This window comes from Manduca sexta, chromosome 25 (assembly GCF_014839805.1).
Source record: "Manduca sexta isolate Smith_Timp_Sample1 chromosome 25, JHU_Msex_v1.0, whole genome shotgun sequence".
Lineage (NCBI taxonomy): Eukaryota > Metazoa > Arthropoda > Insecta > Lepidoptera > Sphingidae > Manduca > Manduca sexta.
Genome location: NC_051139.1, coordinates 6,817,486 through 7,070,658, shown reverse-complemented (window position 1 = coordinate 7,070,658; position 253,173 = coordinate 6,817,486). Strand labels below are relative to the sequence as shown.

At 35.2% G+C, this 253,173-nt stretch overlaps 12 protein-coding genes, 3 long non-coding RNA genes and 2 other non-coding genes across 23 annotated transcripts; 7 read left to right on the top strand and 10 right to left on the bottom strand.

Annotated features, from left to right (window-relative positions):
* Nucleotides 1–7,140: 7,140 nt before the first annotated feature.
* On the bottom strand, nt 7,141–9,873 carry LOC115444976 (THAP domain-containing protein 1-like). Its single transcript, XM_037442771.1, has 4 exons — nt 9,704–9,873; nt 9,103–9,271; nt 8,585–8,798; nt 7,141–7,157 (listed from the first exon to the last, which is right to left on the bottom strand). The coding sequence occupies exons 1-4, from the start codon at nt 9,772–9,774 to the stop codon at nt 7,141–7,143; spliced, it is 471 nt and encodes a 156-aa protein (XP_037298668.1). The 5' UTR covers nt 9,775–9,873.
* Nucleotides 9,874–20,041: 10,168 nt separating this feature from the next.
* LOC115441698 (mid1-interacting protein 1-B) lies at nt 20,042–23,684 on the top strand. Its single transcript, XM_030166590.2, has 2 exons — nt 20,042–20,299; nt 23,051–23,684. The coding sequence occupies exons 1-2, from the start codon at nt 20,256–20,258 to the stop codon at nt 23,511–23,513; spliced, it is 507 nt and encodes a 168-aa protein (XP_030022450.1). The 5' UTR covers nt 20,042–20,255; the 3' UTR covers nt 23,514–23,684.
* A 28,855-nt stretch (nt 23,685–52,539) lies between these two features.
* LOC115441720 lies at nt 52,540–53,647 on the bottom strand. The gene is made up of 2 exons (XR_003938493.2): nt 53,489–53,647; nt 52,540–53,009 (listed from the first exon to the last, which is right to left on the bottom strand). It is a non-coding gene; the product is annotated as an uncharacterized LOC115441720 (long non-coding RNA).
* Nucleotides 53,648–96,715: 43,068 nt separating this feature from the next.
* On the top strand, nt 96,716–96,787 carry Trnaa-cgc. The gene has a single exon. It is a non-coding gene; the product is annotated as a tRNA-Ala (tRNA).
* A 643-nt stretch (nt 96,788–97,430) lies between these two features.
* Nucleotides 97,431–112,555, bottom strand: LOC115441713 (serine/arginine repetitive matrix protein 1). The gene is made up of 7 exons (XM_030166608.2): nt 112,228–112,555; nt 106,173–106,459; nt 102,905–103,146; nt 101,334–101,593; nt 100,808–101,016; nt 100,343–100,558; nt 97,431–99,641 (listed from the first exon to the last, which is right to left on the bottom strand). Exons 2-7 carry the CDS (start codon nt 106,446–106,448, stop codon nt 99,552–99,554), a joined length of 1,293 nt encoding a protein of 430 aa, XP_030022468.2. The 5' UTR covers nt 106,449–106,459; nt 112,228–112,555; the 3' UTR covers nt 97,431–99,551.
* LOC115441741 lies at nt 104,022–104,152 on the bottom strand. Its single transcript, XR_003938496.1, has one exon. It is a non-coding gene; the product is annotated as a U4atac minor spliceosomal RNA (small nuclear RNA).
* Nucleotides 112,556–114,531: 1,976 nt separating the features above from the next.
* LOC115441692 (SHC-transforming protein 1) lies at nt 114,532–124,427 on the top strand. Of its 2 annotated transcripts, none has more exons than XM_030166581.2 (8): nt 114,532–114,951; nt 116,119–116,189; nt 116,735–117,133; nt 118,591–118,767; nt 119,472–119,572; nt 120,209–120,411; nt 120,848–120,970; nt 121,696–124,427. In XM_030166581.2, exons 1-8 carry the CDS (start codon nt 114,856–114,858, stop codon nt 121,825–121,827), a joined length of 1,302 nt encoding a protein of 433 aa, XP_030022441.2. In that variant the 5' UTR covers nt 114,532–114,855; the 3' UTR covers nt 121,828–124,427. The 2 variants fall into 2 exon arrangements, with proteins under 2 accessions (XP_030022441.2, XP_037298717.1); XM_037442820.1 differs by lacking the exon at nt 114,532–114,951 and adding an exon at nt 115,904–115,955.
* Nucleotides 124,428–124,481: 54 nt separating this feature from the next.
* On the bottom strand, nt 124,482–156,095 carry LOC115441674 (lysine-specific demethylase 6A). The gene is given in 13 exon segments (XM_037442849.1): nt 124,482–127,084; nt 127,163–127,310; nt 128,803–128,923; nt 129,008–129,064; nt 130,015–130,143; nt 130,145–130,274; nt 130,673–130,930; nt 131,987–132,212; nt 133,010–133,317; nt 152,962–153,070; nt 153,770–153,878; nt 154,614–154,719; nt 155,872–156,095. Coding segments are annotated over 13 exon segments (3,267 nt in total). The 5' UTR covers nt 155,937–156,095; the 3' UTR covers nt 124,482–125,583.
* A 575-nt stretch (nt 156,096–156,670) lies between these two features.
* On the top strand, nt 156,671–164,066 carry LOC115441726 (dual specificity protein phosphatase 13). Of its 3 annotated transcripts, none has more exons than XM_030166621.2 (5): nt 156,681–156,863; nt 158,063–158,140; nt 159,740–159,870; nt 160,698–160,924; nt 161,443–164,066. In XM_030166621.2, exons 1-5 carry the CDS (start codon nt 156,846–156,848, stop codon nt 161,640–161,642), a joined length of 654 nt encoding a protein of 217 aa, XP_030022481.1. In that variant the 5' UTR covers nt 156,681–156,845; the 3' UTR covers nt 161,643–164,066. The 3 variants fall into 3 exon arrangements, with proteins under 3 accessions (XP_030022483.1, XP_030022481.1, XP_030022482.1); XM_030166622.2 differs by lacking the exon at nt 158,063–158,140 and adding an exon at nt 157,199–157,252; XM_030166623.2 differs by lacking the exon at nt 158,063–158,140 and having other exon boundaries at nt 156,671–156,863.
* Nucleotides 164,067–165,718: 1,652 nt separating this feature from the next.
* On the bottom strand, nt 165,719–166,515 carry LOC115441729 (39S ribosomal protein L42, mitochondrial). The gene has a single exon (XM_030166628.2). It carries the CDS (start codon nt 166,123–166,125, stop codon nt 165,781–165,783), a length of 345 nt encoding a protein of 114 aa, XP_030022488.1. The 5' UTR covers nt 166,126–166,515; the 3' UTR covers nt 165,719–165,780.
* Nucleotides 166,506–190,044, top strand: LOC115441728 (microspherule protein 1). 2 transcript variants are annotated; one of them, XM_030166626.2, is made up of 9 exons: nt 166,506–166,716; nt 166,783–167,113; nt 167,490–167,708; nt 169,344–169,500; nt 170,428–170,539; nt 170,818–170,971; nt 171,047–171,142; nt 188,308–188,523; nt 189,924–190,044. In XM_030166626.2, exons 1-9 carry the CDS (start codon nt 166,613–166,615, stop codon nt 190,011–190,013), a joined length of 1,479 nt encoding a protein of 492 aa, XP_030022486.2. In that variant the 5' UTR covers nt 166,506–166,612; the 3' UTR covers nt 190,014–190,044. The 2 variants fall into 2 exon arrangements, with proteins under 2 accessions (XP_030022486.2, XP_030022487.2); XM_030166627.2 differs by lacking the exon at nt 171,047–171,142 and having other exon boundaries at nt 166,507–166,716.
* Nucleotides 178,987–186,975, bottom strand: LOC115441731. 2 transcript variants are annotated; one of them, XR_005113020.1, is made up of 3 exons: nt 186,887–186,975; nt 186,566–186,696; nt 178,987–184,567 (listed from the first exon to the last, which is right to left on the bottom strand). It is a non-coding gene; the product is annotated as an uncharacterized LOC115441731 (long non-coding RNA). The 2 variants fall into 2 exon arrangements; XR_003938495.2 differs by lacking the exon at nt 178,987–184,567 and having other exon boundaries at nt 186,510–186,696.
* On the bottom strand, nt 190,043–200,020 carry LOC115441727. Its single transcript, XM_030166625.2, has 2 exons — nt 199,911–200,020; nt 190,043–199,781 (listed from the first exon to the last, which is right to left on the bottom strand). The coding sequence occupies exon 2, from the start codon at nt 199,663–199,665 to the stop codon at nt 193,192–193,194; it is 6,474 nt and encodes a 2,157-aa protein (XP_030022485.2). The 5' UTR covers nt 199,666–199,781; nt 199,911–200,020; the 3' UTR covers nt 190,043–193,191.
* Nucleotides 200,021–201,883: 1,863 nt separating this feature from the next.
* Nucleotides 201,884–207,737, top strand: LOC115441735 (cleft lip and palate transmembrane protein 1-like protein). Its single transcript, XM_030166636.2, has 8 exons — nt 201,884–202,427; nt 202,518–202,707; nt 203,164–203,300; nt 203,747–204,029; nt 204,179–204,367; nt 204,760–204,962; nt 205,765–206,016; nt 206,293–207,737. Exons 1-8 carry the CDS (start codon nt 202,159–202,161, stop codon nt 206,384–206,386), a joined length of 1,617 nt encoding a protein of 538 aa, XP_030022496.2. The 5' UTR covers nt 201,884–202,158; the 3' UTR covers nt 206,387–207,737.
* Nucleotides 204,729–208,568, bottom strand: LOC119190598. The gene is made up of 2 exons (XR_005113019.1): nt 208,225–208,568; nt 204,729–204,944 (listed from the first exon to the last, which is right to left on the bottom strand). It is a non-coding gene; the product is annotated as an uncharacterized LOC119190598 (long non-coding RNA).
* Nucleotides 208,569–210,573: 2,005 nt separating this feature from the next.
* Nucleotides 210,574–226,957, top strand: LOC115441734 (putative phosphoenolpyruvate synthase). Of its 2 annotated transcripts, none has more exons than XM_037442728.1 (23): nt 210,574–210,899; nt 212,439–212,699; nt 213,697–213,865; nt 214,305–214,412; nt 214,660–214,899; nt 216,742–216,869; nt 218,616–218,777; nt 219,408–219,586; nt 219,881–220,029; nt 220,111–220,247; nt 220,318–220,459; nt 221,063–221,210; nt 221,547–221,813; nt 222,407–222,538; nt 223,132–223,281; nt 223,759–223,923; nt 224,114–224,330; nt 224,602–224,843; nt 225,167–225,318; nt 225,431–225,658; nt 225,843–226,032; nt 226,302–226,419; nt 226,754–226,957. In XM_037442728.1, exons 1-23 carry the CDS (start codon nt 210,788–210,790, stop codon nt 226,915–226,917), a joined length of 3,960 nt encoding a protein of 1,319 aa, XP_037298625.1. In that variant the 5' UTR covers nt 210,574–210,787; the 3' UTR covers nt 226,918–226,957. The 2 variants fall into 2 exon arrangements, with proteins under 2 accessions (XP_037298625.1, XP_030022494.2); XM_030166634.2 differs by having other exon boundaries at nt 214,305–214,415.
* LOC115441732 lies at nt 226,793–251,104 on the bottom strand. Its single transcript, XM_037442770.1, has 58 exons — nt 249,761–251,104; nt 249,232–249,400; nt 248,520–248,694; nt 248,151–248,254; nt 247,867–248,010; nt 247,553–247,670; nt 246,695–246,770; nt 245,819–245,880; nt 244,813–244,831; nt 244,637–244,663; nt 244,342–244,453; nt 244,030–244,154; nt 243,907–243,957; nt 243,714–243,825; nt 243,283–243,407; nt 243,154–243,204; nt 242,448–242,559; nt 242,113–242,237; nt 241,916–241,966; nt 241,734–241,836; nt 241,237–241,361; nt 240,906–240,956; nt 240,700–240,820; nt 240,323–240,447; nt 240,152–240,202; nt 239,673–239,775; nt 239,407–239,531; nt 239,095–239,142; nt 238,481–238,589; nt 237,970–238,085; nt 237,615–237,665; nt 237,397–237,499; nt 237,175–237,299; nt 236,602–236,652; nt 236,448–236,484; nt 236,105–236,316; nt 235,947–236,066; nt 235,751–235,871; nt 235,205–235,347; nt 234,596–234,646; nt 234,361–234,472; nt 234,153–234,280; nt 234,030–234,080; nt 233,833–233,941; nt 233,298–233,431; nt 232,984–233,034; nt 232,678–232,789; nt 232,433–232,563; nt 232,297–232,347; nt 231,453–232,220; nt 231,145–231,291; nt 230,559–230,689; nt 230,178–230,291; nt 229,440–229,498; nt 229,124–229,233; nt 228,527–228,656; nt 228,038–228,128; nt 226,793–227,362 (listed from the first exon to the last, which is right to left on the bottom strand). The coding sequence occupies exons 1-58, from the start codon at nt 249,831–249,833 to the stop codon at nt 227,141–227,143; spliced, it is 6,573 nt and encodes a 2,190-aa protein (XP_037298667.1). The 5' UTR covers nt 249,834–251,104; the 3' UTR covers nt 226,793–227,140.
* Nucleotides 251,105–253,173: the final 2,069 nt, after the last annotated feature.

Below are 253,173 nucleotides of genomic sequence, written 5' to 3'. Positions count from 1 at the left end.
TGGGTGTCGCAGGTGGGGTTGCGGTCGTGCCCCCCTCTGATACTTCTCAACTTTTCCTTATTCTAGAGCTCTTCAAAGGAAAGGCTTTATTACATTTTGTTTTGTCTTCGCGATAGACGATCAGTGCGCCTCTTTTAACGGATGAACTGCGGTCGTCGCTCGCGATTCTACATTGTGATTTTTTCGGTTGAATTTGTGGTAGTAATAATTACAAACAATGACATAATTGCTTAAGATAGAAATTATAAGACTGGTGGTAGTTCTGTCATATGTAAGAGTCCGCCTGGGTAGGTACCACCGCAATTTTTTAGTTTTTATCGCCACGCAGCAGTGTAGTCACTGTTGTGCTCTGGTTTGAAGGATATTGTAGCCAGTGTAACTACTAGACATAATAAGACTTAAAATCCCATATGTTAGGATGGCGAGCTCAGTGGAATACCAAACAATAATTTGTAATTCAAGATATTCGATAGTGTTTCTACTGTTTACGGGCGGTCGTATCGCTTACCATCAAGCGAACGGCAAGCTCGTCTCGTCATTCAAAACAATACAAAAATATATTATATTCTTTATTTTTGAACCCCTTTCAACGCTAGACCTACTGAATGTCCTTTTTTGTGGACTTTTACATTATTGTGACTATATAGGTAGCGTAGTAATTGTATTCAGTAACAAACCGGAGTCGTAAATTTGTGGTCGACATAGCGATAAGCTCGCCTCCTATCACATCGTGAGATGTAACACCCTTGACGAAACGTGGATGCAAGGGGTTCACCTCTGCCTACCCCTTTGGTGACAAATGTGAGATGTGTGTTTAGTTAAATATGTAATACCTTTATTGAAGTTCATATTGTTTTAGAGTTTTGTTACTTAATATATTCATTGTGATATTGTCGGTATTCCAAGAAATCGTAAACTAAGTATTTCTAAATTATTTTGATGTGTTCTAAATTTGTCCAACACATATTATTAGCATTAGATATCACTACTTTTTGCTATTAACAAATTTTAATCTACTTCATATTATGGTAATTTCTAAAATAATATTTAGTATTCACTCACTTTAAAATAAACGCTTACCTTCGTCACACCGAAGTATAACAGTTCCACATTACCACAATAAAAACCATTTTAACTTATATCTTGCAACCACGTTTCGTAGAATTGCTAAGAGACTTCCTCTTTTTATAGTATATATACAGAGGGAGCTCATTCGTTGGATACGAGAGCTAGTGTAAGAGCTTGCAGTTTTGTCATTTTTCATTACGTGCTCAGATCAGGTTTGTCAACCGAACGCGCCGCTCCACCACTACGTATAACCTTTAGAATCGTTTCATAAAAATAATCCAATATGTTATTTACGTTTTAAGCCGATTTACACTCTGTAAAGCACGAATTAAGATCTATATTCGTCTGCGGAAGAGTCGAGTTAAGACTATTTGGCGTTAACAACACGTCTGAGTAAAGCTTCTCTTCGTAGTTGAAGAGTGGTGCTAGTGTAAGTCTTGAACTGTTACTATGAATACATAAACGTTGGATAAAACCCTCTACATACAAAGTACTTCCATTTTACATTATTTAACAACGCACCATCCTATGTACTGGCCTAGAGCTACAACGCTACGAATTAGTTTCATGAGATTTTCGTAGCATGTTCGTAGCAAAGTTTAATAAGTCTGAAATAAATGGATGTAAGATTTAAACAATGTTTACGGTAGATTAATGTTCATCGAACTGTTTAGTATAATTGTAAGAGATTCTAAGATAATAAAATTCTAGAAATGAAAGCCTTGGTGTGTTCACTACCCACATATATGATACCTGACTCATGTCTACAATATGGTGCAGGTTAAATCCGCTCAAGTGCATATAAAATAAAATCGAAGACAATTGAAGAAAAATAATAGCTATTAAGGAGCTTCAGCGTAGGTACTTATGTAACGGACGACTTAATTATATTGCTTGATCTTAGCGGGTGGACGCGCGGGCAGGGGGGGTCGTCTCATCTCAATCGCAAATCGGCCATCTTGCGCCCCCGAGATCGCCGCCCGCACCGCCCGCGAGCCGCGCACACCCCCTCGTCCATTATACTTTTTAAGCTCCAATCTCGTTCATTTAAACGGTTGGCTTTAGATGGCAATCGCATTTTTCCACTGCAGGTCACGTCTCGGCCCGTCTCTCGACTCGAGGGCTTAAATCAACAAAAGAAAATAATAAGATTCGTTCAAATTAAAAGTGTAATGTCGCGAAAGTGCGCGCCGCGGCACGAGGCGGCGCGGCGCGGGCGGTGGTTAATCCAGGCAGCGCTCTTCATTACGCGGGAGACGCTAAGGCCTCGGGAAACGTTTAAAAACGTCGCCGAGAATTTTTCTTTATTCATAACAGGGATTAAGAGAAATGCAAATGAAGCGAGGCGTCGCGGGAGACTACTTAGCTGTGTCAACAACGGTTCGCGAATTCGAACAAGATTCTGTATTTTTTTCGTTTCAATGGTCTCTGCTCGTGGCGCGTCTTATTGTTCTTTACATCAAACGTTTCAACGTATGATTTAATACGATGCTTATACAATTTCTACATTTTTATTAACATGTCAGGGCACCAAATTCCATGCTACTAATTTGATCTTATTTAATTATTATTAAATTATAGTAGACTACGCCAATTCTTGTGAGCTCGGTTTTCACTCTAAATGCACGCCCATGCATGCAGGACATTTGGACATTTACCGCGGCTGTAGGCACATAGTTCAGCGTGTATACCTGGCGGTTGCTAACACTTCCTGGCCTTCTCCCCTCCACCCGTCATAAGAAGGTTCCTTTTTCTTCCCCAGGTATCCCCTCCCAACTTACCTCCAAGGCCCTGCAGTCGCTAATCCGGGGGATTCCAGTATCATATTCATAGATTTCCACCGGTATTGACTGCGGAGTTCGATAATAAAAAAAAAACAACACATACCTATAGGAAACCGATCTAAACCGAATGCTATGTTGTTGCGTTTCATACCGTTAGAGGTTTGCCTTCTCGCAAGGACTAATAACTATGCTTCAAGTTCGAAAACGTCTCAAAATTCTTCACTCGGGCCTGAGAAAAACGCTAAGGTGATAAGCGACACGATCCATAAACAGCTTATGGACAATAGAAATTATTTACCACCACATAATCGATTTGCATTTTTTTTCGACCATAAACAATTTATGGACATAAGCAGTCATTTTCCACCACATAATCATTTTGCATTTTGTCTAAATATTATTAATCTAGTGGCAATATACTTGAGTTCGTGCTTCTGATGTTCCGGCTCGGATTTCGATCAATAAATTTGCGTCTTTCTAGTTATAAATACTCAAGTTGCTGTAGATTATAAAATGGGTACCTCAAACCCTATCACATCATGTAAAATAAGTTACGTCTGTACCTAACCATTCAGAGCAAAGGCTTAATCATATAAATATTTTTTGCCAACTGAAATATTTTCATAGAAATATAAGAAAGCCTATTTAATAATACTAGCAAACTAATTGTATAAAACAATAACAATTTATGGCAAACAGTACCGAAGATTTGAACATTAAAACTGTTTTATGAGTAGTAATGGAGGCAATGTAATACTAGGCGGGTATCTATCGATCGGTTCATTTATTTGTTCATCCGGCCTTAGTTTATACAGCTCGCAACTCTTTTGCGACGGCCCGTAATGATAGTGATGTATACATGAAGTTTTCAATTATCGATAAAAAATATTTTTGGGCTTACAATTAATGTCGAGACGAGCAACTTGATTGTTAGTGCTACGATCTCTGAATTTATATTATAACTATAAATTATCTAATTTTTATTTAGCTTTTATAATACCTAAAAGGAGGGTTAAATAGATATTTTATAATGTAGTACATACATCAAATTAAAAAAAAAAAACAACATAACTATCTTATCGGTCCTACAAAAATCATACACAAATACGGCAAAATATATATCATAGCAGCGATAGCCTAGTTGGGTATAGAACGGACTGCCAAGACGAATGTCCGCAGGTTCAAATCCCAAGGGCACACACCTACGACTTTTCTAAAAATCATGTGTGTATTCTTTGTGAATTTATCGTTCGCTTTAACGGTGAGGGAAAACATCGAGAGGAAACCTACACATCTGAGAAGTTCTCTATAGGAATTTCGAAAGTGTGTGAAGTCTACCAATCCGCACTAGGCCAGCGTGGTGGACTAAGGCCCAATCCCTCTCAGTAGTAGAGGAGGCCTGTGCTCAGCAGTGGGCAAGTATATAATACAGGGCTGATATTATTATTTATTATATATCATCATAACAGCATAGCATCGAACATAAAGCCGTCCCAACCCTAACTTGAACTCACCGCGCTCTTCGTATATTTTTATTCGGAATTTATATCTAGCAACGAATCCCACATTATTGTCTCCGGGCATTTATTTTGTGATGGGCATTAAAACAAACCCCTTTTTCTTGGAGAGGCGATTTCATTTTAGCTGGGTTTAGAAAATTTAAGGCCCGTCTTATTGAGCTCCGATATTGCGAGGCCCGATTTCAGTGGGCGGAATAATTAATTTAGTCTTATACCCTTTCTCGTTCAGATAACGCTGTTAAATAAAATGTTTACGGAATGAAATTTGTAGTGTGAAGGTTTTGTAAGTACTAAACTATTCTACAGTAATATGAAGAGGTGATGTTTGTGGGTAGGAGAATAATCTTTTAAACTACTCAATTCTAAAACTTCTTTCCCTGATAGGTTATTGTCCGCAGATGTTACTTACTGCGCACCGTACTATCTCAGTAACGTAATTCAAGAAAATGTCTTGAGAAATGTTATTTATATTAACATATAGATATTAGATATGTGTTATTAAGGATTATTACACTTTTGTGTTATACTTTAATACGTTATATTTGTTTTTATATTAACAACAGGGTACATACATTTAAGGGATAAAATAAAGAAATCTTCACACTTATCGGATCTAATTTTAAACGCTACACGGCTTTTTAATAGATCGTGTTAATTACGACTTCGAAAAATGCCAATAGCATAATTTAAATCACTACCGGCCTCCCACCCTCTCCTCTGACCTAATTTCTTAAAAAATTATATAATTCTTCCAGAAATGCTAATTTAAGTAATAACCAAATGTAGTAAAGATACATCCGTAAAGATATAACCGCTTGCTTGTAATTCCATTGATTTTTATACCCCAGGTAATCTATTTAATGAACATATTAATTAAATGGGCAGTGATTTTTGCGCACACCCGCAATCAAAGCGGTCAGTGGTCAAACTCGGAGGTTCCTCTTTTGTTTGCACACTCGTTGATATCCTGCCCGCTATGAAATCGCCCGAATATCCCAAGTGGTAGCTTTGAGGGGAAATGGCTTCTGGAAACGTTTGGTGAAATATTTGTAAATATACTGCGGTATAACCATTATTTTTTGTTACTGGTTGCACTGATAACAAAACTAGCAAAACGTATATTAACTTACTGTGTTTCGAAATTTTTTTTACGTATTTTGTATTGTTTATGGGTATTATTAACTGCATTGAGTGAAATTTTAAAATGATATTCACATCCATTTACTTAATCAGCACGCACCTATTAGCTTAAAATCCTGATAATGAATTTAGTAGAACTTGAGATACGCTGAAGAATTTTTGAATGCCCAAAAATATTATGGAATTGAAAAACAACGCTAAATAAATAATTTAAATCATTTTCAAATCTAGAATAACATGACATTTTAATTATAATAAGTACCACGTACTACCTATAAAATACAAGTCTATTCTATATTTAGTTATCCGTAGTATCCACAGCTTAATTTGATTAGCGACCGCAAACCATAGAGTGCTCACTCGACGGGCCGGACAGCAAACTTTGGCGGCATTCATATTAACTATTGGTTTAGTCCATTTATATCTCGGCTCAACGACTTAACTTGATTGAAGTTAACTTCGTATTGCGACACCCACACTAGTTTATTAGTTTTAATTATTATATGAATAATTTTAGCTTCTTTCTTTCGCCCACGAAACGTAATTTTTAAGATGTAAACATACTTTATTACTCTCAGAAAAACTTATACATGCCAATAAGTTTTTGATAAATTATGTCAAAACTGCCTATGAAGAGATAAACGTAAAAAAATGATAATAATCGAGTTACTCGTTAAAATAATGCTGTGATATGCATCACAAAAAAACTCAATGAAAAAAAAGTTATTATAATTATAATTCTTAATTAATATTATTATATAATTGCGTTTTAACGCCTACGGACTACTTAACATATCTCGGCATTGTCTTAACGAAGATTTAAATAGTAAGCAGGGAAATACTTTTTTATGTGATATCAAAACTCTACCTTATCAATCTAGGACTCAATATTATTACCTTATAAAAATATGAATTCCTTCAAAACTTAGTTTTTATTTGTTTAATAGCACAATATACCAAATTTTCAAGTTTCTAGTCATATTTGAACGAATGTTATAAATAATTATAATCATCTCTTTTGTGCTTAGTTAGAGCATTGCTCTATGCTTCTGTCGCATACACACAATGACATCTAATGAGGAAAATGCGTAAAGGTTGTATTTGAAACAACGCCATCTATACCAAAGCAAACATAATACAAAACCTCATAACGCTCCGTAATACTAAGCAACCTGGCTATGAAGTTGCAAACTTATCATTTATTCCGCTAGATGTCTCTTATCGAACATTCGTTATCTATGTTATGATGTATGTATTTTTATTTTTTAATATCTTACTTATATACGTGTTATTTCCTCTATGTATTATAACAATAATTATAATTTATTTATAAAAATTACAAAATGTGACCTTCATGAGAGTCAAATTATAATTATGTATATAGGAATAGGTAATTACCTATTATTTCTTTAAACCTAATTATAATTTGACTTTCAGAATTCTAATTTATAAATCTCTATTATTTCTTTAAATTATAATCATAGAAAAAAATGCAATTAAGAGAAAAATTTTGACACGTGACCCCTGTGATATCTGTGAGGGCAAATGTCGCTAACCCTTGACTCTCCTTGTAATAATGTCCTTAATTATATAATATGTATGTAACTTTTGAGCACAGAAGCATACCACTACGAGCAATTGTACCCTGAACATCATCCAAAATATTTTAAGCTATAATTTTAAAAGAAATATTTTTTTTATTTCTGGTTTTTTAGATCACTCTTTTCCGTAGTCGGGTTTAAGTTTTTATTTGCTGGTTATAGGGACAGTCATAGATCTCTATCTGAGGGATCGATCCTATTATCTGCTTTCCATGACTTGACTACGCAGTAATAAGGCAGGTATGCGTTCTATCGATTGAATGTTGAAATATTTACTGCCTCGGTGGCGTAAATTGTAAAGCAGCGCTCTAAGGTCCTGGGTTCGAATTTTGGGTCGAGCAAAGTGATATTTTGGTTTTTCTGCTCGGTATCAGCCCGGAGTCTGGAATTTGAACCCAATATGGCTATAGGCTCGCCCCCTATCACATCATGGGACGAAACACATTGGCGAAATTTAGTTGCCCTGGGTGCGCTTCTCCATACCCCTTCGGGGATAAATGCGTGGTGTGTATGATTTTTTTTGTAAAATTTTGTAACAGAATAATAAACTCACTCCTTATTGCACGTAACAATAAAATTATTAGCGACAGATATAATATAAATGAATCATTTTTAAAGGTAAGTATTATATAAAATAAATAGCTCCCTGTCTATAAATACTAATGTTGCGTCGAGGCTGGTTGTATGTTTGTAGGCAAGTATAAAGGAAGTAATTCTGCTAAGCATTTGAGGCAATTTTCAAAATAGACAACATTTTATTTTTTCAACATACCTACCGAAATGTTTATATTTTATGAAACTAGATCTAAAATTATGAGACCCATAATTTTTTCTTTTTTCAAAACTCTGATGTTTACATTCATGATTTTCACTTTGAATTTTGTTTTATTCTAAAACGACGTAAACACTAAATGACGTCACATATACGGCTCAAGACTCAGTGGCCCTTGCTTTGCAGTAAAAAAGAAGTGAAGTGACAGTCTTTTTTTATTTCTTTCTCTCTCTCTCTTGGAAAGTGACAGTTGTGACGTATCTATTGCATGGAGTTAATATGTACTACGTACACCTGGAGAGCTGACTGATGCCAGAAAAACGGTCTCGAAAGAGAATACTTTTTGGTAGCTGTGTCCTTGTCTAATATGGTGACAATGAAACATTAAAATATAGGACAAAATTATTTATTGTTATATAGATTAGACTTACCGTTTTAATTATAAATGCGATAAAATTTGCTTTTGAGTATTTCCGTAGGTAGAGGCCCAGGTATAACGTGTATATTAATAGTATTAACTTAGTGCAAAGAGTTACAGAGTAGCGCTCAATTTTGCGGCAGCGCAACATACACGACGGGTCGTCCACAGGACCGGTGAAACAAGACAAGTAGCAGTAGAAAATACGGAAGCTTTTTATCTATAAAAGATTTCTAAAGCTGTAACCAATATTTTAGGAAATAAAACACAATGGGTAACCAATATATAATATTTATTGCTTGATTCTTCTTTTTTGTTTTTTTTACTGGGCGGTTCACCAGAAATTTCTACATCATCCCGTTTACTAGAAGGTCCTCTTCGTTCATAAGAAGTTCCTACTACTGTGATATGACTAGAAGATGAAGTATGTAAAAAAGATACTCCTTTCAACTTTTGAATACGCAGAACTGTAATTTTGTTGCTTTGTGGAACTATCTGTAACATAACACTAACTTTAGATATGGAAAAATATTACGTACTATTTTCTTGAGAAGGTTGTACAAATTATGATATTATAAGGTTTGACAAATGGATATAACAAAATTATAAGCATTCGGTTATATGAATTTGACTAAGATTAACTTAAGATTCATAATATAAAATGCATAGAAACATGAGACATCCCTTGAGCTAAATTGTATGATGTACAGAATAGTAACTTGTGCATTCGCAACATATTAGATTTATAATATATGAAAGTTTTGGTTTATAATATATGTATGTTAACACAAAATACTACCTTAGGCAATACTGAAGGAACTGCTTGTGGCTTTAACTTATTCTTAGCTACTGTTAAATACGCATCATCAGTAAAATGTAAGCTACAAACACATGCAGTTTTTGTCACATTAGTGTCAAGGTTCATGGCATCAACCCACAAGGCCCTCCACTCTTTATTAACTGGAATCCTGAAAAAAGAACGCGCAATTTAGACTATAATATTATAACTAGTAATGATGCATGGTTTACGTGTTAAGACACACTTTGTGAGAAATTAATCCAGACAGCAAATGTTAATTTATTAATAAATATGGTGTTTACTGCATTCGCATCTTTAGATGGCATAGCAATGCTATATATTTGTCTATAGCATGAATGGGCCGATAAGGTGAAGTGACAGTTTGCTGTTAAGAAAATTAAGTACAAAAATCATTGAGCTGACATATTTTAGTGTAATAAATACATCACGTGACGATTCTTATAAAGACATTGCAAAATTTTAATTTTTTTACCCTTTACTTCTCATATCAAACATTATATAAGCAAAGATAATAGGATAATCTTATCCCACTATATAAAAAATATGGTTATACTATTCACAATTTATCAATAAAACTTACCTATGAAAGGATATTCCACAACCTGGATAGGATTCTTGCTTACATCCTCTTACAACACAAGTATTCACCATAATTACGCAGTAACTTCTACCATTTAAAAAAAAGCTAGCTTAAAAGTTATTCAATCCTTCTTTATCGTCAAACCACAAATGTAAACAAACACCATTTTGTTCAATAGAATTCATTCATTTTTTCAGTACACGGTGTTGCCGAAACGTAAACTACAATAACTTCTACTATACGACTGCTATAATAATTCCATTTATTAAATTTGTAACATAATAAAATATAGGATCTAAGGATTTAAGCAGACAATATTATTTTATTTTATTTTTATTACTGTAGCCTTATATAGATTTTTTATTTATGTACTAATACTGCCATTAATATTATTAATTTAGAAGGCAATGAACGTTGGCAACATGTGCGAGAGGGACACGGCTACCAAAAAGTGATTCTCTTTCGAGACCGTTTTTGCCTTACATCTATTGCTAATGCAAAATGAACTTTACGACATAAGCATAAAATATCTTTTCAGTATTAATGTCAAACGTAGTAAGCTCTCCAGGTACATATTAACTCCATGATCTATTGTAATATTGACATTTGACATAGACAAATGACGGTGTCTTAGTTTTTTAAAATAAATAGTAAAGTGGACCAAGGAACTATTCATTCAACCATATGTGGGACGTCATCAAGCATTTTTCGGTTTTAAATTTTTTTATTCGAAATGAAGTATAAAAAAATATTAAAAATTCATAATCGAACTCAGAGTAGAAAAATTAAGAAACGGTATTTTTGATTTAGGCACGTTTACATTTTTGAAATGTTGTCAATTCTTAAATAAAAAGCTACATTATGTTTGACTGCTCTAAATTATATTTTATCATACGAACAGACTATCCCTTGAAACAACACGAGCGGAACTGCGTGCAAATCTAATCAATATCAATGACATAAATTAAAGTTTTATAAGGACAATAAGAAACGCCTTTATCTTCGATAAGTACATACTTAATTATGAAACAAAAGATAATCATACTTTTCTGTATTACTCATATTAACTATGATTCATGAACAAAATTAGCTTTGGTAAAATAATTTCAACTTAGTAAAGCCTAATCAATGTAAAGGGATTAAAGATGTACTAAGTACCTAAACATTTGAATTTGGATAATAACATAGGTTCAATAGTGGACTTTATGTGACGGATGATAATGTTGATGATGATATTACGTATTTACATTACATTGTTATCTATATTTCTATACTATATAAAACTGAAGATTTAGTTTATTTGAAAACGCTTATCTCAGGATCTACTAAACCTGTATCGTCATCCCCAACGATTTCAACTTAATGTGTGCTGCATCGGAATACCGTTACTGAGTTCGTGTCCATCTATCATGAACCATCGCTAGAGGGCGCAACCAACCTCGAACTCCGCGACAAATCGGCCACCATCGGCTGAGCCGAAGAACCCGGACCAATGCGAAGCGCTCACGGATGGACAGGTTTTTTAAAAGGAAGTGGTAAAGAGACGGTGGGGGGCATTACGTTTTCTTTGGATGGTACAAGAAGAAACCGGGTATATTCCTCTGCTGTGGACCTGTAGCGTTTAATTGTTTAGTTATAGTGCCTTGGACGATCTTTAATTGTGTGTACGAGTGTTAGTGGCGAAGCAGCGTATTCTGGAGAGCTGGTGAAAGCCGGAAAGCATTGGTAAGTGGTAGTGGATAAGTTCGCGGTACCGGAATAACCGACTCTCTGCGGCACACATTTGTTGAATCTTTGTTGAGTAACCCTCCTCGGCAGCTGAAAGTTCAGCTGAACACATTGTCCAGCTTCCGTGCTGGTGCAAAACCCATTTAAAAAAGTTTTCCCTACTACGAAGTCACATTACTGCAGAGGTTACTCTTTATTACGGGAAAACATTTATCCGAGCGAGCGGAGCCGCAAGCAAAAGCTAGTTCTTAATAAATTAGATAAATATTCACGTGACAATTAGATGTGTGTAATCGAACAGCGAACTACCTTACAAAACAAATGATAACTTCAATTCATTTGTGATACTATAAACAAATTAATTAATGAAATACTAATAACAACACGGATCATCAACGTGATTAATGATAGATCATTGACCATCATGACAACCGCGATGACAACTATAAAATCTACCAATTCTAACCGGTTTTTGTCGCAATGTAAAAGTTCAGTCGGATTGTCAATTAAATACCGGTGTTTACCGGTAAAGTGTAGAATATTATCGTCGGACAAATATTTTTTAATCTTTGACCTAACATTCGAAACCATCATTCCTTAACGCATTAAACCGGTTGGAACTGGCAATGTTTGCTACATGGGCTACTTTGATAATACTATCTTGTCCCGATAAATTATTCAAGAAATGAAAAATAAAAAAAAAAATTATACATTTCATTCTCGTATGATGTAATAAATGCCGTTGTGACCTATACTAATTTAAAGTTTCTAAAGAGAAGAAGAGCGTAGAACAGAAATACTCATAAAAATGAAATAATTTAAAATAAAAAGCTATTAAATAAATTAAACATTGCTCAGACCGACGTAAAAGTCCATCTTTGGAAGTCCCTGTCTCATTATAGCATTTTTAAAAATCGAATAGCCAAAATTATGAACATGAAAAACATGGTTTATCTGTTTACCAGTGCTTAAGTTTGTAAAAATGTTATGGTGTTTGCCAAAAGTTAACACAAAAAATGCCGTATGAATTCGATTAAATATACATATAAAAAAAAAAACTCTATTTCTCTTCGTCACGCTATTACTTGTGAACGACAAGCGATTTCATTCATCTTTTATTTACATTTTTAGAAGGTTCTTACGGAAAGAAAAATTAAGAAAATTGCGCATAAAATTGGTATGGGGGTGGATGGTTTAAATTCAGTATGGATAGATGGCGCTGTACTGAGGTAATATCTGTTGGGATCGCTAGTAATTGGAATAAAAAACACGTTCACAAAAACAATAGCGTCGGTCGTAAACTTGATACTACGATCTAAAGAGTACCTAATTAGACAGATAGTAATTAAACAAACATATGAATAATTATATTTCTGACTAAAACTAAGGTGTATTGTGTCTACAACATAAGCTGGCAAACAAGCATGTAGGTCTGTTTATAAGTTGTCTCCACCACCCATAACTATCAATATTCCATGCCATGAATATCATGGATACGCTGCCGACCTCAGTTATGAAAGGAATAGGGATCAGGAAAAGGATGGGGATGTTTAGGCTTCGAGGAACCTCACCACTCGCAAATCAACTGCAAATTATGACCTCATAGTGATGTCCTGCGCGATAGCGGTCCCTCGGTTGAGCCTCATTCATGCTGTTTGCAAATTAAGTGTAGATTTAGTACTTTGAAACGTTATCAGCACACAGTCATCACGCCTTAGTCTCATAGCGGTAGACAAAAATGCTAGAGCACAATTTTTGCCTGTGCATTCCACCCCATGACATGGTAGCGGTAAGCATATCGCCATATCGGGCAAAAAATCCAACATCCAGTCTGATACTGAGGAGAAATACCCAATACCACTTTTTACAACACGTATTTATTTATTTAATGACGCGGTAAAGAGTAGTGGGTGTGTCAGCATGCGCACACGACGTGTTTTAGATAGCTGATGACCTGCCCCCAGCAGTGAATAACATGTTGACTTGACAACGAGAAACTATTACAGTATCCATAACAACCTTAGGATTTATTGACGCACTCAAGAACAAAACAGACAAATATAGAGACTAGTTTACGTCCACGATTTGATTCACGTGTTCTGGAATAGAAAACACTAAACTACTGTTATGATGTATTATGACGTTAGTAATAAGTAAGTGCCTCGTAGCATTACTTTCTATTTTGTTGTGAAGGGTACTTAATAAAAATAATTATATTTTTGACAAACTGTAAGCTTGTCTGAAAGCTACAATGTATCGCTGTATATTACACGTACCCTAAATAGTTTTCTGACTCAAAATTTAGCCTTAGACTATTTTTTTATACATGAAGGTCAACGATGTATCTATGCAAACAACATAGTTGCCTTCTACAATATTACGGTAGGAATATGCACGCTGTAAGAGCTCTATTCTAATTCCATAATCAGTGTCATTAATTTCCAAACGATAATAAAATACTTAAGTATATTTTATATTTATATAGACAAATTATAAAATGCTTTCAAGACAGAATATTTTGTGATCTATATCGACATCATTTACCAAATTCGAAAAACAATTTGTATGCGCATATATTTTACATTTAATAAAGATATTTAATTGTAAATAAATATTATCTTTCTGTGATGTGAAATTCAATTTCAAATACTATTGGCAATATAAAATATTATACTGTATCTACTAATAAAAATATATAGTAACTTTATTATGTAAATACGTGACTTCTTTCATCAGCGAACTTGTTAAGACGCAATGACACTGATCTATAATAAAAAGACTGATGAAATATTTTATTTATATTTTAATATTACTTGTGAAAAGCTTAACTTATCGAAATGGTCCAAAAAGTGTAAATACGGTGGTGTAATATAATAATATAACCTCATAAAATTATTTAACATTATTAATTTAAATAAATGTTCAGAAATGTATGTGTAACAAGAGGATTCCCAACCTGGCAAAAGTTTTGTTACGAAATCAAATCATTAAATGATGCTTTTTGTTATAAGTAATTTTAAAGTAATATTATTTTTTTCCGAAATATATAAAATGTAAGTAATAAAATAAAGTAAACAATGGTATTTTTTACACTAATAGTGTAAACAATATGAGGTATTTTAAAAGATGTTATTTTGGATAATTTTTTGTTTTCACAAATCATTTTCAACAAGGTATGTTTAAAGTAGATGGATCTGTACGAAATACTTCATCAAAATTTTTCACCCACACTACATTTTTGATAGAGCAATAGGTCATGCTTAGGTCCAACCAATGTAGTTTTCAACGCTTTTTGTATTTTGTTTTAATGACAACAACGAAAAAAATTCTAGCTCTATTATAGAATACCTAATTCCAGATTATTTATTCATATTATATATTGACACTTAAATAAAAACCAAAACCATGAATAATTGAGCTCCTAAACAAATAAAGGTGTCAAATGACGTCAATTACACCCTGATTGTAATAAATACCTAATATTTATTTTATTTTAATGTATTACTAAGTAGCTACATGCTGTATTAGTATTTAAATATGTTGTGATTAAAAGGTAAATCGTTTCGTGTTTCTATAAGATTCAATAAAACATTTCTTTGGCTAGATTTGCTCAAATGTGAGTGAGTCCTACCTAGCCGAATTTCGACCACGGTGGCCAATCTCAACGGAGATCGGCCAGGTACGCAGGAAATATTATAGTGCTCAAGTATGTGCGCAATACCTACTAATTTTCGCTCTGTTCCGTCACTTAGTCCGGTGACACTCCAATTTGACATGACCGGAGAGGAATTGCTAGGTTATAAATCCTACACATGGAACAAGTCCCCAGTAGGTACCCGTACTAAAAATAAGATGGAGATTTTTTCCAATATTTGTTTAGTTAATTGTTATATATACGTATATTTTAAAATATTCACTTCATAATATATAATTTAAATAGGTAAGGTTGCAAATAAAAATAATCATCGTGAACAAGGTCAATTCACGTTTAGTAACAATCAGTTATCAGTATTGAATTCAAATGATGTAACATCCATCTCACTAGCCTCACAAAGTTCGAACTTTAGGACAATGATAATTTTAAGTAAGTAACATAGATAATTAAATACACTGCCAAAGATCGGATACGCCTATGAGAAGTATTTTTAAATATGTATTTTGAAAATAATATTTTTACTTGTGTTTTTTTTAGATTTTTTGTTAGGTTTTTTTTAATTCATAGTCTAAACTTCTTCGTGTTCCAATCAGATTTGTTTTCTTGAGATATGCAAATTAAAAGTTTTCATCTCATTTAACCATCAAAAACGTTTCATTCAATGTTAAACATACAAAATAACATAATTACGATAGAATGAAATTCCAATATACATTCTAGAAATTGCCTAGTAGTATTTTCTAGGTCGGCAAACGCTTAACACATCAGCATTGTACCGAGATATCTGCAAGCACAATGGCCACTTCAATAGAAATTTCTAGATAAAGCCACAACGCATATTTCGCAGCATATGAAACGTAATATGCGAACTTTATTAATCTCATAAGTAATTAAAGAAACAAGATCACACAGAAGAATAAAATATGTCTCAACAACTAACCGCCTTATTCATAGACGTTATTTATCTAAGGACGGAGCATTGCTGTGATAACAAATCTGTTTTTCAGTGCTGACGGCATGGCAGCCTTCGCAGTGCGTACACATAGGGCCGTTGTGATTGGCTAATATTGAGATACAACTTTAATCTAGTTGGCTGTCAGAAAAACAAAGCTGAATAAACAGCAAGCTGTCAGATAAATGAAGCTGAGAAACAGACTTGTTATCACAGGAATGCTCCGACCTTAGATAAATAACGTTTATAAATAAGGGGGTAAGAATACTATTTTAATATAACGAAACAAAACTGCAACATAGAGTGACCAAATTATTATAAGCTAACCTTTATTCCCAGCTCCGTCTGCGTTAATACCCATTCCAGCCCGTTCCATATTTTAACCCTTCGTGGATGAATATTAAAAAAACATTCTTAATGCTTACTTACGTAATTTTAAGACAATTTCATGCTTCTAGACCCAGTGATTCCAGCTGCGCATTAACCAATCAGCCAGTTTCTTTTTCATATACATTGTGATTATAGTAGAGTATATATAAACACTATCACGAACACAGTACTTGAACCACATGTCCTAGATAACGCAGACTATATTGATCCACTGTAAGAATATAGCGGCCACACCTAAAGGTATAAGAAATTTTTTATAGTTTGTGTTTTTAATTATTACAAGCTTTACCGAACTACGTACGATGATGCATATCTTCTGCGTCATCTGGTAGCATTGACTCATAAGTTATACCATCGAGTATTGAGTGTGTTCTAATGTTTTAACACTAACTAACTAACTCCCATAAAAATATGCTACTCGCTGCGTGCTGTGGCGAATAGTATGTACGGCGTACTTGATGTATATATCAATGACTATAATAATTGTTTGAAATTAGTATAACTGTGTGTAACTGTAATTATATGTACAATGTGGCAGTATAAATAAATAAATAAATAAACTAACAAGGTATTTAAAGGCACACTGCAGATTCTAGCAAGTTCTTATTTATTATTTGAATGCATGTAAACCTAGATTCCTATTACACCAAAATATCAAAACATTTTCAAGTATCTAAGTCATAAAGGACGGCTTGTGACATGATCACACGAGCAGGAAGTAATGGGAGATAAGTCTTGAAGTAGGCTTGGTTAAATGGATCAAGCAGCAAATATTTTATCCCTTATTATATCTAAGCGTACGATTTGTATCTTTTATATTGAGTCATATTCACTTATTGGCTTATAGGCTAAATTTTATCGCAGGTAAAGATAACGGTTTTGAATATCCTCAAATAATTAACAATAAATATTTTCTACTTATCATTATTGTTAGAAATCTTGTGGCTTAATGTTATGTCCCTCGTCTTATAACTGCCGTCAGACACATTTTAAACTTAATTTCGTTTGCGATATGAGTTATAATAGAATAATTCTTGGCACTGCAATGTCTTTTATACAAGTTAACCATTTTACTTTTTAAATACATTCATGCTGAGAAAATATTCATATCATTATGTCGATCGTTAATCTAAACAATGCCATTATAATATCTTGTTACCTTTTTTACTGCAACGTGTTAATGTATTTTAAACTTCATAGAAGAATGTTGACTTATTATGATCATAACTTTCAGCAAAAGTTTAAAGTCACATTGAAACAATTTTAGTATGCTCCAAAAATGAAATTGAGGAACATAGTTCATAAACTCTTATATGCAACAATATCTACCTACGATGGTAAATAATGAAAGAAAGAAAGACATTTTGCAAGAAACACAATGTACATATAAACAAAACACAAAAAACATTTAAAATTCTGTTTGTTACAAAAAAGATTGAACTCGGCAATGTGCTGGTAGTGAAGCTAGCGCTGGTAGGCAATGCTATTTGATTGATATGAAAATTTTATTACTGTAATAGTAAGTTTTATACCCAGTGATTGTTACCTATTCAAATGTGAACTAACTCTCTCAAATATATGGTCTCAAAGTATCTACTTCTACTTTGAATATAATTGTAGTTCATTAAGTTCATTGCCCCATAAAACTTCATTGAACTTTAATTAAACTTTTGTCGTTACCCTTGTTACAATAGTCTCAGTCAATAGGTAATACAAACCAATGTTTACTACAGAAATTCTATTAGGCAGATATAAATTTTCTATCATAAATAAAAGAATAGCATAATATGTTAATTTAATTTATTCAAACAAGTAATTACGTAAATAGGTCTTGCTAAATAGGTACCTCATTGTAAAACGTAAAATTTAATTTGTTTTTACCGGCATTATACATTTGGTTAATCAATATGCTGGTAAATAGGGGCCATCGGTAATTTTACATACAATAAGGTAACGAATTCCGAGAACCTTTCACCTCAGAAAGAAAGCGTTTTACATAAAAGTACTTTGTAACTTAGCAAATGATTTATTTATTTTCGATAAGTAGATACACTTATCGATATAGGTACATACTTAAATAAATAACTCGAAATAGTTCCTATCATATGGTCATATTAATGAATTAAAGCCTCCAAGGTCTTATGACATAATACTTATAGGCTGTGAACTGGGAGATGCCTTCGATTTGTTTTTATATGGCGTACATACGTAAGACTAGGCAGTATGGTCGAAAGACTATGATAGCCTGTCCTCTGCACGAATAAAAAAAACGTCTTATGTGGTGCCAGACGACACTTTATATGTAGTTTTTTCAAAACCATTTGAAAGGGTATTTTAGGAATTACAAAGTACTTATATTTCGTAATTTAATTTTAAGTGTAGTAAGTTTACTAACAGTGTTAAGTATGGCTAAGTATAAAATGTCTCATATCATTTATGGTAGGTACCTACCTGCCTATTTTTGCAGAATAGTTATTGATTTACACAAATATAACAAAGATGACTCATAAGTACATGAAAATTTCATAGGTAGATATCTACTTCCTTATCTACTTATAATATTAATCACACGTGTTATAAGTAAGTATATACTTATATAAGTATATAAATCTAGACATCCTTACAATTAAGAAACTCCTTGAATATATAACCACTTTAGTTATAATTGATTTAATAAGGCTAATTAGAAGAATAATTGTATGTTCATTGCGTTAAATAACAAAAATGAAACAAACATACCTTCATGTAAGTACCTACGCTCTGGGTACTACAGTATACACTAAAAGTACCTTCAGGTAATAGGAGGCAAGCTCTCATTATCTTCGAGCCGAAAGGATAAAAAGTATGACAAAACTTCGACAGGCCGAACACCATGTCATTTGGTTAGACAGTCGGACAAAAGGTTAAGTAAGTCCAAATTTATTGAGCGAATCTTCGAGAACTAAGTACTTATTGCAATACAAACTGATTTGCATGGGTGTCCAAAATTGAACAATCCGCCAATTACAATAACTATTGACTATACGATCCAGGGAGCATACTCAGGTCAAAACTTCGCCGATTTCTCTGATTAGATTGCTCTGCAGTCTGCCACTAAACCAAAGAGCCATGGATGAACTAGATATACTTATTAGATTTAGATGCAATCGTCGATAAAGTTAATTTTGACATTATTATGCGTTTTTTAACAAATTGGTTCATCCAAATTTAGATACCAATGTAAAATTTACAATTATAATAATTAAAGCACAATTTTGTATAAAGGCATGCCTATAACTATCATAGAGTAAGTTATTAATGAATGTACAATGAAAATCAGATTTACAATATTTTTTCAAATCTAGCGCCCAATGTCCAATATCTAACGATCCAATAAAAAGACCAGGCCTGTAGACGGACCAATCATGAAGCCCGCATGTGGTGTGACTTCTGTGGGACGCGCCCGATCGTTAACGAAAAATTTGAAATTTATCCAATTTTATGACACAAACATACAGTATATTCTTGCGCAAATGTATGTAAACAATATATTAAACTAATAATATTCATTAACAATCGGTATCTTTATACCATTCCATAACATAATGATAAAATTCAAAGTTCGCTTCCCCCGCATCGTATGATCGCGACATATAAATACGCGGCGCTCCCCACCTCCGACAAAACATCAAATCTCTCCGTTGCGTGAGGTTGTTCGTGTGTCCGAGGCCATCCGTCAGTCGCGTCGTTTCGTAAGCCGCGCTTGCAAACGTCAATTTCACAGTGACATCAATAAGATTAGACTAGTGTGTTCAGTGATATTTAAAGCTGTTAAATAACACCAGAAAATGTCTTTCAACACCGACATTTCCACCAAATTGGAGAACAGCAGGTACGGATATTATCAGTTTACATTCTTATACATTTGTCGGTCAGGAACCTGTCCGTCCCTTGTGTAGCCCTGCGTTGCGTGTCAGTACTCGGCATGATGCGTGATGGCTTATGCATTCTCGAATGTGTGGTGAATCGTGTCGCAACGTGGTATTTGTGTTCTCATACATATGACAAACGAAGTAAAAAGTTGTCTACGTAAGCTTGATGACTCCTTTCACATTAATTTTCCTTATGAAAAGTGATTGCGACGATTACATGAATGGTACCTGGTGCTAATACTGAATCTAGGGTTTTCTGAGTAGTTGGAACAGTCACCAGTCTGCATTATCGACGTGGTTATCTGCTGACTGGGCGTGCGCGGGTCCTGTGAGTCAGACTAGGCCGGAGCCCATGCGGGCGTCTTAACGCCACATGCATTTTACCGATGATTTAAAATATCACCTCGATTATTAAATAGATGTTTAGCTCAAGGCCTATGACATGCCAAATTCTTGGGTAATCTCAGTAACTTTTAAAACTTCAATGTCCACCCGTTTGTCGGACAAGGCCAAGTCGAAGGCATGGTAGCGGTTATGTAAAGAAATGATTTTGATAGTAATTTCGTAACCTTCAATTTACCTACATAGAATGTGAAATTACACATTCTTTAAAATACCTACCACTTATAAATCTGTAATGGTAGCCATCATGGCCATAACCATACTCATACTCTCCATTCCTATAATTAAATACTTATTTATAAAATATTACTCGAAACTAGTGCACTGATATCTAAAGTAAAAAAACTAGATGTTACATCACATTACTTTAATTACTGGCAATTAGATGAAAAAAAATACTATAAATATTTCCTATTGAAATAACATAATGAATGAAGGGAACTAGAGGAATTGCATATCTAGGTAATTTAAAAATGAGAGCAACTATGTTTTTCCTTTCTACTCATATTTTATCATAATAGTTTTTTTATAAACTGCATAAATGTTGATTTGTAAATGCAATATGTATTATTTGGCAACTTACATTTAACTTATTAAGTGACAGTCACTTGTTCGCCTTTAATGGAAGTAATAAATCTTTTACTTTCACTTGTCTGGAGGTAAACTAAATGTACCTAACCACTAGATCATAAACTTTTATTGTATCAGAGTTTTATTTTAAAAATCTTACTTAAACTAACAATACAACGAAAATACAAATAATTTAAAATTCTATGCTATGTTTTTATTGTATGTGTTTTAAACAAAAACATTAAAAGTAATTTAAATAATGAATACCGGTAAATACCTATTTTGTTAAATATGAAGGTAGGTAATCTACCTGTTTTAATGTTACTTATTTTTAATCATTTAAGTTAAAATACTTGTTAATTGTACCCGTAATAGGTCACTTTAAATTTGTATTGTGCTTTATATATTACAACTATTAATTTCGATAGTTTTATGATTTTAATTTGTGTTTGGTCAATGACCTGTAGGTCAGAAAGATAATTTTATATATTTCTCTCATTTGCCCCTCACAAGTTCAATTATGATGTATGGTTTACTTAAACTATATACAACACATGGCATTAATAAGATGATAGTAGATTTAATGCAACATTGAAACAAGTTTTAATATAAATCCAGTTTAGCTAGTATAATTATGAAACAGCCTGATTGAGGAAATTTTATATGCATTAATTTGACCATGAGCTGTTTCAGTCTACATATTGTTTTCAAAACTAAGTCTATGTATTTGTTATAAGGTTATTTTTATTACTATTAGAAAATATTATTTATAAATTTGCAGCTGATTTTGTTACATGTGTAAACTTTTATACAAGTATTTTACTTAGAATCTACATAATGGAATAGTTTGTGTTGCAGCAATAATAAGCCAATCCTTTTTTTTTTTTGGAGAAACAAATTTAATAAGAAATCCTTTGGGCAATTGAGTTTACAAATTCCATTGGTTGCATCAATCCAATTATGATTTTTTGGCAGCCATCTGAAGCCATTACACTTGAACTCTCTGAAATTATTAGTTAGGTACTTCAAAGAACAGAAAAACATTATGATCTTTGATATATGTAGTTATTCATATGGCAGAATAAATTCGGAATGTTCTGTATGTAATGTAATATTATTTTATTACCACAAACAGCTTCTATAACATTGTTTTTAATTGATAAAGTGCCATGGGATTGGTCACTACATGAAATGAAAATCCCGAGCACATTAATAAGGATATCCATGAATGTGTTAGGTACTATTGCCATTTCGTAATTGTTAGTTTTGTAAAAACCAAATGTAAACTAGAATAGAATAGATACATAATTGAAACCTGCTACCTAGAGTTTTATTGTAACTGCTTGAACTGTTTTTTATCTATTTTAATGAGAACTTTTTTGATTATTATTTTCATATAAAAGATAACATCTAGTTAGGTATCTAAGTTATCTATAGTTTTTATTTTAGTTATGTGGAATAAACCTTAGTTCAGCAGTTATAAGAAGCCCTAGAACAACAAAACTCATTATGATTTGGAAAGCAAATTTTCGAAATATTCCCTATATTTTCTTATATTATGCTGTATCAGTGTATAGTGTATACTAATCCATGTTGCTAAAATTGTTTCCAAAGAACATAAATTTCGAATGAATTATCTTTTTATAAGCAGAATTTATTGTTTAATTGCATCCACTTGACAAGTTATTAATTTGTTTTGTCTTACGTTGTCAATATAAATATTTATCTCTTTGTTACAGAAACACCCTGCGTAAAATCGCCAGGCATGACGGCACCGATTTCTCAAAACAGAGCATACTCCATGACATGGATAAATTCGTCAAAATGGTGAACACCATGGATGAGACCGTGCTCGTGCCCAGCCGCCTTATGAACCTGCCGCAAGATGGAGAAGATGATCCATTCAACATGTTCGCCATGTTGAACGACTTGAAGACTGAACTCTTGTGGTCCAGTGGCGACACAGAGGAGATTGGGGAGAGGGGCAGACGGGTGTCTGACATCAGCGACACAGAGAGCGATGCTTCCAGTGCCGCTGGCGACTCTGGTATCGAGGGCGAGGACGAGAGGGAGTCGGCCGCGCGGGCCGCCGCTGCGTGCCGCCGTCACCTCCGAGGCTTGCGCCACTCGCTCCGTCAGCTCACAGCCGCCGCCGCGCAACTCACGAGGTCATATCAAGAAGAAGTAGGTGCACCCGTCTAGAAGAAATCTACTTTATTTTATTTTTCTGTGATTAAAGCCTGTACCCCGCACGCTGTATATATAGGATTATCAGCCCTCTCTGTACATATAGGTTATTATGGCTGACCGTGTTTGGGTTTTTTCTCAATAAGTTAGGAAATGAGGTTATTTAATTAAATTTGATTTTCATTATTTCTTGTTTCTGTTACCACACAAACCCTGAACTGAGAAGCACACACAAAACATAAATCACGCAAAGTACCTAATATTAAATTCCTAGAATCATTGACATAACCTAAAAATAATATGATAATGAAGTATTAATAATGTTTCCACTTTGCCTGCACTGGTATAATGAGTACTATTCAATAATAATTATTTAATATTTATACTTATTTATAAAGATGCGGACTTTTGGCCATGTCATAATATTTTTTGCCAGAAATACTAGTTGGGAAAGATAATAGCGACTTCCGGCTGCTTGTTGCCTTACAAATGAATGCTCCGACTTGACCGTCACTGGAGGTCAAGCAAGGCCAATAATTAAACAAAAAAAAATGCACGAAGGTCCGTAATCTTTTATCATAATTAAATACCGCATCATTTCAAATCTGAACAATTTATACAATAGCGAATTCATTAAACGCTATCGGGACTAGGTATTTTAGTTGGTTGAAATGGTATTTGGAGTCGGTAAACAATTCCATAAAAAATCTGAACATTACAAAAACTAAAACAAAATACAGGTCTGATAACTGGTTAAATTCCTCGGACAATACAGCAGGTAAAAACACTGGTTTGCCTTTTATCTATTTGTTTAAAGTCGAGAAAATAACTAGTTTTAGGGCTATAATGATCTTATTCTTTTTTTTATACGACGTGCATGCATAATAAGCTGTTCAGCCGTTGTTTACGTCAGAGCCGAAATTAACAGCCTACATACCACTAAAAATATTTTATAAATAAGAATACACAATAAAAATATCGATATTATTTATTATGATAGCTCATTACAAATTGAAGAAAATTATGCTGTAGGTTAGGTTAGGTTAGGTAGGTAGGCTTGGGTAGGCTTCAATATTCAAGTATAGGTCCGAAATCTGCAACTCGAACGAATCAGGAACTGGTCGAAAAATATCAATAAAACAAAATCACTACCTAAAATACTGGCCCGGTGCTAGACTACACCCCGCCCATTTATACATATATATAATAATATGTATTTATATGAATATGAAATTGTTATGTAAGCCAGTTTAGAATTCGCATGTACGCAACTCGCAAAACAGTAAAGGTTAAGTGCGTCCCTGAACTAAATGAAACGGCTTTGCTCTTCTAGAAATCGATGTCTACGAACGTAGACTAACGTTCAAAGCCGGCGTGTCCGGAGCCCATAAAAATACAGTTTTGTCGGGACGCGTGGAAATTGTACGGAGTCTCGAACTGAAAACCTAGTTACCTGATAAGTTTGATGCAACGTAGTCAAAACTCAAAAGATATTGTATAAATGATATATCTCATTAAATTAGTAATAAAATTATACTACCGTTCGACGCTTTACGAAAGATATTATTTATAATGATGATAATATTAAGATAGATCTAAACTAGAAGACTAGTAAATTTATGATCAGGTAAAGGAGAGGTGACCTACGTAATACGTTTAGCAGTGGACGGCGATGGGCTGATTGATTGAAAGGATAGCTCAATAATATTTTCTGATCTCATCAGGAAATCCATCGACAATACATAATATTTTTCAATAGCAGACGTGATGGCGTCACCCTAATCTCTCAAAACATGTCTGATTATAATAGGTGTTTTTTTTTTATATTAACTTAAATATAACGATAAAATTATTCACATGAATCCACAACAGAAATCTCATGAATCCAATTGACCTTATACATCTGGTCTGCATCTCTATTCGTCTAAATTGCTTCAATACATAACAACGATATAACTCAATATCCAGCAATAACGACATAGGTATAGTAGACTATACAATTTTAATTGGTGGTTATTCAGGATGCTGCATTGCGTTATAGCACAATTTCCGATCAGAAATACACATGTATTACAATGTTTCAACAACATAAATATAGTTACTATCTTGGCAAGATAACGTATGAGATAATAGTATGTGCTCAATCGACTATCTAGTGAGTTATTTTCATTATAGAAAGTTAATCTAGCTCGGAGGTGAAAATTCTCATTAAATTGATTGCGTCATTTAAAGATTACATTGAATGAACGTATATTCTAAGATAATGGCCGTGGTGAGACGGATAACGATGGAGATATCGTAGAGACCTATAGACAAAGGTTCTTTGTTAACCCTGACTAACACTTAGGTCTTTCTTCATTAATATGACGTGATGTGGCTTTTGGCACGTAAAGACGCCAGTTGTGATGTTTACGATAGTATCTAACGAACAGAATTCGTGGAATAAACTGAATGCTAAGTTTGAATTTACTGCAATAATCTGGGTAATAACACAATACAATAACACAGTCTTACTAATATAAATTTATTTGTTTTTACTAGCGCTATACTTACCTCCTATATAAAATAGTATTGTAAAATCAAATAGATGTATGCGTAGGTAATAAATATACTATAACAAACCTAAAACCCTAATTATTTGATCTATAACAGCACCAATATCGGACACTGCCCATACAAAGCCTATTGTAGTACTAGTGACAGCCAAGCGTCGTTATCTACGCAATCGACAGAACGATTTGAAACTAATAAACATTTCCATCACGTAGAAACTGTGTAGTTAAGAATCTCACTAAAATACGGTCAAGTGCAAACGAAGCAATCGCACACCTAACACACCCACTACTTATATAACACGATAAAAATAACGTTGACAAAATGTAGAACATTTTCATAATCGACCGGTAAAGTTACACAAATAGAAACTTAATTAAAATATACCAGTTCATTGTACCTTTGACAAATAAACAGATAATTGCAAAAAAATTTTCATTAGGAATTTGGAATTGTGATAACCTGTGGGAAGTATAGTGAAGGAAGATTACCACATACTTGAGCATCACATTATTCATAATTCACTCACACATGCATTGAGTACGAGGTCGAGATTTAGGCTGACATTGATATTTATCACTACCTATATCAAATCATAGTCTAGACTAGTAGTTTCAACTTCTCAGTGCCCCTTATAAAATGTATCTGTAGTATGATTAAGTTTACCAAACAATAAAATTCAATATTGTATTTCCCAATCAACAGTTATAAACTGGTGCAAATATATTATTGTATCTTACACGCCTATGTCAATAATATTTTCCTTTTGATCATACGTATATGCCCTAAATCATCAAAATAATCCGTGACGTAGGTCGATAGGAGACGAAACGATAACAGGCAATAACAGCAGATTGCAATAACAATAATCTCGCGCGACTCGGAAAGGGTATATGAAAAGGTCACGCACGAACTTGTGTTTATGTGGAAAAAGCGTTTATATCAAACACTACTCGTGTTGATCGAACGATGATGCAAATCAAACCCGTTCTAACAAAATCGGCACTTGCGTCACATCACTAACAAAAACGTAAACAAACTAACGTTCAAATTTACGTTTGTTAATCTCTATACATTACGTGTGTCTTTGGATTGTCTTATGCGGAATTTTATAAATTCTTTGTTTTAATATTGCCAATCGTACATTATCGGTCCAAAGTACAAATCGATTATGTACTTTTTGATAATAATTATTATTATAAGTCGTGTATAAAACATAAATTACAAGATTGTATATCTTGCTATGAAAACTGTTGTCATCTAAGATTTGTGGGATCGTGGCGGGAATCCCTGATTCGTGACAAACCTTAACCACAGACGTTATAATATTTCGTCGAAAACGTTTTATTGCAATACAACATAGTGTATGAGAACTGTTTACATTTGTTAAAAATCAATAACACTTGAAACATGGCCCTTAGACAGTGAAAGTAAAATGACGCCCGAAATCTTGGAATGCTCTGCGGCGGTAATTATTTATACAATATACTTACATCTGAATGTCGCGGTAATCTCAATGTTCAAACTATTTTGTGCTATTGTCTATTTAACTGAAAATTTCGATGATACCACCACATAATCTTGACTGCTTCCGTAATTCTGAGAATGAATCAGAATGAGAGTCTGAATGAGTCAATTTCCACCTTCAATAATGGACTCCTATTTTACAATCAAAGAATGTTAAAATACGTCGATTAGAAATAAAATCTAATAAAACTGTTTGGGTCAACTGAGTTTTTATCCCAGAATTGAGTATTGAGAAACGACTCATGCCCATAAGTAATACCGTATCTCTTATAATATAAAGCTATTGTTATAATTTTGTATTATCAGCTGCCTGCATTCCAAGATATCAGCATCTTACCTACCATGTTATACGTGTCAATGTTCATACAAATAATGTTTTTACTACATTTTTTAAAAACTCAGTTGACTGTTTAACTAATCTCGTCATCACTAACAACGTGCTAGTTTGAATCGTCTGACTCAACTATTTGGATGCAGTTCAAATTTCCTAATTCACTTTTGTTTTCATACGAACTATCACTATCTGTTATCTAATTTTTTGGGGTCAGCACTCAACACCTCGAATTGTTTCCGTGAAAAATTCGTATCGATTGAATGTGTTTGTAAACGTTTCTCATATAAACAATTTTATTCCTTGTAAACAATTATTTTATACTAATGATACCCAATCAAAGTTAAATATGCATTACGTAAAACAGTATCTTCCACACGAAGGTGTGCAAGTCTTATTATGTAATATTATGCAGGTAGCAATACGCGTGTACGAAGTAATGTATGCGTATTTTAACATAAAAACATGTATAAAATCGTATATTCATACATTGTAATTCTATAACGTTTCCATATGATTATTCGGGCATTACATAAATAAGTAACAAAGCGGTATCTCTTTATTAAGCCACACGAAAGAACTACTGAATAAAATATCATATATTATCTACAATAAATTTATTTAATTTTTTTCCGCAAAAAGACATAAATTTATTTTAAAAATATGCCACTCATAGTCGTGTTTCACGTTAAGCAAGGGCAAAGGGGTGATGGTCGCGAATCACGGAAGGGTGAAGAGAGTTCAAAATTACATGCGATGTTTTCGTACTGTTTAATATACTTAACGGCATAATTATATACCGCAATGAACACAAAAAACAGATAAAAAATTACTGCACTTCGAACCATAACTGATGTCCACATATCAAGTCTAAGTAACACAAAACCACTTTTTACAGCACAAAGTACCATTATCGATGTAATTACTAATTACTTTCCATAGAAATTAATCGACAATCGGTCCAGGTTTATTGCGTATCTCGCTGCACGTACTTGGGTACATATACTGGCTTGCATTTTAAATATAAGCAACACAATGCCACTGTATATACTGACTTTAATTGTAACGAGACAAATTAATTCAACCGCTGTAGTTTTATGAAATAGGTCGGCGGGTCGCGGCTTGCTCAATGTCAAGTATACTCGTGCGAGCGTATAAAAACGTCTAGCAACCTCTAGCAGCGAAACGGTGCGTAATTGAAAAACTTGCAGCATTTAATATGAGTTTTTATTACTAAGTTTTTATATGTAGCGCTTGGATAATACAGCTCTTGGATAATGCAGATCTTTGAACAAGCTAACAGTAATTGTATTTTTTATTCGGTCTACAACAGTTACTCAGCTCGTACTTTAGTTAATTAGGAATTAATATGCCCCTAATACGAAGTGTAACATATCTAAGACGAACAGTGGCTGATACATACCACATTTCTCTAATGGCATTTCCATTTTATGATGTAACAGGATTTATTATCGATATGACGATAGGCTTGTTTCCATCGCATCGTGGGAAGGAAAACACATATCCAAAAATGAAAGCCCTAGTTGCACATCTGCCTACCCCTTCTAGGATAAAAAGCGTGAGAGTGTGAGTACTACCACATAAGTACAAGATACATACTTGGCTAATATCATTCGAAGTAAATTCCAAGTAGATCATTATGGCCAAAACACTTAAACTCAATGTGAATTGCTGTACATTAAAACGAAAGAATGTTGAACGTATCTACGAAATTAGCGGCAATTTGCGTTTCGTGCGAAGTTTCCGTATAGCGGCCTTCGTCCACATCGGTTTGCGCAACTATTGCACGCTGCAAGCGATGCTCACCAACCGCTCCTTCAACCGTTAAGGCTCTTCTCGGATTGAACTACACACAACAACTCACCAAATCAACAATAACTACATTTAGGTCCGCATACAACTCTATAATATCATTATCTTAAGTTTTATCACAACGAAGTTCAAAATTATATGCGTTAGTAATTATTATGAACGATATCGTTCAACTTTTATTCGGTGCATCGGCTGGCAAGTGGCAACAGACCAACCTTGTCAAACCTGTTTTGACGGATTGTTCGAGTTTCAAAAAAAAGTTATAGGCCGCTCTCCGTCCAATAAAGAGTGATATATTTATTCCAAAAATACTATCAGATAAAAGAACGCCAAAACTTAAACAAAAAAATAATAGAAGCATGCAATGTCATATCTAATGTTGCGTTCTCATAATTAGGTTATTGTTATAGATATATTCTAATTGCGTGTAAAAATGAAGCATCGAGATACATTTTAACATAATTAAATGCATTATGATAGTTCTAGTAGTAATCGATTGGGTTCTGCCGGTCAGAGAATTAGCTTTGACGTACCGTGACGTCACTGCGGCTGATGGAACCTTCGAGAACGGCAAGCGAGCGTCAGCCGACGGTCATACGATCGTGTGGACATGCGCGCTCGTCGTCAACTCTACTGCGCAACTCTACACGTTAGCGTCTTTGATTTATACTCCGAATAAAAGAGGTTAGACCACGCGGCAACCTCAATTTATGGAGTAAGTATATTATTACTGTAATACATTTTGTCTAATATCTACATTGTATGGCACCTAGCTTAGTTATCTGGAATCTCCGCTAAGTATCTTTAAAATGAATTTTAATAGAGATTTACCTGATTTTAAACAATATTATATTATTTACTTAATATATTAACAAAAATAATTTTAAACAATGTCTAAAATTATAAAAACGAAGCGCTAATTAAGTAAATTTCGTTTTTTCTTTCCTGTAATTCTTCAAGAACACTGATATTGCCGTACTTAAAACTTTTTTGCAATAGATGAAATTATTTGGCAATAATATGAGGCAAAAAGCATTACAATACTACGGAAATATGAGGTTTGGCATTTTATTAAAGCAAAGAATTATTGTTGCTTAAATATCTTTGACTTACAAATAGGTCATGATTTCATTTATGTGTCTTCGTAAATTATAATAGTCCAAACTCTATAAATAACAACTATAAAAATATGTTTATGTAGGTACATATACGATGAATTTACACATAAACATACAATAAGTGGTCACCTACCTATTTTAACGGTTACACTGAGTTACAACGCCGGTTAAGCATCTTCGTTATTATTCATCACATAATAATTAATTTGATAAAGCTATAATAAATATAATAATTCATAAATAGACAATAAACGTAATACACACGTATTACGTGTAGGTACACTCTTTTTTCCATCAATCATTTAAATTCTTGTGTAAATTTTATCTTATTTTGATACAGTATCAAGTATACTGAATCTGAATTACTTAGTATCTAAAGAAACCATTCTAGTTTTTTTTTTTTTTTTATATTTATTAATATTACTTGATAACATATTATAGATATAAATTAAAACCTAGGAATTTACTTTACTTAACATTTTATATGTGCTAGAAAAAATCGAGTACAAGCGAGAAACCTTGCTGTGGCAGAAATTATTCTTGAACTCTTATTCATGTATTTACAAGAAAAACACATTAAAACTATATTTTTAAGCGAAAACTGCAACTATACAGACATTAAATAAACAAGCACTTAGATAAATTTAAAGCAACCATTTTTCAAAATATTTTAGCTGAGTTTTGGTAAAGTTAAAAAGAAGTTCGTCGTTCGTTATTTGCTATAAGTTTTTAACTGCACTGTACTGATTTGTATTTATCGTTATATTCGGTGTGTACTTTGACGAGTCAACACAATGAAGAACTTCAATATTTAGATAAAATGGTATTTTATATATTTTTAACCACTCATCGCTTGTTTATACTATAGATTATCGAATATTCCATAACAGTCCATAAACGTAATTTAATGTGGAACTTATCAAGGTTCCGTATCAGAAGTAGAATTTTTTAATATAGGGATTATTTTATTTTTATCATGCGTACTTAGGTTTGCTAGCGGCTCCGTCCGAATTAACGGGTTTATCCCCAAATTTAAATACTTCAATATCTTTCCTTTAAAAATTGGTAATTAAAAGGTCTTGATCTGTTTATGTGCTAAGTTGTACGAAATTCATTTAAGAATTTATTTCATTCTCATTAAGGTTGGTTTCCTTTTTTAGGAAACATTTTTTCCGGATTTTATCGCGTTTTTTTATATAATAATTATCTCCCCACGTTCCGAAGACTGCAACCTTTATGATCACAGGGGCAATGTCCCCAAGGAAAAATAGTTTTATTTCAATTCGTGTAAACATAATAAAACAATATTAGATACTTATAATTTTATTTTCATCCATTCATTACGGAACCTTCCAGTCATAATACTAAATACATCTTGACCGGTTTTTTGCTTAACCTTATTATTCATAAGGCAACCACAACACGCAATATATTTATATAAAACCGGCATCGCCACTTAAATTGCGTCTTATTCTAATTTCGGATACATTGTTTCTCTTGTACCTTATAACAAGATTTATTGTACATATATTTAAGGACTGTTGGTCAAGTACAAAATATGGAATCTTGCTAATCTTATTACATATCTTATTTTGTTAATATCATAAATGCGAAAGTTTGTCAAAATGTTAAATGTTTATCGATTAAAATATTTTAATTTTTATAAATTTTTATTACATATATATTATTCCACTACACTACTCTTTCTCTTTCTAGTTTTTATATTCATCCCATGGTTGTCTGGAAGACATTGCCTAGAGCGATAAGGCCGCCATTTAAACTTGTGCCTTTTGTCTCTCTTCTCTTTTGTTTGTTTTATTCTCTTTGTTTTGTACAATAAAGAGTATAAATAAATAAATGATCAGATATTTAAATTCAGTCCAGTACCCCCGTGACCATGAAGGCTGCAAAGTCTTCGAAACGTCGGGAGAAAAGTAAAATATTAAAACCGCGATAAAATTCGTAAAATAGTTTGAATTAAATGTCTAAACATTCGCGTAAACTTAAAAAATCATGAAATGATCAGATGTTCATTTATTTATTTATGTTTGTACCTTAAATGTTTGTTTAAAGTAAACAGCGAACCAACTGAACGTATTTGGATACATTTTTACACACGGCTAGACCATGTCCTTGATTAACACATAGACTACTTTTATTTAGTACAATAAAGAGTATAAATAATTAAAAGTCCAGATGTTTATTTATTTATGTTTGTACCTTATATGTATGTTTAAAGTAAACAGCGAACCGACTGTACGTCTTTGGATAAAACTTGACACACGGCTAGACCATGTCCGGGATTAACACATAGGCGACTTTTATCCTAATAATTAGTTTTCATGGGAATGGGACTTTCTGTAATCCGGTTTCTTAAACAAATGGCGCTGGCATTACGATGTTTTAGTTACTTTTGTAGCGGAAAAGGCTTGTACTCTAGAGAAGCGATCAATATCTAATATTTAAATATAATCAATTAACAATTTATGACATTTTAATTGTATTTGAGGTATAATCAGTGACTTTGCATTTTTTTCAATGCTATTTGCCATCACATGTTCTTATCGCTTGAAGAAAAGCTTTATCATTCGGTCATGTTAATTATACGTTTTGAGATAATGAATTTCATTAGTCTATTCTCATTGGATTAATAGCTTCAGTATTCACTTAGTTCAACATGAATCAATAATCGCGAATTGTTTTTAAAACATCTACACAAAATAAAATCTCTTTTTAGTGTATTTTACATTGCGTTATTAAATGAAACCACATATTCATCTTTCACTGTGTCAAAAATCGTCAATGAATAACAAATAATTTCGGCACAAATCCCGATTTTAGTGTGTTTTTTTATTGATTCATAGTTTAGTGCGAATATCGTGTGTAAGTGTCTTTTGACTGGAGATAACATGCTACCGTCAAATTATCTTCATGTATTAGTAGTGGTCTTAAAAAAAATAAAATTCAAGTTACTTATTATTAACGTTTATTTTCGATACTAACACTCTTTTATATTCATCTATGATTAGAATAACTAATGGTAGTGTTGTTTTCAATAAGACAAGTATATTATGGTTTCAATTAAAGCAATGTCAAAATCACCTTGTATATTTTTGCAGTGCAATTCAATAGCTAATATTGCCATTACTCCTCTATAATCATTGCTTGCAGCGTTGCGTGCGTCTAAACGTCTAACAATAGGTAATGGGTTTAAACAAAGATGATTGTACTGATCGTCTGATACGAAACGTCATCTGCATTCCACATTACCTAGCGGTATGACGTGTTGCGTAAATATAATCAACATTGTTAGATAAGCCTTTAGTGTTGATAAAAACTGGTCAGTTTAAAAATGTTGTTAGTACTCTGGTATTACTGTGTTAGTACTCTGGTATTATTATTATTCTGCTACGATGATGCTGCCGACAGGAATATGAATGTTCTGCGTGGGTGGTACCATTTTCGTACATTAATACGGATCGTGATAATTTCCTCTTACAATTTGTGCGTTGGGGTTACCTACATCCATAATATTTCAGCCTTTTTTAGCGATCGATAACGCAACCAATTTTCCTGGAACAGTCTAGACAAAGTTAACGATCGGAAACTCGTGTCGATGTATTTATCGAAATTAACCGTCTTTTAAATCGAATTGACAAGTAAAACTACATTCGTTAATGATGTCAAGAATAACGTCGCAGTACAGTTAATATTTATAGGCCTAGAATTCTAGACTCAGTCTTTTCCTCAACAATTGGCATAGCACTCACGGCTCTTAGAATTGTTGATGTTAATGAACGACTGTAATTACCGTCAGGTGACGCAATTGCTTGTCCTGACTTTACCACAATAAACGAGATTAATATATTAATCATCAATGACGATAAGCAGACAGTCGACTATCGATCGATACTTGGAGGACTCGTACTACCCATAGTACATTCACACGCAATCTTGACTTATAAAGTTATGATAATTATACTTGTACTTACCAATGTCGCTATAGGTACAGTCAGCCACAAATTTTGCTGTACAAGTTTGAAACTTCAAAACGCTTCTACACCTATAGTTTAATCGAAACATTAGTTTTTCTTTAATTATGAAAAGTAAACTCTTTGAAGTTCATTTTCATAAAGAAAAAATGATTGTTGATATCGACACGAAAGCCTAAGAGCGATTTGAAACTTTTTAATATGTTCAACTACTTTTGCGGTTGACTGTACTTACCTGAGACGTAATTTTAATACTCAGATAATGTTTGATGGTATTGCTAATAAATAAATAAGGACCAAGATGCTGAGATCGAAACTGCGACATGTCGCATATCGGCAGACTTGACTCAGCCATACATTGCGCCAAGAAAGAAATCTGTACGAAATAAATTGGCAAGGAATGTGTCCATTTCAGGAAAAACATCTGAGCAATGACCTACATACTCTTTATTCTTTTGATTCATTTATCTTTCGTTAGAATTACTCTTTTACGCGTTTAATGAGGGTTGCCCTTTCTTTTGAAAGCGTTACTGACTCATTTTCTTAGTTGTTGAATCATCCACAATATAAACATCTCATTGTTTGTTATAATTAGTGATTAGCGAGAAATAAAGAATATAACTTCTAGTCACAATGTACTGGATGTTATTGAAAGATTATGACAAACAATAGTATTACTAAGTTGGTTAGATCGATTATCTAATACATTCTATAACAAGCTAGTTATGTTAGCGGCTAGCGACTTAGTGCCTTGAATTATTCGGAAAACATGGAATTGAATAATTTGAGGATATTATTATAATCATAAAGAAATCATTTAAATCGATATGTATGCTATAGATTGATAATATTTTCTTGTATACTCCACATTGTGTAAACATAATTTTCAACATAAATATGTATTGAAAATCCTGTGATACAGGAATAGTCCTGTAGGATAGCTTTGTGTAATAATTTATTGCAATAAACTATGTTGTAAATACTATGGTGTAATAAGAAAATAACAAAGAAATATAAATATTTGTCCAATATTTAATAATCTCTGTTTTCATATGAATTAAGCGAAATACTAAAATTGCATGTGTATTAAGTTTTTAAAAACCATGTTAATTGCATGTTCATATTTTAAATGAACTACATTAATTCTATTGAGTAATTAGCATAAAAACTATTTTAATACCTATGGTTTAAAATTCGAACACATCCAGACTATTATACTTTATGGTTTGTAATTAATTTTATTTAATTGTCGTTTGTAATATCTTTAGAAGTTTTCCTTCACATAGCCAATGCGCAGGTGTATTGAAGCACACGCTCTTCTCGTGATCCTAATTGCCCGTTTCCCACTTGATTCTTAGACTAAGAAATACTAAGTAAAACTTGTGTAGACTCTAGAAATTATAAATGCATATATTATGAACTTTGTCCGCTATTACAGTTTTACAGCGTAATAAAACATTGACGCTTAACTCGTTTTAAAAAAACGTAAAACTTAGTAAAGGAATTACCTATTATCATCAATAACGGACAATGAATCGATCAATCAATAACAGAAAAAAACAATACAAAAATAAATCATGTTAAACTAGTGTGTGACTGCCTCAGTGGCATAGTTGTATTAGGTTATGACTGCAGTGCTAAGGTCTCGGGTTCTAAGTCGGGTCGGGCAAAGTGATATTGGTTTTTCTACTCAGAATATCATCATAGTGACACACACACATGTCAAAAAGTGGGTTACATCTTTGTCTATCTTTGGGGATGCAAGCATGTCATGTGTGGGTACTTTTTTCTGTAAAGATACTAAAGTTTCTTGAGCTAGACTCCCGAAGTGCCAAGTTTCATTGGATTATAATAAAATACTTCATATTATTTTCTTTTTATGAATTTTTCTTATTTTAGATATCTATGAAAGTGCTTTTATATACTGAAAATTAATAAAATAATATCATATTACGTACATGTCGGTATAAATTTACAGCAAAATATGTCTCTACTCAGACAAAAACAATCCACTGCTTATTGTTAGCGAAATGTTTACTTCATTACCTTTACCAGTTTATTTAAAATACTCATTGCTTAATAGTTAATACTTTCACGTTCCTAAATGTTTTTTTTCAGAACATTATGTTGTGATATACCTTTAAATGTTTTGAACAGAGCTAGTAAACCTTACATCAATAAACATTTTCTAATTTCTTTCGTTCGAGGAAGCAGGCGCGATGAAATAAATAAAAACCCACTGCCTCATAAACAGTTATTTACCTGTATCATTACTGGCATGACAGTGTGGCATGAGGAGTGTGCGTCATTGAGAGCATTCGCTGTATGACGACGTCAATTTGTCCCTGTACATTTCATGATTTTTTCCTATTAATGCAAACATCCGAAATAAAACCCTGAAACAATACGCCGTAGATTGGTTATTGCTTACTACACAAAAATACATCATTATTAAAAATAAACTGAAGTATTTAGAAATTTGATCCATATGTGTATTTGAATATGATAACTGGAGATAATGAAGTAATGTAATAGAGCCGTTGAATGCTGTAATGAAGTTATTTATACAAAAGCAAATGTATTAACTATGAAGAATCGAAATAACTTATAAGAATCAAAATAAATAACAGTGCTGACTTTTAGCCCGAAGTGAATAGACCACGTCACGAGCCACGGCAAGCATAGGATTATTTTAAATCATAAAAACTATAATATAAAAACAAATACAGATACTGTTGGTATTATTAAACACTGTTGTCAGCAACTTATCATTTAGATTTACGAGCCCCTGTAGAAATGCACATTGACAATAAATACGTAGAGATAGGTAGGTAGGTAGGTATATATGATTATTGATTGCCTACTATACGTAACTCATTAAGACAGGATACAATACAATCGGTATTATAGATATGGAATAACTGATATTTAATCAATTTATAAATCCGGTTTAAACTTAAGTTTTTTTGTAGTTTGGTTACAAAATGATAATTTCGAAATCTTATTACCTTATCCGTAGTAATTTTTGGTTGTCGTTCATTCGACCACAATCCATATTTGACATTATTTTGCAGCACTTAGATACAATTCTGTACATCAGTCAATACCAGCACACGTATTTTTAATTAAATTTGCAATCAAGGAAGAAGATAATTTAATGATAACTACGTGACTATCTCCCAAACGCCAGTCAAAATTCAAACCCATTGTGGAATAGCCAAGTATCCGAAGCACGCAGAATCATTATTGATGTTTAACAAAACTTATGGATATAGAGAAGGAGAGATACTATTAGGCATTAGGCAAAGCTGACCGTATAAAACGCAAAAGCATACATGAGATCATACTCACACCGTTTTTCGTAAAAAATACTCTTTATTGAACAAATCGAGACATTCCAGCTCTACTACAACGTTTATACCTAATAAATTTGCTATTTATTTTGTTAATAAGCAATAAGGTAGTACAACATAATGCATGCCCTACTCAGTCTTAAGGTATGTAGTAGAATAACAATTTAAAAATTCATATCTGTTAGCACATTCCTATATTAGAGTAATTTCCTAAAATTTATTTTCCCTTTTTATTTTAATAGGAATTTCGAAGGTGTGTGAAATCTACCATTCCGCACTAGACCAGCGTGGTGGACTAAGGCCTAATCCCTCTCAGTGGTAGAGGAGGCCCGTGCTCAGCAGTGGGCAAGTGTATGATACAGGGCTGATGTTATTATATATTGATATTTGAAATGTTGTAAGCAAAAATGGAAGTGTGGTGAGATTATCGAGCTATCTCTTTCTCACGCAGGCAGCGTTATGGCCTTTGCGACTCGGTGACGTGCCAGTTTGCTATTACTGCTATTTGACAGCTACCCATTGCACAAAATTTCTAAGCTTTATAACTTATTTATTATTGCGTGGATTCTGAAAGTTCTTTTTATGTTAAATTTTGCACGACATACATTTTCGTTAAATATATTACAAAGTGGTCAACTACCCTATTAACTTTAAAAATTATAATAAAATTCTATAATTTTTATTAGTATTGTTTTCATTTAATTAGTAATTATCTAATGAACGTTACAAAATTTCGTAACTGAATAATGAAAGTATTTTCTAAAATACTTGATTAATTATGCTATCATAAGTACCTACCAGACTAGACTACATTACAAATAAGAAAACATTCAAATATTTTGAGTTCAAAACGAGTACGTAAAAGGTACTGGATTTATTGAGTCGCCAAAACACCTACCGATACTTTAAGCTAATTGCACCATGATCGTAATCTACTGGATATGAGAACGTTGTAAACCATCAGGGTCATCAGACGCCTGACTGACACAGACTTTATTCTATTTTCAAACGCAACTTGTTATATTATACTCCTCTAAAGAGTATCATTAAAACGTTTACATACGCGTTAGCTCCATTGACCCTTATAGTCTTCCAAAAACCCCTCAAGCATCAACGTTTTTCAATGCATTCCCGCATACGTCATATCGCCAACACAACTAGGTCGGAAATCCTGATTCATTAATTGCTCAAAAAATACCCAGCATAAAATCCTTTCGTTTTAACATTACGTAAGCGAATGCAGCAAATTAATGAAAACTAGCTGTTGACCGTGACTTCGTTCGCGTGCACTATAGAAATAATGTAAAATGTTGTACTCAGTTTTACTCATCAAACTTGTGTCACAATTGGATTTAGGAACGAATAGAGGACATTTTTTTTGTGCTGGGGAACTTCACGGCTCTGGCCAGAGCAACTTAACAAAGCTTTAACACAATGGGGCGAAAGGTATAGGCAAATATGTACTTAAATACCTCACCAACAAGTTTATACAAAACCCTCGGTGCACGAATCCAACTCGCACTTGCCCAGTTTTTTATTTATATAGATAGTGTGACGTGGATAATTTGCATCCTACTAAGTGCAGCCTATTACATCAAGTATTGCACGTGTGTACGTCATGTGAGATACTACGGATACATTCACACATAATAGTAGTCATGTTATCTGAGTTTTATAATATCTCAAGTCACATTTCTTTACACGTGGTGTCTAGAAATCGTAAAAACGATGCTGATTATTCGATAATATGATTCCGATTTGACTGGCATTTGTATTGAAAATGTATAAATAGTTTTATTACCACGCATAAGGCAAAGGAAATTGGTTTCAAGTGCCAGACAACGATCGATTTTGATCGACTTTTGCTATTCTGTGTGTATTAGCGTTATTGTGTGTATTTTCATATATTATGTTTATTTTCAGATTAACTATTCGTCAGTTCCCGTATCTAATAGATAGAAGTATTATCGGACTAAGGGCCTGTTCAACAAGTATTAAGTAAATTTTCCTTGATATTTATCGCATTATACAGCTACTGTTGATATATAATACTTATTTTATTACCTTTTATTTGGATGCATAGATAAGAGTGGAGTAAGTAGATGGGGCTTTTATATATGTAAGTATATGTAACGAGTAGAATATACTCAGAAGTTGTTAAACATGTCCTTACATTGGTATTTCTAAATATTTTTTGTGACTTCCACGACATAAACAAAAGCGGACAGCTGCCACAGTACTAAATTCAGTTCAAATTGTAACACGTCACAGGTTTCACTATCACCAATTTTTATGACATCCTAAAAGAAACAAAACAAATTTTTAATCTCTTACTCGTATAAAGAGATTTTTACCGTAAAATGATGCCGACTAATACTATAAAATCGTTTTATGGATCCATTGTTACATCCTTTTTAATAAACTAAGGCAACTACCCTTCTATAGGGTTAACTCCCCTCATTATTCTTGATAAGACTTCGAGGTCATAGCCCTTGCTTTACAAAGCCAACCGCGCGTTATTTGTATCACGAGGGACTTTAAAGAATTCATTACTTTAGTCCGAATCGATATTATATTCAAAAGAGGATTTGAATTTTATCTTACTTTTGCATATTTGTTTTAAAATCTTGACCTTAGTCTTTTAATCTTATCTTTGTAAGCTAAAGTCACATAGTGATTGCGACTTGCTAATTATAATTAGTCTGGATGTCTGAGGAGAGGTTCTTTTTCCATGTTTTGTTCAATTATTACAAGATTTGTATGTTATAAAAATTACGATGAATGGAGTAATCTTTTGCTACAGTCGGTTAAAAACGATGAAAAACTCGTACATGCTCAGAGTCCTGACATACCATTAATGAACATCGTGTTTAAATACTATAAGTGTGAATGTGAAGATTATGGATATATTTAACGCATTACCTATGAACCGATCAGTAAGTTTGGATGAAATTGAACAAAGCTGTCATATATGATACTTTTATGCTAAGCATTTACATAGAAGAAATTGATTCCAGGAAAAGAAAGCATGTCGTCGAAGCTTCTAGCAAAAGCCAGAAAAAAAACTGTAAACATAAAACAGACAATATCAAATTGCACAATTATTATCTAATCAGTTATTAATCAGGTTTAACTTATGACTAATATATTTAAATACTATTATCAACTGAACAAATCATCCTATTTTTGCAATATGAAGTGATTATGCCTATTTATAAAATTTGAGTAAAGATATTATTGTTCTCAACAGGAAATCATGATGTGCCGCCGTGACTACTCACGAAATCAACTTAGTAACTTGCATATTACTATAAAAGATAACCGTTGTACATTTCATACATATTGACATAAATATGTATAATGTTGAAATAAGGTAAGGCAGCCCTATTCCGTCTATACGGGCGAATGCAATAATGGGCGTTTTATCGAAAAACAGGTTCGATAACCGTACAGGTAAAAAAATACTCCCCTGTTTACTATATTATACTACTATATTGCTATCAAAAGTACCCTTCGATTAGAACGCCCGTAATTGAAAAACGACGGATATACCCCCGCAGGCGATATAGAGCCCCCTGATCTTACTTACAAGATACAACTCCATGGCTAGTCCCATGTTGCTCATATAGGGATGTAGGTATGGTAAAAGGTACTAGGTAGGGATTTAGGTATTGCTGTGAGCTATATTTGTTTTCATATTGGCTGTGTATGTAGTTGATTATAACAGAAGATTCATTATTATTATCGTTTGAGTCATAAAAAATTATTATTACAAAATTATGGTAAAAAATGTGGCTAAAAAAATTGTTGTCATTTAACCATCAATTATTGCCCAGTATAAACTCTATTCTTAGTAAAAGAATTAATTAACATCAACCACGATTACAAATTACCTTAAAAAAAACATCTCAGCATCGAATTATAGTATAAAACAGAGATTCCCAAACTTTATTTTCTCATAAATTTTCCTGTGGAACTTTTTTACGTAGACTCCCGTCAAGTCTCCCGTGGACCCCCGGGAGTCCACTTGGACCACTATGGGAATCATTGTAATAAAAAAAGACTGGACTTAAATATCCCTATTTAAATGTTTTTAAATATATATTATAATAAAGAAATGTACAGAGAAATTGTTTTATTACATCAATGATAATATAAGATTAAAAAAAATACTTGACATCCATAACCTAAATGTCACAGAAAAAAAACTCTTAATACCATAGTCACACGTTAGTTAACTTCAAACGTGTTAACACGATAGTCGGCCATTGTCCTTGTAACCGTATGTAGTACATTACTTACATAATAGTCAGTTATCAATGACTCGTTCGCTTCTATTGATAACATGTGAGTCAGTAATTGTCGCAAAGTGTATCGGACGATTTCGTCGATAACAAATCTTGTCTATAGCGCCTATACTTTTTAAAACTTCGGAAATAATGTCATTTTTAATATTTTCGAACCCTCAAAAGTCAGTTCTCATTTTCTAAATCGAATTCAATGACCAGGATCAAAGCACCATCTCTACTTCCTTAATTATTTAATTTCTATCGTAAAAGATGTGGTAACACGTATCTATTAACCAACGCAGCAAACTCATAATATGTTGGCAACCTGTAAGAAACCAAGAACTATACAAATTCTACTCCTCGAACAGTAGACGTAAAGTCTCCGAGGGTCTTGAAAACTCCAATCGCGTGGCATACCTACAAAGTACCGTAAGAAGTTTATTTTAACAAGACACAAAAGAATAATAAGCGACCTTCTTGGATGGTCGTGCGCGATACATATGTTACTCATGAATAAAATCAATATACACATGCAAAAAACATATATATACACACTTACAATTTGGTTAGAAGCGGCCTCAATACGCCTAACTTACAATTAAACAAATCTTTTCTTAATCTACGCATCATCAATAAAGTTGACGTTTATAATGAAGTAGATCTGGTTATGATGTTTATTTATTCCGTGAAGGGATTGGAGCTATTTTCATATAATTAAAGTTAACTCCGGGTCCAAAATATTCATCATAATCTAAACACTTTGTTTCAACAACATGTACTAAAAGTATGAATGTCGTTTTTGATGCGGATTTATGAGTGAAGAAAAGTAACCTATTAAAATTAGTTTCTTAAGGCAAGTACCACTAAGTGCTCCATCCACCCGAGTTGTAACTAGTAGAATTAAACAATTTGTTTATCCTAAAAAATTCACCAAAAACATTCATAAATACAAATTTAATAGTCGCCTTTCTTGTTATCTTTATAAATCTCTGTAACACTGTACCTTGAGTTATCTTAACTAAAACCCACTCTAGGAAACAATGTTGAATTTATTACTTATCAAGAAGTAAACTCAATTTAGCACCAATTTATTTCTCGTACACACACAAATCACCTATCTTACGTCTCAATGCCGTTAAAATTTCACAATCGGTGAAATTGTGTATATCACCAGGATATCCTTCTTATTTTATTATTATAGTAAAACAAAACGAGTATTTTATAGTGTACTTGTCTCATCATTAACCTAATTAATTGACGGTTGTTCGAAGCATAATCCGACTGAGGTAGAATAGTCAAGTTTTTAAATCCAAATTTTTATTTTAAAAAATTAGGCAGTCATTTTAGTACCAATCATAAAAAATTATATGTTTTCTGATACCCAGAGATATTACAACTTTTCTTTTATTTCTCTACGGCCAGTAGCCTAATGCAAATCGGCTTTCCTGGCCAGACCGGTCTTTCGGATGAACGTTTTAGGCGCTCGAACCCTTTTAAGTTAAGCGACCGTGCTGAGGGCAGCCCCCTAAGGGGTTACGAACCTCGACTCAAGACGGCCACTAGAAGAGCATTCAGAAGTCAGCGATTAAGGGATGTAGTATGAAATCTGTCGGGTGACGTCATCATCGGCTCGCAGGAGTGATCTATTTGAAGGGTCGAGAGGACGTATGAGGAGGGCACACGCCGAGGTCCTCGACGGCGAGAACAGAATTATGGTTTTATGGAGTGTAAGTTTGAATAACTCGGTCTTCCGTTTGATAGCCAGAGTGATCTGGTCATCTGGATCAGTTAATACTGAACGCAGCCACTTCCATTTAACGCGGTCAAATGAAATATTACAACGTTTGTAATTATTTCGAATAAACATGGTCTACCTACAATCACAATATATAATCGATAAGAAGAATGTATTTGAAAATTTACATAATATGACGGTTGACAAAGCTACATCTGTAGGTAGGTCAACTAAATTACGAATTTATACATTAGTAATTCTAAGTACGTAAATAACGTAAGATAAAAATAGCACAAAGAACAAGTTAAATTCTTAGTTTTATGATGGTAATTGACGTAACAACTACATAATAAAACTGGACGTACAAGAATAGATATACAAATTAGATAAGTTGATCAACAAACATCGGAAATATTTTAATGGTTCCTACGCATTAGGTCGTAATTAAAAAAAGTATGATTTTAAGTGGTAACCATTTTAATTAATATTAGTATTTTATTTTTAATAATTTATATATTATATAAAAATTCAATTATTTTTTTTTCTACTTGATCCCCAATTCGTTTCGTACAAACCTGTATATTATACTGAAACATAAGGAAAATAGTGTAAAATTATGTAACCGGTTGAAACTGGACAATAAACGTAATTTTATCCTCCTAAAAACCCGAGATAGTCCACAAACTATGCATTCAGTAATTGTTGATGACAAACAAATTATATGGAATAAATACAAATGTAGTTAAATAAGTTCCGTAGATGTTCGTGTTTTGAGAGGTAACTCCATTGTCTGTCAGCGCCGCGTGTAGAATGGTTATTGCCCAACAATCATTTTGCATAATTTATTAAGAATGTGTTTATAATATTCGCTTTAGCTAAGTTTATATTTGTTTAGAACAATGATACCTTAAGACACTTTTATGCAGAGGGCTGCTATAAATTAACCTATTTTCTGCCGTAGATTAAACTAAAGTTAAAACAATTCTCCAAGTATATAATAATTAATTTATTTTCACTTTAATTAAGTAAATTGTGTCAGTTTTAATCCAAATAACATATCGCACTCTTAGTAAAATAATGATTCATTCCAAAATTGCCAATTTGTGGGAATCGTCAAACAACAAATTACTGTTTGCGACCTTTTAATTTTTTCCCTTTTTTTTATGTTATAGGTTTCATTTTTTACCTATCTTTGTTATGCTCAATTTTATAGCAACTTCAAAAAAAAGGTAGCAAACAAAAATTAGTTTTCCGACGACTGTCACAAATTAACGATTTTAAAATAGGTCATTATTTTATTAAGAGTGCGATACGTTATAATTTTTATATATTCACACCATGGTAATCAATACATGGTAGAAAAATATCGATAAACATTCTATAGATGTCTCGTTTTCCGCAATTTTAATATAAACAGGGATCTATCCTTGTTGCTGAAAACAAGGGGATAATATTGGTTTGCATAATAATGTCTAGCACACACTATCGCTGATCTGCACGTTCAGTTTGTCGCATTGCGTCTTACTTGAAAATAGGGCTGTCGAGCCACCATGTTCCACGCCTGATGCACGGACTAGACAAGGTCTCGTGTAAGTCTTTTTTAAAAAAACGAATAAATATAATAATCCGTTTTGGCCAGTTATATTTAAAACTAACAGCATATCGAGTTTTATTGAATTCACCAATTAACATTTTATCAGTTATCCGTTACTTTTTGGGGGGATCTTTTACGGATCATGTACCTTATTAATTTCCAATACATAGATGATATTCTATACAGGATTATTTTATCCGTATCCGTATTCGAGGTTCATGACATCAAACATCCTTGTCTGCGGATATATTTTGTTAACGATCCAACGCATCACTAGTATTAACTTTGATATCATCTGTAAAAAAGGAATAAAAACAAAACAAAACAAAAGTCTTAAGTCTATTTTCAGATTACCGGTTTACGGCTTAAACATAAAAATTTAATGGTAGCAGCCCTAGCCAATTAGCTTTAAAATATTCATATTTAGGTAGGTCAATACTACCAAACATGACATTTTAGGTGAACGACACTACTAAAGATCATCTTGTCAATATCATATTTTTTTTTTACTCCACCAATTCCAAAGAGATGGAAAACAATTATAAAATATGTAATTCGATTCATTGAACTGTTCATGTTCACGAATCCTCGACATACAGGTTTGCATCCTTTGTTATTGTTTCATTTAATTAAACAAAAGACTAGTGTCATGACCTTGGCATGGCACTTTTGTTTCGATTCTGTAAGTATTGATAATTAGCTTATGACTCTTTGCCACGATTTTACAATTGTTCATGTCAATTGCCTTTACCGTAAATTGTTTTAAATTAGCAGCCTGGATACGCGCGGCTCGTTTGAATGATTAACATTGACCCAGCCTTGTGCTAAAATAAGGTCTTTAAGCAAACGTTTTGGAGTTCATAATCCTGTGACAGTTTTTATTGACTTATACCAGCTCATTAATTTTATGTTAATTAGCATTAAAAACATTTTTATGGAACATAAAGCTATTGTTTTGATAATTCAATGTCATTATTGTTAGTCTTACTCTCTGGAACGCAATGGCTGATAAGACGACTGCGAAATTAAAGGCCATATCTTTGATCTCCACAAAAATAAGAATAATAATTATTGTATCGGTTTTGGATATACGTCTAAATATTCTAGAGATTTCGAAGTAGTTCCTTATACCCACTATATTATGGGTCCTGATGCTACGTAACAAATTGACAGTTGACTGTATTATCAAAGAATATATAAAATGGTGACCCAATTCTTGATATTCTAATGCATTGCGATAGATTAGAACAAGGCATAGTTATTTGGCATTAGATCCGCGTCCGTGTTTTCAAAATTAATCATAATACTGGCCCAAAATACCACCTATATTTTGTATGTTATGCTCTTTTCGAAATAGCACTGGCATTACAGTTCGGAATTTGATTTTGAGCCGACATGAACTCTATTGTTCCTCAGATAGCTGCATTGCCGATCCGCCGGGTTGCGATGCGCCTCTAAAGGACACGCTTTCTTATACTAAATATTGTATAGGAGACGGATATTGGTGTTTCGACCCGAACCGCATCAGCTGGTGGACGCGATCCGTTATCACATTAACTCAAGATTTATAATATTAACTCCTTTCATTGCAAAAATTAAACCTAAAAATATATAAAACTATTTGATAAAGGTGCTTTCAATTGAGGCGTTGGTCTACCATCATAGTGTTTAACCATGAACAACATTAAAGTACTTATGTACAATCAGCAAGAATATAGCTGAACAAAGTCAAAATTTCAAATCGCCTTTCACCTTTTATATTCTTATAAACAATCGTTTTCTTTGTAGTGAAATAAACTTCCAAGGGTCGACTTTACTTTAGATGAAGAAAAAAGTATATTATATCAATAAGGTTAATGTGTAGAAGCGTTTTAAAAATGTTTAGCTACTTTTGAGGCTTACTGTACTTTTTTTTAATTTATTATACCAGGCCTGTATTATAATTACCCCACTCTTGAACACGGGCCCCCTCTGGCCACCATATCATGACTAAATTTCTCTAAAGAGTTTTGCAATCGGTGTCCATTAAAATGTGAATACACTATCCCGCTTTGTAGCAGTCGAGTAGAGAAATACATCAACCACACTATCAAGTAGCCGGTAACTGTTATAAGATATATTTTTTTTATGGGGAAATACCAAATGCTCAATAAAAAGCTACAATCATGAACACTATTAGTAATAATCTTATAAACATGTTAGTTAACTGATTTATATCAATGACATCGCGGACAATGACCTAAATCAAGGGTAAGTATATCTAGACAAATATTTTTAGATACTTTATTTGATCTTTCAAGTTTTGATTACTTTAGTCGTGTTTTGCAAATGGAGATATTTTTAAGTCTGTATTAGTTTCGTAAATAATTCATCTCAAATTTCGTCTCACATTACAGAAGGGAAGTTAATTTACCACAGGTCCTGTGGGTGCAAATATCATTTGAAACCGTAGAAATTACTCCAAACTTGGAAACCTGTGCCTTACATTAAATCTATGGGAATAGTTAAACATTGAAATAAAATCAACATCTGTTCGCACTATCTATAACTATCAGTTATTACAGTGTAAATATTAATAAGCGACTGGCAAATAAGTAACAAGTCGATAAAAATGACGTGGCGGTAATTCCATCCAATGAAACGATGGCGATAGTAACACAAGCCATACCACACCCAAAATCATCCGACGCAACCGTCACAGCGCGAACACGCGATGACCACGGTTGTGGGCAGTGATAGCTAGGCACGCTCCGTATCGAGAAACAAATGTTAGTAAATTTAAATCGATGTAATTAAAACTGATCGCTACACCTATTGGGTGTGAAAGCGTTACTTATAACAAAACAATATGAGACCAATCTACAGGTATATTCTTTCGAATAAATAAAGAATTTTCTAAATCACTTCATAAATGACCGAGCTCTGAGGTAACACACACAAAAAATACACGTCGAAACGATAACCTCCTTTTTTGAAGTCGGTTAAAAAAAGAGTAGACCACTGGAATTGATTACCGAGTCGAAAAACATATTGTACTACTTTTTTCAAACACGATATTCCAGGAATTGTGTCTCTCAAAGGGTGTTTACGCCATGCAAACGATCCAACATAAAACTAAGGCAAATCAATTTTGCAATATAGGTAAAAATGGCGTCTTCTCCGACATAAAACTGGAGCGGTATAAAGGAACAAGCATGTATTCCTGGTAAAAGTGCTTCGTCGTAACACTCGATGATATTAGCAGAAATAACAAAGACTCGTATGGCTTAATTCACAGGTATTGCCTTACCTGTTTTTAATACAAGAACTTTTGGTTCAAACATGGATGACGCGCTAGTAACAGCTGCTGTTAATTAGTGCATACAATGGTGCGCACACTCGTATGAGTTAACCGTCTAGTGTGGTGATTTTCGGACATCGACTCCGGTTCGGATATAAAAATCCGACACGGAACGGATGTCACGCGAGGCGAAACAAAGCAACGCAAACTAGGCATTTACACTCTGTACATCCTCATGTAGGTTGCAGCATCATAATATTATTTGAAGCATTGTTAGTTGCAGTGCAATTGACTTTCGGCCCTTCTTAAAATTATTGCTACTACTCTACTACCCATATAGTGGAGTATGATAACAGCGTAAAGTAATACGCCATTGCCTAGCAACAACATTTTATATAAATTCATATAACGACCAGGGCCCTTATTCTGTATGATAGTGTAAACGCGTAACGCGGCCGTGTCATGTTATCTTCGAGAAATGTGCGTGGAATGGTATTCTGTAAGCCAAATTTCTATAGTCCTAAACATGATGCGTTGTGTTACGTGCTTGTTACGCACTGTCAAAATAACGTGCGGGATAGAGAATAAGGCCCCTGGGGCCTACGCGTTTACACTACCATACAGAATAAGGGCCCAGCACGGATGTTTTAATGGACAGAATCAGTTTTATACGGTGACATGTACGGTATATCAGGAATTCCTCGTTCGCCTCCGCAAATTATGGCGCATCTCAGATTACATCATCATAGTAGGCGATGATGGAAATTGAAAAAATAGCATAGCCAAGGAGATATATAAAGTTATCCATACTAACTTGAATAAGGAAACAAATATGATAAAAATAATAAAAACAAATTTAACTTTATTTCAAATTAATATTTTTTAAAGCTGTATAGTTTTACTAAAGGAATAGGCATATGATGGATTGTTATTTTTAATACACAGTGTTACCTTCTACAATTTTCATATACGCTTATTATGTACATTAATTGTAACCTATAGGTTTAAAAATTAATATTATTGATTATACATTGAACTAAATAATTTTATTATAATTTCACCATCTGTGTATACTTTAAATAATATACCATATGAATATCATAAGGATATTTTACGAGGTTGTACGAAGACCTTCCTTTGCCTCATGGATCATTAAAACCAAAGTCATTATTGTTAAAATGTTTTTGCCCGTTAATAAAGATTTGACCCGTCGTACACAAGTTCGGTCGATTTCATAAATCTAAATTGGGACAAATTTAAAAAACGGAGAATTTAACTAGATTAGTATTGAATTAGTCTTTTAGTGTATATTTCTAATTATTCAATTTGTCCCCCAAGCAATGTCGACCACGTCGAAGACTTAAAAGTTAATGGAGACCGTACTTTATAACCTATAACCATTGGTACTGACGGCGAATAAACGAGAATCAACCGTAACAGCAAGGAATTTTTTCATTGACCTGCCGTCAATGATTAATAATGTTATATTTACTAGCAATTAACCTGCTTACTTATCATGCACCATGTTTATTGTGTTATAATTACTCCAAAGACAATACACTCTTAGAAAATTTCCGCGCCTCGCCTCATTATCTGAGTTCAAATGTATAATAACGGTGACGCTATAATTTAAATAATTTATTTTATTTACGCAGTCGAGGTGATGTGTTGAATTTATTACATTTTTTCAGACGCACGTAATTTAATATTCAATTAGGTCCGTATGGACATGCTATTGTAGGTATACACCTCATTTTGTTAAAAAAAATGTACTATGAATTACTCGACTAGTAAGCCGCTTGCCAAATGTAGAAGTTATGCAGGGAATTCGTGTGTTTTCTAGCCAGCCTAACTCCAGTTATTTGTTACCATAACCATCAAGATAAGGACAACGGGGTAGCGAAGCACAAAAGCACCTTTACCATTTTCGATGAGGTTTCGAAAACGCAGCAAATGGTACTAGATGGACGACCTAAACCTGCCACAGTTAAGCAATTATACACATTGCTCTGAGTTAACAACAATTGAAATTGAGCATAATTCTTCAATAAGACACGAGCCATGAGCAATGTATATATTGCATCATACAGAGTACAGACGACCCGGTACTGCATGTATTGACTTAACATTTCTATGGCTTTCGCTGATTAGGTCAAAGAATGACTAACTTAGGTCATGGGCTTGTTCAGGCCGTCTAAATTATATTCTTGATATTACAGTGTCTGAACCACTCCAAGTACTGTCACTTCAGTTGATATTTTTAAGACGATTTAAAGCTTATGCGGGATCACGTCAAGGCATTTTCAAATGCTGATCCTTGCTACTGTTACCTGAGTTTTATCGTAATTACGTAAAATCACAATTCGAGTGTTAAATATGGATAAAAAATCTTACCCATTTTTTACAAAACTAAAGCGGATTTAGAACAATATTAAAAACAAAATAATGAGCAGAAACCAACGTGTTCGCCCAAAATAGTTATGAAATGCTTCGGTGAACAAATTATACTAACGCGGCTTCAGCATAGAATTTAATTAATTAAGTCTGCTTAATTTATGGATTGACACAAATTTACCAAACGCGCCGCACACGGGTGTATAAAATTGACTTACCACGTAGACATAATAATAATTGAATATATCTTAAAATATATAAACCCTGTATTATATAATGCCCCACTGCTTGGTACGAGCTTCTTCTACTACTGAGAAGGTTTAGGCCTTAGTCCACCAAACTGGCTTACTGCGTGTTCGCAGACTCTACACATTCGAAATTATGGAGAAGCTCCCAGGTTTAGGTTTCCTCACAATGTTTTCTTCATCGTTAAAGCTAGCGATCATTCACGACACGCTTCTTTTATCCCGAAAGGGTAGGTTATACCGCTACTGCTGCACCCACTCATGATGTAATAGAGGGCGAGCCTTTTGCCGTATCGGGCACAAATTCCTGACTTCGGGCTGATACTGAGTAGAAAAACCCAACATCGACTACAGTCGGACCGTCATACTACGTCATTGAGGCTATCAATGAACTGAACAGTAAATTAACAATGAATACACACGTAACATAATGAAGACGTATAAAAAGCGCTAAAAAATATCACTTGCATCTACAAAAAAACATTTTACCTTTTACAAGTGCAGTTTCTACGACCTTACTCAACATATACGAAATATATACTAATAAAAAAGAATGAATGCTAAGTCGGAGGAACTTAAATAATATAACTAATCTACATCCACTGACGTTGAAACAAATTTGTTACAGCTGGCTAGTGGTCACAATAAAGAAAAAGAGAAAGGGACATCACTTTCTCGATTCCCATCGAAATACGAATTCCTATTTCTTAGTTACAAACGTCTATTACTTATACTTTGGTCTGGTTATAAGAATAAAATTATTCCGACCGTAATTAAATATAAATTAAAATACATAGTTAATTGAATATTTAGATATATTTATGCTTAAAAATGCTTTGTTTTATATGTGGAAAAGTAGTAATGCCATAGCCTACTACAGATACAGTATAATATTCCATAAGAACCTTTTATAACACCTCACATTTATAACCCAAAATAATCAGGAATAATAATTGAGTGAGAACGTAATGCTATACAAAATGCATAACTTCCGAATAATCTTTGACCGAATTCACATTACGAGATAAAGTTATCTTGTAAACATCAGAGATAACTCACAGTTATCTGAATTCTAAACTGTTTACTGCACTTTGCATCTCGGTCCGACATTTCTCTCCCACTACGGCGCGGCAGCGAGCGCGCAACTCTCCAAGCCTGCCATTGGTTACTTCGATCGTATGACACCTCCATTTTTGCATGCCAGGTATCGTACGATTCTCTGGCGTCTGGCGTGGCTATTGTCTCGCCGCAGGGTTGCCATACTTTGCTGAAACAGTGGATTTTGATATCATTTTTACTGTTTAACTTTTTTTTCACATGAACGTAATAATTTCTGCTTTGCTACAGAACCCAATCGATGGTGTATGGTGACAGATCCTTACAACCAGTAGCGTAGCTTGCCTTAGAGGGGCCCTATACTAAAATTTGTTGAGGTTTTTCAGGGCATTGCGACCTTTTGAGCGCCCGCCGAGTTTAATGTATGTATAGGCCAAGTGGGGCCCCGAAAGCTTGGTGGCCCTGTATCATTGATACGGCTGATACGGCGGTACCTACGCCACCGATTACAACATTACAGACTACAGTAAAAATGTACCACATTATGTCAGTTATTTATGAAACAGGTTTTTATAAGTATCATAAACCGAACGGAATACAAAATCAAGCCGAATCATTTTTGCTGTCACACACTAGCGAAGTTACTTAAGAATTTGGTATTCGTTAGTAACTAGGCAAATGTTTCCTTACTTTGGTTGTTTCGAAAGAGTTAATTCTTAGACATGGTTTTCCTCCTTCGTACTGAGTAGTCTACAAAAATCTACCTTCCAAAATATTTCCGACGACACTTTATTGTTACTTAAAACTAAAACAGTCATTCATACCTAGAACTTTAATGACATATTTCATTTATATTGTTCGAAAGGTTTTTTTTCTTTTTTAAACACTAACTTGCGAGATCTCAAAAATAACAATAAAATGTAACCTTAAATTACCAAACTTACTACTTCGCGATTCTAGATCTCAAGAAGTTTTACTAAGTAACTTGTAAAACGTAATGTAAATTAATTCAAATTATTAAAAAAAAACCCGGGCCTACATTTTCATTGAACTTACTCTTCTGCGTCACAAGATATATCCACGTGTTACACCAATTACAACAACAAAAAACACGTGGAAGTTAAATACGTTCCTTTATTAGCAAAATTGTTATGCTTCTTGGTTTTAATTATAGCACATTAGGATTAAGATTTGCAGTAATTACACATACTTATACATAAACATAAAATTAATTGCGCATTATATAAACGAATCAAACCAAACCAAAAGGTCGGGAGAAAATTATAATTAATATAAAAAACCGCGATTAATTCGAAAATCATCATACCTATATTACAAGACTTCGTAATTCGTTTTAACAATGTTTTGGCCAACTATTACACTGATTTGACTCACTTAAACCATAAAACAAGTGGCCTATATCGGCATTAACTTACGGGAACAATCCTTAATACTTCATGAATAATTTTCCCTACATATTATAATCTTTTATGTATCAACAATCTTATTGATACATTAAATAATGATGACTAATATACTGATTTATTTAGAGATAGAAGATAAAATTAAAGAAATTTCTGACAACCCATAAATGACAAATGGCCTTCATGCTGTATGACATTGTCCATTGCCAAAATGGCCGCTATCATTAACTGTTTTTTCTAAAAGGGTCATTGATAACTAGTCGCAGTGGGCCGTTGTTTCATACCGTTCGGTACTAGATACCGTTGTGGTCTGATTTTTTTGCGCCAACGGTAATGTTTGTAGCTAATCTGATTATGACAAACGTTTTTCAATTTTGAAAATGACAGAACCAGAACGTCGAATACTTCAAAACGTCCTATTATTCACATGCCGTAAACTGACAGCGACTTTGTTCAAGTTGCAAAATAATGTTGCTAATAAATATCAAAATATACACAGATTTTCACATTGATTATAATTATAATAGGATAGATGAGTAATACAATTATAACAACTATGGAAAAGAATTTAAGTGAAATGATTGGTTAATTTACAGAAATGTAAGAAGTACATTTGTTTTAAGATATTATTTAAATTTTTTGGCAGTAAAATATTGCGTTTTGGGGAAAATAAATCTGAATTATCTGAAATGCTTATTTCTCCGCTTAATCCCTCCATATTTAACAGTAAAGACATCGACAGTCATCGATAAATCCGCCATAGCGAGCCGAGGTTATAAAGCTAAAACAAATCCGGCATTATTAATTAATAAAAATATTTTAACATTTAAATTATCATTCACAACATTAAAATTGGTGTTATTGATATTACTCGTAATATAACTATCGATAAGGCAAATTAATATTTATTATTGTTTGCCCTTGAGAAAAACTAGCTTCTTCCGTTTGAGAAGAACTTTTTGAGGTTTTTGAGTAAACTTTACAACTTTCTTTCTTACATAAATTAATGTTCGTGAGTAAGTTCGTAAATCTTCCAATCTCGGCTTAAATATACATCAAAAAACGACGCAATCTAGTGTTTCTGGTAAATTACATATTTTATCAATTTCATCTATTTTTTATATGGAAACTGTTTTTACCAGAAGTCAAATCAATGTTGTGGAACACTATTACTTATAATTCAAAAAGCATCGAATAATGGTCGTCCATTTGTATATTTATTTGCGGATTACGTAATGAACGACAAAGATCAAGTAAAGGTTGTGTTTTTGAACCTTAATTAAATGTATACGTAAAATAAAGGAAAAAAGAAAAGACCTGCTAATTAAAACAAATAACTAAATGGTTTTTCCCGCTGCTTTTTTGTTTTATTAATTTCACGTAAGTAATTAGTTACTAAAAAAATAAATTGGCAATCCTTGACTTCCTTCTTGTCACAGAGATTAAGCGTCCAAGGTCGTCAACATCTAGCTCGTATCAACACTGGTCGTCTTGTCACTGGTGGTAGGTCTCTTATATGTGAGAGTCCGCCTGGGTAGGTACCACCGCAATGTCTATTTCTGCCGCCAAGTAGCAGTGTGTAGTTACTGATGTGTTCCGGTTCGAAGGATATTGTAGCCAGTGTAACTACTGGACATAATGAGACTTAACATCAAACGTCTCAGGATGGCGAGCGCAGTGGTATACCAAACAATAATTTGTAATTCAAGGTGATGGATGATGTTTCTACTGTTTATGGTCGGTCGTATCGCTTACCAGCAGGTGAAAGGTAAATTCATCTCCCCATTCAAAGCAATAAAAAAAAATCAAGTGATGATCCTGATCGACATCATCTACTGTTGGGTTGGTTTTTTTTGGTTTGGTTGGATTGACTTTCAAGCTGGGGTTTTAAGTAATTATGTAGTAGAAACACATGGTATAATATTGTTACCAGTCTAATGGCCTACTTTGTAGAGCGCCAATATTCAACAGAAACCACAATGAATTATAGTTCATGAACCCAAAGATGAATGAACATTGTGGACCATACAATATTTGTCAGTGTGGAAATAAAATCGATTTGCCCCACTGTTCACTCGCCTACCCCACGGAAGTTATTTATTTTTACACTCGCGCTATCACAGTAACTAGAAACAATTTAGAAAAACGATGTTTACTGAACAGCCATTTACCTGTAATAATCGGAATTGTAAGGTAATTTACTTGCATAAACCAAGTTAAAAGGCCAGTTAAGATAATGTTCCTCCCATCAAGGAATGGTCATCGAGGTCCTCTATGAGGTAAATATATTAAATATCGCATCAATTTTATTAATATTTGCTGGTGGTAGGATATATTTTATATCCGCCCGAATAGTGGTACCATAGTGGCCCACGTGAGTGCGTCGCGTTCTGGGATCAACCTGTGTATATCCGGTTTCGACAGGCCGGCATAATCATGTCGACTGTCGAGGGGTAATCATCTCTCGTCAGTCGACATTCTATTGGATCCCACTCCACTTACCATCAGGTGTAGTGGGGACACTGGCGTGCCCGTATAAAAAAAATACAATATGAAAACAATTAACATCGTGTCGCAACTCTAGATGAGTTTTTCGAATCTGTAAGTCTCTTACCGTGCTGGAATCCTTTAACCGCCTCGGGAGTCGAAACCACTATATAGGAACCTGTTGCTGGTACAATCAGGGACCATTGGCAAGATGCATTTGAACAATCGATAACGCTAACGTTATGAATGGGCATGACATATTTTAGCGATATACTTATCAATAAGATTATGTTTAATCCATATTTTTTTGTTTCCTATTAGTGTTGCTACTCGAAGAATGCATCTTCTCTTCGATCCCAGACGGCAATGCATAACTACATGAAATCAATGAACGAAAGTCTTGTATTGCAAATAATTAATGTCTATAATATCACGGTTTACAACTATGTAAGAACATTTAATATACCTTAATTATATATTGAGGATAATGTAGGTAATAATTATGTTAATAATTATCATAACTCGATTTTTATTGAAGCGGCCATGACAGCTCACTTATAAAAAATAAAAACATATCATAGGAAACATCATTTATTATTCTTTGTTATGTAAACTCCAATTCTTTTTTCAAGCGCAGCTGCAGTCCACGTGACGATCACGCACCTCCGGTCGATAAGTTAAACGAACTTTGTAATGTTGATAAAAGTATAAACACCGTCTCTAACAATGTCTGGTGCCATACTATTGTCAATATAGTCGATAATACGTAATAGGCCATCACTAGGTCACACGAAGGGCCGATAACAACAACCGTCATATTTAAAAAAGGAACGTGTTCTATTACGCAGTTTCTTTCGAAAATGGCGGAAATTTTATTGTCTGTGGAAACTTATGTGAATGGTAAATGGAATTGTATCAGAATTTATATTACGCATTAATATTTTATATTTTAACTTTATTAATTTGTACTCAGTTATAAAGGACTAGCGGCATTTTGCGGGCGCTTTTAAATCTGTAAAAGCTTCAAACAAATTTAAATTCATCTTTTCATATTTTGTCGCATGTAATTTCACAGTTAAACAGTTAAACTAAACATCTATGCTCGATGTGTAAGCTATTTAACTAATGAACAATAATTTATCAATATAAGTAAAACTACTTACAGACAATTACAAATTACAGTATAGAACTCAGAGTGGATTTATGTTTCAAATAAATGCTGGCCAAGGCTATGAATTCAGATTCGCTATCATAGAATATCACATCAGCGATATACAGATATCACAGGCATATGACATTTAAATATATGGGGACTCTGTAAAGAGGTGAATTGGTGTTAAATGGCGGTACCATGGTATACCAGTAGCCCGTGGGAGGGGGGAGGAGATAGTTTTTTTGTTAAAATTCCCTTTTTTAAGTCTCGCCCGGCGCTCCGTGGCGGCAAAAACCCACAATACGCCTCGAGCCCGTTTCCTCATGTAGTAACAGTCAAATATAGGTAGTTACTATTTATTTTGCTTTATGCCTTTCACATTAGGTATTATGTTTACTTTTACAGGTCATAAAAATAATGTCTGTAAAGCCTGTAAGTGATTCAGGCCACGTACCACGCAAAAATATAATGAATACACAAGTCAATAAAGTTTAAAATAACATAAAACACGTTTTAGGAATTTTTAAAATGTTTCAAAATTTATTACACACCTCTTATTTAATATAATAATTCTCCCAGATTAAAAACAACTAAAATATAAGAAGTAGGTATACCGTTATTAAATACATAATTACATCTTAACAAAAAATACACAAAAAAATGTTCGTATCATTTTAAAACAAATTATTCATCATTCTTTTCCTCGAACTATATCAATTTAGCAAAACAATTTAGGAAAATAACATTTATGCAATATCAGTCGTGGTTTACATGATAATAACAAGTTTGTTTACAAGGCTTTTATCACGTTAGTAACTAGATTAATAAAGATTTATAATACTTAATGCTGTATTATCTACGGTTCGTGGTGGTCGAAATTTCTATCTAAAGGTCAATGAATGACAAATCTTTTAATTTCCACGTTATCTACAGTCGATGATATCCGCCTAAAGTATTACTCCTTGCTTATGCGTCTGTTCTTTTTGTTGGCTTGGATACTAAGCATTAAAATATCTCTTTTATTTTTTTGTTTCATTAACCCATTATTGAAACATGTAAAACCGGACTACAAAATAAAAACCTCGCGAAAGTGTGATAAATTATGGAACTAATTTCTTGTTGAAAAAGAAAAAGGCGACCTCAAAGCGTGTTTTTTATTTTCCTGGTCAGGCTATAGTTTAAATTTAAAATATGTATGCCGATATCTAGGTATTAGTATAAAACTTACGTTGCAAATTTTCAAGAACGAGCATCTTCATTATTCTCACCAACAAATACCGTCGTGGTATTTGAAGGAGTATCAATAATTTTTTTATTAAAGTTAAGTTTTTTTATTTTTATCTAAATACGTTATTAACGAAGAGTTAATAAAACATATCGACTTGTAAACAGAGAATATTCGAAGCTAATAATTAAAAAATATTTCAGATAAAAAAAATATAGGTTACTCAGATATAGTATATCCATTCAATACTTTGAAAAATGGAAGCTCTATCAAAATATGTTCTAAAAATCTTTATATTAGTAGGAATGGAGGTACTGTTAGTCACAGTCCGACACATAGCTCACAACCGTACTCGCGTGTATAAAAATACAATATAAATAATGTAAAAAATTAAAGCCGCTGTGGACGTTTATAAATAATAATAAAGTCAAGAGGTCAAAGAGCATTATTCGATTTAATAACAACATATAATGAATACATTAACTTATTTAAAAAAACCTTTATTTTAGCAAACTTTCAGTCTACAACGGTTCTACCAAGTTACTGCTCCTTCATAAGACATTTGGCCTTACACCACATCATTAATAGGTACAACTTATTGCATTGCATTCTTTATAGTTTTATTGATGTTCTTATGAATCAACGAACTAACAGGCCGAAGAACGCACGAGGTTTGTCTCACTTTCCCAAACAGCTCCTACGTTAGAATGTTGTTTTCCAGTCAAATACCTATCATATATAAGCACAGGAAAGCTACTGTTCTTCTTCATGTCAATTATAATTACAAAATACAGTTATACTAGAAAATACCCTGAAATCATCCAAATCATCTCTAGATATTTTTATACCGACACCAACGTGACTCCACTACGCATGATTGTGAGTTAAGCAGCATCCAGATAGTCGTAGAGACCTCAATATCGAATTATTAACAGAAACATCTGATAAACAAATCAATCAATTCCGAACCTTAACACCGGTCCAGCGAATACAATAGGTAGTGAAAGTCGAAGATAACAAGCGACGTGCACAACAGAACGTCGGGTCTGACCGCTAATGATACGAATTTATGAACGGAACAGTTACATAATTAAGATATACCACGTAGTACATTGAGAAATAGCTGTTGAGTAACCGACCTCGGAAAACATGCGTAGAACGACTACGCTGTGAATTCTTAACGTTTGTGACGTTTTCCAACATCTATGGCCTAATTCTGATGCAGGGATATAAATAGGTTTAATATTTGATACCCTATTTTCGATATATAACCGGAAAGAGTAAGTAATAACAAGGATAGAAAGAAGGTAATTCAAATGTCCGATTAGTTTTGACCAAAGTAGGGTTTCTCCGTAATCTACGAGTTATCGTTGTGATCTGTTTGTTTAGACGGTATTTTATTTATTAGTAACACTTATCGAAGTGTTAAAACAAACGTAAACAAACATTTTCTCACAAGTAATCGTAAATCTTAATCATAAGTCTCTACGTAAAACTTGATGTCATTCACCGCGTTTTTAAAACTGTACACTCAATTGCACAAGAACAGCGCTTTGGTCACTATGTTTCATGGATGCTTCTAGAATGTACGAAGGTTGATCACGTAGAATCGATCTTATTAGGATATTGCTTGCTTGAAATTGCGTCGTTGAACGCTACAAAACAAATGTAGATAAAAGAGTTTGTTAATTTGGATTATTCTTTTTTAAATAGAGAGGATCAAAAATGTTTTGGCATATTTAGTGCTTATTAATCTACTAATATTTATATTGTATTGTAACCACGTAATGTGTATCCAGAACATCAAAGTAAATGCGAGTGCTCTGAGAACCTTAGAAAAGTGAAAAGAAAAATGAGAGATCGGCTCCCATAGATTTATTTAAAAATACCAGCAGATACATTACATAGATAAGTACACAATAAAGCATTGTTTTAGTACACGTAAAGATTGCTTACACGACATTATCATGTATGTCAAATTTACACCAGCACGATGTGTGTTCTCCCACAATGTCGATTACTATCACGTGCTATAAATGCACGTGATGCTTTACCAAGAATATAGACAACCTTCTACTAATAGCGAAATTAGTGAGCGCTTACTCTTCGATGGAAATTGCAGTCGGATAAACATTTACCCCTCCCATCTCATGAGATCATTGTTGTCAATAATAAACCATAGATACCTATTGCCTTATTGACTTGATCTAAAATGCACTATCATCCTGACAGCACATATAATATCAACCCTGTATTATATACCTGCCCACTGCTGAGCACGGGCCTCCTCTACTACTGAGAGGGATTAGGCCTTAGTCCACCACGCTGGCCTAGTGCGGATTGGTAGACTTCACACCCCCTCAAAATTCCTATAGAGAACTTCTCAGGTATGCGGGTTTCCTCGCGATGTTTTCCTTCACCATTAAAGCAAGCGATAATTCACAAAGAATACACACATTTTTTTTTTTGAAAAATCAGAGGTGTGGACAGCACATAACCAAAATAAAAAAAGCACCGATCAGTTTGTTTTTTTGGGTGAAATTATTAAACCAAATGACCAGCAAGATGCTGATCTAATGGTAAGCGCTAATTCAACTCTTGCACAATATTAACGTCATCCACATTACACACCATTGCGTGGCACTGCACTCGGCTGTCTCTCATATTACTTGATACTAATATCAAACTAACATACACACATACTTTACATCTTTATCCCCGAAGAGGTAGGCAAAGGTGCAACGTTGGTTGTTGAACCAACTAACCTTAGTTCGCCAGTTTAGTTCATCCCATGATCAGAAAAGAGGCGAAACTATGGCTATATTGGACACAAACTCCTGCCTTCAGGCTGATATAACAGAAAAACCCAAATCACTGCCCGTGTAAGGATTCGAACCTGGGACCTCAGAACCGTGTCGTACCGCGCACGCAATACAACTACGCCACTAAGGCAGTCTTCAAACTAACATGACATATTTTCCTCTTAAACGTTGTTATTTGGAACTCCAATGACCGCGAGACTGCCCTGAGCCGGGCAACGTCCGACGTTCTTTTTACCGTGGACTTTGATCGAACTTACTGTTGACACAGCTCGATCAGACTTTGCCTTTACATTCCGATAATATTATGAATCAACATGTTCCAATACCTTTGTTACTCAATATGCGATGCTGACAATACAAGTATAAATATTATAGACTAGACAGTTATAATGGAAATTGATTACAGAAATAAAGAAGTAAGAGAAGATAATATGTAAATATAATATAATATGAAAGAATTTTATCCACCCTTACCTAATCCCACTTCCCTTTCTTTAAAGCTATTTATTTATGAGAACATAAATTGACCTATTAACTAATTTGTTACCTTAAGCAAGAAATACAACGTCAGATGTAGGAAAATTATGAACAAAAAGAATTTTATTTATCAAGTAATTGGCCAATCCTGTGGAATTCTTGTCCATGTTTATGAGTTCCCTTTAAGAACAGATTTCCTCTTGCCTTGAATAGTTGTGCAAACTTCAAATACTTCTTACTTTAATACATTACAGATATAATATACTATTGATATAATCTTATATTTTTGGCGTTAATTTATCTGAAGGAATAGATTTCTGAGGAGATGATGAGATAATCTGCATACCTTTTTATACGAAAATGAAAGCATCTAAATCTTAAAACATTAAAGGCCACAGTAGTGAAAGAAACTAGTAAAGCTCAACACCTTTCACTCCTACAAGAGGCCTGTACCCTTCAAACGCCATACTTGTACCTATGACAATCACCCGATGACCAGGTACTTTATGGAGAAGGCGATTTAATCTTACGAAGTTGTCATGTTGTGCTTCCGTTGCTTTGAACTTCAGTAATCTAAAATATAGGAAACAAATTTCTTTATCCTAATCTTGTATGTATGTACATCATCTATTAATAAATTATATAACCGAAGAACAAAGTGAATAAATTTTATTGCTAATTTTACTGCGATAAAAAATGTTACTCCACAGCACAATAGTTTTATAAACAAAGATAAATTTATATAATATAAAAAGTATGCTATTAATTCACAGTACAAAACGACATAGAGCATATGCAGCGCTAGTATTCGAAAAGAAATTCAGAAGTTGTAGCAAACCCACGGCCATTGGTCTAACCAATGACAGTCTTCTAAGACTGGCGACATTCATAAACATTCATGCCTGCCATAAATATATTTTTTCTAAAATGCCCGTGAGTTGAGAGACTAATCTTCATTTTGAATAAACGATCCCAATCTTTTTTTTATGTCAATTTTTTCGATTATTATAACAGAACAAAGTTTTTTGAAATTTTTAAAAATGAGGTGTTTTTTTACTCGTTATAAAATTAAAGATTACGATTGAGATCCTTCGTTGAAAACGGCTGTGAAGATAGATCCAAAATCCAAACTCAAGCACATTACACGTGCTTCTACGTACTCATTTTACGATCTGAATAATGAACCAACTTGTAATTGCGAATCTAGTTAATAATATGTATGTTATTGAACAAGTTCATAAATATTCAATACACAAAGTAATTTATTTTATTGATTTTAACTTAAACACTCCATCGAGAACAAACGTAAGTTTTTAATACATTATTGTAAAGTTATATATAATTATACATGCTTGTAATCCATATTCAAATGTTTTAATGTATAAAACAACTTAGAAACACTAGTCGTAGCGTAAGTGCTTATTCAATCTAAACTTATACCATAATAAAAGTAATTTAGACGCATTATCTTTAAGGTCATCAATTTGCTAATATTATTCATAAAATACATCAGTGATCCATGCGAACACCGTTTTGTCGTCAGCCAAAATAAATACGATATAAAAGTTGACCTTTGATCATTTTTGGACTCCGACCATAAACACGACTTAAATCTTACAACTTGTGTCACGTAGTAAATCATATTTCGTGGGAAGTGATTCTTCATAACCAAATATTAGTTCGACAATTATGCTTGTCATTATTGGCACCGCACGATCATCATAAATGACGTTTATCTTCCATAATCACTCTAATTTTTTGTATAAATTTGGGATAAAGGAAAGGAAATCTGGTTGTTATTGAACACACTTAGAATCGACGTAATATGTATTAACTTCCTTATTTCATCAGTTTCTTCGTATGAATTTATAAACATTGATAAGTTGTCTTAACTGCGAGTATTTTAGTAGTTTGTTTACTAATCGGCGTGCGATATCTAAATTTCTAGAAAAATAAAACTGTTATGTTACTTGTTTGATTTTTTGCTAACTTATATTATAGGAATAAAAATCAAACGTGTTTACTGTTTAGGTATGTGAAGCCTAGATTTGTCCGTAGTCGCCGTTGAGTCTAGAATGTATTGATTTTTGCTGGCATACGTACGTACCGACAACGCGGCTTTAACCATAGCCGTAATTACGTCATTCGAACGTTCCAGATTCTTCGAAGAACATTTATCTTTGGGGATTAAACCATCGCCAGTATAATCCCCTAAACTAAAAGTTTACAAATCAAAAACATTACCGAAATTATTATAATTAGCAGTATGAAGACAGTAAAATATATTAATCAACAAGTCTTTGATAACCTCAAATAATGCAATAAGACACGAAATTTCAAAACCCGACCAAATTCAGTATTTAATATTGACGTATATTCTATATAAACTATTTGTTCAAAATTTGAACTAAAATGGCAACCGAAACGTCACAGTTATAACCTATGTATTCACTCGAACAACAAATAATTTTACTTATTTGACTAATATTTTTTATTCACATCCAGGTTTACACTTATATTATGACATCATGCTGTCAATGTTGAAATCATTCTAAAGTCAGGTGTAGGGATTGCAGTACAATTGAGTCGAACACAATGAGTGTACGATATGCCAGATCTAGCACGTAATACATACATATCGATGGTATTTAATAATATCCAACAGTAACACCCAGCAGTTCTCCATGACATTGGCCACGTCATATGCATAGGAGATTCGCAAACACACCTCAGACCTTCAGTAATCAAAAACCGGCCGTTACTTATACACGGCCAACTTTATTCATAAATAAAACACTAAGTATGATATACAACATACTTGCACGCTACCGTGTAAAAATATCGCCTGAGGTTACCGACATAATGAGCGGCAACCAAAACAAATCAACTGTACGCGACATCAAGGCAATCTGCAATGTCTAGTATTGCGAACGAAAAACGGAAATTAAATTAAATATTCTCACACGAATATCGATAAAATTTACATTTTATCTTAACAAATGCGGGTTGCAAACGGATAACTAAGATAATTTAGTTTAGAATAGCTCGCATAGCTGAGATATTTTGTTATACTTACCGACGCCGCAAACGATGTAACCTGACTTATGTCCTTTGTCTAATTTTCTCAGTCATGCGAGCTAAACTAAATTAATAACGTAGTTCTCGGTTGACGTTGAGTTATATGTGATAGATCTATATGATAGTGCTATTTGTCCGTAAACCGTACGAACGGGCCGGCTCGACCAGGGTACTACCATCTCCCAGAAAATCATCATGAAGTAACCCTGTACTGTTGCGTTTCGTATCTATATTAGTATATTATAATCATATCTGCCTTTCTACCTGTCTAAACCATCACGGCCCGAACGGAAAGGTTCGCCAACTCTTTTTTTTGTCGCCCCATAACCTTTGGAATAGTTTGCCGGCGCGCGTGTTCCCTCTTTCCTATAATCCTGGGTCCTTCCAAGGTAACGTTAAAGAGTAGCTAAGCCAACATGAATGTGTCGAATGTAATACTCTTTTGTTGCCGATCGATACTTTATCAGGACGGCATTGCGCTTACAATCAGGTGTAGCGCAGTCACATTGTCGGGCCACAATAAAAATAAATCGAAAGCCTAATAATAAATCTGCACGGTTTCTTACAGCACAACTGTGGCAGAACGTATAAGCGAATACAAATTTTTAATACACTGAGTGATCATTATATTGTAGACAATATTTCTTCTGCCCACTGTATTCTAGCCAATATTTTGATATCCTGTAAGATACATTAGTTTTAGTGCGTATCTAATTTAATCAGAGAATGCGGATTCATCCATATATATTTTGCATATAATATACATGTATATTCCCATAATGGTATATCTAAATGTTACGTTACGTAATTTCTAACATTGCCATTCAACATAATATACTAAAAAATAACATAAAATAGATATATTTTATTTGATGTGCGTTTGAATATAATTTAATGACCACCAATCAACGGTTACTAACTTTTTTATTTTCAGTTAAAGTATATCTGCGCAGATCGCTATCCGGATCCAATTCCACTTACTATCAGGTGGAATGAGTCCCTTTGCCATGCCTCTATGAAAAGAAAAAATCACCTAGATTTATCAATTAAATTTTTCTTCAATCAGTTGTTACAAATTACAAAACCAATTTATTTTTCTATGTGTGTGATCTTCCTTTAGTTATGGCCATCCTATTATGTCCTACGTATACCGTTATAGCCATCGATATATATGTACGACGTACATTATAATATTTTGATTAAATACAATTTTTTACCTAAAATGGAACTCACAAAGCTGACAATGACATTGGCGAAATTCATGACACAAGACGAAGGTCAAGAAAATAAATATATTCCCACATACCACTTCTAGATGACCTCATGCGGAACGGGTTATATAATAGCTTATCAAAAACCATTTTCAATTTCATTTGTAAATCAAGGTCAACAAGAACACCTGACTTCAGCAATTGCATACAAAATCATCACGACACACGGAAATGTGTGAAGGCTGTAGTGCTAATTAAAAATGGCACTTCCATACACATAACTTAGAATATTAATAGAGAAAGACAATATGTGATAACCTCATAAATACGTTACAATAATAAAAATAATTTATGTGCGAAGAAATCATTTCGTGATGATTGATGCGATGGTTCGATCTTCTGTCTGTGGAAATTTTAGAGGCTAAGGGTTATGAGGTAGGAGGTCTTAAATTCGACGTTGAACGGACATTTCATGTCTTTTTTTTATAAACTTTGCCCAGGATTAACATCAGGCAAAAGACTCGCCTGGTTAACTCTACGCCTGTTTACAAATAGTAAAAACATCATACATATCTTCCCTTTACGAAGCGTGGTACTACCCAATATTGCGCTCGTTCCATTCGGGCATCTACTTATTTATATCTTGACAATGATTGACAGAGAACCCGTGACTATAAATACTAGAAGCGTCCAACTTTGGATACAAGGCCAGCACAATTGTGTCGACTGCCGAGAGATTATCATGTCGTCAGCCGACACTTTATTAGCACGCTACTTACCATCAGGTGCAGTGTACTTTGCCGTTTCTGGATAAATATTGCCATTGGTCTCACAGTAGTAAAATATGTTTTATAACTGCTAGTAAACGCTGTTATAAAATTCTCTTCTATTATACAATTTATAGTATAATTACACAGATTACAATGTCAAACCAGTAAGTCTTACTGGAACTTGGAAATATTTGCCGAAACATATAACATCAAATCCGTATATTGCAATTACGAGCGTTCTAATCAAAGGACAACTTTAATAGCCGTATCGATAAAAACACCGAAAGATCTCCTATTTATCTAAACCACCTATGAAAGCTTCCATTGGAACGCCCGTAATTTCGAACATACGGATTTGTCCCCGTAAACGGAATAGAGCCCTCTGACCTTAATTAAAAATGTACGTAAATTAATAAGGTCTAACCGATTACAATCAAAATAATTGTTCAACACTTCGTTAGGTGCAAATTTTAGTTTTAAATATTAAAAAATTAAGGTTGATTTTTTTAATCTGACATTGCGTTTATGACAAGAGTCGGCTTATACAAACACGATGGACTTTTGGATGAGCGCTTTAGCCGCGCGCAACCCTTGAAAATTAAGCGACCATGTTGAGGACAACCCTCTAACGGATTAGAAACCTCGGCTCAGGACGGTCACTGGAGGATGAGATATAAACGATTATGAATGAAGTTGAAGATAGTTTCGTTTGCTTGAACAGAAACAAAAACCATTGATACACGTATCCGGACGAACATTAGACAGATCGCCGAGTAATTTAAAATTTGACATGCGCAAATTGTTCTAGACATTGTATTCGAACGAGACATTTATTTATGCATCTACATAACTGTTACGGTATAAAAACTTGGATAAAAAATCTATGACATACTGCGTAGTATGCAGCAATTTATAGTAAAATGCGGGGAATAACTGATGTTAAGCCCAAACCGGTAAATAATAATAATAGTATATACTGTCCCACTGTTGGGCACGGGCCTTCTCGGTACCGGTAAATACTTAAGGTAAATAGGTAACGTTAATAGAATTGTAATGTTAATAATATTAATGTTTTGCATATGATAATTTCCAAACGCATTATCAACAATATCAAGTTCAAAGAAGTTACATAATATCTAATATTTATTTTTCTTAAACTATTTGACATTTAGAAAAATATTTTATTATTTATATTTGATTATTATTTTTGTAACGAAAACTGTATTTTATGTTTAATTAAGTAATAAGTATATCTGACAGAATTTGTTAATCGATAACCAAATTATCCCACGTATAATAATGTAACTGCAGATTCTGCGCAAGTTCAAACTTTTATGAAACTTTTCATTTAAAAATCAAACTTACTGTTTTTTTCCTATATTGTAAGCAATACTTTTATTATAGGTATCGTAACTCGTAAAAATAGAGAAAAAGTAATATTGATGTAAACGACCCGAGCTACGCTTAATTTCAAGTGCGCACTAAAGGTCACTGACACTAGACCCGCCTTATAGCTTAATAGGTTTCAGAGCTATTGAGTGAAGTTCATGACGTTCGCAAATCCAGTGGAGAACTTAACAGAATATTTCAGAGACATTAGGAATCTTAAATAAAATATTTTGACGTGAAGCCACTATTTGGCTATTAGAATTTTAAATCTGTCTATTATGTGTTAAACAAAAACAATAATCATAAATACTTACCCCCTTATTCATGGACGTTATTTATCTAAAGTAAGCAATGCTCCGCTGCTATGATAGCAAGTCTGTTTCTCAGTGCTGACGGCATAGCAGCCTTCGCATTGCGTAGACATAGGGCCGTTGGGATTGGCTAATATTGAGATACAACTTGAATCTAGTTGGCTGTCAAATATGTAAACAAAGCTGAACAAACTGCAAGCTGTCAGATAAACAAAGCTGAGAAAAGGACTTGTTATCACAGCAATGCTCCGTCCTTAGATAAATAACGTCTATGAATAAGGGGGTTAATGTTTTTAATGAATGTGGGATAAGTATAACACAAAAAATTATCCCTGCATGACTAAAATACAATAACATGTAACATTCCAGGTAAATAGATACTATAAAAACCTAATAAATCTAGTACATGCTTGTTACTTTTACAAAGAAGCAGATAGTTGTTAAGAGTTGAAGCAATGACGTCAGTTAATGCATACGTATTACTATTAAACACACAAGCTTCGAACATTCAGCAAATAAGAACAAATTTAGTACAGGCTTGTTTTGGAAAAGGATCTATCATCTGACCATCTCCACACAAGCACGTCAAACTTGAAATAGTTGTAAAAATATATTACCATCAAATTCACTCTAAAAAGTTTAAAAAAACCAAATTCATGTTCTGCCACAGAGTTGTCGCAGACGCCTCAATTGTTGCTTAAATGTAAAAATAACATCAACAAATCGTAAATATTTTGTTGTTAATGATTTTTGCTAATTTGCGTCATTTAGCCCATAATCTCCTATCGATACAATACCTCCTAAACGCAGTACAATCGATACGTGTAACAACATCGTTTTAATAAAAAATAAAACTGACTTCAAAAAACACTACTATATAAAAACAAAATTATATACGTATATGAACTTTATATATGAAGCTGGTGCATTATATAAAGTTAACATTGTTTTCGTATATTTGATAGTGTATTTGCTCAGGTTAGCTGGCAATTTTAATCAGGTACCGACACCAAATATCAAGTTCATATTCGAAACTTAAATTATTTATTGTTTTTTTTAAATTTAATTATGGAATAGCGAAAACAATACATAGAGTCATTTGTTGCTAGCTATTGAAGAATTTCATTGTCTATCTCTGAGGATCTTCATTAAATCCTAATTATATTATTTGCTATATTTTCCCTGAAAAAATTAATAAATAAGGAAGTAGTTTAAGAACATCGCAGACATAAAAAGTTACATGCATACGGGCCCAATACACAACCTACCTTTTTTTAAGTCTGTAAAAAAGGCATCAGCATCATAAAGCTCTCGCATATTCGCCTTGTCTACATAACTTGTATTTTTCCATAAAAACAACATGCGAGTCCAGTAAGTAAAATTCCATGTGTCGAGATTATCGCAATCAATGTGAATTCAATGTAATGAGTTGATCCTTGAACATCATGAAGTTAATTACTTTATTTCCCTAAGTACGTACGCGTTTAGTAACATTTAACTTGGATTTTATGATCGTTTACGACTTGAAGACAATTTTTTTTGAGATATGCCGTGCTAGGATCGAAAACGAATAATATTAGCGTCCCGCCCCAACTTTAAATGAGCAGCAAAGAATATATGCATACTTTTTTACTGTCGTCGATAGCATTTAGATGGACAGACAGACGCGGCGCAGGAACTGTTTTGTTATACATAGTGATATAGTAATAAAACCTATCATAGCTAAACATAATATTTTCATCGACAACACACTCTCGACTCCTAGCCAGGAAATATACAATAATAAGTTTCTTAAGGAACTAAAGTGCCTATTCAGACGCCACTTCATATTATATATATACAATTGGAACTTAACAATGCTTTTTACCGAGAATTTCAATAAGAGCATATAAGCAATTTGCTTAAAAATCAAAACATAATCATTGAATGGATAAAAATACGAATGCGTATTATTTGTTTGTGTTCTAGAACATTCCAAACGCCCAAATCGTGCCAAACCATATCATTGGGTTTATACAAACATACCATTGAAAAAATGTTAATTTTGTTGCTAATTAGGGTATAATTAATACTAATTTGTGGGCAGGTATTATGCATTGTTAATTATACGTGTTGTTGGTTTCCAACTGTACAATATATTGGCTCAAATATTGTCGAAACATAGAGGAATTTTCAAAAGATATTTGTCCAGGAGATACGGACATAAATTTACAAAAATCAAAAACTTAAAATCGTTGTAAAAGAACTACATGCTTCTGATATCTAAAATAACACTTTGCACCCAATATCAATCATATTTTTATTCTTCATTTCTATCATGACTTATCTTCTCCTACTGAATTCTGGTTTCCATCTACAAAAAAATATATAACCCTTCTACGAAATTACCAGAAACTCGTACAGTTCAAGGCTGACCAAAACTCCCCCAACGAGATATGAAGTAACAGTTAATCAAATCTAATTGCTCGTGGTGCGTTAACCAACAACTATCCGACATTAAATTCTCACACGTCCTAGAGTTAATAAGGAAGTGAAACTTCTTTGTATGACGGGACACACCTCTATATATTTTGACAAAGCGAGTCACTCCGGAAACAAAGGAGTATTGAGTTAATGGCTAGTAGTATAATAATAATATTAGGCCTGTATATACTGTCCCACTGTTGGGCATGGGCTTCCTCTACTATTGAGAGGGATTAGGCCCTAGTCCACCATGCTGGCCTAATGCAGATTGATAGACTTCACACGCCCTCGGAATTCCTATAGAGAACTTGTCAGGTACTTATGCAGGTTTCCTCACGATATTTTCCTTCACCGTTAGAGCAAGCGATAATTCACCAAGAATACACACATAATTTTTTTTTAGCTTAGTATTATTGGGTTAAAAAAGTGCTTAGTAGTATGATAATCGGTACAGTTTAATATTCCGAAAATAACTTGGCATGAGGTGGGAACTTTTATGTGCCTTTCAATCAGAGCGTTAAATTGACGTCATTGCGTAAAAACCAGTAAGAACATAATTTATTATAATACACTGTTTGAACTCATAGCACTTATGAAGATACCGGTTTTGTAGCGGATGCCTGAAATAGCACACTAGAAGATTCATTCTAAAAGTTAATTATTGCTAAAACTATGATCATGCCTTGGTAACCTTAGCGAAAATAATGAGTACTTTTATTTATTACACATTTAACAGCATACGGACATACAAAACTTTTAAGTACAAAAAAATAAGAGGGCTGTTTGGCAGCTGACAAAAAGTTAAGAAAGAAAAAAAAAGTTAAACGACTTATTTATTATATTTCCATACCTAACTCTGTTCAATGTAATGATTTTAGATGACATCAATATTTTGTTAAAGTGTTTGTGATTTTTAATCTTGTGAAGTGTTTTTCATCAACGCTTAAGTGTGTCTACTTGTTAGTTTTGAAGGGAATAGGTGAATGACTTAATAAACTTTTCGACATTAGTAAGTACCTATATACTAGCTTTTGCTTGCGACTTCGCCCGCGTGAATGAGTTTTCCGGGATAAAAGTATATATTTTCTCGCGATAGAATATAGCCTATAACATTCCCAGGGTCAACTATCTCCATACGAAACTTCATAAAAATTCGTTCGGTAGATTTTGAGAAAATCGATAACATACAGACAGAAATTACTCACCATTTTGGTCATAGTGGCTTCCACATAAAAGGTAGATATATGCTTGCGCGGACTTTCATTTAGAACTATTTAAGACAGACAATCCTATAGTACATCAACTTTGTCTAACTCCAACGGTTTAGACAGCGTACGCCATGATAGCAATTTTTTTCCGACTTACTTGATATACGTTATATTATGACCAAATTACAAAAATTATTATAAATTGTAGCCTATTTGTTATTCGGATGTATAACCAATATTTCTGTAAAGTTTCATCCACATCCATTCACTAGGTTTTTTCATGAAAGAGAATCAAACATACATACATACATCCATACAACCATCCTTACATACTTTCGCATTTATAATATTAGTAGGATGAAGTGGTAGCTTAATAATATCATGTCCTCATTCCTCATCAACAATTAATAATACAAAAATAATAGTAACCCTCGTGTAGTTACCAAGTCTGACACAATTTTAGCTGACGTTATAAGTCCCGTTACGTATTCATGATATCTTAATTTTGTCCAAGGTTAACCAGCTAATGAGCATATAATTATCTTTAGTCTCACTTTGGTTACAAATAATTTATATTATGTTACTAAGCGTCAAAAAATCGGCACTTATCTGACATCATAAAATGAAGAACCGGATTAATTTATTAGTAACCTAAACTTGGTCTTGGTATTTTAATAACTCGTTCTCGTTGGAGACAGTTCACGTGGCCAACAACCTGAGAATTATGAAAGAATTTACTCGAACATCTCCGAATGGGTCCTCAGAAAGCAACCTTCAATAGTTTATTGACTTCGATACGAAGGGTCATATTTGCGCAGTAAATCAGACACTTTTTAACTTTAAAGATGTTTATTCCAACCCGCAACACTAAAATAACACGATAGATGACGGTGCAATTTTGATGTACTACCTAAGTGGCAATGTAGATAATGAAACGACGTAAAATTGCAATTTCCCTGACCTCGCTAATTTGGTTTAGATATCTTAATGCTTTTAAACTGTGACTCCATTTTCGTTATCACGTTGCGATAACATAGTTTCTCTGTCGCCATCCAAAGTGTACCGGTGACGTGACGTCATAATATTTGCAATAAACCTGTGCACAAAGATTATAACTTGTGAAGAATAAGTACTTAATCTCTACCAACATTATAAGACCGCAGAATCTTTTTCAGAATATCCTAAGCTATACTTTGAATCTTAAAAGTTTTTTGGCAATAAAAAACTATTATATTTACTTGACAAATTACTGTACCTATCATTCCTCAGAACAATGACAAGCATTCGATAATATTGTCATTAATGTCAATTTTTTTAGTGAATAGCAAGAAATATTACGTTCTGCCGATGTCTGAACGAAGTTCATGAACGTATTATCCAATTTATCAAGAAGTCCAACGCTTCAGGGAAAGACAGTAAGGGCCTTTGCAGAACGCGTATTTTATACGCGCGGACGACGCACGATTTTATACGCACTTTCTACGTGTTTTAGTGTTCCCATAATATTTTAAATGCAATACTGTACAGTTTCAAACTATATACATAGCATATTATTTTGAAGCTCATTATCAGCTAGTATAATATATCCATGTGCACAAGCCCTTATATTTCCAAAATGTTCTATCAGTAGCACGTAGCGTGTGTATTCGCCAAATACGTTGATTGGCACGTGCGTTGGCGCCCCTCGTACGCTAACTACAAACGATCTCATTACTACAGGGTCAAGACGCACAACTTGATCACCTCTAGTACGAATATTTTCACCAAAAGTAGATGTATTTACTACAATATTTGTTTTAATTTGAGTAAACGCGTTTTCAAAATATGCGTGACCGTCATTTGAAATATTAATATTGTAAACAATTTGTCTATATTCCTATTGCTCGATCTGGAAATCTTTGGGGGAGCCCCATATTCAGAAGTAGACATCCTTCCGCTGATGATGATAAAGGTGATGAAGATGATGTTGTCCATATGAATAAAGGATAGAACAAACATTATTTCGTCAGAAATTTACAACCAATTTCAGTCTCATCAGTTTCTTTGCTATGTTTAATATTGCAAAATGTTGTAAGTATATGACTTACAACGAAATAGAGTTTTTATTGCACCTTTTTACTCTCTACTGCTACTACTTAGTCTTTTACTCTTTACACAGATCACAAAAATTAGTCTAAATATGGATATTGCATAATCCATTGTTCAAAATGAATTCTATGCCAACGAAATACATGCATATGAAAATTGTTCACATCAAATGACATAAAGAATTCACGAATAAGGGACATTGTCCATTTAACACCCGAGCACCAGATAACCACAGGCGCAACAAAGTCACTACACACACGCAGCAGCACCGGTTTCGGCAACCACGCACTGTTCACCCCGTCCGTAGTAATGTCAACTAGTAAATCTGTAATCAAAAACCATGTAGGGTGGACAGTATACTTACTATCTCAAATTGCTCTCTATTTTCACAACATTACCTATAATATGTGGCATATAAAAGTACGAATTGAGAAAATAATTGTAAGATGAGTTTATGCAATTCTTATTCTGAGCCGCAAAATGGACAGAGTTGAAAAACATAGCAGTATTATTAGATTTCTCTTTGACATTTCACACTTGCGTCATCACATTCATCATAAAATTACGCGGTAATGAATTTTTTCCATTTATTTTATTGTAAATTACTTTTACCTTTTAGCATTTCGAACAATGCACTTAGTAAATATATTTTTGTTTACATTAATTTACAATATTTATCATAATTAATTCATCATGAATCCTACTTGACCATCGTGAACTCGGTATACCTTTGTCATAGAATGCGGCGACGATATTTGTATGTTAATATAATATAATATCAGCTCTGTATAATATACTGTCCCGCTGCTGGGCACTGCTGGTGCGAATTGGTAGACTTCACGCACCCTCAAAATTCCTTAAGAGAACTTCTCATATATGCAGGTTTCTTCACGATGTTTTCCCTCACCGTTAGGGCAAGCAATAATTGATAAGGAATACGCACATAACTTTGGAAATGTCAGAGATTTGTGCCCTTGAGATTCGAACCTGCGGACATTCGTCTTGGCAGTCCGTTAAGTTAATATAATTTTATTAAATTGTATTATTTTTATTTTGTAAAGGGCCTGTTTATTGTTGCCTCTTAAGAAATAAAATGTATTTCTTTTATCATGTTTTATAGTTTTACTTTTTGTAACTTCTCAATTAAAGCGCTGAATTAATTCTGTTATTTGCCCACAAAATAGTTGCCAGATATTCTATTCTATCTCTGGGAAACCGTCATCATTATTTATGTCATCCACGTCTTAGCCAACGATACATAAAAATCTTTGCTTTAGGAAATAAATCAAAAATCTTTTCCCTATCGGAACTATACTGTAAATACCGCAAGATACTGTTTGCATCGAGTAAACAATACTCACAAGAGGTGTAAGTTTCTAACGCATTCGAAATTCAGACTTATAGCTCTTCTATTTCTACATATACTTACTTACCCAAACTTTCTAGTTTTAGAGTCAAAAGGGTCTTCCTCATCTATCGACCAAACTTTCATAGTAATAAATTTGATTTGGTAATCCATACGACTACCAAGTGAACATGCTTGCTTAGTACACTTTGACATCACATATATTTTGCCTAAACTCTCTCAGTACTAGAGGAAGCCTCAGCCAAGCAGTGAGACAGTATTGCTAGTAGTAAGATATTGTACATAAGGTGTTAAAATCCGCCATAGTGGCTCACATAGCTGTGTCGCGTTCCGAAATCCGCCTGTGTATACCTGATTCAAACAGGCCGGCATAATTGAGACTGCTGGCGATGGTTATCAATCGTCAGTCGACATTCTATCTGAATCCCATTTCATTTATCATCAGAAGCTATGTCGCTGCCTTGCCTGTTTAAAAAAAACAGTATGTAATACAGGGTTGGTATTATAAGTCATTAGTACTCCTACCTAAGACAATTGAAGTATCTAATGTTAAAAGAATTAACAAGCAATTCTCGCTTATTGAAACAACCGAGTTGTATTGAATGAAGGTTCGTTTACCTACCCAGAATATACATTTGTGTCAATAACATCAACAATCATTGTCAGGCTTTGTTTACAAACGCTAAAGAAACCACCAAGTATGTAATGTATTATGAGTAATACTAGCCTTGATATTTTTATATTTAGCGAAAAGTAAAGTTAACCTAATCGAGGTTACTGATAATGTCATGTTTTTATATTTATTTTGTTTCTCGTATGATGTTGATATTGTGTCAAACGAGCAGTGTCCTAAGCAATGTTTTAATTGCATCTGTCTATGAAAGAAGAATTTTACAGAAATGTTATAAATAATGTGTACAAATCAAAGGCGATAACCTAGTTGAGAATAGAATCGACTTCCCAAATGTCCGTAGGTTCAAAATCGAAGGGCTTTTCTAAAGTTATGTGTGTAGTTTTGGTAAATAATCGCTTGCTTTAACGGTAAAGGAAAACATTTAGAGAAAACTTGCATACCTGAGAGTTCTGTGCAAGAATTTTGAAGGCACATGAAGTCCGCCAATCTGCACGAGCCACAGTGAGGGACTAAGACATAGTAATAGTGGTGCCTCAGTCCAGCTCGTAAATAGACTACCCTCCACAGAAGTAGAGGAAGCCCGTGCCCAGCAGTGCGACAGTATACAATACACGGCTGATATTGATATAAATAAATCCTTATATAATATACGTAAAGCTATAACCTATTTTCCGATAAATATTTTAATAAAACGCAAAACATCCTACACCAACATCTTGTGTAAACAGCAAATAAGTTCCTTCCAAATAAGCATACCTGATTATATAATTATCATTTTTGATATTATAATAATGTGTTATTAATATTAAAATTGTTTGTTTCGGTCAACTTAGGCCAACAACTATCGCAAATTACGTAGTCGTTAGAAGTTCAAGTTACATTTTCAATGTCAATCGGATTTCCTTATGTTTCCCTTCACGGTTAATCGTATGTAACACCAGTGTCGAGAAACTTATTAGTTTACATGTGAATCATAACTTTCTTACGTAAAGGAGTAAGGTGGTAAGAATATACGGCTTTTGCGCCATGCATGCTGTACTGGTATTACATTCATAGATCATATTAAAATATATATCATAATAGTGACTTTGTTACTATTCATTACGTTATAAATAGTAACTTATACTTCCGTGGCGACGCGACTGCAGTGCCGATGTCTCGGATTCGATCCTGTATCGGGCAAAGTGGTATCGGGTTTTTTTTACGCAGTATCAGCCCGCAGTCTGGAATTTATGTTCGATATAATACATCACATCATAAGACGGAATATTCAATGCGAAGAATGGGTTCACCAGTTACGTCTGTGCCTACTTTTTGGGATATAAAAGGCATGAGTGTGTATAATAATTTCAAAAAAAACAGACTCACTAAATTGTCATAAAAAAATCGTTCTGCCATTTAATAGTCCAAAATAAATATTTTGGTTGCGACCCTGAAGAAGTCGCTTCCTGCACCGAGGTACCAAGAATTCAACTAAGTACTTTGGAATGGTAAACTAGCGAGGAAGGCTGGCGTAAACAAACATCCTCGGCCTCTCATGCGCCCATGCTGCATCCTTGACGAATGAATGTGCATTTACAAGCTCTCAAACTTGATGGCCCCTCGTGAATGCCAGACTGGTTGCTTCACCTGTCATTGCTATGCATTGCGCGTTTTATTTTCAATGTATACCAATTGGAACACGTCATCCGTTGTCTGTCGTAGTTGAAGCCGCAAAAAATGTTTGTGTTGACTGTTGTCATTAATTAATTTTAACAGTACTTGAATTGTAAGGTAAAGGAACTCTTGGAGGGCCACCTAGTTATAAAGTTATCACACAAGTATTTCGTGAAAAAATATATAGGACCTTTAACCTAGTAACCTTTGATTAACTTGTAATATATCACTGCATATTATAAACTTTGTAATTAACGAACTAACAAAAAAATCGTAGTATGTTTTTGCACTAGAACACGAAAAAAATCCAAAAATATAGATGGTGGACCTTATTAGGAACCGAGCTTCTTTCAGTCACCATCTTAGTATTAACGTTTTAAACTAATTTAAATTATAAAAATAAGGTAAGTTTGATTGTAAGGTTAGGTGCGAGATCTTCTCTTAAACTACGGATTCGAATCCGAAGATTATTAATGGTTTAATTATTCCGTAATAAAAGCTTGTCTTTCCTTAAATGTACATAACTAGTTAAAAGTCTATCTTCCTACAAAATGATAAGTTTTATTTCATTTTTGTAAATCAATTTGTCATTGTGCATTAAACCCCAACTCTAATTAACTTAAAATCACAATCTATGATTACCGATGCGCTTATTCACATTACTTAATTTCCGTAGTTTCATCTTTGTCCTAAGCCCTATACTATATCACGGGCTCACAAATACCTATGTTAATTTTTATTTACATATGTTGGCAGATTTTTTTTTTGTGCATTGAATGACGAGACGAGCTTGTCGTTCGCCTGATGGTAAGCGATACGACCGCTCATAAACAGCAGAAACACCATCGAAAACCTCAAATTACAAAGTATTGTTTGGTATTCCACTGCGCTCGCCATCCAAAAAATTGATTAAAAATTCTCATCTTGGTGAAAAATTTTGAAACAAAAATAGTTTCCCCTTTTTTCCATACGGGATTATTGGAATTTTTTACTGTAATAAATATAGAATAATTATATGATACAATAATTCAATTTATATATAACATAGGACCTTTTAATAGTGAGCCAGCGATATAGCAAGATCAGTAAATTGTTTTATGTTCTGTTTAACATAATATCGCACGTGGAGAGTCACATGGCTGGGTTTTTACAAAGATTAGGCAATATTAAATTTTATAAAGTTGTAAAGCAAGTTTGTCAAATTCTTTTAGCAAAATGAGTGAAACCGGTTTGATTTATTGTTACTATTTTTTCGGAATGACATAATCTAAATACATATAACGCAGTTACGTATGTTTATAGTTTCGGAAAATAACATAATTATAAGTTTATAATTAGAACCTCTCCTCCGAGTAAATAGCCTTGAGCATTTATTCCATACATTCTCGGCGCATGAGTTACGGCCGGAATACGCATAGATTTACGAATATTTAAAAATCAATTCTAGGTCTTTTTTAAAATTAATAAATTCAAAAATATTTCTTATTAAATAGTTTTGGTTGCAAATTAAAATGATGTATGCTGTACTGAGAGGACAAGCATGGAACCAACAATTTTAGTGGCATTTTTATTGTGAAATTAATGACACGATATCCACATAATAAAAATTTTAACCTACAAAAATTCAGAAAACATAATTTAGGAATACGATGTTAATAATTTTTTTTAAATATTTTTAAAACGAGTAGATTCTAAGCTTCTTAAAATACGGTTACCGCGCTGTTTTGCTGAAGGAAACGCCTCAATAATCAGAGAGCGATACTTAGTACAAGACAGCGTTACCATCCTGGATGACTAGAAAATAAACTGGAAAAGTGCGAGTTAGACACACGCACCAAGGGTCTCGTACAAACTTGTAAGTAAGGCATCTAAGTATATATAATACCTACATACGTTTCCAGACTTTTTATGTGTGCTGTAAACCTTTATAATAATAATATAATATCAGCCGGTATTATATACTGTCCTAATGCTGGGCACGGGTCTCCTCTACTTCTGATAAGGATTAGGCCTTAGTCCACCACCCTGGCCTGGTGCGGATTGGTTGACACACCCTCAAAATTCTTAAAGAGAACTTTTAAGGTATGCAGGTTTCCTCACCATGTTTTCCTTCACCATTAAAGCAATCGATAATTCAGAAAGAATACACACATAATTTTAGAATAGTCAGAGGTGCGTGCCCTTGGGTTTTGAACTTGCGGATATTCGTCTCAGCAGTCCGTTACACGCCCAACTAGACTATCGCCGCTTCTGTAACACATTGTTTCTTACCAATTTTAGTGATTCTAGATCAATGGTAAGGAACCCTAGTGGTTTGGATTCCCGTGTAAAATTGCAAAATATTTGAAAATATGTGACATAAACGGTCATACCTTTTGCTCGCGTTGACTTGCTCAAAGAGACATAATCCAAATATTTAATGTAAATGTCAACTTGATTTCTCTACACTTTCCTAAGAAAATCATCAAGGTATCAAAAGTCTTGCCGGATAGAGACTAACAACAAAGAGATCCTATAAGAGTTCTCTCCTTAAAATAGAGTGTGAACAGAAAGTTTTTTTCCGAAATAACAAATCTCTTTATGTGTTTGTGGTATAAGACTATACCTATGCGTTTACTTCTTTGGACTTACGCTCCATTCGATACTTGAACCTTCATACGACTATTGACGTCAATCTCACAACTGTTTACTCAGCGTATCGAACGTATATAAACGTCTAAAAAATATCGAAAAGTGTAAAGTCAATATTTGTTTTGCGTAATGACGTTAAAAAATTATTTGCATGTATCGCCGAACCTAGTTTTCCTTTTAAATATTTGAACGAACTTAATATTTGCGTAAATCTGTGGAACAAATGAGAACATTCGATTATGCATGATCGAATTTGGATCACTCTAATATATTCTCAAATAACGCATTATTTTAAAAAACTGTTTGCAACAGGAAACTAAGTAATTTGAATTTAGTATTTTTTTTCGTGGACAAGTCCATCGTAATTTTTATTCTATCTAAAAGTTTTATCTTTTTAATCTATAATTTTTTCAGATACAAGCAATTATGGCATCCACAATAACAATTTAAAAACCGTCGTGCTGACAAAAAGTTTGCAATCATTATAATATCTTCTTGAATTGCTACGTAAGTTATTTAATTTGTGAATTTAATTTGCTTTAATGCTTAAAGAAAATATTATGAGGAAACCTGCATACTTGAGAAGTTTTCCATAAGAATTTCGAAGGTAAGTGGAGTCTGCCAACACGCATTAGGCCAGCGTGGTGGACTAAGGCCTAATCCCTCTCAGTAGAAGAGGAGGCCCGAAAGAAGTGGACGTCCGTGCCCAGCAGTGGGACATGGCAGTAAATTCAGGCCTGATACTATCATTATATAAGTAATATACCAACAAAACTACGGAAAACCATTATATATTTTATTGAGTAGTTACGAATAAGTCTATAAAGTAAGTTCTAGAAGTTGTTTTAAAATAAATGTTTCGAACGTATTGCGCGTTTCCTGGTCACTTAAACAAGATTTTTTATGTTAAACTAGAAGTATTTTACCTGCGCTCGTAATGTATATTTCATGCAGAGAATTTAAACATTATTTTCAATTGAGGCGTTTTATTTATAATGCCATATTTATTGCTAGTTAACATTTACTTATATTAATCGTGTATATTTACTGCGAAACAAATAAACCTTAATAATGTTATATTAATAAGAAAAAGGAAGGAAAATACAAACTAGTTGATAAAATATTTTATTAACATTTAAATTTTTATTTAAAACTCCCAGAAAAAAAGTAAAGCTAGAATTTTTTCTACCTACCATTGTATTCTGTTTTTTTTTATCTTTCAAATTAATGCGTGATGTTGTGTGTGTGTGTTTAAATTAATTGATTGTTGCATATAAATAACATAAGACAGTGGCTTCTGTTGGCAACTCCATTCGTATGTTAGTATTTTTTGGAATAAAAACCATACAATACAATCTTTATATATTTATGTTAATCTAGACTTCATGTCTGTTGCCATGTTGGATCTAAATCATTTCATCGGTTTCTACCTTTATTATTGACAAACACTCAAGTACCTAAATATACAAGTATATTACAAACAACATTTATAAAACTTATACTTATCATTACATAATAAACTAGTAGTATATTAATACACTTACATGTTATGACTACTTTACTTACATATTAGTATAGCTTATTTCTTTTTTATGCTTACATAACAAAAATGATAATTTTTCTTTGTTTCTACAGATTGACATAATTATGAAAACAAACGTAATTGTAAATGGTAACTGGTTTATGCAAAACTTACAAAAACAATACACATTTATGTATGAAAAACTCGTACCATTATTACGAGACAATAATAGCGTATTGAATTCTTGAATTGATGTGTCAATTTAATGTCAACAAAGTCTCACAATATTATTTTGTTAGTGTAAAATTTTCCAAAATTTTGTGCTTTGCAGTATTCAGTTAATTATATCCTTTATTGGCGTTAACTATTGTGTTCTTTTTTATATTATATCTAATACGGCCTGGACAGGGAAACGAAAAAATCTTTAAACTATTCATTCCTAATTGCGTGATGATTCCTTAGTTATTATTAATTAAACTAAGCATCCTACACTTAAAAAAAAAAAACAATTCTATTGTTTTATATACCACGCACTTTTTAAAAAATGTATTCCAGAACTGACCAAATCATTGCAACTCAAACATCACCTGTACTGGTTAATTAATTACAGTAGCGAGTCCTTAAGCTGAGGTATTTATGAACGCAATAGGACCTCTAGGTGCCGAGGGCCAAATGTCGCAATAGTCGCCGCGACGTGAGACCTATACGGACACTGTTTGATACTAAGGTCGATACAGGACCGTAATCAGTAAGTCTATGGGGAGTAAAGACCCCCATTTGCAATAGCAAATTAAATGAAATTAAAGTTGATTCATATTAAATTGGTTGCTAATTAAATAACTAAATCTAGTAATATAATTAAATTTTCTTGCGAATACCTATGATTTATAGTTACGTCCGCGATATTATTGCAGTTAATGCTCGTACAGTTTATACGAATGCTATTTAAAGTGTTTGACGACAGGAAACATCGGATGACTTATTCCGTGAAAACGTAACCTAAAACAAATTATGACTGACACACAGGATAATATGATCCAAATGTGTAATAATAATTTATTTTCACGTGAATATTCCTCATTCCTGTATGATAGATAATTAGGTTCTTCGGTTGAAATTAACAACTTGTGTTAAAATAAGATATTTAATTTAAAAACAACTAATTATAATCATAGCTATTCATTTTAACATCAACAATGCCTGTTATATGCAATATTATCTCCTCAACCGACACCAATCACATCTCGGCAATTTTTAACGACTTCTGGGTTGGTTATTACAGAAAATCACGTTTGCTCACCCTATAGGATCCTATAAAAATAACATCTTAATCATGTGATTCAATTCAAATGTCAAGATGAGTACAAGATTTCTTTTCCCTTTTTATGACCCCCACCGTGAAAGTCTGAATTTGGTCATGTTGTCTTATAAAGACAATGAATACACGTGGGGAAACAAGTCACTTGTCCGTATCGATTGTTTGTTAATAAAACATCCCTAAACTGTATTTGAATCGTCCTGCAGTTATAACAATAGCAAAAGTATTTTTATATTAAACAACTGAATCATTATGTATACATTGCAGGCTTGCCTTACGAAGGGAAATTTAGATATTTTGACAGTTCATTTTTAAACTTCAAGCTTAGAAGTCTGAAACTAAATTTGAACCGACAAAAAAAACTGACCAACCATAGTTTTTATATGAGCACAGAAAAGTGACCCCACTGTACCTGATGGTAAGTGGAGTAGGGTCCAATAGAATGTCGAATAACGAAACATGATTACCCTTCGGCAGTCGACACAATTATGCCGGCCTGTTGGAACCGGATATGCACAGGCTGATTCTGGAACGCGACTTCCTTACGCGTGCCACTATGGCGTTTTAACACCTTGTGTACGGTGGTCGCTATCCGGGCGGCTATAAACTATATCCTACCACTAGCAGTCTTGTTTAAATCTTCCTTGATTTCCGGCAAAATATAACAATACATTTGTAATAAAACAAACACAATTAGACAAGAATAAATAGATAAAAACTTACACATAAAAAATTGCAACCGCACCTCGCCGCATTTAAAATAAGTACACTGACGCTAAACTATCGAACCGTGTTAATTCCGCTTCAATAATTTTATACAATGTCGTAATTTCCGGAATTTCTTCAGTCCCTTATTGAGAATAGAGTTGCATTTGATTATATAATTCCAGTCCTAAATACTTATTATGATCTAATAAATATAGAGATTGCATTCGTCGTTAACTCTGAGAATTTATCGTTAGTACTTTATTAGTGATAAGTACTTGATATATCTTTATTTAATAATGTTTGAAAAGCGCAAATCAAAATTGTAGCTATATTATAATCGTCTCTACTATCTATCTAACTTTATGGCATATGGCCGCGAATATATTATTTACTTAGTATACTTATATTTTTTTGTAATTAAAGGAAAGTCTTAAAATGTGCAACATATGAAAATATAATATAATAATTACAGTCTTTCATAATTCAAAACCAATGAACAATACAACAAACTAATACAGTACTTACTATTGATAATTTAACAAACTACATTTTACCTCATTGTTATATCTAATGACGTAAATGGAATATTAAACAATATTATAATATTATGTATTGCTACGTCAATTTAGAACTTCGGCTCGTTTCATTATAAGTACAGCAAATATGAATGAATGATTGAATGAAAATGCAATGAATCAAAGCTAAAAATAGCAAAAATAAAATAATAATAATACTGTCCCACTGTTGTGCCCAACGTGGGCCTCCGCTACTTCTGAGGTATGCAGGTTTCCTCACGATGTTTTCCTTCACCGTTAAAGCAAGCGATAATTCACAAAGAAGCAAGAAACAAGACAGGACTCCCGAGACCGAGTCCGCAGGTTCAAAACCCAATGGCACACACCTTTGACTTTAGTAATAAAATATTTATATATAATATTTATTTCCCAACCAGCTTTTGCTCGCGGTTCCGACCGCATGATAGTTTTCCGAGAATATTTCGCCCTATGTTTTCCCAGGTTTTATTTTAATTTCCAACATTTTTCGTCTACGTGATAGATAAAGTATTGTAATTTTTTTTAGGCCTCTAGCAATACATTGGCGAAAACTGCATTCTATTCCATGCAATAGTTTTTTCGTGACACGTGTACAAGGGTGTAGGCAATTCATGGCATAAATTAAGAAAAAAATATAAACTACGACATACCCGGCAATAATTTCGCGAGATATAATTCAATAGTTCGCACGTAAGCTAACGCAACGCTATACATAAATCGGACAGTGAACTTGAATAACCGCATTTAACTCAAGACATGAACTGTCAAGTTGACATTTCAACTTTTCTAATAAATCTAGTTGGCACCGGTTCCTAAAAAATATGTAAAATATTCTTTAGCCGATCGTCCACCGCCAACTAAACTAAATTAGTTTAGCTTAGCCCTCATAGTGGAGTTTTATACATGTGGCATAGTTTGCGGTGGACGCCCATGTAAGAAAAACTGGCTCAACTATGCGAGCTAAGCTAAACTAACTTAGTTTAGTTAGCGAAGGACGATCGAAGTAGAATCGAAGGCAAAATAAAAGCTATCTTTTAAAGTTATAGATGAATGACCACAAGTTATAGCTAGCATTATTACCTAGATTAAAGGATCAATTTGACCGTGATAAAGCCAGATAGATTACTATCGCATTTTAGGTCACGTATTTAAAGTTTTGTTGTTAACAAGCCGTATCCGCATCGTTCGATGCACACAAAAAGCATCCACATCCCTATTATGAGTAATGGCTTCCCACGCGGCTCGCGAACACAATACTAAAATTGTAACGCGATTACCGGGCAACCGCTAGCCGCGCCGGCGAAACGTCTAGATCTACACAGATTGGGAGCATTCATCGCCTCTGTTATGTCATACGGGTGTTTCCTGTTACGATCTTCTTGCTTGTGATGTGACTTACAAGGCTGTTTGAAAATTTAAATCCAAAAAAGATGATTGAATCAACCTAATGTTCACATCGGAAATTATTATTCCGGATGCAAGTGACCCAGGTCTATAAAATTTGCATAACATGTATGAATAAAACAGCCAAAATTTTACAGTATCAGACGTAAATGATTATCACTTTATTTTTAGTTATTAGCATAGAAATACGTGATAAATCGCACACTACATATACGTCATGTAGTCTTAAGTATTGAAACAAATACATATAAGGAGTTTTCCATGAATGAAGTGTTTGCCATCAATAACTCGTGCTCATACATTTGAATACACTTTGTAAGTTTAATGAAACACGTTAATAATCATTGAAATAGTGTTTTTTCTCTCGTCTCTGTCCATAATAGTTGATTATCATTCCTTCGGTAAATCCTGGTTATAAATAAACTTCTAGACATACATAACACCACATTTTTTACCATCTTGAGTAAACAAGATACCACAGCCGCATTTCCCCAGCTATATTAGATACTATGTAATAGAAGGCGAGCCTATTATGATGACCGGGCACGATTCCAGACTCCAAGCTCATATTGAACAGAAAACTGAATAACATTATATAAGGTAGACGTACTGTAATACTACACCACCAAAAAAATGCAAAACAACAATTCAAATAATCAATATTCTTGCAAACTTCCATTTTAATAATGAGAAATGTACTTGCTTGATATATCTCCTATATGCAAGAATACGCCAAGTCTGGTTAGATACTGTGTACTCGTGACGTTAAAAATCTTAGAAAACTAATTTTCCAATTTGAAAGACATCAAAAGCAGTACGTATTTCGGATTTGTGTTCATTGATCGTTCCCTTTCCTGAGGTATTTTCCCCAAGTAAAGAACAGAGCTTTTTATATGACGCAGTATACTTAATCTCGGAAAAATGTAGAGATAGGCTTAAGAAAGTTAAATAGAGGCTTAAGTAGAGTGAACCTACCTCCATGTAGCCTATTTGCACAATATAATATATCTATAATTATATGTAACGTTTGTATATGCCTAAATACATATACATACGCAAGTAAATTAGGAGATATTCAATAAGTATATCGACATAAAATGAACGATTTTATAATTTGTACACACCTATATGTAGTAGAAACAAGCGTAGTGGTATATATAACAAATCGATTTACTCAGAAATGATACGCCTACGATTAGCAATTCGAAATTTTATAGAAAAAGAAGCTGATCTTCCGAATAAAAAAGGATTTCACTAATTATATTTAAGGTGGTAGCTCAAGGTCCATTTTCATACATTTTGTTTCGGCTTTAATCTGGGTAACTAAACAAGTATTGGCAAGTAAAGAATTTAAATTCACGTCTAGTTAGTGATTAGTTCTCGCAGTTGAAATTATAATGTAAAAATAATTAATAATCATGGATATTTCTGCCTTTAAAATTTCGTCATATTAAATTTTAAAGGCCGAAATATCCATGATTATTAATTATTTTTACATTTTTCTTTCAACTGCGAGAACTAATCACTAACTAAACGTGAATTTAAATTCTTTACTTGCCAATACTTGTTTAGTTACCCAGATTAAAGCCGAAACAAAATGTATGAAAATGGACCTTGAGCTACCACCTTAAAGTCATTTTTTTCCAGCAGTCGTGCGACATCAGAATACAAGGCGCTTATACACCTATGTTTATTAAGTGTAAATGCGATTATATAACATTTTACAATAAATCAATGCGCATGTACCGAAGTCTAGAAATTTCTATTAACAGACAACATACAAAATATATTTTTTACCCATATTTAAAATATGTTAAGTCAGTGACGCACGAATTTATATTAGCCAGGAGCTTAACGTCTGTAAAAAACAGGTAATTTTCCAGAAGTTTGGTAATAATGTATAATATACTAAGTTTTTGTTGCAAATATTTCGCAATTGCTGTAATTTTAGCACATAAAAGCAATAACCCAAGGACTAAATTATAGCTACAAACAGTAATTTGATTCATTACATGACAAAATGAATCCAAGATCATCTGATGTGCAGTCATTTATAGTAAAGGTTACTTGAGACTTTTGATAAAAGATTGGAAAGTTTTAAATTACAATTATAATAATAAAATGTAATGATTTCTTATGACTACGCGAATTTTAGAAATTAAATAAACTATTATACGGATTTTACCGCGATTTTTTATATTATAATTTTCATTCAATTGTGACCATTCATGTGTTGGTCATCCGCAAAGTTAAGGTTACAATATCTACCTACATTTTACAAATATCAAACTTTTTAAATTTGACTTTGCGTATAACCAACACCTGAGTCCGCCCCACGAAGACTGTAAAGTCTTCGAAACGTCGAGTGAAAATTATAGTATGAAAAACCGCGATAAAATCCGTAAAATAGTTTTATTTTAATAAAAATAAATTAAATATATTACAGTCATTTCATGTAATGTATGCACGTAATCAGGTTTTACTATCGGAGGAGGGAGGTCGAAATATGTAACAACGAAATTCTGCATTGAATGATATTTATATTCATTTAAAAAAAATAACGGAAGATTGTTAGCTTTGAAAAGTCTAAAACCAATTGTTAGTTGGACTCCTAAGGCCATCCCTCGCCCCTAGGCCTATGACGTCATATTATTAAAATTCAACAAGCTTCGTCTCGCGGCTTCACCAATGAACGCCAATTTCCAAAATAAAAAGTAACTTATAGTTCTCAGAGGTATTTTAGCTTCCTATTCGTAAAAGAATGTTCAAAATCAGATAGATATTTTTGGAGTTTATCCATTACAAACATATAAAAAGACATGTTTTCTCGCATAATATTATCAGTTTAGATGGAAAATATCGATTTGTTAATATAATAAGCGGAGTTATGAGCATGTCCATATAAACGAATGACGCACCTAGATGATGTCAGTATAATATTTTCGCTACTTTTGACATCCATGTAATGAACGCGTCATTGACTTTGCGCGTTTGTGTCACTCTGTTAATCGCATAACGTGCGGGATGACTCGGATTTTACGCGATGTTCAACGATATATTGCAGATTTTGATCCGTCAATCGGATTATTCAATAATAATAATAGTCCAATAACTACTAAAGGAAGTTTAGGTCTACAATGCTATAGCATTGCCACATTGTTGCCACGAAATTTATGTAGTCAATCATGTACATAACTACAGAATGCAGTTGCTATTTAACTAGTTTACATTACTTTACGCATATTTGACTAAAAATTGCATTCTCTTACAACGTAAAGGGCAAATTAAACGCTTTTGTAATTAATCAATTGCGAATTACTATATATAAAACACTACAAACTACAAGTGAAGATAAAATCTGACATTACTTTATTTATTATACTTAATTGTGGTCTTTATATTGCATGTTACTGTAAATTATATAGTTATTACATTAGAGTTGAATAACTATCACATTGCATACAAATAACATGCGAAATTTCCGATTCATGTGATAATTTTTTTATTGACATGCAATAAATACGTACTCGCTAAAAGCTGAAGGTAGGAATGTTACTTGACTAGTTTATAATAATCTTTGGTCATAAAATAATTAGTGCAAAAGTAATTTTTCGGAGAAAGAGAGAAACAATGAGTCTGCGACATTAAATTGGCATTGCGGACACATTATTTCAAAGACCTGTTCGAAGGCTCACTATACTAGCGAAAGTCCATCATTCTTAGCTAGAGATTATTCATTTTATAAAAAACGCTAATAATCCACTACGCACTGACTCTTTTAGCATGGAATTCATGATGGTCTGTTATCGCTTCTCGTCTCAATCCTAATGTAGAAATACGTAGATAAAATTGTAAGCAAATCCAAACATTTGTGGTATTTGTAATCATTTTAGAAATTCATTATTTATGTAACTTTTGTTAAGTTTTTCTTTTATCGGATACAATACATAATAAATCTGCATATTCTCAGCTTCTGTTTTTATGTAAAGTTTTTGCACGTTTGTTTATGTTTTCTCTTTTATTTCTTAATCGCGTGAATATTATCAGATTGTATTTCTATAAATACAAATTCTAACGCAAGAAAATATCAACGTTCAAGTAAAGTTTGAATGGTCTAGTGGAAAATTCATAGTTTATCGTGTTCATGTTGTTTTTGTGAGTAACGATTTTTGTGTACTACCAATGCTATTAAATGTGTTTACAATTTGATCATACTCCTTAGTTATAGGTGAGTCAGAAAGATTTTTGTACTCAGGATGTGCCGTCACAATTTTTAGAAGTAGCACGTTGTCATCAGAAATGAGATTAGAAACGAACTAATAATACTTTACGTCGTTTCATGTGGACTCATAGAATTATACTTTAAATTCAAAATTGTTGATGACTATAAATATTTTACACATTCCTCCACATTAAATAAGACAATGTAATATGGTGTAAACTGTGGAGATGATGTGTTAAAGGTTGTAGAAAGTCGCTGGATGCATACCAATTTCAAGATTCGGCCAGGTATTATGTATGTTGCTATGATCGGCAATGGACAGCGGGTTGTTGCAGACGTATTATGTATTAGTAATATTTTTACTACACGGCCAAATAAATGTACTGCATGTCTAATTATAATTAATAAAAATAAAAATATAATTCCTTATGTTTTTATTCGAAAACAAAAGGGTTTATATTAAAATAGATACGTATAAGATTGAATCTATATCAAAATTCACATTCAAAGTGTCGTGTGGTATTTCAGTAATACGATACACTAGCACTAGCATTTTCAACGATCTAGATTCTAGAATTTCTAAGATTTGTAATTTAAAAAATATCAGATATCTCTATTCCGATATCTATGACCGCATGAAGTGATACACGTGGTTTACTACGAAGCTATCTGAGAATCTGAGTCAATACTAGGTTGTCTCACAGGAAATTTTATTATTATCATTAAAGACTATATTCCTGTGTTGTTTTCCCATTCTGCTTATACAATCTGCAAGCATTGTACTCCAGTTCGAATGACTAAGCGTTATGAAACATTATATCTCATACAAAATATGAGTATGACTAATGAGCTCCGCACAATACTTGGTTATACAGTCTTTGTAATATTGCTATTGTTTGTGGGCAGGCGCTCACTTCCAGCTAAGACTAGCATGTTTTTAAATTGATTTCAACAAAAACATTGTATGTCGCAGATACTCACAATACGTTCAGTTGTAAAATGCATTATAACAAAAAATAAGTAATAGGTATTTAGAACACTGATACCTAAGATAAGATTTATCTTGTGTTATAGGTACCAACGCCTTCACAACTTTTGCACATTCGGTTAAATTAGTAGTATTATTAGAGCATTAATTACAACGCTCATTAAAAATATCGTCTTTTCAAGGTATGTCATCCCATTATCTTCTTACTCTTTTCGGAGAATCATCGCAATATGGTTTTAGTGCACAGCGTAATTTTTTTGTATAATCTTTATATCAAAATAACGACACCCTTTGAGGAATTCGATGACGGGCAAATCATTGTAGACTCAGGCAAAACGGTTACTAGCAATCCAGTAGCTCTAGTGTTACATTCCATAAATGCGATTAAAATAAGAGGCTTGATAATAATACAATTGAATATAATTTTAATCAGGTCTAATATAAATATACAGGGTCATTTTGCCATTGCGTTACTAAATGAAACCACATACTCGTCTTCACCTTTGCTGACATTGTGCCAAAAATCATGCATTAATAATTAATATTTTCACCAAAACACCTGATTTTAGTTTTTGATTTTTTGATCATTTTGTAGTTTAATACGAATATGACGTGTTCTTAAGTGTATTTCTGACTGAAAGTATGATGTTGCCATTGCAACGAATTCCCCTAGAGTAGTAGTAGTGGCTTTAGGGCGCGTAAAATTAAAATGACTTTTTATTAATATCTATTTTGTTCGAAACTTACACATTTTTATTTTATATCTACGACTCAAATAACTTATTATAAAGTGATATTTCCAAGTAGAAAAGTCTGTGGTTTCATTTAGTAACGCGATGTCAAAATGCCCTGTATACATGTTCATTATTATTATTTTTATTTTATTTTATTTAAGGAAAGCTTACAGACTAATAACAAATAAAGTAAATGACATTTGTAGGTAAAATTAAGTTGCTAATTACAAGCTTCCACTAATAAATTAACAGTATAAATATGCGATACAATAATTGAGGGAAATCACAGCCAGGGTGTACACAAACCCTCTATAATGATGATGCCACTTACATACTACTCAATTATATATCTAATAAGTGTCGTTCATCTTTGTATGGCTTGCCTGGTCATTCCTAATCAATATGATTGCGAACTACTGGTCAAGAAACTCTCTATAACTATAGTCAATCGTCACATACGCGATGTCAACTTGCTGCTGAAAAGGTCTACGTTACTATAAAAATAACAGCTGCTAAAATAACACGGCATCTACCAAAAATGCCAATATGAATATGTTTGATCTCGTACACCTGAAAAGCAAGAAATTCCAGATGTAAACCCAAAACATACCCAAAACACCCAAAGAGATGTTACCAGTATTAAACATTAAATAACGTTTCAATTCCGCCCAGATAGCGACCACCGTACACTAGGTATTAAAACCCGCTATAGTGGCCCACGTATGTCGTTCTGGAATCAGCCTGTGTATATCCGGTTCCAACAGGCCGGCATAATTGTGCCGACTGTCGAGGGGTAATCTTTTGTCAGTCAACATTCTATTCCACTCCACTTACCATCAGGTGCAGTAGAGCCACTATGCCCGTATACAAAACTCACATTAACCAAGGTGACACGCGACAAAACAAAGTCCAGATTGTAAAACGAATGTACATAAATAAACGGGGTCTTGAAGTTCAAAATTAGCTTTGAATGGTTATGATTAAGTAAACGTTTACGTATACACTTACAAATAATTTCCTAGTTGCAAAACACTGAATTGAATACAGGCGAATAAAAATAAGTAACAAAAACAAACTCACTTGACGACGAAGTAATAGACGTAATTCATAGATATTATTTAAGAATTAATTTTCTTTGACGTTTGTAACAACTTACAATGATTTTATCGAAAAAATTAACACACACACACACGCCTTTTTACCTCCTAGGGGTAGCCGCAACTCGCAAGTGATGTGATTGATTGATTGATTGTGATTTTTCCGCTGTCTATATTCCGCCCCATAATGAGTGATAAGGGGTGAGCCTCTCATCATATCGGACACGTTTCCAGACTCCGTGCCGATACGGAGTAGAAAAACTCTATACCAAACCCGAGACCTCAGCACTGCAGTCGTACCGTAATACAACAGGGGACCGGCCTATGCTTGATTTTATACATTATTCTATATGTAATGGTTAATAATACGAAAAAGAAGCACTCCTGCGAAAACTGCATAAAAATTGGTTAAAAAATGAGCGAGTAATTCATATTTAAAATATTGTAATGTGCAGAAGTGGGCGCGATGTGGGGATATCGCTTCATCTCTTTCTTTCGCACGCGTTGTAATTCCCAATGACGTCACATGTGGATATTTCGTCTCTTTTCTGTTTCTTGTTAATTACCCCTTCCACCGAAATTCAAAGACTTATAACTTGTTGATTTTTTACCGGATTTTAATAATTCCTTCTGTGTTATAATTTATATTATGTAAATATTTGATAATAGTAAAGAACAAAAATGAGTCCGGTACCCTACTGCGCCACCGTGACACTGAAGAAATTAAATTTTTATTCAAAAAATAGAAACGTGTGGAGTATTTTGATTTATTATATTCACTATTCCGTGCTCTTTGACTAGGTACACTTTTTAAACAATCTTTTTAAATATTTAAACATAGAGCTACATCTTCAGACGCTAATAGAGTACGTATATTTTTTTATACGAAATGGTAAGGTTCCACTTTCCACCAGTTTTCTATGATGCCGTGGTACAAACCCGGTCGAGTCGGGTATTTACTATTTATGCTAAACACAAAGTTCTTATGCTTCCGATATTTGACTCTAGCATACTCTTCAAAACTCTATATACCTTCTCATTGTAAGTATTAGTATGAATAAGATAATATTTTAATGAACCATGTCTAATTAATGCTAATAATCATTAATCGGTTAATTTGCAAAGCATTAATTAATATGTTCTAACTCCTATTAATAGGACTAAGATTTATGCTATGTTTATCTAATTAAAGACTATAATAGTCCATTTGCATAAGTATTTCAAAACATCGTTAACAGCTGATGCAACTAGACATTATAGATATCACTTCTAATCTGGAATGAAGCAAACCTAAAAAAGCATTAAAGAGGATAAAGAAGGTATTTTGTATGTAACCCTTCAGTTGAGAAAATTCAAGGTACCTTTTAAATAAAGACCAAATAAAAAAGGGAATAAATCTTTTCACCCACATCCATGCTCAGTCGGAAATGAGTCCTCGTAATTTTCAAAGAAATGAATCATATTCAAATATCCTTAACAATGTAGTGGAGTAGGGTTAGCACCAGATGGACGAAGATAGTATGTCTATGTTTTTATCAATCAAAATATTTATTAACTTACGTATTTGAAGACCCCTATGACTCTAAATGACGCACATAACGAATAGGCACAAACAAAAATGAACTAATTTATTTTCTATTGATTACATTGATTTCATTAATTAATTATAAATATTTTTACGTTTTGACGAAAACATTCGAGGTAATTGCGCTCTACCTTATTGCTAGGGTCGATTTTAAACCTAGTTTTAACATGAAAGTTGGTAGATAGTGTTTCTATTATCTTGGGCCGTCGCCCACGCCGCACCTCCGCCCACAACTCTCTCTTCCGTTCCAGCAAATGTCAAGGTCAAGTGCAGTTTCATTTACACAGCTTCAAAGCAAAGTTCTCAATAGTTTATGCTTTCTTATAAGTCTTTGTGATATTTATCCACTTTCCCCTAAATATATTTCACTGTCATAAAAATTAATTTAGCATCACGTCTCGTCCCTTTTCAGTGGTAGGCGGAGGTATCACCTACATTTCGCCAGTTATATAAAATCACAGGGAACGCGTCTATTTCAATCTATTATAAGTGTAAAGACCGGAACTAGATAGTTACGGTTTATCTTTATACTATCTAGGGAAGATTCCCTAGATAGGCATGTAGAAGGTGAAGTTATATTCCCTGTAATAATAGTTTATGCTAAAATTAAATATCTCAAAATTCCTAACCACGGCCGTACAGAGAACAATTTTTCTTGTCAAAAAAAAAGATTATAGTACGCTTACGCTCTACTGATATTAACTCTGTTAAGCGTACATAAAAATATTAGGTAAGCACAGGCCGCAACGTCCGTGGACATGTTTAGCATAAAGTAAAATAGTTTTTATACGACACGCACCTGCCATTTCGACATTATAAACATCTAAATTGTCCTAAAAACTGTGTGAAATGCGCCCGAACGTTTTCTTTCATTAACTTCAGTAATTATTTTGTTTTTAATTTTGAATTATAACGGTTTTATTTATATTCCAATTAATTTTAATCGCCCAAAAAGAAATAGGAGTAGGCTTTATAGCTTAGAGGACTAAATTAAGAGAACGACGGGACCGGGGCCAAGAGTGACAAATCAGGACTCATAAGAGGGAGTTGGAGGCATTTACCATTAGTCAAACTCTAGCTACGTGACATAATATCATGATACACGAAGTTGCATGTTGCTTATCTATGATGGAAAATTAATTTCTAAAGCTTCTTTATTTATAATTATTATTGTTTATTTGGTATAAACGTACCTATATGTAATTTGCTCGATTAATAAAGACTTTTTTTTGAAATTTTAATAGGTAATGATAGTCTGACCTATCAAAATAAAGATCAATACTGTTCAAAATATTATGCACATTAAATAATATATAGTATAAAGTACTAAAACTTACTACAGTAATTTGTGATAGTTTGACTATGTCCACTATTTCAACAGTGTGATATACCGGGGGTGTAACTCAGTGGTAGAGTGTCTGCTTCGCATGCTGAAAGTCCTGGGTTCAAATCCCAGCACCTCCACATATCTTTTTGCCAATTGTGAAAGCTTTTGCAGGTACGTTGGTGTTGAAATAAATTAGTAATAACCTATCTAGACCATCTGCATTTTTATAATACATATGTATTGATACAAATTATCTTACAGTTACTAACTGTAACTTAAATAAGTATCTACGTTATTAATGTCCTAAAACCCTAATTTGTACTATTTGAATCTACAATAAATATATTATTATTGGCATAAACATATGTAGTTGTTTTAAATACATATTTTGTAATTGTTAGCGATATAATTTTGTTTCAGAAATTATAAAAACAAAAAATGGTGAACCATGCATAATGATAAAAATATTATCTCTCATGTTTCCAAATATTAATACCATATTAATGTTCCTTTTTGCTGAAATTCTGACTAATACTGATAAAAAGTTTGTATGATATGTCCTTATCAATGATTATAGGCCGATTTAAGTGCCAACGGCTTGTAAATACCAATTTGTCAATGACTAATACGGGATTACTTAGTAAATCAAAGTTTCCAACGCCATCTATAAATATGAGCAAGAAACTAGTACCCAGCGCCATCTACCGTAATTGTTATAAAACATATTAATCTTTTATCCACCAAAATGCTTCTAAGAATATAAAACAAAAACGATTTTCGAATAATATTTTAATGAAAATTCAACTAAACGTATAAATCTTATTTATACTTACAATAAACAAGTACAATGGATAAATATTTACATTTAGCTGAAGAGGATCGCATACATTGCACGTTTCCCTCTAAAATTGCGCTAACAAAAATACGGGATCCCAATACATGGGTACCCTCACTGCCCGACTGTTGTTTGGAATTATTGAATAAATTCAATAATAAAGGTTTTTATTAGATAGGTACGAATATATTTACTCCTTATTAGGTCATTGAGAACAATATATTATATAATACCTATTTATATGGATGTTAATTAAAAGAATTACAGTTATTAATCAAAATATAAATATTATCAATCATAAATCAATGTAAAAGTAACTGTGGTTATAAAATACTAATTAATTAAAAGAATCACAGTTATTAATCAAAATATAAATATTATCAATCATAAATCAATGTAAAAGTAACTCTGGTTATAAAATTCTAACATAAGTAGTTTTAATTCATGATATGACAAAGGTAACATTAAAATATATTTTTTGGTTTGAATCAATCTAAATACGTTTGATATGACGTTTTTAAAACAAAATTCCAAACACCATCCGAGAGTGCACAATATCATAACGAGTAAACATTGTATATTTAGTTAATAAATATTATTAAACTTGATATTTTAGTAGCATTCAAAATCCATCACAATGTTACTGGCAAGTTTGTTCATAATACCCATGAAATATGAATAGCAAAATCAATAAGTATAAATCTCATGCTTACAAACCTTGTACTACAACCATCCTTAGACAAGTGTTGCCAGTTTTTTTAAAATGTAACATTTGAAAATTTGAATGCTACTAAAACTGGTCACAAGTTAAATGTTAGATAATAACGCAGTCTTCATACACCTTGGCCACTGTTTGCCTAGAGCTAGAGACCGCACGCTATTGCTAACACTACGGCGCTACTCGAGTACAATAGCTACATCTGAACTTTTAACCTGTGTTGTGTAGTTGTTTGTGGACAAATGTGGTTCATGTTTACAAATGGTGTTATACACACTCATCGTTTCTTTATCGGTGGAGGACCGAGGTGCTACCAGTACACCTAACTATAGCCAAGTGTGTTCCGTCCCATGATGTCTTTGGGGACGAGGCAATCACCATATCGGGACCAAATTCCAGACTTAGATTTTATTTGACTGTGCCTATAAAATGTGCAATTTATTTTTCATTTACTAGTATATTTTTCAATAATGTTTGGTACTAAGTAGGCCATATAAAAGCCATCAAATTAATTGTTTTAATATTTAATAATATTTTATTGATCATGGATTCTTTCTGCATATTATTCATTGCAGTTTTTATTACTTTGCCAGATTTTGAAATTAATTTTATTTATTTGAACTAGCAACACTAGTTCCACAAAATTTCCATAGATTATGCAAAACACATGCCACTTTAGCACAAACAACTTGCACACCTACTAACTACACTAATAAATTAACGCTATGAGTATTTGGAAGAGAATAAAAGTGGTCTCGCCTAAGCAGCACGAAACGATAACAACTACGACTAGACTACACCGTGGACTACGACTGGAGGGACTAGACACGGATATGGAACTACTGGCCGTTTGCGAAAACAAAATCAGTCTCAAAATTGACAAATATCTAGGGATTACACCTAAAAATCGATTGCTTCATTGAAATTATAAATATATATATACCTAGTACCTACTGTTTATACAAAATATCAACTCAATCGTAAGATAGGAGAACAACATGTATTTCCACAACACACATTGCTAGTACGCTTTTGCTTTATTTGATAAAATCTGCCAAATTATAACTGTATTTTTAATGTAGCATATGTATATTAATAGATTTCGCTTAATAATTAGGCGACAACGCTAGTTATTGCACAAATATGACATAATATGGCACGAAGATTGCTGTACGAATACTGTGTTCACATTTCTCCTAAATTAAAAAATATTCACTTCTTAAAGGAATTATAAACAATCACTTAACACACTATTCTTTGGAAATAAGCTATTGATACACTAGCAAACGGCCTCACTAACGCAGGTACTATGGGGGCTATGGAACTAAACACGGGGACGGGGTAGTGGCTATAGAGAATCCAGGCGCGTGCGCTGCACCGCCAGCAGCGCCGACTGTTGCTGCAGACTCTTGCGCAAGCCCTCCAGGGTTTGTAGTACCTGGAAAGGAAATTTTAGGTACATCAGGTTCGAAGGACTGAAATTGGCATTGCTCTCAATTGTCCCTATTAATCACGCAGAAGAGACTTGTATGAAGAAAATTCAGTAATAAAATACTTGCTTAACAAGCTTAAAATTCCATTCAGGAGATCCTAGATTTAAATCATCATTCAAGTGACTTACGTCTGGATCGTCACGCATTGACGTTACATAGGCGATCTGTCGTAAATATTAAACTAAATTCTTTTTGCTACGTGCAATATGTTGCGCCGCCTACTCCGTATCAATCGTCGCACGGACGCTATCAGTACTGTAAAATTTGTAACAGCAATTACTGTAATTCTTTTTTATTGCCTTGAATGACGAGACGAGCTTTCCGTTCCCCTGATGGTAGGCGATACGACCGCCCATAAACAATAGAAATACCATTCAACACCTTGAATTACAAAGTATTGTTTGATATTCTACCACGCCACCATACTGAGACATAAGATGTTAAGTCTTATTATGTCCAGTAGTTACACTAGCTGCAATGTTCTTATACCGGAACACAACAGTAATTTCACACTGATACTTGGCGGCAGAAATAGACATTGCGGTGGTACCTACCCAGGCGGACTCTCACATATGAGAGACCTACCACCAGTAATTTATTAGTAGTATAGCATTTCTCGGCATAATATGTGCAATGTGAAACTAACCTCATCCCTCGCATACGCTTTGCGCTTGGGCGGCTCTGAGTGCGGGCGCTCGGCGGGCGCGTGCGCGGGCGCGGCGCGCGACACGGGCGGCGGCGCGGGCGCGGCCAGGGGCGACCGCCGCGCCACCGGCGAGTGACGCCGCGGCTGCTCCGGCGAGTTCGCGCGGATGAAGTTCGTCACGTGCGTGCGCTCCGGACTGCGGCGGGGCGCTTCCACCTACAAATAACATGCAAATACTTAATAACATCGTGGGCAAAGACTTCTAAGATTATATAGACCGATCATCAGAAGATTGTCATAAAACTTTGTGCTCATGCCATGGTTACTCAATCTACCGTGAAATAGCAAATCAGCAATATAAAATTCTGTTGTTTCTGCATTTACTTCTAACAAACATCCAAAGACTTTCAAAAACTTTCGCATTTATAATATTAGTAAGAAGTAAGACATGATATAATTTAATACCTCGGTCGCTCTGAGCTCCCTAACTCGTGGATTATGCGGGGGTTCCAGAGGCGCTCTTGACACTGTGACAAGCAATTTCTCCGCCTCTCTGATTAGCTCTCGGTATTTTCTTTCCGCCTCTCTATCTGCTTCTAGAAGTGGATCCCTTTCCCTCACGGGAGGTGCCGAAGGAGCGTGGTTCCTGCGCCGAGCTCGTGGTGGAGTTGCTCCTAGAATGCAATTAATGAAAAAATCAGTCACAACATTAAAAAACATTTAGACGCAAACATACTAGTACACCTCTAGTTCTTATAGGCCACCGGACTATGTCTGGGGGTCGCCGCCTTTGGTATGACAATATTACGCATTACGCACAATTTTCAGGTGCGCACACAATAGGGCCCAAAATCTCACGCTCACATAGTAAGAAACAATTAATATACATACATTTCTTACACGGAACGTAATAGATGTTATTTTTAAAAAGATATTCAGTCATCTGATAATCAAAGAAACCATATAACTTTCCAAGAGAAGCCGTACTCACCTGCGGATCGCGGCGGGCGGCGCGGCGGTCTTCTCCTTCGAGCGCGCCGTCGCCCAGGAGAAGCCATTTCATCAGGCTCGTCCTCATCACCGCCGTCGAGTCCTGTGTCTCCGTCCGAGTCCACGTCAGCATCAGAGAGTATTGCTGTCTCTCTCCCGCGAGGTCTCATCCCACGACATTCCTCGTCGCTTGATGCACCGCCGCGGTAGTAATTGGATCTGGTTGGTTCTGGTGATAGATGAGGTGATAGGTGTGGCGATCTGAAAAAAAAGATTATTTCGTAAGAATATATTCTGTTCAATTTTTATTGAAATGTGAAGTCTAAAGAGGTTCTAACCCTACAATATATACAAATCTGAACTAATATATTAGATATAAGGCTGGATAAGATGTTGTTTGAACACGCTAATATCAAGAACTACTAAACATATATGATTTTTTTTTTCAGTAATGATAAGCTAGCTATATTACTCCCGAGTACTATAGCCAACTGTTTATCCCAAAAAAATGTAAACGGAAACTCATATCCCGGAAAATAAACTTTTAAATTTATATTGATAAATAATGTATTACTATCATCTACATACTTTTACAGACGTGCATAATTTAACACCAATCCAAATAATATATTAAAAATAACATTACATCACACTTGTTAACGTTGTGGGTAATATTATACATAATACATATAATAAGTACACATCACAAGTCTGTAAAGTTACCTTGTGTAATCAACTCAATTTTAGTTTAAGCCAATTATTTCGCTCCATTCGGTTTAGTGTACCAGTGACCTATATAAATTGTATCAAACATTACACAAGCCCGTGTGCAGTAAATACAGCTTCCAAGTTATTGAATACACGAGGGAAATCAACGAATGTAATTACAAAACATTAGCTGATATATTAGTTTATATCTATTCGAAAGTCGTAAGATCGCGATCATGACATTCCTATTACAATATTATTGTATGCACTAATAATAATGATGTATAAATATTTACTCTGTATGAGGTCTAAATACGTCACACGTGCATAAATATCTAAAGAATACAATATCAACCATAAACTTATTTAAATTAGTGCGGATACAAACACCATCTTCGAGACGGGTAAGACCGAAATATTTAACAGTATCTCTTTACCAGTAAATCGCTCAACTTGCTCTCGTCAGCACAACTTTGGATGTCTACACCTGTCTCCTATTACGTTATGGTACTAAAGTGGTAGGAATTTGTCTTCAACTTCAATATGAATAACAATATTTATAACGCTTTCTTAAGTTTACGCGACTGTTTGACATTGAAATCAAACAATTTTCGGATTTTATCGCGCTGCGCTTTGTGACCATGAATACTGCAAAGCCTTCGAAACGTCGAGAGAAAATCATATTTTATAAAACACGCTAAAATCCGAAAAATAGTTTTGTTTCAAAAATATATATTCTTAAATGGCTCATGGTGTGTTTGATATTAATTTCAAAATATTCTTTATTATTACATAAATTTATTATTGACAAAGGGTCCTCATAACATCTGTTAGCAATGATTTTAAACTATATCAACAAAGTACCTGGATCCATATCGAACGTGTTGCGAATCAAGAGAATACGGCGCGTGGTGCAACTGCGGCGTTGCCTGGGGACACTGCAGCGACTGCTGCTGCAGAAGTTGAGGGCATCTCCGGCGACTAGGTGACGTCGCCCCCAGCCATGGGTTGGTCCGGATGCGACAGCGGGGCCGTGGGGACGGGGTCGCGCATATCACTGGGGGGTCTGGTACACGTCGGACTGGAATGCTTGCCGTGGAACGACGCTGGAAACAATGTAATTTTCTACATGTATTGGCTTATAGAGTTATTTTCCAAGAGGACCAGTTACACAGAAAAAAATTCTTTGTTACTGCAGATTTTATAATTTTTAAATTTAAATGTCAAGCAATTGGCCACTGGATAGGCTGATGTGCAGCCAGGGCACTCCCTTTCGCCATGTGTATGCTATGTTGTGACACGAGGTGAGCCTATTCTCCAAGCGAGGACAAATTCTAGTCTTTGGATCCGGACTAATACTGAGTATAAAAACCCAATATACCTTTGCTCGACCTGGGACCTCGGAGCAATATCGTACCGCTGACACAATACAAATACGCCATCGAGGCTGTTGGAAAATTTCCGTTTACTAGTGATCAGAACAGCGCAATTCCACATTACTTCAATAATATAAGATAGAGCCCTGTAACATTTATTCACAATAGCTTAATAACTGGCCTCCATTTCATCAACTAGTTAAAATCTAGAAGATCACTAAATAACTTTCTATTTTAAAAATATACTCGTATAATTCAATAACTACGCAAAACTAGTATAATTACATTTTATTTCCCGCATAACATTCCATATAAGACGTGTTTTAGCTAACTTTAAAATCGTCGAGTTTTACTTTATGTTTTTTTTATTCTCTGAATAGCCAAACGTTTTTATTAAAACCAATAGAAGTACGAAATATAAGAAATATGCCAATTGCCGCTCTGCCGATTTTTGTTTTCTTTTGCCTTATCATTTATCAAAGTTTAGAATTCAAATAATGTAGAGTCGTAGACAAATTTTTCGAATATGACAAGTCACAACAAACAATTGACCGTCATTATTCATCAGGCGCAATAATATTATGGTCCTCTGTAAAGTAAGAGAACCTTTTAAAAATTGCGCTCGGACTCCCTTACGGCAGCCGGGCGCGGGTATACAAGTTCAACTTGTGGGTGTCAGCATCAGTGCTCTCACTTTACGATCACTGCGCACTATGCTCCCCGAGACAAGGGTGGTACGAGTACAAAGTACTGCGTTTACCCTATAAACTGCACTGAACCAACCGCTAGCGCGATGTAAAACGATCGTGGCGCCATCTATTGGCGCGTTTCGAAAATAAACTGCACGTTTTAAAAAAGGAACGGTGCTTGGTAGCATGGTAATAAAAACCTAGTGAAATAGTCTCTATATTCTGTTGTAATAAAAGGCTTCAAAATAGGTAAAAAATATGCACATAATAAATAAGTAACACATAATTAATTTTATATTAGGTGTCTACGAAACATGTAGACACTACAGTAAGCTGAAAAAATAAACCAAAAGCAGGTAAATGACGTATTTATAAGTTTTATGAACCAATATAGTAGGTATAGATATATAACTTAAATATCTCACATTTCAACATTTCACCTTATTTATTCTTCTAACTAACAAATAACTACATTTTTATTAGGGCAAACACCCATCCGTGATTAATCCAACCGTCCTAGTTAATGAATAAAATAAGCCCATGGCTGATCATGAGTAAACAGCCGCCCGTCCGAGTTCACAGGTCGATAGCTTTGATCAACACACGGGCCAATTAAAAAGGGAATGAGATTTTAATGGGATTACCATAAAATACGATACGTTTCAACTCGTACCAATTATAACTTTTATTCCGAAAACAGACGGCGCGTATAAAATAAGAAAATGTTTGTTTGTAATTTCATTTTCTGTGTGCAATGGTAACGTAACGTAAGCCCGTGTGATTTAGCAAACGTGCTGGTATCACACTCCACTGAGCTTTATATGCGTCCTACTAGGTGCAAGTGGTAGAATTGTCGTATTGTGCACTTATTCCCCTCATATCAGACAACCCGTATTATGTCTACGAATCGAAAAAATTATAGATTTATTGTGTATTATGTTCGATATAAGATTTAATACATATTATAAGTACAATGGCAATTATAAATACTAAAAACAATATTTTGATGTTACACAATTGAGGCAATTCAGCCCGTCTAATACTATTTTTTTTTAACAAAGTTATAGCTTTGCTGATGTATTTTATAAATTTATCGAGAGAGTCAAGAGTTGATATCTCTTTAAAATTACCATTATTGCACAAGTTTGTGAACGTCACTTAAAATCAAGTGTCACCCAAAAACAATATCAATGCATTATATAATTATAACCTGTAATGGCTGTGTGTTGATGTAAATAAACAAATAAATAAATAAATAAAAAATAAATATATTTTAAATAGTAGTTTTATGAACATTAAATGTAGAGTTCAGTTATTATAAATTAAATAATAAATCATACTTACTAGGACACGAAAACGAAACATTTATTAAATCCTGACGAATTCTTTCTTTAATTGATCAATGCTCCTATATTTTTTTTATTTATAAGGAAAGGAGACTCTATTAACCCATAAAATTAAGACTAGCATAGACGCACAATTCCCATTTCTTCCAAAAAAAAATACTTCTAAATAAAAGTATATAAGTGCTTTTGTGCAAAATTGACTGTAAAAGGATATGTATGATTATTTTTGTGTCCGAAATGCTATTTTCTACGGATTTTCTTGTGACAACAACAAAACTTTTTAGGCGATGCCGTAGCCTATTATTTTAAGGAAAAATACAACTTACAAAATTATCATCAACAGAATTCATTTCAAACTTTTTCGCGGTTTAACAAATATAACTTCAGTAACAAGCATGTAAAGGATTGTTTATAAAATCATAAGCTGAAACTTTTTACCTATAAATTATGATTACATGCGCCGACTCAACAACATACGCTTATATTGTTGAGTTTTCGCTGTATATTCGCTAGTATACTGAGAAAATATAACTTCAATTTTTCATAAACATTAAGCAATTTACTTTACGACAGTAATTAAGTTACTGTTATTTTTGCCACAAATATGACTAGTGTTAGCCTTTATTATGGCATTTACTTTAGCAACGTTTGTGTTTAATAAAACTTGTGGCTTTTACTTACCTATTACTTTTATTTTTACGATTAATGAAGTATACCTTACCTTAGCAGGTTCATGGTAGAGATGGGTGGTAGGCGGATCTGGCGGTGGCGGAGGCGCGACGAGCGGCGCTGCGAGTGTGGTAGGTGGTGCGCCCGGTGACGTGCCATCTGTGGAGTAGCCCGTGCTGTACGCGCTCTCCGGAGAGGACAGGTGCGGCGGCGGCAGCGGGCCGGTGGCGGTAGCCGCGCCCGAGGTCAAACGCGACTGCTTCTGCTTGCGCTTCTTCGCCCGGCCCAGCTGCGCTTCCATCCATGACTTGAGCCGCGCGCCCAGCATGCCCACGGCACCTATAATTGTATGATGAGGGTGTCTTAAAGACAATTGAAAATCATTATACGTTATATATGAATTGTAAAAGCTTGCCGCTTAAAATATCATAGGAAACTTATTCTCATTCTTGACCTTAGCTCCAACGACGGATTTCTTCTTGACCCTATGAAGGGTTATATAATTAAAAATATATTTTTAAATCTTTGAAAGCATTCGTGGGAAAAAATACTGAACAAAGAATTGTACATCAAAGCGCGAGTGGAGAAGAACTAATACGGCGCGCTAATGAGATACACTTACAAAACAAAAGCTCGTCAAACAATACGTCGCAGCTGTACTCGGTGAAAACGTCATAAAGAAAGAACAAAGCATCTGAATATAGATTTAGATATGGAATAGACAATAGTTTCCCTGACGCGTGCTCCACATTTCACTGTCATCAAAACCGACGCTTCGGAATAAACACCAAGGGATATAAAATGTTTTATCTTTTTCTTTATTTTAACGTTTGTGAACCACAGTACAGAGGGGCATACATATCGTGTCGTATTTCAAGACACTGTGGCTGTCGCTCGTAAAACAAGGCGCAGTCAGCACCCTCCATCATTTACATTAATGGAATGTCTTATAAAAAAGGATAAGGACGAATGTGTATTGAACTAGCGGACACGAACAAGAACGGAACAAGTGTTTGTTCAATTGAATTTCAGACAGTTTGGATTTTATGTAAATTGGCCTTCCCTTTGATAAAAAGCGAAGAATTTGCCACGTCATTTGCATTGATATATAATTGTTTACCGATTTTTTTTACCAACCGTATTTATTTCATTTTATACGCTTTTGACGCACATAGTGCGCGCATGATAACATCAAAAGGCGGGGTAAGAAAATATACATCTAAAGTTGCGAACATAATATATTTTGCAACTTCAAATAATAAACAACTTTTAATTATTTTAAGCTGCACTAAGGGGGGAGGAAAACGCCCCCACCCTTTACCACTGTGGTTAAGTCTGCAATCGGCGTAATGGTTTGTTGCTAGCCGACAAACTGCCACAGCATAGCTCACAATACCTCGAAAACAATATTCGCCGGAGATATTTTTTAAGTTTAATTACAAATATCTGAAAAAATGACTAAAAAATCTCATCGGTCATCAAAGGAAACGGAAAAACTATAAAAATACACATGCAAAATGATTAAAACTACTACATTTTAACACGGTATTCTTAAAGAAAAATTTCCACCCTGCTTGCTTTATGACTAGCGTATTTCATGCAAATTCAATTTCCAAACAAAATATTCGTAACTACGCAAACCAATTGCAATCAATCACAATCACGGAGCGATTGAAAAACATTAATTCGATTTGGACACGAAACCAACCCTAATACACACCTAGAACTTAATGTGCCGACAGTGTATCCCTGCCCCACCCGCAGACTGTGGGAACGAATAGCTGCAGAAAAGACGGATGGATCGGCTTATCCCGTCGGTGAGGGATTCTAACTTACGAGATTTAGCTAATATTAGCAATCCATTACTGATCGCTCTCCGCACAATGATTCAGTCTTGAGTTAGCAGAGAAAAGTTCTATAATTAGATTAGTCCTCCAACGTTGTTTTAATTAGGTTAATGAATATGTTAACTTCAATATTTTACGGCTTCATGTAAATATTGGCTTAAATAAATGTGTGTAAGTAAACACTAGTCATAAAATCATAAGTACGAATCAAGCAACGGACCCGAAAAAACGTAGACATTCGAACTTCTCCAATCGGCCAAGTCGTATCTTCTTCATGACCAATAGAAGTGACAATAAAACAACAATCCTTCACATGTAAGCCCTTTTACGAGTTCCCCGCCTGAGTAATGAATCGAAAGCAAACTAATAAATTGTGGCTTGGGGACAAAGTAGCCAACTTGAGCGGTACGGGACGAGGGTGTTTGTACTAGTCAAACTTAAACGATTGTTCGACCGACGAAAGGATATCAATAATATATTCTTATAGAAACTTCTATTAGCCTGTTATACTTGGAAACTAAAATGTACTCACAGAATAGCAAAGTTTAGTTATAATAATATTATGCGTCGCGGCGCGGCGTCTGTCATTTCTTGTTCAATATGTTTCAGTCCTTCTGAATAACAATGTCTGGCTCTAATATTAAAAAGTAATTGGTATTATTAACTACGTTTGAAAAGATTTATGTATTTTAATACAGTTTACATCTCTTTACTTAATAAAATCAATGTAAATAGGAAATCTCAACTACTTATCATTATCATAAAATATGCTCAATATTTTTTTAAATTATAAATTACATAAATCTCCAAATACCCTATAAAAATCTAATTATAACAACTGCTAAATCATTGCTAAGCTTATCTTCCTGACAAACGAATCCACATCGTGAGTCATGTAAACTCCGTTCAGTACCCCGCGTATCAAGATACAAAAACAATGTCGGGCCACATCTGACGTAGCTTAATTAATAAATCAAATATTCATTTATGCAGGACGGTGTAATAGCCAGGGTTGCCAGGTAAAATACTTCGTAACCGTGAGTAGCTGTTTTCAGGTAATAATTTGCCGGTTTGACTTCAACAAAGAAACAATTTACTTTATGTGAATTGATGATCGGCGAAACAAGTTTGTGATGAGCCAATTTGTTTCCGACAGTAACATAATTGACAGATTATACCTTAACAGTTCCGACCGAACCGAAACATTTCCTAAAACACAGTATGCAAACACCATCTATTATAAAAATCAGAGTAAAAATTAAACATTAGTTCACATGGCAAATTACCTACACCCGATTACCCTTGGGCACAATAGCATCCAAGTCCCTTCAATTGTTTCTATGCCCACTTAAACATTAAAATATTTTCACATACATTCGCATTTATATAAATAAGGTAGTAGAGACTCGATAATCAGACTTCAGATATAAGGATTCGCGATTATACGGATAGCCAATGGCGAGTCGCGACGAGATTAAACTTTGTAGGAAACTCAATAATATCTTAATCGATTTTAAAAATTTCTTAAACAATAGGATATATATAATTATATACCTTATTCCTATATGCTACGTTATATCCTAGGAATGGTCACTAACGCGGACGAAGTTGCGCGGAAGACTAGTTAATAATCATTCTTACGTATAAATCCCCTTTTCTTCATATTTTCAATTATCCGGATTTTCGATTATCCGAATGACTTACGACAACAATTAGTCTGGTTAATCGATTCTCCGCTTTAACTAGATTTCGCTCCGGCGTGATAGTCAATTTCTGGTCCATAAGTTCATCTAAGCATTTTTCCAAACCGAAGAGCAACATATATTTTATATTTTAACATTAGTAAAATAAAGTTAAGACAAAGTCAAACAAAGAGCGAACATAAGTTGAAACAACAATCTATTTTCAAAGAGAAACCTAAGAGGGTTAATTAGGGTGGTTTTCAGTCTTAACAAACTTTACGAAAACATAGCATGCTCTCCTTGTAACAGAAAATATAATTGCATTAACCTTAACAACAATCTTGTTACACAAGTTTGTTTGAGTAAAACGTGTCGTGGAGGGTAAAATTTTAGCCTCGCAAAATATATTTACGAAATAAAGATTAAAGTAATACATCTTTGAATTCTCGTTCGTTGGGCATATTTATCATATTCTGTCGTCGAGATTTCTAGATAAGTGTTTATTAAAAAGTAATGCATAACTTATTTCTTTTGGGGGTTCTGAATGATACTTTTTAAGTGGTTTCCATACAAAAAAGCCAAAGCGCTGAAAAGAAGGGGCTTGAGTGAGCTCCCCTTTTATTACTCTACAGTTTAAGATTTGCAAACATTTCAAATGAAATGTCTATTCTTGCGTATCGGTTATTGTTACACTCACAATGAAAGGTCCGCAAATGGAAATGTTTAGATCTCGTGGCATATTGAATTTTTTGGATGAATTTCCATAAATGGGACTAAAAAGGGTATTAATGTTTTACTGACCGTAGAGTTACGTAAAATACATTTATGTTCTGGTGATATTAGTATCCAATATTCAGTATAAACTCAGTTGTATGGTTTTAAACCTTGAATGGTCGTTTTTAATAAACACACTTCTCTCCGTGCTTCGGAGTAGAGCACATAAAGCTGAATACCCTGACTAGCATTAAAGGTTTGACCCCGTCAGAAGCCGTGTGTATGAAAACAAAATCTAGGACAAGACAACTACTAGACTAGTGCTACGTATCTATGAAAAAATTAACAAAGGTATTTCATAGCGCGGATGACTAAACCTTTGAATGCTTTAGAGTTTTGATAATATGTTTTCATTAAATAAACTTAAATACATAATGAAATGTCATTACGATATTATAAACACAAACATATTATTTAAAATAAAATAAAAGCTAAACGAAACCGGCAACAAATTCAATAAAGAACCGGCGATAATTGAGAGTCTCAAAGTAGTTCAAAGCCCTCGTAATAATTGTACTTCAACAGAACGGCATTCGCAGCAATCTGGTACTAGTTTGAAAATTGCACATAGCTAGAGTTGGGCTAATTGCGGGCCGCTTTCAGACTGGCTGCGTTGAGCCCGCGCGGAATTGCAGGCAAACTAAAAAGAGTGAAAGGCTCAGCTCCGGCGCGCCAGACGAACGGCGATTGTTTGAGAATCCAAAGAGATGTGCGTTTTAAATGAACATCACGACGCGTCTTTAGTGACGAATGTTACGACGTTTATATTAAAATTCGCGAGCAGAAAATGGACATGTGAAATGCTTGATGGATTGATGGATGTGTGAAACGTTTTAGAGCATGAATTGATAGGTTTTTGCGTGTTTATACATTTAAATTTTAGTATCCAATTATAAATTTTATCGTCGTATTCTTAGAAGTCAATAATAAAAACGATTTGTAAAGGAAACTAAGGAAATATAAAATAATTTATGCAGTGAGGTTATTAGGGATTTTTGATATCTCTATTTAGACAAACAGGGACTAAGTTCATCGAATTAAATTAAAGGTTGTAATAAGGATACGTGAAATATAATTATCTGGCTGACTACACACATATAAAGCAAACTTCGAGCTCATAGATCAAAGTAACAGAACTCGGCACTCAATCATCGAAAAACCTTTCGCTATAAATCAATGTTCAGTCGAGTTACATGAAAATGCGTTTTCTTTTCCCCGTTTTCGCGATATTCATTTATATAAGTTATATATTATTTTTAATTTATATATCTGTCTTTGCATCCTAATAATTTGTGTTATTATTATCATTACATTAGTTAACATATTTGAATATGTTTTGTGTTAGCGATAAATGCAGACAAATATACCGACTCTCCTTTATGTATATTGTATCCAAACACAATAAATTCCTAGTATTTAATAATATTATGTAGAGGTCCTTTTACCACTTATCCACACTGGCAATGTATATTGATATTACCTTATTCATCGTAAACTGCTATCATGGCAAGTCACGAACGATCACAATTCGCAAATCATAACAGTTGCCTGTCAGCATTCAACATGTATTAGATAATCTTATTCGAACATAACCCTTCAGAAGGGAGACTCGGCAATCTCTCACAGGGGCAGTGGGCTATCGAACGAACCACTCATTTGTTACTGTGCGTCGGCACTCGGCAGCGACTGCCGCCGGAATATAGATCCACGTGCGGAAATTAATGTTTCCTTTCGTCGTTTTTTGAATTAAAATGTGTCGCGTTTGTTAACAAAAGGCGTTGTGTGTTGTAAAACATTGACTTACTTGGGCGCGCGGTGGTAAATACACGTTGGATGTGGAGACCGAGCGACGCTGTCCCGCATGCCGGGCGGATGCCGCGAGCCCGACAGATGCGACGCGCGCTGCCGCCGACTGCCGACTGACGCACGCACGCGCGCCCCGCGCTCCGGAACCGGCGCCCGCCCTACAGATTCACCTACGCGACTACGCGCTACGGAGCTACGGTGGGCGCATTTTCACCGGCTAAAACTTTTTTAAATATAAGTACTCATATCGTTAGTAATCATATCATTTTATATTGGTGTAAGTAGCACTTATATATAAAATGTTAATTATCCCTTAAAGCACACATTTCTTTATATTATAGGTATCTAATAACTGTACCGGATTCTGTCATGTTACTTCAGTTTGAGGTCTCATATTATATATTATGTATGAATTATTTGAATAAAAAAACATTCACAAAAATAAATTTACTTTCAAATTCTTAATTAAGACAGTTTGGTGTTTTGCATTGCATTTTTAATTCTCTACTTGATGATTTAGTTTTTTTTTAATTCCATTTTTTTTTTGTTTCTACTTATTTAATCTTATTTTTTCATAATATTCATAAGTGTTTTTGTCGCGATTATAAATAACTATCAGTAATTATATTTGCTATTTAATTGATACCCGACATATTCGCGAACGTAGACACGTTCGTGCACGAATATCGGTGTCAAACATCCTCGGTAGGCCGTATCTCAAATTCTCGTGGTAGCTGTTACATTAATGTCCGGGGTGGATTTGTACAATAAAAATAAACATTTACCCGCCGCCCGACGGGACGACCAAACTCCTAAACGACGCAACTTGATTATTCATGTAAAGTATTAAAACTGACTGCGGTCTTTTGACTTGGTGGAAATCGCAATTCACAGACCGCGTTTTTTATGTAATCACATAAGTTAAGTTTTGGGGACCTGTTTGATATCTATAAACCATAAACAGTGGTCATTTTATGTATATAAATGTAGCAGTCTAGAATTAATGACACATACTTACTTATAATATAATTTACTTATTCTTTTTTCATCTCCATAGGCTACACTAAAATTGGAACTAGTTGTTTACGAATGGTTGCAGAATATTTGAATGCTTTGAATAATTTTATTACAAATATATTGAAAATAATCTAATATCGGTATAACGGTTATGACTCTTTTTGGCGCTTTCCCGAATAATTATAATAAATAAAATAGTTTGTGCAGGTATACTTACTTAGAGAGACATTTTTTTTGGTTTCGCCGAGTAAATACCTTATTACTACCGCCCAGACTTCGTGGGTGCGACTGAGTGGTTATGTTGGGTTCACCGTTCCTTAGGACTCGAGGTCGCCCCGAAAGATGGAACCCTCGGGTCGAGTTCCTAAGTATTATTTATTTCCTACGCACGGCATACCACCTAAAACTCCACAGTGACCATCTTCCACTCCTTAGGGACGGCTGTGGGGTTCCTCCGACCGATGTGTCTAAATTGTCGTCCGCAGCCGCCCCTGCGCAGTGACGCCTAGTGCGGACTGTCTCCTATTAGAGGGCTCGGAGGCTCCCGCGCTCTAAAGGAAGCACTCGGCGTCAACGGCAGCATGAAGGCGATCTTCCACGCTGCCATCTATCCCGGAGGGGAGGGGGTTATATTGCGCCTAGGAAAACACATCATTATTGTCGCATTTACCTATATGAGTATTTAATCTGTACCTACTTCAATTAGGACGCCCGTAATCACAACTAAAACCCCGTAGATGGTATAGGGGCCTTTGAATATATTGCAAAAATTTTAATTGGAAATTCGCTGGACATAAGCAAAGGGTAAAATTTTACAACTCAACTAGGTAAATTATGGTCCTGGTGGTATATAATCATTATTACAAAATGGTCCTACCAAAAAAACATAAGCTACCTACCCTCTGTTTGAGGCAGTCGAGTAATAACCAAAGGAGTAATTTAAAAAAATAATTTAAAGCTATATAATTTTATTAGAATTATAATTAGGATCATATTGGTGCCCATTCAAATTTTACGCAAAATTATAATAATATGATTTATCATTTTGATTTCCTAGCTTTGTACATTTTGTTTCATAAACGCAAACTAGATGTCGCTACTAATAGATTATCTTATAATTATTAATGCAAATCTGTTTGGCTTATTGCAATCAAAATAAAATATCGAAATAGAGCAGCTATAAATATTGTATTAATATAAATATATATGGAAACACATAGTTTTAAAGTTTTTTCCTATTATCTTACTAACGTGACGTATAATCACAATGAAAAAATCTTAGTAAACTGACAACACTACACAAACGTCAAAAAGTTGAGAACAGCTCTGTCTAAGAATTTATTTCTTCCTAAAATTTTGTTTATTCCCCGTTCCCACGCTTTAATTGTGACATAGTTGTGAAAATAATCAAGTCAACTTCGAATGTCTCTTAATAATAGTTACAACATAGTAGAAATTCTTAGCGGCGCAATATCAAATTACTATAAGAATGAGGCATTTGAATCACAATGAAAGTGTATTTTAAATAACTAGAAGCAGGCGGAGTGTGAACAATATAGTGCAGTAGTGAGCCGTGATATTTTTTATTGTGTAATTATTGGCGTGTGATATGTCGGATAGCGGCTCGTTTGTTGCAAAACCGGCACGGGGTTGGCTACATCCCGACTCCGTGCTTGCGAGTGATGGAGTTACGTATGCTGTCAGGGTGAGCGCTTAGTATTCTACTGTCCTTGTTACTATCCTCTTTCAGGATCTACTAACGGCTTTGAAGTAAAGTGAATAAAGTAGGGTTTTAGACTGAGCATTAATTTTATTGAGTTCCAAAACAGAACAAGACATTTGCTAATGTGAACAATCACTGATTTAAATGTACCATCACATAGCTTTTAAAATGCAATTTTTCCTTATGTAAAATTATAGGCAAGGATGGAATAAATGCTGAATAAATATAAATTTTTAACAAAACATCACTTAGTAAGCCAGTAGAGTAAGTATGTCACGTTTTGATTATAAGATTTGTGGTAATGTTCCTATGTTTGTAACAATTGATTTGTAGTAGAGTAGCAATAAATCAAATATATTTCCAACTTTATGTAAATGATCACAAATAAAAGTGTTACAATAAAATTATTATCTCAAAATATAGTTTTCTATACAATAAAAGGCTTTTAGGTTTATGGTCATTTAAGTATTATTTCACTGTTCGATAGATAATTCTCATATTTGGCAAAAAAACATACCTATAGCTATATAACCTTCCTAGTAAAATTGATTATTGATTTGAAGTGTATTGTTTATAAGAAAATATTTTCAAATTTACCTTACTTTTAAATGGCAGAGTTAAAATCTATATTGTATGTGGCCCCATAAACTATGGTATTTCACAAATTTTATATGATCAGCCTTATATAAACACATCTCTTTTTACTTGACATGACAATTTCCTTTACTTCTTTTTACATGTTTAATGAGTGTTTTCGGGTAAGAATATTACATTGTTGGCGATAAGATATACTTTATATCTGACTTGATAGTGAGCATACACAAGGTGTTAAAGCCTGCCATAGTGGCCCATATAACTATGTTGCATTCTTGGATCAGCCAGTGTATATCCGGAGCCAACTGGCCAGGATCCTTGTGTCAACTGTCGAAGGGTAATCATCTCTCATCAGTCGACATTCTATTGGACCCCAATCCACTTACCATCAGGTACAGTGGGGTCACTTTACCATGCTTGCATAAAAAAATATGTAAATTCAAGTATAACTAATTTACACTAATTAAATGTGATCAGCATTTCATATAAAGTAAATATTTAGTTCTAATCATCATATTATACAACGATTCATGATCTACAAATTCTTTTTTTCAGTACATTGGTTGCATGGAAGTTTTGACATCAATGAAAAAGTTGGATTTTGAGACAAGGTCACAAGTTGCGAAGTAAGTTATTTATAACTTTATTGGTGTTGATTTTTTCCTATATGTTACTCATAGTTCTTGAGTTATTGACCACATTTTACTGAATGCATGCACAGTCATACTTCTTTTTTTTATAACTGCATGAAAACGTTTTTCTAGGGTAAATATGTTTTTGGGATAAAAATTTGCCTATAGCACTCCGTAACAAGTTCTTCCAAACTCTTCAAATAAACTCTTCAGCTTTATGTAATAGTACAGATTTAATTTTCTTATAAAAACTTTAGATGTGATGTTTTACAGCACTTTTATAAAATAAGACAAATTTTCTGTTGGGGCCTTGTTTTAATTAAAATCACTTTCATGACTCATCTCATCGCATCATAAAATATTCTAAAGAAATAAAGGGTGACATAATATTGATTTTCTAGTACAAGAAAAAGCTCAATATTCTGTTTATTATTAGAGTATTTATCAGCTACCTTAATAGTTGGTTTAAAAACGTATGATAATGGGAAAACCGCAAGCTGTTTGAATATATTGAGGGTTCCACGACAAAATAATTCCAGAGAATGCATCGCCCGAGTGTGCGCTGCAGCAGGGCTTCGTTCAGCGGACAAGAAGCGTCGCGTGTGCCAGGCGGCGGCGCGGGCGCTCGCGGCTCGACCGCGCATGGCGCACTCCGGGGCCAACGTGGCCCTCATCATCTCCTCCAAGGCGATCTCATTAGCCGCTCTAGAGGGCGGCGAGACTATCGCTAGACACGACATGCCGAGAGTGTCCTTCGCGTCTGGCGGTGATGCGGATTCCCTGGACTTTGTCGCTTATGTTGCCAAATCCGCCCCGCCCACGGAGTGGAGGGCCTGCTACGTTCTAGAATGTGGTGGAAGATTAGCACAAGACGTCATCGCTACCATTGGACAGGCTTTCGAACTGCGTTTCAAGGAGTTCTTAACGAAACCTTCGTCGTAAGTTTTATTTTTACGTTGTTTAATTTAACACATCTGTCCCTTATAATTAATAAAATAACAATTTCTATGGAACATAATATTAAATCGTATATCCTGTTAGCATCGAAAAAAGATTTAATTCTGGTAAAAACGCCTTTTGTTTTCTAGAAAACAATATAGTTTAATTTCCGCTACATACAAAACACCTATAACCTTGTGCACTCAATGGTCGAGCGGATTCGTCGTCCCGAGCCAAAAGCTAATGCAAAATAAACAATCGTCTACAATTTTATTACCACTGAGATGAATCACATTTAACACATTTCTTTTAAAAAGCAAACATTTTTCCCGCGTGAAATCACCAAATCGAACTAATGTCCAGTCATTGGTTATCATTCTGCGAAATATTTTAAACGTTCTAGTTCCGCAAATTATTTGTCATACTTCGTCAAATGATTAACTTAATACACCCGTGAATACACAATAATATTATTATTGATTATATTTTTTATCGAACTATATTTTTTCCTTGTACCGTATTTGTAAATCTCTTTATGCGTAATGACTCACGCCTGCGCATTGGCATCGTGAAAGGCTATACAACGTATGGTCCTAAATGATATCCTACGTGATGACTAATTTAAATTTTAGGTTGAAAAATTTCTACTTTATATTCGCTATCATCATCAGTTGGGTAATTGACGGTATGTTACCCAAAACTACTCTAGGTTGTAAGGCCATTTTTGAAAACTTTATTATAAGGAACAAGAATTCGGAGACAAATAATGCACGGAACTTATTAGTATTCAAAAGATATTCTAATTTCATCGTTTATTTCCTATCCCGTTAGAGTGTGGTGCATACATTCGTAAAGAGACGATATTATGATTTGGTATATGTTTGGTGTATGTATTGTTTAATTTATATCTATAAATAACAAACTTCACCGCCTAACTAAAGTTTATAAATAGGTAATTTTAATTTTATCTCTTCAAACATATGTACTCTCTACCCTAACAGCAATCAGAACCTAGAATCTAAATATTTGCCATTAGTTACTTTATGATTGTTGATAGATTCATATAAGTCATTAACAATTGATGGATTCGTTCCTAGACGAATTTCGGCTACCGCGGCCAATCTCGATTCTCGACGGAGATTAGACAGGTATGCATGAGATATAGTGCACTAGTGTGTGCACAATATACAAGCTCTCTGTTCTTTCACTCATCCGGTGAGACGGCAATCTGAGATGACCGGAGAGAGATCAGCCGCAGCACCAACAGTTTTACGTGCATTTCGGGGGACGGCGGTATCACACCACCAACTTGACTTCGAGCTACGACTGAGTAATTTTTAAAATGGAAAAACTCACACACCTATATTTTTGGCCCGACCCGGGATTCGAACCCAGGACTTCAGCCCCAAATACGTCATCGAGGCAATCCCCATTAACAATATATTTGTGTGGTCAGGTTGAACATAAACGGTTCCCGGTCGGTGTGCGAGAGCGCGTGCGCGGCGGAGGAGCGCGAGTACTACAACGACATGCCGGACAAGATCCCGCCCGACGCGGCGCCCTCGCACCGCCACCCGCCGCCGCCGCCGCTCGCCTCCCTCGCCTCGCTCGCCTCGCTTGCTCCGCTCTCATCGTAAGTTTCCACTGGAACACTCCTGGTTAACTATAGGGAGGATTTCACTGTACGACCGCACCCCGCTCGGTCTTCACACCGAATGCACGCCCATGCACGGGGGGATATTTGTCGCGGCCCTAGACACACAGTTAAGTGAGTATGCCTCTTGGTTGCCAAATTCACATTGATGTCTATAAGGGCTCGCAAACATCTCCCTTCCTTCTCTCCTCCGCCCATCCTAATATAGTTCCTTCTCGCCCCTCACTTTCTTCCACTTTCTCCTAGGGACTGCCGTGGTTGCTAAGGCGGAAGATCGTCAGTACACCGTTTGCAGGGTACCCCCGGAGAAAAACATGGTGGCTCCCCAAAAAAAAAATGCGACCGCAAGTTAGACTTTGAATTTACTCTGTTTGACAAATATCCAACGAAATATCTCAGCATATGCAGAATTTTTATTTGACAGTTAGCATATATTATATGATCAGATTTTTATACCATTCGTCCGTATAACACCTCCCTATTATATAATTTTAGAAAATGAAAGGGGTGATTACTCTAAATCATCACCTCACGAAAGATACTTCTCTGAAGTCTCTACTTTTATGTTAAACTACGCTACACTGTGATCAGGTGTAATGGAGACATTTTGCTGTACCGTAATAATTAACTGTTGACAATTGATTGACTACATGAGTAGTATAAGTGTCCATTGTATCCGGTAGGTGTGAGGAGAGCGTGCGGCACTACGTGAACCAGACGCCGCCGCCGCGGACGCCGCCCACCGCGCTGCTGCCCAACCACCACACCGACATATTCGACATGCGTAAGATTTTAATATCATAGGTCTCATAACAATGACGTAAGCAATTATTACGGAAAGTTGGGAGACGCGGCGTTTAATTGAGACAGTAGCGCGGAAAGCTAGTCGCTTGATAGTAAATGCTACGCGTAACAATGAGCTGTAACAACACCGCATAGAACTCTAAATTACAAAACACTGAAATTTATTAATGTTAAAACTCATAATGCGCTACACTAATTGCAGGGGAGTTTCAAAAAAGCAATGTTTGTCCGTTCTGATTCAAGCTACAGACCACAAAAGTTAACCGCAACCAGCACCAGTGGGCTCAATTCATTAACATTATCATTTAATATCACATGACTACTGTCTTCGGAGTTTGTGGTCTCTTATTAATAGCTGTATATGATGCGGTCACTTTGATCATACGCTGTTACTTGCTGGGTTACTGGTACCAGATACTATATTATAATTTTTTGCACAAATTTAATGGTATATATCCAATACATAATTATATTGTTTTTTTCAGTAAACATGAATTATTGTCCTTACCAATTTTTACCAACATGACAATTTTAATACATGTATTCTCATTTATCCAAAAATAAAAATTAACATACCACATTGTAAAAATAAGCTAACGATTTAAATCGTGTACAGAGCCGTTCACCGCGGCACCTGCGTCCGCGCCGGTGTCGCTGGCGGCGTCGTCGTCTCCCGCAGCGTCGTCGTCGTCAACTGCGTCGGCGTCGGCGTCGTCGTGCGCGGCCGAGCCCGAAGCACTACCGGCGCACGCGCAGGCGGCGCTGCTGGCGCGCGAGCCCTGGTTTCACGGACCTATCTCCAGAACCACCGCTGAAAAGGTATACTAATTTGTACCGCCGAGGTAAAGACAGGACCACGAGCGGATTAGCATGGGATTAAAGGTTGATAAGAGGGATAGCGGCGAATAGTAAAAACGACTTCGTGGAAATGATGATAATAAGCTTGAAAATATTATTTATGCTAATTATTTTATGTGTGATTCTAGTCTATTTAAAATGTATCCCAAAGTAACGTAAACAATAAAATAAGATAATTTATAAGTCATATAGGCGAACATAGGTGCACTTCTGACAGGTCAAGACGCCTAATAATTATTATTATAATTATTAATTACTTTTATAAATACAGACATTTGGTGCTAGAGGTAAAATTAAAAAAAAAACAGAGCGTAATGTAATTTAAAAAAAACTAGCTTGGGCTTTGAGGCAAGAGGAGAAAATGTATACCCATTATACAATGTACTTCTCCTAACAGCTGGTAGTGGAGGACGGTCAGTTCCTGGTGCGTGAGTCGACGGCGTGCGCGGGACAGTTCGTGCTGACGGGCGCGCGGCGCGGCGTGCACAAACATCTGCTGCTCGTCGACCCCAACGGAGTGGTATGCTTATTATTTACTAGCTTACACTCGCGGCTTGTTCCGCAAAAAAGGTCTTCCGTGATAGATGTCCTATATATTTTCCCCTCCTCCCTTCCCAGGGTCTTAGACTATCTCCATACCAAATTTTATCGAAATTTATTTAGTGATTCAGCCATAAAAGCACATATGGATAAATTGTGTTACCATTTACATTAGGTGCTGCTCGTGGCTTAGCCCGTGTGGAACGCCATACTCAATACAAAAGTCTCTAAATCACTAGTGATTCATAGCACCACCTGTGCCTATGACGCCAGCGCCGTCTAGTTTAGAAATCAGATACTAAATTTCATTATTACCCATGTAGAAAATTGCCTAGATAGAAAATATCCTATATTGTGATAATCCAAGAGGCATGGTCTACCCTTGTGCCAAATTTCAGCCAAACATGCAAATATTTTCAAAAACTATCTCATTTGTAATATAAGTAAGAAGTACAAATGGATGAAAAGAATAATAAACATAACATTACAATTTTAATTTCAGGGATAGTACAACACTTCTTATTAAGCTTGCTGTTCTTTGGCAGATACAATCCCAAACTAGGCTAATACTTTTCTATGTAGGTGGCGCTGGGGTATTCAGAAGACCCGCAACATCACCATCATGCTGCCATTGAACAACGTAGGCACGACACACATTACATTCAAAGACTATTTATTTTTTACACAAGCTTCATTTGAATTCAGGTTCGAACAAAAGACCGCGTGTTCGACAGCGTGCCTCACCTGATCAAGTACCACTGCACTAACGAGCTGCCGATCGTGTCGGCGGACTCGGCGCTGCTGCTGCGGAAGCCGGTGTTCAGAAGCGCCTCTTGAGACAGAGCCGAGCGGAGGATCTCACCCAACACGCTGTCTTTTTAACGATATCCTCTAGATATGACTCGCTTGGCCCACATAGGTAAGTTATCGAAACGAGTTTTATGTGCTGAAACAGATTTTATTTATGGACGGATTTTGTTGGATTTGATATCCAAATAATCTTGCTTTAAAATACAAGTTGACAAATTTCTAGGTAATGTTTGCACACCAGATGCATAACAAACTCGTTTCGTTAATATCGATAAAAATATTATGGAAGAATTATTGCAAATTGCACTATTAAATTTTTCATCAATATAACACATTGATGCATTTTCAATGTTCGCGTTGTAACTTTAGTCTAGGTAACAAAAACCAAATTATGATTATAATTTCCTATTTAGAAAATCTCTTAGTAATGACTTAATTTAATATGTATCTTGATTTGGAATGAATTGAAACGGAAGTCTTGAAGGCGGATGTTATCTGAACAGACTGAACTGTTGTTAGAATGTAAACGATAAGTTTTAAAGTCAATGCAATTAAAACAATATAATTAAGGTGTAATGATAGAGGAAATGCCACACGTATAGTATCTACTGTTGTACTCTTTAGTTACTTTTACTTACTGTTGCTGTTGATTACAAAATATATTAGCCAATCTACGTTCTACATATCACACCATTCTATACCTGGCATACCTTATTAAAAATGTACATTCCATAAACAATAATACCATACAAAAATCATCGAAAATGGTTACAATACCGCAAATTGAATTGCTACGATTTTTTATCTATGTTTTAGACATAAAAATATGCTATAAATTCCGCTAACTATTGCGGTATGTTTATTATTTTACCGATGTTAGAATATTTTGTCTTTCATGTTATACAAAGCGCTTTCGTATCCCGGCACAAATGTTCTTAATGATAATGTTTGCATGTAACTATTTTAACTATAAGAATAATTTGGTTAAGTTTTGTGAATGTTGCTGTGCAATTTATACCAAATTGGGAAGCAATCCGCCAAACAATTGAGCAGGGCGGGTAGGACCAAAGCTTTTCTTATAATAAGAAGGGATATCAAAGTCTAGTAGGTTTAAGGTCAGCGCTTAAGCCTTGTTGGAAATGCCTTAGTATTTTAGTTGAGTAGCAGTGAAGAAGTTTGCCATAGAGCGGCCCTATTTTAAAAATGTTTTGAGGCCCGTCGGTGAAGTGTGTACTGAGGGGATCCCTCCTTAGTACATCATGGCCAGTGACCATCTGGTCAGAAGCGGAAGTCAGGGCCCCCTAAGGTTCAGAGGCCTCGTATCATTGATACGGCTGATACGGCGGAAGGAACGCCTCTATCGAGTAACTAAGAAACTAAGCGTGTCTGTACTTATCTACTCACAAAATTTTCGGTGTTCAGGCTATCTCAATAAATTACTAGCTGCTCGGCTAAAATACTGCCGTAGTTCGAACCGGGCTTTACAGAGTGGCGGTGAACTGAATTATTAAATTTGCACTCAAACTCCCTTATTCATAGACATTATTTATCTAAGGACGGAGAATTGCTGTGATAACAAGCCTGTTTCTTAGTGCTGACGGCATGGCAGCCTTCGCAGTGCGTAGACATAGGGCCGTTGTGATTGGCTAATATTGAGATACAACTTGAATCTAGTTGTCTGTGAGATAAACAAAGCTGTACAAACAGCAAGCTATCAGATACACAAAGCTGAGAAAAAAACTTGTTATCACAGCAATACTCCGTCCTTAGATAAATAACGTCTATGAATAAGGGGGAAACTCTTTAACTAGTACAGTATTCTGCTGTAAATATTACACATCGGTTTTAGAAGTTATAATGAGATATTCCGTTAGTTACGGAGTAACAGAGTATAGTCCTCAGACACTATGTGACGTTTACCGCCAAGTTCAATAAACGATCCCAATCGCTTTTTTCGATGTATCTCAAAAATAGACCAATCAGAACAAAGTATTTTTGACATGATTATAAATGACTTATTTTGATTGGTTAATTCTCGGAATTGGATTAAAGATTGACATTGGGATCGTTTATTAAAAACGGCCGTAAGTCATGCATATGACTATACGTATAGGCTCGTCATTTTATATCAAAGAAGGAAAGCAATGAAGTCTTGAATTTAGATCTATTTGTGTCACAGCACAATCTCACATAAGTTTTTCTTAATGTTATATTGTGTGATGTATTTTCTTATACACAGCTCTCTCGTATTATTTAATGTATGCAATCAAGTAAAAACCGATAGGTGCTACAAAGGCTTACTTAATTTTAATTGTGATTGTTATTGAAATAAATAGTGTATATATAATTCAACACATTAATAAAATATGTCGATAATTTTAAGACTGCTCGTATTGTTTTCGCACGGTTAGGAAGAACCAAAATGGTATATCGATGCTTTAATTTCAATACGATAAGTGGAGGCACATGTAAGCAAAATATCGAAAATTTATCTGATAAGTCATAAGTGACCATATTGTTATAAAATTGATGTAAATGTAGTTTATGTGAATGCGATGCATCATAATTGATATATTTTAATTATTAGTGATACTATTTAAATAAATAAAAAACTATATTTGACACAACATTGTTTTTTTTTGTTTATGATATTGGCTGGGAAAATGCAAAAAAACTCAAAATAATCATTCTCATTTTCTTTATTTAAAATGTAATATTATAGTATAAACAGTAAGGTCATACATGGCAGTGATGTTATAATTACTTATAAATATACCGGACATTCACTATACAAAATCCAGCAAACTCACTCCATCTCCAAGCTCGGGCTCAATACTTGGCACTAGAAAACTAATATAGTAACATTGAAATCTCACTAACACATCAATAAAACTCCAAGAGAAACAACAAACGCTAGTGACAACAGAGAGCCCTCCCACGTTACTGCCAACCCTGAGCTTACTAAGCCTATTCCGTTCTAGCTTTACACCCAACCATGAAACAATTCTCTAATTATGACTAATTTCATTACAGTCCATGAATTCAAAAGGAAACAATTTACATATTTATTAAATTAATTTAGATGTCAGATCCCAAATGCGATAATAGTACAATTTCAAAAACAAGATAATGCGCGGGTCATACAATTTTGAACTTTCATACGTTTCCGATAGCAACCGCCTACACGAGTATAACATTCTTTGGGACATCGCAGCACTTCTCGCCGGACCCTGCTAAAACGCAGGATCTCATTCTGTGCAATATACTTACCAACTAGTATTCGCTAAAACTGTCTAGAAAAATCAAACTAAAGTCACGGTACGACAAAAATAAATAAATATGCTTCTATACAAAAATAACACATTTATATCATGGTGAACACGTGAGCACATGAGAGCCCGCACACACCGAGCCTCGCCCACCGCACTGTCGCCGACCACTCGCATCAGTCACGCACGGACATCATCAACCACTACACTTATCCGACAATTGACTCACTATTTTATTTGAATATCTCCCACAATTACAAAAGTGATCGAGGAGCGAAAAAGAGTTCTCGTTATAAAATTACATTTTATCCCCAAAAATACTCTCAGAGCGCAACAATTTTAAATTCACGAGTCGTGTAGCAAAATAGATGGCGATCGTGGGCCGCCATCGTCGGGCGCGGGTCCTGCGGCCGGGGCGGCGACGCGCGACCGCCGGAGCCGACCGGCGGCTAATACTGCAACGGGAACAAAACAAACGCAGGTACGTGACGTCACCCGGCGGGCGTCAGCGGCATCAGTCGGGCGTCGGCGCCGGCGCGGGCGGCGGGGCCAGCGGCGCCGGCCGGTGCAGCGTGAATGCGTCGTACACCTGCGCCAGCTCGTCCATGTGGTGCTCCTCCAGGCACAGGAAGCCCTGCAGCGCGGGCGAGGCGCGGCGCGCGCACGCCAGGCAGTGCACCACGTGCCGGCGCTCGTGCTCGCGCACCAGCAGCGCGTGCCACACCTCGCGCTCGCACGCGCCGCAGTAGTGCGACGCCTCGCCGCGCGCGCGCCCGTGGAAGCGCACCGGCACGCCGCGCGCGCGCACCGCCTGCAGCGTGCCCGCCGCCGCGCGCAGCGTCTGCAGCAGGCACGTGCGCATGGCGCGGTGCAGCCGCGGGTCCGACACGCGGATGTTGCGCGCCAGGTTCCACGTCAGGTGCACCATCGGCACTATCGACTTGAAGTTCTGCACCTTGTTCCACTCGTAACGCTCCAGCGCGAGGGAATACTGACGCGCCGTCAGCGGACCCACGTTCCACGCTATGTTGTTGCACCACCCAGTCGCCTGCACCCAGTGCACGCAGCCCGCGTTCACCCACACCAGGTCACCGGGACGCTGCGTGAATCGATAAACTGGCACGCCGTGAGCGCGCAGTTCCTCCGGATCGGGCCACCATGACCCGTGCAGATAAGACAATCCGTGCCGTTCACATAGCTCACGCACTCCACCCCAGTACGCGTCGGGAACGCCAAACCATTCGCAGTCCCCGGGCCCAATGTTGATGTTGATGGAACAGAAGTTATTGTTCTCCTGGTGGCCGGGCGTACGGCTGCCGGGAACCTTCATGTACAGTTGGACGGTGTTCATGCCGAGTATGACGTGGCCGACATGTGAGAGCATATTGGCTGCAGAAGCGACGCGCGCGAACGCCGGTAACTTCTGTAGCTCTGCGAGCTGCGGACGCCACTTGCGCTCGTCGGAGAGGTCGACGTTGGTGCCGAAGCGCAGCATGCGCGCGCCGCGGCGCCGCTTCACGGGCCCCGAGCCGTCGGAGTCGGACAGCGGCGGGCCGGCCGCGCCGCCGCGCTCGCGCTCCTCCCGCAGCGACTCCTGGAACGAGCCGGCCTGGTACTGCGCGTACTTGCGCACGGTGGTGTGCGAGCGGTGCGACGCGCAGGCCCACACGCGCCTGCGCCCGGTGGGGTCCCAGTTTTCGTCGGCGGACTGCATCAGCTGTGTGCGAACCTCCACCGCGTGATCGGGCCACGCCTCCACCAAAGTCTTCGTCGAGAACAACCCGAGGTCAAGCTTTAGAGCGGCGGTGAGGCCGCGAACCACCGCGATAGGATGTTTCAGGCAGAAATCTTGCAGCAACGGCGAGAAGGCTTCCCGCTTGGATTCGACGTAGACGAAAGGAGCGGGCGGCGCGAGCTGCTCGGCGGTGAGTCGCGGCGGCGGCACGGGCGGAGGCTCGGGGGGTCCGTTCCCGTCGCCGAGGACGGACCACGCTGTTGGCGGGCCCGCGTTTTCCCTGCAACCGACATACATGTAAATACCGCGTAACATTACGTGAAAATGGTTGGTGGCACTATTTGATTAATGTACTTACTTGCACGCATCCAATATCATCTTGGAGGTCATGATGATATTGAAGGTGACGGGTTTCAGAGGATCCGTCTTCAGTGGCTCCAGCTTCACGACGGGTTGTCGTCCCCCGAGCACCGTTTCGCTGCTGCCAGTGTGGTTTGCATTATCTGCTAAAATAATACATAACATGTAGTTATTGTCCATATCTTTTGATTATTTACATTATTAAATGGTTGGTTGATCTAAAAGTTAACTCATGTTGTGATAAATTTTACGTCTTTGCATACTATAAGTTTATCGAACCTTTTATTTTCATCATTGATATTAAAAGTGCACCTGAGATTCGAAGTAATTTACGTTTAAATATTATTTACCAATGAATCAAAAACCAAGCTTGCATACGGATAAAAATTTTATGCGTTTTATCAATTTCTTCATTTAACAATGACGTTTGACGGGCGGCCGGAAGTATTTATCGTTTTAGCAACTGTTTATTATATTAATGTTACTGGCAATTTGAATATGTACGTAGTTTTACACATATCATTTTAATTATTACCGCATACACTTGACGCAAAGAACTTATCTAAAATACTATAATGACGGATTTTCCTCTCAACTTAATATGACTATGGGAAAAACCTTAGTAATCACAGAAAAGGTTCATGACTCACTTCGCAGTGATCATAGCTTTGTAAATTGCAATTTACGGCACTAAGTACTTCCTTCCTAGCGCTTTAACACTTCCCAGTAGTGTAACATAAGCATTATTTTAAAATATGCTCGATTTGTCCGAATCAATTGTATAGGAGCGTGACGCAACGGGTACAAAAAAAATAATATTTCTGTTCGCGATTTAAGAGTTCACCGAATATCCGGTTCTAACAGGCCGGCGTAATTGTGTCGACTGCCGAGAGGAATCATCTCGCGTCAGTCGATCTATTAGGCCCAACTCCACTTACTATCAGGTGCAGTGGGTCCAATTGTTTTGCCGTAAAACATACAGGGAAATGTAATAAAAATAAAAAGTAACCAGACATAATTCTGGCGACCGTCAAGCACGTAACGTCTTGTTGGTTTAAATTAGGACATCAGTGTATTTAAAAACTCGGGTGGAGTGACATAAATTTTAAGTAGCCAATATGAAAGGATTCATTAACCACAACTCGAAAAATGTAACTGAGAGTTTTAAATGAGGCATTACCAAGAAAACTTGCAGAAGTCGTCTTTCGCAAGTATTTTTTACTATGTAAACAAACATGAAAAGCGGACTGCTAATTTCAAACTTTTCTGAACTTGCGGCGAGTCGTATGTGAATAGACATTGAAACATTGCCGCTTGTTCTCGTGCAATATATTGGTTCAAGAACATGCAGGGCTAAACTATACCCGAATCCGTAAACGAATTTCCCTGTGTTATAAAAATACCCTTATTTATAGACGTTATTTATCAAAGGACGGAGCAAAGCTGTGATAACAAGTCTGTTTCTCAGTGCTGACGGCATGGCAGCCTTCGCAGTGCGTAGACGTAGGGCCGTTGTGATTGGCTAATATTGAGATACAATACTGAGATATAAACAAACTTGTTATCAGCTTTGCTCCATCCTTAGATAAAAACGTCTATGAATGCGGGCGAAAGACTAAACATAAGATAATCACTCACTTGCAATAGGTTCCTTCTTGACATCTGGCTGCGAGTCCGCAAACTTCTTCAACAGGTCTTCGGCGAGCGACTCCGTGGTGTCGCCGCCGGTCGCGTTACTGCTACCTTCGTTTTTCGTCACCTGCGACACAGAACGTCATGTTAGACCGGGGTCAATACGTGTAGGAAGGGACCTGCCGCCGGGGTAGTAATGTTAGCTACAAACCGCACGCGCGCGCGCCTGCGCATGTCGGTACTGCGCCAGGAGCTGCTGCATCAACACCTGCCGACAAACGATACATTACTACGGAAAATATTACATCACATCATTTCACACTTCACACGTCATGTACAATATTGTAGGTGTTTGTTACGATAGCAAAACTAATTATAATAATCTATGGAGCATTAATAATGCGGATATCGAGCTAAGAACAAAATCAGGCTGCTTTTTCCTTAGGAAATTTCCAAATTATGAATTCAAATTTCCATACATTGCGGTATAATCGGTAATTGTGTAAAACCCCAAACATTTCCCCTTACTTATCACTTTTAAATTAAAAATGTTTTAATAATTTTACATTAATTTAATGCCTTCCTTTTCAATGTAACGAGTGATAAAACATTGAACAGTTAATAAGCTGCCACTTTTTTAATGCAATAGGTACCTAAGTATTAATACTTTTCTAGTACTTAAATAACATTAACATATGATAAAACAACACTATAACAGCAGTGATAAAATAATACTACAATGACAAATGTTTTATGATGAAAAGAAAATAATTTAATCAGAACTTAAAATATATGAGAACCAAAACAGGAGTCCGTAATTCCGTATACAAATAAATAATGCATCACAATGACTGTTCAAGTATAACAAAAATAACGGGTCGTGTGTAGCCGACGAAACAGTTTCACTTCTTCATTCCGCTTTCGCACTTCTTATGAGTGGTCGCTGCCGAATAAAAAAAAAAACTAAGCTAGAACGAGTTGAGATAATTTTACAAAAATAGTAATATTGATAGTGAATAATAATGTAAATGAGATTTAATGAAATATGATAAGACAATGATGAAAATCAGTTCAGCTGCCCCTGAATACCCTGGGTATATCAATATAGTGATAAATATGCTAACGATAGAGGATACGAATGGTAATCAAGGGGTGGGTGTGATTAAGAATCTCCTGTAAAACACAACCTAGTATAACATGTTATAAAAGAAATTTTACTTGTTGGTGAGGCGAGAGGTTGTGCGAGTTCTTCTGGAGGTACTGCAGCGTCTGTAGCTGGTGGTGCGGGAGCGGTGGCGCGTCGGGGGCCGCCGGGGCCGCGCCCCCCGCCGCCGCGCCCGCGCCAGCCCGCGCCCGCGCCCGGCGCCGCGCCGCCCGCGCTCGGGTACGGCGGCGGCGCAGACTTGGGCGCACGCGACGACATCTCCGCAGAGATCGGCAAGTTCCACGCCTCCTCGATAGAGGGCAGCTGCCGGCGTCTACACAATACACACAAAACTACTTTGTATAGATACTGTTCAATTATCATTTTTAAAATTGCTACTGTCCAACACGAATGTACACCACTGGTTTTTGACTGTTTGGTAGTTTAGTCGTTGACTAATTTGTTTCCTTTTTTTAAATAAACTATATTCAGCGACTAAACTAGCTTGATATTTTACACAATTGTACAGGTCGAGGACATGGTAGTGAGTATCTTTAGTTGAGCATATAAAAAATCTCAAATACGGAACTGTTTAATAATTCACAAAGCATTCCCACCCATTAATTTCAATTCTTATAAACAAACAAATAGAAAACAGGTCCGGATTGGAACTTATCCAACCAAAAAATTTGCATTACCTGACAAGCGGAACTACTATGAATACATACTCACTTGCCAGTGACAGAAGGCATAGGAGCATTCGCCAGGTGCACCTTCAAGAACGCCAGCCTTTGCCTGAGCGCCGCGTTGGAGGCGGTGGCGGCGGTGCCCCCGTTCGTGTAACACGCGAACGCATCGCGCGGCATCTGACAGCTCTCGTACAGGCTGCCGAGGTTGGTCCACGCCGCCGAATGGCCCTTGTCTAGTTGTACGGCGCATATGTACGCTTGCAGGGCGTCCATCGGCTGATTCTGTTGCTGGTATAACACACTGGAACATAGTATTTTTTTTATTTAATCTATATTGTCCCGTTGTTGGGCAAATATCTCACTTGTGATTTTTATGTTGCACTAGCGTGAAAAAGTTTTCCAGGATAAAAGTCCCGGTATATGTTTCCCCGGGATAGAAAGTAGCCTATGCCGTTCTTAGGATCTCAAATTATCTCAACACCAAATTTCATTCTAATCCGTTGGGTAGCTTTACGAGTTTATCGCGTTCAGACAGGCAGACAGATGTGATGGGGGACTTTGTTTTATAATATAATATTTATTTTGAACTTTTTAACAATTCCGTCATATTTGTTGCATAACTTCAACCGCTTACTCAGCGCACGCAACGGAAGGACTAAGGAATAAATCCCCGTGTTTACAACATTTTTCATTGACGCTCCGCTCCTATTATTCATAACATGATGTTATATAGCCTTTACCTTTCCTCGATAAATAGGCTACCCAACATAATTTTTTCAATTAGAACTAGTAGTTCCTGAGATTAACGCGTCCAAACAAACAAACTCTTCAGCTTCATTTATTAGTATAGATTAATATCCGGGTATCCTCATGGGGCATTTCATATTGGTTGTCCACATGTCCAATCGGAAGTCTCGATGCCGAATTTAGCCTAATTATTACCTAAATTAACGCAACGTAAGCTACATAACCATAGTGCCGGTTTATTTGGTTTCTCACAATTACAGTGTTATATAAAAACTCGAACAGAGGCCTTCCCATCACCTTTACGCACTTCAAGTTCGACTCTGCCATAGCATTATAACCATCAAAAAGTGATGCTGTTCATAATCGTTATGTGACGACTACCGACTCGAACTTGAATGGTGGTTGCAAGTGATGACAAAACTTTTCAATTACACCTTAGTTCAAATCAACCAACAAGGGAAACTAGTCATTTACCAGAATCATATCTAACTTATTTATTGTACACCGCAAGACTCCGGAACGCTCTTCGACACATATTTTACTATGTGTATGATACTCGTGTCCATTACTTTCTCATATAATTTTTGGCTTCACATCTTTCTCTACTCACCCTATCGAGCACCAGGTATCAGCGTTGCCTTCGGACTTCTCTACGGAGTTCCTGTACGCTATGAACGCATCGTGGACCTTGCCCTGGGCAGCGAAGCACCTGCCCAGGAGGTACAGGCCCGCGCCCGACTCGGGCTCCGCGACCACTGCGCGTTGTAGGCACCAGATCGCGGCGCGCGCCCTCGCTGCCGGCTCGCCCAGGGACACGCAACGGTGGTACAACCATCCTGTTGATCAGATGTGCTATAATTGTAGTGGTTTGTCATCGGAGAGCTGTCGATTGACTTCACGTTATAATGACTATGTAATGGTGAATGTCGGCTCTGCTCGGCCATGTGACCTAATAAACTAGTTTAACAAAATCAATAAAGTAAGGCGAATGTTATTTATTCAATTATTAAGATTTGCATAAATTTATTTTTATGGTATGAACCTATTATTCGCGTTTCTAATTAACGTCATGTTTTAACAGATTTTAATTTGTCTATCGTTGAACGCGTGATTCTACATTGGGCTAACCACGTCTTAAACCCAAACGGCTCATCTTCGTGGAAAAAAGTAGTCTTTTGTTTTTTCTTTCTTGATTCTTCTTTATTTACTCTAGTATGGCATGCTTATAGCACAAGTTACATGTATTATGCAATACCGTTCTTATCAAAAATCTAAATATGAGTTCCAATGTCACAACGTGGCCTTCAGAATATCAGTAATGCTTACAACAGCAACCGTTACATAAAATTGTGCCACTCTTTCACGTTCCATTCAAAGCGAATCCTTAAAAAGTACAACTCCGTGTTCAAAGTTTATTTTAACGAACAGTTTCATCAGCTGGACACGTCGACATTGAACTTTTCAGAGTACAATTCGTTGCGTCTCATTTTTGCATCACTTTTTACGTAACTGTTGCTAATTACTAACATTGAAAAAGTTTGAATGTCAAAAGTGTCGACTTAAAGTACGTAATAATAGCGAACCACCTACGGAATATGCTTGTACTAACAAAATGGATAGAAACGGGGCTTACCGAGCTGTCTGCAGACGTCAGCTTTGAGAGAAGACGACAGCTGTGGTTCTTTAAGCAGCCTCTCGTACGCGTCCCTGGCCGCCTTCCTCAGGCCCCTGGCTTCCAGTAGATGCGCCGCGTGGAAGCTGAGTTCGAGCCGTGTGAAGGTGGCGTCCTGGTGGGGCGCGAGACGTGCGCGCCTGAAGTGCACGGCCGCGGCGGCCCAGTGCCGGCGCGCCTTGAACATCAGCGCCAGCCGGAGGTGCGCGTCCGCCGCGCGGGAGAACCCCGGCGACACGTACAGGGCCATTTGCAACGCCTTTGTCGCCCTGTAGGGAAAAACGGTCACCGAACATCCGCCCCATAAACACTTCTAATGTTTATTCAACATCTATTGTTTAACGGAACCCCGTTGCGGAAACAAAACATCACTAACAATTAATATTTTACAAGCAATATAAAATTTCTTTGTTTGTTTGTTCAAAACAATGTCAAAGTTACAGCCTGAACTTGACTCTGGCCGATAAGGTCAGGCTAAGTGTAAATAGTATAGTATAAAGAGCCCGAGCAGTGACGCTACATTTTAAAAGTGTGTACACAACTGCAACACAAAAACATACAAAAGCAGAGACCCTTTTGTATACTTTTTTTAAATAAAATTCTCAAGAAACTCATAGAAATGCCTTCATTGACAATAATAGAAAGGTTTTACGATGTCAATCAGTTCCAACTAAAATAAAATTATAGCCGGTCCGCTTTAAAGAAACCTTAAGATTGCATTACGCGTGATGAATTCAAAAACAACAAAAAATAAAGACGGATCAATAAAAAAAATATCCAGGTAAGTACGCACAAAAGCAACGAGATTATTCAGGCAAGCGTGTAATGGAAACTTGAGAGTAGATAGTAGGTAGGTACGTCACGAGAGATGCGATTGAACCATAATATCCGTAAGGTTATTGAAGAGCGCATCACCAGAGCGTAACGTCACCGATGCGCCCGCGGGGTCGATGACCGTCTGAGGCTCGTTCGTGCAATCGATCGGACGATGCAACGCAACGTCTAGACAGCGATCACACTCCGAATCCGATGCCTATACCGCCTTTATTTAGATGACCTCCGCTGACATTTGCAAACCGAAACAAAGAAGCGAGACAGGTGCCCGCCGATGTTCGGCCCGATACCGGCCGCCTACTAAAATTAAATGTCCATTACATGCGCACACATCCGTCGGTGCGAACTGTGACGACTGACGAGTGACGAGCAATGGAAAGCTTTCACCGCCCGCGCCGCGCAGCTCGTGTCGCTCGTGAACTGTGGCACAGCCCCCGGCGCCGCGGTCGCACTCCGCACCGCTTGGCATACATTATTATACCACTGATACCAAGTATCAACTACCTACCACCATGCTACTGCTTCTCATTGCTATGATTAACTGTTGTCACGCGACATTAAAAAGTCCCTCGTACGAGTCTAACTTGCGTTATCACAAATGCACGACTTCTGCAATGTCAAATGATGAATAAATTCATTGATTACGAATAAAATTAATTATTCGGTTCACGTGTATTTGATTGGAAGGTTATTTGTCTGTAGTTGAAATAAGAAATGTGTACTGTTGATAGCTGAATCCCCTTCTAACTACAAAGCATGTGTCGAACAGGGGAGTGCAATGAGCCCCGCCTGTAGATAATACTGGTACAACGCCAGCGATATCGGCGACTAGGTTTATGGTTCACAATTTTACACCCACATGTGTTGATAACGCGATACCAGTGTGCCTGCTCACGATATCGGAAACATTATACTTGAATTCATTTTCACATTAACAAGCCAATAAAATAAAGTCATACATTCAATAATAATACCCAATAAGCCCCTAATAGAACCAATAACACAGAAAAATAACCGTAATTATTACATCATAGTTTCAGCAGACTCTATTTAATTACACAGAGAAGGTCGAGAAGATTAATGTGTTAGCCGTACATCATATTGTTTACAGTAAAATTATATGAGTGTTACGTGGTACATGGTAAAATAAATATCCAGAATACGCGCGTCGGGATCGATTATAATCCGGTTTGCTACCTGCCCGGGCCCAACCTTGGGTATTATCACTTCACTCAGGTAAGAGCATTGTGTATACAGCGAAACCCTATTTTAATTAGAGAAGCGAAAATTCTCGCTTTATTCAAATGCGATCTCTCACCGGAGTCACTCAATGAACATCTGGATAGTAAAAACGTCAGGTATGTAATACGAAACGGTGCGCTCTACAGCGTGGTCTTAAAAATATTATAATTATTTTGAAATTGAGTTAAATAAATACAATTCGAGGACGCCCTTATAAACATTTTGCAAAAGAGTAGAACCACAACATTATCAGCGCTTCATTAAGGACCACCGTTGTTCCTCGGATGCGTTTACCCGTTAGTAATTCAGCTGTTTAGCCGTGTCTAGTTTGCGAGCATCAGGCATGAAGCCGCGAGAGGGGATATTGCCATGAGGCAGCACGGCTTGACCTAGTTCTGCGCACTCGTGGCGGTGCCAGCTCAAGGACGGATCGACCGCTATTTATAGAGTTCATTCGTCGGTCGTCATAGCATCGCACTCACTTTACATAACTGAAGTAAACCGTTGCTAGGTGCGCCGTGGGCCGCGGCACGTGAGCCGCGCGCTAGCACTGCTGGCACATAATGGCCGCGCGACACTTTCCCACGGAACACCTCGATCAAGGGGAACGGATAAATAACTCGCTACCGTGCCATAATAAACTATAAATACCATACATACACACTACACAGTTCAAATGTTTTGCACGTGGACTGTTTGGGAACGAGGTCAAAGTCGGAGCACTTTTTTTATTTTGCTCGGATCTGTCCTGGCGGAAGTGATCTATCATAATACAGCTGTTGTCTGCCTCACATGTGCATCCCAGTCTGTATTAAGGTCATCTTTCGAACGTTGTAAGTGACTAATATTCTTTAATATAACGGCAGATTAATGAGGAAATTCAGTAAAGTGAATGACGTAAAATATTATTACTAATAGGAAAAAGGAATGAATAATGAATCATAGCGGTATAAACTATACAGACAAAAACGACGCGCAACGTCGAGGTTAATTCACAAGAACCATATCAAAATAGCTGGAACGTAATCTGTATATGAAATTAATTAGAATTTGAAATTTTACGGACTTTAAGTAAATGCCCGAGCTACGGAATTTGCTATGCTCCATTACGAGCGCCTACTGCCTAGCAACGGTCGTGAAATTAAATATACATACATTTATACGTATAATTCGCTAATATTGTCGAGTGAAACATTAAATACATAATGTCGTGACACGAGTGAGTACTACGGTAGTAAACTCAAGCTGTACTCGTGACCGCGTGACGCGATCATGCGATGCATACAACGTCTACCTACGATTCACTTGGCTATATTGCATCACGGCCTTGGCTTCACGGCAACTAAGTGCAACGTTAACTGCAGCCGAGTGCACTGCGCAATGTATTGTTAGAACTATATTACTGTGAGCCACGTCAATATTTGTAAATAAATTTACACTTACAAGAGGGGAACAATAACAAATATTTTTAACTAAGATAATAATGTTTATAAAAAAAATGCGGCAAGAGACAACTTTTAGTTTTCGATCTCTATCTTGTGTCTCAACAAACGTCTATGACGAGAGACCTTTGAACTGCATAAGTACGGATGTATTTGAGACATCTCGCAATCATGAATAAATAAGAAACCTCTCTGACAGGCAGTCTTAAAACCGGTAATACGTACTTCGAAGTAAATTCAGTTAGGCGTTCCGATAGGCCCTTAAAGGTGGCATAATATATTAACAAAGGCGGAATGTTGTTCAAAATTGATAATGAACGAGTGCCCGTTTATCGCTGGCGTCATGCTAGTTGACCCACTTTCGTTCCATTCGATACCACTTATAGAGTAACCTACACACAAATGATCTCATGAACGCGATATTTCAGATATGTGTCGAGTATTTTCAGTACTGGCGCAATACAATGTACAAAATTAGAATAAAGTGTCCATAAAGTTGAACAAAATACATTTTGAATTCAATATTATTCAAGGGTCATCGTGGGAATCCAGGACGACTCTGTTTACAATCTGAAAACGAAAACGAGCTCGTTCTGTGCAGTTTTATTCCAAAGCTGAAACGCCGTATGGTAATGTGTTTTTATATTTGTGTCACGGCTTTGTAGAGACACGTCCGTCATGTTATTCAGCGAGAATTTACGTTGCAGCGGCTTTGTTCGTAAGTGGCATTCATTGATGCTTTTGGTGCGAATTTAATTAGGGTTAACCGAAAATAAACCCTACCACAACGTGTCTTTGTCTTCATATGAAAATCGAATTTCGATTCAATATAATTTCTTTCTATGTTAAGGAACGAAAACGTATTTGAATATTGATAAATAAATAATCTATATAATTTAATAGACCAAGAACGGCTGCCTACTTGTGGCACTGGATAACAACAATTATTAAGTCTAGTTTCAAAACTCGCCTATGTTTACCCAATTAAGCAACAACCAGTTAATACAAGTAAAGTTGCCATTAAATATAATCAGTAACCAAGGAGCCATTGTCTTTGTATTTCATTATACAATTATAGTTGATAATCGATATCTATCGAGCTAGGGCAAGGTCAAAGTGCCATGACGATATCCCTCAGAATAGATTTGGCTTGCGTTAACTGAAAATGTTTGTATATAATTTATACGTATGAAATATTACTTATTGTAATATTCATGATTAGATACGCGTGCGGTGAAGTGTCTGTTAGTACTTAGGTACTAGTAAGTAAAGGTTACTAGTTGTAGGCGCTCTTAAGCCCATAATATCATAATATCTCGACGTATAAATACATATTTCAACTAAAGATAATGAAGTTTTTGTAACTAAATATCAAAGTAAAATAAATCTAAGCTCATTATAATAACATACTTGTAGTAAAATTGTTTCGCAAAATGTTTTACTCATTTTCACACAAAGGATATCGTTTATTGCGTTTCAAACGATACACGAAAGTCGAAACTGGGTCACATTGAGATACTTACGCATGCTGGGCGTATAATTTGCTTTGTAAATATATATTCATATTAAAACATACATTTGTACAATAAAATACAGAATTAATGTTGTTTAAGAGGAAAACACAAGGCTTTACAAATTTAACTGTTTAAAGTAAAACCTGTGTGAAACAATGGTATTACTAGAACAAGTGAAATTCATTCTTCATGCAGAAACCACATCGGAACAAAACAATGACACATACTTGTTTTGCCACATTAAACACTCGTGCACTTATACAAAGAGGCCTATCAACGCGGAAGCGAGTGGCTGATGACAGCTGCACTAACAATTTATTCTGCTTGCATAGCATACTGCATTGCGAATAAAACAATGCTAATAAAAACAGACGCACCGCGACTCAGCAACTTAACGTGAATTTATAAATTATAATCGAACAGGTTTGCAGTCGAGAAGTGCAATCATCAACTTTTATTTATGTGCTTTATGTAACAGATAACATTACACAATAATGATAATAAATCAGCTGTGCTCACGTGGGTAAACACGAATATAATTATGACGGACGCACGCGTTATATTATACACATGTTATTGTGTTAATCAAACATTGAAATAACATTCCGAGACCGTTATGCGTTTATGTCTAAATTCTGAACGTCTGGAAACACCGCACTGGATATAATACAGCTCAAACATCTCCGCGCGTTTGCAAACGAACGCACATAAAATTACACAGAAAATGCTTCCCCCAACATAAAGGCCCTGAATATAATGTGCTATTATTACATTAAAAACGTCGGAGTGCCCTTGATAACCACCCCATACGAATCGTGGCTCACAAGTGTCCTGACAAGTCCAATACTTATTTACATGCAGCAGAATTAAAAACTCGGCCCCATCCCCAACAGGCAAAACTACGATTGCGGAAGGGTTGAACCCTTTGTGAATGATTTTTTTGATGTTCATCGTCGACATCACAGTTTGTACGCTGAGAAATATCAAACGTGCGTGTATGTATGCATATAGCATAGACGTGCATCGAAAAGCATGTTGTTCGTTTGGTTCTGGACCTCTGAAGGGGCCGTGCTGCGGCGGGGTGAGGGCGCGGTGGCGGGGAGCGGGTAACGCAGAGTAGTTATAGTTCAAGAATGACGTAACAGCATCTCGCAAGCATCGAGCCCTTTCCATTGCTCCCTTTTTGCGGTCACCGGCCGCTTTCTAATGGCCATTGTGCGCACAAAGTGACGGCTAGATTGTAAGTACCGATCGACATCCGTGAGAACTGAGAACCGCTTCGTTGCTTACTAATTACATATGCTCGTATATGTTGCCTACACTTATTTTTTATACAAAAATATTCACTGCTGTCGGTATAATTTCGTCCGATAGTATCGATATGTCGTGTTATTCTAATATTGAACATCGTATATTTACGTTTCGTGTAGCGACACGAAACATCGAGTTAAACAATTTTACGCGCGTTTGATTTCGTTGCGTGCATTTCACATATATTTTAATACAGGAATTTTAAACGGATCCTGACGCTTCTCAACACGTGATCGATGTTGGTTCAAATTAAATTACGATTTTTATGTATGTATACGTGATGTCTGCTAAATAATAATCTTACCTTCGCTAAAATATCTAAACGATAAAACAAACTCGATGTCATGCAATAAAAACAGCGAAAATCGAAAATTTACCTGTTTGCGTGTCATGAAGTGCGATTTACGTAAACTTACCATAACGGATATGGTTTTTGCTATTGATAAGAACGTGATCGCCATAGTGACACGTTACAATGATCACTTAATACCTGGAAAAACCAAACCAAAAGGATTTCCAAGTAGATATTAAATAAAACGTTTCATGAATACATATAATTTCCCTGTACCAATCTGATATTTTAGTGGAATAATTTATAACCAGGAAATATTAAAGGGTCGTAAATATTTGACATAGGCGTCGCACACGGAGCTATAAATACATTGAAATATAATGAATGTATCGGTGGGTGTATTATGCATTTTGATTGGTGAGTTACATCACACATGACCGTATTAGGCACAGGCAGGAGTGGTGTAAACAAAAAGCTATGCTGGTTACTCACCGCGGCCTTGCAGGCGTGACGTTGAGCTGCGCCCGCCCGCGCCGCCGCGCCGCCGCCCGTCACCGTGACGTATTGTGACGTATGGTTTTTTTCGCGGAAATTCCAGTGCGGACAACGCTCGCAGATTGCGGAGCGTGGATAACTCGCAATACATATCGCGTCTATTCTGCATTTACTATGTTTTTTTATCAGCTGTATTCAAAGGTACCGAGAGATGCGACCGCGACCCGACATGACATTCGCGATAATAAATAATTAGTTGTCGCCGTTGATGAGTTTATATTCAAGGTATGTACGAACCACATATTATTACTATTTTTATAACTACACTCTACAATAGTAGAAACTGAATCTACCAACCCTGTTTTTTTATGTATGTTATGGAACATGGAGTCTAATGCAGAGGTGATAACATCTAATTTAAAATAACACGCGTGCACGGATTCATTCCCGTACTCCGTAAGTTGATTATATCGAAGAAGCATTACCGTGGGAAAAAAATTATGACACAAACTAAATTACACATTACGTCTGACAAGCACCATCGAATAAATTGGACACTAACAGTTACTTTAGTAAATTCCAAGTATATTTATGTTAAACAAATGGATAAAAATGTACTTTTATTTAGTGAGGTATCGTCATGAATTTAAATAAAAAAGGTGGGACGAGATGCCAACGATGTCGAATGAACACTTAAAATTTGAAAGAAAAAAGATAGCTTTCCTTTTATACAATATTTAGAAACAAAAACTTTAGTTAGTGTAAAAACTAGGGCAGGCTGCTTGACACAGTTCATGCCCTGTGTGGGTGGCTGCCCCACAGATGTGGGTGGGTAACTTTACGTAACTCAAACAAAGACGAAGGGCGCCCGCTCGCTACAGCGCCTTTCGCAACGATCGCCCTACGACTATTGTACCGGTCGAGTATTATATTTACTAACGACTAATGTGGCTTTAAACCTGTTTCAAAACCATCGATAATCGACCGAAACTCCAAATTATTACGACACTCGACATAATATAGGAAATGGATATAAGAATGGTGAGGCGGTGACGAGGTCATTGACAGAACGGAGGAGGCGGGTGGCGCGGATGCAGCGAGTGCACCGAGCGAGTTCCGGTGCACTACGAGCAGGTATAAATAGCGGCCCGTTAGTGTCGACGACCGCGCGCCGTCACCATCGCGCTCACCCTGCTCTCCACTCTGAGCCCTGACCTAGATCCAGGGAAAAAGGTAAATATTACATCATAACAAGACCACTGCGTCAAATCAAAAAAGCGGTCACCCCATTTCCAGAACGCCGATACGGTGACGCTAAAGCTCGAAAAGCGGGATGTAGGGCGAAAACAGGGGAATGGGACAGGGTAAAGAGGGAGAGCTAATAATGCACACGCCCTTCGCCGACTCGATAGAGGTTCGGTGCGCGCGCGGGCTCCGGCGGCGCGCGGCGACGAGCTCCGAACGGCGAACGTCCCTCTCGTCCGTGAAAGGGCCCGTGCGTACGTGACGCAGCGCACACCGCGGGAGGAGGGCGGGAGGCTTACGCCCGACTTCGAACCTCGCAGGTCGCACGGACGTCTTCGGCCACGCTTAGATGCACTGTTCGGGTAAGGTCGTAAACTATGTCCTTCGTTGTCCCTTTAGCAGACTCGTAGACATAGTCCAAACATTCAGTCTGTAATCAAAGTAGTCTAGACGAAGCAGTAGTGTGGTGTGACATGGCGAGCGGTACGCGCTACGCACACGATTCGTTTTGCAGAAACAATAAGATTTGGGTGTTAAAATACGTGTAGCCAGTGTTGAGTTTCTTCGTCCTATAATATAAACCGTGATGACAATATGCTCTGTGAATCTTTGTATTCCATTTCTTACCCCGCGCCGTCGCGGTCAATTTAATTTCTAACGAAGAATTTAAACCTTAGTACCGCTACTTTCCTCACAATAACTCACCATAATATTCTTTCGTATGTACGTAGAACACTATAAAATTCCGGTTTCTCCGCTATTTTGTTACTATGCGGTGCTCCTCGCTTGGCTAGACTCGCATGTTATGAATAATAATACTCCTATTGTGACGTAACTACTTCAACACTCTACAGACAAAAAACACAATATGTTGGACGCAAAGATGAATATAAAATAATCACCTGCTCCAACGCGTCCATTTATATTTTAAATCTATTTAACATTTGTGGAACAGAATACAAATTCCAAACGACTGAGGATTGTGTTTTAATGTAAATACACATCAATAGTTTCCGATGGATATTTTTTTATTGTGCTCATTCGAAACATCATATGATAATGGGAATACTTTTGTCTATACTTACGCCCAAAAATAATTAAGCCAATACTTAATAGCTTTCAAAATTTAGGTGAAAGGGCAGTTGGAGAAAAGGTTGCGCAGAATCGAATCACAACTACGTTTAGTGCGGACGTGAAGAATCAAGATATCCCTACAAACTCTTAGTTATTCAGATATTAACTATCACTAACTTGTTTTATTCCACTTCACGTCGAAATTTCTATTTCATGACTTGCTATTGCATAAAAATAGCATACAAAAACAAATTTGTGAGACTACCTAATCTATTAAAAATAATGTGAACGCGTGTCGAGTATTGCCATTATGGCTTTAAGGTCAACATTAGCGTTGCATCTGCTCTGCACCGTGCACGCAACATAATTAGTATTATGACTGTACAATGTTTATAGACGAAGCACGCACGAATTACCAACATTTCCCGTTGCTAAACTTAACAATGAAGACTTTTACTTTGTGTATTCTCAGCGGTTCATCGTTGACTATCATAAGTTTCTCATTTTCGGTTATCGTGTTTGAAGCGCGCTTGCATTTTAGCAAATTCAGTGTAAAAATAAAAATCAGTCTAAGCAGACAACCGGAAACCTGGTAATGGTGAAATTAACAACCGAATGCAATTACGGCGCGAACTGGCGAGCCGGCAAACACGCCGGGAAATTTTATCGCTTTCTACGTTCCGCCTCTGTTTATTTACAACGAACTACGAGTGCATTTATTATATTATGTATGTGCATATTAAATGTTAACTTGAAATTTCACCACGTGCTCCGCGTTTCATTGATTGCTCTTTCTTTTAATTTATAATCAATATAATTTTTACAATAACCGGAACCTGCTATGCCGGAAGGAAATAAGTAATTTACGTAACAATGCCACTTTTATAATTATTTATAACATGACAATAAGGGTATGTTATTTTACTCTTACTTATTTGTCTCTTATTATTCTCAATCTTATTTATTTTGTAATTTGAAGGATAATATACCTGCTACATAAAGTAAATTGTAAAGAAAGGAGAACAATAATACGCAATGCGTACAAGCCAGCCAAAATGAATACAATACAACCACCACTTCCGCAGTTGCCCGACTGTACCCAGGTATTAAATAAGCAAAAGCGAACTGCGAGTTGCGGTCTGCGGATGAACGTGGGTGTTGCCGGCTTGGAACTCTGAAGGAGCGTTTCTCAACGGTGAGTGTTGTGTTGACGAGCGCGCCGAGGCGGATGTAGTATACAAGCGACGTCATTAGCACACACTACACAAAGGCTAGCTAGTCCCGGAGCAGCTGATGCGGCGACAGGTGTGGTGGCAGCCGGCAGGCACCTGCGCCTGGCACGCGCCACCGCAAGCTGCTCTAGCAATTACACCACGCGCCCAGCTCTCCTATATCAGACGTAATATTTATCGACTTGGCATTACCCAGCCGCATAAACTGACAGACCAAATGAGTAGTTGTATAAGCTGCAAAAAGTACCGGTGCCTGCATCACAACGCATATAAGTGGAATTGCCTAGTAAAACAACAACAGCTTATACCAACGACAAAATTATTACAAGGAACGAGACCGATCCACCTTGAATATTAATGTAAATTATTCCGCGAAAACGACACATTTAGGCTCTTAAACACTGAGAAAACTGAGATTATATTACAGGACTGTTCCGAATACACGCATGAATACATGAATTATAAAACGAGCGACCCAGAAGAATTCATACATTTATTATAATATCGCAGCACACATGGGGCTTTGTTCAGAAATGTTTTGGTGTGTTTTAAGCTGTGACATCGAATATTTTCGTTGAAATTATTGTGAAAAACCAATTTCCGGCATAGATAGACAAGAAAGGACTAGACGAGCATACTGGCGAACAAGTTTGCGAAACGGGCCGAACGAGTCTAGTCACTGGAGGGCTCCAGAGAGTAGAATACCGTTACTGGAAGCGGTTAGCGGCAGATTTGCGCCGGTTGCGTAGATAATGCGCGGACCGGTCCGCGATTCGCGACCGATAACGAACATCCTTCGTGATAACAAATTACGACAGATCGCACTGATAACAAAACATAGTAACTAGATTAGACATACTCTTGTTTAATGGATATTTGGCACATTTGGAACGCGTACGCACGAACCTACGTCACTGTTACATAAACGTACGCACCCAACTCCTGATGATAACGTGTAAATATACCTAGCTTCGATGCTACATCGCACCGTCATCTGCTTTATTCCATTTTGTTGCTATCCAGTTTGGTTTGCCCGTTTCTTTGGAGATTTTTTTGTGTAAAATGTTGGTTTGGTTTTGCATACCTCTAACCAACGTATTTCATTTCATATTTCTTTATGACACACAAATAGTCAAATTGATATTTGACTATTTGTGTGTCATACAGAAATAAGATTAAAAACCCATACATAAGACCAAAGCTGTATAATTAGGTACGGAACAATGAATAAAATATTTCCCGGCACGTGGGTCCATCTCTTTGCCTCATTAAATTTCCGAGTAGTATCGCCGCACTACCGGTCTGATGACCAATGACGTAAGATAAAAGTGCGCGAATTCCACCTGTTATGGCTTACGGCTGTCAAGTTGGTTTATGACTCAGAGATTTCTTTGTTTCGTCGTAGGCAGAAACTACAACGGTGACTACTACATTACGTGAATATAAATGATAGAATTAATAAGGCACAAATAATGTGCTAGTAAGGATAATATTCTGGCTGTATCAACACGCGTAACGCGGCAAGTGACAAAGGTATCTAAAATAGTTGATGATGACATGTGCAATGTACCTCGGTGGGCGCAAAGAATGTAAGGCATTCGTGTATAACGCTTCCAAGACGTCCGGGTACTGGTTTACCGTTAGAATAATACGCATAGCAGCCGCTACGTGTATGGATACAACAATGAGCCGATGCAATATTAGCCGTGCAATAACTGCGCCAGTAATGGGGCAACAGCGCAGGAACACCGTGGCAGGCATGGGATCGCGACGATCGCGTGCACCGCCACTGTTACCTACCTTCATACTCCATACATCGACCTACATTTTATGCGGCGGCTAACTCATTATTTTCTAGCCGCAATCGTGCACGCACTCGACCAACCCCCACGAGACATGAAGTTTTTCGGAATCTTGTTGTCAGGTATCATTTATCTGATAATACCAGAGTCCCGAGCGAGGCGATCTGATGAATGGAGCACAGTTCAACCAGAATCGATTACCTGCGAAAATAAGCTGCAAAAAATGCGCAAAAAATCATGCAAGCTAACAAAAACGCGACCTCTCGACGGGACCAGCTCTGGAGCCGTCCTCGTAGATGTCTGCATTTCGGAAACAAAACATAATAGAAAGAGTCGCGAGCAAGCGCGACACACAGATACGGCGGCAGGTTGAGAGAAAGAGAGAGTGAAGCGGCACGAGGGCCGACGTAAACAAACCGCGTTCGGGAGCTTCGACCGCACTCACCATTTCGGGGATCCTTAGACCCGCAGCGGGTCGGTGAGGCTGCAGCGGCCCGCGTAGTGGAGAGCGGAGACGTCGTCAGCGGGAACAGCACAAGCAATCGGTCACACAGGATGGTTCAGCTCACGCACTCGTCACATACGAACACGACACGTCCCGTCCTACACTACGTTCGCGGCTCGCGCCGATGCAGTTTACGTCACCGCATCCCGCTCCCGACTGGCGGTACGCGGCGCGAGCGAGCGACGACCTCGCGCTGCAGCGTGCACCGTCCCGCGTCCCGCACGCCCCGGCTCGCGCTCGCGCGCCCTGCCTCGCCGCGCGCCCCTGCGGCCACCGCGCCGCCTGCCGCCAGCGGGCCCTACCGCGCGCGCCGCGCCGTGAGCCGACCCGACCCCCGGGCCCCGAGCCCCGCCCGCTCGTCCTACGTCCGGTGAATCACGAATGTCGACACGAGAACACGAGAGGACTATACAACCATCGGCAGCCTGCTCGCTGTTGTATGTGTGCGTTGCTTTCCCACTTCGACGACCAAAATAATTGTCACACAAAATATAGTCGAAAATGGGACATCCGCCCGCGCTCGCGCTCGTCTTTGACCAAAGTAAACGAGCGAAGCTCGTTAACAAAACTATTAAATACAACTACATGGCTCTTCTATTTCCGACACGATGTCACCGGTTGGTGGTTGGTAAAAACACAAAATATACTCGTTATGTAACACTACTAATTAAATGTACGACTTTAATTATACACTTTTAAGGAAGTTATAAGTATGAAACGTCATAAAATATTTTTTTTTTTTATTGTTCTTACCATATATTCTAAAGAAAACAGTTATTTGCGATGAGAGCTAATGTACCAACACAATAAAAATATTTTTGTTTATTTAATGTATTTTCCTAACTTCTTGCCCGTAATACGTAAGTAATTATTATAATTACTACTTTATTAATACATAATCATTTCAGATATTCTTATTTGATAATATTGACGAAAGAGTTCACTAAATCCTTCTTACAATATTTTTTCCATAAAAGGCAGGCAAATGGGTATGAAGATGGTACATAAGTAATCAATTAATCCATTTAACCATTAGTCCTAAACATCTACACAATTTTATAATCGCTAAAATAAATATGCTATGCATATTTGTCCTCCTACTATATACTCGAACATAGCTGAGTGGTCACCGCTCGTCAACAACGAAGCTCACATACAGTCTACAAAACGTATACGCAGGGTGTAACACGATCGGTGGACTAGCGTGCAGCGGCCGATAGAGGACCTTAATCAATCGATTTAAAGGGAATTAGATTGATTGAGATTGACTGAAAACGTATTTATCCCAGGCCGTAAGATGAAATTTTCAGATATTTTTCAAAGATCTCGAAGTATGTGAAATATCTCTCCAGCGACCACAAATAAACATCAACATATAAAAATAAGTAGAAAAGCTTCATATTATCTGTACAAACAGATCATTCGATAAGACCTTGTAGGCATTACATCTTTTTCCACATGTACACCGCAATGTAGTTCTGATACTCTCTCAATAAAATTGCTGACATATCCTAAGATTTATGAAATTAGTATTGTTAACGTACTTAAACACCTTAAACCTAAAATAAGACAGTTATCTAGTAATAAAAGAGAAGATACTCCCTATTTTCATTCGTACGAAAGACATTGCGCCACACGGGACTGAGGACGCCGCTGCACCCCTACTTTATAGTATTGCGACATAAATAATGCGTACCGGATATACACACGCGATAAACTATATTTTTACATAATTCCCATCTCGAGTTCTGAGGACAGTGAACTCGTGTTATTTCGTTGAAGTAAAGTAATTTAATTAACATATTACGATACATTAGACACATTTACATACGTTTTGACATTCAGCTAAGTTTCCTGCTAAGGCAGCGAGATGTTTTCTATTTAAAGTTAAGTCCAGAAATAGATGTCTCCGCCACTTCCTATCTTGTGTCAATTCATAAAATTGTAATGGCTGTGGCTTTGAATCTAAATTGTAAATTTTATTATACTAACTTTGACACTTTATTTGTGAAAAGAATTCACGAACCTTGGGTCTGAACTAAATTCGCCATTGCAATTTTTTTTTATTGCACTACACTGTTTTCTTATTTTTGCAAATATTTGTTAAATAGAATCAAAACCAGATGATAGGGTAACGTCATGTTTTGTTGACACAAACAGATTTCTAAAAATGCCAATGATGAATCACCAACGATACGCGATGTTAGACACCTCTACACAGGGACGATATATGGTCACTGCCTCTACATGAACTAATCTTTGTAGTTAATCCTACGTTTGCTCCTCGATATTAGTTGCCCCGAAAAATTTACATCAAATTCTTAATACATTCTAGACGTTACAACCTCTTCATCAGCTTTTATAACTGTATGCTAGTGTGCCGTCTCTACATCTTCGATTCCCTTTCTTTAATGATGCTAAGAAACCTATTTCATATTTCCAGGCCTACCATTTCAGTTCTTATTTCACCGATTTGATTTTGTTCGATTCCTAACTTCAAATATTGGTTAGTATCCCGCTCTGCCGCCCTATTAACGTACCTACACAAACGAGTTTTTTGCAGTCGCGACAGAGTTCGACCCGCACGTCGTCCGCAGGTTATTTTCCAGGCTAATTCAGTTTAGTCCAATTCTTTTGTTCCTTAATCTAGATTTATAAAGATATCATACGTTAATTCACTTTATGCGTGACATTGTATGGATTGACTATTGAAATGGCACTAAATATATTTGTATTTTCCTTGTCCTCAATATTGCCTGTGTTTTCTAAAAATTCCCACCGACAATTTAAACGGAAACTCAATAATAATTCTTTATATTTAAACTCGATAATGAGGGCGTCAATAGACTGTGGCACAGAATATTTTAAAGTAATCACTTCCTCCGGATGTCCTAAAACGTTTGCGAAATACCGCCAAAAGTAATGACGAATGATTTACAGTTATTTTTTGCAACAATTTTATCTGTACAGACGGTAGACTCGTTTGTCTTCGCTTATAAAGAGGTCAAGTATGTTAATTTGTTGGTAATATCTGAGATTATTGAACCGATTCCAAAATTCTATTACCAATGAAAAAATGTCATTTTTTTTGGAAATTTATACATCATTATTAATATTGAAGGGCACTTATTTTTTTAGAAGTGGCAGATCAACAATGAGCTAATTTTACCTAATAGCAAATTAGTAATAAATCACCGCCGCTCATCAATACTCTAATACATAAGGAAGGTGAAGATAGAAGAAATCTGGCAACCAAGAGGCCAAGTCTATATTTCTAATTACACCTCGCATCTGCATACCAATAAAAATATCGCGATGGTCATTATAGGAAGGTACGTTAGGTTTTCCTTTTTATCTATCGGACCCCCGCAGACGCGGAGGAAACCTGCGAAAGTGATACTGGAATCCCGGGGGATTCTAAGCCGGGGCTTAGCGACTGCAGCGGCCTGAAGGAAAGTTGGTACGGGATATCTGGAAAAGGGAAGTGTGGGGGAACGAAAAGGAAAATCCATATTATAGATCCTTGAAGCTGGGGAGCGGAAGATGGTTATGGCTGACTCACTGGCCTTCCTATCCAGTTGTCACCTAAATAACCTCAGGTTTGGGTTACCTACCCCTACTCTACCATTTTTATGGCGGCATACCGACATAAACCTTCGGCGGCCAACGTCTGCGCAGGTGAGACGGTTTTGGGGAGTCGTGAATGCAACCGAATTTGCCGGACTCATCTAACAATTTCGTTTTGCTCCTCTCTTTTGGAGCTTAGAGAAATGAAAATCTCTTTAATGGCATCATGATGATTCCGAGCTGTAGTGCACCGCGGAGTCGCACCATTTTTCGGACTTATGCCGCACATTTCCCATTACGCGGTCAGGACAATCAATAGATTCCTTCAGTCGCCTCTTACGACAGGCAGGAGATACCATGCCGGAATTCTTAGAATGCCACAGGGCGGTGGAAAAAGGGAATAATGTGCCGTGCCGTCTAGCGGCCCATCTTAAATCTTACCACCTGCGACAAGCAACCACACTCGGCAATATTTATAGCTTTCACAAAATAATATTGTAAACAACTTCGCAACTCATGAGAGCCACTACAACAGACTGTCTGTAGCTATTTCAAAACAAATTATATTCTGTCAATGCACTTAATACGAAATGCTATTCAAATGTGTTTATGTGTCGCGCTCATATAGATACCCCTTTTATCAAAATCCTCTTACGGTAGTCCAAAAAAAAAAAAGAATCGCGAGATAAGTTGGACACGTACTATAGAATTAGCCGTAGAAAGCTTTAATCAGACGAATGCCAGCTAGCAAGTCTTTGTCCTGCAATGTGACGAGAATAGCTGGTGATGATGACTTGCGAATCTTCCTTAGTAACTATACGCTTATAGTCTACGTTTTTCAGTATATAAATCACTCAATCAAAGTTAAACATTATGCAATATAATTATTACCAACGTAACAAAGCGCTGTTCAAACTTGCTAGGTTTCCCCATTGTGTTATATGTCAAAGAATTTTACAATATTCGCTAATCACATTTAACCGGGGGTATAGAAATGTGTTTTTCACTTTTGTTTCCTCTCGCCATGTTTTAATTATTTAATTGTATGCTTTAGAAAACAATGGAGTAATTTTACAGTTACATAAAATATTATTACACGCCTGTAAAGGTAATTACTGCTCTGTACATTACATGATACACACTAATATTTGAAAGGTTTGTTTGGGGCGACATCGAATTAAATTAATGTCATTAAAACTTAGACTTCCATCGTCATCTTGCCTTCGGACGTCCACTGAATATTGGCTGCCGTTAAAGATCTCTAGAGAAACCAGTCAGAGGCAGTTTCTACTCAGCGAAAACTCTGAATTTACCAGCATAGCAATACACACTACACAGTCATTATAAAATACTAATATGCAATAGCAAACTCAAAAAAAATAGACGATAAAACTGGGTACAAAACAGGAGTCATCTGTTTCGGATGGCTTGTTTTTGGAAGAACGATAACAATTTTGTAAATCGACATAACATCGTTTAATTAAACGTTAGTGGCACCAAACAATACATGGTTAATTTAGATTAAAAAATACCACGTGCTACGCTCTTTTCCCGATTTAAGAGTAGAACTAGATCGAAAATGTATCGGTTAGAAATCCATTACCTCAAGACGGTGTAATTCAGTATAAATTCATTATTAACTAATAAGTATTTTAAATGTTTGATCGTCAAGTTATTTGAAGTAACGAAGAAAAATACGACAAAATAGTAAGTAATTATCAGAACATTCATCGATAAAGTGTACTGGGTGGAGTTTATATGCACTAAATTATTGTAGAAACATCGGTACCTAGTACAATATACGTCAATGTGTAGAAATGTATAACCAAAGCTGCCAATCAAAAGACACAAATAAAAATTTCCTATAATGCCTGCTTTTAAGTAGAAATAATTGTGTTTTAGTAGCATAGCGATTCATTAGCGACGATGATTTAAGTAAATTATTATATTATAAATCACAAAATATATTGACACACTTATTACCGATAGGTCCTATTTGTATATGGTGTAACACAGTCACTTGTTTTTATGGTGCAATGTCAAGGCGTCACGATCTAACTACTAGTAAGTGAATTCTATAGTGTACCATATAAAGCAATGTTTGTTTTTTATATACACAAATGAATTAACACGTGCTAAAAATGGAATTATTTGAAAAGTGAATACATTCCTTAAACAAGGCTGATAAGTACACATTATTTCATGTGGGCGGATCGCTTACGTAATTTCCGACTCATTATGATAAGAAAAAAATACATCGATACAAATTCAATTCCAGAACATAAAATCACTATCAAAGTATTCTTATGTGTGGAAATCGAGATTAAGTTTTGTTACAGTCCAGAGACTTACCCCCTTATTCATAGACGTTATTTATCTAAGGACAGAGCATTGCTGTGATAACAAGTCTGTTTCTCAGCTTTGTTTAACTGACAGCCAACTAGATTCAAGTTTTATCTCAATATTAGCCAATAACAACGGTACTATGTCTACGCACTGCGTAGATAGATAAAGTCTATGAATAAAGAGGTTAGAAGTTCGATGTATATTATACGTAGTGAAGGGTTAAGTTTTTTCAAAGGGAAACCGACACAACTTATAGGTATTAATAATATTCATAAATGAGGTCTGCAAATAGTTCTAATGATAATTTGATTTTACATCAATTACGAAAGGGAAGCCGACAGGAATCGGGTTATATCGACTCTACGACATAGATACTTATACTAGACCAATAACTTGATTTATTGAAACAGTTGTATTGAAAATATTTACTCTATAAGAAAAACAAATCTATGAGCATCATGTATGCCTTCACCATACTGTCAATGAAAGACAACTGAGTTCTTGAGAGTTATCGATATTATGACTATTTACAATAATTTTACCGTAACTATGTTTTTTTTGTCTACCCATATACATACGTGTATGTGAAAAAATCTGCACTAAATTATTTAAAATACATTGACATATTGAAACACGGAATAGAAACAAAATCGCCTTTGCAAAATGATAATGCAGGTACAATTGTTTACAGTAGCGGTTGTGCAGTTTGGTACTGTTAGCCTGTACTTATTTTTTTGTTATATGTGCACGACATAGTTACCCCACTGCACGAATGAATGTGCACTCTCCGGCAGTCGACACAATTATGCCGGCTTGTTTGGGAACGGATATACACAGGCTGATCCCGGAACGCGACACACTGACGTGGGCCATACTGGCGGGTTTTAAAGCCTTGTGTACGGTGGTCGCTATCCGGGCGAATATAAAATATATCCTACCACCAACATATGCCCATTGCAGGACATATTTTAGACGTTTTAATTTTTATGTCATAAATTTTGTTTCTACTTACCATTCAAATGCATTGTAGTGGTAATAACAGAGACCCAATCCATACAAGAATAAGGGATCTTTCCAGTTGTCGGGCTCCAGTGCGTAGAACTTTTGATAAGCTGACATTGCTGCAACAAATTATAATTAATTATTGTCTTGCGTGAAGATTATCGAATAATATAGAGTACCACATTATGTTAAGCGCGGCTATGACCATGATAAATTTTAACTTGAGTTTGAATTTTTCAATTTATTATAATATTAATAATCAAGGAAATTTTAGTACAATTTCTTTTCAATCTAGTACATACCTAAACCTAGTAAGTAACTACGTACTGCAACGTTCGAGTGAAATTTTAGCGGCTTAAGCTATTTTCGTGTAGTGGCTAATCAAAAATCATGCTGTTTTATACAATATGACACATCGGATTTTCTTCAACTATTTCCAAGAAATGATATTGTATATTTTAATTACTAGTAAACCTTAGGCTATATGCACACGTTTTTATGCGTGTTAGTTAACAACGCATTACAGATACAACTCAAACGCGCAGTAAACGCGATAATGTCGGCAAAAAATAGCTGTTTAGTATATCAGCATCAACTTATTAAAAGCATACTTTCACATATTATTTTAGTGAGTGAAGGAAGGGCATGCAGAACGCTCATATCGAAAACACACGTTTTAGCTCGTAAAAGTCGCTTACAAATGCTGTTAAGATTATAGTATATTTAACAATGGAAACAGTGCATTCACATTCACAAAGCATTGCATCTTTAACAGTCAACAGGTTTAAACTAGTCTGTCTTAATTAGAAATAACAAACCTTTAGCATAGTCTTCTAGTAATAGATGAAAATGTCCTAATTTGCAATATGTTTTTGGGTCAATGCATATGTCTCTTCTAGCACCAGGAGAGCATGCTCTTTCTTCTTCCTAAAAAGTAAAATATACTTTGTTAAACATAATAAATAAGTACTCATAAATCTTGAAATAAAAATAGGATTTAAATTTATAAAAATATTTTTAGAAGTTACATTAGCATATTACTCTATTATAATAAAGGACATAAAAAATAATATTAGGTAGTAATTAATTTTTATATAATTTTAATCTTATTTATTTCTCAAATTTAATTTTGTGGTTGTAATAAAATTGCAGAAATAAAAAATATTATAGCCCTGAGACATGTAATCTACTATGCTGGCTGTACAAAATACAACTATAAAACATAGTAGAACCATGGTATTAGGCATTGTATACACCACCTCCATCTTAAGAATCTGTTGTGGTCTTCATTAAGGTGAAGTTGATTTTTTAAGCCATTAAAAACAGGATAATAATTTCAATTGTTTTAAATAACAATCAAATAATTGTTCAAATTTTTTTAAATGGTAAAATATATTGATGCTTGAAAGACAATCATATCTATGTGACAATCAGTAAACTTTCATTTAGAGTGAATTAAATTTTGATATAAAAGAAAAAAAAAATATGTTGTGAAAATATAATCTAATGATATAAAAATTGTCCTAGAACTACAAAACCTAGAACAAATGACTCAGAAAAATCTGGTAGTTCTAAATATTTATATAATTCATTTTCAGTATATTTCTTGCTTAGTTATGATTGTCTTTTAAGTGTGTATACATATATTAGAATTTTGAATACCTTGACTTGCACAAGCATCCCTTCCAAATATTTTACAGCTTTGAGGACAAGTGCCCGGGTTCTGCCATGTTCACTGCCTCTCAGCTTCAGGAAACCAAATTGCCGGCTGAAACATTAAACATGTTTTGTTAAACATTATAGTCTGAATAATGGTATGTATCTTACATTGTACAGGAATTATTTTTTTCTTAAGGTACACAATGGGTAAATTAAAAAATCATGTTAGACTTTTTTATATCTTAATTTGAATAAATAATTTAAAAATAAATTTATTCAATTTTTTGTGTTTTTTACGTTGCTATCAGATGATTAAAATATTATACACAAACTTATCTAACAACTAACAAACTATTTTCTGGAACACTGATGTTAATAATGGGAGAATGCCTAAAATCTATACTATCCTCTTTAATTAAGTAGAGATTCTATGGAACCTTCTGGATTTATTAGTCTATAAAATAGTTATTTTTTATTCATTTTCCCTCATAGAAAATAATTGTTATTGCTCACTATAAAACCATGACTAAGTTAATCAAAGTTAAAAATATATTATAAATAAGGCCCTTATTTTCCTTTCACTGTATATGGTATAACTCTGATTTATGATCACTTCCTCTGGAAGTGACTATACACTACTTAAATTGACATAGTATGACCTGTACATTCCAGTCATATGCCAATAAGATTTAAACCACACAGGGAATGAATATCCATTAATGCTTTCTCAGTGTTCACTTATGTTGTATTAAGATATCTTAGGCAAAATTTTAAGTATGGAGTCACCAGTCTGGCCTGTCAGTTAATTAATATTGGATATATTGTTTATTAAAATTACACAACATAACTTTGTAGCATATAAAGTTATGTACTTAAGACAAATTATAAAATTTATCCCAGTTTATTTTTAAAATAAATCAGGACAGTATTATTTGTGGGAGTTAGCCTAAAATGACTGAAATTATGATAGAATTTAATACAGAACAAAACATTGTAATTTTATTAAACTGCCTGGTATCAAGTACATACATTAAGATGATTAAATGTAAAATATAAGGTAAACAGAATGATTTGCTTGTTTTTTTTTGACATTTATATATTTGTTATTATTTAGATATCTACTCAATATTTACTGGCCGGTATAATTTGAAACAATAGAACTTTAAAAGTACTTATTCTTTTTTATACTATTAATAGTGGCCAGTTAAAATAACATTTATGTGAATATATTTTCTAAAACAAGCTTGCTACAGCCAAGTACCTGTCAAGTTCCGATAAAACTTGCAACTCTTGAGAGGTTAGATGTAACTCTTCTTTTTCATCCATTTTCGTATATTATAAGTCCTACACTATCTAAACACTACAAATTTATTAACAATAACATTATTGATACGAATACCAATAAATAAACCGAAATAAATCCACACAAACAAGGCGCGGTTACGTACAAATTACAAATTAGTGATGAACTGACGGATGGTGACGTTAGATGTTGTTTGTTACTAATTATAATTTCCACTCGTATAGTGTAAAGGTAGTCGATTATGAAGGTATCGACTAAAATAATATTATGTTTTGAAAATTGTTTTATTTACAAAAATTGTTACCATAATATTATAGTATTATTGTCAAACATACTATTTGAAAGTATTCTATAATAAACTTGTGTCAAGCTTAATATATTGGTTTCCTGCTTTAAAGTTTAACCCGTGAGGTAGCTGAATGTTTGCCGGCAAACATTGACAGCTACGCGTGTGACGGAAAAATAACCTTATTATGTAGTATATATGTAGTATATAAGGTTATAATCCCGTGACACACGCAAATGTCATGTAGCTGTCTTGGCTCGCCGGCGATTCACGAGAGACCAAGAGTTAATGTAATAATCATGTATCATTATGAACTAAACGCAGTGCACATCAGGAGGATGTGTAATAATACAAACACTATACTTTTATGTTATGGCTGCAAATAAAAAAACACAATATATGCTGTAATTACATTATATACATTTTTTCGATTCTTACAGGCTGCAGCAATTGGTTCTCATCTCTATTGCAAATCGCAAATCTCTATCTGTCATGGCGCGCAGTTGATAAATTTCGATTTTGAGTGTGCGGTGTTTCCTACCTCGACAAAGTTTAAAAAATATCCATTAGCTATTACCAGTAATATAAGTTCATTTTATTGCAATAGAATTTTTTTCGATATACACCGAAGCTAAAAGCTTTTACCATGAGTTATAGAGACACGGTGAGTAAATTTATTTTCTATTTACGTCGCATCTCAATTTCCATTTTTAAGCCTTCATTACACTTACTGTTTATAATTATATCTTATATATTTCTTACTTATGTCCCAAATACTGAAGTATTAAAAATAGAATAAAACATCTGCCGTTTTATTTATACATCATTATTAGTCATACATTCAAGGTCATAACGAGATATCGTTTTTCTTCTTGAAATGCTATTTATATTTGAAAAATAATAATAGAACGTGTTGCTCTTGGTGTAAAACTCGAATTTGATGTCCATCACCCATGTAAAAGATAAAATAACAATTCTATGTGTAATATTGTTCCACAGTACTTATATTCCCGGTGCCCCCGAAGATATGTGTCAGATGTGTCTTATTACGATGTATGTAACATTTGGCTCATAGAATTTTACCATTTTTTGTTTTATTAAAAAGAATAAGCAAAATTGCGCATTGGAATTTTTTCAATGATAAATTTAACATTACTTGCGACGTAAACCATACGGAATTATGGACTTTTCGCAACATTGCTTACAATAAAATATAAAATAAGAACAAAATTATATTATTTATAAATATCAATATTACTTCTCCAAACTTGTACATTAACATTATCAAATATACTTGTTATTGTACTTACTAACTCCTATTGTGTTCCACTATAATGTTTTGCATAACTTATCTATCTCAATAATAACCTTATAAGTAATTACCACAGCCAGTTATAATTATCAGTATTCCATTATTTTGTTCTCTGTTTTATATATTATTCTGCATGTATTTTTTTTTTGTATAAATGTGTATTCTATATCTATATCTTTCCTTGTACTTACTGTATGTATGCATTTTTTCTATTAACATCTTTAAAAATGAGTATTTACATTCATATGATGAAAAATAAAATAAAAACCAGAAAAATTGTTCAAACAAATAAAATATTTAATTTTGATTTTATTAAAATGAAATATCTGAAGTATTTTAAATAAATAAATCAGAAAAATTCTGTACTAAGATTTCCTTTCTATTACATAATTATCATTTTTGCAACCTGGTATTTTTTAGAATATATGATCATGTCTGAAAGTTAATACTTTATGTATCACTCATTTCAACATATACATGGCGCTAATATGTATGTATGAAATATTAACTGCTTTAATCATCTCATTATAATAGTTATCTGTTATCAACAGTATTCACTCTTTCCGAGATCTCATTCTTACTGTGCGGCTAATGAGCAGCGCGTAGGAACCTACCTACGGACATTAATGGTATTTATCATTGCATTGTGTGTTTATGCATCATAATCCCTCGGGTCCTGTTATTTAAATAATTTCAATGTAATAAACACGAGATTGTTTTGACAAGTTCGAATTATATTAATAATATAGTACATTAGGATTTATTTTAATTAATTAGATATATGAAATTTATGACTAAGTGTATGATTTTATTTCTTTTATAATATGCTTACAATAATAAAATACAAAAATATAATTACAGCTAATGATGTAGTAGTGAATGTGTTTATTTTATATAATACTGAAAAAAAAAAATGTTTTGGTTACTAAATATCACTTGGAGAGTTTTTTGAAACGTAATTTAAAATATTATTCTAAAAATAATATAAATTACAAAGTTTTAGTTATCATTTGTAAATGAAAACTATAATTAGCGAAAGTTTTTCATGCAATCTCTTAGATAAATTACTCATTGAAATTATTTACGTTTTTTTTTTAAAGTGCTTGTACTTTAAAATTTCACTGCATAGAAAAACGTTTCCTATTTTGGTATTGTTCGGTATAAACTATTACGTCCTAGGATAGTTGCTTTATTTGAAAAAAAAACGAGAAATGGTTTTGAAGCACAAAGGAATTTTGTAAGTACTTTAATATGGAACATGGTGGGTGTGAGTGATGCTTAAAGGTATTTATTTTGAACTAACTGTATACATTAGGCTCACATACCCATGGCTTTACTGCGGTCTGAGAGAAAAAATTTCTTACTGGTGTTACAATAATTCGAAAAAATATTTTCTGAATGAGGTCATCTATTTTAATCCTCAGCTCAATAGAATAGCACTATAATCTCGCTCGAGTCGTAAAACTGTCTGAAGTACGAAGTCACAAGAAGCGTTTACGATTAGGCAATTACAGGCGAACCGAAATGCAATGAGATTCATTTTGGAAACATTGCAATAGAATAAATGTGATAAGTCACCAGGATAATCTTGTATTACTTAGGTACTAGACTAACGAAATTTCGCTGTGTCATTTACTGTGATAGAAAAAATATTATAATTTATTCAATGTATTTTCATAGATATTAATCATTATACTCTATTAGTTACACATTTACAGTCGCGTCCAACGTCGTTCTTTATAAAAATGTAATGTATTTCAGATCAGATTCGATAACAACCATTGGTCTGATGTAGCTTGAAATTTTATGTCAATTTGGATTTTGCGATATATAGCCTTGTCACGATATCATCAGAATTCAACAATCGATAAGCAAATTTGTTAAGTCAAAGTATTCATAAGTCATATTTACTTTAAACTGTTATTAGATAAAGGTCAATAAACTTATTAGAATAGATGATGTTACATGAGTTAATAAAAATAAAATTAGCTTGAAACAACCTATACTTAGGCACTAGATAATTCATCTTCGTTTCTAGATCATCTTTCAATTTAATTTCGATCTGGGTGACTCAGTCGTTGATACTCTGATACTATATGCAAAAGATGAATCGAAATAGACACGGCTACGTGGGCCTATTGTATTGTGTGCAGCCAAGGCAATAACGATGTGTACATACTCTTAAATATTAGGTTAATGTGTATTTTATTTGAGTTTTGTGTGTACAGAGCTTCGGCTCGTCGCCGTCGTCAGTGCTGAGCTCGCTATCGACGTTCCGTTCGCGGCCATTCGCGGACATCACGTACAACCCCACGCCTGATGTTAACGAAGTGTATCCGGGACTGTATGTCGGAGATGCGTACGTATGATTATGAGATTGATTTGTAGATCTATATATGTAAAAATGTATCCCAATTTCCTTTGGTCACGCCATGACGCGTGAACGGCTGGACCGATTTCACTATATTTTTTGTTGTTGTTGTGTTTGTTATTGTCAGGAGAACGTTCTTATGAAAGAAATTCATAAAATTGCGCGAAAAATTTGAAAATTTAAGAAAACTTAATGATAATATTAATTTTATATAACTGTCAAATTGTTTGAAATAATTGTCAGCGATTGACAGAATGCGCGCTGCAAATTTATAGTTAGGACGGGACAACGTCTGTCGGGTCAGCTAGTTACCAACATAGTTACTAGGAAATCTCCTTTTGGTCCTTATAGAGCAATTCAACATTGAATTGAAAGGACATGCCATGCCATTGCCCTTAGTACATTCGAATGTAATGTCTACGCATATACAATACATGGTCGAAGATGACACAGAATGGATTTGGTTTACTTTTTACCACTGGCCTCTTGCCTGCTGTTGAACTTTCATGGAATCCATGCTCGGGCGTAATGAAATTGTGACCGCCCGGTCTACAGCAATTAATTACTATGTCGCCACTAGACCGTGGAGGCGACAAGGAAGAAGATAAAGATAAAGTTTTTTCGGGATAAATATATTCCCGGGATAAAGTAACTATTTAGTACTCAAGAGTTATGTAGCTTCCTATTAGTGATAATAAAAAATTAAGCAGTTCCTGAGATTAGCACGTTCAGACAACTTTAAATATTAGTATAGATATTTTTAGTATATTTATACGGCGTATTTTTTTTTAATCGAAATAAATGTTCAAATACAGAGTCGCAGCAAAGGACAAAGCGTTTTTGAGGAGGATGGGTATTAACTACGTCCTGAACACAGCTGAGGGCAAGCGCTACACCCAAGTCGACACAGACCATTTGTACTACCGGGACTGCCCGGGCCTGCGGTACAAAGGCTTCCAACTGATGGATCTTCCCACTACCGACATATCGAAGTATTTCCACATAGCTGCTAATTTCATCGACGAGGGCATTTCTAGCGGAGGTATGTCTGTAATGTGAAAACATTATTTTTGTGCTGTTTACTCGTATATCTACAGTTGCGGGACTAAAATAACCGACTATTTTTAATCTAGCGCATTGTAGTATAGCCCAGTCAGTTTATATTATTATTTGTTTTTTATTTTGTATTTGTGTTCAGCAACAGCAGTATATATAGACCATTGAACATTAGAAGCGTTGCCTACTAGCGTTCTAAAAATCAACTAGGACTAGCCTAGGTGATTACTGGGCAGTATTATTTCAACATCTATTCCAAGATGATAGGCATAGTTCAATGCGATGTAGTTTTGCCATACAAAGTTATGGACCGAGTTGGTACCGTTTACTAGTAGTCTTGGTGCTAATAAAGCACAGGAGCGACCCGATTACCACGTCGTATAAAAAATGTCTAAAAACAAATGTCCCGTCCGTGTATGTATATTATGAAGCTCGTTAGTAGTAGAAAGTAATGCATATAAAGGAGAGATGAGCGAGATAAGAGGTTCAGGTGCGTCTCGCCAGGTCGCGTGCTGGTGCACTGCCTGATGGGCGTGTCGCGGTCGGCGACGTGCGCGCTGGCGTTCCTGATGATCAAGCGCGGCATGTCGCTGACGGAAGCGCTGGGCACGGTGCGCGCGCGCCGCGACATCCACCCCAACGAGGGCTTCCTGCGCCAGCTGCAGCAGCTCGACCGGGAGCTGCGCGTCACGCGCGTCCGCTGACCCTACACCCCCTCCCAGCCTCTGTTCAACTATCCGTTCGAGTTTGGATACGGACGGCGCGTACGAAGCCTTGACAGAGCTCACAGTTACCGTTACTAATACTTACCGTTCAAATTGATTTTAAACTAAGCTCAATTTACGTCCTTTCTTCGATTTTAATGTTGCCATGTTGAAGTGTTCGACGTATATGAGCATCATTCGGAATTATTTTTTGGTTATTAAATTTTAAAATGTTTTATAATAGGCTATATTTTTGTGCCACAAAGTTGAACGAGCTGTAGTCATGGTCGGAGGCTGGTGTTTATAATATTATATGTATGATGTAAAATGATATAACCGTTTTCGAAAATGAATATTAAAATGTATAACATGAATTAAATTCTATAGGTGTTGTTGAAACGTAACAAGTTTTACGATTTGAAATATAGAAATAATGATATTTATTATTATAGTGTTAAGTTGTACGATCAAAACGTCCAACTACATTGAAATGCCTAATCAGCAATGTCTTGGACTCCTGGCAGGACACTTAATGTGCTCTCAAATGTCCATTCTTAAATTAAGGATTGTTTTGACATCGAAGACTAAATTAAAATAATTCTAATATAATAAAACGAAATTTTCCGTCACAGTACTTCATTTCACAGTTAAAAACCTAAAATCAGATAGTGTGGAGATGTTTCGAGGTCTAGATTTTAAGTTTTCAATTGTCATTGTTAATGACTTGTTGGACGTTTCGATGGTTAAACATCATTAATTGCTATGAATAACATGTAATGCTGTTATCATTAAGTAAATAGTTATTGAAATCTTAAACTAAGTACCTATAAGGTCTATAAGTTAAAGACTCACGAAACTTACATTATAACTAAACATGCTAGTATTTCTGTGATCATCGTATTATTTTTTATCAACATACGAAATATTAGATATACTTTAACATTTAGTTATATTCGCGCGTGCCATCATGTTTCCATATAGCGAACAATTGCTGTTATTATTTATAATATGTAAATTTCGTAACATAGATTAAGAACTATCAATAGGTCCAATGTATGTTACAAACTTAATAGTGTATCATCAAAGTGTATTTAACTAAAGTACAATTATGTAGCCTTACTGTCATGTGATTGTCATGTTGCAATAACGTCGGTGTCACGGCGATCTGTGGTGGATAGTGTTAAGTTTTTCTTCAAGACTGGCAAACGCGTTGAGTGATGGCTTATTCATAGTAGTGGTATTTAGCTTAGCATTTGTGTCATTACCTTGCAGCAGGTGTCACGGCGCGTGCGCACATTGTCGCCCGCCGACGACGCGCACTAGTTGCCAACTCGCGTGACATTTGGCTGCACATGTGTGTCACTATCAAATGTCTATTTTTAATTCAAACTTTTGGGATTTCAAAATGGAGTTTTAGTTTTGGAGTTTTTTTGTATTACCTGATTTTGTGTATATTATTATTATCCATTGATAAATATCGATAAACTTTAGATGCGACCTGAATCTTGTGTAATAAAATTTATACACAATATGTATGTGACACCGTAACGATGCCTGTCGATGAAACGATTTATCTAACTGTCAAAGTTAAAGAAAGATGAGTTAATAATTATACTCATTTATAACACACGTTCGCCTTTGTAGTGCAGTTGAAGAGCCGGCTACGAAACAAAGCAAAGGTTCGAAACTCGAATAAAGAAAATTAGCTTAAATGTAAACAGTACTGAGTTATGTCTGAATGTTATGGTCTGTGATTCTCAATTCTCATTATATCAAGACTTATATCAGTGTTATGTAAGGAATGTGTGTGACACAGTTAGATAAATTAGTTTAAATAATGTTATGTAAAATGAACATTGCGTTACTAATCACGAGACCCGCATCTGGTAGCTCATTATAAACATTTTACAAAATACTTTTTAAATGAAAAATTAATTTAAATGAACAGCTGATTTTCCCAGTAGGTACTCTAAAATATTGTCTTGACTTATTCAACGCGACATAAAATCCTTTATAAGAAGATTAGAATTCCATCGAAAAATATCAGTTCTCGTTACGATGTCACATCACTCATTATTTATTTTTGTAATGATTTATATAATTGGTATTTTTGTTGACTAAAAGTTTCGATGACGATGAGGATAGTAGGCATGTGACTCTTGAACTAGTCACTGTTTGTGTGCAAGTATTTATAAATGAAATGCACCAAAGAAATCAAATGTGATATGAAATGTGAGGAAAGATTAATCATATATTTTTTACTTGATACCACTCGAAAATTATTTTTGCGTAAATCGTAGCCTTGCTAGAAACTATTAGTATTGTATTCATTATGATAATGAGCAACATAGTATCATTAATAGTTTGACCTGGAAAACATACACCACCATGACATACCTTTTATTTTCAGATTTTAAAGTACAATATAATATAGTAAATTACTCCAACCTGCCATGACACCAATATGTAAGAACAGTTTGGAAATTAATTTATTTGTATTGGTGCATGGTGTGCTGGTCAAAGGATGTACCTGCTTTCTGATTTAAAACTTTATTTTTATGAGTAACAATTTACACAGGAAGAAATAATCATCAATATTGGTAATAATATTATTAAAATCATAGATATTTTTAAATCCACTTTCTGAGAAATAGTTTACCAAGTACTATTAGATGATCAAAAGGTTTTATTTATACACTGTTGATTATTTCGATCATGCAAAATGTTTATTTACATAAAATAAAGATATTTAATTAAAATTGTATTTTATTCAATGACCCTAACCCAGCATACTTTTAAGCTATAAACTTTTACAGTCCATTTTACTGGTAATTAACAAGTCAAACAAATCAATTACTTAGATTTTTATGTATTATGGTTATTTATTATTAATCTTTAAAAGTGGTGAAGGGATCATATAATCTGTTTTCTGCCAGCTTCAATTACATAATTGATGTAAAATCTAATGATTTCTTATGTTTACGCGAATGTTAGACATTGAAATTAAACTAATTTTCGGATTCTATCGCGGTGCTAGTATTTTATTTTCTCCCGACGTTTCGAAGACTTTGCAGCCTTCATGGTCAGTTCATGGTTGGTTCTTCAGTCCCCCCCGTGACCATGAAGGCTGCAAAGTCTTCGAAACGTCGGGAGAAAATAAAATACTAGCACCGCGATAGAATCCGAAAATTAGTTTAATTTCAATGATGTAAAATCTAATTTTCATTACAAGAATTTGCAGACCACATTTATACATATAAGTAATTACCTTTATGTTGTTTTGGGGTTCTCTTTTAGATCATTTTACTATTCACCACTGTTGTTCTTACAAGGTAAGAACATAAGATGAAATTAAACCTGTGTACAAGATTGAAAAACAAATTCCTGAAACAAAAATCACAACACATTTTTCATTTACTGCCTTTCTATACCTAAGTTATTCAGTGAAATAGGAAAAATTTAGGGTTGATATTTCAATTGTCAGATAAACTCATATTCGACAAATAAACTATTACATGACTGTGTAGACAGAGATTATATGACTATATGCCTGAGTATTTACAAATTTACTGTCATATAACTGTCAGTTTTAATTTATTTGTATTGTATTTTGACCTTAGAATACCTTTTATACAGTTTTTAAGGTTATTTGAATTAGTTTACTATTCTGCCGTGCTAAGATAAAAAGCCATATCTCAAAAAAAACTCAAAATCTTTATTTTTATGTCATCAGATAATTTAAAAAAAATACCCATCATGGGATGGGTTCATTGGAACTTACCAAAATAACGGTGTTTTGTTTAGAACTTGTAAAAATAAGGTTTCCCTAACATACTGTTTTTGCACTTAGCATGGAACTATTGGATTTTCAGATTCTTTATTTAAATATTTCGAATTTGCAATAGTAAATTTCAAATTAAGTGCTTTCACTTACATTCCTTTCTGAATAGTAGTTATTATTTGTTATTTTATATAAACAGTTTTATCCAATAGTACTTATATCTTATCATTTTATTATTAAAGTTTTCAATTTAATTATGAAGTTTACTCACAATGGAAATATAAAATAAACAAAATATTATGAATCAAATTTTTAATACACTAAATTCTATATATTAATACTATTATTAGATTATATTTACAAATAAGGTCTGTTCATTGGCGTTTTCTTTGCCTTCTTGTCGCGAGCTCTAGGGAACCAGCGGTGTTCTGTAGTTAATGTAATGGAAGATAATTGTTTTCTTGCAATTTCTGGTTTCATATCTTTAAACACTCTCTTAACTTCTTGAATGTCAGTCATCCTTAGAACAGAGTTATCATCCTTTTTTTCTTCTGGCAGAGGTCGTGAATACTCGTACGGGAATCCTTCATCTCTATGAAGAGCAACTATAGTGGATCCATCGTCAGTTATAACTATTTTGTTATACAGTCTGCTAATAACCTGTGTTGGTCTAAAAGTTAAGGCACGAATTGAAAGCGCCATTTTATTATTTGTATCAATCAGAAGACTATCAGATTCATGTATTTTTCTGTTTTGAATTTATGAAAAACTTTTAATTCTAAATTCTAACCTCACAATCCACAATTTTTAGATGACAGCAATAATAAGGAGCACTGGGGAGCACAAAAAGATGATTTTGATAATTGATTATAACATCAATAATCGACTACCGCATTGTAAAACAAGAGTTTTTATATCTAATATATTGTTATACATTTATGACGGTTAAGTATTGTAATGAACTAAAAAAAATTGTACTAACCTTGAGATATATCTACGACGCTACCTAATTGAAACTATATTTTTTTTTAGACATTTTTATTTAAATTTTTTGTCCTCATAGATCAAGTTTGAATTTCGACAAAAAACAGTTGGCAATACTAGCTGGCAAATGTCAGTGTCACTTGATTTACTTGTTTATGTAAAGAGTTGTTTTATTGCATTCTTGTATATGTATTGCAATACATAAATGGATTTTCCAGCTCCACCATTTAATACATCAGACAGCAATGAATATCCTGGGGCCACAAAATCTCCATTTCAAAACTCGCGAGATGATAATAAACGTCGAAGGTAAGGATAGTGTCTGTCTTATGTCTTATTATGTATGAATTTTTCTTAGACATCTACGCTTTTCAGTTCGTCTCGATCAATAAAGCGAAGACGATTCGATGATGAACTCGTCGAGTATAGCCTGGGGATTCCGGGAGCTTCGCTTGGTAAAGGCGACAAACGAGTGCGCACTCAGTCGTATACCAGTCACTTGCCTGAGTTTCCTGTGGCGACGAGCGCGCCTGTGACGCCAGCTGTCCCTACACAAGAACGCCGCAGAGCATCGAGCAAGGTGTCCGGTGCTGGCAGCACAGGCAAAAAGTCTCGTCGCAAAGGACAATTAAGTCAACTGTCGACAAAAGACTTAGGGCGCTGGAAACCTACCGATGACTTAGCACTTATATTAGGAGTGCAGCAGGTATGATTCTATCCTAATCAACTTATTAACAAAAAAATATTGTTAAAGTGTTTGAAGGATGGAAGTAAACATAGAAATCACTGAACAGATTTAAATTAAATTTAGGATATTGATAAGTAGGCTATTTTTACCCTGTTTAAGTGTAACTCTTTCATTTTGGCCAAGATGTTTCTTACGGGAGGAATATATGTAAAACATAACATATAACATTTTTGTACCATAAGGCTTATTGGTCCCATTCTAATGGAGGGTAACTAAAAGCCCTCTGCCGTAGGAGATATGACCTTAATGGTGATAATAAATGAAGGATTTTGGTAAAGTTTATAGTAATAATTATGAAATAAAATCATTCAATGTGATAATTTTAAATTTTCAGACGAATGACTTGCGTATAGTGCATAGGGGAGTGAAGTTTTCATGCAGATTCACAGTAAGTGAGTTGCAGTCGCGATGGTATGCATTACTGTACAATGCGGAGATCTCGCGTGTCGCCGTGGCAGCCATGCGGAACCTGCATCCTGATTTGGTGGCAGCTGTGCAGCAACAAGCCCTGTATTCCACAGCTGAAGAAGACTTACTCGGAACACTCCCAAGTGTAAGCATATATTAAAATAATTATTTTAATTCAACATAAAATATGAACTGTCTAAATTAATGGTATTGCCTCTCTTGTAATGTACAAAATAGAGAATTATCACTTTGATTTCTATATTGGTGATTATAAAAATGTATACATATTCTTTATTAATGAAATATTCTGAAATTTACATCTAAAATGACTATGAAATGTTTCAGATACATGTGCTGATAATTTTTTATCATTTGAACAATACAATAAAGGTGACCTTTTCTTTGAGACAAATGCTTAGTGAACTTACAGGGTTACTGGATAATGTGCTTTGTATAGGCAGTGATTTTGTAATGCTAAAATGTAAATAGATATTATTCCATCATATCCACAATGTTGGTAACATTTGGGTTTTTTAAGTAATGAAAACTTACTAACTGTGATGACTGCCTCGGTGGCGTAGTTGTATTGCACGTCCGGTACAATAGCGCTCTGAGGTCCTGGGTTCGAATCCCGGGTCGGGCAAAGTGATATTTGGGTTTTTCTGCTCAGTATCAGCCCCGGAGTCTGGAATTTGTGCCCGATATGGCGATAGGCTCGCCCCCTATCACATCATGGGACGGAACATACTTGGCGAAAAGTGGGTGCCCTAGTGGCGCCTCTGCATACCCCTTCGGGGATAAAATGCGTGATGTTTATGTATGAAAACTTACTAATGAAAAATGGTTATGTCAGTTGAAGATCTAGGTATCTGTTAGAGGATGCCAATTCTTATGCTTCACAAAGACATTATTATTATTTTATTGTACAAAATTTTGAATGTTTCTCATGCTACTTTTCTTAAGGGAGATTATCCAGGGGTGAGAAATAATAAAATTAATAGATGTAATTTATTATAATCATTGGTGAATCCACAGGCAGCTAGCACATATACAAGGGAACCAAGAATTAATGCCAGCCTTTTATTAATTTCCATATTATTTTAACTGGATGCAAAGTGAATGCTAGCTTCCCAGCTTCATAAATCATCCATCAGGCATAAAAAAATGTTTTTTTGGATCCACCAGTGTTCATATACTTCAATAGCTGATGAATGATTTATAATTTTACCACCTTGCTTATATTCCTGGGACCTAGTATTCCCCATTTTTCAGAGAATTATGCGGTTACGAATAAATTGCTTTTCAAATAAACATTTTCCTTATTATGTATATAAAAACACACAATGCCTTCAATTTGCGCACACATTGTGTAATATAATATATGATTATTGATTAGCATGCATGTGTATAATAGGCATAATAGCATTGGAGTATAGTGGATGAATCATGACACATCATGTAAAATATACATTATAGCAGATTTCACTTTTGCTATACACACATATTGCTAGCACAATAGTTGCTGAATACTACAAAGATTTCCCATTTTATCATAAATAGAAGATGTTTATTTCAGTAACATGTTTAGATATGTGATGTTATATTTGTGATTTTGTTTGAAATATTGGGATAATACCATTTTTAAGCTGCTGTTTACCAGAAAAGGAAACAGTACTAGCTCAGCTCTTATTCACTACAATAGTTTTTACTGGCCAAATTTAATTTGCTTTAGTCTTGTAAAAATTATAACTGTTTATTAAATAATAATGGAATTCCGCAGACATCACATCCGAAGATAGAGAAGTTCCAAGAATTATTGGAGGCGCATCCTCACGTGTTCTACCCTTCGCGCACGGCTAAGTCACTGATGACACATTGGCACCAACTGAAGCAATACCAACTACTGCCCGATCAGATTGTACAACCATTGCCAAAGAGTAAGTTAGTTTATGATACAATTGACTTTTGAAGCATATTAAATACTAGCTTTCGCCCGCGGCTCCGCTCGCGTTATAAAGTTTTTCAGGCTAAAGTTTACCGTTATAAAAGTAGTAGTTTCCCGGGAGCCTATGTTCTTCCCAGGGTCCCAAACTGTCTCCATAACAAATTTCCTCTTAATATGTTGGGTAGTTTTTGAGTTTAACACGTTCAGGCAGATGGATGCAGCGGGGGACTTTGTTTTATAATATATTTTTTAGAACTTTTTAAGAGGAACAATCCCGTCATACATCATTGTTGCATAACTTTAACCGTTTACGCAGCGCACGCAACGGAAGCTCTCAAAAATAATAAATTGTCCCCGTTTTTGCAACATGTTTCATTACTGCTCCGCTCCTATTGGTCATAGCGTGATGATATATAGCTTATATCACTCCACAAATAAAGGGCTATCCAACACAAAACAAATTTTTCAGTTCAAACTGATAGTTCCTGAGATTAGCCATTACTGCTCCGCTCCTATTGGTCATAGCGTGATGATATATAACTTAGGGCACTCCACAAACAAAGGGCTATTCAACACAAAAAGAATTTTTCAGTTTGGCCCGGTAGTTCCTGAGATTAGACATTACTGCTCCGCTCCTATTGGGTATAGCGTGATGATATATAGCCTATAGCACTCCACGAACAAAGGGCTATCCAACGCAAAAAGAATTTTTCAATTTCGACCGGTAGTTCCTGAGATTAGCGCGTTCAAACAAACAAACAAACAAACAAACTCTTCAGCTTTATATAATAGTATAGATTACTTACAAGGCATTATATAAGGTTCGAAAAATTACCTTCCATGGTATACGCGTGGAAGCATGGGATAATGTTATATGTATAATCAAAACGTTATATAAATGCAAAATTGTAACTTTTAGATCGTGCAAACACCGTAATGTCATTTTCTGATGCCGAAGACACAATAAATGACAATGAGCTGCCAGACTATAAGGAGGATGGAATCGATATTGAAATGCAGATGGCCGACAGGTAATCTTATTTCTTACTTTTATTTACTATATATACTAAATCTTACTATAAAGAAATAGACACAATTGGAATTTTAACCTCTTTTCACTCTTAACTGAACCGAATTATTTTCATAGTTAATAGTTAAGCTAACAAGTACATGGTTCATTAATAAACACTCACTGTACCAAAAAAATCATGGATGCGCTGGCAGACGCAGACCTTAAATGTAGTATAGGGGTAAGATTATACGATTTTTAGACATTTATATATGTTACTAATTAAAATACATTTTTTAGGATTGAGAAAAAAGACATACGTCTGCTGGAAAATTCGCTGTCTCGTTGGCAAGTCCTCGTACAGTCAGTCGTAGGTGGTAATATTGAACTGGATAAAAACACACTCGCAGTACTGAGAGGGCGACTTGTGCGCTATCTCATGCGTTCTAGAGAGGTAAGATGTTTTGGAATAATAAATCCCTATTTTCAACAATGCCGGGTTAGCACAACATATGTTTTTTTTTATCAGCCATCATCTAATATCCCTCCATTCTCTGAGGACTTAGGCGAGGAGATGCTCCGCGATGTAACATGTTTTTGGGGCGGCAACATGAGACTCACTGAGGTACGACGTCCACTTTCTTCGCCTTCGCTTACTTGCTCCCCGTATCATCTAGGGACTGATCATGTAACTCGCTTCCTTTTCCTACTTGAAACAGGCAGAACTGTCGGTTAATGCAGTATTAAACTAAGTCTGATTTAGTAAATTATGTTCTTATTATTACGGCAAATAACTGCAGACGCTCTTTTTTTAAAAATTGACTGCAAAAAATACATGATCAGCCCACAGTTCAAAATCTGCCCTACGTCGTTTGTATCGTGCCACAAAGTCGAGTGCAATCGGAGCGCAAGTGAGGTGAGGCGAGGAGAGGCGATACGAGGCGAAGGGAGTGCATCAATACCGCGCTTAATAAAAGCTCTAAAAATAAAATTAAAGTGTCACTTCTATTGGAGAAGTGACACTTGCACCTCCAGGTGGATATATAACTCAAAGGTGGCTTCATTTTGTTATCATGACGGGTACAATCCTAGCGAACGAACGCGAACAAGCGTGTGTGAATGAATCACCGAAGGCGAGCGAGAACGCAATCTCGATTACCAGAAATCATCCACTCACATTCGTTCGTTTGATATGTACTCGTCATTAGAAGGAGCGCGTGTGTATTCTATGCAAGGGTTGCCACTTGCCGTAAATAATCTCGCTCGTCCCGGACAGAGCTAAGGCTGGCGCTGCACCCTCGCGTCACCTCGCCTAATCTTCTGAGAGTGAAGACCAGCATCAGTATTTACCCTCTTGCCAGTATCCGTTTCAGTTGATTCGTTTGATTTTTTGTTTACTAGTATTTTAATTTCCGTTTACGTTCCTTTTTTTTAATGTAAGTATATCAAAAATTCTTAGTAATATAAAAATAAAATTACGCTACTTTTTGGAGTTATTCGATGCTCTTTTTTTATTTATTTCGTATTTAGTTTTCAAACATTGGAACGAAATACTTTGTGTTTTGAAATGTTCAATGTTTTTGTAAATTTTATTTAGCTTGGCATGGTTTGAGATTTGACTATTTGCTTGATCCTTATAATTGCCTGTGGAGGCTGTCAGCTGCAAAAAACTATTTTTTTTTATAAATTATAGTCCCTACTCCCTGTGCACATCGTAAAATCGACATGACAATATTATCTAAATAATAAAGGTTCATAAATTGGTATAATCTCTACAAATAAGGAATATAAACAAAACTGGAATAAATAGCTTTATTTTGTAATACTATTATTAAAGAGACCGTGACAAAAAAAATACTGCAATTTTTGTTCATGCTATAGATTAATTTGTCGATGCGTGTGGTTTGCGTTGTCATGACGACTGGTGTATACTTATTCACAGACACCACACGCACAACCGTACGTGTTGTACACGCATTGTAAATTACTTGATTTATAACAAGTTAAAACGTTAGTGTTTGGCTGTTCGGCGCCTGACATAGTGTTTTAGCACATACACACACTGCTTCTATCCCCGAAGAGGCAGGCAGAGGCGCAATTAATTATATCCGCTTTTTTCTGTTTGATCTCTTTGTCTTTCCCATAGGATGTTTGTGTTAAGGGACAAGTCTATCGTTATATGAGGCACAAATTCCAGAGTCTGGGCTAATACTGATTAGAAAAATCCAATAGCACGTTGCCCGATCCGGGCTTTCATCCCGAGATCATAGGCCGGTAGTCGAACCTCGTAAACAATTCATCTACGCCATCGGAATAGTCACTGATAATAACACCGAGTTTAATAGCATCATCCCTATTCGATGAATTATCAGTAGACTAACTTATTTTAATATTATCGATAAATTTATAATTCCATACGTTAAGATACAAAACCAATATTAATTTAGTATGTGCAGGTCCTTTGTCACTTTCAGAGTAGGAAATCTCGAATCAAACTAAGAATAGGGTTTCTATTGCATAAGATTTAGGTCCGGTTACGAACTTGGCTTTACAATATTTACTTGTCGCATCCTTGGATTTTGTCAGTTCGGTCGGACAATGTTCATTCTGCGTGTGCCAACGTCATTGAATTCAGGTCTCATGTAATGCATTGTTTACAGCGTTGCTTTAATAAGGATTAAAAAACCGGACAAGTGCGAGTTGGACACACGCACTAAGGGTTCCATACAAACCTGTAGGCAAGCCCCCTTATTCATAGACATTATTTATCTAAGGACGAAGTATTGCTGTGATAACAAGTTTGTTTCCCAGTGCTGATGGCATGGCAGTCTTTGCAGTGCGTAGACATAGTGCCGTTGTGATTGGCTAATATTGAGATACAACTTGAATCTAGTTGGCTGTCAGATAAACAAAGCTGAGAAACGGACTTATTATCACAGCGATGTTCCGTCTTTAGATAAATAACGTCTATGAATAAGGGAGAAGGTGTATAAGTATAATACATATATATGTAAGTTTCAACTTGTCAAACTTCTTGTTGCTTTTCGATACCTCGACACAGTCATTGGACCAATCGTAAATAGTTGGTCATAGTAAATGTCCTTTTTTTTTATTAAATTATATATTTACCTTTTCCAAAATTTTCTTTTACATGTGCTACATGACATTCCTTTTTGAAAACTCAAAACTTATGAAAATATACGATAGAAATAGTCATATCTCTTAATCGCATTGACATAAAAGTTTAATTTTTTCACAGCTGAAAAAGACCGTACTTTCGACTATTTGTTATAAATTTCAATTTGATAAGTCTATGAGTACTTAAGAAAAAGGGTCTTCACAGAGAGACAGACGGACGAAAGTGATCCTACGAGCATACCTTTTGAGGTACGAACACCTAAAAATAACGTAATTAGTAGCCGTACAATCTTCTGTAGTTGCATAATTTGTTTTTTTTTTTTTTTTATGAAAAAAGGCAAGTTGACGATAATGTTTTTATATACATCACTTAATACATACAAAGTATCTTTATTATCTCACACGGGCTATAAAAATGAACATCGTAATTTACAAGATTTCTATGTACAAAGAGAGGAGAAAATTAAAAATTAAAGAAAATGCATATTTTTATGTTAACATAAATTTTACCTTTTTTATTACATCAGATAATATTTAGCTTTGGAGTAAGTTAACATTTTAATTTTTAATAGTATAATTATCTCTTTAAAATGAACTGATACATCTGTATCTAATTAAAGACATAATTGTGTAAGTTACACATTCATGATTCTTGTTCACAGTTAACACTTTACATCCATAACTAATTCTGTGGGAAAGAGCGTGACGTCAAACGTATATTATTACCTACAATAATTATCGTTGTGCTGTTTTGTAAGTAGTGGTAAGGTTATCTGATAAAAATAATATGAAGTGTTATTCAATTAGACGAAATATAATTTAAGACGAGCCGTAGAGTATTTTATTGAAATGTAAGGTCTAAGGTGCGACACTTAGATCACATTTTCCTTTTTCTCCGCTCTTGTCTCATGACATTTTTTGGTGATTTCGGTTCATGTATCTACACAAAATGAACGAATAAAGCAGAGAAAAGGTTTTATATCACTTTAACTTGTCAATGTATTTTAATATTTACGTTTGTTTTCACTCACACGTTATTGTTTTTATAAAAACTTTGATCATAACATTGACATAGAAGCGAACACCTAGTTTTAGATTGTATTTTTAATTTTATCGTAACACGCGTCGTCAATATCGTCCGGACAACGACAAGGACAACAAACTAATGTAGGTATTCATGTCAACCCTTGACACAGGCGTCAAGGACGGAGCGTGTGGCTAATGATATGGTGACCGTCGGAGGCTCACGAGTAGGTTGACCGGGAAAATATCTATACATTTCACTATCAACCCGTATTAGAATATCGATTGACCTCGATTGAAAACATTTTGTGGCCATACACTTGACGTACGTGGTTTCACTGTGCGTATCTTATCCGACAGCAGCTTGTCTTGGATGTTATCGACGTTCCTATCGTTCTTTATCGTTGCCACTTATTTAGATTGGTTTTAATCCGCACGCCCGCTGATAGTCGCTGATATTGTTACAAGCGTTTACAGTTATTTTAATCTTGATCGTCATTAACGTGGATTGTCAATGTATGGCCAGTTATTGCTTTATTCGACGGAGCTATTTTATTAGGCTGTGGTAAGTTTTAAGCATCGTTACAGCGTCATTCGAAACAAAATATTTTCCTCTTAAATTTTATTGACCCTCAGTTTATATTTTAAATTCTTGTGTTTACTGGAACTGCTATTGATATCCCTTCGTAGGCGGTTTCGAAAGCGGAGAGATTACGGCCGCACGTGGTACGCAACTTGCTATTATGTCACCTTGATAAAGATAAATATTAGATCTTAAAACACAGAATCCAAACAATAATTTATATTACGCAAACAGAAAAAGCTGGCTGCGTAAAACAAATAAGGAAAACTCCCAGATATCGTTTTGTTTAGTTACTTTTATAATTGCGCCGATATCTGGTATTTTTGAGAACATAATTTCCTGCTAACAATCCTCTCTTGCGGTTACTCAAATACAATGTTTCGTTCGATGTTAACGTGGGAGTGTTTACACAACACTTCAAACAAGTTCATTGTTTTGGCATCACAACTGAAATCGGTATTCAAAACAACGTGTCATTCAATGATGGAATGAAATGTTCCTCGCGCCTCCGGAGCATTGTCGGTGAATCTGCTGATGTTGAGAAATTTCTATATTTATTTTTTAATTAATATCAAAAACAACAAAACTGCTATTTTATCATGTAAGATATTTTTAATTGTTGATAAAAAAAATGTATTTTAAATTGTAATATTCTGGTTTTAACTTAGCATAGAATTTTTTTATTTCCCTGTGTTCTATATCGTAATAAAAAAAACATACTTTACCAGAATATCTATCAACCGACGAAACACTGTGTTCCTTGTTTTTTTCTTAAAACCTCTGTTTTATTGTTTTATTCAATTTAATTAAGTAATGAGTAGTTAATGGCATTTTTAAGTGGTTAGTTGTCTTTTGTGTTTAATTAAGCGACAGCCATAATTTCAAAAAAGTATAATACTAGTATACCTTATGCAGTCCAGCTAAATCTCGTGGCTTCACATAACATAATTGTTTCCAAGCGTACACAACGTGTTTTCTCGATTTGATGTATTTTAGTTTTCATAGCTTTGCTACTTTTTGAGAATTTTCTATTTGCATACTTATCAATATTTTGTTACGGAGTATATGAGTCGAAACTCGGGGGTACCGCAATCTAAATTTAATTGAGCATAATTACCGAATAAATAAATTATAATAAATTGCTTTGTACTATGTTTAGTTAGTTTAATTTTAGACAACAGGATAATTATTTACAACAACAGAATATTTACCAACAACAGGGAAGGAAAATCTAAATATTATATTAAATAATCTTTGTCAATTGCCCATTTATAATGTTTGAAGCTTTTATAGTCAAACACAATAGAATAATTAAATAGGGTTCTCACCGGTGTTAAAGTATATAGTATCATACTATATTTTAGTCAATTATACTTAAAAAGTACTTTATTTTTAACGCTAATTCGAATTTTCTTGTTTTTGTATATTAACTACTAGCTTTTGCTCGCGGCTCCGCCCGCGTTATAAAGTTATTCAGGCTAAAGTTTTCCGTTATAAAAATAGTAGTTTCCCGGGAGCCTATGTTCTTCCCAGGGTCTCAAACTGTCTCCATACCAAATTTCATCTTAATACGTTAGGTAGTTTTTGAGTTTAACACGTTAAGGCAGACAGATGCAGCGGGGGACTTTTGTTATATTATTTAGAACTTTTTAAGTGAAACAATCCCGTCATACATCATTGTTGCATAACTTTAACCGTTTACGCAGCGCAGGCAACGGAAGCTCTCAAAACTCATAATTTTCCCCGTTTTTGCAACATGTTTCATTACTGCTCCGCTCCTATTGGTCATAGCATGATGATATATTAGCCTATAGCACTCCAGGAACAAAGGGCTATCCAACACAAAAAGATTTGTTCAGTTCGAACCGGTAGTTCCTGAGATTAGCCATTACTGCTCCGCTCCTATTGGTCATAGCGTGATAATATATAGCTTATAGCGGTCCACAAATAAAGGGCTATCCAACACAAAACGAATTTTTCAGTTGAAACCGGTAGTTCCTGAGATTAGCCATTACTGCTCCGCTCCTATTGGTCATAGCGTTATGATATATAACTATGAGCACTCCACAAACAAAGGACTATTCAACTCAAAAATAATTTTCAGTTCGAATCGGTAGTTCCTGAGATTAGCCATTACTGCTCCGCTCCTATTGAATATAGCGTGATAATATATAGCCTATAGCTCTCCACGAACAAAGGGCTATCCAACGCAAAAAGAATTTTTCAGTTTGGACCGGTAGTTCCTGAGATTAGCCATTACTGCTCCGCTCCTATTGGTCATAGCGTGATTATATATAGCTTATAGCGGTCCACAAATAAAGGGCTATCCAACACAAAACGAATTTTTCAGTTGAAACCGGTAGTTCCTGAGATTAGCCATTACTGCTCCGCTCCTATTGCGTATAGCGTGATGATATATAGCCTATAGCACTCCACGAATAAAGGGCTATCCAACGCAAAAAGAATTTTTCAGTTTGGACCGGTAGTTCCTGAGATTAGCCATTACTGCCCCGCTCCTATTGGGTATAGCGTGATGATATATAGCCTATAGCACTCCACGAACAAAGGGCTATCCAACGCAAAAATATTTTTTCAGTTTGGACCGGTAGTTCCTGAGATTAGCCATTACTGCCCCGCTCCTATTGGGTATAGCGTGATGATATATAGCCTATAGCACTCCACGAACAAAGGGCTATCCAACGCAAAAAGAATTTTTCAGTTTGGACCGGTAGTTTCTGAGATTAGCGCGTTCAAACAAACAAACAAACAAACAAACTCTTCAGCTTTATATAATAGTATAGATGACTGCCCCAATGCAGCATTGGGTAGCAAATTCCTGAAAGAATTTCAGGCATTCGCGGCATTTATACAAAATTAAAACTTGTATCAATCCGATACATATCGATAATCGATATTTATCGATTTTCTTTTTCCGATATTTATCGTTCCTCTAAATGGCCCGATAACCGATAAATTATCGATTATCGGATTGCATGTCCTAGTTGCCACCTACCTTTTAAAAAGTAAATAGTATTGTTTCTTTCTTATTACAAAAATAGTCTCTTTTGGAAATTCAGGAAAAACATAGCACACATTAATTGTTCTTTAATTTAAAATAAATCAATTTTCAAATTAGGTTGACTGCGATCCTTCGAGTATTGTGCCCCCATTGCCATGCTCTAACTTTGGTCCTGACTCTATTTTCAAGTACAAAACCATTTAATCACTGCATATCGTTTATAGTTAAACTATTATAATAGTAGGATATACATATGTATACCTATAGATAATATACCTCTAGATATTTACAAACGCAATTATAGAATTGAGGATATCCTCCTATAATTGTGAGGTCGTTGTATTATAAATATCGGACATACCGGTTATTGTATGTTTGATTTGAACTATTAAACGAACGGATTTAGTATTTTGTTGAATATTATGCACGATAGATGGCGGTGTCATTGTGCATTGATGTACTGGACACATAAAAAGGGCTTTTTTTCATTATTATTACCAGGACTAATTTTGTTGTGTCGACTGTAAAAATAATACATAAGTAAAATAGGTTAATAAGACGAGAATTTCATATAATATGTAAGTAGTAAGTACTTGCTACTTACATATTATAACTTATAAAAAAAATAATTAACAGAGATACCACGTGTGCCATGGAAGTAGCACCAACCTTCTCTTGTTCTGTGACGTAAGTGTGTTAAGTGTTACATTATTATGAATTTATAATATATTCATTATAAAGAAATATTTGTTTGCCACATTTCTACGCTTTTACGAGTGTTTTTTTACCTCTTGAACAAATTAAGTTGTAATTTAACGACACGTTTTATGGTATTTTTCTTTCATGAATCATTTATACTGTAGTCGAATATTGCGTTTTGCGCAACAAGCAATAGGTATACAAGATATTCCATTAATTTTTATTTTAATAATGGTTTTTAATTTCACAATTACATGGCATGAAATTAATTAAAACGGTGAAATTGCGTTAATAAGTTAACTCTGGTACTGGTGTTGCCAGATTTATTATTAAAAAAATAGGGAATTGAATTTAAATTTGGAATGTATTAATGAAAAAAAAAATACAGTCTCTACATTCTGTCTACCGTCTCCTCTATACATGATTTAAATGTGAATATCGAGTACATAATCTTGTCAAATGAAAACAGTTTAGGTAGAAAGCTAAGCGAAGGTAAGTGTTAATGAATAGTCAAAGTTTAATAAATATTATAGACATTTTATTTATGATATGATGGATAGATAGACTGCGACGGCGTATAGATTCTAATCTAATATATTCATAAGAGAGACTCTTTTCAATAATAAAACCCGGCTTAGTCATAGCTGTATATTTTTAAAACAGTGCAGATATAGTAAATCACTTTTATATGTTAAAGTAATAAAAAAATACAAAATTCCTCTATTTTCAGGTCTGATGATGTAATAAAAGTTATTTGCCAAATAAAAAAAATATCTTGCAATTACGTTGTTGACTTCACTTGACATAGGTTTGGAGAAGTAAAAAGAAGTTTATAGAAGTATAACATTAATAATTACCATATTCTGTATTAGAATTCAAAAAGGTCTTAAACGCAACAGTAGGTACGTAAATAAATGCCGTGTAGTGTGCGTCAAATAAATGTTATCTGATATGAAATTATGTTCGACAGGTTGATAGCATCAAGCGGTTAATAATTGCGTTTCACTGAATTATTTTTACATTACATGTGTACATTTGACCAAGTTCATTAAATGGCGTGCTTTAATGTTAGTACAAAAAATATGAAATATACATGAATCTATTCAGTGAGAATGTATCTAAAATTTTCAGAATACTTATATTTGTGATATATTACTCAATAATTGCAGGTTACGAGTAGCATTAAACAGCCAAAATCTGGAAAATACCGCCCCCAACCACCTATATTTTTACCTTTGTCATCTTCATCAACATTTTGCGCCCCGTGGGAAATAATTTTAGTATTGAATGTACTGTGTCTCCATAGTCAAAGTTGCATTAATGATGAGTTATGTATTCGTCTGCCAAGTTAAAAATTTTCGCCCTCTGAATTCGCGGCCCGGGCATGGGCCCCGGCTAGTCCCCCCTTAGTTCCGGGGTTGGCATTAAACCGTGAGAATCAAATCAGATAGAAAGAAATCCCGCGCTAGACGAAGATGTCTCGCTGAATATTCACGAATTAAGATTATGAGGCTTGTGTTCACCAAGTGGACGAAAGCCTCATCTGTCCTTTTTCCAACGTTTCGCATTTTGGTTCTCTTACGCACAATACATTGAACTCTTGACGTATTTTAGACCGTCACAAATTACACTTGTCTAAACACGGCCTATATTCTACATCCTGTTTCCACCAACTGTTAGGTACTATAATTTCATTAGCAAATATGCCATTCTAGTGATAGCACTTCGGTAAAAACACTTACATTCAAGTGAATTTGAAGTAATTATAATTAAAGTATTTCCTACTACAGTTTATCTATTAATTATCATATTAATAAGGGCGTTAAAAACTCAGCCATTCAGAAAATTTTATGTCGAACATTTTGTGTACCTTATCTGAAAACCTTTTTTTTCCACTAAACATGCGGGACTTGTGGTGCGAAACAGAGTCGATCCGATCCGATCGAAAGTATAAATACGTCGTCAGTTATAGGTACTTAGTCTATCTGTTATTGGTTTATATTATTATATTGATTGTAAAATATAAAACCATAAAAATTTATATTATACTTAAATGATTACTAAAAGTTTAACAGTCTTAAAAAATTGTAAAAATGTACGTTTTCAACTACATTTATAATCAGTTTGTCGTTCTTATATCTGTTGGGTTTTACACTCACTCTATAAACATAATCAATACGGACACATGATTTTAATGGGAATATTGAAGTTTCGTATATACATTCTGGGAATAATTAGAATATAATAGATTTACTCACGTAACATTTATTTGTCTAACGGTCAAGGCTGGCGCGGTGGAAGCGATTTCTACGATTTTATCATTACATCAAATGAGGGGAAACGATTCATAACTCGGAATGCTTTGAACTGGAATGGACAAACCATTTTGGGTAAAAATACGTAGCCGGTCAGCTGATTAGTACAATTTATGCCTGGCACAGATCCCGTTGTCACACCGCTAATTGAGTTAGAGATATTTACAGTAAATTCATTGACACCACGGCACTAGACGTTATACGTCGCTTTGCGAAGAAAACAATATTCTTTCAATGTTATTTCCTATATCTTAGTAATGCATTATATGAATCGATTGTACTGATATTATAATAATATATTAAGTTTCTAAAAGATTGAGGCGATGTATGGATAGTTGGTAGCCCCCCGCGTATATACCGCGAAATGGATTTGGGTGGAATTTGGCACACGCATAGAACATGTCCTAGATTAACGTATAGGCTATATTTAATCCTTATAGTTTGCTCCCGTGGGAAATATTTGAAATTTCTATTGAATTTTTTAAAAAGATGGCGCTGGCATCGTGTTTTTGGCGCTATTGATCGCTAAAGTGATTTATAGGTTTTAGTGGCAGAAAAGGCATTTCACGCAGACGAATTCGCGAGCAACATCTATTTAAAAATATATCAATATCGTCGGAAAATTACACGGATTCTGGTCAAATACTCGCACGGACAGAACCGAGTGCAAAATTTGTTATGAACTTGTGCATTCTGCATCACTTATTAAAATCAATTCCAACAAAATCACTTCACAAACCTGAAATCGCTGGTTCGGAATCAGCAATGCAATATTCGTGATTAATTATGCGCCAGTTTTGTGGTAATTTATCACAACCAACTTCGGTAAATAACACGAAGGACAGGTCAAAGTGTCGGCTGACTTTACATAACATCACGTACGATGCGCCGATAAACTCAGTTCGCGTTAAATGTACCAGTAGATATTATAAAGCGTTTTATATGTGATTATTAATCGAATATATCCACACGAAAAATATAATATATTATTTGAAGTGTTGCTAACGACGGTGCAAGATGGCTCAGTTTTTAGAAATCATTGAATGTAAGTATGGTGTACTAAATAAATTATGTTAATGCTTAAAAAAACATATGAGGCAATGAGTATTTGTTTGCTTCTGAGTAATAAGAATATTTTTAAGTAAATATGCATTAATGGGTAAAGTATGCATTTTAATTAAGAATAAGTTATGTCCTTTTTTGCTATTTTTATTGAAATCGACCTTTCTATATGCGTTTGACTTATATTAGAGTACACCTATTTCACATATTTTAAGACATTAGCCTTGCCTTATTTGGATAAAATATTTATTATATTTATTCAAATATAATTAACGTAATAAATACTTACTTAAAGGCAAGGACTTATAACATCTGTTCAAACTGAAACTATCAATAAAACTAATATAGTTTTGAATACAGCTGATAGTTATGGTTCTAATATAATCCATAATGTGTATTTGGTGGCAAACTACTAAAGTAACCTATAGTTTAAAGAATAAACAGTATTCTAAAAGGTTAATACTATTCGGGTATTAAACTTCACGAAATACCAACAATGGCTTATGTTAAAATGATTATCGTTGAAAGTAGTAATCGTTCCTCTGTCCGCGGAAAAGGTCTTTTCTGCTATACAACTCAATAAAACTCAATTCCCAATGATTAATTGCTTGGTAATGACTTATTAGTATCTGCATGTCAAATTTTATATTTGTTTAGGGGTTCCTGCGTTTACTCATAACAAATATCCAAACATCTTTATAAAATTTCACATTTTCATAAGTAAATTTGTTTTCTCAGTACTTCGTTATTAATGATACGCATACATGTCTCCATTAATGATAATTGTGATTATTCCTACGTGTACTTAGCTTTACGAAGTATCCAGAGTAGTTTTTAAATACCACTTACTCTTTACACTTGATTAATTGTGACACTTTTTTTAAATAATCTTTTGTATTTTATAGCGATTAGTGTCTATTTATTAGTAACATTGCTGAACTAAGTGAGTAACGTGTTGGTGCGTCCAGGCATCGTAACACCCTAGCTGACGAACAGAAACAACACCGCGTATTTGATACAGTCAGTGTGGACAGGAGTAACGAGTGGAACTAACTTATAATGATTCATTTTCCCATCTGGATATATTTACTTTAACCTTCAATCAGTTTAGAAAACGAGTAACAGAAACAGCTTGCAATCAATGGGATTATTGAAAACATAATGTAATAGCATTGTGTCTGTTATTCTTATTGTCTCTTATTTTATATTTGTATGCATTACTAGGTTGTTACTGCTCTTGGTGGCGGGTTATTTCCTATATCTTAATTATATTAAATTCTCAGTTTTATGTTAAAGAGCTAATTAATTGTGGAAACTTAATTGAGCCATGTACTACTTAATTTGCTTCATTTTAATGTTATTCATTATTGCTTGTATGTTTCCCTTAAAATTCCAATAAATAAATAAATTCATTAGAACACGAAGTCGATAAATTTAATGTGTAGTCCACACTCTTGAACTATTTGAAGTCCACAAATTACAACTTGAATAAACGTTTGTACGTTTATCATGTCTGTTTCTAAGTTATAAGATTATTTCAATTCTAAATTGCACGAATTTAGAGTGTCTCTTGTTTAAAGAAACAATAAAATAAATACAAAACACACACTTTTATTCTCAAAGAGGTAGTAGAGGCAGAGGTCCCGCTAGGATGCTCACTTTTTGTTCCATATGTGTCCTTCCCATAATGTGATTGGGGCGATTCTATAGGCATACCCGGGTCATCTCCAGTGAGTTTGGCTGTATTTCTTAAAAATGTATGATGTAAGTTTTTGCCATTTTTGACCTTATAAGTACTCAAAGGTCTTATGATTTCATAGTCTTTTGATTCTTTTAAGCAATAGGATTGGTTGGCATCGAAAGTTTTTTCATAGATTGCCCATTTTTTTTCAAAATTACTATGAATTAATATCTTGATGTCTTCAAAAATGATGGACTGCCTTCTAAGATGGTTTTTTGCAACTGCAGCGGTTAAGCTGTATTTACTATTCCGTCTCAAAAATTCACTCTGTCTATACTAACATACAAATCTCAACACTTTTTTTTCCTACGGTCATGGCAACATGGCATTGTTGTCTCTATGATTGTAAATATAAATGTCCACGGTCGCTTAGTTGCCTTGGACATGATTATGATGACAGACATACCAGAATATCAACACAATGACCAGCAAAACCATAATAATCTTCAACTCAATATTTCGGTGGCTTTCTGCAAAAAAATTCGAACGCCCAACGAAAAATTTGCAAAATATTACAATTAAAATCTATATCGCGGAAATGTAAAACATGTCAATAGAATCGTCAGCGTGCAAACAATCGTGTTTCAAACAAGGTAATAGCCTACGCACACGAGATTATATACACGAGCGGACGACAGGCATTATAGTATCGATATCAATGCAAATTACACGCGATGCAAACGCGCGTTCACTGCGTTCTTAAATCGCTTGGGAACTGCGTTATCACCTCGTTTAAAAATAAGACGTGTGCGTCAGTCCTAAGCTTAGAGTTCACTTACAAATTACAATACAATGTGTGGATTAGTTATTACACTTCAACGGGTATCGGATTCAGGGTAAATGATAAGCACATTGTCGACATCGGCATCTATGATTGGTTCAGTCAGTTTTTTTTGCAGTTGGAGTTGCGTTTACGTTATAATCATCGAAATTAAATGCATGTAGGCTTAGACTGGTATTGAAATGTTGCCAGAAATAATATTAATAACTTCAATTATAGTGAACACCGGTTATAACGACATTGAAGGCACCGTATCTGAACGCTATATCAGATTGTCATTATATTTCATATTATTATATTTATTTGTTGGAGCATGCCATTTAGTGATTATAACTGATGCATCGTTATAACCGAAGTCGTCATAGCCGGATACGTTTCACTAATATGCATACTGTGACTACATATTCTAAGTGGTAGAGATGAGTTATTTTCAATTTTGTCTACTTGTATCGTAACCATGCCGGTTTGACTGAGGATGTACCGCTCTGTCTCTAAAAACGAATTTATTCCGCTGTCGAATTTCGTATGTGCAGTGAGATGCAATCATGATCAAATAGGATCCTACCTCACTATTATTCTACATACTATTCTTTTTGGACTTGACCACATCAAAAATATAGGTACCAATATGCATAAATCAAGTTTGCAAATCGTTCTAATGATAATTATTAGATTCTACATGAAGGAAAGCCGACAGGACCCTTCGCGACGGCCGACAAGTTACGGGTCCCTTCTCAGGGCGGGATTACCTACCGCTTGCACTTGAATGATTTTTAATTATAATTAAAATAATATTATTAACATTCGATATTGATATTGCAATGACATTGTAAAATTTATTGCACTTTGAATTAACTTTTTTTTTTACTTTACGAGCACTGATAAAATATGCTATCTTTGTCAATAGTTGCGACCAGGTGAAAAAGATGAAAATTGAAATATGGAACGTTTGTTTTATTGTACTTTTCAGGAGTCAGATAAATATTTTTCTATTATTTTTTTTTAAATAAATAGTTTTGCAACGGCTATAATTATTTACTAGTATACAAAATTAGCATGATAAGTAATTAAAATGATGTGGCACACAATTAAAACGAAAGCTGGGCATGTCGAAACTGTAACGCTTCCTTATTTACCAATTGAACCCTAAAAACAAGGTCAGTGGCGGTTCGAACAACAGGTGTAAAACAAAACTACAAACTCGCGGCCAACGTCCGTGTTCCTAGACGAAAACTTTAAACAATCTTCTTAAGGTGGTAGCTCAAGGTCCATTTTCATACATTTTGTTTCGGCTTTAATCTGGGTAACTAAACAAGTATTGGCAAGTAAAGAATTTAAATTCACGTCTAGTTAGTGATTAGTTCTCGCAGTTGAAAGAAAAATGTAAAAATAATTAATAATCATGGATATTTCTGCCTTTAAAATTTCGTCATATTAAATTTTAAAGGCCGAAATATCCATGATTATTAATTATTTTTACGTTTTTCTTTCAACTGCGAGAACTAATCACTAACTAGACGTGAATTTAAATTCTTTACTTGCCAATACTTGTTTAGTTACCCAGATTAAAGCCGAAACAAAATGTATGAAAATGGACCTTGAGCTACCACCTTAAACAACAAACTCATTGATATAGGAAAATGTTTTTATATTTTTTTATTAACAAATCATAAATATGTATATTTACCAAGTTAGAGTCCAATTGAAGCGGAACGTAAACACATGTCTTTTGCCTCTATACTGTGTAATGCGAACGTCTACATTATACATGGAAACGTGTTTTGCGATGACGATGGCGTAAAAATTACATACCACGACCTGTAGTAATAAAGAATTAATAAAGACATTGTTCAATGCCTTTTCTTCATTCGTAAACTGACAAGACGTACTTAATTAACGTATGGTAAAAAAAATTAATGCTAAAAGTTTCGACTTAAAACTAATTATTTTTTTTAATGCTTATAAGTTTCGACTTGAGCATTGTTACCAGATATCTTAAAAATATTACCTGTTGTCCGTTTTATTTAAATTATTGTAGACTATACCCGCAAACAACCGGACTGGTTAGCGTTCGTTTTATTACCTTCTGGGTATGCGTATGTACTAAAATACCAACTGATAACCTTATCTGCTCAATTAATGTGTCAACAGCACTATCTGGTTTGTTAATAACAATACTAATGAACGTCAGGTACAGTCGTTGATAAAATGCATATCATATGAAAATATTATGGCGTTTCAAATGGAATTGGTAAAGGCTGCGCGTGCGCTGTAATGTGGCTAATCTTGTATAGTTTCGTAATTACCGAAACCGCTGAATGCAGTGTTTTGCTTTAATTACCCAAGTGTACGATTTAAATTGTGCTATAATCGAAGCTTATCATCTTATACCAGTTTTACTAAATATAGGTATTTATATTTTTATATACAAACAACAATAATGAAGGTTTTCTGGAGTATTTATGAATTGGAAGTGTTTAAAGATTTATTATGGGAAAGTCGTAAAATAAAAACATCAACATAAAATCAGATAACCCATATTTTTTGTAACCAAGATTTGGGTGCTCCTAGAATGTGATGATGGATATCATGAATAATGTACTTGTAGCCCTTTAGTATAATTTCTACAAAGTAGATAACTTCTCAACTATTACAATATTTTTTTGCGTTTATACTGCAGTTATTTTTTTTAATTAACCTCACCTCTTAGCTCTAATATTACCGTCAAATATTATGTTTATCAAAAAACATACTATACCCAACTGAGGCAGCCCTGTTCTGGCATTTCTCGAATAATAAATAATTACTAGCGATACAGGAGCCGTAGGTCATTGAAGAGTTTCTTTGGATATCTTATATGTCAGTATACAACTTGGTATTCTGACTACTATCCTCATTTGCCGTTGACATTAAATAATATCTACTTATTGTTGATTATAATGAACAGATCTTAATATCAATATATCGGACTCGGAGGCAAATTCTTTTATTTATAAAATTGTTAAGATACTCGTTTTTAATGTTTGACCATTTGGTTGTAGTATATTAATATTTATCCACAGCTGTACACACAGTAATATACCAAAATAATTTCTTTCTCGCATTAAAAGTTATAATGAGTAATTAGTTTTTAAATATGTATGTGCTGCCATCGCATGTTGTAATGTTTAGGTCCGTGTGATAAGTCGCGTATTAATTTTCATTTTAATATAACAATGACGATTGAACATCATCTATTCCTATTTTCTTTCATCTGATCTAACAAAATCAACTCAGCTTACCATTCGAGTAAAACCAAAGAAACCTCAAACATGGACAAGTTGAGTTCAGGTACTTAAATTATAAATAATAACTATTATTGTTTAATCGTTATTGTCTCGAAACAATGTATGGATTGTCGATGTTATTGTTTCGCGTTTGGTCGTCCAGATCGCTGTGGGTCGCAGCACGCGCGACCATGCTATAGACGTGGACTTGACCCTTGAGGGGCCTGCTGCGAAGGTGTCCAGGAGGCAGGCCACCATCAGGCTGCGCAACAGCGGGGACTTCTTCATGTCCTCTGAGGGCAAGAGACCAATCTTCATAGACGGCAAGCCCATACTCCAGGGGAACAAAGTGAAGCTCAATCATAACAGTATTATTGAGGTATGTGCTGCGTATTTGCCGATCTGTTTATACCTAGGTACTTTTGTGATTACGTCACGTTTTTTTTTAAGTTCATTAAATAACCAAGGGCCCCCTAACTGGATTTAAATGACAACCAGTTTTCTTAATAACCTTTTTATTTTGGTAATAACCTTGCGGGTTAAACCTTATACCAGCTTTACACTAATAATAACTGGATTGTAAACTAGTCTACACTTACCGTAAGGTTTGACCTAACCGGGGTTAAATCCTTACAAGAGTACCCTTCTCGGCCTTTGTAAATAAGAAGATAAATTCATTGCAGACTTAAATTTTCTTTGATAAGTATATCGACGGGTGCAAAGGAAAAAGAGTTATATACAAAACAGCTAGTTTTCAGGAGAGCGTATAATAAGAAAAAATGCTCCCATTTTGTTTATTTCAAACTAAATTTGTTGAAATTTTCATTACCGCTTTATTATTTCATATGGCATCAACATGTATATTTATTTTTTAGTTAGTCACTGCAATAATAAAAAAATCTCAAAATTGTAGTTAACTTTTTTCACTTTGCACCCGTCGATATGCTACTTCTTGCCGCCTTTTTTACATGAATATGTTTTACTTCAATTCCTACTAATTATTAAAATTGAGAGCCCAAAGCATCCTTGTTACATCCTTTTAATTATCATCTTCAGCTACGTAAAGTCCACTGCTGAATATAGGCCTGCCCTAAAGATTTCAAGGTGGACCTGTCGAAAGCGGCCTGCAACCAGTTTATTCCTGTTAATTATACTTGACATTTAATAATTGGAAGAGATTATTGCAGAGTCATTGGTGCAGATTGCAATCACACATTAATTTGACGTAAATAACTATTCTTGGCTAAGCTATTTAATATTATGAAACCGTCAATTGTGAACCATTTCTGACCGAAGGTTACATTACCATAACATACTTTGTATGCAGCTATGTAAAGTATAAATTAGTATCATGGTAATTTCTTTTTATTTTGCGAGCGATTGCACATATCGATATCGATAATTTAGCATCATGTTCCAAATGAGTTTTAAAATAATAATTTATTTGATTGGGAGAAACCCTTTTTGAAAAATCTTAAGCTGTAGATTTGATCTGAGTTTCAATTCATCAGTGAGTTAAGTTGTTAATAAGTATTACGTTTTGAGCATGGAAGTAAAAACTATAAGGTTGTATGAAAGTAAAAACCTTCCTATTTGATATTCATTTCGAAATTAAAAGATTAAACACGGGCTCAAATATATGTCTAAACAAGCTAATAAAAAAATGTTTTCCCATTATGACATCTTTTTTATAATGCGCCAATAATTTTGTGAAAATTCATTCTTAATTTTATTGACAACAATATCTACATACTCATATAACATGTTGTTTTTACACAGATAGCGGGTCTTCGCTTCGTGTTTCTGGTGAATCAAGACTTGATAAACGCAATCCGCCAAGAAGCTGTGAAAGTCAACATCCCTGTTTAATTTGTTTCTGAATAAATAATATCACCAACTATTTGAGAACACATTTATTTGGTCATTTTAGAACAATTCAAAACTAGGTACCACTCGAAAACGATACATATACCCATTAATAACAATATTACATATTTTATGACCACACACCGTACTGCTTTAATGTACAACAATCATTTCAGGGCAAACACTTCAATTAGGTCTATCACGATATATTATCACGTGCGTTATTAGCGTAAGAAGATATGCATTAATATTATATGACGAAAACAAATCCCTTTTAACAGTAATAACTAAATCCATAACCCTTAATAATTTAACCACATTAAAATATACCAAATCACTTTAAAGTTATAACAATGGCCAACATGTGCAGGGAAATAAAACAACAATCCACTCAATAGTGCTCAACAAACATACAATACGTAGTAGACTATGAATATAAAACAAAATAACTTATGAATAAGAGTTAAACCAACATTAAATGTTAATTAGTATCAGTCATTGCTTTGCAGCAACGCAACATCATTTCAGAGGCCCACATTTGTTTTTAACGCGCTTACAACCCGCTGAAAAACGAGCACAAGGAACCATATAAAAGGCTTTTAGACATTCAAACCTCAATATATTTTATAATATAAAAAACATTTAATTTTCATTATCAAAATGTGTAGTGTCTTTTTATTGAAATATTTATAAGTTTCGTTCACAATGCATATACAGTAAATAATAATTTTGTCAGTAAAAACATAAATATATCAAAATATTGTTTAATTATGGAATTTAAAGTATACGTTGCTCTAAGGTACAGCGGACGACGGAAATTTTGTTGCGACGTGCTAAGTTTATGGGCGTAACTTGCCAAATACGGTAATTTATATAAATAGTTAGGATATTTTCACAAAATATAGACAGTCATTAAGAACTTTCAAAATGTCACTGGACACAAATATTTTGTCTTTGTACATTTATTACCCATAGTTACACAATATAATATTTAAAACTACTTTACATGTTTTAGTTAAATATACTCTATAATAAATAAAACAGTCCATTCAATCACCTAGCACTTTCTCATTACATGAATTTATAAATAAAATTGTATACTAATCTATGAATATCTACGAAGGCAACACTCGCAATTCATGTTTACGCAGGACTTAAAAGCAGATATTTGGTATATTTACTGAACACCCTGTACACGATATCAAAATAGTGTTTTATTAATAATAGGCACAATCAGGCAAAACTATTACACGATGAGTGCCTCGACTATGAGATCAACAATATAACTTTCGAAAATGTATGCTTGGTGTTAATAACAAAAATGGACATTTTACAGTATCCAATAATATACATTATTTTAATGTAGCGTAATATCAGCAGTAGAAGAAGGCACTGTCAACGCATCCCATGCAGGTTTACAAATTGCAACAGTAAGTGGCATACATACAATGGACATTGTCTTGCACCTAACGTACTGCATTCTGCAAAGTACATACCGGAAACTATGTAGCTCTATTTTAATAAGGCATCACCTTGTGGTGGAAATATCGTTATCTTAAAATATTTTATCTATCAGCTGAATTAATAAACAGTGGCATTTCGCAAACACCTCAAATGGTAGGTGAATATATTTATTTTGTAATAATTTAAAGGTACTCTTTCAACAATAATATTATTTCTGAGTATTGGCTTTGGTTATTTCACGCTTTAGTTTTATTACCTACCTACACTATGCTTTACTGCAACATCGTAACAAAACTATATTGAATGACGTTGGACAAACTCATACTACTTATAGATACACGGTACATGTTAACACGGCGTTACATGGTACATTAATAAAATTATAGTGTGCTCTCTTTGTACTTCACCTACAATAAATAGCACATCTATATATCTTAATCGAAAATAGATATGATTAAAATATGTGCTTATAATTTATGTGAGCAATGTTAAACCCTTCCACAATCCATCATTTACAGTTCTAATAAATAATTCTATAATATATACAGTGGATGTCGACACACGGAATTAGCCTTCAATTGTAAAAATACAATGCTTGGTACAGATCAAGCACCTGTATAACGTACCTACGTCTGATTGTATTTTCATTTTAAACAATTTCTATAAATGCTTTACTCCATAACAATCTAGTGAGCACCTTAAATATAACGTAAAGTTAACTCAGAAATTATATATACAGGCTGAGTTTTTTTTCTATCGCGGGTCTAAATGTTTATATCACCGAAAGGCTGTCTCAAACAACCTGCTCGTCGGATACTTTGTGCCGAACAAGAATAGTATTTACTACTTCAATAGTGCTGAAGTTTGCAATACATATTATATATTTTAGTAACTTCTATTGTACGTACTTTGTTAATTCTATTAGTAAAAAATACTCTTCATAGTCTATTTTGCCTTGGTAAAAGATGTTTATGATTTTTTTTTATCGAAACATAATATAACTTGTTAAATGATGTTAATAACTTTAGACGGTTGTAAAAAAAATATTTATCTATCTTCCTTGGTATGGCAGCTGTCACACAGATCGCTGCTAAAAAAATCAGCCTGTATACACGCAGTCGTCAGTATTTATTATTAGGGTCGCTCACTTTATCGCCAAAGAGATTTGTTGATAACTATACAAACTACCTGAATATATTCCATAAAGAAAAAATAAAACCTTTTATTTCATATCATTATCATAAACTTAACATCGAGAAATATCAGTATTATCCGAAAATATTATGTCTTAGAAATAGAATTAATTCCTAACACTCATTATGGCTATCCCTACATTCATTAGAAGGTTTCTTCTGTATACCTACAATTAAATAAAATATTTACAACATAATTATAAATGGAATGACAGTAGCAAAACAAATTTATAAACTTTGAAATACAGTAACAAAATACAGATCAGATCAAATTGCACTATTAAACAATGCATACTTTGTCTTTTTTTCCATATCACACTTAGTACAGAATTTGGCTTCGTAATACAAACTAGATTTAAGAAATAAACTAATGTGGGTAACTACTAAATAAAACTAAAATGGAATTGTAGGAATGATATTTACGAGACCTTAGTTAGGGTGGGATCCTTCGATAAGGAAGTAGCCAGTATATTTGGCCGACTTGGACTTGATAACTAAACGCAAGGAACGTCAAATAAACTCCCTCAATAGCTATGTTTTAATCTTATTGTATATTTTAGCTGGCCCGTCGATGAGTCGCTCAGTTTGGGTTGTGATATTATAAATTTTGTACTGCTCGCGGATTTGTATTTATGAAATTTTTCGATTAAGACAAACGCATTTTTTCTATGACTGAAAATCGCTCTCGTTTTTCTTCGCGTTGCCATTTTATCAATGAAATGATTTTTTTCCAAAAATACCCATGGTTGCCATTTTCTTCCAGTTAGATCTGGATTAAACGTATCTTTGTTTGACGTACTAGCATAATGGGAACCATTTTCACTTTTCTTAATAACTACTTTAGGTATAGATTTCTTAACTTTCTTATTTTTCTCCTTGTGCATCTTAATTTGTATTTCATCTATACTTTTAAGAACATCTTCAAAATTTGGTTTTGGTTTCTTTGGAAGCTTAGAAGGCACACTACTTTGTTTATTAAACTTTGGTTCATCTTTGGACGTTTTTATTTGCTTTAGTTTTAATAAACTGTGTTGAGGTAAGGATAACTTTACTTTAAGATCACGAATAGTTTCTTTTATTGGTGGAATGTATTTTTGAGCAGCTTTTGTAAGCAAAGGCCTTTTTGAATTGAGTTTATCATTTGGATTTACATAATCGGTTTTCTCTGTAAATTTGCATGATATATTATTATTGTTATTTACATTAAATGAATTAATTTGAGATATTTTCGTGCCTTTATAATTAGTAATTTTTAATAGTAAGCTAGAATTCTTTTCTTCAGACGTAGTAGATGAAACCTCGGGAGAACTAGATATTGCATAATTAGTGCTGTTATCTTTATACTTATAAGAAAAAACGTTATCAATACTAGATTCGCAAGAATGCACGGTAACATCTTGTTTTTTTTCAAACGTTTTTGAACTGCTATGTTCCATTTTTATATTATTTTCTACATCATTAATAACACTAACACAATTTTCTTTGCGGCTTAATTCCGATAAAATATCAATATTTGTATTTTCTGCTTCGTCTGGAGGTACAATACATTCAAGAGGCCCGGAAGAAATTACGCATTCGGTGTTATCACATGGTGAGCCGCTGTGACTATTGGATTCCGAAAGAATTTTTAACAACTCATTGTCATACAGTCCATTAAATATCTCACAATTCTGATGTTCTCTCAGCAATAATGATCTATTTTCGTTTATTTGTGAGGACTCGCATAGCTTAAGTATTTCGGGGTCACTGTAATTAACGGCATCTTCATACTTAAGACTGCCAGCTAACGCATCATGCTCGTTGTCACAATTTATGTAACTATTTGATTCTTCATTATTCCAAAAATCATTTTCCGTTGGAGTAGAAGCAGTACTTATAACAATATCTTCAGCAATATCGTCACTGACGACAGTTTCCATACATCCGATATCCTCAACCCAAGTCTCACCAACAGCTACATCACAGTCCTCATTGACTGTAATATTTTCAGGATATTCACAATTTATCTCTTCTTCGCATGAGATGGTCTCGCTTGTAACCTCCAAATTGTTTTCTTCACATGTATAAGTATCGTTTACTTCATTTAAATTGTCTTCTGAGAGCTCGGTGTAGCAAATTTTATCTGCCTCATCATTATCTTCAGTTAAGATAGTATTATCCTCTATCAATATGCAAAAGGACACATCTTCATTGTAAACTGCAGATATGGAGTTTCTTCTATTATGTTGTAATATATTACATAAATTTTGAGCAATAATTTCAGAATCGTTTATATTTTCAGCATGAACAATTTTTCTGCGTTTAAATGGCCAAACAACAGAAATCTCTTCTCGTTTAGATTGTTTCGTGTTGATCATGTCTAAAGCAGAATCTGACAATGACCTCTTTAAAGACTTACTATGATTGTTGGTAATTTGTTTAATAGTAAATGAATCAATTCTATTTTTCTTTTCACCTTTTGCGACATTATTTTCAACGTGAGTATTTAATGATTGCTCTTTCAAATCCAATTCCAGGCCAACTTGATCAAATTCTTCAGAAATTCCGGGCTTAGATGTGCCATTAGCACATATGTTTTCATCATTTTTTTTATTTATTATCCTACATTTCGTATCTTCATCAATATCAACTGAAGATTCATCATTATGTATATGTCGTGGAGGATTATTTTCGGAGTTATCCATTTCATCATTAGTATTTTTTGTATGAAACTTCTCAACGCATATAGGCTCTAATAATGTGTTGGTTTCCGCTTCAATAACTCTCTCAGACTGCAATGTTTCATTACTGTTAACACTATTGGAAATACTTTCACAAACCGTAGATTCAGAGGAAATTAGGTCATTTAAATTGGCTGAGCAGGATTCTTTCTCTATATCTAACAATTTTGGGACCACTTCCAAAGTATCGATGTCTACGGATACTTCACTTTCTTTCGAATATAACGAAGTGCAGCAAATTCCTTCATCAAACATGATAAGTTTTTGAATCCACGGCGAGTAAAGTTCTTTGCTGCCATACCCGTAGAACTTCGTAATATCTCGCACGGATTCATTACCCTTTTGAATATCATTCTTATTATTTTCTAAATCTTCTTCATTGTCTATTTCATGATTAGAATCCATTTCCTTAGTGAAATTCTGTTTTTCATTTATACTCTCGAATTCTTCGCCAAAATTAGACACTTTAGTAATATCAGTTTTTTGTTTAGATCCACAAATTTCCATAACATCATGCAAATCTTCTTCTTGCTTGGGCTTTTCGGAAACTGTTATAATAGTATTGTCCGCTATTTCTTGATACTTTCTACTACTATTGTCTTCTTCATTGACTTTCTGTGGTACCTGAACAGCAGATTCAGGTTGTAAAATATCTTTATTATTTTCATTTTTAGTGATGTCGCTTTCACCAACGGATGTGTCACTTTCAGGAAGCTCTTCACTTTTTGATATTATATCTTCTGTTGGTTTAATAACATTACACCTTCCATATAATTCGTTACAGGCAGCAATCTCTTGGGCTTCATTCTCATATTTAATAGCATCTGGGCTGCTTACACTAGTTTTCACTTGTAGTTCAGGCAATGTTTCTTTATCACTTTTAATAAATGTTTCAACTAGAGCTTTATTTTCTTCTTTAATTTGTAGTCTTGGGACTTCTTTTTGTATTGTATCTTGACATGTGGTAATTTTCTCCGGAGCGCATAGTAAATCAGGAGGTGTATCAATTTTTCTTACATTATTAGCAACATCTAAACATATTCTTTCAGAACTAGAAACAAAAGAATCTATATTAAGAGCTGGGGCAATAAATGCGGTTTCATTTTCTGTACGTTTGTCAGTAGATGAAAGGTCATTGATTTCTTTGCTCAGCACACCTTCCTTATCTAAATTAGTACATTTTGTTACTTCTTCTTTATTTCCATATAAAACATAACCTTCGTTCAATATTTCCTTTTTAGAAAATTGTACTGGCTCACAATTTTTCACGGTATTAGTACTAATTTCAAAGGATTCACCTGCGATTTTAGGTAGCCTAAAATCTATTGCCATTTCTGGAGAATTAGGTGCAACATCAATAGATTTAGTTTCATGTACACTATTGTTATTTGGAATCGTATCAGCTAAGAAATCTTCTTGTAAAGGTAAATTATCAGAATATGGTTGATTAATTTTATTTATGATATATTGTTCCTTACTATTTTCTAAAACTTTTAAATTTTCAGGATTTTTTATAATAACGCTATCGGTTCTGATAGCTTTTACGGCCAATTTATCTGGTCTAGCATCAGATGTGTTTGTTTTAGTTTTTCTATATTTACTTAATTTTGTGAATTCTCTTTCTGTTTCAACTTTAGGAGAAACTAAATTATTACCGACATTTTCAGGTTTATTATCAATTATTATCTTGCCAGTTTCATCTAAGTCACTAAACTCTGGCAAATCCTTTAAATGTGATTTTATAACTGGTTCTCCTTTATTTGCATTAATGAATTGTTGATTGACCTCGGGAAAGTTTAATTCAATGTCGTTATCAAGTCTTGGTAGTGAAGCTAAACACACACCTGCATTACTTTCTAAGTCTTGAATGCTATAGTTTGTTTTAATTGAATTAGTGATAGGGTTAGAAAATTGGGTATTTATCATATTACAACTCGAAATTTCTTTGCTATCTTCCAATATAAGTTGATCTTGTCGGGTATCAGAAATTTTACAGTGTTCAATGTTATCTATTCCGTTTAACATTGGTGATGAAATCATTGACAGAGGATTTGTTACTTTTTCTATGACTCTTTCATTTAATATATTCTGAACAGGAGCAGCAATTTCAACATTTAACATTTTAGGGCTACATGGCTTTATTTCGAAATTACACCCTACCTCTTTATGAATAACGGATTGGCTAATTTTTGCTTCTACATCCAACGGAGATATTGGCCTAGGCAATGTACCGATAGAATGTTTAGGCGCACACTGCTTTGTAGGAGCATGAAATTCTTTAGGTACAGGCATTTTAAAACCATGCATATTAGAAGATTCAATTACTTCTTCAAACTGATTAAGTAATTCAATACTGTTGTAGCCTTTAATGTTTTCTGGTAGCTTGGACACTTTTTGAATGTGTTCATACTTACTCAGTTCTTCACTTGGTACATTAACTAATCCTAGAACATAAAGTTGCTCCTGATTATTCATGACTCCATGCGGTTTTGAAGCATTATTTGGTTCATTAGAATTATTTTGCACTACAATATCTTTACTAGAACTATTGTCAGGATTATCATCATCACCTTCGTTCCACATTTGTAAAAATTTTCTAACATCCATATCCTTTTTGTCTTTATTATCTGTGCTACTATTATTGTTATTTCTAATTGTTTTGGATAATGGAGGAGCAGTTCTAATGATAGGACCATATCTAGGATCATAATATCTTGTATAATAATCATTTGGTATTCTGCTATTTCCTAAATCTATACTCCTTACACTTGTTGTTGAAGACTGGCTTACATATGCACAGTCTTCATGTGTTATGGCATGTGTTTGTAAAGTATCATTACTTGTATTAGAGTCAGTAGGTGAAATTGCTATTGCATTTGGGGAAAACTGTGTAATTAACCTTTGCGTAGGACTATTCAAATTTATTGTATGATTAAAATTTTTATAATGGTTAACATATTCATAGTTCTTTATTTGAGGGTTGTCTTTTTTGTAATAAGAATGAGGAGGCACTGAATGCATGTTTATTGGGGGATAATTGGGACCAATTACTTTTGGGATTGCATGATGTCTAGAAATTTCATTGGGATAGAAACCCTCAGATGGTGGAAATGGTTTTGCTCTAGTATTATCATATTCTACATATATTTTGCCATTGCTATCATAAGGGAGTTTATTTGAGGTTGCTGCTTTTAATGCACTATCCTGTGGGTATGTTGGTATTTTAGATTGCGAATTGTTACTCAACACAGGTCCATATTGAGGGTGCATCTGATTACGATATGCTATATTGTAACTACCTTGCTGACCAATTGGCCTTTGATACCCTTCCATCATAGATTCAGGCATTCTACTATCTATATACTTAAAATGAGGATACCCAGAATATGGATGAAGAGGTAACGATTTAGGTAGCTCATATTTCTGTGGAGGACATGGGGATGGGTGAAAAGGGTTGGAATAATTGGTAACATAATCATACCTTGGTTGCGGATATCTCTCCTTCACATTTGGATATGGCTTGAAGCGGATGTTTGGTTCTGTATAGTAATGTTCTGGATATATGTAGCCACTCTCTTCTGGAATTGTCCTATGGGGTCTTGCTACAGATACAGGTCGAGGACCAGCACAGCTGGGATATTCAGGGAACTGATACATGTCAGATGAGACATATGGTCTCTGAGGACGAACATTGATCCCACTGGGAGGCCAACCGTGTGGAGGTCTCCCAAGTCCTGAATTCACATTTGGTAAACACATTTCTACACTTCGTATATTCTTTGGGTCATTAGTAGTATTATTAACAGAGTAAGGCACTTCACAATACTTTGCATCAGAAGTCACATTCACCTTTTGTATGAAACCAGCATCTTCATTAACTTTAACAGAATTGTATGTTGGAGGCACCATAATACGCTGCATGTTTTCTTGGAATGTTTGTCTTGGAGATATATTCCTTGTTGGATTAAGATAGGCAGCAGTCTTATGTGGATATTCAGGTGGACGATGGTACACATTATCCGGGCATGGCCACGGCTCGACTGGTGCTTTTTTTAAATACGCATCATTAGGCTCAGACGGCGGGACAACTCGATCGGGCCCAATGACTGCGCACGGACGCGCGCCCGCCGTGTCCACTTTAGCCGATGGATTTGATCCGATATCTTGATATGACTTATTTTTGTTACATTGGAGCGACGTTCCGCTCTGGGCGTACTTACTGCCATCGCTGCTTCGTTCACTCAAAATGGGCTCAGTCCTCAAGTCTTTAGCGTCCATTGTCACCAAAATGTTGACACATATTATATCTTAGTGTCCTCATTCTTTAACCGTGTGTTGATTCACAATTTATCCAAAAGCACTGTGACCAACAAATCCCAAATATCATTTCCATGCTGAAATATAAACAAAATATTAGTATCAATGACAACTGTCAAAACACTGCCACATAGACTTATTTCAGTACTTGTTCGGGAAATGAATCTTAGTATTACACAAATTTTCAACACGTAAGTATCGTATACCTTAATTATTTCTGTTATTTTACGCTTTATCAATATTATTTCCAAGGAAACACCGATTTATTGCGACCCTCGGCTGTCGCCCATTTGTTAGTGTTACCACCGCAAATATTTGATTATTTGTTTTGCACATTGTAAGTTCAGTGAAGAATTAGTCGATTATAAAACGTAATTTTGTAATCGAATAAGTGATCTCTAATGAATATTTATCAACATAAGTTCAAGACTTTTTCCTAAGGGATTGGCAGAAGTAGTTAAAACTAAAATACATATATATTTTCGGATTTATACATGACAAGGCATTTTTATATAATAGCGATTCATAGCAGCACATAATACAAGACGTCTCGGCGTCCTCTGTTTGAAAATAATATATTAAAAATATTGTATTATTTCCCATGGGAGCAAAATACTGGATAAAAAAGCCTATATGTTTTCCAGGACATTGTCCGACCGTGTGCCAAATTTATTTAAATGTTTGCTATTGTTTTTGCGTTTATTTATAACGTGCATCCCAACATTTTTACAAACTTTTGTATATATTATAAATAAATTATACTTTTTCTTCGTTATCGTACACTCTTGAAAGAGGGGGCGTGCTCACGTTTAGGCTTAGTCATAGACTTTGGCAGACAGGAAAGACCATATATCGCGCGTTCTATATAATATTGTCTAACCCTGAACATGATAGAAAAGTTAAGATGCAGCCTTCACCATAGAGTAAGTAATATACTACGTAAGAAGAGGCGGCACTTAGTACATTGAATGTGAGCTCACGCACACATACGTGAGTCCAGTAGAATTACATTTCGTACCAACATTACGCAGAAAAAATGATACGCAAGGCTGCCAACTTACTATAAATCTGCTCGTTTCTAGGAACGTTCCTTATTTAATCGATATTATCGATAATTTTGTATCGACAGCTTTATATCGATAAAAATTGCTGACCATAAATCTTGCACTGGTATAAATTATGATTGAATTTAGAATATTAAAAATAAAACGTCCACAATTTTTAATAATTCCCTTTATTTAATTAGAAAATACACAATATTATCACGTGAATTTCTTATGTATAAATTGTATAATGTTTAGATCTCCTACTTAAAAATTCATAACACTCCAGTTTTCCGTTATTTATTTCCAATTTTATATGGAAATTGAAAAATTTTATACCTTACAGATATGATCTTTTTCCGTCTAATCAACAATTACTATGATACAATTATTGCAAGGGCAAATTCATAGATTTCACACGTGCCTTTTTGATTAGGTTACTAAGCATAGAATTGAAACTCCATAATCTAGAGTATTCTCTTCAACGACTACCTGAGGTTGTAAATTTGAATTAAATATACATCACTTTTATGTAATGTTTTAAATCATAATATAAATTTTCTGTTACCGGTGTAGATCAAGTGGATACTTAGCCATAAATATGTTTGACTTTGGGTACTTTTGTATGCCACAAACCTTACATTTTTATACACATTAATTCTTTTCCCCATTCTCGCACACAAAATCAATAAACTACACAAATGTAAACAGAATTAGAGTCAATATCTCGGAATAATAAGAATCACTATCTCGTAACACACACTACACAAATTCCTTCAAGAAGAAATATACACGAAACGGAAAAGCTGGCTCAACTCAACGTATTCGGCATAAAACATAACTTATTATTGAACATAATCGCAATAATACATTTTTTTTGCAAATAAACTTCAACAATGACAAATCTACCGTCAATAATGGCGGCAAATTATCAACTATCATGGTAGCCAACATACTTTCAAAATTTATTGGATTATTATGTTGGTACAAGATGTTACGATGAGACATCCTTTTGTCAACCAAAACTAAACTCTATGTAACGGCATTAAGATATATAATCATTCATCATTACACAAAATGTTCTAAGTGTCCACCCCCTGGCCTTCACTGCTGCACAATCTGTGTGCACTGTGCACAATCGTGTTTCTGTCTGAGCGTCTACTTTGAGTACCTATAATGTCAAGTTTCAATTCAATTCAATTTTTAAATTGTAGCTCCATCGTTGGCAGACGATGGTTTTGCCAATGAGAAAGTTGAAAGTAGGAAAAGTTTGTTAAGTTTCAATTGCCATCCCAGATCAACTGTCAATGTCAAAAATCTAAATTGTCATTTCCGAGTTCAAGTGTTGAATTATTTTTGATGCGGCTTTATTCCAATTTTTATTAAGGTTAATATTAATAACCTAATTAAAATGAAATATATATCGGTTTCTTTGATTCTTACTTTAATATTTGCTGGATATATTATTAATACAATATGGACTTTGGCTGAAATATTCATACCGCCAGAATGCAGTCGTGGCGAAAGATGTTTTTCTTCGTATTTGGCTGCAAATCCAAAACAGCATCTCGTTTTGTACACTTCTGTAAAGGAACATTCGTATTCAGAGGGTTCATCCTCAGAATCGGTGACAAAAGTTTACACATCTTTAAATTTTGACTATCAAAATCCAAGTACTATGTAAGTATTAATTTTCTCGAAGTAATGTGAATAAAAAGAAACAAACAATGATTGATGTATTCATAAAATAAACGTAGTTTTTTTGTTTAGTGAGTTAACCTTGAAGATACCGCGAAAAACCCGCAATAACGGGACATTATACATGCATGCTGTGTTATTAGATGATAGTCAACTTTATAAAACGTTTGACGACATCCGTCGCACGGAATCAGTGCACACACTGCCTCTCATAACACACATCGAACCCCAGGCTGCTACTTTCAACCTTCTGGAACATAATGTAAGTGTTCTGTATTCTCTTTTATAATGTTTAATTTTAGTTAAGTTTAAGTATGGGTTTAATACTTGATTTCCAAGCTTGGTTGATAACAATAAACAAGCAAAGTATGCCATATTCAAGGAAAAGAAAAATTTTACAATTACCTAACCACTTTTCATTAGTCTCTTTCATATAATTTGGATGTAAATGACAGATCTGAACAATCATTGAATTAAAAAAATATTATTGATATGATGTTGTAGTACAGTATAACCTGTTAAATATCAGTGCATAAGACCAGTTAGTCAAATTAAATCTGTTAGATTAAATTTGGTTTTCATAGAACTGCATAGCTTTGATATCTTCTTAGTATCATGTGATTTTCATATCTCTTATAAGAGGATTTTAGTGTAATACTGAGAGGAATGTTGGCATTAGTCGCAAATGGGTGGCATAACAATTGGCACTTTATTTTAGGTTGATGAGGAGAAGACACAGGCCAAAGGTTTAAAATCTTATTCCCATATAACAACAGTTGTGCCACTGTCAATACTCTCAGACAAATTGAATCTCCCCGCTAATAAGATACCTGGTGAGCTATATCCACACATCAGGTAATGCTATTATAATATATCTAGCTTGTTTATGCAGTTCCATTCATGCTAAAATCTTTTTCTAGTATATTATGTACCTTCAGATATAAGTTGAGAACCTAAGTGTGAAAGATTTTGTGAATCTGATTGGTACTTTTATGTCCCCTATGTTCAAACAAATGTTGCCTATTTGGAACATCACTAAATTATATATATTATGAATAGTATTATAATTACATGAATAGTCTAGGGTCTAGACAATATTATGAAAGGTTTGTTATTTATTATATGACATTTTTTATGTTTATCTAAAAACTTTACTTAGGTAAGTATTTTGTTAAAAATAACAAAATATTTTTTTTTTTAAATTTACATAAGGCACTTCCAAATTGCTCCTTGAGTATACCCATTTTAATGCAGTGTCATTCAAAATAATAATGAAATGTTGGTAAAAAATTTGGTTGCAGGATAAGGAATGGTAAATTTTTGCCAATAATACAACACAATGTGCTGAAATCTCGAATAGTTCATCTTCAGTTGCTTAACACAAGTTCATCAAATGTTAATGTGACTGTTAATGTAGCACCTTCATCATATGGTTCCTTCCGTTTGGCCCTTCATGTGCGATTGGCTCTGGAACAACTTCATATGCTTGGATTCAGTGAGAAAGATGTTGATGATGTCAAAGGAATATTTGCAGATACAAATTTGTATTTATTGTCTGCTACAGTTTTGATAGCTAGTTGCCATGTAAGTATGATAGAATACAAGAAAATTGAATTTATTTGATGACTAGTTTTAACCCTAGCAATAGAAGCTTAAATGTTTTATTTTCTGTAATATGAATCATGTATGCATGCTTTACATAGCAGAATTAAGATTGAATCATTCCTTTCCAGTTGTTGTTCGATTTCTTGGCGTTCAAGAATGACGTATCATTTTGGCGAAGCAAACGTTCGCTGGCGGGTTTGTCCGCCCGCACTGTATTGTGGCGAGCATTCTCACAACTGGTCATATTCTTCTACCTCGTTGATGAGCAGACATCACTACTTGTTCTCATACCAGCTGGAATCAGTGCAGTGATTGAGGTGAGGCTGTTCTTTTTGTATTATAGGCTTGTATGTTTGCAATTTCTAATTACATTTTGGATGGCCATTAAAATATCTTAACTGCCTTGATACAATTGGATAGAATAGATATTCAGGTTTGCACGATTTTAATAATTCGAAAATAAATACTCATTGCGTCTTTATCTCTAAAAGGGTGATGATGAAGTCATTGTAGGCACATATTCAAGAGTAAAAGCCAATACTGAGCAGAAAAATAAAGGCCACTTTGCCCCGACCCGGGAGTCCATAGCTGTGTCGTACCGCACACTTAATTATACTACGCCATAGAGACAGTAATTATTACGAAAATATAAAAAAAGGAAAAACACCAATTTAGTTGAAATTAAGTTTAATATAAAGTATGTTTGCAGCTATGGAAAGTGACGAAGGTGCTGCACGTGCGCGTGTCGCTGGCGGGCTACAAGCTGCGCGTGTGGCGCGAGCGCGGCGCCGACGCGGCCGAGCGCTCCACGGCGGCGGCCGACGCCGAGGCCATGCGCTACCTCGCCATGCTGCTCTACCCGCTGTGCTTCGCTGGTGCTGTCTACTCGCTCGTCTACGAACCGCACAAGAGGTATATTATTAAGGAACTGCGTACGCAACCTTTTCTGTAATGGTTTCTTTAAATAAGGGTTAGTGTACATGTAGTAGTAAATTACTAAGGTCTAAGAAAATTACGATGCGATTTTCTTTAGGCGATCTTAGTACAAATGAAAACACCATGTTTGATTTATGTTTTTCAATATAAGAAAATTTAATGATTTCTTATGTTTACGCGAATGTTAGACATTGAAATAAAACTATTTTACGGTTGTCTCTACCCCGTGACCATAAAAGCTGCAGTCTTCGAAACGTCGGGAGAAAATAGTAATATAAAAACCACGATAAAATCCGTACAATGAAATGAAATGATTTATTTGAATCTGTAAAATGTTATACATTATTTAGATTCCGTCAATATTAACTCTACCACTAGTTCGGAAAGCAGTTTTCACCAGAGAAGAACGGGCAAGAAACTCTGGTGTTGCTCTTTTCAATCAGTTTAGGGTAAAGACTACAGTACATGATAAAGTAAGAAGAAAAAAACAAAAAAAGTTTAGAGCAGTTCATTTATAGGCTCGTGAAATAAGGAATAAATTAATTTAATGTTTTATATGACTGCACAACCCTCTCAGGAATCATGAAATTTCTTTATTATCCTTATAATTATTTCCTCCCAGTACCTCTAGCAATTAGAAATTAGAAATGTAAGCGAAATGGGCAGAACAGTCCACAATAGTTTCATTTCAATCAGAAAATTTAATAAAGGTGACATTATATTATTTGCATTACACATGCCGATACGACGGACACCCTAAAACTTATCCACTTTCCAGCTGGTACTCGTGGGCTCTGCACAGCGTTGTGAATGGCGTGTACGCGTTCGGGTTCCTGTTCATGCTGCCGCAGCTGTTCGTGAACTACCGGCTGCGGTCGGTGGCGGCGCTGCCGTGGCGCGCCTTTATGTACAAGGCTTTCAACACGTTTATAGACGACGTGTTCGCATTCATCATCACCATGCCAACGGCTCATCGTGTCGCTTGCTTCAGAGATGATCTTGTGTTCCTCGTATATTTGTATCAGAGATGGTTAGTATAAGCGCTATTGAAGTGTGAATTATATATTTTTTTATCTAGTCCTTATTAAAGTATGGATAAAATAATTATTGCGGTGTCAAAAGCGGGTATACCTTTAAAAATTTAAACATAATTTTTAGCATTATAAATAATTTTTTTATCATTTAAAATTTTTGTGGATACCCTAGTCTGCACCTGGCTTACATAGTTTATCTTTATACAATAATAGCTTCACTGGCAATTGTATGTGTGTATGTATTTTGTTTAATATTAATCAATGTCTTCTAGGTTATATCCAGTTGACAAGTCCCGTACCGACACTGCTTCCAGCATGGATGAGAGTCCAGAACTGCCAGAACCCCCTAAACAAAAAGAAGAATAATACTCATGCATTTTGGCATGCAATTCTGATTGTATACTGAGGCTAATTATGGTACGCACCATGAAAAACATTTTATTGACTGCTGGTATGGAGGGAAATGATAATATTTTCTTTTATTTAATTTTATATTCAAAGTGATTGTGACGAATTTAAAATTTGATTGACTGTTAATTAACTTTATTATTGGAATAGAAAAGTACTTTCTATGACTATTAAGTTTAAGCAAAAAAATCGTAAAATAGTCTTAACTCCAAGAAATCTTACCACTTGTAATAGTGTATGAAAAAAACAATTATGTTATGTTTTTTTTTTTTAATGAATTTGTGATAAAAAAAAATGCAGTTACTTATTTTCAGTCTTGTGAAAAACAAAGAATAATAAAAGGCATAACAATTGGTCATCAGTAAACATACGAGTTCGAAAATCCATAGACCCATTTTGTAATATAAAATATTATCAAACATAACATCACAAGAGTTGTCATGACATTAAGTTGATCCGTCCGGATTTTCGCCTGTCCTTGTATAATGTGTGGTATGTTTTACCAATAATTGTCATGTATTGTGTATAATTTTTATTCCTTTCTAATTGCACTGATTTTAAAATAATTTATTAGTAAATATTTTTATTTGTTTAAATGCTCAAATTTAATGTTATTTCAAATTAAATAGACAATTGTACACCTACTCAAAGATTTTTGAAATTATATCCTATTTTATTTTAAGTTTACCATTTATTTTTTATTAGTCGTTGCTTTATTATTTTTATTTGTATTACATATAGTAAAAAAAGTGAATTGCGTAAAGTTAAAACGATGCCACAAAATATGTTATGTTGTCAGGAGCAATTTTCAGATAAATTGTAGAACGGTGATTTCGAAATTTTGCTAGCTAACTGCCGAGGAGAGCTTGGTAATAATAAATTTTATTTTACTGTATTTTCCGCAGCTGTACCAAATATTTAAGCCATATCGGCGACATCCTATCGTCTGGCAAGGAATAGTCACAAATGTCCATACGATTTTTATCTGGACGCTCTACTTATCGCCAGGTGCAGTGAAGGCATGTTGTCATGGTCGTTTAAAATAATAGAAAAAAGTCTTGCACACGATACTTGTTGAGCATCAGTCTGATGATCAGTATTATAAGTAATACAGGTATTGCTATAATCCCACTGCTAGGGACGGGCAGACTGTATTGGGGGTCTTTTGTTTATGTTGCCAGCCTAATGCGGATTGATCCTCATAACTTCCAGCTTTTATAGATGATTTCAGGAATGAAGGTTTCCTTACGATGTTTTGTATTTATTATAATTGTTATAATTGACGTGCAATAAAAATATTCTACCTTTATCTGACTTCATTATTTTACAGCCTCCTTATTACTTGGCTAGGCATTTATTTATAGCAATGTAAGTTTAAATAAATAAAATCATATTAGTTAAAGCGCCTGTAAAACGGAACAGCGTCATATATACAAGTTAAAGGCACGTATAAGTAACTGGCACACTGTGAATACATGTGCAAATTACTTGCATGCAGTTTCCCTCTGCATGTCCGGATTTGCAAGTAGGTGTGGGTATAGCATATAACAAAGCAGTATTATTATAAATTATGTAAGCAGATTAATACATTTAAAAAATAAGTATGTACTAAATATAATAAATGTCTACTTGCATGCATGCATCCATGGACATAGAATGTCTGTTGGCATAAGCCAACAGCCAATTTACACATTCCAGTAAGTGGCTTGTGCAAGGAGTTGTTATGCAAATGTGCCAGCCAGTCAAAAAATTAAATGTGCAATTTGCGACGATTATTATATTTTAATGAAACTTACATATAGTTTTGCAATTATAGACGATAAAATGACGCGAATATTCCAACTTCTCCCCTTGTTCACTAAGTACAAAAATATTAAATAGTATAGGTGGTGGGTACTAATATGCATAAATGTGGTCCGAAAATCATTCTGATTGATAATAAAATTCCACATCAATTCTGCCAAAAGGGAAGCCGGCAGGAATTGGTTTATATGGGCCTTACTCCACTGGACAGTGTCCAACTAACTAACACTATCTAACTAAGTACTAAGTACAATAAAATCCGCAATGTATTCGGATATAATCACCTACTATATAAGTAATGGTATGCAAGATTATGACATATATTTGTTATCTCATTACAAACTGTATAATTTAGATATAAAGTACGAGTAAGTAGTAACGAACCGGATTCATAGATTAAAAAACAATCGCCACAGCGCGTTTAATAATTATGTAATGATGCTTGATTTATTAGATAAAATCATATTTTACATTATTTATGGTGACTTTATAAGACAGAAGCAACAACCACTTTATCCTGTGACGCAAATTTCTGTGATACGATAGAAGTCAAGCTAACTGCTATGTCAGCCACATATTCCAATAACTAGAGCTCATATGTTTTAAACGTAAGGGGCCGTTCAAGTATTACGTAACACAATTTGGGGGGGGGGGGGGGACTCGTACGAACGTTATGTAACATTGTTTTTTTTTATTTTAAAACAATAACAAAGGTATTTTAGCGACTTCCCGGTATTTTACGTAAAATAATTGTGAATATTACAAAAAAATTGTTATTTTATAGTTACATAACTTTTGGAGGGAGAGCAGGGGGCGTACAGAAAAAGGTTATGGCGCGTTATATGGGAGGTTAAAAATCTTCAAAAAATGCGTTACGTAATACTTGAACGGCCCCTAACTCACACTAGCTTTTGTTTCCAAGTATGCGAAAATGGTACTTATGATTTATTTAAGTATTAAGTATATTTTGCTTCTACAAATAAGTATTTGACTAATAAGATACTCGTTTATTTGTTGAATACGCCACAATTTCATCGTTAATTAGGTATAAAAATACTACATCAGTTTTTACAGGAACTCCCTATTTAATAGTTTAAAGTTATACTCTACACCAGGAGTGGCCAACCGGTCGATCGCGATCGACTGGTCGATCGCGTCAACAAGTCCAGTCGATCGTGGCAAAGCAAAAATATAAACACGTAGAACCGACCGCGCTACATACCTAATCACTAACTGCTGCACGCATCGTCTTGTATCATTTTTTTATCAAAATAATAAAAAATTGTGTACTGAACTATGTTGTTTCATAAGATTTCAAGATGTATGTAGCTTGGTAGATCGCACAGAGTATCATCAGTGAAAAGTAGATCTTGGGTCTTACCGAGTTGGCCACCCCTGCTCTACACTAACCAAAATACGATCATTTTGGTTATCAAATTTAAGTAGGTACAATTTTGCTTGTTTTATTATGCGCTTTTTAACTCTACTCCGTTGTACAGTATGCTCTATACTAGGTCAGCTTAAAATAAATAAAAGTTAAAAATACGGTCGAGGTATAGATTTCTTTAAGGTGTTATCACCTAACTATTTTAATTAATAAGGTATTGATATCTACTTAAAGATTACGATTAAAATCCAGGGCGGTATTCAAAAACGTTGTTAGAGCACTGAAATAATGATTTATTATGTTTACGCGAATCTTAGACATTAAAATAAAACTCTTTCGGATTTTATCGCGGTTTTTATATTATAATCTTCTTCCCACGCACTACTTAATTCACTCACTCAAATAATCACTTAACTCTTTATAATGTTGCTAGTTTTTTTTAATGGGTAACGCGGTTGAACTATTTAATTAGTTGTGAATTACAATCGATTAATTATTGTTGACGACTGCTAAAATAAATTGGTTGTTATGTAATAGTGTCTTTTAATCAATTAAATAGCGCGAGTTTCGACATATATGTTGCTCGCATGCTAGTAAATAGCACGTCATTTGCCCATTATAATCAATTACAATGTCTCCCAGGACCTTGAAAAACGAAGCACTGTACGGCGTTCGCTACTAGATGTAATTTCATTTTTCTATAATATATCAGAAGTTGTTTTATCGGGACTACAATGTCTATATCCGTTCCACCACATCACAAAAGCAATTGTAAAATGTAAGTTTTCGGCTGTAAAAAGCGTCAGAATGTTTACATTGCATAAGACAAGAGAGCTCTCTTCGTATATTCACATTATAGTTGTACATTGATGTAGTCATTCACTTGATAATAATAGGGGACATAGAATTATTAGATCCCCACCTGGTTACATTTCTGCGACCTCATTATTCATGATATCAACATTGAGATTACGACACAGCGTCTGACTGGTTGTGCGCGTGAACAACTTCAACATTAATTTTAGACAAATCGAACGTGCGCGTTTGCCGGATGTTTGGTCCCTAACTGTCGTTAGTGTTGTTTTAGTGGATAATGTAAATAATAAAAGTTGTTGTTCCGTCAAACAAATTATATATTTTGATAATCGCCTAGATAACGTGCCTACAAAATGGATTTTTTCGATATTCTCCTGCAGGCTGGGTTGATCACCTCTGCCTTAGCTGCGTACCTAATATTTTTCAGAAAACCTACAGCGCAGAAGGGTAATTACAAAAGTCCAGGTGAGTTATTGATAAATTAAATTTATGAATTATACATCTCTACTTAGGTACTTATAATGGGTTACCAAGGGTTTGGAAAATTTTATTATATTAGCTTCATCTTCCTAATGTTGGAGGAGTTACGTGTTGTCATTATTTTGTCACGAAGTTTCCTAGATACCACTTTAATTCAAACACAATGGCTGTAAACGACTCTTTAATAAAAAAAAAATATTCATTTAATGAACATGGCAGCAACCAATTCTCGATGTGGATCGCGTAAGGTCCAATATTTTTTACTGATGCTCTGTATAATACATAATAATAATATGTTACCACATTTACTACCAATGTTAACAGTTAGGTAGTTGTCCGGTACAATAGCGCTCTGAGGTCCTGGGTTCGAATCCCGGGTCGGGCAAAGTGATATTTGGGTTTTTCTGCTCAGTATCAGCCCGGAGTCTGGAATTTGTGCCCGATATGGCGATAGGCTCGCCCCCTATCACATCATGGGACGGAACATACTTGGCGAAAAGTGGGTGCCCTAGTTGCGCGTCTGCATACCCCTTCGGGGATAAATGCGTGATGTTATGTATGTTAACAGTTAGGTACCTTTAAATTACATTCACCTAATTTAGCTATTTATTAATTCCGATATATGCGCATTAAAAAAATGCTAAATAAATATTCTAGGTCTGTATATCGAGTTCTCTTAAGTAATTTAGTTTATCGTTAAAATTCCATGTCATTGCTCGTATTTAATCCATAATTATTTTGAGATAATACCATCACATTAGACAGAACGCAGATAACCGCAAATAATCTTTCCTACATATTTTGGCTACAAGGAAAGTAAAAGAGTCGTAATCTAACAAAATACAGAGGAATTGACTTCTGTATTTTGTTATATTTCTCTGTAACAGTAAAAGCGAAATAGAGATATTTCTTATTTTATATTTCTTTTACTGGTATTTTTTATTTCGGTCTTAACCTAACCACGAGATTATGTGCATGAACTGGTTGCGACAACCTCGTAATAATAGTAATTAATGAATACAAACCTTGAAGTTATGTTTTAAACATGAACCATGGCTTTATGAAGTTTATATGTCATGTAATAGTTTGTATTCATTAGTTGCTACGGTCGCTTAGACGAAGATGGTCTCGGAATGTATACAAATTGTCATCCTGTGCATATCATTGAGCATATCCATAGTTTATACATACATACTTTAGTAAGGCAGTATTATTTTTTATACAAATAATGAACATTTGCCAAAGCTGTAATTGTATTTATAATCTATTAAAAAAACCTGTAATATAGTTAGGGTAATACGTAGATGAAAAAAAAAACGTTTACACCAGCTTCCTGGAACGAAAAATCGAACAAAAGAAACTAAATAAATATAAAAAATAGTACCTAATCTCAAAACTATCGTGGTTTGCCACGATAAGTACCAATTATACCTATATTTGATTACCTAAGTACAAAATTGTTCGTTACCTTTAGTTTCTATACAAAGTATATACTTATAAATAAAAACATTGTTTGTTAATCAGGATGGAACTATCCTCTGAAATTACTCGTCGCGCGGTATGTGGTGAAGCGGTGGAAATCTCAAATACCGGAGGCGGAGGCAAAAGCAATCGAAATGCCTCGGGCGTCGCAACACGAGGGTTGGGACTGCATGGGTTTTCGCGCAAGTGCACCAAATGGAACCACGATATTGTTGGGAATACGTAAACTGTGCGGCAGGCAGTCTCTCGCAGAAGTCACAGTTCATGTAAAGTTACAAGATGGTACCTCATACAAGCTACCACGTAAGTATTATAATCTATCAGAATTGCTAATTGCAGGTAATAATATGTAAAACAGATCAAGATAGCGCATTAGGTCTTATTAGGAAAGTAAAAAGTAATTGTGCCAGTTATTCTAAAATTCGTTATTGGATTGAATGATGTTTTTTAGTTTTATTTTACTACCATTTTGTTAAGTCAATGGGTGTTGTAATTTTTTCATGTAGGGTCTTTAAGCTATAGCTTTAATTGCAAAAACAACTACATATTAAGAATCTTTCATCTATTCATGTAGAGTCTTGAATGCAATTCAAAACCAACTCCCATTATATACCCCCGAGGCAATTCTTGTGCGCTTGGTCTCCACACCAAATGCACGCCCATGCATGGGGGCACATTTGCCGCGACCCTAGGCGCACAGCTCGTGCGTATACCTCTTGGTTGCTAAATTCACATTGAGGTCTGTCTAAGGGTTCGTGAACATTTCCCTTCCCTTCCTTCCAACCATCCTAATAACTCCTCTTCCTTCCCCTTCTCTTCCTTCCCTCTATCCCCTCCCTTCTTCCTCCCGGGCCCTAAGACCGCCTAGCTGGAGGCTACCGAACCTCCAGTGATAGCGGTAGGGCCCACCAACTCATCAAGGGGCTGCCGTGGTTGCTAAGCCGGGGGATCGCCTGTACACCATTAGCGGGGTACCCCCGGTGATAAACACGGCAGTTCCCCAATAAAAAAAAAAAAAAACTCCCATTATATTAAAAGCAATAACTGGGCTCTTCATTTGTATATTTTAAAAGTCACTTAATGTAACATTTTAACTTTGTTGCCTAAGAGTGACTGAAAAGTCAATAAGTAAGTATATAAGTTTTCTACTCTATTGGCACACCAACGGAGTTGCAAAAATGTCTAAATGAAATAGCTGGGCTATTTGGGAGCTATTTATAGTTTAATTCCTGTTATAAATATAAGTATATTACTATAGATATATATTACTATTGTAAAAATGGTGACCGTTTTACTCCAGAACATCCCGATACGGCTGTAGGGGCATGGGTAGCAGAGCACGATGGATGGCGCACTGGAGGTCTTAAATTTCAAATTTTAGAGCCCGAACTTCAAGTGAGGATTTTGTACAATGGTCCCCTCACCAGAGTACATGACAATGTTACACAACACGCTAAAATGAATTTCATGTAAGTTTTGGAAATCGAAACCAGGAAGTAATTTGGTGACAGAAATTACCAAAGTATAATCGCATCGAGTGACAACTGACGCGGCAAAACAAACTACACAATGTGAATATTTAAATACCTGTGGCAGAGCCACCTGCCACGTTACAGGCAATTGGCTTTGTAAACAAAACTGTATTTACTTTCTTCCATAGTTATTTTGTCCTTATTAAATTGGAGGTAAAGTTTCACAAAATAAGAAAAGTGTTTTGCTGCTGCTGTTCGCCCGGACTTTATAACTTTCTACAACACTCTCATCTATAAAACGTCGGCAATAAATTCAAGATTTTGGTTTTGACAGACATTGTCTGTTAATGCGTTGTGATTATATACAAGATACGGAATTGGAGATCCAGGGTTGCTTTCTGTGTAATGTATAACAAATTATGTTAATAAATTGCAGATGGGCATCTGTGACTAAACCTCTTGATCATCCTAAACATTGGAGCAACGAGTTAGCTGCGCAGGCGCTGGCACTAGAGCCATGGCGGGACGACGAATGGACAAATATGTTGTGAGATCTTTGCTATGTAATAAAAACTTATTTATAATGGAATTCAGCTGTCCCAATAATAGTTAAACCCCAGCATTGTTTTCAAATCGTCAAATCATAAACTTCGATAGAGCAAAATTTTCAGTATCACGGTTGTTTTGGAAATTCTAACCTAACCCATCTTTACATACCCACGTACGAATAGAATTCATGAAGTGCAAGACAAGAACTGCATCTTATAACTTTTATGAACATTATTCCTCAGAGGGAAATGGGCCGACGGAAGCTCGCTTCAATGGGGTGCAATACAAGGACGTGTCCAAACCTTCGATATAAACGGAGTTATTGATAGGAGTGAGTACTTGCAAACACGAGGCGTGAAGGAACGCTCGTGGGCGCCGCACGGGTACGAGGGTGTGAGACGATCCTTTACTCTGACGGCGATGGCGAGAGACGGCACGGGGGTGATGTTGCGCGGAATCTCGTACAAAAACATTTTGACACAGTGAGTACTTTTTGCAGGTGTTAAGGTCCTATAAGAGAGATCTTCTAGGTCAGGAATAACAAACCAATGACACGCGAAAAAATAATTCCGGCACACTAACTAATAATTGTGAATGTATCTCATGTCTCAGGATGGCGAGCGTAGTGGAATACCAAACAATACTTTGTAATTCAAGGCGTGGAATGGTGTTTCTACTCTTTATGGGCGGTCGTTTCGCTTACTATCAGGCGAACGGCAAGCTCACCTTGTCATTCAAAGGAATAAAAAAAAAACTATTCTCTCTGTTACCATTATTGAGCAATTGAGCACAGTGCAGCGTCATGAAGTACATACTTTGTAATTAAATCCACTAGATTATGTGTGTGGATGGTTGTACCGATTATAATGAATATGAGAACGAATGACGCGGCAAGTTCGTATGTCATTTGGTTAAAAAAAAAAAAGTCCCTATTAATTTAGATTTTTATGTTATAAACTGAATTCATAACTTCATCTATTTCTCTATTAACAGCGTCATATGAGAAGTGGCATTTTAGTACGGCAATGATACCTCAATTCTCTAACATTATCTGATAATTTAAAATGGGTATTTCATTACATACAAGAGATCAATTTGTGCATGTTAAGATGTTCAGTTGATGCCAGCCGGGATGACTTATCCGCTACATACCAGGGTGTGTATCACTCTAGACAGAGGTAGCTCTAGTTCATGTGCCGCCCGTGTGCAAGAAATTCCTTGGTGCCCTTAGTAGACAATGTAATCTTTAATAAATTTGATACTATTAAATCAAAAGTTATTGTGTAAAGTAAAGCCTTAATGTGCCTTAGACCTAATGCCTCTCAGTAGTAGAGGAGGCCCGTGCTCAGCAGTGGGCAAGTATATAATACAGGGCAGATATTATTATTATTATATAAATCCTTAACGGGCGTAAGTTGTTTGAGAGCTCCAATGTCGCGAGCGACGCATGTCTCTTTGAAGGTGACGCGATCGGCGGTCGGCGCCCCCTAACACACTACGCCCGTGTACAGCGTCCACCCTGCACAATAGGTAAAGCCGCCTCTGACTCTAGGGCAAAATGTAGTTCAGGATATGACTATCATAGTGTCAAGTCTTATCCAGATCCTTTCAGTGGTTGCTAAGATTACTTCCATAAGAAACATTTCAGGTTCCAACGTTTTCACAGACTTGCATTTATGATAAAAATGGTGAGATTAGGTAGAAGGTGGTGTGTCATAGGTAGATCCATGCAACATTGTATTTATGAGATAAGTGTTTATCTTTTGTTATACTATACTTAAATTAGTATTGAATTAATTCGCAATCATGTATGAAAGATAATAATAATATTTTAACGCACTTGTAGAAATGTATGTACCTAATCTAAATAGTTACTCATATTGATAGGAATCTATTTATCCGATAAAATGATTACCAACCTATTGTTTAATACAAAATGTGAATAAACATAAGAATATTAGTTCATTTAAGTATACTTATTTTATTTTAAACAAAGTCCAAACTGCGTGTTTTTTGATAATATCTACCTGTCATTTATTATCAATAAAAAATGAGTGGAACAATAATAATAATTATAATCTACCCACTCATACATACTTAATTTTTTTGTTGTACCTAAAAACATTACTGAATAAACCTTCCTTTTTGATTCACTCCGCCTTAAACCTTCCTTTTTGATTGGCGGAAAAAATATGACAACAATTCTGTAATTTTAATTAATTTGTCATTTTTGCTGATTATTTGATTTCTATTATAACAAGCATATTTGCGCTGACACAATTTTAATCACCTGCACTTATCTCTAATACTTTTAATTTTTTCAGGTGTTTATCTGGTTGCGTCAGGTTTCCAGATTACACGGTGCAGAGTATTAAATCTACCAATCTGATAATGTCAGACTTCTGCGAGACTGTTGAAGGTGTTCCTAAAGCTTACTCAATAAATGTTAAAAGTGAGTTATACGAGGGAATTTACTACATTTATATAATAATAATTTTCAAAATTATGATCATCTTAAAAAAATATTAAATGTAAACCAAAAAAATAAAATATACTTAGTCTGGCCATAAATACTGTTACACTTAATTATAAAAAAATATTACATTTGAATTTCGAATCTGTCATTTTTATACGATTGTTCATTGTGTTTTCTCATTTTGGCGCCAATACATTGTAAAATATTTTGCGATATTAAAATGGTGTGGGGTGATAAAGAGAACCGAATCGCTGTGATAGCATTACACAAAGTAGGTATGGAGCCAAATGCACATTTTAAAAATCTACATAAACATGGTATTAGTAAAATGTTTGTGTACCGGGCTATTAATAGGTACAATGAGACCTCCTCTGTTTGTGACAGAAAAGATCTGGCCGTCCACGTAGTGTTCGTACGAAAAAGGTGGTCAAAGCAGTAAGGGAAAGAATTCGAAGAAATCCTGTCCGAAAGCAAAAGATTTTATCTCGGGAAATGAAGATAGCACCTAGAACCATGTCGCGTATTTTAAAAGATGACTTAGGACTTGCAGCCTATAAGAGACGCACTGGCCATTTCTTAACTGATAATTTAAAGAAGAATAGGGTGGTAAAATCGAAACAACTACTGAAGCGGTACGCAAAGGGAGGTCACAGAAAAATTTTGTTTACGGATGAGAAAATTTTTACAATTGAGCAACATTTTAACAAACAAAATGACCGTATTTATGCTCAAAGCTCTAAGGAAGCTTCCCAATTAGTCGACAGAGTGCAACGTGGACATTATCCGACTTCAGTGATGGTTTGGTGGGGTGTTAGCTATGAAGGAGTGACTGAGCCATATTTTTGTGAACAAGGTATCAAAACATCGGCACAAGTGTATCAAGATACCATTCTTGAGAAGGTAGTTAAGCCCCTTAACATCACCATGTTCAATAACCAAGTATGGTCCTTCCAGCAAGACTCGGCGCCGGGTCATAAAGCTCGGTCCACGCAGTCTTGGTTGGAATCGAACGTTTCGGACTTCATCAGAGCTGAAGACTGGCCGTCGTCTAGTCCCGATCTTAATCCGCTGGATTATGATTTGTGGTCAGTTTTAGAGAGTACAGCTTGCTCTAAACGCCATGATAATTTGGAGTCCCTAAAACAATCTATACGATTGGCAGTGAAGAATTTTCCCATGGAAAGAGTGCGTGCTTCTATTGATAACTGGCCTCATCGTTTAAAGGACTGTATTGCAGCCAATGGAGACCACTTCGAATAAGCTTTTTATATTTTTAATTGTTTTATATTTATGTATTAAACTGACACACTGTAAAAGTAATAAATGTTATTTGCAGTTAACAATTTTCTTTTTTCTTTATTACAATATTTATGGCAAGACTAGGTATACATGCTTAAACTGTTTTACGTTTAAAGTCCACGCAGAAACCGATCAGCTTACTTATTTATTGTACAATCAGTCATAAAAATAGCTGAAATAATTCAAATATTGAAATTGCCTTTAAAATTTTAGGTTTTTATTAACAATCTTTTTTAATTTTTAAAATATTTTTTAATTTTTAAAATATATTTTAATATATTAACTATATTTTAGATAGAGAAAAAATAATCATACCATTGAAGTGATGTGTAGAAGCGTTTGGAAGTTTTGAAATTGTTCAGCTACTTTTAGTGCTTACCAATTTTATTACATGTATATCACATATATTTGTTTAATTCACAGCCAAAAAGCGTGAACTAACCTTGCTCATCCGAATCAGCCCCGCTAGTGGTAAACTACACAGCGGAGTGCCTTACCAACAAGACTTTGACTATAGAACAGTTGAAGTTGTAATTGACTCGGAACAAGGAACTGGTATCTTAGAACTTACCTATCAACCAGCTGGTAAGTTATTTTACGGGCAACTTAGTAATACGAATGTTGCAGATTTTATTTGGGGCAGGGTAAAGTGTACTATATCTATTGATATTATGGGTGAAGCTATTCATTATCCAGAGTGACCTGTGTTTTAGAGCCTAAAAAAATGACTTCCATATCATATATGTCCAGGTTTGCTGGTGGTAGGATGTATATTGTAGTCAGTTCTGTACACAATGATTTTTTTAAGTAGGCATCCCTTCCATCAACACTGGGAGAAACCGCGAATGGGATACTGAAGTCCCCTGACTTAGCGATTGCAGGGGCCTGGAGGAGAGTTGGGTAGGGATTTTGAGGAGAGAAGTGTGGGGGAAGGATAGTTACCCTCTTTTAAGAACGCGTGAAGCGGAGAAAGAGGGGAAATGTTCGCGAGTCCTCATAGGCCTTAATGTGTATTTGCAACAAAGAGGCATACTCACTGAACTGTGTGCTAGGGCCGCGGCAATTGTCCCCCCGTGCATGGGCATGCCCGCAAAAAAAATAATTTCTGGTGTACACAAGGTGTTTTTTTTTCTATCGGACCCCGCAGTCAACACCGGGGTAAACCTGCGAATGTGACACTGGTATCCCTCGGCTTAACGATTATTTTAATTTCAGAAATATTGCAACCATCTATCCCCTTGATTCCTGCACCTCTGTTAAACTGGCTGGATGAGAAACAAGCTGGAAGGGTGGGGTATTGCCTTGCTTTCGAGGACCGGGCAGCTGCCTGTTCAAGCTATGTCGGAGGGAAAGGAGCGTCCTTGGCACTGCTAGCATCTGTGCAGAAGGACGAGGTATGCCATGTTTTGTTAATTGTTCTCGTGAAGCGACAACAATCGCTTTGAGACGAAAGTATCTCTTTCCTATGTAGGTACCTAATACTAAATTCGATAGATGTATCTTATTCTCAGGAGGGGTTATATCCACACCTACTTGATAATTTATATTCATCATCATTTAAGTCCTATGTCCCCTAGATGGGGCAGAGGGCATCCACAGTGACTCTCCATCCCGCACGGTCTTGAGCTGCCTGCTTGATTTCGCTCCAAGACCAATTGATAATTTATATTAAGTAATTAAATTTCTAGGGATACCGCGTCCCTCCTGGATTCTGTTTGACAATTCGCGCTTTAGAACAACATCTGCAAGCGAATCCTAAACTACGCGCAGCTATACGTGAAATCGAGGAGGCGAATAAAAATTATGATGAAACTAACTTTAAAAATAAATGTGAAGTGTAAGTAAATATTCGAACATAAATGATGATACTATGTGCCTTAGTATTAAGATTATTTAGATTAGTTTTTTTTGTTAACAGGGCAACAAAATTGTTTGAATCGATTTACATACCAGACGATGTAAGGGACGAAGTTTTATTTCAAATGAAAGAATTGAGGAGGAATGCTACAGAGCAAAATCTCGGTCCAGAATTACGTTTTGCTGTTAGATCATCAGGTAATTTAAATTTGTTAAATACAATCTTGTAAGCTATAGTTTTCTTTTTAATTTTGTATTTTTTGATCAGCGGTGGGCGAGGACAGTGAGGCGTTGTCAGCGGCGGGACAGAACGAAACGATACTTGGTTGTATCAGCGACGAAGACGTATTGAAGGGCATACAAAAATGCTGGGGATCTATGTTTGCTTTCACTAGCGCTTACTATCGACGGTAAAATATATATTTTCTTCTATAATATTCTACAGAAATATCTTAATTTTCTGACAGATGATGACCATTTTTCTAGCGTCAACTACGCGTTGAGCGTCTAGTATATTTAATATGTAGCTGTGTTCCGATCACAACGCGCATTGAGTCTACTTCAGTCGACTGCAGTCACTTCAGTTGACTGCCTCGGTGGCGTAGTTATAATTGTACACGGTACAAGTACGACTGCCGCGCTGAGGTCCTGGGTTCGAATTCCAGGTCGGGCCAAGATAATTTTGACTGGGTTTTTCCATCTTAAAAATTACTCAGTCGCAGCTCGGAGTCAGGAAGTTGGCGGTGTGATATCCCCGCGCCTCGGAAAGCACGTAAAGCCGTTGGTCCTGCGCCTGATCTCTCTCCGGTCATGTCGGATTGCCCTCTCACCGAACTATGAGAGTGAAGGAACAGAGAGTGCACCTGTGTATTGCGCACACACTTGTGCGCTATAATATATCCTGCGTAGCTGGCTGATCTTCGTTGAGATTGGCCGCCGTGGTCGAAATTCGGCTAGGAGGTTACTTTAGTCGACACTAACGTTTAGACTTGAACAGACTGTATTGCCAACAGACAAAACGGGCAGGCGTGCTTGTGCGGCGGCGGCGTGGTGGTGCAGGCGCTCGTCGCCCCCCGCGCGGCCGGCGTCATGTTCACAAGACACCCTGACGCCGGGGACGCCTCACGACTGCTCATCACTGCTAACTACGGACTTGGAGAGGTTCGATTTGATCTCAATATTGTTGTTTGCGTTACTAGACAAGTTCTGTACTTAACGCTTGAAGAATATAAGCTCTCGGAACAGTCAAGTATTTGCTGCGTCTAAAATATTTTCTATACCTAGATACTGATTGAGAATGCTGTGTTATTATGAAACAAAATATCACCTATGGGTGCCTACAAGCCAGAAAATTATGATTTCGCACGTCGGTGTGTGTTATTATAGTTTTCTAGCTCACTAAGGCTCTAAGTGACATGAATATATTGACATATTTTATGTTGTAGATTTTACCATTCCTTGGGGATGCTGTCTACTTAAATCAATTAAACTTTTTAGAGTGTGGTTTCCGGCGCAGTGGAACCAGACACGATAATTATAAAACGGGAAATGGATGGTCGTCTATCTATTCTGAAGACTGATCTAGGATCGAAGAGGCAACGAGTAGCGACATCTGGCTCTGGAGTGGTCATGGTAGACGTGCCTGAGGATGAACGGCGTACCGCGTGTATAACTGAAGACGAGGCTTTGAAACTGGCGAGGCTGGGCGTAGCTCAGGAAAAGCTGTGGGGCGCGGGAAGAGATATCGAATGGGCTGTTACCGAAGTTAGTTGGATTCTTATTTGTGAAAAGTTATTTATTCGAAATTTACAATACATAAACAAAAAAATCTGATATATCAGCAATATGTTATTTTTGGTTGTTTAGTTTTATTTTTTAATGTAGGTATTACTCAATTTCATAATGAAAATGCCTCTGAAAATACTTGATTCCGTGCATCTCTTTCTATAGTACACTACATAATAATTTATAATGAACACTATTACATAGACAATTTAATAAGAAACATTTTTGTAATTTAATATTTACAAAAATGCATTTTTGTTAATCATTATTATTCGTAGATTTTTGCCTATTTCCGAATGTAACTCGTGCATCATAAATATATGGAAAAAAAATTCAAGACCGCTTGCTTCAGGGAGAGCCTCAATAGAAAAGTTTACTTTTCCGATTAATATCCGAGGTACCTGGCGGTATTGTCGATGTACACATAAATTATGGACGCCGAAGGCTAGCGCATGGTCATGTAAATTATTCTTTATAGCTTCCGGAATTTAAAAATCAATTGTTTTTGTAGTGACAAAATTTGCTTTTTTTCATAGAACATAGCGATGAATTATTAAAGGACACACTTTCAGAATGATATATTCTTACTGCAAGCCCGGCCTATTACGTCACTGGAGCGGTGGACTGACGAGGAACTATTGCATGAACTTGACTTCCCTATCATGGCGGATGACGAACTCACGACCTTCGGCAACACTGGTGAGGTAGGATAATTATTGTTTATTTATCTTTATGCTGACCTTGTTTGCTACACATGTTTTATAAAATGAATGATAAAATGAACGACTTCCTCGCCATAATAGTTATATAGCCACATTTGGACGGATCAATGATTGCTAGCAATAATCGTACGCAATTATGGCTCGGTAAATAATCGCCTTTAAAAGATCTGCTAAAAGGACCGTGAACGTCAAGTTCAACACGGCCGAGGGTTGCCTCGTCATTATTCGGGTTCAGACGGAGCTCAATAATAGCGTAGGTAAGATAGCGCTAGTAAACACTTATCCGTCTGAGATGATTTGTCAAACATCAGATAATATCTATTTGTAGGCTGAAACCACTGGGTAAACGAATACAACGCAAACGAATTAAAAATAACAGTTGATGTACAAAGCTGTCAATTGTCTTGCTTTTATATTCACTCAGGTTACAATTAATTGGATAGATAAATTTTATTCAACAATTGAAAAATTTGCCGTAACCGAGTATTAAAACGGAAAGCAATAAAAATATTGCTGTTCATATGTTGATTTACAATAATATTGAAATTTAATAATGTTAAATTGTCTTTTTAAAGGTATTGCCAAAACCGATAACGCCAATGAGCTATGATGTTATGATACGGCCCCTTTCAAAAGGCATGGACGTCACCATCGGCACCAATGGCAGCGGATTCGACAAAAGCGTTATAATGACTCACAATCGATGCGTTCTCTCTATGTATAACGTGAGTGGACTATTATCCATATAGAATGGAATGTATATGGCATGCATTCCATTACTCTTACCGAATACTTTATATAGTTGAATGAAATGATGGTATGTTAACTGGTGGTAGGCCTCTCATATGTGAGAGTCCGCCTGGGTAGGTTGGTACCTGTACCACCTAAATGTCTATTTCTGCCGCCAAGCAGCAGTGTATAGTCACCATTGTGTTTCGGTTTGAAGGATATTGTAGCCAGTGTAACTACTGGACATAACAAGACATCGCATGTCTCAGGATGGCGAGCGCAGTGAAATACCAAACAATACTTTATAATTCAAGGTGTTGGATTTTGTTTCTACTATTTATGGGCGGTCGAATCGCTTACCATCAGGCGAACGGCGAGCTCGTCTCGTCATTCAAAGCAACAATAAAAAAATGATTACATCTTAGATATATATTATCTAAATTATATAAGTAGTATATTGTCTATATTTGCAGTCAATATATAAAAAAGCTCCAAAAGAAATCGATATCAATATTCGTATGGTTGAAATGGCCATAAACGGACACAAGGTCGCTGACGAGGAAATATTGAAAACGGCACTCCACAGGCGACCACCACATTGGACAGATAGACTGGCGATGATATGGACATTGGTGAAGGTAGATATACTTAATATATTTAAATATGAAATGATTCATGTAAACTTTAAAGCTTATATTATCTGTTTAGACAATTCAGTCTGCCTTTATTTTTAAACGCTTCGGGTAGGTATGTATTTTCTTAAAAATTATGACGATCATATTTGACACAATGATAATATTATAAATTAAATTTTATGTATATTAACAGTCATTAACAACATCTAAGAGGAGATTGAATGACTCAATTAAGTTAGCTACAAATCTGACCGTGGGGGAAGAATCTAAGGATGTCTACTCACTGTTGGACGAATTATCAAAGTTGGACGAGTTGGTGGCACGGTTCGTGTACAATCACAGCATAACTAGCACTGCGAGTACGTCGAGCCAGTTCATTGTCATGACTGTGCTTCTGGAAGGAAGTTCAGGTACTTATTTTTTAGCTGAATAACGTGACGAGTATTTAATCCGTTCGTCAGATTGTGAATACTCTATGTCACACATTATTTTGAGAGTGCGTAACAAGCATGTAACGCACTACGTTGCGTTTAAAACAATGGTATTAACATACAGAATACCATTCCACGCTAATTTCACATAGACAGCGTAACTTGGGCGTGTTTCGATCGAACACTGTCATAACGAATAAGGCTCCTGGATTTTATAAACATTAACTAATGTCATGGTTATGTTCCATAGAATTCACGCCAGAGCTATGCAATGAAATTGGCACTCTGCTGAGTGTGGGAGACGTACTCTCGGCGGAGGTGCCGCAAGCGTTGGCGAGACTCGCGAGACAACTGGAGCAGTCTGGAATGTTCGACGCCTTCCGCGCACAACATCCTAAAGACGCCATGCAATGGCTCAAGAAGAACTTGCCGCATGTCTATTTGGATGTTTGCATATTTCTAGAACATCACGGCCACAGAGCTATTATGGAAGTGAGTGGTAATAATTATTATGACAAAGCATTTTTTATATTCACTAATCACTATACGTGTATAGCATGGCAAACGAGGCTTATTTTACTGATAGTTAATTTTTATTCCGCCCATTTTAAAAAGAGGTTTTAAATTGTACCAATATCTTTTACCACTAATTAACTTGCTATTAATTTATTACCGTAAATAGCACTGCGCCTGCGCTCGATTTTTGCCTTCAGATTCCTATCTTCAGATAGGAATTCAGATCTTTTAAACAGGGACAATATGCTAGAATATTGCTGCTTAGAAGTTTTAGCATACGAAAGTATTTATTGTTGCAGTTCGATTTGTCTACAAAACCGTGGATATTAGTTCCTGAAGAAATGATGAAGGTGCTGCAAAATTTACGAGCCACGCCCGAGGAAACCCAGAAACCAAAAACTGTAGAAGAGACTATCGCGTCTTTGAAGAATACTAAACAACCAAAGACACTGTAATACTTTTTTTGCTATAATTTTTGTACTCATGTAAATTATAATGCTGCGATTTCTTCAATATTTATTGTTTTGGCGATATTAGTATATTTTTCATTCATTAATTTCTAGGAAAATTCTTCCATGGGTGTTGCCACTCTGCCGCAGAACAGTATCCCACCGAGAAGGAACCAAAGCACACTTGATATTGGGGTTACATAAAATTCGGCTCGCATTCTTACGACTAGCCGACATGCTTATTCAAAATTGGTATTTGCCGAATCGTGACGTCATCTTCTTCTTTCGTTTGCATGAACTGCAAAAGTATGTGCAGACTAGAGATCCTGCACTTTTGAAGAAGTAAGTATTTTTGAATGTGTTTTAAAGTGAGTAAGATTATAATTGTGATAATTATCCAGTAGCAATAATTCAAAACTTGTGTAGATAAGCGACATGTAAAGTAATTAATATGCATATAAGTACTACATCTGCATACAATACATAATAAGCGAGCTAAAAGATAAACGTAATTCATTTATCTTAGAGCACTGCAGCGCCAACAATACTACGCGTCGTGGTCAAAACTGAAGTTTGCTGAAGTGAACACTGGCTGGGTGGTACCGCTGGAAACCAAGGGACCTTCGTTCACTGCTGGTGATGTGAAGATAGAAGGAACGTCCGTGTGCGCGGGCGAGGTTGTTGCCAGAGCTTGTGTCGTTAAGGACCTTTCTGAGGTAAACCATTCATGTAAATGAATTAAAGGAACCTTAAATTAAAGGAAAAAACATCATTTAGCTTTAATGGACAAAGGTAGATGAGTAGGTGGAGCTTCGGTGTACGCAGTATCACGTGAAGTGTGTATTGGTTTTATCGATCAGGGACGCTGCTGGACTAACTGTAACCTTGCTTTATTTTGTTGCAAGGCCAACCATGAACTCTGGCTTTATGGAGTCCATGACTCTTCTTACTTTAAAAAATAAAGAGAAATGTTTCCGTTTTTCAGATCGGTCAACTTCAACAAGGCGATGTCCTGATAACCCACGCGACAGATATCGGGTGGTCACCATACTTCCCATTGCTGACGGGCATTGTTACTGAACTTGGCGGGCTGATTTCTCACGGTACGTTGTGTTTTTGCATAAGGTTTTGTGTTTGTTAGCGATCTATTTGTAATATTACTTTTGCGGATTTCGGATATCTATATATTAATATGAGAAGAAAAAAAATTGTATCCAAAAGTAAACACATTGCGCACACGGAAGAATGTGAGATTTGGCATTTTTAAAGTTCATATAGAGGTGTGCAGAGAAATTAAATTTATGTATCGACTACGGGATTATCATTAGTTTAATGAATTTTATTGAATAGTTTGTTCCGTTATCCGTAAAGTCCAGAAAATGCACCGATATAGAGAAGATTTATTATATTCGTATTATTGTATAATTTGTTGTACAGGTGCAGTTATCGCTCGCGAGTATGGCTTGCCATGCATAGTGGGAGCAGCGGAAGCCACCGACGTCTTCAAAACAGGAGACATGGTGCGACTGTCGGGTACCAATGGCGTCATTGAACGCGTCAAAATAAACGACAAATCCATTGAATGTGTCGATTGCCAGTAACGTTGATGAATTAATATATTTAAAAACCAAACCATTTAAATTAAATATTTTTATTATTGTAAATAAAAATTCTAGGCATGAAAAATTGTATCAAATTTCTGATAAAAAAACATCAAAACTAAAACCCATCAAAAACTTCAACGTAGCAATACAACGAAACCACCCACATTTGGACCAAACAGTACACCGAACAATTTCAAAAAGAAAAACATGACTGGTGTATTCAATCGTCGGCAAGCACGAGTAGTTCATAGCAGTTGAACGCGAAGGGCCGGTCGAAGATGAGCACGTGGCAGCGGTAGTGCGGGGCCAGCACGGCGCCGAGCAGGTGCGAGCCGCGGTAGAGCACGCGGCCGGCGTGCACCCCCCGCGCCACCCGCACCGCCCGCGCGCCCACCGCGCCCGACCGCCACGCCACCCACCGCACCTCCGCGTTGCACATCACCTACATACACGCTCTGTTAGGGGTAACGTTCACCAACCGGGGCCGCCCTTGTCCGGTCGCAAAGTAAAAATCCGCCTTCTCTACACGGTGTAATGATTGTAGTCAATGATTTAGAAATTCTTCAATCATACAACAATCAAGGAACTCGGAGTTTTCTATGTGAAATTTACTTCATGTTACCCTTTATTTTTTATCTTTTCATGTTTTGCATTGTCGATTTATTGTTTCGGGAAAATAGTGAATTAAATTCCACCTCGTATATTTTGTATACGTCCATAATTATAGTTCATTTTCACTGATCCTTAAAATTAGTCGCTATACTAATGTTAAAACTTTTGTTTAATTGGCATGCTTAATTAAACAAAATTCTCCCGTACCCTGTGGTCAGGTCCCATCAACTGATGAAAATGATTATAAAAGCTCACAGGACCCGCTGCGTCCCGCAACCTCATAATGAACGCTAAACGTAAGCAAACGAGCATGAGTCGAATCTTCAATCAAATCAAGCTTTAGACCCACGAAATGTGCTATCTTAGTGAGTGTGAGAAGCAGGATCTTTAGCTTTTGCGTTAGCTCCAAAATTTTATTCCCTGTCCACACCGGAGTCACAACCTAAATTTGGCATTGTTAATTCGTGTACAACTTTGTGTTCAAGCAGTAGCAAGCAGAGCTTACCTGATACTTCGTGTAGTGATGCACTGCCCCGTCAGCGTACACTATACAGCAGTGTTTGGAAGGGTGCAATGCAGCTGGCAACACGTTACACCTGTGCAAATGAGGGAGGGCTCTAGTGATCTATTTAAATATCGATGATAACCATTCAATACTTGACTTGATAGGCAATTGGACAACTATTTCATTAGAAGTAAGCAAGCTTGGCGGCTAACATGCTGAGTCGGCGCAGCGTGTTTTGCAAATTAAAATTCCTTGTCGTTTATACGTTATTAATTAAATTATAATTGAGCTAAAATGCAAATCAGTATTAAGAATAAATAAGCTGTTTATTTTAACCAGTCTTCTTTTTCACAATTCTGATGAGTGTTCAAATGTTGAATAATGTATCAAGACTGCGCGACATTGCTACGCAACTCTATAACGGAAGTTTCCATGGGACGAGAATGAAAGCAGTCTAAAGTTGAGTAGAAAATAAAGAATATGGCATACTTGTGCGTGGTTCTCGCGACCCAAACCACTTCCCCGTCGAACACCCCGGCGGCGACTGCGCCGGACGGAACCGCGCCACACGCGCTCACCACCCACACGGGGCCAGATTGCTCCCACGCCGGCAACCAATCTGGGATCAATGCCGTTGATTCAACGGGATACTTTGAACTACCTGCTCTCATCCGTCTAAGTTAGCTGGTAAATCAAATATCTGCCTGTGTACACAAATTTAGGCTATCCCACGGATTTAGGGTCTACAAGAGCTTTAGAGCTCAACGAGTAAAGTTTCTATTATATTTACTAAACTCCAACGTTACATAACGTGTCCGTTGCCGAGTTGAGGTCGCGTGTTTAAGTCAACAAGTCAAAAGCGAAGTAGACGTCTGTAGTTTGGCATCAAAAAACCCTTGGTGATAAAATGTTGTTTGTTTCTTTAAGGAGCCTCAACCCTACGCTCGACTATTAACTTATAAGCGGCTGCCGGCAGCCTTTTGTGAGCGACTATAATGGACATGAAAAAAAAATCAATTTTGACAGCCCGGACAATATATAGGTAGAAAAAAATACATCATACAATTTTGAAGATAATATATTTACCTGCAATAAGTGATCTATATTTATGTTCCCAACACACTTTCAAATGCATGTTGTACTTTTCCCAGTCATCGGCGTATTCTTCCACTTTCGATTTGAAATACTGCCAACGTCTGCCAACCATTATTACAGTATTAGTTTATTTTACTATTGCTTTTGTATAGCTGATCTAAATATTATTTATTTGTGTAAAATGTGGATTTAAAATAAGCACGTGGCGAAAATAAGTATATGATTTCATATACTCATTTATTTCTTTATTTAATAGCCATAGAATGGACAGGTGTAAGTAAAGTTTGAATTTAGTTTTGTTACTCACGTTTCTTGCAATGAACCATCAGAGTGTGGGTCTTCTCGTAGAGAATCAGTTTCTTTTATCTAAAATAGTATAGATATTTAATGGCTCTTATTTTGGTGGCATAAGATATATTATTGGAAATTTCATATCTAATATGAAGTCAAAATTTAGGGACCAACAAGAAAAATACATATTTTTAATTATTGTCGACAAATTCATTTCCTATTAAAGATGTTTAAAGGTTAGTGAAGCATTACAATAAGATGATACACTATAGGTAACAGTAATCTAGATACTAACGCATTATTGTATGAAATATTTATTTAATAATTATATTTCTTACTATTACTAATATTATAAAATGTGAAAGTTTGTGAAAACGTTTGGATGTTTGTTAGAAGTAAATGCAGAAACCGTTGAACAGATTTGGATGAAATTTGGTACTCGAGTAGATAGGTAAAGACTGTTATAACAGGAATAGCTCTACACGCGGGCGATGTTGCGAGTAAAAGGTTTTGTTGTTGAATTTATGATTTACTACTAGGTAGTAAATCATAAATTCATAAATTAAGTAAGATATTGAAATAAAAACTATTTAACGGATACGTAAGATTTAAAAAATTGGCTTCAGTACATATTAAGGCCACTGTTGTGACTCCACTCAAACTTCAACTTTTGTGAAATATATTTATGGTTTAACTGCTGGTTGGAATACCGAAAAAGGTAATTATTTCAGAAAATTTATATGTATGTACTCACGACTAATGTTAGCCATTGGGTCCACCGGTTGAACATGTCGATGATATCCAACATCTCTCTTTGACACTCCATATATGCTTGCGTCTTCACAGTGGCTCGCGTTGGCGATACTATCTAAACATTTGACATAAAGCAAGATACTGATTCCTTATGTTTACGCGAATGTTAGACATTAAAATAAAACTGTTTTGCGGATTTTATCGCGGTTTTTATATCATAATTATCTCCCGACGTTTCAAAGACTTTGCAGCTTTCGTGGTCACTGGGTGGACTAAGGTATTGGTCATCCGTAAAGTCAAAGTTACAATATATAGGTAGATCAAGTAGGTATATTTCTTCGGTAGTGATATTTCTATACATTACATAAATATATTGTCTTACTTGTTTGTCTTGATAACGTAACACTAATCGTAATGTAAGTTGCCGACTAAAAGTATTGTATTGACGCCACTGTAGGGCTTCCGTCGCCACCCTTCTTTGGAATGCGGCCCAATTCTCGTTCACGTCAGCTGCTACCATACGAGGATCGTTTGCAGCACATTAATACTACTTTACAATAACGGTGTGTGAGTTATAGAAAATGCCATCCACGATGACGCGCCCGACCAAAGTTTGGCCGGAGGTTTTGCGAGGTAAGAAGACTTTGGTTATTCAGAAGTATATATTTACGGAACTAAAACACAAACGCGCTGTAAACGATTAGGAAAATTAGTGGCGTGTCTTCGTGGATGGCATTATATAGAACATAAATAGATAATAATTATAGGTTTTATTTCAGAAAATAATATGTAAGCAAATAAAAACACAGCACACTAAAGTACCTGTCCAGTAAAGACGAGCGGAGAAGAACTAATTTAGTTGGAAAATAGTTAGCGAAAAGCAACTAACCAGTTTCGACTTAAGCAATTGAAAATATATTATTGATTTAGCTAGTTTTAAGTTAAGTAAAGCAAGCAAACAAACATACAGTCTGATTCAGCAAGAGGCCGTTGGAAAGCCCGTGCGCGGTCGATGTTCTCCTGTATCCAGTCCCGCCACGCCTGCACGTTCCACATGAGGCTCACCATCATCGCGTGCCAGTCAGACATCTGGTCCGTTGATACTATCGGAGTTCCTATAATTATTATTAAAGCAAAAGTTCTTGAAATTGGCATAGTGTAGTGTTGTAAACTGAGAGACGGATATCCGATCTCTTTTCTTCTCTCGTCTCAAGAGAAGGTTCTAGAAAGTACCATAAGTTCTGCGGGCATACATAAATATGTAGATATTACTCACGAGCACTGTATCCACTCCTCAGTCGACTCCTCTTTTTTGATGATGCCTCATTTTCTGGTGGTTGCCGGTTTGTGTTCCTGGAGTACCTCGCGTACATAGCAGTAGGATTTTGCCAGAAAGGCGTATTAACTGTGTCTGCCAATGAAGCTAGGTTTGAGGTGGGTGGAGTATGGAATGAGCTGGAGGTTGATGTATCAGACACAATTTGTTTGCGCGTAGTCTGATAAATTGGTTCATTCTCTCTTTGCACTATCTGATTTTTATCATGCATGTTAAAAAAATGAGACCGTAGCGGGGAAGTCGATGAATATGAAGTCAACCCTGAAGGTGACGGTGATGACGGTGTCGAAGGAGTTTGCAGCGAATTTGACGGTGTTTGAAGAAGCGCCCGCGTGGGACTGGCATCGAAACCACCTCGGATATTATATTCGGTTGAGTATAGAAGATACGACGCAGTCGTCTGGCGGCATCCTTCAGTTGGTTTGGAGGCAGGGCACGGTTGCCTTGTGGGTTTTTCGCCACGTCTTGGGCTTCTTGTTGGTCTAGCAGGACATTGCGTGAGGGATATCTGAAGACCAGGAGCGAATGCCCTGGACGAGCCAGGGCTGATGCGCAGGCGCTGTCCCGGTGCAAGGTCTTCCAGAGCCTGCGCGGAGATGTGCCGGGAACACGTGCAGCACGGACGAGCCACACGACGCAATATCTCGTCGCACCACAGCTCACATTGAACAAACACGTTCTTCATACATTTGCACACCTTAATTATATCTAAGGAAAGGAGAAGAAATTATTAACTTTTAAAGGTATTATTCGAATGTAGTTACTAAATACTATTAAAACTTACGTGGTTGCAAAAAGTGCACCGCCAGATACATGGTAGCGTCTTCAATGACATCTGCAAAATGGTCATTGCTTTTTTCATTTCGTATTATATAATTTATCCAACAATTAAACACATTATTTAAATTAAATAAATATACCGTCAATGAGCGGTTGATATTTTGGTGGAGTACAATCGCGCATTAAATTGTTCAGTTTTATTTGTATCTTTCTCGCAACTACAGGGTCCGCACTCGGTACACCCAGTTGGTCTGTATTCTTGCCGCGTAATCTGCAAAGATAGATAAATCAATTATTCTATAATAAGTATTTAATATTACTATAACTATGATATTGTGTAATGTAAAACAAATACATATTGTAAAGTTAACATAGCCAGACTAACCTATTAGCGCCCTCGACGTAGGATTTCCGTAGGTTTCCATGTCGCAGTAAAACACATTCACCAGTTTGCTCCATTTTTTCAATCATAATTTTAAGTGCTTCCGTTTTCTCACCTAAAATTCATAACAATTTAAACAAAAAATTACATTCCACACTTATAAAATATCACAGATGTACTAATGTGTCGAGTAAAAATATATATATATTTTTATATATATATATAAAAAGGTGCAAGAAGCAACTAGGAATTTTCGCTCTTTTGCGATATCTTAATGAATGATAAGGAAATGGCCACAGTATTACCAACCTTGAAGCATAATATAGGAAACCAGCAACCGAGTCGAATCTTTAATAACACCTAAAAAAGACCGATAATGTTAAAATTAACAATTTATATCTCTTCTACTAATTGAACTTATACAATTTGGCAACATAAGTCTCATTTTTCTTGGTTTTAACATAAACGAACAAGATCCATTAGACATTTGGCAATTAAAAAGTATAAAGTGATATTATAAGGCCAATTTAGAAACAAAATATTGTAGTAGGTAATATTAAATGAACAACTTTTATAAGAAAAACTTTTACTACGTTTTTTTTCTTGCTATTCTATGTGTTTACCGTGCATGACTGGTACACTATAACCACTGGCGGTTACGTTAGCCATTAAAGTTTTTAGTTTTCCCTCTATAGATGCTTGTAGAGTTGAATTTGCTCGCCCAATTTGATCATCCAAAGACGTTAATTGACGAAGGCTAAAAATTATTATCTTATTTACATTGTCTAATTTGCACACCTCTCCATTAAGATAGTGTTCTGACGTTATTTTGAATCAAGATCAGGGTGCTTATAATGTGGCAATAAAATATGACGTGCCTTTTTATTGGTCAGTTGGGAGACTAACACGTGACTGACGCATTGGTCTTTCGATCAATCACAGACATCAAATTAAACGACTTCGATTGACGAGTCGCTTTTTTTGGACATCTAAGGGAGCTGTACTTAATTGATCCTATTTTTTAAATATAAAATACATATTGTAGATGGTATATTATAAAAAAAACATTGTAGAATACACAGTTATATAATATATTTATAACTTCAATAAATGTGTGTTTGATAGAGGTAAAAAAAATATAGGACTATTAGTAATTACTAAGCAGCTGCATCTTTATAAGATTTTGGAATATTTCCTTCTATAAGTAAAGTGTCTCCGGCCGCCTCCATTTCCTCCAACAATGACACGTAAGCTTCAATTTGTTCGTCTAGAATTAAAAAATAAGAATGGGTCATGGATGTTTCTATATTTTCCATTCATTCCATTTAAGAACCGATGTTACTAGTTTCACTTACCTGGCTTTGTGACTTGTTCAGATAAGTAGTCAGAAGCATCTTTCACGTGATCTGAGAACACAAAAAGAAATTATACACAAATGAAAATAAGGTCGAAAGTTGCAGATAAAAAAAACTTTTTACCTTTCATAGTTGCAGTAAGCTTTCTAGCCATTGAACGGCATCGGATCATGTCGTCCAATCTTTTGTTCAAATGGTAAGCCACTTGACTACAAGGTTCCTTCACTTCCATGGATTTCGCTTTTTTTAACCTAAATGTTATTTTATTAAAATTATCTATCTTTACACATGATAATTTTGTATATTAAATGTATTCTGTTTCTGGTTGTACCTTTGCGCAGAGAAGAAAAAAGTTTCTGCGGCTCCGTCAACTTCAATAAGAATCTCGTTTCCACGCTTCTGCATTTCTGATATAAGAGCTTCCTGAACCAGGGCTTTATAATCTGTATTATACACCAATGATATTAAGAAAAACATTCATTATAAAGTATCACTATATTATCCTAATGTGTGTCAGTATTGATTAACTCTACCAACAATATTTTTCTAGTTAAAATGTTACTTACTACTCGAGACGAAGTATTCCGATAAAATACGAGAAGATTCAATTATCACATCTGCAAAAAAGGAATTTCTTTGAAATATATTTGGGAATGACATATATAAAATATGTAAGTCTATCCTACAATGTGAGCATAGTAAAGTGGTAATGTTTCTGATGACGAGCTGGTGGCTTGTGATTCTTTTAATGGGTCATATTTTTGGGTTTCTTTTGGGTCCAATTCTCAGTTCACGTAATAAAACAGTAATTTAATGCGCTTTAGCCTAGTAGAGACAGACGTCTACAGGTTCGAAAACTTTAACCTTTCGAAGTCAATGTATTGTTTATCAAATATCAAGCGCTTTACAGCGAAGGAAAACATTATTAGAAAACCTAAGTATATACTAATCTGAGAATTATCAATAAATGGCACCCGCTGTCGTCCTAGACTGTCAGTAGAAAAGGAGGCTCCTACTCAGCAATGGGCAGTATATAATACAGTGCTGGCATTTTTAAAAACTATAATTTAAAGAATGTCTAAACATTAATACGTCTAGAATTATGAACTTCATAACAGAGCGAAGAGTTAGCTACGATAATGAGAGTCTGTCAATTATAATTTATTATTAAATACCTTGCATTGTATCATACATATTGGCAGGAGTGGATTTCGCAACAAGCAAACTCAATTTTCGTTCAAATTTCTTGTGAAGCCGTCCAGTATCTGCAGATTCCTTCACACTCTTATCAACTTTCATAGGTGGTTTCATGCCTATCCTAATAGTTGAAAAATAAAGTATGATTTATCCAGAAAAAGTTATATTGCGTATTTTAACTGTAACTATATCTTTTATCGTTAATCAAAATCTAAAATATTAATTAACCCACACACACCACCGCCCTTTATCATTGAACGGGTAAGCAGAGACCCAATTGCTGCAACCCCTTTCCGCCGTGTATTTGTCCCTAGATGTGATAGAAGGTGAGTCATATCGGGCCCAAATTCCAGATTCCGAGCTGATACTGAGTAAAAAAACTTGCCCACATTACCCGACCCGGGGACCGAACCCGAGACCTCAGCACTTCCGTCGTACCGTTATTCAACTACGCCATCAACCCAGTGAATATTAAATAAGGAAACAATTATTTAATTACAAAAATAAAACCCCTAAAAACTGACCAGCGTGAAGCTTGAGAATGGGTTAATTCTGTATGCGGTTGCTTATAAAGGATCTCTTTGTCGCGTGCACGTAACTGAGTATGCAATATCGATAATGCCTGTTCTCGCTCTCTGTCCTGGTCTGTAAGATACAAGGGGTTGTACATAAATAATTTTGATTGTAGAGATATTTCACTTTTCCAAAAAAATTACGTACCTGCTGCAGAGGATCGACTGGGTTTTCCAGCCCTTTTGTCTTTCTTCTCGTCTGCTTCCTTACTTTTCTTAGCTTCTTCTTCTAATCGCTTTCTTTCTTCTTCCTCCCTTTTCCTCCGAGCTTCTTCTTCATCTCCTTTCCTTTTCCTTTCTTCTTCTAGTCTACGCATTTCATCTTGCTCTCTCCTCTTCCGTTCTTCATCTTCACCTGACTTTTTTTCTCTTCTTCTTCGCGCTTTCTTCTTTCTTCTTCCTCTCGCTTTTTTCTATCTTCTTCCTCCTGTTTCCGTCGTTCTGCTTCTTCCGCCTCTAGCCTGAGGCGCTCCGCCTCCGCATCAGCAACATTTAACGCTGAAGCAGACTTGCCTTTTCTGCAAACCACATTAATTAAGGTTGAGAACGATATTTTTGAATGAGAATAAATATTTTTAAATTGAATATTAACGATATCATATAACCTAATATAGTTTTGAAATATCAAAAAATAAGAATATGACTATACCTGTCAAGCGCAGCTAAAGCTTTAGCGTCTAAACCACCTGTGATACACAAAAAATTGTTAATATTGTTATGAGTTATTTACAAGTTAAAGTTGCGATTATTTGAATTTATGGTATTTCCAAATAATAAAGAAAACTAATTTGCACTCTACTTACATTCGTCGGTAGCCACACCAGCTATATACGCGGATACGATGCTCGTTGTATCTGAAAAAGAACGTAAATATTAAAATATTTTTATATTTCTATCACTATTATATTTCCCGAACACGTACTCAGAATATACTGATTCATTGTTAGTTGTGAATACGAACGGTAAGTAGTTGTTTATTAACGGTAATTAGTGGATCATGTGATTAAAGTTGGCATTATAATAATATTACACTGAAATACTGCAAATCTTATCACTGCTTGCTACTGCTTCACCTTTGTGAAAGAGTTCCGCTATATATTTTCGCGGAATTTTTCATTTAGAACCAGTCGTTCTCGAGATTAATGCGTTCAAACAAACAAACAAACACCTTTATATAAAAGTAAAGATATATTTTCATTTACGGCAGATTTCAATCAACTATCCCAATCTCTAACTGAAGCAATACGAAGAATAAACCAGCCAAAATAAGTCATTTGTAAGCACGTGAAACTCCTTTCTGATTGGTCCATTTTTGCTATCGATCCCACGTTAGCTTTTAATCAAATCGGCCGTCAAACATGTATAGGAGTGATTACCGTCCATTTGCCTGTTCGCCCCTTCCGAAGCCCCAGCTTTAGGCAGTTCGTCAATACGTTCTTTCACTTTATCCATAATCACTGGGGACGGATGTTGTCCGCCAAACTTGTTGGCTTCACTAATCCTGGAATTTTACATGCTGTTAATTGTTGTTCAGAAAGATTATTAGCAAAACTAAATTGCCGACTTATTATCATAAACTCCATATACTTATTACGTACATGGCAGCCGCCTCTCCGTGGGTCTTCTTAAATTTTCCAATAGTAAGAAAATCTTTGCCTTTCCTATCCTTCATTTCATCATGTATTACTTGGATTGCTTCTCCTGATTAAAAATATATACATATTTTGAGTCAGGAGCATATTTTTTTAATTAGGACGTTAAGTATTTCTAGCCACTCATTCATATTATTACTGAAAAAAACTGTTATTAAGTTTACCTCTATCATGAATAACGTCAGTTAAATATGCAGCCCCTTCATTTGCAGGATCTGTAATTTTTTATACGTTAAAGAAGCAGCAAAAACACAATAAGGTATTAACAATTATTTCAAAATTATGGTTTTGCAAAATTTATCCTCCAATTTTGCGTAGGTAAGTACGTTCTACGTACGGTACGATGACATAATTGATTTAATTAAATAAAAAATATATATAAACCAAAACTGAACCAGCAACTTTTTTTTTCAGGAAATTAAACTGTATTCGAAAGGAATTGCATTATGATCCTAAATAAAAACAATAGTTATGTTTTTATTTTATAAAATCGTATTATAATGACAAAATATATGCTACCTTTCAAAATCTCATGCATTTTTTTATCGGGTATAGCGGAACTGATCCTGCGATGCATTTCCTTGTTCTTGGCTTCATCGCTTGCTGTTACCACGCCCACGGGTGCTTTCATTATACTGGTGTTATTATAATAAGTAGTTTAATAAAGCTACCAATTTATTTTCAATAATATTCAATGTTTTTGCTATTTAATTTGCTGGTGGTAGTATTTGTTTTATATCCGCCCGTATAGCGTACAAGGTGTCAAAACTCGCCATAGTGGCCCAAGTGTGTCCCGTTCCAGGATCAGCCTGTCCAGTTTCAACAGGCCGGCATAATTGTGTCGACTGTCGAGGGGTAATCATCTCTCGTTAGTCGACATTCTATGACCCCACTCCACTTACCATGAGGAGCAGTCGAGTTACTTTTCCGTGCGTGTATAAAAAAAGACGACGGTTCTTTGGTAATGTGTTTCAAATCACGACAGTGTATTTTCATAATATTACTACATTAAAAAATAAGAAATACTTACTCATCGCTTGCTTCGGTGTATGTCATTTTGTACAAACCATCTTCTCCTAAAATTTGATCTCCTTTACGACCCATCAAGTCGGCCAATACTTGACGTTTTTCAGCATCCGCTACGAAACGACATTAAATTACACCAGTGGCGATGGATCTATATAACCCGATTCCAACCGGTTTAACTTTCGTAATTTATATAAAATCTAATTATCATTACAACGCAGGCCGCATTTAAGAATATTAGTAACAACTATATGTTGTGTCGGATTCTCTCCCGGCAAATTTCACCCTTTTCCACTGAAGTATAGACAGATACTCAAGTGCTACCTTGAGATACCTATTTTTAAACCCATTTTACTGGAAAACGACTCATATATTTTAGCTACTATAAAAGCTACCGGTGTATTTTCATTTTAAATCAATCTATTTTTCTTGCTTTGAAAATACTTGTGGCTATTATTTGGGCCAATCACGGCAAAAGTATCGCTCGATATTTAAATGTAATTTACCCATCTTAACTCTTGAAACAAATCCCAAAACCATTAGGTGCAACACAAACATAATACTGCATCTTTTTTCACGAGTAGAGCAGGAGCTTTATCTAGGTATGTATGTACTCACTTTCTGGCACAGGAGCTGACAAAAACTTGGAAGATTCATCGACAAGTTCTGAAATATAAAATATGAAATTTACAAGAATTTTCTAATGTATATGTTTTACATTATATATTATGCAGGTCGCTTTCGAGAAGTCCGTCTGGAAATCTTTAGGAGAGGCCTATGTTCAGCAGCATTTATGTAGTTGATGATGATGATGTTATACAATATACTGTTATTGTCCCAATAATAAATGTTTCTTTCTTTATCTTTCCAAGGATTCAAATATAAAGCGAAGATTGTTGCAGAATGAATACAAAATTTTATTGTTTATACCTGGCAGAAGCTTCTCGTGTTCTGGCGACGGTTTCTCTGTTATAAGTTTAGTTAGCTTCCCTCTTACATTTTCGTACACTCCTTTATCAATTTTCTCGTTTACCAATGTTGGAGCGTTTTCTATTCTAGTATGAAAAATCAAATATACGGTAAAATAAAAAATAAGGCTGTGGTGACGATCTAATTTAATATATTCTGCATAAATGGGTCTAAAGAATTTTCAAATAAAGAATTTGGTAAGATATGAATTTTATAAATATACCCACCTTCTTGCGCCATCATTGTACGTCTGTTGATATCCTTGCAGTTGGCCGAGTGTCGACAGGCCTTTTTGTTTCATTACACCAACAAGATAATCCATAGCTTTACCTGTTTAAAGCATTGGATACAATAATATTTTTAACACTCTTCTTTCTGCGTCGGGGATTAAAAACCAAAAATAAAAAAAATAAAAATCAATAAACAATCCTGATTGTACTTATTATGAAAATCCATCCCGCAGGTAAGCCATTCAAAATAAATAATATTTGAGCGAAACACAACTTTATTTTGAATGGTCTATTTCCGAGATTAATCCGTCGATACTTATGGAGTAAAATTGTTTATTAATTTCAGCCGAATCTCGTACGAGATTAGAGTTCATTGTATATATATTATGAGTTATAAATAAGAATTTTAACAATACAAGCAATAAGTATAACAACCAAGTCTGTAAAGAAATGTATATTATTTTTATAAAACTCACCTTTTTCCGTCCCAATTTTCGCTAAATGCTTTGCAGCATCGACCGATACCTCTGTAGGAAACAGCCAAAAATATAAATCAATTTTACCTATATTACTTTTGATTATAGATGCCAGATAGTTGAACAATATTATTTTTTATGATAAAGTTTTAAGTTATTATGTATTGTTACCGTCGAGACCCGACGCGATGGTCGGCGCAAGTTTTGTGGGCACTCCTCTTTTCATTTCACTCATGATTTCATATTGCAATTGCTCGCATTTAGGATCCGATTCAAGAGGACCCGCGTATTTAAGACTGTTGGGCATAGAGATATTATTAACACACTTAATAATATAACAAATTCTTCATTTTAATAACCGCAATCGCTTATAGCCGCTATCCGTAAACAGCAGGAATCTACATTTTAAAGTACCTAGATATTTTTCATAAAGATTTATACGAACGTCGTGTAGTTTGTATTTTACGATCTCCATTTTATTATATCACTTTATTGATACATAGTTATTTAAAAGTTACGTCTTTTATGGCATTAATAAAGTAACATACACATCGGCGGCATCAGAGTACGTTTGACCGTAGGATTTAAATTTAAACAGAGGTCTAGCACCAAGTGATTTAGTTACGGCAGATAAAAAGTTCAAAGGGTATCGCGCCCCAGCTGCACCACCTGGAATTACATTTAACAATACGTTAATAGTATAAGTAATATTATAAGTGTGCAAATAATGTTAATTTTGCGTATATGATCTTACTTCTAAGCGCTACTGGTTGTGATAAATATCTTGATACGTCTTGTACCGCAGCTGGAAAAGGAAATATTATTAATTCAGCATTCAAATAAGTTACATAAATATTTTTATGTATAATATTTCAATTTTACGGTGATATGGCGATAGATGCGCCCTCTATTACATCAAGGGACGGAATACACACGGCGAAAAGAGGGTGCATTAGTTGCGCCTCTGCCTACCCTTTCGGGGATAAAAGGCGTGAGTCTGTGTATGTGTATATTTTAAACTTATCTGAGGTTATTATTTAATCGAATGTATTATATTAATAGGTATAAGAGATACAAATACATACATTTCATTGCGGTTTTTAATTCAACCGGAGTGACAGTTTCAACATCTTTATTTAGATTATCTTTGCCTTCAGTAGCTATGTCCTTAATAGCTAGAAACGGAACTATAATGGGCGCAGCTTCGGTTCTGAAGGGACAAAAAGCGTTTACAACACAAATACTCCCGTAATATATTTTCTAATTCCTGCTCGCGGCTTCAACTAAATAATCCATTCCCGGGATATAAAATGGGCTATATCGTTCAAAGATGATGTTACCTTATATATCTATTAGTTAAAGAATTTCAGAACCGAACCATTAGTTGACAGTTTTGTTCCTACAAAAAGTAGTAACTCCAGCTTTATTTTTCTTAATCGTATTCTTCATCACTGAAGGTTGTATCAGTCTTGAAACGCTTTAAAACGGAGTCGATGATGAGCTGCTTCCATGCCCCCTGTCCTCGACTTACTCCGGGGTATTAATCCAGCTTTATACTATTAGTGAATATTTATAATCTTACTCAGTAGCAGCCGTGCCGTAGTCTAAAGCGTATCTCCTTCGTTTTGTAAGTTCCTTTGTCGGGTTACTCTTCATAGCTTTCAATATTATTTGCATCGCTTTGTCTGTAAGCAAAAATGTAAATAAGCAATATAATAATTAATGACAAAAATGTATAACTTTTTGAAAGTTTGTTACATTAACCTCGATCACGAACAAATGCAGATAGATAGTTTCCGCACCGCTCAATCACATCTGAAATTGAAAAAATTACTCAAATTATTAATTACATCCGACAGCCAATACCTAATACCCAAAGATTCTAAAGATCCAAACGCAGGGCTCAGCTAGTTCAATATATCTGGAATAAAACAGAACAAAGGTACTGTCAAATACTATACCATGCATATCTTTCCGGAGGGTCTTCGGTGTTCCCGCATCAGCGGCCCTGTGAAGAGCTGCCACGAAGATGGGCGCTGTGGTCTCATCTGGGGTAACGCTGGATAGACCGGGGGCAGTTTTCAATCTGTACCAATAAATTGTATGGTATAAAAAAATAATTTTGCTCCTCGTAGGCGTTGTGTTAAGTTTATTTTTGTTTTGATTATAATTAAAGAAACGCCTTTTCTTCTTTTATCAAACCTCATCTTACCCTAATAGTAGGTCGGCACACTACACTTTTTTACGCGCATTGAGGGTCGTTTTTTTATGTAAGTATAATTAAAATAGTGCTAACTCGTATGCAGCGGCGTATTTCACGCCGAGCGATGTGAACTGCGGCGTGAAAGGATCCGCACCGCGCATTTCCAATTCTTGAATCAACACATCGAACGCCGGCCCGCGCTCCACTGCAAATGGATTTCCCAAAAAAATGGTTATTAGGAATTATCTATAATATAAAAATGAATCGCTGAATGTCTTGCTAAGCGCAAATCTCGAGAGCAGCTGAACCGTTTTCGCTAATTCTTTTTTTATAATATTCCTTGAAGTACGAGGATGGTTCTTACGGAGAAAAAAATTAAAAAAAATCCTGAAACAGTATAAAAACAACACTTTTCTATATTCCCATACAAAAGGTTCGTAATAATACTTAAAAGTCAATTTAAAGTTTCTTACCATACCATAAAATTTAAGTGTTAGTGGAGGGGTTCCGGGAAGGACAAACAACTGAGTAACGTCAGTATCGTATAAATATTAATGTCAATATTTAAGTATACGATGGAAAGAATTTTAAGTGTTAAGTAAGTATATAATTTTTATTTTTTGACAATGTAATTGTTGACTTAAGTATCACCTTTATTTTTTTATCTTACTAGCTGACCCGGTGTCAGGAATAGCAGAATAGGTATTAAAAAAAAAAATCGACTGTTGAGCGGTACGAAGTTCGCCGGGTCAGCTAGTAGGTATTATATAAAATACGAATATATTTAAACACAACATACGTTCGTCGATAGCACGTTGTGACAAATACTTCGAACTGATATCCACCGTTTCTGTATTACAAAAAAGTAATTGGTGTTAAATGCTCTATGAGAAAAACATGTAAGCAAATATTTCTTTCAAATATTTACCCGCCATATCAGTTTTCAATTCATTGGGTGTGACATTTTCAACTAATTGAGTGAGATTTGCGTGGATTTCTTGAGATAAATTTGGCTCATCGTGATCATTGTCTAATCCCTTAGCTTCTTCAAGTCTAGAAGCATAACGGAGCTTTAGGGCCGATTTTTAATCGTCAGATAAGTTAAGTATTTATTTAATAATTCATTATCTACCTAAATATCAAAAAGAGAAACTCTTTTACGGCTTATTTTTCAATAACCTGACTAAATAGAAAAGAGACAATAAAGTTATTCATTATTCGCACAACTGTCATTTTAATGTTATGTTCGTGTCGATTCATTTCCTACGAATAAGTTAACTGATGATTAAAAATCAACCCTTAGTTAAGGGCTAAGGATCTATAATTAAAAACATTATAAGACAATATGTAAAAGGTTACTCATTTGCAGCCTTGCTGTAAGTCTTCCGCAGCTTATCCTTTTCAAACAAGACTACGCTGGATCTGCTACGCATCGTTTGAATAAGCAATTTAAATGCGGGACCTTTATCCTCTGCGTAAAATAATAAAATCGTTGTATACTCTGATTATAGTAATTATTAAGGAAAATAGTTTTTATTAGCAAGCGCTTTACTGTTGTATTCTGCATTTTGAGCTAGATAATTTGAACATATTTCAACCATATCTGTAACAAAATAAGGATAAGTATGAATTGTATCATATACCTAGGAGTTTTAGCAACTGAGGTCGTATCTACCTTTCATAAAAGGCGCAATATTACTAGGCGTGTTAGGCTTCGCCGTTGCGGCTAGCTCCTTATTGAGTTTCTCCGCTAACGTGGTATCTAATTCCGATGCGTCGAAATCTGGCGCTTGTTTTAATCTAAAATCATTCGTAAAATATCACAGCACGATATATCTTCGTATAAAACATATTATGCACGGTCAGCTCCAAATAAATGCACCAAGACATTGTCAAGAAGACCATTCCTTTAAATTTCTTTGTAATCCATATATTTTGTCCGCGAAAACATTTATTTGAACCTGACTGTACCTACTTTTCATCTTACTCGTTAGCTCCCTCTTCGTATGTTTGAGTGAATTTCCCATGCGATAATAATTGCTGACTAGCTTTTTTTTCCATAGATTCCGTCAGTATCATGAAAGCTTCCATCATTTCACCTATAGGTTAGATGCATTTTAATGATAAAATTGTTTTGTAAATGAATTTATCGTTACATTTAATGTTATACTGGTGTTAACACTACATCGAATACATAATACCTCAATTAAGTAGGTACCTTGAGGAAGTTTGAATGATTCCTAAAGAATGTAAATTTTAAGTAAGTAAAAATGTTCACCTACCAGTAAACTTCAAATAAGCTGGTTGCGCTGCAAAAAAAATCATTAACATAATATTTCGATTTATGATTTTTTGTTAACTACTAGTTTAATTAGGTTAGCATAATTGAAAACAATGTCACTAAGAAATGATTACATATTATATTACTTTATTTATTTAGGTTTAAAAAAATACTTACGTCCTTTGAAGAGACCGCCCTGAAAAGGAAATCAAATATCATTAGTAGGTAATTAATCATTATTGTACCTTCGCTAAAAGAATCTCAAGACCATCCTTCATTCTCCAAATTCATACAAATGAACACGAATAACCAAAAATAGATATTGTTTAATAAAAACAAACATGCAACTGCTTTGGAAAATGAAGAAAGATTTTATACATACTCCATAATTACAGATGAAAAAATTACCTTGGTTTGTCGTGTTCACTTGTGAGAATAGGAATTATATTTAACACAGATTAAACGACAGATTCTACAGTTTTGCTTTATTTTTTTTTTTAATTACAAAAAGCATACAAAGGTCTTAATTTTCTAATGCACCTTTATGTTTATAATAACATTTTACGCCTTATACGGCATATCTTATTTTTATTTAGTTAAGTTAAAAGCTATTCTCAACGTGGTTTCAGGTTGGAGCGGTTGAAGGAGGTCTATTTTTAGGATAAATTTTAAGGACTGTTTCTGTTCCTCGGTTTATTTGCTTTAAATCCTCGTCAGTGGAATTATGCAATGGCTTCACGTCCTGGCAAATCAGAAAATCATTACAAATCTAATAACAGTTGATTAACCTAGGTGTGAAAAAGTGAAAAAAAATAATTAAATCCGCCCGGATACCGACCACTGTAGAGATAGGACAAGGTGTTAAAACCCGCCATAGTGGCCCACATGTGTCGCGCTCCGGCATCAGCCTGTGTATACCCGGTTCCAACAGGCCGGCATAATTGTGTCGACTGTCGAGGACTTATCATCACTCGTCAGTCGACATTCTATTGGACCCTATTCACTTACTATCAGGTGCAGGGGGGCGGGGTCACCTTGCCGTGCCCGCCCCTATAAAAAAAGACATTGATTTTGTCTCTTACCACTAATGTTACGTAAATTGTTCTCTAATTTTTACTAAATGAAAAACATTGCTTACCAAACTTAGATATAACTTGTTTGATAAAACGATAATAAAACTCACATCACCCATCATGTTTAGGAAATCATCGGCGAATCCCGTGTCTCCGAACTCTTTGAAGAGGTCTGTAAAGTAATAGAATTGTCTTTTGATCAATTTTAGAATACCAACATACCCTTAAAAAAGATTATATTGTGTAAGAATAAACACCATTTTGAATTTTAGGCAATAAGTAGTACTCGCTAACTGTGACGCGGTGTAAAATAATGTGATTAGACCAATTATAGCTGGTAGCATAGATATGCTGCAAATAAGGGTCGATGAGTCCGCTGACGCCTTCATTGTTGTTCAGTCACGTGGTCACATCTCAAGTTCCTAGAGATATTTGAATCCCACACAGTCCAAGAAATGTCGAGACATTAACTTACAAAGAAATATGCACTCACTATTGTTTTGCTAAATTAGTTTTGGATGCCCCCGGCGTGGCGGCGGCGCTGGGCGCGGGACTGGCCGCGGGCGTTGCGGCGGGAGTGGCGCCCGGCGTCGCTGCAGGCGTACTACCAGGGGTTGCTGCGGGAGTCGGCCCTTGACTCTCACTACCCATCGTATGAGAAGACCCTGTAGTACTCGCAGGAGTTCCCTCCGGTCTGCTTGCATCAGCGAAGCTCCTCTCCACTTCTTCTCACAATTATTTTTCGGGTTTAATACCAATCCTTGGTGTGGCTAAGAAAACTGGGGTGTTTCGTTTGAATTTGTGAACAATTGTTTGGTATTGGTAATTTTGACTAGCCCCACTTCTCTCAGCACAACGGTTGTAATGTTGATGAACAATTGTCACAAGTTCAAGCGGATGACGTCTTACCTGGTAAAGAGAGCAGCAACACTGCGCGACCTGCACAACTCGTGACAATTGTTCTACACTGTGCAATTTTCACTTACCTTCGTCTTCATCGAAATCCATCATAAGCATCCTGTCGTCAGATTCCGATAATATCTCATCAATCCATACCGCGATCTGGATATAAATATTTTTTAAACACATAGGTACTACAACAACATATTGTTTATTTGTATCGTGTGGTCCGAACAATATGTCTTATTCAAATCTATGCCCTCAGTAGCGACCTTGGGGTTGGGCAAACCGGGTAGCCACACGGGGCCTCACGCGTTCAATTGAAAAATGTTCTTTTTTTTAGGTCACCGTCCTGTTTAGAAATGCTTTCTACGGACAAAATTCTTTTATCGGGGATCTTATTTGCTCTCGCCCGGGCATCGCGCCGGTCTAACTCGACAGCCACTGACAAGGGGCACAAAGAAAAAAGTCTCGTAAAGATCTGCCGCCCGGAGGTGCCTCGGTTAAGGCCACCACTGCGTGCTTTTGACTCACTCCAGTATGGTATCGGCCCAACACTAATTTTCAAGCATATTACAGAAATGGGGATCCCGTCCTACACAATTCGTGTATGAAAAACCCATAAAAGATAATACCTAACGACATTGGCGGACTTAACCGGCCCCAGGCTCTGGATAAAAAAAGGTCTGCGATTTCAATAATTTCGTCGGTTAAAAAGTCTTCAGCTATGAAAACGCTTGAGACTTCTCATATAAACTCGACGCCCCTTTTAAAAAACGAAGCCCCAAACGATTGCCTGTTTCACCACTTAAGACTGCCCAACCTAACAATCTAAGCTAACGGTTTGCCTTGCAGTCTACGAGGTACAATAGTATTTTAGATGTTAAATGATTGTAAGAGTCAAAACTCAATCTTTAAGTATCTACACAAAAAGAAAAAACTACCTTATCCGCAACATCCATAATGAATTTAGCTTTGGGATGAGTGCAGCGACGGGAAGGAATCCTCATGCCCATATAACCACAGATCTCGTTCAGGATGATGTTAGACAATCTCAGCATACTACAATGAATGGGATATTAAAAATATTATGTTAAAGTAAATTTAACTATATATATAGACATGTATTGATAATTGTAGGTCACTATCTTAACATATTCCTATACATCTGAATGTATTTCTGGTATTTTGCAATTACAGAATTTCGTTTCTATAAAATTCATGGTCATTTTGAGACTAAAACATTTGTTAGAACTACCCGTCAGCCAAAGTAAAACGACCAGGTCTTGCCAGTCGTAGCTGGATGCCCCTAGCAAACGCGACTGTAGCGTTTCTGGCCCATAGGAATCTCTTATCGCCACACATCGCCAACACGTCTTTTTTAATTTGGTTAACACGAAGCCTGGAAGGATAAATAAATTTTTGTTATAACTCTAAAATTATTACTATAAGTAGTATAATTACTTCATTTTTAGATTCCTAAGTTCAAATAACATAAAATCATATAATGAATCGACTATTGTATATGTTATGGGTACTTACGCCGTATTTTTTTTCTTCGACTTTTTCAAGTTTATAAAATATTCGTACGCTTGATCCGGCTTGAAAGGTTCGTCTGCGTCTAGCATGGTCCGCAACCGAGAGATCTGGTTGACATTTTATTATATAGATAGCTACGATTAAACTATTTACGCTTCATACCTACAAGAACATTATCGATACCTAAGTATGTGCAAACGATTGATTAGGTTGGTACTGGGAGCACAACGTCGCAAGAATCAAATAGCATTAGGATTTCTATCTTCCTCTATGTACTTAACTATTATCAAAATATGGAGGCAGCGAAAAACATAGTGCCTATATCGAGTCAAAACTTAACAAAACTTGACATGTATGCAATTAGATACAAACCGTTTCGGGAGGTAAAGTATCAGCATGCTCTCGCCACATGTTTATGATGGCTCGTCGTGGCGGCTTCGACATGTGCTCCAGGCGATCTGTGAGGACAGCCCCATGCCTGCGCAGACATCTCGCATGCGCCCGCGCAGCACGGCGGGATAACTTCACGTCCGTTGCTTTTGGACCTCTAATACACGTAATTCAGAAAGCTCTCCAATAGGTATATAGTATCTACCTACTGAATCACATTATGTAAGCAGAATGGAGGAAAGACCAAACATAATATAAGTACTGAGACAATTTTTAGAAGTTCAATGTATTTATTATATATACCTACACATAAACACACATACTACGTCTTTATCCCTGAAAGGCGTAGAAGGAGGCACGACGCTAACTACTTTGCGCCCGTGTGTTCCGTTCAATGTGATATGGTACGAGCCTATGGCTATATAGGACACAGACATCGAACTCCAGGTAGAGAAAGGCATTTAGTGCAAACTAGTTTTAACTAGGGAAAATGCGTTATAACTGAGAACGGGTTTTAACTGTAGCATATACGTTACAATTTTATAACTGTCAAAAGCTATCTTATGTCGATATGACGACCTAGCTCGGGTCTGTTTCCCCAGCCAAGGGCTCCTTGCACTCAGTCGGTGCAACGCCCCCCATTCAAAGCCAGAACTTAACATCATGTAGGTTCTTCGTAAAAGGAAAGGCATACTTGGGTCTGGCCGGTTTCGGTGGTGGGCGCACAAGCTGCTTGGGCAAAGACTTGTATTGCAAGCGCAGGTCGCGGCCGGCGATTATGGTGTCAGCTACGGACGGGGGCGCAGGCTCCGTCGCATACGGCGGGTATGGTGGAAACGTCGTTGCTTCTCTTGCTGGAGATGCTGCATTACATATAAATATCCTAAGCGGTGTATGTATGTCTCTGGGTGCCGCTGACATGTTAAAAAAAAAGAGCTCGCTGAATTCAACGAAAGGCCTGAACTACGTGAGGCCCCTGTAAACATAAGGCTTTTTCTAGGGTGGGCAAAGACGACTCTAGGCCTCACTAGCTACACCCATGGTAATAAGAAACAAAAGGGTCCGCTATTTGACACGTACGTTGGATTCTAGATAAGGCACATTTTGTGAGAAAACCCCTATGAAATAATGTAAGTAAATAACCATTTATATTCAGCTGGGTTCGATACACAGGGGATGTATAACAAAATTGGTAATATACTATATGAGGTGTAGCCTCTTACCTTCCCCCATTTCTGAGACTGGCATCTCGCTTGGAGCAAATTCTGAAGCTGTGGTGGATGGAGCGTCAGCCATTTTGTAGTATAATTACAAATAAATAAAAAGAAACAGTCCTTTTATTATTTTAAATGTGATACAGTTTGTAAGTTGGCGGTTAAGATGAGTGCATTTTAAATTATGACAGATATTTATTGGTGGTAAAGAAATAGTTTCGCAAACAGCCAGTTCGTTAGTCGATATTTTTAACGCATTTAAAGGCTGGCTTCGACTAGAGCAAAATCAAATGCGCGGAATATAATCCCATTTATTTTGTACATTTCCGATTGGCACAGATTGATCGTAAATGTAAATTTAGCAGGAGAATACGACCTATACGATACGACTCCGCTTGAGCCCACCAAATAACGTTTAGTAAGACGATAGATTTTCTAAATACGATTGCTTCCATTGAATTTACAAGAGAATTTTTGTTTTTAAAGAGTGAGTCAATAATAAATATCTTCTGTGAGGCACTCAACATGTGGGTCCTATGGAATACATAGCTTTGAAGGACGACCGACGCTACCATGGACTTCTATTTGTTCTTCTTATTTAATGAATATTAGCGTATCTAGGCAATGAATTAATGATTTATACAAAATTACACATTTTTATTTTGAATATTAATTTCATAATGTTACATATTTACGTTAATTGTACAATTTAATTACCTAGGTATACAAATTAAAATATAATACAATTATTTGCCTGCGTTTCCGCTCGCTTTAAACTCCGGTCATGGGACAACGTTTCGGATGCGTCCAGCGCAGCATTCAAATAATGATCAAATTATTTATGCTTCTTTTGTAGTATAATATATTAATTATTATATTACTTCGAACATACAGAATAATTACAAATGGAAGATTTATTTAATTCATATGAATAGTTTCAAAGATTATCCACTACATCCAAACAAACTTTTTTTATTTCATACTAGTATAGATGTGTAGATATCGCATGTTAGTAAACTACGAATTACGACGATAAAAAATATAAGTTTTGTAATCACAATAAATTATTACAGCCATTAACAATTACTTATATATTCATTGCCACATAATACCATCTTCTTCTTCTTCTTCAGACACATCAAATTCTTCATCGTCCATGTCCACCATATGGTTGGAATGATTTGGCAGTATATACTTATTAGCGTATCGGTTTTTGCTTGGCACTGTTAATACTTCAAAGTTCTTCACAGCGATTTCTTTGCCGTTAAATGGTATGTAGCACACGCGATGTGATGGTTGCACTTTTCCAGGAATTATATGTCCGTAATATAAAGCCCTGCCTACATATAACACTTCCCAGACTCCTTTTTATTTGAATATATGTATTGTTACAATAAAAAAATATTGTGGGAGACACTTTTTTGCTATAAAATCACTGAGCATTTGATAGATCGGACAGTTGGTCATAGACAGTCGTAGCAATCGGTTGGATAGTGAATTATTGGCGAAAGTATTTATGTAGCCAGTGATAGTTATTTTTATTTTATAATCAACTTCTTCAGTTTCTAACAGTATTATATTATTGTTGATCACAACTTCAACACTTCTTCAAAAATACCTCAAATTCTGTCTTCTCATGTTGCTACGCCCCAGGCGAGATAGCCACATCCTTCCGATGGTACAAACTTGCCTGGCGTGAACGATCCTCTGTGATTAGCTCTAATGATGTATAAATTTTCTTTTCGAATCCTCCAATCAACACATCATCGGGCAGTTGTGTATTAGTTGGCACCCAATGAACATCACCTTTAGATATATTGTTCTTTGGAGGTTCCTTGAGCACCGGCGGCACTGAAAATAAACATAATATGTAATTACATTTTATATATTTTTTATTCTTTTCCATTAACAATAAAGAATTGGCCAAGATAGGCTAATCTATTTTGCAAGAAGCTGGTTGAAACTGTAGATGCACAAGGCATAGATTGGCTACCCTCTCTTCAGCATAGAGAGAGCAAGTAAATGATTCTAATAAGAAAATGATATTATAAAAAATAGCAATCAAATCCGAAAAATACTTTTATTTTTGTATCTACTAAAGATTCTATTCATCAATTGTTAATACATACAGCATATGTGCTTAATGCATCTACTTTATTTAAAGTCTCAGCCCACATTAAAATTAGGCATTCTTTCACGTTCTTTTGATATTACTCTAGAATTCAATTCTGGGCTGTGAAAACTTCTATTAAAAAAGTCATTCAATACAGTTTTAGATATTAAAATAAAGCTGGGAATTTTCTATCAATATGTTTTTCTTCTTTATAATGAGTCATTTTGACATTGCATTACTAAATGAAAGCACATACTTATCTACTTGGATATAACACATTACAATAAGTTACTTGAGCCATAGATTTGAAAAAAGAAAAGTATAGGTTTCCAAACTAGATAAAAAAAATGCAACTATTACTACTCTAAGAAAATTAGTTGCAGCAGCAACATCATACTTTCAGTCAGGAATACACTCACACCACACGCCATATTCACACTAAACTACAAAATGATCAAAAACTCATAAAACTAAAACCAGGATTTTTTGTGAAAATATTTGTTATTAATGGATGATTTTTGGTACAATGTCAGCAAAGGGAAGACGAGAGTATTTGGTTTCATTTAGTAATGGAATGTCAAAATTACTATGTGCATACCTTGACTACAGACCATTTAGAGAAAATATTGTAATCATATATATGGAAAATACTGATAATGCTTCAAGTCTTTAATAATAAGGTGCATGATATTTACTTTACTTACCGTTGGATATTTATATACAAGATGTAAAACTGACTATATTTGGCTTGGAACAAGCAAACATAATTATTTCAAATAAAAATTATAAAATCTTACATTCAACTTTCCAATGTACAGTATGGTGGTACCCTTTCTCTGTCAGAAGCGTAACATACATGTATTTAGGTGTTTTACTGGAATATTTGAGGACTGGTTCAAGAAATCGTCCTTTCCTAGACTAATATTATCTCCAGCCCATGACAGCCATAATCTACTATAAAATTCCCAGCAATAATATCTGGTGTCTTGGCGGTCACTCTATCCCTAGGATTTATTCAATCCAGCTTCTGTCATTATCTATTCTGACCTAAAATCAAAAACATTTGTTTATAGCTGATTCACATGAATGATTGTTTACTATTGTTGGATCCATGGTGAAAATAGAGCAATTAAAATTTATTTGTTGCATATGATTATAGATGATTTATTCTGGTTAGTTTATGTTACCATAACAAATACTTAGATGTTGGGATAGTTTATTGGAATTGTTTAAAATAAGTCTATTTATATATTTGTATATTAATAAATACCTAACCATTTTGACTCAAGCGCTGAATATTTTTAATACA

Excerpts from the sequence above, each read along its gene's own strand:
- LOC115444976 (XM_037442771.1), bottom strand. The coding sequence starts at position 9,774 with ATGGTGAATACTTGTGTTGTAAGAGGATGTAAGCAAGAATCCTATCCA. Across the intron at positions 9,272-9,703 it reads TGTGGAATATCCTTTCATAG|GATTCCAGTTAATAAAGAGT; the intron begins GTAAGTTTTATT and ends TTCTTTTTTCAG. Across the intron at positions 8,799-9,102 it reads TTCCTTCAGTATTGCCTAAG|ATAGTTCCACAAAGCAACAA; the intron begins GTAGTATTTTGT and ends GTTATGTTACAG.
- LOC115441732 (XM_037442770.1), bottom strand. The coding sequence starts at position 249,833 with ATGGCTGACGCTCCATCCACCACAGCTTCAGAATTTGCTCCAAGCGAG. Across the intron at positions 248,011-248,150 it reads TCGAAGAAAAAAAATACGGC|GCTTCGTGTTAACCAAATTA; the intron begins GTAAGTACCCAT and ends TTATCCTTCCAG. Across the intron at positions 237,500-237,614 it reads TGACGTTATTCATGATAGAG|GAGAAGCAATCCAAGTAATA; the intron begins GTAAACTTAATA and ends ATTTTTAATCAG.
- LOC115441729 (XM_030166628.2), bottom strand. The coding sequence starts at position 166,125 with ATGGCGCTTTCAATTCGTGCCTTAACTTTTAGACCAACACAGGTTATT.
- LOC115441692 (XM_030166581.2), top strand. The coding sequence starts at position 114,856 with ATGTCGGATAGCGGCTCGTTTGTTGCAAAACCGGCACGGGGTTGGCTA. Across the intron at positions 114,952-116,118 it reads GAGTTACGTATGCTGTCAGG|TACATTGGTTGCATGGAAGT; the intron begins GTGAGCGCTTAG and ends TCTTTTTTTCAG. Across the intron at positions 120,412-120,847 it reads CCAGAACCACCGCTGAAAAG|CTGGTAGTGGAGGACGGTCA; the intron begins GTATACTAATTT and ends TTCTCCTAACAG.
- LOC115441713 (XM_030166608.2), bottom strand. The coding sequence starts at position 106,448 with ATGCTGGGCGCGCGGCTCAAGTCATGGATGGAAGCGCAGCTGGGCCGG. Across the intron at positions 101,017-101,333 it reads CCGCCCGCCGCGATCCGCAG|GAGCAACTCCACCACGAGCT; the intron begins GTGAGTACGGCT and ends ATTGCATTCTAG. Across the intron at positions 99,642-100,342 it reads AAGCGTATGCGAGGGATGAG|GTACTACAAACCCTGGAGGG; the intron begins GTTAGTTTCACA and ends TTTCCTTTCCAG.
- LOC115441735 (XM_030166636.2), top strand. The coding sequence starts at position 202,159 with ATGAAATATATATCGGTTTCTTTGATTCTTACTTTAATATTTGCTGGA. Across the intron at positions 202,428-202,517 it reads TATCAAAATCCAAGTACTAT|TGAGTTAACCTTGAAGATAC; the intron begins GTAAGTATTAAT and ends TTTTTTGTTTAG. Across the intron at positions 204,963-205,764 it reads GTCTACGAACCGCACAAGAG|CTGGTACTCGTGGGCTCTGC; the intron begins GTATATTATTAA and ends TCCACTTTCCAG.
- LOC115441728 (XM_030166626.2), top strand. The coding sequence starts at position 166,613 with ATGGATTTTCCAGCTCCACCATTTAATACATCAGACAGCAATGAATAT. Across the intron at positions 171,143-188,307 it reads GCAACATGAGACTCACTGAG|ATCGCTGTGGGTCGCAGCAC; the intron begins GTACGACGTCCA and ends TTGGTCGTCCAG. Across the intron at positions 188,524-189,923 it reads ATCATAACAGTATTATTGAG|ATAGCGGGTCTTCGCTTCGT; the intron begins GTATGTGCTGCG and ends GTTTTTACACAG.
- LOC115441734 (XM_030166634.2), top strand. The coding sequence starts at position 210,788 with ATGGATTTTTTCGATATTCTCCTGCAGGCTGGGTTGATCACCTCTGCC. Across the intron at positions 216,870-218,615 it reads TTACTCAATAAATGTTAAAA|CCAAAAAGCGTGAACTAACC; the intron begins GTGAGTTATACG and ends TTTAATTCACAG. Across the intron at positions 218,778-219,407 it reads ACTTACCTATCAACCAGCTG|AAATATTGCAACCATCTATC; the intron begins GTAAGTTATTTT and ends TTTTAATTTCAG.
- LOC115441726 (XM_030166621.2), top strand. Across the intron at positions 158,141-159,739 it reads CCTACCTACGGACATTAATG|AGCTTCGGCTCGTCGCCGTC; the intron begins GTATTTATCATT and ends TTGTGTGTACAG. Across the intron at positions 160,925-161,442 it reads CGAGGGCATTTCTAGCGGAG|GTCGCGTGCTGGTGCACTGC; the intron begins GTATGTCTGTAA and ends GCGTCTCGCCAG.
- LOC115441698 (XM_030166590.2), top strand. The coding sequence starts at position 20,256 with ATGTCTTTCAACACCGACATTTCCACCAAATTGGAGAACAGCAG. Across the intron at positions 20,300-23,050 it reads ACCAAATTGGAGAACAGCAG|AAACACCCTGCGTAAAATCG; the intron begins GTACGGATATTA and ends TCTTTGTTACAG.
- LOC115441727 (XM_030166625.2), bottom strand. The coding sequence starts at position 199,665 with ATGGACGCTAAAGACTTGAGGACTGAGCCCATTTTGAGTGAACGAAGC.